The sequence below is a fragment of the Hetaerina americana genome, unplaced genomic scaffold (genome assembly GCF_022747635.1).
Source record: "Hetaerina americana unplaced genomic scaffold, ioHetAmer1.1.p SCAF_34, whole genome shotgun sequence".
Classification (NCBI taxonomy): Eukaryota; Metazoa; Arthropoda; class Insecta; order Odonata; family Calopterygidae; genus Hetaerina; species Hetaerina americana.
The window spans coordinates 2,837,074-3,125,431 of record NW_027286919.1 but is presented as its reverse complement, the minus strand read 5'-3'; the positions used below and the strand labels follow the sequence as shown (position 1 = coordinate 3,125,431).

Here is a 288,358-nt window from a genome sequence, read left to right as displayed (position 1 = left end):
TCTCACTCATTTGCAAAATTTGTTTGACTATTCAAAAACCAGCTTCTTTATTGCCGCCTCCCCCCCTCACCTGTTCCCGAAGTCTTGAACTGGGTTTTCCTCCCCCACTAAGGGCTTCAGTATTTGCGATTCTGTTGTAGTGTATGCCTTGTAATTGTTCTATTGCTAAGGTTTTTATGAAGACTGCAAGTTCTTAACTATGAATTCTTCCTCCCCTATGATCATTATAAACACAGTAAAATCTCTTCAGTTGAGTGTTATTTATTTTGAAAAAGCATGAGATTTGAAGCTAAGTGTACTCCCTAATCGAACACATAGTACCATTCATACTTGCTAGTTTAGATAATTCTGAATATGTAGAATATCAATGTAATTATTTTTTTCATCAAACAACTTTTCATCCTCAAGAAATAAATGTCTTTTTTTAGTGATTTTTAATAATCCTGAATAAATGATAAGTTTGGCATTTTTAATGATCAATATTAGTGAATGCACTATATTACTACCATTCAAAATTATTGACTGGATGTTATGTATCATATCTTGTATTAGGTTCAGCATGGAATCTTTTAATGCAAGGGTTTTCAATATTTGATTTTTTAACTTTGTAGCAACTCATTGAAAAATGTCTTAGAGCATACTAGATGTTGTCAAGTCACCAGTGTAATCATATATTAGGTACAAAAATTAACTATGTCCGTTTGCTAATTTGACCATAACAACAATATACATTTAAAACTAATTAATATGAAAGCAAAGCATAAATCCTACAGACCACCCACACAAGCAGCTTAGAAACATAAGCTCGTATCATTTCAGTAACTCAGATTCAATCAGTTGCTAGTTATTCAAATTATTACTGCCCTCTGGTGCTAAACCTAGCACGATACATGTTTGGTCACCATCTGCCGACTGGCTGACTGATTTTGCCTGCAGCCATCTGCCGACTGGCAATGCCCAAAGGTTATGGGCCCAAACATTGGAAATAAAATAATACTTTCATCTTGTTGCCAACCTCTCTTCATGTGGAAATTTCTCTTCATTTCTAAACATGGGTTTTTGAGGTATCTTAAGGAAGATCATGTATTTCATTTAATCTTGAAGTTGTGAATTGCTCTTCAGAACACAGAAACAAGAAATAATCTCTGTGTTTGCAACAGATCTAAAATAACACAAAAACTCTCTCTTGAATATGAAAGAAAGGTTATGAGGCACCAACCAACTCATGATGTCCCATGGATGGGAAGAATGAAACATGTCGATTTCCAGGATTTGTGATTGGTTGAAAATGCCCTGGAAGAATGTCAAAAGTGGGACTATCATTATGTCTCTCGCAAAATGTGGAATTAGCAATGCCCTTGGAGGAAGTGAAGATGACATTGTGTGTGAGGAAAAGACAACCCCAGTGAAAATAACTGCTGAATGATTTAGCAACAGTGATGACAGATTTTTGGGATTCTGTGATGATTAAACAACGATAAGGCTGCTATTTCTTTCATGTAAATGTTCTATATTTTTTGTTTGAAGTTTTTACATTGAAATGCGTTGATGCTTTTCTGTCGGATTCAAGAATTTTTTTTATAAATTCTAACCTAAAAAATCACAGTGCATCTTATGTGCTGGGAATAACGGTATTTATTTTGGCATGGGCAGTAGTCAATATGAAATCATATCTGAATTGTTGCTAGCAGAAGTAGAATCCCAACCTCCCCACAGTCCTTACAAAGCTAGGTAAATACTTCTTTGAATGAGTTCACTAAATTGCAATTTTTCTATGTTTTTTCACTTAGGTGTTCATCTACAGGGGGAAGCCGTATGAAAGACTGAGTGATTTCTGTAGCCGAACTCTTAACCAGCTCCCAAATGCTGAGTTAATGAATAAACTCACTCCTCCAGGGGATGAAATAACTGAATCCCCTCATCAATGTATCCTTTTCCGGCATTATTTAATATATTATTATTGCTTGTTTCAAAATAATAGTTTGTTGTGAAATTTACCTATATTCTACTTTTTTTCCCTTTCTTGTGGCCAAAATTATGTTTTAGATTCTTAAAATTTTAGGTGTTCTAACTGTTAAATATGGATTAAATTATGAAAGATGAGATAGGCCTTGGCTATGCACTTGATGTTTTGAAACATGTAAGCAAGTGCCCCGTGATAATATTGGTGAACTATTGGTCACACATTTCAGAACCTGTTTCCAAATTTAATTATGGCTTTTACTCTATTTATTTTTTACCACTTGGAAAAATCAGATACTCAATCACTATCAATTTCCGTCCCTATTAATTCACTGACAATTTATTTATAGTTAAAACCATTGAGGAAAGCCTACGAATGTAAGTACGCAACAGTTCACTGCTGGGTGTAATTATTAGGGAATACCTGTATGACCTGCAGATAAGGTCATCTGCACCATGGAGATAGGTGGCGGTTGTGTGGAAGAGGTAGTAGTCTCAGAGAATAGGGGAAGGTCCACTTTCTACGTTAGCCCACCCTAAATGAATGTCGCCAAAGAGTACACAGATTAGCATCTTATCCGACCACCAGAGTGCTTGCACTTGAAGTTCTCTGCACGTTGCAGCCAAGGCAATTTTTATTGGGATGCCAATGAAAACTGTTTGCACTGGGATTCAAACTTGGACCCTTTGAGTAAGAATCCAGTAGACTAGCCACTGCACCAACCCACTCTCCAGTTCACTGCTTTTTGACCTACTTTAGAATTACCTTGTGTTTATTTGATGCACTAAAGCAAACAATTTTGGTTAGAGTATTCAACCTTGATGGTAAATATAAATTATATTTCTATAAATGATCACTCACTTGTTTGCTTTATGGTTAATTCACCATCACATGTGTACTAATCTTAACATTCCTCTGAAGATGTCCAAATCAACAAGGTTGACCCAGTCATGGATGAACGAAAGCGATTCTCAGGAAAACCAGTGTGTGAGCAAATAATCAGGTATCACCGTGTGAATGATGTTCAGAAGTTTCGTTTCTCCCGTCCCATTCGTCGGAAGGATCCGAATAAAGTCAGGAGGTCAACTGCAGGCTTGGCCGGTGATGTCAATTCCAACGCTAACTCCGAGGAGAATGAATTTGCTAGTCTGTGGCTGGCTCGGACAGTACTTGTGACATCTTATCCTCTGCCAGGAATTTTGAGATGGTTTCCTGTCACGTCCGCTGATACCTATGAAATAAGTCCTCTCCAAAATGCCATTGAGACAATGGAAACAACGGAAAAGGTTCTGAAGGATCTTATTGTAGCCCATCGTAATGATGCATCATTGCATTTGAATCCTCTAAGTTTGAAACTGAATGGGATAGTAGATGCAGCCGTCAATGGTGGAGTGGCAAACTATGAGAAGGTAAGAATTTACTCATGGATTGGTTTTAACTAGTGATGGGTCTGTTAAATTCTTTGATTCCTGGGTCCTCTGTTTATTTATACTGGAATAGGAATTACCGGCCTTGGTGGCGGCGGGGCAACGTCCTCGCCTACCAACCCAAAGGTCGCGGGTTTGATTCCCGCCTAGGTGGATTTCCATCTAGGGCTTGGTTGTATGTGAATGTGTTCAATATAATGTATGTAATGTAGGGTTAGGTGGAAGAAGGGACTGTTAGTCTCAACCTCGCCCAATTAAGTCGATAAATAAATAAAATAAATAAATAGGAATTGAAACGCAAAACATTGGTTGTGGAAACAACATTTATTCTAATATATTTCTGCGCTAAAATGTTGTGGAAGATGGTAATATCCATTGCAAAGTGTTCAAGATTCCATGGGGGATCAGAAAAGGCAAGATTTTATTTCAATTGACAAAATATTTCCTTGTATGTATGCATTAATTTTCACTCATCAGCAGGATTCACAAATAAGGTCCAATAAGCTATGGTTTCTTTATGAATATCTTGACTCATTTATCACATTGGAAATATTGTTTTGATTTAATGTGATTCAATTTTACATGGCTTTGATATCTGTTTTCCAGCAAGAATCAATCCGCATTCAATTGCTGAAAGAATTTTTATATTTTTCTCAATTTGGTTTCAACATCAGATGTTGTGCATTGAAAAAATATCAGTTATCAAGGGCACATATAACTGCCATCACATCTTATTTTTGTTATTTGCAGGCATTTTTCACTAGTGACTATGCCACGGATCATCCCGAGGATCTGCGAAGTATAGAAAAGCTGAAGAACTTGATTGCAGAGCAGATACCTCTTTTGGAAATAGGTATTCAGCTTCATGGTCAACGTGCACCACCGTCTCTCCAGCCTTTTCAACAAAGATTGGAACAATGCTTCAATGAAATGAGAGCTAACATAGAACACAAGTATGGGAAAAAGGTGAGAGAACTTTCCAGTTTGCTGTGTACGTATTTATTTTAATGCTTAGGAATGAAAAATTTCATTAGCCACGGATGAGCACTGCCAGATTATGGTAGAATTAGATCTACATGGAAAACTTAGAAGACAAAGTTCAGTTTACCTGACAAATTTATTTTGAATGTGGGAATATTTCCTCCAGTTGACGTCATAAAAATTAACAATTAATTGATTATATAACATTTAAACAAAAAGAGGACACAGGGAACATAAAGCATTAACCAAATTGACAAGGAAGGAGTATAAAAAGACTGTAGGGAAAATTATGAGTGAGGAAAGGGAGCTGGGTACTAAAAAAAATTGGAATATATCAAATAAGGGATATCGAAAGCCATAAAAGAAACTATAGGAATAGTAAATGGGCAGATGACAAGGGAACCATGGATTATGGACGAAATGATTGCAAAGATAGACGAGAAGGAAATGGAAGAATATAAACAAAGAGTTAGGTACATGGAAGTGTGAAGAGTGAAATAATAAACTGAGTTGCGAAAGAAATGGGTGAAAGAAGCATTATGGAAGATGCAGTACGAGGATATCATAAGTTTACAGAGAAGGGGGAAATTGGTGCACTGCACCAGAAGGTAAAAGCATTGTCTGGAAGTAAGAAGGGAAAATCTTCATCAACAATCATAGATGTGTCAGGAAAAATATTAATGGAACCAGAAAAGGCCCATTAGAGATGGAAGGGATACATAGGGGCAACTATATGGTAAGACATTAGGCCAGCAAGGTTAGACTGAGGAAGAAAATGTGATTTGGATGAAGATAGCTTAGGTCCAGGCATAATGGATGCCAAGATAAAAATGGCTGAAAGGGAATTGAAATCAAAGAGAGGCAGTGGGGATGGACAACGTTCTCGGGAAACTACTGAAAGGTTTAGGGAAATGTGGGAGGAAGAGTATATGGACTGATTCGTACTATCTATGAGGAAGGAATCTGGCCAGAAGACTTTATGAGATCAGTGTTAGTTCCTATTCCAAAAAAGATAAAGGCTACATCAGGTGAGGACTACAGAACAATAAGTTTGATTTAAGCCACCCAGCTTAAGTTGTTCTAAGAATCATAAACAAAAGTATAAAGAGTAGGGCAAATGATTACTTAGGGGATGATCAGTTTGGGTTCAGGAAGGGGAGAGGCACACGTTATGCCATAGTAGTTATGAGGCCATTAATAGAGAGGAACATTGTATTAAAAACGGGCAAATACAATCGGATGCATTTTTCTGTTTTGTGCATTTCAAGGTGTGTGATAGAGTAAATTGGAAAAATTTAATGAATGTATTGCAGAAAATATTAATAGATTGGAGGGACTGGAGGCTAATCTGCAACCTGTACATGTCTCAGACTGCTCAGGTGTGAGTGGGAGATGGAGATCCCGGATGGGCAGTGTTAGGAAGAGGTGTAAGGGAGAGTTGTCCATTATCACCATTGCTGTTCAACTTGTATGCAGAGGAAATGGTAAAAGAAGCATGGGAAGAACTGGAGGTAGAAAAGAAAGTCAGCAGGGAAATGGTAAAATCAATAAGGTTTGCTGATGACCAAGCTTTAGTTTGTCAGTCAGGCAGGGGGTTAACCAACTTTGCTGAGCTCATTGGAAAATCAGTGCGATAGATATGGGATTAGAATAAATGTAAACAAATCAAAGGTTATGGGGTTTTCCAGTCGGAGAAAGGCTAAGCTAAACGTCAAAATTGGAGGCAAAAATTAGAACAGATGGAGCAGTTTGAATGTCTTGGAAGTGTTTTAGACCAACACGGTCAAAGTAGTAGGGACATAAGGAAAAGAATTGCATTAGGAAAAGAAGCTTGCACAAGGAGGTGGGACTCGATGACAGGGACGTTGAGTAAGGATGTTAAGAAAAGGCTCGTTAAAACTTTGATATGGATTGTGGTTATGTATGGCACGGAAACGTGGTCATTGAAGCAGGAGGATGGACGTAGACTGGAGGCTTTTGAAATGTGGGTGTGGAGAAGAATGGAGAAGGTGAAATGGACAGAGAAGAAAACAAATGAGGAAGGTGGGGTAGGATAAGGTATTATTAGAAGAAATAATGTATGGAGGGAAAATTGATTGGCAGTGAGATGTTGAAGGCTGCGATAGAGAGGAAGACGTTAGGCGAACAAGGAAAGGGAAGGAATAGGATAGGGACGTTGGATGGAGTAATGGGAAGAAGGAAGTATGCAGAATTCATCAGAGACTTACTGTATGTAATGTTGGATGCCATATTATGCTTTTTTGTTATGAGAGGTAGGTAAATGTATTGGAGCATTCTTTTATAGTCTATGTCCATTCAAAACCTACCTTAATCAGCAGAATACCTATAATAATAATTTCACAAATCTCATATACCTTTTTGTGACAAACCATTGCAAAAAAATTTAATGTCTTGGGAGCAGAAATATTCCAAGTTGCAAGTTAGTGATTGTTTGGCTGTGCTTCTTCATTGTCCTCCAGGAGAAAACAATAAATGCACCAAAGCTGCCTCAAGCCCCTCCAGGAAAAAACAAGAAATGCAAGTCAATAAAAGAAGCAAAATAAAATGTCCCTTATAGAAGGGCTAGAGATTTCTTAGAGGAGGGTTAGGTTTTGGTTTGGAAGAGTATTTTAGAGGCATAACTCTTTAAGATGGGATTTCATAGAATTCACATTTTTCCTCAAAGCAGCACTGATTATATTACTTACTTATTTTCCCAATGTTAGGAGCAAGGAGAGGGTGATTTCAAAGTATTTCACTTATTTTGAAAAGCTCACTTCATCGACTCTAAACAGTATGTGTGAGTAATATCCTTCTTTTGGTGTTAAAATTAGCATACCAATCTATTGTCCGGTGGAAACGCAACCCTGAAAGTTTTATGAGAATAAGCCTTCTGTCCTTGAATTGAAATAAGGAAAGATGTTTTCCGCATGGCTTGTATTTAGTTTCACCTTGGTTCTGACACATTGTGACATCATCCAGTACACAGTGTTACAATATGCAGCAGATTAGAATGGCATTGTGGGGAAATTTGGGTTGGGGAGGGGTTGCAGTTGGAGGAGAAAGTGAGCTGAAGGTGGTGGGCATAGGGTATGTGATCCTCTCTTGGCATGCAATTTCCCTTCTACTATTCTTTCCTCAAATCTCACACCTCTTTGGCCCATGTATGTTGCCGTGCCTGGCTGTTGTTGCGCTCTAGTCTATAAATGGTAGTTTGTGTTAATAGCATGCCATGCTTTACAATTCCAAATGCCCTATCATTTCAGACGTGTGACTTGAAGTTTGAGATCCCGCAGTCAGTGACCATGAGAAAGAATTTCAGTCGCAACACTTCCAGCTCTGAACATAACCGCCTCTCCGAAGTCAGTCTCTCATCTTCTGAGTGAGTAATTTGTTTTTATTCATTCATTTCAACTACCTCTGATTGGTAATGGTTGATTTTTAGTTCCAAATCCTGTTCTTGTACCTATTGTAAACTTGATTTTGACTTTCCTGATGTTTATACATGGTGTATTATGTGTCTATGCTTGTTTAATATTTATATTGTAACTGTGAGCAATTTTTTTCTCATCAAAGCCATCACATTTTTATGAGAGATTTACTGTTGCATGGTAGTGTGCAAAAGAAAATCAAATTGAAATGTGTGTATTTTGCAATTTATTTATCTTCTCAATCCATCGGGATACTATATTGGGAAAATAAATGTCAATATTATATTTTTTAAATAGCAATTATAGAGTATACCTTGTGGGTTCCAAAATAATGTGGCTATAATCACGATGTTAATTAGGTTTGCGTATTGTTAATATATAACAACATATTCATAGGATGGGATATATTTCAATATTGGCCCGTCACTGATGCCTATGGTTTTTGATTGCCAGCCAATTCTATATTGGTTAAACATGGTATCTGATGCAAAAGCACTTTATTACCAACAGTCAGGAAAGCATCCAGTTATAAAATAATGTAAAATCTCTGTGGCTTTGAGTATGTTATAATATTCAGCACAATGCCTTGGCACAGGTAATAGATGGAGAGAAGGAAAATACTTGGTTATATCCAGTTATAGATATGGCATCAAGTGGATCAAACCAAGTGTTTTCATTATCTCCGTGATGTATGATTTCTACAAAATAAATCCCTAAACATTTTCCTCCATTTCAGGTTTTTAGATTTTGGTTCTCAAGGCCAAATGAATTTCGACACCTAAATAACCAGTTCCCATGTGAAGTAACTCTACTTTTAAGAGAGTTTTAAATATTTTGTTCCTTATCCCAGGTTTTATACCATAAATATTAATTCTTAGGACTGTACAAGTTAGCTACATGCTTTAATTTTTATGTTTTTAGTGTTCTCTCACTTTTTTTCAATTTTATATGTACGTACGGGCACATGGATTTTAGTTTTAATGCAATGCTTGGGTTAAGGAAAGCTTTATATGTCCGTAGTGTTTCACTTCCATTCTGGATTGTATTTTAGTGATTATTTAATCAGAATGGGTCACGGTAGTCCAGGGATAGAGTATTGGACTGGTGACCGGAGGGCCTGGGTTCGATTCCGGGGCAAGGCACTCTGGGCACCTGCAGCTTCACCCAAGCTATTGATTTTTTCTGGTGCCAGATTTTCCTGGGAAACCATAACTGGCACAGGGAAAGGAACTGGCCCCCGTACCCTGATGTGTGAATTACACATGCCGTGTAGGGCTTAGTACCGGGTGAACTCTACCGTCACCTACCAAACCGACCTTTGGGATGATAACTGTGTTTCTTCTTAGTTAAACAGAATATTTTTATATTTTTATTGCAACTGTTTGAAACTTTCATGATAATTTTTTTGTTAGCATAAGTGTATAGAAATAAGTATGTAATCAATGTGTGTCTATTCTTTATTTCATATAAAAATCTCTAATTAATAGAAAACTGTTTTACGTGTCAGCAAATAGCAGAAATTCTGAAATTTCTCTGGGGTGAATCCAAGACTCAGGTAGTCAGCCCTTTTGCTGTGAATGATTTTGGCAGGTCTCCAGATCTTTGATCGCAATTGTAAGCTAGTTTATTCCACTGATTTGATTTGAGATGACCCTCAAGTATAGCCTCAAGTATCAGTTATGGATTTTTCCTTCTAAACAAATAGGGCAATCCATCTTGAACAATATGCACTGATAAAAATTTATGTTATTACTTGTTGTTTAAATTATTATGACAAATATAGTTAACAATTAGTTGTTGCCAAGAGGAAATGCCAAGCTATGATCATTTTATTATAATTTTAATATTAATTTTATCATTGGATAAAACTATTTAGAGAAATTCTAGAAACAAATCTGATATATCTGGAGGTGAAGTATAACTTTTCAAGGGTTTTCTGAATGTGGCCAAAAACCACATGGTATTTCTGTTTTATATCCTCATGGGTCCAAAGTAGTAACCCTGTTTTTTATAGTATAATATCTTATAATATGTATAATACAAGGAATATGCTTGGATTCTTTCGGCATTTTTACATAAATGGTATTAAGGAACTTTGAAAATAGAATTTCATGATTCATTGATCTTAATGTATGCCTTTTGACCTCAGCTCATGTTTACATTCATTTCATGTAGAAAATGGAAATGTATATCTAAATGCCAATTCTCATATCAAGTCCATTCTGTTTTTTAAAGTTATTTTTATTCTCAATCTTTCTATTTCTCTTATCCATTCTAACCACAAAATCCTTATTCATTCATAATATATGAATTAGCTGGGTTCTGAAATATGATGTTAGTTTCCACTTATTGCTAAATTTCATTTGCATGTGGCAATGCAACAGTATTTATGTTAAAACCTAAACACTGTAATGGCCTTATTAGGCTGCAATATAATTTAAATCGATTCAATTAAAGTATTGGTAATTTTTTCTATTGTGTGACACTCCTCCCAAGATTTTACGAGGGTTTTCAAGAAAGTAACTTATGTTTCAGCCTTGCGTGGCGGTGGGTAGGGCTAGATTCACCATCTTGGTGTGTCTAAACATCCTTATACTCAGTGCACGCATCCTGCCGTGATAGTGTGAGCAGACTGTGGGTCTTCTCACACTTTTGTGAGAGGTTTGGCTCACTGCAAAATATTGAAATGTACGCTGCAATGGAAAATCCCTCCAGTTGTGAAGTGTGATTAGGTTTTTACTGGCAAAAAACCACAAGCCAATTGAAATATTCATAGGCAACTTTATGAAGTGTGTACGGAGGCGGAAGAGTGATGAGTGAAGGCAGAGTGGGCCTGTGGTACATTCTCAGTTTAACCACTCATCTGGGTATTTAATTTTTCCATGTCCAATTCTCGTGGTGGGTATTTAATTTTACACTGAGCTCAAATTTCTATTTTTGTTGTAGGATGATTAATCACAAACATTGTATTATTTTTTTGCAGTATAAAACGAATGTTTTCAGTGGTCATTTGAAATGATGAAAAAATATTGTTTAAATTTTTATATCAATGATAAACATTGATTATTTAACAAAGTTATAAACAATTACAATTTACTAATTCGTACAATTAATGGAAACGTTAGTGTAGAATGAATGGTATTTAAGATATATGGTTTAATCAGTGGTAAAAGAACTTTTCAACAAATTGGCAACATGTAAATTACAATGTTAGAAATTTTATAAAATTAAGTGGGGCAACATAGGCAACGACACATAAATATTAATTCTTTTTTTTTCTTTACTCTTCTTGAGTGAACATTTTTTAAACGATTACAATTCTTCATTTCTACACAAAAACACTTTTCTTTTTATGCAACCATCAAATAAAAAAATAAAAACTACCGGTCGAAATGAAATTGTTTGAAGCAAACATGAAGAGAAGTGAAATTCTAAAAAAAAGTGTATGGAATATCATAACCTTTATTTTAAATTTGCTGTGCATCTATTAGTTTTACTCACAAAAAAAGGATTTATTTTTAAATTCAATGAATATCTATTTTTATAAATCATTATCAGAATGTTATACTCTGAAACATGGAGCAGGACACAATCAGAACACCAACATTTGTTTCCTTCCTTTCCCCCGCTTTGTGGCACACATTACATCTTTTCCCGGGGCGCTTTTTGGTTGCTGGGGAGACAGTATCAATAGAATATCTCTCGGTAAGGCGAGATGGCCTAGGGGGTTTAGATGGCCTTCCTTGGACAATTTGGGCATCTTTCCCATGCTTCGCTATCAATATTTCAGCGAGCGAGAATAGAAACTCTTTTCGATTCAGTTTCCCTCTTATTCTTTTTATAAATGGCATACGCATTCAACATTCTCATGTCCATCAAGTGCGGAAATATTTTTTGATAGTATTTCTTTGGTCGATATCTCACAAATTTGTACGTGTTCATGAGTCCATTGCTTCTATCAACCCAACCCATATTCTGTACTGTAGTCTTGTACCACATTTTTCCCTTATGCACATTTCAGTTCCATGAAATGTGCTCACCATTATCACATCTCTTTTGTCCTTCCATTTCATCTCCATCTCTTTACCCATAATCCCAACCACATCCGTTCTATTCTCAGATAACGTGTCCACTAATCTAGGGCTAGGGTACAAATTGTTTGAATATATATTATGGCCCTTACCTAGCCGATTATCTGCTAAATCAAGGATGATCCTGGCGGTGACATTCTCTTCTTTACATTTGTCTGAATACATTGTCTTTTCCCGTATAAATCAAAAAATTCCATACATAGCCTGACTGACTTTCACATATCTAAAGAAAGGGCAATGAGAATGCAACCCAAAGACAGCGACATAGCTTCGCTAAAAGACGCATAGGGACGCAAGAAAATGTCTGAAGTTCCATCTAATGGGCAGAAAGTGAACTCATTGGGTAAATCTGCGAGTGGCGGCAGTTGCGTGACGAAATACCATGGCATTATATCTACACTGCCCAAATCCATGAGCATTTCGGTGACGCTTTGCGTTTTATCGTAGGAATTTTTTACAAAACGGGCTGCCCGGCGTTGAACCTTCTCAATTTCCCGAATGAGACCTTTTTCACTCGGATCCCACACGCTGCATGCGTATTCTAAATGAGGCCTTAGAAGAGTGTGGTAACAACGTTCCTTGACCTTCGAGTCACTTTTGCCGACAATGCGTCTAATAAATCCCAATTTTTTATAAGCTTGACCTCAGACTTTACGTATGTGAGTCCCCCAAGTTAAGTCTGTTGTGAATGTGACACCTAGGTATTTTACCGTATCAACTACTGCTAGGTCACCTCCAGCTAATTTGTAAGCAAATCCCGTTGATCTTTTAAAGAAATTTACCACTGAACATTTATTATAATTTAGAGTCAATCCCCAGTTAGAACACCATTAAGTAATGCAATCTAAATCCTGCGCTAGAATAAAACGATCCTCATCCCCAGATATCTCCCGATAGATCACCGTGTCATCCGCGAACATCCTAATTTTACTTTTCACTTCGCGGTTCAAATCGTTAACAAAAATCAAGAAAAGCAGCGGCCATTACCATTGAAAATGAACATAAAATCCGTGTGACGTATATGCACGGCATACTTGTCCAAGGATTATCTCCTCATGATGCATATATATGGCATACCCAGATGAGTGGTTCAGAATGACCACAGCACCAATGTTCACAATGGTGATACTGCAGTGGTCAGCCTAGCCTTGTGACAGATTAACTGACGGATGGCCAGTTCTTGGATATGATAGATATTTGTCCATTCACTCTTAAACTAACGACATTACTGATGCGCAACAGTCTCTCGTCACTTAGTTGGTGTATGGCATTAATTTCCTGATGAATGTCAGCGGGTATAAACCTTATCACTAAATGGATTTTACATTTGGCGGGATTGCCAATTGTATTGTTCATTTTGACTTGCTGCTGTGAACAAACAGCAAGGGGTGTGGTCCTGTATACACTACAGTTTGAGGCATACTGCCTTATTGCGTGTGTGTGTGTGTGTGTGTGTGTGTGTGTGTGTGTGTGTGTGTGTGTGTGTGTGTATTTCAATACAGCAAGCATTCAACTCCCCCCACTACTTCGCTCGCTACATGCAAACGTAAGTTACTTTCTGGACAGACCTCAATATGTTTCTGGGGAACGGAGGCTACTCGCTCTTTTTTTTAAATCCTTCATCCATGTCAAATTCTTTATGGAAAAAGAAATGCCTTGGCGTGCAGATAGAAACTGGAAATATTTTAGAATGTTTTACGTCAAATCAGAGACTCTTGGATCAAAATCCCTTTTTTTTAGAATAGTAGTGTGCGTAAGTACAGTACTGAGGTTTGAAGTCGTTACCATTTGTAGGTTGTCAGTTTCAATTTTTCGAAACTCATAATCAATGAGCAAAAATAGAAATTTTCAGGCATCTTTCTCATCAAGTCCTTGACACTTCCGACTTGAGTCGACATTATTTCACGAAGTTTATTCTATTAGTTCTACAAATCCTGAAATTTTCAGAAAAAGTAACCCATTAGTTGATGCTGAACAACTGTCTCCTGTCTATCTGCTTATCCCTATTATAACATTACTTGTCTGTGTGATATATCCACCGTGTGTATCCCTCCACTCTGGGAGCTGGGCTGTTTCCAGGGTTTACTCTTGGGGGATGTGGGAGGGTATCCAGGCCAAATTTTGTGGGGATAGTGAAGAGAAGACCAAAGTTGGTAAAAATTAAAATGTAATTTTGTATAATCAAATTTATTTAGTTGTACAGTGCATGGTATTTATTTTTTGATTTATTGGAACCAGATAAAAGAAATATCATGTCATGAAAAAAGTCTCAAGGTGCATGCTTCAATTGCTGGATCTACCAGTCTGCGTATGCATACAAGGCTGTGGACTGTTTAATTAAATGAGAAAGAACCCTTTGTTCCTTCATGGTAAGGACAGATTCAAGAAAGGGATAAACAGAAGTTCAAACGAATCCTGTAAAAGACAAAATAATATTTTTTGTGCCTCAAGTGGAGGGAGAAGTAATTGAGTGGATTCTGAGATTGCCATGGAGGCCCTCAGTTGCGTCAAATCCCTAATTAATAGAGCGTTGAATGTGCCTGCCAAAGCTTGAAAATAGCTCTGTGGAGGAATCAACCGGCATTCTAATCTATGACCAATGGATTTATGCTCCCTCTGCTTTTTATTAGGAACTAATACTTGAAGGAAAATGAAAACATTTCAAACTGCACCACTTTCAAATGAAGAAGGACAAATAGCAGCATGTCCCTGACCTCTAAACGATGTTTTCTACTGTCATTAGAAGCAAGTGCACAAAAAATAATGGGAAGAGGTTTTTTTGAAGTGAGGGGAAACAAGTGGTTGGGATGGCAGGGAATGTAAATTAATCCATGGCATTGCGATTGTGCCTGTTTCGGCATGTGCTTCCCGAGCCAAGCCAACCTTCCTGGAGGCATTCACTCAGTCACTCAGTGGTGGTATTCTTACCTGGTTAATTATTGATATAATTCCTGGATTAACAAGGGCCCCTGATAGGTACTCATAAAGGGGTCGGTCATTGATTTGCTCTCCACTTACCATTTGTGCAATATTCTTGAAATTGTAAAAATAGGAGGAAAATTAAAAATAGCATTACTAAGGGCATTTTCTTAAAATGAATAAAAGGAATATAATATATATGCAGAATCATTTTACTCCTCAATTTACCTTGCCAAACTAAATGCCATTTTCATCACTCAAATTTGTGATTAATTAAATCCCAAGACTCTCAACTAATATTACCAGACAAGATTGAATGACTTCAGGATGATAATTTTTAATATTGCTCTTATCGCCATGTTTAAAGATGGGAGCAATAATTTAAGACGCTCAGGAAAACACCCATCTGAAATAACTTATTGAACAATACATGAATTGGAAATAGAAGGGAGTCACTGCAAACTTTCGTTGATGTAGGAGTTATCACATAAAGATTGCAGCCGTTGAGCATGCCAGTATGCTTTAATTTTTTCAAGGTGTCGTTAGCTAGAGCTTAAATCTTTAAATTTGAAGAGGATTGTCATCGGAAATAAATTAGCATTATCAATATCACTATGAGCTATGATAAAATTTACACTCAGCATTTTAAAGTTATCAACATTAAGGGTCCATTCTATTCATATTACAATAAATTCCCTTTATGATGTCCCATGTGAAGAATTTCATCCTGTATTTTATGACACTAGGTCAACTACAGTTATGTGTGTCCTTTAAAATCCCATTCTGATTGATGCAGAGTGCTCATGTTTCCGCTTACTCTTATTCTAGTAAAGAATTATGCATTGAATTAACTTCCATATTTTTGACTTTTAGAATTTACCAACTTCATGCATCTATGCTTATCATTAGAATATTGTGATTTCAATCATGTGTTTGTATTTATTACCAGTAGATATAAATTATTGAGAGTGAGAATGTTATAAAGTGACAATGTTGGTTGTTGAAATCAAAGGGTACATAAAATGGATGGAGTTGTAGAAGGAAGTTGTTGGGTTCTCTCCATTGGGTTCAGAAATGGGAGAAACTTCAACTCATGAAGTACATAAAGAGTTAGTAGGTCAGTAATGTCATTTCATCATCTGGTGAATCAGGAAACCATTTTTGGCATCAAACATAGTCTCTGACTTTAATGGGCTTTGTCAGTGCTAGTGGGGAGCATGTTGCTTCTATGGTAATATATGCCTATGTTATTCATGCATGGAATAATAATGTTTTCATAAATAGTTGCCTAAATATTCTCAACTTATAAGTTGTATTTAAGTATTTTTTTTACTGATGCTTTCTTCATAATTTTGCTTTTGGGTGCTAACTGTATTTTTCTCTCATTAAGTTACATTTTCAGTTTTTTTCCTCTTAGCAAATGGGAGTGCTAATGCTAAGTCATGTAGAGTATGGTACGCAAATAAATGATTTTTTTTCTTTGTTTACTTATATCGGAAATCTAATATGCTGTCTTTGTGTATCCTTTTATTTGAAATGTTAGAAAACATATTTGGTGAAGGTTAAAAGTAGTTTCCTTGGAGTATTAATCAGTAGCTCTATTTTAATTATGTTTGTCCAAATGTATCTCATTTTTTACCCAACCAATAATAGGGCAACTTTTTCCAAGCTTTCATCACCTTTCATTTTGTCTTAACAGGTCATAATTATGTATAGATTATTTGCATAAAACGTTAAAATGAGTGCATCCTAGTATAGGACATCCACTAGTGCATCAGTTTACGGAGACACTGTCACTTGCCTTGTAGGATAAATGCTAAAACCATATGGCTATTGACAATTATGTTTCTTTAAATGATTATGGTAAGCATTTAACCATTAACTGTAAATTTGAAGTTGGATAGAGGCAGATCTGACCAACCCCTGCCTCTCTCCAAGCACCAAATGTAATTACAACAAAATAGCATTTTATCCATCAACCTTGAATTTTCCACACGGAAAAATTTAACTTTTGTGAAGAATCAATTTAAGCTGCCTAAATGTTACCTGCAATCTCTCAGCTTCATGATGATATTGTAATATTGAAAATTTTGCGACCAATAATTATTCTGTTATCAAGAAAATTAATCATCATCTTCTAAAACTGAGGTGAAATATGCCACTCTCATCCTAAATTTGATCTACAAGGGCTGTCCAGAGGGTAATCTCCGTTTGTGTGTAGCAAGCTAAGTAGTGGGGGGAAGGCGAATGTTTGTTGAATCGACATACACGCACTAGGGCAGTACGCCTCAAGCTGCAGTGTTTAGAAGGCCGTGCTGCTTGTCGTTTGTTTACTGTAACGAGTCAAAATGATCAATACAGTTTTAAATCCTGCCAAATGTTTAATCCATTTAGTGTTAAGGTTTTTACCGGCAATAAACTTCTAAGCTGCTGACATTCATTGGGAAATTTCTGCTGTGAATCATCAAGTGATGAGTGACAATGTTGTGAGTCAGTGGTGTTGTTGGTTAGTTTAACAGTAAACGGACAAATGCCCATATAACCAAGAACTGTGACACCATCAGTCTGTGCGGAGCAATAAATTGCTCCAGTAAGCCCAATTTTCAATTCATTTCCATGACGTAATTTCTGGGTTCAAATCCCAGTCAAGGCGAATGATTTTTACTCCCTGAAATTGTTGCATTGAAATGCATATTAGCGGATGAGTCCATTAAAAAGTTACTGCTGTGACATCTCTCACATTTCTTGGAATTTGTCAAAGGTAAAAACAGCCTAAGTGTTTAAAGTTGGCTTTAACCTCGTGGACTGTGGCGCGTCGCGTACGACTACGAATGCCTGTGACATTGTATGTACGGCATTTCGTCACGAAAACATCTCGTTCATTTAAAGCCCCCAAAATTTCAGAGTTAAAGAAGAGGCCTCGATAGCTTAACTGGCTAAAGCACTTGGCTGGACATCGAGGGGTCCTGATCCCGGTCAAGACAAGTGATTTTTACCCTCGGAAATCATTTCCAAGAGCTAACTTTTCTAATGAACACTTAAAAATTTAAGAATTCCATGAAATAATCTTTGCCAGGGATATTAAAAAGGAATTCTTTTGAGTAATCCACAAGTTAAGTCAAAATGCAGTCTCATGAGAAAGTCCTGTCCAAATAGAATGGTGAAAGATCAAAGTATACTCAGCAAAAGTATCTGTTTGTTTCAGACCTAGGTTTTGACAGTAAATTCATGTTTTAATCTTCAAGAAAGTGGCGGGGTAGTGTTGTAGTGAGAGAATGTTGGAACTGTACAGAAATTATTCAGTTTAATAAAGTCTCATAAATTTTCTCTGTGGTCATTAATTAAAGTATGTCCGTACTGTGCATGAATAGGGAGAAAATTCTCTCTCTCACTAGGACTCAAAAGTGAACAAGGGCCAAAATAAGAACATTATCCTAAGTATCGTGCGTACATGGGAACGAGCAAACAGGTTTCGTTCAGTGTCCTTATGTGCACCTTTGTTTATTTTGTTTGTGTGGAGCTGCTCTCAAAGGAGTCCTTAAAGATTTTTCTCTTGAGTTTTGCGATTTCAATTCTGCACTTGAACGTCATAGGTGGCAAAAAGCAGAATGCCTTTCTGCCCGTGTTCTGCATAGCCATATCATTGACGGATTTAAATATATGTGATGATGGCATTTAATTAGTTACCCATATTTGGACCTTGTTATTGAGTAATCATGTTTTTAAAGAGGACAGCATAGTCATATTTTACATGTTGAATTTCTTATAAATCAAATGTTTATGCCCTGTTATGCATCCCTCAATTATGCATCAAAAGGGCAATCCATTTAAGCATCAGAATTGTCGTTCCACAGGAATACCACAACCTCAGTGATTCCTGATTTTAATGTACATAGAATTCATGGTTTATGAACAGCTCATCATTACAATGCAATGAATTCAGAATGTAAAAATCATTCGCCTAGACCAGGATTCGAACGCCAATCCCTCAATGTCGGGCATAAATGTTATCATCATAATTGTTGCATTTTAATGCACATTAATGGATGACTTCATTGAAAGTTGCTGTCGTGCCATCTCTCGCAGTTTCTTGGGTTGATGCTCAATAAATCTTAGTCCTTACACTATAGCCCCTTCCCTCCCAGGTGCTAAGCACATCATCATTTTCATGCCTACCACTGCTGGTTGCAGCTTCAATTCCAAAACTAAACTGGTATGACTCTTAATGCTGCAGAAACAGTATGCCTGCACCTATATATGTAATGTGACACATTTATTTCTGGTGGTATAGTATGCTTTAAAATTTAACTTGTACGAGTAGTTCTTTAAATATTTGCTTCTTCTTATATTATGCGAGTAACGTTGTTTTTGTTGTTGTATTTGTTTTTCTGTTGCATGCCAATTTCCTTTTGAGACTAATTTGTTTCTTTCTCGACTCTCTGTGCACTCTTGACTGTTGGAACTCTCTCTCTTGCATGATGTGTCCAGTGGAAGTAGGTCTCGAGTTTCCAGTTTAACCAGATCACAAGTTACCACTTTAAAAAGCATAGCAAACTTCAACTTCACGCAGAGCTTCTCAAATCTCAGCAGCAACAATGTCTCCTCCAACAGCAACAACACCGCAGTCGGTGGGGTGAGGTAAGGGATCATGAAACCATTTTTGGAATCAAAGGTACCTTCCATACGTCATATACCTTTATCATGGCAATGATAGTTGTTGAGATTTTGCCTACTTCATGTCTGACCTCCCTAGGTCTTGAATTATAAAACACATTGTGGACTTAATGACACGTCTCAATTCTTGGTAAATACATGGTGTTGCGTTTTCTAAATTGAGGCATTTTTTCTCAAAAATTATTTTAAAATCATTTCTTTTTTGGTTTGAATTTAATTGTTCATATCATACCATTGTCTTCTGTAGTATCAGTGTTCAAACTGCAATTCGATTAGAGTTCATCTTGTTAATATCCACACATTTATTTTCATAGTGTTTCACATTTAGGTATTTTTTATAATGAGTCGATTTAAAAAAATCAACTATCACCTGGCCCTAGTAATGTTCTTAACTGATTCTCAAAAGTACGGTGCCATTTCATGCTGAAATCCTAGCCAATTTTAGCAATGTAAGTATTTCCTTTCAAATAATATCTTCCGTAGTTGTCAGGAAATTAGTCAAATAAAGCCAAAAATGATAAAATGATGCGAATGAGGTTGGAAACAGTAGACTAAAAAGTTAACTCTCTGTAAATCTTTGAAAAAATGACATTGGAGTTTAATCTTCAGTCTTTATAAGTCCTCCAAATAATGCATTAGAAAACAAATATGCACATCTTCTTCAAAATAATTTTTCTAACCCATATTCTTAATGAATTTAATGACAATTATTCAATGGGTATGCATCTTGATGTAATCAAGGCATTTCGTGTTTTTAATCACGAAACCCACTAACAAAAGCTCCATTGGTGTGGTTCTTTTAAAACTTGCCTTCTGATGGTTCTAATCTTATAGTTTGCCAACAAAAAGCTAAGGTGTTTTACTTTTAAGAGTTTTGTGGTTAATAGTCTATAAGTGCTGTTCAATAAAGAGTGATCATGCATTTTTTTTCACCTAATGTATAATGAAGAAGGTTAATTTTGTTAGAATGTGAGTATAATATGTACCAAATATGTGGTAATAGTTTCATTGGTTTGACTCCAGTATTGCATCAGCAGCCATTTAAAATTGAAACGTGTTCAGTTTACTTATCGAAATGACACAGGGAACACATGATGCTTCTGCGAAATTTTACGTTTACCTGAACGAATCATCATTTTATGCCTATATAGGGCTCCAGGAGTCTTATGGCGAGTTTGCTCTTTCATAAAGCACAACCAGAAATTTTGAAAATGTTTAAGGAGGGGAGACTATTTCAAGATCAGGGAAAATCCTGAGCTACAGGATGGACGGATGCAAGCATTAACTCCACTTCTGCCATTTTACAATGAAATCAGGGAATAATGTTAAAAGCGCTCTCAGAAAATATAAAATTTCATTGGGTCATTGGGCTAGACATTGGTAACAGAGAACTTGCACGTGACATGTGTGTGCTCTGTGAATTACGCAAAACCTATCTAAAATCATGATTATCTCTTGAAAATAAATGTTATAAGATTTCCTCATCCTCCCTTAAGTCAAGACATCCGCAAGTGACTCCATCCTGTTCCCCAATGTTAAGAAAAGTTTTGTTGGGAAGCATTTTTCATCATCAGAAGCTGGCGTAGGCAAACTGAACATGTTTCAACATGCAATGGTGGCCTCTGACTCAACTTAAGTCAAATCAATTAAATATGTACTGATATATATATGGGTCGTGGTAGTCCAGGGGGTAAAGCGCTGGACTGCTGACCGGAGGGTCCCGGGTTTGATTCCCAGGCGAGGCACTCTGGGCACCTGCAGCTCCACCCAAGCTAAAGTGATTTTTTGGGTGCCAGGTCTTCCTGGGAAACCATAACCGGCACAGGGAAGGAACTGGCCCCCCTACCCTGATGTGTGAATTTCACGTGCCGTATAGGGCTTAGTACTGGGTGAACTCTACCATCACCTACCAAACTGACCTTCCGGTTGATTACTGTGTTTGTGTTTTTTTTATTTATATATATATTTCAGATTAAGCTAGTAATATTACAAAATTAAATAAATCATTCGCATAAAAGTGTATCATCATTCTTAATTGAACAGTCCTCAAATGTCATTTGTTCAACTGTGAGAAATGAGGTTACTCGCATATGCAATTAGGCCGTATCATGATGTATATCAATGTAAATGACTAACCCCACCTCCCCTCTGTAATAACGATTCTGTCTCTACAATCTTACCTTCTTCCTTCAAGCCAAAATTTCTTAGAGCTCAATAGTAGTTCGTAGCGCAGTGCACTTCATGGTGGCATGGCTGCAGTAAAATGTAGGAGCTCTTAACCATGAAGAGACTACATATTTACATTTCTAAAGCTTTATGTAATTTAAAAAATACTACTTGGTTTCACCTTGAAGGAATGTCCATTCTGAGTTTTGACTAAGGAGGCATAGAGCGAAACTTTTTTCAGTATTTTGAAAAGGAATTGAATATAAATAGTTTTTAAGTAACAAATCAAATTAGCCAATTTTTATCATTCAAGTAAATTCTTGACTTCTCGTGGCTACAACTAATGGAACCTCTGAAGGCCATCGTCTCAGGTGAAACATGTGACACTGTCCATGTAAGCTCAAGAATCCATTTCTCCCAAGCTGCCTTGATTAATATCTTCTTTTGAAGTAGAAGAGGCAACCCTTGGCGGATAGCATCAGAGGATTCTTGCACATGTTGAATGTATTAACTGTTCCTAGTTTGGATCGTAAAGTCAAATCAATGGGGATGTTCATTTCCGCCGATATATCTATAAATTTTGTGAATGATGACAATAATTTGCAATCAATAGTTTAAAATGTCGGCCTGCCTAATTAATGCTATGGGTTAAGACCATGTGACCTTAAGATGATGTGTGGCATTGTAGGCTATAAAAAACTGCCTGTGAAATGCAGGCTTTTACTTCTAAGGAGAGGAAGAGCCTTTTATTTGGCCAAATACGGCAAATGGTCTAGTGAAGTTGATGCATTTTTTGATCAGTCCATTGCAATAACTGGGTCCAAGTAGATGCTGTATTCGATGGCATTCAAAATGCTGTTTGGGACATTTCAGTGTTTCCTGTGATGATCGATGAGGATATCCTGCAGGAAGCTTAAGAAACAATTAAGTTGTAAGTGACGAGGATGAAGAAGGTGTTGAGGGAAAATGATGACTTTATTAATTACATCTTCTGAAGGCCTCTTAAGAATTATTTCCACAAAGAGATGTGTTTGGTTTCGTTGGACCAACTTTGGTCTCTCTTGTGCAAGATGGTTCTCGAGTGAGAAGACAATCATCCAGGGTGCAAGTATCAGCTTTATAAGTAATATTGTTTTGTGTCTGTTTAGCTTTTGGTTTATAAACTCGATGGTTTCAGGCTTCACTTTGTGGAAATCCATTCTAATAAATCAAAAGAGAGATGGTACTTTTTTCCACACTTTATTTTACAAGTCGACCGGTTTCGTCGCATAGGCGACATCATCAGGTCTTGATGATGTCGCCTATGCAACGAAACCGGTCGACTTGTAAAATAAAGTGTGGAAAAAAGTACCATCTCTCTTTTGATTTATTAGCTTTTGGTTTGTTAATTGAAATTCTGTTAAGCTACGAAATACCTATTCTATCACGTACGGCATGAGAACATGCATTTATTGAAATTGTTTTTTAAAACCCTATCATTTGGTTTATGATATGTTCACATATTTTTTTACTGCATAATTTTTTAGTGTTCTTAAACAGAACAAACATGATGGAAGTATGCTTATGTCATTCATTAGCTCTTGACAAATTATTCTTTACAAAGACTGATTTGCTAAAGTTAGATGTTTATATGACTTACGCAATTGAGTTCAATAGTATCAGGCTCAGCCTTGTGACATAGTGTCCTGAGGAATTAGAATAAAAATTGGAAATTTCACCAAAATTTATTGCAGTACTACTGCTTTCATCACATGTGCGACATAAAATTGTACCTGAAGATGTCACTTGCGTGATGAAGTTGGTAGAACCACAATTTAGTATCATGAAAGTTTTTTTCTTAATCCTCCAATACTTACTTTTGTCGTTATGGATCATATGCAAATTGCAAAGAGTTTCTAAAGATTTCATTTGGTATATATGTATTATCAATTGGAATAAGTGCAAGTTTAATAATAAATTTATGTGTTATTCCATTCATGCCTAGTCTGAATTTTATATTTTTAATTTAATAACCTTAATCGTGTTGCTCTGAATGGAAAAATATTAATGAAAAAATTCTTTTAAGTTTTCCTAGCACCATATAGTTAAAAGATTTGTGTCTTTTAGAGCTGGTCGACAACCTCTTGTGTAGTATGACACCTCTGTACAACAATATTTTTCCTCCTCCCAAGGAGTTGTTCTATTGTGGTTTGGTGGAATACCCACCATGTTTGATAGCCCAGGGTATTCCTGGGGCTATTTTCAGACGGCATAAGTAAATTTCATATATTATATATTACATTTAGTTACAGTGTTCTGCCATTGACGGTGAGATATCAATTGGGAGGCATAAAATAAAGATTTTCCCTAGGGTAATTATGTAATTATTTATTAGTAATAATTGAAACTGTGGTGATAGAGTAAAAATATAATGGTATGCTATTCTATGTATATATTTTTTGTGATGCAGATTTTTCTTTGGTGAGATAAGGTCCCATAGCCATTTCATTGTGCCATTTCCCACAGATATACTCTCTCAAGGATAAGGATATTAAGCCATCCCTGGGCTTGGCAAAGAAGATAGATTTTCAGCTAGTAAAAGTATAATTATGGCATCATGTACCATTAGTCACCTGTATCTCAATATTGGAAGAATGTGGTTAATTTTTCATGGAATCTCTTTGATAAAAAGACATTAGTTGAATTTCAGGTTTTATTGTACTGTTAGTTATGAAGGTGAATTTTAAGATGCATGGAAATAGATGTAATCTTCTGGCTGAAATTTTTTTTTTTTAAACAGTCAGATTTCTTTGATAGGTAATAATATATGTGTGTTGCCACCATATTTCCCTGGGTTTAATTCATTATTCTACAACATTTTCTTCATTATTGTCTTTTTCCTGTGCTGCTGAAGAAATATGGCAAATCATCATTCCTGATTTGTCACGTGGTAAATATATAATAAAGGCTATTAAATGTTCTTTGATGTGTCCATATATTGGCCTTGTTATGTATCTGCTTTAGATGTTTGCTTATGCTTACCCATATGCAATTGCCAGAATAATAAAAGGTCCACAATTTATGGCAAATAATGTTAGAAATCACCTTTTAACCAAATTCTAATATTACAGCCCAGTATTGGTTCAATAGATTCCAAGCTTTCAAAAGTGTTCTGATTTTTGTGTAGGTTTATTATTATGTTGCATGTGCTGGAAGTTGAATGTTTGTTTCATTATGCATGGTCAAGATAGATACAACATACAAATATTTACAATGTTGGAAATGCAACACTTTAAGTACACATTGATCTCATATGTTTGGCAAACTACACTTACAATTTCTTCCACTTGTGGAAGGGCTAAGGCCAAATGTAGATCCCATATCAATTCTGAATTTATATTATAGCAATCAGTTTTCTAAAATTTTCATTAATAATAATCCTCCTTATTTATTTATTGGATAAATATTTTTAAAACTAGCTTAAGCATATCTGTAATATATTGTTTCTTCACATAAGACTGCTAAATTATTCTTCTCATATTTTATTATTAATATGACTCAATTGACATTGAAGCATTAAAAAAAATAGACAATTCAAATGACTCGGTTGGCGTTGAAGCATTATAAAAAATAGATTATAAATAATAAATATTTTGGAAATTGCTCGGACATCCTCTTTCTCGGGAGATACTGCATGTCAGATGAGATTTGTATCGCTAGCCTTGAGCAAGGAAGAAGGGCGAGGGAGGCTTCTGCGGTATAGAAAATGTTATAATTTCTTATTTTGGAGTGGCAGGGCAGAGAGCACTTACAATAAGTAATTAGTGTAGCCTGCAAGAGAATGTTTTGCTACCTTAAAACGTATTTAATGCTAAGCATGATATAATGGTTCAATTGAAGGAATGAGTATGGTAGCATGCTGTTGAATCGGAAGTTCTCATTACCCGGGTTACAAGTTCCATGTCACTTCAGAACACAAGCACATCAATTGCTAGTCTGAAAGAAATTTACATATCATTGCATCATCTTATTCCTTATTTTGGCAGAGCAATCTATGTGAGACTACTAGCTTTCGTTTCTTTACATTCATTGTGACCCCTTCATTGAGAATAAATTCCATTCCTCGGCAACTGTGTACGCTACAAACACCCTCGGACTCTCCTGCAAGGCCATCTCCGTCGTGCCCACCAGTCACATTCCAGGAATCAAGAGTCCATGTAACAATGATGTTTCACGTGCACTATGTACGTCTGGAATTTGAATCCTTTTATTTTAATTGGCCAAACTAATCTAATATGACGGATGCTGCCCAAGATTACTTAAGGAATTCTAGAATATTACTTGGCCTAGGTATTATTGAGATTTTGAGTAAGGAATGATTTTATGCTGACTTTGCAGTGCCCATAAGTTGTGCAGCATTCTCTGTTAACAGTCATGGTACTCATTAACACTACTCAAAAATAGAAGGAAACTAGTATTCAGGGTGGCCAATCAGTCAGGAATATTGGTAAATAGCCAAGAATTCAAAATGGGAGTCGGGAATACCTGATGATATCAATGTTTCTTTTAGAGACCAGTTTATGTTAAGCATAAGCGATTGTGTGCACATGCCCTGGAGGAGAAATATGAGTAGGATTGACTGAAGTGATACCCTTGGCATAGACATAATCCATAAAAAATACGTAATCAGATTCCAAAACCAAATGTATACTTAGAATGAAAACCATGAAAAGATGGTATTTTAATTGGGAAGAAGTTAAGAAGTGGAATTTAATTTATGGTTTCTGGCGTAACTTTATGGAACCGATTCATTATAAATAAATGAAAGGACTAACTTTGTAGTTCCACACGAAAACGATTTATTCACACGACCTGGGTTTCAAAGTAAAACTTCATCATCAGGTGAGCTCTCTACATTTGCAGCCCTTCTTATATATTCTTCTTATCCTGACTTTACCCCTCCCAAGCCTTCCTGATTATCTCCACCCCACCCCCGCCCTGGCTGAATATATAAGAAGGGCTGCAAATGTAGAGAGCTCACCTGATGATGAAGTTTTACTTCAAAACCGGGGTCGTGTGAATAAATCGTTTTCGTGTGGAACTACAAAGTTAGTCCTTTCATTTATTTATAAAGTGGAATTTAATAAATAAGTGGTCACCCTAGTGTATCAGGTTCACCGTCTGCATTCTAAACAAGTTTATATCCCTTCAGAAGGGACTGTCTTGATAGCAAACTGCATACTACCAACCACGAGGAGCTCTATACGGTGACTGACACTGCCACACCAATATAATTATGCCAGCTTCTTTTCTTTAATTAAAGGTATGCCATTCAAATAATTTTCCTCATCTATTGATGATTAATTTGTAATTTCCCATCATGAGAATATTTATTTATTGAGTAGTGAAAGACTTGGAGTGTTTTCATTTGTGGCACATTTAGTTATGTGAAAAATTATTACTTTTATTTACTGCATGATGTTATGCTTCTTATGAAGTATCCCCCATTGCCTGACTGCACACATGTATTGGTGGTATGCATTTATTGTTCTAATACTAGTATTAGATTGTTGAAATATTATGCATTTGCCTTAATTGTCCTTTTATCTTAGACATAGGTTTATCTTGTTTGCAAACATGTACAAGTTACATTAAGAAGGGACTTGAATAAGATCAATTTTATTTAGATACAATTGTGTAGCAGATGTGCATGATAAACCTATCAGTGGCTGAGTAATGTGAAGTGAAAATGTGTGTCCCACTGACATAAGTGTATAAAGTAATTTTAGTAACTTAAGATGAACTAGCACCTCATAATTAGAAATCTCACGAGGTTCAAAGCCATTTCTAACTCAATTGCAATACAATTAAAGGTTCTTGAATTGCTACTCACCGTTGTTGTATAGTTAGCTTAAAGTAATTTTAATAATGAAGGCATGATATCAGCCTACAATCAATCTATTGCTAGTTAAAGTAACACACAATTGGTATCCAAATTTAAGTCTATTTTAACACGGGAAGTCATTAATGGGAGTACATTTAAATGTATCAAAATGAATTGAATGGAATGTTTTGATTTTTGCCTTTTCCCCAGGAATTCTGTCTGCCTCAAGTCTTCATCATCTCGTGCTCAAATATTTGTTCGCCCTGGAGGGGGTGGTGGTGGAGGGGGGAGTGGTGCCAATTCGAATACCCTCTCGCCATCCAAAGGGACCAACAAGCGTGAGAAACATAAAGGTGGAAGCATGAGATCCTCTCGCAAAGCATTCAGTGCTCAGATAACTTCGAGTGGGTCTTTAAGCGGTGGTGGGGGGAACAGCCAGTGGTATATGTCGGCGTCTTCTCCCATTTCAACTCCTGCCTCGGCACCAATCACTCCAAACTTCCCGACATCTTGGATGGGCAGCGAAGGCAACCACATTGAAGGTTCTCCTCCAACCGTGTTTGAGCTTAGGCAGGAGGTGAGTAATTATTTTGTTTATCACTTTTGGCGGAGTTTGTGCATGGTGATTTATTGCCAATACACAGTTTGCGCCGAGGGGAATCCAAGCCAGTGAAAGAGGTGCTGTGTTTGTGATGTTAAAGGGGAGAATGTTTGGCGAGCATGAAATAGGGAGAACTAGATGAAGTAATTTGAATGACATGCATTGAGGTTGGAAGGCATAGGGAAGTTAAAGAAGGAAGTAGTATGAGGTGAAAGGTTATTTGACCAAGTGTGTTAATGTCCATTTATGTTCTTGCAGTATTATTTTTGTGGATTTTTGAAGCGTTAAGCATTGGAATCTTGATATTACGGTAGCTTACAATATCTTTTTAAAAAACCACTCACTATATCCAGTTCTTGATGTTACCAATGGTGATTTCTATTAGGCCCCTGCCAATCTGTGAAATTCTTTGAATTTCGGCATATTATAGCCATCACTATGGATATTTTTAATTATAGCTTTAAGAGTATCAACCAGGTAACTATTAATGGTAGTTCATCATACATGTTTATGATGTAGAATGGTTTTAATAGGATCCATTATCATTTGTATTAAAACATTATAGTGGCTAATATCTCAGTAACTGCAGCATTAGTTTGATACTATGCACAAGCATGGCATTCCATTGTGTAGAGATTATTGATGTCTTCTTTGAACAGATCGAGAGTGTAATCAGCCTTAATTGTAAATAATTTCAGTTTTTAACATTTTTTACTTGAACTCTGTAAAATCATTTAAAATATCTCGATATGGGTGTGGTGAATACTATACTAAAACGATACTCCTTCATGCTGTATTTGTAATCTTATATCTGGTGCAAATTATCGTATCACAGTAAACTCTCTCGCTTGTATTATCCATGTGCTAATGAAAGATGCCCAATGAATCACATATAAGCAATCAACCAGATTGGATAACCAAAATATGTGGAATATATGGTCATGGATATGTATATGTACGGAGACTTTTCCTTTCCATTCCTTGTGTTTGATTTGCAATTTTTAGCAATTGAAAGTATATTTTTCCTGTTCTTCAGCCATTTTTTAGGATAGGGTGGAATTAAAAGAGTTTTTCAAGAACAGAGAACTCACTGATATCAAGTGAATAGCAGAACGTATTTTTCCTCAAAAAGCTAAACCAATCGCTTGTAGCCTGGAAAAAAGCAAATAATTGGCAAAGGACGAATAGTGGCAAAAGGCTCGCTGGTACCGGTGCAAACTCATCACATGATATTATACCAAATAAAATAATGCGATGTATGGTAATGACTCATTTATTGCAGAGTAAAGCTTTGTATTTGCTCTTGCTTTAAAGGAGAATATAAAATTCTTGGGGCTAATGGATGTGACAGAAACAAAAATGGGAAAATACATACAAATCGTGAAAAAATGATCAAATGAAAAGATTAAATGCAATTGATTATTTCAATACTTTTTATTTTTTATGGAATTAAAATCTTTTTAAAGAGCCTAGGTATTTAAGCTTGTACTTAAAAAAAAGCAGATTGAAATTTCAATGCATTTAATTATCTTTGCAATTGTAATTTTCTTTAAAAATCGAGGTGCTTGGAAGAGAGGGAATGACTCGGAAAATCTGCAAAACGTATGATTGAGGGGTTCACTGTATTTACTTAAGCACATTTACACAATGGTAATTGAAATGGACACGTATGATGGCTTCAGGTTGCATCAGGCTTTTACAAAACGAACCACCAGAGCATCATCACCTTGCCTAATACCAGATTCATCTTTGGAAAGTTACATTTGCAGTGTTCTTAAGTGCAAAAGACTATAAATCTAGTAGGTATTCCATGGAGCTGATGATTCATGAAAAATGTAATTTGGTGAAACTATTTAAAAAATTAAACGCTCTAAATAAAAACCTCTGAGGCCAAGGTTAGAGTTACATTGATGGCACTTCACAATTTCCTACTTTTCAAAGGCATAAGGAATGTTGTTAATTTGTAATGAAAAATAATTAAATAATTGACATCGCTTGAAGTATAACTAGTCACATAACCCACTCGGGTTCCAATCATTACAGCTTGGTATCAAATTGCATTTTAACAGCATACGTTGCTAATTAAATGATTCTTTCATATTATAATGAGAAATATAAAATGTTGCTTTGCAGAAATTCATATCAGTCCTAATGTAAATAGTTATCAGAATCCTGCTCCTTGTAAATGGTTTTCTTAGAGATCTCTTTCCCTCTGTCTTGTGTCGAAAAAAGGCAAAAATGGCAATATCCAGTACATGCCTTGATTTCAGCCTAAACCTAATCAAGTCTCCTAATCTCAATAAGAATATTACTTATATAATTTTTGCTACTCAGGTGAATAGTTTTTGAGTTATCATGCTTAAAAAATGTGATCTTGTGCTGATCGTGAAGCTTTACGGTATCTTTTTCTAGCTCAATTGATGGGATATGTTATGGTGTGCTCTAGTTGGTGGTTTCAAAAATGTGTCTAAGTGCTGTTAAATTTTAGTAATAAGAAATTGCTGAATATGTACTTTTACTAGTATTGGTTTAAAAAAAATATTAAAAATATTTGTAAGTGTAAAGATGAATAATGCATGAAATACTACTAATACTATCAAAACTAAATTATAATTTTAATATTATGAATAAGTTAGAATTTAACATGAGAAAACTCTGATTTATTGCTGTGCAAATTTAAATGCTGTTATTATTTTTAAAAGTACTGATTAATTTATGCACAGTTGACTCCGAAGAGGCCTCTAAGGTCAGAGGTGGAGCGGGAGAGACGTCTAAGCAGACCGTCAAGTGGTCAGTTCCAGCCTTCCAAAGTGGCAGCCTCATTTATGGCAGAAGATGGCAGTCCATCTCCAGGGCCTACTTCTCCAATTAGGCTCAATGGAAACAGCAGCAGCAACCGGGATTCAATTGGTAGGAAAGGTTGCTGTTCAAAAAAAAAACAGCATTTTAAGAAGCCAGGGTTCCAGAAAACCCACAGGCCCTGAACTTACGTTTCCTGTGTGGGTTTTTGCCCAACTTTCCGCTTGCGTTGTTGAGTGGATTTCCTGGTGCGTCTCCCACCCTCTTGCCTGCTCTTTCGTTGGAGTATTCGGGAGTGGGGAGGGGGGGGGGTTGAGACTGTCATAGAAGGGAGATAGGGATTTTGGTGTGCCACTTGAGAGGGGGAGTGGCACACTCACATTGAAACAAAGGCCATTCCTCCTTTGCATAGGAGAGTAGCATTGAAGGGGCTGCGCAAGGGAGGATGGGAGAGAGCATTTAGTGCTTGGTACTTTGTATTTTTTTTCTCTCTATACCTGTGTATTTCTGTTTTGACATTAACATGACGTTGAATGGAGTGTGATGATTGCTTTTCAAGGCTTGAGGTGGCTATTTGATAGAGGAAAGTTGTAGGATATCCATTGCATCAATATTTTGAGAAATGCACTGCTCCACTTGCCTTGAAACTACATAGTAATTCACATAATTAATAATAATCTTATAATCTCATATATGTCACCTGGGCAAAAAACTGAATACCATTTGCTTCCTTATTAGAAGCATCAGGTTTACCGTAACAATGGATGTCCTCATGTCAATATATTATGCAAATATCTACTCCTGTATAGTATATAGTATCCTTTTCTGGGGTTCTTCTCCGCTTGCAGACACAATATTTAAAATTCAAAAGCGAGCCGTACGCCTAATTGTCAAAGCAGAGCATAATGCTCCTTGTCGTCCATTATTCCATAAATTGAACATTCTACCTTTGCCATGTATTTATATCTTTGTATTACTGGTGTACACCTTTGTAAACCTTTCAATGTATGACACAAATTGTGGTATTCACCACTATGGGACCAGGTCTAAAAATGATCTGCACCGAACTTACGTAAGAACTAGAACCACCGCACTAGGCCCTAAATCTATGGGTCTCCTTATGTTTAATAAGCTAAACGAGGACCTGAAATCCAGCACAAACATTTATCTATTTAAAAGAAAATTGAGAGCTTTTCTTCAAAGGAATTTGTTCTATTCTATTAGGAATTTCATGGAACATGAAACTTAGAATAGGCATATGTATTTACATTGTGTATTATTGTATATATTGACGTGTCCTATACTATGTGTACAATTTTTTTTGTATGATGCAGTCTCTGGACAAATAAAAATTATTATTATTATTATCACCAATAGCTATACTTGGAGAGTAGTGCATTAATAAGTTAAAGTTCTTTTGAAAAATAACATTTTCAGCCAACTTTTAAGTAAATGCAGATTATTTTCCTATAATGGAGGAACTTATTTTGCTGGTTTTTCTAATACGTGTATGGTCTGTGACCATTTTCTCTCAAGTGAGGCAGCTACCTCCAATAATGCATCAGGTGACATCCCTAATTTCTATTTTAACTCTGGCGATTAACTGAGCTCACCGACAGCTCTGCAATACCTCCTCCTACTCACACGTCCTCAAACACCCAACCCCAGCATATTATGATGACATTACGTCTTTTCTTAAGGACCAGAACCCATCCAAATTGTCATTTCCCACAGAGATCTCCACCCTTTCCCCACTTTACCACCCACACCACTTATTTTTGAACCCCTGCCAAAATTCATAAAACAAATATTACCGGCTAACTGTTATCTCTTCATTCTGTGTACTCCCCAACTGAATGCATCTCTTCCTTTGTTCATCCCTACTTTTAATCAATCGTCTGTTCCCTCCTTTATTTTGTCAAAGATAATTACCCTTCCTCAAACTATAGAGACTGTGCCATCCTCCCTGAAGTGCATGACAGTTAGTGAAGGATCTCAGGTTGCAGTACACCGACGTTTCCACGGCTGACTCTGCCATCATCGTCAGGGTGAAGTTCAGAGCACGAAAAAGGCCTGGTATTTATACTCTCCGCCAAGGCTCAGGTGTGCTCTGATTGGTCGGAAGCGTTAATGTGCTCCGCTACGGCCAATCAGGTATGTTCCCGTGCATTTTTTATTTTCTTTAGCTCTGGGATGGGCTAACGGGATAATTGGATGCTGGCTCTGGCAGAAGAGGCAGAAAAACCCTGTTGCCAGAGCCTGCATCCCATTTGTCTCTACGATTTCTAATAAAGTCTCAAGGATATTAAGGTACAAGGTGGAAACTATCCATAAACCGCTAAGGAAGCTGCAATCGGTCCTGGACATGGCTAAAGACAAACAGGGATTGAAGACCTCAGGAGTGTACCGGATTCCTTGTGAGTGCGGCCAAGCATACATTGGGGAGAGTGGCAACACCATAGAAACACGCCTAAAGGAACACGAGAGGTGCATCAGGTTACTCTGCCCAGCAAAATCTGCGGCCTCCGAACATTGCCTCAATAACAACCACAGAATTAACTTTACCGGCACGAAGAGGCTGCTATGCCACACCAACAGCTACTGGGATTGCGTGGTGAAAGAAGCCGTTGAAATCCGACTAGGCACCAACAATTTCAATAGAGACAATGGCTTCCAAATCAGAACACTTGGAAGCCAGTGCTAAAGAAAATAAAAAATGTACGGGAACGCACCCGATTGGCCGTAGCGGAGCACATTAATTCTTCCAACCAATCAGGGCACACCTGAGCCTTGGCAGAGAGTATAAATACCAGGCCTTTTTCGTGCTCTGAACTTCACCCTGAAGACGATGGCACGAGTCAGCCGTGGAAACGTCGGTGTACTGCAACCTGACCCGGTGGGAAACCAGAGAGAACTTCTTAAATGACAGTTAGTGTCGATAAATGAGTGGGGGAGGTATGCGATGCAGCCCTATTACATAAAGACTTGGCTTTGTAGATTTGAGTGGGTTAAAAAGGTTGGTGGTACAAGTGTAACTAATGGATAGACACACAGTGTGATAGACACGGAAATGTTATCCATGGTCTTGTTATTTTTTTACCAATGAGAAAAGGTTTTTAAGGTTGAATTGGAGGGAATGTGTGACAGGTGATGTCGGTGGTAGAGGCGGGAAGAGGCTGAGAGTGGGGAGAAGGATTCGGGGAAGAGGGAGTGTTTTTGGATTTCTTTGTATAGGAGTCTCACTCTGAGCCCTAGTAAGCGGTTGAAACTCGCATGTACAGAATCTCCAGCATGAGGTTTCTTTTTGAAAGTTTCCAAAAACATTTTCTTTAGATCGAAAAAGTATGCATTTCTTCATCTTATGTAATGGTAGTGATTAATTCCCATTTGTTTTAGTAGTTATATATAACTTAAATGTATGCTTATTTTTTTCCACTCTGGATTTAAGTTCAATGGAATGTATCATTGTAGCAACCACTGATTCCACTGCGAGTGAAGAGGATGCGGGAGTGCCTCCTCCGTTACCTGTGAAAACACGTGAGGCTGACTACTGTAATTTACCTGATGATTCACTGCCACCAGCAGCTAGACCAGCTGGAACTCCCACCATCCCCAGAGTTAGAAATAAGGTAATTTGTATATTGTGTCCTGTATAGCTTATCTTACTAGAGTATTTTCCATAGTTTTGTAATTATCATTATTGCATAGTACCCTGTAAGCAACTGCTAGGCTGTGTGACACGGGTGTGATTACACATCTGATTACTTTTGATGCAAAAAATGTTTCCCCCCCTGGCATGGATGGGCATAATTCTGATCCCTTATCGTTTGTAGGAAATATATCACCTTCGTTATCACCTGTTCTGCGCTTCTCTCATTTTATAAGCCTGATCTAGTCTATCGTAGTGAAATGGGGTAATAATACAGTTTCAACACCATTACTAAAGAGACGTCCTTCAAATTTATGCAAGTGATTTAATCTGTAATTTAGCCTTTGCTCTGTGAGTGGTTCACAACCTAGATCCTCTAATAATTTTGATACACTACTCAGTTTTTCATAACCAACATTTTAAAATATAGCTCCTCTATGCTGCATGCAATCCAGTTTGGAAATCAATTCAACTTCATGAGGATCCCATTTACTAGCAGCATATTCTAAATGGCTTCTAGTTAGTGAAAGATAGCATCGCTGTTGAAACTTCTTATCACCTGTTCTCAATTCTCGTATAATAAATCCTAATTTTTTGTTAGCTTGTCCAAGTATCCCCCATACATGTTTCACCCTGGAAAGGTCGTGATTTTGGGTAATGCCTAAGTATTTAGTCTAGTCTACCCTTTCTATTTTGGTATTTCTAATGCAGTAGACATTTGGGAGGGAACTTCTCTTATTATCATAATTCAGCTGAACATACTTTTTTAACTTTAATTTAATTACCAAGTTTTGCACCAGCATTGCACAGCATTTAGGTGATCTACTAAAGGTGCTTTATTCTTAGGAATATGGTGTCTCTGTAAATCACTGCATTGTCGGCAAATAAACATATCTTACTAGTGACTACGAAATTAATGTCATTAATGTAAAGAAGGAAGAAAAGTGGTCCAATAACATTTCCCTGAGGACACCTGAAGTGACTTCTACTGCATTAGAGCTAAATTCATCTATGACTACTCTTTGTACCCAACCAATAAGTGTCCATTCCAACCTGGGAAATTTTTATATATGCCAAAGGCTTTCAGCTTTGTGAGTAGTTAACTTTGAGTTACTTGGTCAGAAGCTTTTTTTGAAATCAAGAAAAACCCCACCCAGTGGAGCATTGCTACTTTTGTTTCAACGTAAAACCTTATCCTGTAGATAAAAGTATAATTTAACCTTAATGCATTTTTTCTATCCTTTGGGCTCTTCAAAATTGCACCTCTGACTTAGTGTGAAGTTGTACCACTTGTTGTATGAAGTTCAAGGCACCTTAATCAATATTGAACTCCATAATCTAGTTAATAGAGTTGGATCTAGGATGGCAACGAGAATTCATGGCTTCAATTTCTTTCAGCCGCCTCCACCTGAACCTGTCGAAGAGAATGGGCCCCCTCCAACTCCTCCTCCAAAAAGACCTCACCTAAGGCCTCCCACTGAGAGGATGGACTGATATTTTTCTCTTTGGTGAAGACTTCCACTCAGAATTAATGTTATCACTTATCATACCATGTCATTGCCAAGTAAAAAGCAATATTTTTTGCCCTTGTAAAAATATTTGTAAAAAATGTTTTTTCTAGTAACTTAAGCTCGCAGTATGATGTAAATATATCTCTTCAGAAGGCTCTCTATTTCAGATAAAATATTGGGGAGCCAATCTATTCAGGTTTGTAACTTCAAATTGTATTTCATATGATTCAGTTGTTTAAATGAGTGGAATTGCTAGTTTTTATTCAGTTGTTTTAGGTTTTTTGTTGTTTAGTTTGCAGTTGTTAAAACCTTACCATATTATATAATTCAAATAATTTATTATTTTCTGTTTCATGAGAATTCTATAATTTAATAAGAACAACTAATTTGTGAAAAGTTGGTATGCTCTACACATCTTCTCATTGGTGCCAAATTGTTTTAGTCTTAAAATTTTATGAGGGAGAGAGTATTATGGTAATATTCAGGTATAGTACAGAAAATGAGTGGGATTTAAATGTGACTGAAAAGCTTGAGAGGAATAGGAGAGAAAGTAAATGGTTTGTTCACGTTAAGTGTCATACATAGTTTCCCCTGTTGAGGGTATTGCTACTTTTTATGTGACTTTTATCTGAAAATCCTAGAAAAATGTTTCTTTTTTATCATGTATTAATTTTGAAGACTTTTTAAACAATGGCCATCCTGAGTAAGTGCTGGTAATGTTGATACAATTTTGTCCAATTTTCTAATTGATGTTTGTGGTGCCTAAAATTCTGAAGAATTTAATTGTGATGGATCAGAGGTTTCAGGCCCTTTATTCAGAAAGTATTCGCACACTTTATACCAAATGTATGTGGCTTTGATTTCTTCGAGTCTTTTGCAATTTTGCATGCATAAGCTTAAAATGCCTTATTTAAATCTCAAGAGGGATTTTATGTACAAATGTGGCTGTGCTTGAGAAGTTAGAAATAATGGCCAACACGTATAGCATTTAAAATGTTAAGCACAGCCAATTTAACTAGTCCACTGTACCCTAGATCATGTAAATTGTACCTCATTGTATTTTAAATCTTTTATTCACAGTGAAGTAGCTTTACTGTTATGTGGAGCATATCAGGAATATTTGGCACAGCTTTATAAAAAAGAAAATCATTATATATAACTCTTTCAAGTAGAAAGAAAAAGATACAAAGATGATGAGTGCTCTTAGCCTGCAACAATTTTTTTAATCATTAGTAAAGAGTCCTATATTGTGCCTGAGACAATAAATGAGTGCCAATTATTTTTATGCTCTTTGATAAGCAATTTTCTCTTTTATTATCCGGAAGAATATATTAATTTTGTATTCTTTATTGACAGATGAAGCAAGCATTTTATACAATTTATTGAATCCCGGTGTTTATGATGGGTTAGAAGGTTAGAAAAACATACAAACGGAGCAAAATTCATCCATCCAACTGTCTACGTACATTCGTGGTTTCAAAACCATTAACGCACAAAAATAGATGCTTGCAAAATTGTGTGATTTACATATTTTGTAGTCTGTATGCATGCATATGTGATCATAAGTGTGTAATTAGGGCTTATCCCTGCCAAAGAACAGCTTTGTCTTGGAATGATTTCTGTGTTTTATGTTAAATAAGTTATTGTACTAGTAGATTTAGAATTAATGAAGTCTGGTCTTATGTATAGTCTGCATGGCAGAAATATGCATTGGTAAGCAGTGGTGAGTGAAGAGATTCATATTAAATAAAGAATTTTCATGTAGAGTCTTGCACCAAGTCTTGAGTGCAGTTAATTCAAGATGTATGCCTTTTTTCATACATTACATAAGGGAGATTTTTCCAATGCTTTCCATGGAAGGTACATATTTTCATTCTGTTCAGTTTTAAATGGCATTTTATTTGGGACCAATAGGGAAGAAGATATCAACCGAATTCTATTTTTGTATGAGTAATGTTAGAATGCATTAATGTATTAGTGTTTACTGCCATGATAAAAATACTGGCCTTGCTTAAGCATAGCCTTATTGAGATTTACCTAAAATCATTATTTCTCTTGTGATGTCTTTTAATAGAAAGAATGCTGTAGTTATTATATGTCTCTCTCTTATGTGGAGTAAAATATGAATTTCTAAAGGGCATACTACAGCAATGTGGATTATCAATCAATTAAAGATATATTTTAAAATTAACTCTGTATTACTTATATGAGTTGTAATAAATGACTTTTGAAAATATGGACATCTGTAATCTTAATGTGTTAAGAGAGTATCATGGTATTTGTTTTTATCTCGGAGATTATTGAAGACCCACATGTTTCAACAATATTTTTAATTATTTTCTTTGTTGTGAAATTATGGTAAATTCCTGGAGTAAAACTGGAGAGTTTTAAGATGTTTTATGACAAGAATTAATTTGTACTCCAATTATGATCACCATGAAAAATGTGGGATGTTTTATGTCCTTAGATTAGTTTCCAATTCCTTGTTGAAACCTGCAAAACTGATTGTCATTACATTATTCAACCTTATCACACCATAGTTGCTGTCAACAAGTTTTCAGTACAAGAGAATCTGGCTTAGCAAGCACATTGCATTAAGAGTGATGTTCTACATGAGTGAGAAGGAGAGGGGGGAAGTCTCGAATTGTGCACTTGCTGTGTCAGTTTGTGTTTAGCCCTCGTTCCGCGAGCATCTTAGTTCACTCGTGATCATGCATTTTTCCAAACTTTTGTTCAGGCTTATTATTTGTGATATTTTGTGTCAAGTTAGCTTGGCACAAAATATCATAAAGTACATCAAAAATATCAAAGTTAGCTAGCCAACCTTTGCTGAAATGTCTTCAAAAAAAAGTTACAAGTAGACATCCATAAGAGAATAACAGTAACCGTGGAAATGAAAAGTAAAATCATGTAAAAGTGTGAATGAGGCTGATCTAGCATGCACAGACGATCAGGCTACAACAACAATTTGCGCTCTCCTGAAGAACAGAAACAAAATTTAGGAGATAAATGCTTCAAAGGGAGTGGCAAGAATTTCTAAACAATGGTTACATATTCTCAATGATTTTGAAAGGCTGCGTCCCATCAGTATAAACGATGAGCAATGTCAAGGCGGCGCTATTAACAAGAACTTCATTTGTGAGAAGGGGAAAATGATTTTCGCTGGCCTTTTTGAGAAAATGCCAGGATCATCAATGGACATGAAGGAAGCATTTAAGGATAACCTTGGATGGTACGAGAAATTTAAAGAGAACTGACATCCACAGTATTACGACTTATGGTGAAGAACTTCATTGGTGACTTGAAGAAGTTCGTAGATTCTGAGGGCTACCTGTCACAGCAGGGTTTTAATTATGACGAGATGGGTCTCTTCTGGAAAGAGATTCCTAAAATATAAGCAGCAATTTTAATATTAAACTACTGCTTGTTTGCTATTCAGAAACTCTCAGCCCTTCAATGAAGGGTTCAGTCCAGAAGAGCCGGAGCCTAAATGTGATTTGTTTTCTGCCAATCAAATTCATATTCAAAGTTGGTTCATTCCATGATGGAAGAAAATATTGAGATGATCCTAAATAATATTCGTATAATTTTCTTGGAATAAACCACATACATAATTTTTTTATTACTTCTTTGGCATGGAATGCATTATTGCATTTTACATTAATTTATATGGGCTTAAATGTTGCATTTAATGAGTGTTTTCTAAATAGTATTTCCATTATTAATGTGCTGGAACAAATGCTTACTAAGCAAGGTTACCTTGTATGTGTAAATATCAAGCAGTGTGATGTCCACAACCATTGCATAAAACACAAAATAAATTAAATGTGGTTATATTTCACAACTATCACACCACAACAGTATTCAGTAACTGAATAAATGATATTCAAGTTGGTACAGTAATCGGGTATATATTTAAATGAGGGCAGTTCAATAAGTACCCGTGTTAGAAATGAAGAAACCATTTTTTCAAAAATATTTTTTTTTTATTTTTCAACCTAGTCCCCTTTTAGAAAGATACACTTCTCCCTACGCTCCAGCCATTTTATTAACCCCTCCAAAAAATTAGATTTGTCGAACTCTCCAAAATACACCTGTCTCGGCGATAACTTCCACGTTTGAGCTAAATGTTTTCCCGCGAGCCATTTCTTCATGTTAGGAAATAAGAAAAAGTCACAGGGAGCCAGATTGGGTGATACGGGGGGTGCGGCAGCAATTCATAAATTCAAAAAATTCATTTGGGGGTGCCGGTGGGGTCCAACAGCCAGAGCCTCGGACTGCCGGTACTGAGGTGCTTAGCCAGAGTGGAGGGAAGAACGATTTGACTGACTCTAAGGATGTGGTTCGAAGTGTTCAATACCAGTGCCCAGACTGCCACTGTAGACACAGAAGCTATTTAAGAGGAATATGGGAAGAGCCGCCAAAATCATTTTGGACGGGCAAATTAAGGCAAAATTGCCGGACATGATCCCTATGAAGAATTATTGGGAACCCATATTCTCCGGAGAGCCTCCCACTAATTCCTCCTCGGAGAAGATCAGGGGGGAGAGAAGCGATCTGCGATGGCTTGCGGACCCCGTGAAACCCACCGAGGTCGATTTTAACACCTATCTCGGCCGACTCAGCACGGCGAAAGTCCGAGCATTGTTTAACAACATCACGCTGGCACTGGGAGCTTTTCCATCAAAGCTCTAAACGAGTCGAATGATTTTTATGCCGAAGACGGATGGTAGTACGGAACCCGAGGACTTAAGACCTATTAGTATAACATCTGTGGTCGTATGCCAGCTACCTAAGATCTTGGCAGGTCACCTAACGGGAGCAGGTCTAGTGGATGAGCGGCAACGGTGCATGCATGATGGCTGCACGGAGAATTCATCTGTACTGGGGGCAATATTATATGATGCCAAGACCAGTCTCCGAGAGTTGCACATCGCCTCCCTAGACATGGCGAAGGCGTACGATTCCGTGAGTCACGTCGCGATTAAGACGACGATGCAAAGACTCAGTCTGCCTCCTTCTTTCGTGGAATATGTAGTTCGAGCGTACGGTGACAGCAAAACAGTTCTCGAGGTAAATGGGCAAAGATCCATCCCGATTAAAATCACCAGGGGAGTTTGGTAGGGTGACACCTTGTCGACTCCAATCTTCTGCCTGGTGATCGACGAAAGCCTCCGGTCTGTACCAAAGCAGATCGGGTATGCGCTGTTGGGGACCCATATAACTTCGCTGGCCTACGGCGATGACTTATTAAGCGTAGCATCCACTCCAACTGGGATGCAGACGTCTCAAAATTCTCGAGGCAGAGGCGGGGAAACGGGGACTGAGATTCAACGCGACCAAGTGCGTAGCGCTTTCAATTGTTCCTGCCGGCAAAGAGAAGACGTTCAAAATAACATCTAATCCGCAGTTCAAGACGGCCAATGGCGAGTATATTCGCCAGCTACGGACGTCTGATAAATGGACTTACTTGGGACTGAACTTCTCCCCCACCAGGGTTGTGCGTGCAGGCAGGACAATGGAGGCGGAACTTGGTCGTATCTCGGCGGCGCCATTAAAGCCTCAGCAGCGCCTAAAAGTTCTCAGGTGCTTCTTGGTCCCGAGGTTTTTTCATCTATTCACCTTTTCCGGAACGACAATGAAGGTTCTAAGGGCTCTAGACAAACAACGTAGGGGTGCAGCGCGCAAATGGTTGCACCTGCCCCACGATACTCCCGTCGGATATTTCCATGCGCAGTGCAAACAGGGTGGCCTAGGATTACCATCATTTGAAACGACAATCCCGTCTCTCATGTTGCGGAGGCTTTCCTCTCTCGAGACCTCAAGTTATGGAGTGGCGAAAGCCATCTACCATCATGAGTGGGTCCAGTCAAGGCTTAGGTGGACGGAGAAAGCCGTGACAATCAAAGGCAAGACCCTTAGTTCTAAAGATCTTGTGAACGAATATTGGGCAGATGCATTGCATAAGTCCAATGATGGTCTCGAGTTGAGGGAGTCCTCCAAGTCGACATTGAGTACTGGATGGCTCGATGGGGGGAGCTTTGGTATCCCAGGAAGAGATTATGTGCATTAACACCACGTACACAAGCCTCAACACACTCCCTAACCCGAGTCCGAAGATCTAGGGGACGGAGAACAGATGATGCAAATTCGATCAAATGCAGGGCATAGTGTAACGCCACTGAGACCGGCGCCCATGTGATTCAGAACTGTTTCAGGACGTATGGAGGACGAATTCGCAGACACGGCGCAGTCGTCAAAACACTCAAAAACGGATTAAAGCAAATAGGTTGAGCTGTGACAGTACAGTCCCAGTACCGACCCAAGGGTAGGTTTGCAGAAACCGGACCTCGTTATAAAGAAGGAGGACACAGTCAAGGTGATTGAAGTTCAGATTGTGTCGGGAGCTACTTCCCTGGCTGAAGCTCACGAGCGGAAGGTGGGAAAGTACAACACCCAGGAGCGTACAGATCTGATAGCCCAAAAAGGAGAATGTAACGAGGGAGGCGGTTGAAATAACATCATGCACCATCTCTTGGAGGGGAGTGTGGTACAACGAATCCGCTGAACATCTGGTGGACTTGGGATAAAAGAAAGGGCTTTTAAGAGGAATTACCTCCAGGATGCTTCAAGGCTCCCACCTCAATTGGACACGATGGAACCAAATGACGAACATCTGCCATGGGAATAAGGAGTCAGTAAAGGAAGGAATTGGATGAATGTGATGGATCTCTGGCAATTTCGGGTAACTCGCACCCATAAGATCTGGAAATCGGCAGCGAGCAATAAAGCCGTCGCTCAGTCCCAAAACATCGGACGAAACCCTGAGCAGGGGTGTGGTTTTATTGGGTATTTCCCAGTCGCCAAACTGGCATGAGCTCCACACTGCCTGGGCTACATTCCCAGGCGTGCGTAAACGCATTTCCACACCCCATAAACAAAAAAAATAGTTCATGCAGTTTGGCAGCGACAACTCCGGATCAGCTTGTTGTCACTGACGTGAGCAATCGCGGCGCCTATCGGGCCAACAATTTTTTCATCGCCAACTTATCATGTAAAATATTAATTGCCGTTCCGGTCTGCACAACCATCCATGTCAGCCGGGCATCCTGGTCGCTCGTCATCAAAAACGGATGTTCGCCCTCGCTCAAATTCGTTGAACCAATATCAAACTGTGGTCATAGATGGCGAAGTGTCCCCATAAACAGCATCCAACTTTCCTTTTATCTCCTTGCATTTCTTCCCATTCAAAAACAAAAGGCGAATTACCGAACGATATTACTCTTTTTCCGTCTTAGCGAAAATCGCGACACATGTCTAACTCAAGTGGCTGCCAAATCCAAACTAACCTTTAAATCAGTCTGAAATTTTTCAGTTTCGCCATCGTTTGATAGATGGCAGCACACAATAATAACATAAACTTCCCTCAGGAACGCCCTTTGTCGTCAAACACGGGTACTTATTGAACCGCCCTCGTATAACAGACAAGGGACATTTTAAAAGCAGTATTCATGTGTTTTACATATTTATGCTGATTACTAGAGAATACCTAAGGAATATGAATATATGTTGCCACATTTCGCAGCCATTTAATGCATGGTGTTCAATTCAATTATGCTCCTGATGTTAAACATGATTTCAATATTCAGAAAAAATATCACTCGACTTAAGACTGATTCTTCACTCGGGGAGCATTATAAGGTATTACCTCATTAGGTATAAGTATTTACATGCCTAGTTCATATATTTTCACTTAATAGTAAGTGAAAAGGAATGACTGCACATGATGATGAAGATTATGCACAAGCATAGCCTTCATCATATTACAAGGTGCAAAGATGAACTGAATGTTCCTCAGTGCAGTCTTGCTAATACATACAGCCAACTTAAGTAAAACTTTTTAATAGGTAATGGTAAAAGGCCCGAACAATAACTGCATCTAAATTTAAAAATGTTATTCATTATGGCTGGTATCTAAACCACTGTAGTTAGTTAACTAATATCTTGAATGCCAAGTTGATAATATGTAACATAACAGTTCCTGGCTTAACTTTGTGGAATTCCTTCATGATGAGGGTAGAAAAAGAAATGCAGTTTCTTTTTCTACCCTCATCATTGAGAATGTATTGTTTTTGATTTTTCGAATTTGCACTTGTGACCCCCCATTTAATGGCATAGTTGTTTTAAGTGAGGCTGAAGTGGACACAGACCATCTACCACTAAATGTCTAAGCCTGATCTATTGAGACTAAGCAAAATACCATATGACAAAATATAATTTTATTCAATTTCACTTACACTCTACCTCCCTCCATTCCATCCAACATGCTTATGCTCATTCTCCCCATAGTCACTTGCCTAATGTTCTCCTCCATCAGTCTTCAACATTTCCATTGCCAATCAAAATGATCTGCATACACCTTTCCTGCCTCCTTTGAGTTTCTACCAAAAATAGCCTCTCATCCTCTCTCTCCATGCCTTCCTACTTTGTTTTATTCTTTATTTTTGTTCATCACAAAAGGTACATTACATCATAATTCAATAACCATGTTTCTATGCTGTAAAAATACCACCCCCCATATCAAAGTTTTCACTAGTATTTTCATAATATACTTTCTCAATGCCCCTCACAGCAATTCTCTCCTTGTGATAGCTTCTTTACCCAATGCTATTTTCATTCTTACATTCAACTACTTTGACCGTCTTGATCCAAAACACTCGTAGATGGGTAAACTGTTTCACCTGCCCTTAGTTTATGGCCTCCAATTTCAGCATTCAACTTAGCCTTCCCCTTTTTCAAAAACTTCATATTCTTTTGCTGCATCTACATTGATTCCCATTCTGTACCTATCACACTGATTTTCTTAAGCACACCACATTGGTTATAACCCCGTAGGTGACTTGCTAACGAAAGCTTAATAATCTGCAAACCTTATTTTATAATAAATATATATTATACATGATAAGTCTCAATTGACCTTCATTGTCACCTCTAGATCTTCCCATGCATCCTTAACCATTTCCTCCACATGTAAATGGAACAGCATGAGTACATGCAGTCTTGCCTCACCACCCTTCCTTAAATTATTCCAACCCTCTACTCCCTACACCCACCTGAGCAGTCTGAGACATATTACCTAACCCTGCCTTTTATAATCCACTCATTGGTTCTATCCAATAACTGCTATCCTCACTTTCTCCAAATAAATCCGGATTGCATTTTCAGTGGCCTCATTATTGCTGTACCATGACTTGTACCCCTGCCCTTCCTGAACCCAAACTGATCATCCCCTTAGTTTCCATTCACACTTCCCTCCATAATTTTATAGATGACGTTAACTACCATCTCACCTATATGTGAAATCAAACTATTTTATAATAAACTATAAATAACAAACTATATTGAAGTATATGATTACCAGGGAAAAGGCTTTCTTTCTCCCATGCGAGGACCATATTTCCCCACAACTGTAATCGTACTGTGGCCGGTCAATTTTACGATATCGACAGCATTTTCCCGCAGCAACGAAGGGAAAATCCATCGGTGCAACGGAGAGGGAAAAAAGCTACTATTAACCCTGAAAATTCTTCGACGGGCGTTTTATTTCTCTCACTAAGCATAACGATCTTATCTTTTCCATTGAAGAGATTAGTTCTTCCGAGTACGGTAATAAATATATAGCGCTATCTAATCTTTACGAAGCGTCATATTTAAAATCGTATGAGATCTGTCTTTGAAGCACGGTCTTTTCGGTTTGATAACCAGAGAGAGCACATGACATGCTCTAAAAGTGTTTCGTGTTCATCCGACGTCTATGAATCCAACAGCTTAAGATGCCGGAGAGGCAATGACTAATTAAGACTGAGGTTAACTCCGGCTGTGCTGAAACTTATCTCATGACGAATAGTTCACAAGAGTTGAAATGGAAGTATGGCAAACAGTTAGCGAAGGAGAGAAGCGTGGTATAGGTATAACTGATATTCGCTAGGATTAAGAGCTTAGCTTTAATACTTAAGTAATGTCAATATTCCATTAGTTATACGGCTAGATGAGTGTTTGCATTCCGCCTAGGACAATGAATATATTTGGTCTGGTGATGCTGATCAAAGAATTTCCAAACAACTACTGAAAAGCTCGATGACACTTAGTCAAGACAAACTAACTTTTGTCATTTGTCCATGCAATGAAAGTTTCTGAAAATAATGGATTGCTGTGCCCTTCAATGAATTTTTTCGTGATCCCCGTGATGCCTAATTCCAATTGAATGAAGGCTCACCTTCTACAAGGTTCTGCCAATGCTACCAGCTCTCCCAAGCGCATTTCTATTATTATTCCGGGGATTTCAGAACTCTTCAAAAGAAATTCCGAGGGTAAATAGTTGTTCACCAATTCAATTAGTAGATTCTGTAGGCTTCGAATAATTTTATATATTTTAATAGTAATTCTTGTTTTGGTATGTTAAGAAACCTCAGCGTCAGCTACCGGTGGGCAACATTATCCTCGTATTTATTTGCTTGTTTATATCTGTATTGGACGTTAAATTCACCTAAGATACCGATGTCATCATATTTACTATTCAAAATTGATTCCACGAAGATATATACTCCATGATTTGTTCTTTCACATTTACTAGCCATCCAGAATTTTTGGCAGGATGGTCAATCTCGAATCAAAATAAGTATTGGAGATAGACTGAACATCGCCGAGGAAATTGGAGAGTGGTATTTTGGATGTTTGTCCACCAACAAGAATGTTAGGGGAATCTTCCCAAAGTCGTATGTGCATCTTACGAGATCATCTGAGCTTCAAGGGCATGGTAATCATGATTTAGGGTAAGTTTTTGGTATTACCATGTTTTTCCACATTGTCTAATGCATTTGCTGAGGAAATTATTACGTTAAATGGAGAATCCTAGTGTCTTGCCTTAGCCGTCGTAATGTCAATACAATGATACTCACTGTCTGAATCCTCCCCCATTGGAGGGATGGCATATTTTTTGAACCACTTCAACTTTGAATTTTTTTTTAATTTTATATTTGACCTTGTCTAATATGCATTCTAGGGCTATTATTATTTCTAATGTATATCAATGATTTGCTTATATATATATATATATATATATATATATATATATATATATATATATATATATATATACCTATATATATGTTTATAAACCTTAATGACGCGGTAGTCCAGTGGGTAGAGCATCGGACTGCTGACCAGAGGGTCCCAGGTTCGATTCCCGGGCAAGGCACTCTGGGCACCTGCAGCTCCACCCAAGCTAAAGTGTGTTTTTGGGTACCAGGTCTTTCTGGGAAACCGTAACCGGCACAGGGAAAGGAACTGGCCCCCCTACCCTGATGTGTGAATTTTCACACGCTGTATAGGGCTTAGTACTGGGTGATCTCTGCCATCACTCTCTAAACCGACCTTCGGGTTGATTACTGTGTTTATGGTTTTATATATATATGTATATATATATATATATATATATATATATATATATATATATATATATATATATATATATATAGATATATATATATAGTTATATATATGTATATATATAACAACATAGTTCTGTATGTGGATGATACTACTCTGGCAATGAGCCAAAGGAGCTAGCTTGTCGCAAACTAAGCTTGTTGACTCATTATTGTTCTTGGAAGAAAGGGTTAACAAAGGGATCCATACCAATAGCCTATGTTCCACATTAGTATAAGGTGGATTTATTCTACAAAATCTTACAGACATTGTAGATTTAAATATCTTAAAAATGGTTAATTATGGCAACTTTCAGTCTCATATGAGCTATGGAATCATTTTCTGAGAAGCATCAATTGTCTTCTGCATAGTTTTTTAATGTAAAAAAGATGTATTAGATATGTATAAAAAATATCCCCATTGAAAACTTGCAAACCTCATTTTTAAAAATTGAAAATTCTACTTTTAACATGTTTGTGCATTTATTACTTATGTATGTACGTTATAAGGATAATATGAAACAACAAATCACCAATGCTCAAGTACATGGGCGTAATACTTGATGGATGCACACTTGTTCCACCACTCTTCTGCTATGTTTAATTAGAGTCCCTTGCATGTGGCAATCAACATTTTCAACTAACTGCCGCCAGGCATAAAATATACTCCTTCTAGAGATACATTTAAGAAATATTTCAAGAATTTTCTAATAGATAATTGTTATTACAGTGTGGAAGAGTTTCTGAGGTCTTTGGAACACTGAAAAAGCTGATTGTTTGCTCTCTGGCTTGTACTATATTTTACTTTGTCAAGTCCTGGGGCTAAAAAAATTATTTTATTGCTGATACGATTTCATGCCAGAGGAAAGCAATTACCATAAGCAATCATACTTTCCACCAGTTAACCCATTTGCACCCTCTCTTTAGGATTTAAAGTGACCCCAAACACCACTGACTTTAAAGGTATTTAATCACAAGTGTAGCACATGTGAACAAAGAATACTTTTAGGAGTGAATGTTGGTCGATTTTGGCAGACTTACACAATTGTATTAATAGTTATCTGTTCTTTAAGAATTATAAAATAAGATAGAAAGTATTATGTTTACCAAATTATATATTTATTTGCAATCATTCACATCACTGGAGATAATTTGTTAGGGTATGAAATGGTTTGGAATGATCTATGAATAGTGGCACTTTGCAGGCATCATACTGCCATGTAGACTCTCTCCTTAACATTTTCTCCAGGCACACGACTCAGCATTTAGGTTTTAATTTACCTTTTGCCTCGCTTACCTCAACTTTTTCTGGGAAATGACGACCAGTTAGTCTCATTGGCAGTTTGGGTACACCATAACTGCATCTCCTCACAACACCTCTTGATAACATTTTTTCAACAACTCTTCTGCTAATATCTGTTTGAAATAATGTTAAGAACAATATTTTCACTTATTGACAAATTTATGCACAATATATGTATTTAGTAGTATTATGCCTTGTAGGTAAAAAAAAATTATAAGCTTTGTTATATCATTGCATGAAATGTAATTTACTCAATAACTGATCTCCAACATCTATTCATCCCATATTCTGTTTGTAATCAAACACACCAGTGGGTTTACTTATTACCTTCTTACTTTTCCTGTCTTCTTTTTTGGTATTTGCTCACTCCAAGGGGTGCATAGTACTGAGCATTAGAACATCCCTTTTGTCACTCCATTTTATTGCAGTCATGTTATTACTACCGTATGATATAATTCACCTTTTTTAAGTGTTTTCCTAATTTCTTTTGGCATATTTTTCCATTGGGCTCTCACTGTACTACAGATATTAGTTCCTAAATTATGTAATTTGTAAAATAAATTGGGTGAACTATTCCAATTATCAAAGTACAAGGAGTATCCCTTGTTTAGTGGATAAGTCTCGGCCATTAGAACTTAATCAACCTTAGTGCTTACTGGAGTATTGACCACTTTATCTTTCCCGGCATAAATTTTAAAGTTATTTCTATAACCATTGCTGGAGTCACAAAATTTGTAGAATTCCACCCCAAATCTTGCCCTGTTTGTCTTAATATATTGAATGAAGTGTAGCGTACCTCTGCATTTCATCAGTGATTCATCAATGCAAATGGGATGCATTGGTGTGTATGCTTTAGGAAAAACATCAGCCATCATATTAATGGTAGGCCTTAGATTCCTAAGAGAGTCATTGCCAACTAAGTTTTCATTGATGGCAAAATGTAAGAATTTACTAATTTGCAGAAATCTTATTCTAGGCGTGATTGTTGCAAAATATGGTGTACTTTTATATGCATATTTGCACCAGCAGCTTTGTAAAGTAAGCTTCTTAATTTTACCCATCAAAATAACTAGACAAATATACACTTCCAACTCACTAGTAGTCACATGGTGAAAATCACAGTCAGCAGATCGATACATGCTAGTCTCTGTGATTACATATTGGACAATTTCTTCATTTGGAAAACGTTCAACAGCATAAAGCCCACTACAACTTCTTCCTAAATCAAGGGATATTCCTGCAACACCAGTGAAAGGATGAATAACTTGAACTTTTCCAGTTCCATATGATTCATAGTTGATCCAAACATTGGAGTTTGTTTTTTTACAAATTCCAAATAAACTGCGTGAGATGCCGCAACAGTAACTTTTAACGGTGTTATCCATTTATGTGCATTTCAATGCAACAATTTCAGTGTGAAAATCATTCGCCTTGACCGGGATTCGAACCCAGATCCCTCAATGTCCGGTCGATTGCTTTAGCCAGTTAAGCTATCAAGGCATCCTCCTAAATCCCAGATCCCTCAATGTCCGGTCGATTGCTTTAGCCAGTTAAGCTATCGAGGCATCCTCCTAAACTCTGGAGTTTAGAAGGACCCCTTGACAGCTTAACTGGCTAAAGCAATAGACTAGACATTGAGGGATCTGGGTTCGAATCCCGGTCAAGGCGAATGATTTTCACACTCTGAAATTGTTACATTGTTATATTTACGTTTTCCAAAGCACTCCCATCTGAATTATATTCACTCTCTGAGGCAGTGCTATTTTGAAGCCTTTGGGGTCGTGAAAAGATTGATTTTTCTTCTCTGCATGATTCATCATCACCAGAGCTAAGAATATCAAGTCATTGACTGATATTTTCTTCATCAATACTTTCATTAAATATTCGCTTCCTACTGCCGGACATTTTGTGAAGACCTAAAATTACAGACAGGAGAATGCAGCATCTAAAGAAAGGAATAAAAAACGTCATGAGGAAGCCATCAGATGATAGCTGCAAACAGGTACAGATAACTGACCAAAAATTAAAAAAAACAGTAAGATAGCAGCAGGATCAACCTACCCATGCATCAATATGCAGTGTGCTTGCCAGTACACTTTTGTCTGTGGTTAAGTATTTGTAAATATTGAGCTGGTTTTATTTTAACTATTTAAGCTTGAGTACAAACAAACTTGAGGAAAAAAATTATTAGCTCTAGAAAGATAAAGAATATTACACATAAATTGTACTCTGAAAAGCAGTACCTCAGTTAAAACCTGTCATCTCAATAGCTAAAACTTAAGATGGATACCTGCAAATGCAAAACAAAAGGTTTATTAATTCCACAACAGATGAGAAAGCATAATTTATTGGAATAACACCAAATAATCAAGCCTATTAAACACAAATTTGTAGAACCAATGTGGTAACTGAGGCGGAAATTTGTTAGAATTTTAAGGGAGGATCCATTGAGCATGAGGTCCTAAAAATCACCCAGAGAAAATTTGTAAATTTCAAATTGGGACTGAATTTCTGTCCACCTACACCAAAAAAATTCCAATTTAATGGTTTCAGGCTCTACTAAGTGAAAATTCATGTTCACTGAATAAATAAACATGATATTTTTTCACACCAAACTTTAAAGTACTATCAGTTTCAATGCATAGTCCACATCATATGTATATATGTGTATATATATATACATATATACATAAACATACATATATATATATATATATATATATATATACACACACACACACACGAGGGTCATCCGGAAAGTAGTACCCGTTCTTGCCGCATGAAGTGCTGACGACGCGAGTAGCCGCTGGACGAGGTCAGATAGCTTCAGTGGCTTGTCTGCCTTCTCTGAGCCAAGTTGCGTGACGCTAGCATTGCCTGTGTTGTTTCTGTGATTGTTTACAATGTTTAAAAAAATTGAGAACGCCGCCAGTTGTGAAGTGAGGGCAGTGATTAAATTCCTCAATGCAAGAAACGTTCGCCCATGTGATATTCATCGCCAATTAAAGGAGGTGTATGGAGACAATGTAATGGACGAGTCGTCTGTTCGGCGGTGGTGTCGCAACTTCAACATGGGGAGGGGGAACACACACGACGATGAGCGTTCGGAGAGACCGTCTGTCATTACAGACCAACTGGTGAGCTCAGTTGACGAATTCGTGAGGAACGATCGGCGCGTCACAATTGATGACATCTGTGAGCATTTTCCCAATGTTTCTCGAACAATTGTTCATGAAATTGTTAAACACCATCTGCATTATGCAAAAATTTGTGCAAGATGGGTCCCTCGCGTATCTCAATGAGCTGGCGGCGAAGGACTATGCAGCAGGAATACAGAAACTTGTCACACGTTATGACAAATGCCTTAATTTGCTTGGAGATTATGTTGAGAAGTAGTTTAAAGTATCCTCTTTCAAATAAAATTTTTTATGTTTGTTAATATTTACTTTTGTGTCTTTATTTCACGAACGGGTACTACTTTCCGGATGACCCTCGTAAATATATGTGGGTTGCAGTAGTCCAGTGGGTAGGGCGTTGGACTGCTGACCGGAGGGTCCCAGGTTCGATTCCTGGGCAAGGCACTCTGGGCACCTGCAGCTCCACCCAAGATGAAGTGATTTTTTGGGTACCAGGTCTTCCTGGGGAACCATAACCGGCACAGGGAAAGGAACTGGCCCCCATACCCTAATGTGTGAATTTTCACACCCTGTATAGGGCATAGTACTGGGTGATCTCTACCACCACCCAGTACTATGCCATACCATATATATATATATATATATATATATATATATATATATATATATATGGTGTGTGTATATATATATAAATATATATATATATATATATATATATATATATATATATATATATATATATATATATATATATATATATATATATATATATATATATATATATATATATATATATATATATATATATATATATATATATATATATATATATATCCCTCCCTGGACGACAACCTTGACGTGGTGGAAGGGCTTGTGCGTTCCGATGACCCCTAGAGCTGTGCTGGCGGGAGTAATAATAATTGCTTCTGGTAGGGTCACCCACCCATGCCAGATAGGTCAAAGGTTAGGAGCCAGACGAAAGGTAGTCCACACATTGTCTGTTCCTCAGTGAGGCGGCTGCAATGGCGTCTGACCCCAGTGGGGCGGCCAGTGAGTGATTGTGTCACGTTAAAAACACTATTGAGGAAGGCAACAGGAAACCACCTCAATTATCATTCCCAAGATAAATATGATGGTCACTCAAGAGATTTTGAGTCCTGGCAACTACAGGGCTTGGCTCAATCGACCACTTGTCGTGCCCGGAAGCAGAGGAGGCAAGGCTTCCGCCATCGTCATCCCACGAAACCCTTGCAAGGGAAAACCAGCAGCAGCAGGACAGAAGACACAGGAGAAGAACACCAAATTAGTTAGATTAGGAACGTGGAATGTTAGGACAATGATGAGGACAGGGAAATTGGAGAATGTTAAGCAAGAGATGGAAAGGAGAAATATAGATATTTTAGGTCAACGCGAGGTGAGATGGAAGGATAGCAAGGATTACTGGAGTGATAAGTATAGAATAATATAGAGCGGCGGGGACGAGAGGCAACGAGGGGTTGCCATAGTATTAAATGAAGAGGTAGGGAGAAGCATAGTCAACAAAGAGCAGGTAACGCATAGAATATTACTAGTAGAGATAAAAGCAGAACCAACGAACTTGGTTATTATTCAGGTATACATGCCACTGAGCAACCATACGGAGGAAGAGGTCGATAGGATATACAATCAATTAGAGGACATAATCAGTTGTGTTCCCTCAGGGAACCACTTGATAGTGATGGGGGATTGGAGTGCGATGGTAGGCGAAGGAAGAGATGGTAATGAGGTGGGGGCCTACGGTTTAGGCACGAGGAATGACCGTGGGGAGAAAGCAGTTGAGTTCTGCAGGAGACAGGGGTTAGTCATCACCAAAAATTGGTTTAGACACCACAAAAGACGCAGGTATACATGGAAAATGCTAGGTAACTCAGAGAGGTATCAGCTAGATTATATCCTGGTTAGACACAGATTTAGGAACAGTGTGATAAATTCGAACAGCTTCCCGGGAGCGGATGCGGACTCTGACCACAATTTAGTCATTATGAAATGTAGCGTCCATTTCAAAAAGATAAGGCAGGGGAGGCGGGTCAGAAAATGGAATGTAGAAGCATTAAATGGGTTGAAAAGGAAGGAGTACTCATAGAGGAGTACTCGCTATAGGAACCCATGGAGGATGGTGAAGAGCTAAGTACTATTGTAGAAAAATGGGAAAGGATCAAGAAAGCTTTATCAAAAGCCGCAAAAGACACTATTGGAACCGTTAACCCTAAAAGGACTAGGAAACCATGGATCACGGATGAGATGATTACAGAAATGGATGAGCGGAGAAAATAGAAGAATGTAAAGTCAGAGTTAGGCAAAATAAAGTACAAAGAATTAAACAATAAATTTAGGCAGGCAACAAATAAAGCAAAAGAAGCATGGTGGAAGACTCAGTGCGAGGATATGGAAAGTTTGCAGAGGAAGGGTGAAATTGGTGCGCTGTATAGCAAAGTTAAATCTTCATCGGGAAGTAAGAAAGGAAGATCTAAGGTAACAGTTAGAGATAAGGCAGGTAAGATAATAGTTGACTCAGGAAAGATCCAAGAGAGATGGAAGGAATATATAAAAGAACTGTATGGTAAAGAACTTAGACCAACAAAGTTAGACATTGAAAAGGAACATGACTTAGAGAAAGATAGCTTAGGTCTAGGCATACTCGACGATAAGATAGAAAGGGCATTAAGGGAGATGAAGCTAAATAAGGCCGTGGGGGTGGATAACATTCCTGCCGAACTATGGAAATATTTAGGAAAATGTGGGAGGAAGAGGCTATATGGGCTGATTCATAGTATCTCTTAGGAAGGTATCTGGCCAGAAGATTTTGTGAGATCAGTTTTAGTTCCTATTCTGAAAAAGGTAAAGGCTACATCATGTGAGGACTACAGGGCAATAAGTTTGATATCCCACGTAGCTAAAGTTGTTCCAAGGATCATAAACAAAAGGATAGTGGGTAGGACAAATGATTACTTAGGGGATGATCAGTTTGGGTTTAGAAGGGGAAGAGGTACGCATGATGCCATTGCAGTAATGAGATTATTAATCGAGAGAAATATAGAACACAACCAGGAGGTGTTTGCCTGTTTCGTAGATTTCGAAAAAGCATTTGATAGAGTAAACTGGGAAAAAATAATGAGTATTCTGCAGAAAATAGGAATAGATTGGAGGGAAAGGAGGCTAATCCGCAACCTGTACATGTCTCAGACTGCGCAGGTGCGGGTGGGGAACGGGGAGTCCGGATGGGCAGTATCAGGAAGAGGAGTAAGGCAGGGTTGCCCATTATCACCGTTGCTGTCCAACCTGTATGTCGAGGAAATGATTAAAGAGGCATGGGAAGAACTGGAGGTATGAAAAAGGGCAGGGAATCCATAAAATCAGTTTGGTTTGCTGATGATCAAGCTTTAGTTTGTCAGTCAGCCAAGGGGTTGCAAGCATTGCTGATTGTGTTGGAAATTCAGAGCGACAGGTATGGGATGAGAATCAATATTAATAAAAAAAAGATTCTGTAATTTTCCAGAGAGAAAAAGGCTAAGCTATATATTAAAATGGGAGGGCAAAAACTAGAGCAGGTAGAACATTTAATGTATCTCAGAAATGTTTTGGACCAACACGGTCAAAGTGGTAGGGACGGACGTAAGGAGAAGAATTGCGCTAGGCAAAGAGGCTTTCATAAGAAGGAGGGAGTTGATGACAGGGACGTTTAGTAAGGATATTAAGAAAAGACTCGTAAAAACTTTGATATGGAGTGTAGCTATGTACGGTGCGGAAACGTGGTAATTGAAGCAGGAGGATAGACGTGGACTGGAGGCTTTTGAAATGTGGGTGTGGAGAAGAATGGAGAAGGTGAAATGGACAGAGAGGAAAACAAATGAGGTAGTACTTGGTATGGTGGGCGAAGAGAGGGGTTTGTTGGGGGAAATCCTATGGAGGCAGGAAAAGTGGATGACGGGGGTATTGACCAGCAGTGGGATGTTGAAGACTGTGATTGAGGGGAGAATGTTAGGCAAACGAGGAAAGGGAAGGAACAGGATAGGGATGTTGGATAGGATGAAGGGAGGAAAGAAGTACTCAGAGATGAAGAGGGACCTGATGTAGAATAGAATACTGGATATTGTATTTTGTTAGGAGCAATAAAATATTTATTTGGTAGTTGTGTCCATCCAAAAACCTACCTTAACCGGTAGATTACCTTAAAAAAAATAAATATATATTATATATATATATGTGTATATATATATATATATATATATATATATATATGGGTAAAGTTACTGGAATGATACAACCGAATGACTTACAATCCCATGACTACCTGGGTAACCAGTCATTCCACAAACCTTTTCAAATAATATTATTTTTTAACTGACAACACCATATCACAACTACTGTAATTTTATTAGACCTCACAGATCATCTTCCCATTCTGTCTGCTGTTTTTAGTAAATGATGTTTCTTCCTTCTCTTTCTTCTTACATAAACTGAATTTATTGCTGAGTCCATGAATGTATATTTATGTTTCTGGCATTAATTAAACTAATTCAGTTTTATACTGCTATAGGGTTAGGTAATGTGATAACTTGCAACAATGTTTGTCCAGATTAGGTCAGTTACATTTGAACCAAAGCGTATGAGAATGACATGGAACAATAATATCGGTAATGAGAACAACTGCTTTTGAAAACAAATTCCAGCCATTCTTACGGGCCATTTTATATTCTGTAAATGAACTGGTTAAATTCATTTTGATCCTTATAGGAACTAAATTGCAGCGCACAAATTTCAAAGTGCAAAAATCATTTGCCTTGACAGGAATTACATTAGAGTATGCTAGTGGAGTTCTGGTCTAACTTCAGCTCTCTTAAGCTGCAACTGTGCATTAGGAGTTGAGATTATTTGTCTGTATTTATGCCATAATTCTCATGAATAATGTAAATAGTATTAAAATTAATAAAAAAAGAATGCATGGATCCTAATTTTGTTATTGAAGGCAGTTTTTTATTTCTTAACAGATTTGAAAAAAAATTACTCCAGGGAATTTTATCTGAAATAGTGCTAGTCTTAAGGGAATGGAGTCCAATCTGGAAGCAACTATACATGGTAAAACTTCATTATTATATGAATACTATTATTCATGTATGATCTACAATTCGCTCCATGATTAATCTAAATTTAATGACCATTTTTTTTCTAGAAAAGGGATGAGAATGTAATGAAAATCAAGGATATGATGTGTGACCTGATTTCATATCGTAAAATTGCACTCTCTGAAAGAATTCCAAAACACCAGTATATGGAATTGAGATGCCTTATTGCCTCAACAATAGATGTTGGAAATAAGTGAGTAATTTCCAAGTATGCTTTTCTGTTTGTATGATTCTAGGAAATTAATCCTATTGCCAGGGACTGAATTTGGGAGCCACAAATATATGCTCCATCACACTGATTAGCCTCAAAACTGTATTTCAGAGGCTTTTGAGTGTTATTTTCCTGTTTTTTTCATTGGAACTATTCTGTTATTTGCATTTGAAGAACTTTGGAAGCCAATGTTTGTGAGCCTCTTTGAAAGCATTTTAGCTATGTTGTAGGTGAGGAATGAGAGGCAGAAATGACTGGATGCTTAATACTGGATGTCTTCTTTATTTTTATTGGAAGACCATATATATGGTTTGTATGAGAAGTATTAGGAAAAGTTTTGGAAAAATGGATTTATTTCAAATATTGCTACCATCCCTAAAAATTCTCCAAAGTACATCCCTTCAGCATCGATACACTTTCGGCAGTGGCTTTTCCTCAACTTGAAGGCTCCCTGGTAGGTAGATTCCAGAAGGTCTTTAAGGGTACGCATAGAAGCCTCTTTGACGGTACATGGTGGTGTCCTTTGATGAGTGGTGGATTTCAATTTGGGGAATAGGAAATAGTCTGCTGGTACCAAGACTTAAAGGGGGTTGGGCAATCATCTCAATGTCGATGCAGAAGGTCTTTGCAAACAGGTACCTGACTCTGCTCTTGGTCGTCCGTACAAAGACCTTCGGGAGGACAAGTTTAGTGCAGATCTTTCACATCGCCGAATTTTCAGTGATATTGGTATGCACTTTCATATTATCAATGCCAATTTGATTTTCATTCATGTGCACACTTAATCAACGGTCTGCATTCAGCACTTAATGCAAACTCGTCAGGAAAAAATTGGTACCGACACTGTAAATGCAAACCTTGTAAGTGTTGAAGGGCCTTCAAGGCCCTTAACAGTTGGAGATTTCCTCATGACTGAGGAAAGGAATTCCCCATAAGCATTGTGGATTTAAGTGATTGAGGCTTGAGTGGGTCGATGTAAGGTTACCCACCGCTTTCTTTTTACAATATATGTATTATTACAATACCTCCTGGGGGGATAGCAATTATAAAGCATTTCTGGAGTATTTACATCATTCCATTTCCAAAAATTCATTCAAAGCTAAATTTTACTGCATGTATTGATGTGAGTGCCTTGCTTCTTCACCAAATTGTGGCTGTAATTTTTCTGAGTTGAATTTTACAAAAATGTGAAAACAATACTTTCAATGCTTTTAATCCAGACTGAAGAGATAAAACTAGTGGGCACTGCCTCCTTATCCTCCCAAGGTGATATCTCAAATGTTTTGAAGCTTTTTTTTTCAAATGGAATTTGTCTTAATCTTCCTTCCCATCATTAGAATCTAAAAGAGTGCACAACAGGTGATACAGCCACATGTGTTTTCCCAGAAGGTTATGGTTTCAAACCATGATTGCTCCCAAATGCCAAAGGAAGCTCAGCCAATTTCTTCTCATCCTCCATTATAATTGGTCCTTTATTATCACTTCTTTGAATTTCCAACATTTCCTTTTCAATTGCCTTTCCTCTCCATTGCATAAGGACAAGGAATTGAACAGCTTCAAACTGCAATAAGCGATGAGTGTGTATATTAAATCAGAATTGGAAGGTTTTAAATTATCAGAGTGTTGCCGATGCATCAAATAGGAGCCCATTAAAAAAATCATGTTGATGAACATCCTTCGTAGTAGTAGTAGTTTTGAGGGGAGGCGACCGACAGCTAAGGTCATTTGCGCCATAGGGGATGGATAGGAAAGGATGAAGGGTGGAGAGAAACCCGGCGTCGGCATTAGCCTACTCTTTACGAAAGGCGCCAAGGGGTCCACAGTTTAACGTCCCATCCGACGGACGGGACGTTAAACTGTGGACCCTCAGGGTGGGAAGCCACCCAACATCCTTCGTTAAACTAAGTATAAAACTGATTAATTAAAAAAAGGACTGGAAAAAATTGACGTTTGACCACAAGATGACATTTGTTGACTGGCATGGAAATTTCAGGAAAGAAATTAAGAGCATGCTCCCCACATTAACCCATCTTTCTTTGATGCGCATGATTAAAGCAGGCACTGTACTTGTTGTCATTCAAAAAAATTAAATGTGAGAACAAAATAGTGTAAGCTGTTTAAGTACATATTTTGCCATTTCCGTTCTTCCCATCCATACCTAGTCCCCTTTGCTCAGAACAACAAATTTGTTGACACGCCAACCTTCCTCCCCCTCCATATCCCTAACATTATTTTAAATCTCATTTCCCCTCTAAAACATTGTGCATCCCACCCTTTTTCTTGCTTACCCCTCTCCTCCACTTTTCTTCCCTTCACTGGCAATTATCATCTTCTGTCACCCTCCAATAATGACATCCCTAATTTTCATCCAGCCTCCCCTCTCTCTAACCCTAGCATTCCCCATATTGGTTGCTGTACGTATACATATCAGTGTCCCCATCCCTGCCTGAAAATGTCTTTTGATGCAGCTTGAGTTGTATAATACAGTATTTTATGCAGTCTGAAGTAATTCCTTTTGAAAGTTGTCAATTTACTGATCTGCTCTTCAAAATAAAAAAGAGAAAAGCTGAAGGTTGGCAAGTTTTATAACTCAAGTCCCAAGTTAATGAACTAAAGATAGTTCTTGGGACTAACTTTTGGCAGTTGCTGTAACAGGAATAGTAATGCTTACAAAGTACCTGCTGAATTAAGTGCCGTTTGTTTTTCAGTGTGGTTGACAAATGAAATTTATTGATGCTCAGCATTTCAAGTTGTTAAAATAATATCATTAACAGATGAAAGAGATGTTTATGTTGCATACATATAATTTTTTATATCTTCAACTTTTATGCAGGATGCTTGGTTTAGATATGGTGTTAAGAAATGAAGAAGGAAATAGTTTTCCTGTTGAAGTGACGTCAGCCATGAGATTGTTCATGGAGCATGAAATAGCTTCTGAAAGAGTAAGATATTTGATGGTAAGTTACTGTAGTGAATGTCTTCTGTAGAAGTTTTTAATCTATGCAGTACATGTGGTGTGATAACCAAATTATTGTCAAATGGCAACATCTGGTCTTTTCCTTGATGACATATTAAACTGTATGCAGAAATGCTGCTAAATAGGGAAAGTATTTTGAAGTTGAATTTGAATTTTTTTACCAAATGCTTAGCAGTACTGTTTTATGTACTGGCTTGGTTCTGTAGTGCTTGTTTTTATTCCTTGATTCCTTTCTAAGACTTATAACTAATGTAAACTTACATATATATTTTCATTATTTAAAGTTTTATTATTTTTCAGGACACTAATAATTGGTTATCAGTCAAGAGTGAAGTACAAGAAGAAGAACATGATACATATACATTATTAGCTTCATTTATGAACTTCATAGGTATTTTTGGGGATGATTTGGAAATAGTTATGACCCTCTATGATTTTGTAACTGAATGTCCAGTTTCTGATAACTTTGTTTTCTTGTGGAAATCAAACATTTTGCCCGAGGAGACTGAGAAACTTCAGCAGCTTAAAGTTCTTTTTACAGTAAGTTACCTTTCACGAGATAGTAAATATGACATTTTTTTGTTACAATTCACTGAGGTGAAGTATACTGAAATTGTATTGATTATACTTCTTCCCTTGAAAAAAGGATTTGATTCTGCAAGATATTACACAGAGGAAAATATGTATGGTGTGCTATGCTGTAAGAATAGGCAGTGTGGAGCAAAGGAAATCTGAATATGTTCAGACACTGGTGGGGCAGGCAAAGCCTATGAATGATCAGGAAATTGCAAGCAAGCAATCTCAAGTGAAGTGCAAGAGAAGGCCATTTGGCATAGCTGCAGTTGACATATCATCATACCTTAAAGTTTCTGCTGAGGATTCTAAAGAGGATCATATCTTTCTTCCATTTTTGAGGTATTTTCTCATCTTTTATTTTACTCTCTAATTTTCACACATTAACCCTCAATTCCTGCAGTTGTATCCTGATAAATTGCTGTATTACATTATACACTAATGTATATCAGAAGTACCCGACCCAACACAGAAAACACAAAAACTTTGGAAAAAAATTTATTCATTTTTCAGCATAATATCCTCTCAGCTCTATCCACTTCTCTGAGCAGTGTTCAATAAGTTGAATAAGAACTGTCTTGGTCCTCAAAATAGCCATTAACTGCCGAAATCAATCCTTCACGAAATTTTTGGCCACATAACCATTTTTTCAAGTTTGCGATCAGAAAACAATCCAAGCGGGCAAAATCTGGTCAATAAGGTGCTTGAGGTAGCAATTCAAACTTGAATTCATGAATTTTGACCATTGCAATAGTGGATTAGTGAGCTGGTGCATTTGTCTTGATGAAACAGCACTTTCTTCTAAGCCAAATGCACACACTTTTGCTTGATTTCTACGCTCATATGTTGTAATAAGTTTGCATAATACTTGACATTGATAGTTTTTCCTTTTTCAAGATAGTCCCATGTACATCCTAAAAAATCAATGCCATGACCTTGCCTGCAGATGAAACGGCCTTCACCTTCTTTGGAGGCGGTGCTCTCTTTTGAATCCATTGTTTTGATTGATCTTTTGTCTCTGATGTGAAGTGATGGACCCATGTCACAGCCATGGTTATGAAACAGCGTAAAAATTCTGCTTTGGTCTGCGAAACTTTGCTAATCACTCAATTTAATCATCTTCACGGCACTGGTTTTGCCTGAGTGTAAGCAAACGTGGCACCCATCTTGCTCACAGCTTTCTTATGCCCAAATTTTCAGTTAATATGTGATGTACCGCACTTTTTAAAATGCCTACTATGTCTGCTAGTCACACACTTTCAGTTGATGACCATCCAATATCACTTTGTGGATTCTCTTCGCTGTGTCTGGAGTTGTCCCCTCATTTGGTCAACCAATGTGATGCTCATCTTGACAGAACGTACGGCCTCGTTTAAACTCTGCTACCCAATATTTTACTGTTTTAAATGAAGGAGCAGGCTCACCCAGAGTAGAATCCAGTTCAGCTTTTATATTGGTTGGGCTGAGGCCTTTCAAATAAAAGTATTCTATCACACAACGATGATCAATTTTCTCCATTTTCATAAATTCACTGAAAACATTCACTATTGATGGCTACTTAACAAATACTATACAAGGTGGCATCTTTAAACTTGAAGCATATACTTTATAGAATAACTTTCTAATACAGTGATACTTTTCAAACAACTACCAACGTCTCTAGGTCAGGCTTGGTACTTATGGGCCATCCCATGTACAAAAGAAACTTGCATGTATTCCGAATTTTTGGTGGCCAAAAAACCTTCCTCTGGGTAAATAAGGAACTGAGAAGAAGGTTTTAAGAGGAGAGGATGAGGATGTTGGGTGGAAGGGAAAAGGTTTGGAAGGGGAATTTTGGAAGTGTGATATTGGTATGGAAGGTTTTGGGAATGGGAGAGGAATAAAAATATCTGGAGATTGGAGTGATTAGTGTCTGATATTGATCCTTGGCTTATTCCAGGAATTGAGGAGCCGGATATATGCCTGTTCTATTGTTTAGAGTTTAAGTGGAGGGTCAGAGGGTGGGAGGGATGCTAAGATGAATACACTATACCATTTATCAAAGGGAGTGTTGTGTTAGGATACATGCTTGGGGATTGGGAGCATCCCAATCGGGGAATAATTCTTGCAAGAGGCCCAGTGGTTATTGATTCTAATATTGAGGGGTGTGACGCACTGTCCAATATAGACGGCAGGTCATAGTTGACACTTCAGAAGCTAAACTACATTGCTGGAGGTACATTAGGAGCAGGGAATTGGTGGGGTAGAGTTAAAAAGTAAGTGGGAGAGGGGTGGGGCTTGGGTTTTGAAAAAAGGACATGTTTTGCATCTAGGTTTATTGCAGGGCATGGGAGTGGTTTTGGGATGGGGTGGGGATTTAAGGAGAGAATTGGTTGATTTGAGAAGATCTGATAAGTTGACAGGGTATTTGAAAGTAATAGAGGGACATTTGGGAAAAAGATTGGCGGTGGAGTTGTGGTTCTTGAGGATAGGGTTGAGGTTTTGTTAGGATGGCTCTAAGAGACCATTCCAGGGAAGTATGTGGTACAGATTGAAAGGGAGTGAGCTTGGCTACCGAGAATTCGGAATATGTTTGAGTTTCATTAGTATGTGTTTCGCTGTGCTTTTGTTCACTAGCGCTATCTCACTTCTCCATTTAAATTATTATTCACCTCCGTGAGACTTTCCTTCAATGTGTAATTTTTAAACATGAGAATAACAAACACATTGTAACAAATATTCAAACATGGAAACCAGTCATCTGGCAAACACACATTCATTCACATGGATAAGAACACATATAAAGGACAAACACAGGAATGGTGAGGAAGGTGACATCAAGCAGATCATAAGCGTAAAAAAGTTTTCTTGACAAGGACTTGAGCCATGGATCTTTTGATTTACCAGGCTGAGGCTTAATATATATATATATATATATATATATATATATATATATATATATATATATATATATATATATATATATACATATATATATATACATATATATATATATAAAATCTTCTAAATGGAACGCTCTTTGGCGACGCATATATATATATATATATATATATATATATATATATATATATATATATATATATATATATATATATATATATATATATATATATTATATCCGAAAACATACCTTAACTGGTAGATAACCTTATAATAAATAATAATATATTTTTTTTAAGGTAATCTATCGGTTAAGGTAGGTTTTTGGATGGACACAACTACCAAATCAATATTTTATTACTCCTAGCAAAACACAAAATCCCGTGCCCTCTCTAGATCAGGTTCCTCTTCATCTCTGAGTACTTCCTTATATATATATATATATATATATATATATATATATATATATATATATCTATCTATATATATATATATATATATATATATATATATTTCTGTGTATATATATATACACAAAAGGAAGGAATATATATATATATATTTTATATACATATATATATATATATATATGTTGTTTATGATCCTAAGTTGTTCTCAGGATCATAAACAAAAGGATAGAGAGTAGGGTAAGTGATTACTTAGGGGATGATCAGTTTGGGTTTAGGAAGGGGAGAGGTACGCGTGATGCCATTGCAGTAATGAGATTATTAATCGAGAGGAATATAGAAAACAACCAGGAGGTATTTGCCTGTTTCGTAGATTTTGAAAAAGCATTTGATAGAGTAAATTGAGAAAAACTAATGAGTATTCTGCAGAAAATAGGAATAGATTAGAGGGAAAGGAGGCTAATTGGCAACCAGTACATGTCTCAGACTGCTCAGGTGCGGGTGGGGAACAGGGAGTCCAGATGGGCAGTGTTAGGAAGAGGTGTAAGGCAGGGCTGCCCATTATCATCGTTGCTGTTCAACCTGTATGCAGAGGAAATGATTAAAGAGGCATGGGAAGAACTGGAGATAGGAATGAAAGTGGGCGTGGAATTTGTAAAATCAGTTAGGTTCGCTGATGACCAAGCTTTAGTTTGTCAGTCAGCCAAGGGTTTGCAAGCATTGCTGAGTGTGTTGGAAATTCAGAGCGACAAGTATGGGATTAAAATCAATATTGATAAAACAAAGGTTATGCGATTTTCTAGAAAGAAAAAGGTGTTCGAGTCCCGGTTGAGGAAATATTTTTACTCTTGTGATCCGTTCGATTCCTCCTTCCCCACCTCTACTGTGTTCGTCCTTTATACGTGTTCCTATCCCTTTTCCTTATATATGTTTCTGTATATATGAGTATTTATTCGCCGTTTGGCGGGATTTCGTGTTTGAATGTGTATTTGGCCAATGTGGCTCATCTCTTTCTTCTGGCTATGCGTGCCACGAAACGCACTGTTCTTTTCCTGTATGATGTTGTATGAATTCTTACCACTGTCCTTTCCTCTTGTGTATTGTCTATTTCTCCTTTGGTGGGTGAAACAGCCCCCTGACGCCATCTCTTGGCTAAAGAATCGGGGCGCTTGGCGACATATAAGACCCACGGATCTCAGGGTAAATTACGTATCCTCGATAGCTCAAGTGGTTAAGAGCATCCGCCCGGCAAGTGGAAAGATCCGGTGTTCGAGTCCCGGTTGAGGAAATATTTTTACTCTTGTGATCCGTTCGATTCCGCCTTCCCCACCTCTACTGTGTTCGTCCTTTATACGTGTTCCTATCCCTTTTCCTTATGTTTCTGTATATATGAGTATTTATTTGCCGGTTGGCGGGATTTCGTGTTTGAATGTGTGTGTGTATATATATATATATATATATATATATATATATATATATATATATATATATATATATATATGTATATATATATGTATATATATATGTTAATATATATATATATATATATATATATATATATATATATATATATGTGTGTGTATATATATATATATATATATATATATATATATATATATATATTAACATATATATATATATATATATATATATATATATATATATATATATATATATATATATATTAACATATATATATACATATATATATACATATATATATATATATACAGGGTTTTTAGAATAAGTATCAGGACTGGTTCCAAAAATCAAAATTTATATCAGTTATCAGTATGTGAATACTTAATAATCTTCAAAATACATTCCTCCTGCATTGATGCACTTAGTTCGGCACCTCTGCCACTTGTCAAAAGCCCATTGTAAGTCAGTTTCCAGAATACTGTTTAGAGCCTTTGTCGTCGCTGTTTGAACCGCCTAGATGGAGTTCAACCGATAACCTTTGAGCTCCTTTTGAGCTATACTTTGAGGTAATAACCTTGTCAAGAAAATCTTCATCTTCCTGAATGCAGCCCAAAATTTCTTGCGAAATTTCCACTAACGATAGTTTTTGTTCCTCGCTCAAGACTTTTGGTACCAGCTTCGTGCACACTTTCCTCTGTTACAATGTAGTAGACAGTTCCGACTGAAAGGCCAGTCTCCCCTTTGATAAGGGCAATGGTTAAACGCCTGTCAGAGTCCAAATGTTTTTTCACTTTGGCCTCCTGAGCATCGGTTTGAGCGGTTGCTGGGTGTCTGACAAGGTGATCATCTTCAACGAGCTCCCGACCTTCGTTAAACATTTTGTGCCATTCAAAAACTCTTGTGTGGCTTAAGGAATCATCTCCATAAGCCTGTTTAATGAGTTCAAGGGTCTCCAATGCGGATTTCCTGAGTTTAACGCAAAACTTCACAGCATAGCGTTGTTTGACAGTGCGCTCCATGCTGGCGCGACGACACCACCAACAATCACACATCACAAAAATTGAACCCCTGTCTCAATGCATGCCCGGAGGCGACTGAACTAAAATTCGCCTGAGTGGTGGGGGGACCCCTCTACTGAGCTGTCCGATCGAACCCCCATCCACCAGTCACGATACTTATTGTACGGATGCCGTGTGTGTGTATATATATATATATATATATATACACGCGCACACAGTAATCAACCCGAAGGTCGGTTTAGTAGGTGATGGTAGAGATCACCCAGTACTAAGCCCTATACGGCGTGTGAATATTCACACATCAGGGTAGGGGGGCCAGTTCCTTTCCCTGTGCCAGTTATGGTTCCCCAGGAAGACCTGGTACCCGAAAAATCACTTCAGCTTGGGTGGAGCTGCAGGTGCCCAGAGTGCCTTGCCCGGGAATCGAACCCGGGAGGGGATCGAGATGGTGCGGGGGCTAACGTACTGGCTTCCCACCCTGAGGGCACGGGTTCAAATCCCGGCGGTGTTGAATATTTTTCAGAGGTATCTCGATCCCTACTTGAGGTGCTTTGTGGAGGGCACTTTGAGTGAGTACGCCGTCCGTCGGATGGGACGTTAAGCCGCGGACCCCTTGGCGCCTTTCGTAAAGAGTAGGCTAATGCCGACGCTGGGTTTCTCTCCACCCTTCATCCTTTCCTGTCCTTCCCCTATGGCGCAAATGACCTTAGCTGTCGGTCGCCTCCCCTCAAAACTACTACTACTACTCGAACCCGGGACCCTCCGGTCAGCTGTCCAACGCTCTACCCACTGGACTACCGCGACCCATATACGTTTATATATATACATATATATATATATATATATATATATATGTATATACATATATATATATATATATATGTATATATATATATATATATATATATATATATATATATATATACACACACACACACACACACACATATATATATATATATATATATATATATATATATATATATATGTAAATATATATATGTATATATAATATATGAAAATTCTTCTTCTAGGTATTCTGATGGAACTATGAAAAGCTTGATTAGCCGGATCATTAACATGAAGGAGAAAGCTGTAGAAGAATGTGCTGGACAAGGTCTGTGGTTTAGCCTTAAGCTCTTCAACAGGAATTTCAGTGAGGTAACCATGATTAAGTTCTTACTCTTTGAGATTTCTCTATTAAGTCATCATCATATCTGAAGTGCTAATCCCATCTAACTGCAAGTCACCTCATGACAGAGTGCTCTTGAGTATCAAGTGGATAGTGATTATTAGTAAATATGTGGGGAATTATGCTCTGGAGAATTAAAATACTCTCAAATGCTATCTTTGATCAAATCATAAGTTTTAAAAGAAGTGGACTTGGTGAATATCTAAAATGCCTTTTCAAGCATATCTCAATAGTATTATTGTACAATATGAATCATTGGATTGTATTTCGGAGTATCTCACCATAATTTGTGCTGGTTAAACTTTTAGTGCATAAAATATTGCAAATTTCTTTTGAAGATGATCAAAAATGAATTACCAGCCTTTCTTCATTGGTAAAATAATAGAATGTAATATTAAATTGAGTGGCTCTATGCAATGCTTGATTATTTACAGAGGTTTAAATTTTGTAAGCAGCGATTCCCTCATTCTAGACTACAACAGCTGATGTCCTGGGCTCGGTGAACTTGTGACGAAATATTTTTAAACCACAAATTTTCCTTTTTTCCATTGCATTCTATGTATACTATTGTTGGCTTTTAGCTCCAAAATTAATGATGTTGTTAAATTCAAACGTTGCATAGCGATTAGAATTCTTGTTTGTAAAAATACATTTTCCACTTTCGAAAAGAACCATTTTGATACTAATCTACCAATGGTAATTTTTTAGAAATTCATCTCTCAATTAATGCATATGTCCTGGCAGATTGTCACAGTAACATCCTAATTGAATTCATTTATCATAATAGTTACTAAACATTAAATAAACAAATTCTTTCATACTTGGAATAACTTTCTGCACAATGTGAAACCTTCTGGGTTAAGCATGTAAATAAGTTGTGACTAAAGATTTCGTTGGTTCGCAAAACACTTCCCACGAGAACTTCTCCTCTTCCATAAACCCTCTTCAGTCCAGACTTTTCTCCCTTCCAGTCAGCGGAAAAAGTTTTCTCTGTCAGGTACAGACTTATATCAGGAGATTTCCCCTGAAGAAAACGTTTTCTCTTTTCTCCCAAAGAGAAAAGTGACAGGCTGGCCCCTGTTTTGGATTTAAAAAAAATCCTTGGAGGGACGCTACCAGCAAATGCATTACTGACAAGCTGATTGCAGAACACGACCATATCCTATTGAGCATCTTCTCCTTTTTTGCATAGAGAGCGGTATTTCAGCCTAGTCGCCAAAACCCTTTTTCGTAAATTAATTTCTAGTGTCTCGTGAGTTCTGGTTTTTTCCCTCCCAAATACAAATGACCCTATTTTCGGTGAGGCCTCACTTTAGGGTGCATTAATCGATTGTTTCACACCACAAGATAGTTTTTTTTTAAGCTTGTAGTTCACTTTATGCCTTAAAACTCCTATTACAATTGTGAGCATCCTGCACTTTTTATCTTACAGGAAATAATATGGTTCAGTCTCAGTTTTTTAATATAAGGGTAAAAAGAAACTTAACATTTCCACCAAAAAAATTTAATATTTCATGACCATGGTTTTGATGATGCACAGCATTGAAACCATGGTAGTGAAATATTAAATCTTCTTGGTGGAAATGTTAAATTTCTTTTTACCCTCATAATGAAGGAATTACGCAAAGTTAAACCTGAAACTGTTATGCTAATCATTTTTTTATGTTTTAACGTTTTATAACACTATAAAATATAATTAGTACTGCTTTGGCTACAACTTTTTCACCATAGATAATTAATAATTCTGTGATATAGGGGAGAATGTTAGGCAAACAAGGAAGGGGAAGGAATAGGATGAAGGGATGTTGCCGGAATGAAGAGGGGGAAGGAAGTGTACGGAGATGAAGAGGGACTTATTATTGTAGAGTAGGATGATGAGTTTATACAAGAGAGACAAGAGAATTATTTGGTTGTTGTGTCCATCCAAAGGTAGGTAGATTATCTTAAAAAAAAAGGATTATAATCTTCACATTGTACACATCTTGTATTAATATATGTACTCCATATACTCTATTTTCATATTTAGAAATAAGGAAAACTATTTAATTACAGAGAGATATTATGTGTACGAATATATCACTGGAGTAAAAATACCAGTGTATCATTCCACTCAATTTTTATTTGGTACAATTGGTTTCGACGCATCGGCATCATTCTCAGGGATGATACCAATGCATCAAAACTAGTTGTACTGAATAAAAATTAAGTGGAAAGATACACTGGTAATTTTACTTCAGTGATAATGGATTTCCAAAAAGTTAAGCCAGAAAACATCGAATATAGTATGTATGTTTGTGATGGCTTATAGAACTTTCTCTGCAAAGTAGGTCACATCATGAACAGCTAAATAAGATTAAATGACATATGAATAGCAACATCATTGTCACAGTCGAACCTATTTGGAAATTACCCAGTGGAGATATGATATGGAAATTTTTAGGATTTTTATATAGGATATGGAAATCATGTATAGGATATATTTATAGGATTTAGAAATAAAACAAATTGTTTTCCATAGGATGTAGAAATCAAACCAATTGTTATATATATAGGACATGGAAATCAAACAAGTTGACATTAACGGAGAAGAAAGCACCAGTTTCTATGAAGAAGAGCTTCTTTTTCTGACCTTTCACCTTAGCTAGTGGTGTGATCACACTCAATGGTAGAACCAGAAGTTATTGTAAAGGATTTAGAACCTCTGCTCCTCTTATTTTAGGAGATGGGCATGTTTCTATCTGTGCATCAATATCTCTTAAAGCCTATGTACTCCTCTCTCGGAGACAAATCATGTAAGTCATGAGAAACATTCCTCTCTTGAAAGATGTTGGGGGGTGAACAGAAGCAAGCATGAAGCGGTGCTAAGAAAAGATGTGTGCTTGAGCAAATGAGAGTGAGAGCTGAATGGCCTCAAATTAGGTTGCTCGCTAATCCAAGAGGTCATCCTTGGCCCATGGGGTGGGGGAAGAGTGAGGCAGAAAGAAGTCTCATCTCCTGGCAGGAGACGGATACCTCCAGACAATCTGAAGCAATCTGAGCCTGGATGAGGTATATACCCTCACCCATGTGGTAATTTCCCTTTTAACCCAACCATTGTTAAACCAATGCGTACCTGCAAATGTATTTTTAAACAGTACTCAATTAACCAATTCTGTTATTTCATTTTTCGTGTAACTTAATCGGTCATTGATGATGCAAACGTAGTAAATAGTAGTGTTTCATTCTTTTACAAACTCTTTCATGGTTCATTTTCATGCAAAGTTCTCTCCTATAAAAATTAGGGTTGACAAAGGTTGCAAGAAGAAAATTTACCCCAATGAAGAAATAATCACTAGTCAACAGCTCCACAGTTAATATTACAAGTAGCAAATTCATAAAGGGTGACTTGCAAGAACCATGCTTCTTAAGTCCTTCGTGTACCATCTCCTTTCTCTCTGATAGACAGCAAAGTGTCAAATACTCTCAAATATTTGATAACGTTTCAATATATTGCAGATCAACACTATTTGTTCAATGTGCTGTACCCTAGGGGACCATTCTCAGACCATCGCTATACCTTTTATTATCATTGTCTTAATGAATGACCTGCTTGACTAACTTTCCTTTACTGCATGCTGATGGCACTTGATGATTTTGGAAGTTAGGAAATTTAGTTGACTTAATGAACTGCTAACTATTCCATGAGAGACATGTCCAATTGGTGTTCTGAGAACTCACTGTTACTAAACCCAGAACAATCCATATCCTGGTCAAGGCAAATGATTTTTACGCTTAAAAATTTCTGCAATTTTATTGTATATTAGCGGATGAATCTGTTAAAAGTTACTGTTGCAGCATCTTTGCAATTCTTTGAATTTATCTAAGGCAAGCCGTATACTTACAAATCTACACAAAAAAGTCCCTCCATCTCAGTCCGCTAAATAACTAAACAATGATGCAACGACGTGCTCCTTGAGCATTAAATTTCCTGACCTTTGTTTAAATGACAATCTTGATTGGTCAACTCACATTGACTCCATAATGGGGAAAATCCATGCCAATGTCTTCATCCTGTGAAAACTATTAAATGATATCTCTATTGAAACTTTAATTTAATCTATTTTGCAAAAATGAACGTGCACTTATCCCGCTATATTCTTGGAAAATGATAATTACTCCTCAAAGGCAATCTCTATACAGGAAAAAGCAATGAAGTTTATCTTTCAATTGCCCATACAAACTCATGAAAACCTTTATTTCCAATCCCTTAAAATACTTCCCCTACCTAGCTTATACATACTTCATTATGCCCTTTTTGTAAGATGCTCCTATTCCCCACAAATTCTATCACCAACATCACGCCCATGGTAAATTGGACATTTACCAATTGGATCGTTGATGCCACGGTACTTGAAGGGTCCCTTGCAATGCGGCATCCATCATTCATAGCAAATGCCTGTAAAAATAAAGGCTGTTTCACTCCTTATGACCTTTAAAAGAGAATTACTACAATTACACCCTAGAGAAATATGTTTACAATAAAATAGCTTCTTCAATGACAGAACTGTTTAAAGTAAACTATTTCTAGACCAATCTTTTTCTACTTTATGGATAATGTTAATTTTATGAATTTTTTTGTGATGATGTCCAAGGACTGTCCAGAAAGTAACTAATGTTTGCGTGTAACAAGCAAAGTAGTGGGGGGAGCCATATGTATGCTGTATTGAAAAACACATGCACACAGACACACACACACGCACACACACTAGGGCAGTACACCTTAAGGTGCAGTGTTTGCAATGCCACGCTGCTTGTCATTTGTTTATAATAGCAAGTCAAAATTAACAATACAAAGGAAATCCTGCCAAATGTAAAATGCATGTAGTGATAAGGTTTCCACTGGCAATGAACTTCAAAGCTGCTGACATTCACTGGGAAATCTGTACTCTATACGAACTAAATGTGATCATAGGCAAAAGTTGTGCATCAGTGGTGTTGTTTGTTTAAGAGTGAACATAAATGTCCATGTTGATGACAGAAGTGGCCATCCATTAGTTCATTTGTCACAAGGCCAGGCCAATGATCGCTGCGGTCCTCGTCTTGAACATTGGTGCTGTGGCCATTTTTAAACTGAATACACCACTGCCTCACTCCACCTTCACTCACTACTATTCCATCTCCATACACACTTCACTAAGTTGCCTTCAATTGGCTAGAGGTTATTTTGCTATTAAAAACCTAATCACGGATTGGGCAATTCACAACTCATGGGGTTTTCAATTGCAGCTCACATTTTAACAGTTCGCAGTGGGCAAAGTAGATGAACCACAGTCTGCTCACAATACCACAGTAGGATGCATGCTCAATGTAAGGACGTTTTTACCCCAAGATGTTGGCTCTAGCCCTACCCACCTAGTCCAAAAAGTATGTTTACTCTCTTGACAGCCCTCGTATTTACCCTTTAATGATTACATGTATGCATTGACCGATGGAAAGAATGTATTATTATTATTATTTATAATTTATTCATCCTTGAACATTCTTTCTCTCTCTGTTATAAAACTTGTTAGCATCAAAATATATCGATTTATGGATTTTTATAATATTTCATTGAACATTTTAGGTGGTTGCATTAAATAATCTCAGAATGAGTGATGTCACTCAATCACATAAAATAGGATTTCCTGAAGTGATGACGCCATCATATGTGAGGAATGAATTCTATCTTACTCTGATCAAAGGAGAGTTCTATAAATTTCTAGCACCCGATAAAAATATAGAAGTGGCAGTTAGTGTGTGCAGTGAAAGGGGAAAAATTATGCCTGTGAGTACCTAGATTATTTTTTAATCACTGGGACTTCATTTCTTGATGTGTATCTTTTTTTCTCCTGCTTTGATCTGAATTGAACCTCGTCAGAAATATTTAATTTTTTATATATTCATTTAATTTTGTATACAAAGGCGTGTATGCATAGAATACATCATAAGTCTACTACCTAACTTTGAGGCCTATACATGAATGTCAAGAAATTCTGATTGAAAATGTTTTTTAGGGATCTAGTCACTGCTTCATGGAAACCTGGATGTGTCCCCTTCTATTTCATTCAATACTCTAGCAATTATATTACGACCATATAAATTTGCATTGCTGGCAACTGCATTGTTTAAGATCAATAGATCTTTATGATTTCATGTTCACCCTGAATTCAACTACCACACCTATGATTTGTGGATCCAGTCTGGATCCCTTTTTTCAGTGGCAATTGGAAGTATACATGTGTGAAAGAATCATCATTCACCTTAAATTTTGTAAATGATTATCTGTTTCACATGCACATGAGATTTTACTTTTTGGTGAAAGTGTGATGAACAAGGGTTAAGGCTGGTGTTATGCTGGTGTTTTTCCAACAGCTCTAAAATATTCCAAAACAGTACCTGTCTATAAGAAAGGTGATAAAGATGATTTAGCTAACTACCGCCCCATTTCCATAGTCCCCGTTTTTGGTAAAATTTTTGAAGCTATTATGAAAGATCAAATATGTAATTTTTTTGAGTTAAATAATCTCTTTTCCAAATCCCAGTACGGCTTTCGATCTGGGAAATCTACAATTTTGGCAGTAGAGTCCATAGTTAATTATGTCATTAAAACATTTGAAGAAAAGGAATCAGTCTCAGTGACACTATGTGATCTTAGTAAGGCCTTCGACTGTGTTAATCATTCAATATTACTAACAAAGCTAGAATATTATGGTATTAAGGGAGTTGCACTGAAACTAATGAAGTCATATTTGGATGATCGCCACCAATTGGTTGAACTTGATGGCTGTCGGTCTGCAGCTCTTAAAGTAAAATGTGGTGTACCACAGGGCTCTGTGCTTGGCCCAGTACTTTTCATTATCATGATTAATGATTTGCCTTGTAATATGAAACCTAGATCTGTTTTATATGCTGATGACACTACTTTTGTGCAAAAGTGTCAACATCCAGAAGATGCAAAGTTACGATCTAGCGCTACCCAAAAACAGGCTAAGGAATGGTTTGATGTTAATCATTTACAATTAAATACTAACAAAACTCAGCATATTGTGTGCAGTCTTAAATCAAAAACAACTGATATTGAAACTGCTAAAATACTAGGAATTTATATTGATAGAAAACTTAATTGGGAGACTCACATCAGTCAGACCTGTAATAAACTTAGTAAAGCTGTTTACTATATATGTTAAGAAAGCTCAACTTTATCATTTCAAATGAGTATCGTTTAACACTTTACCATGCCTTCTTTCAATGTCATTTGAATTATGGTGTTGAGTTATGGGGTCATTCCCCTCATGTTAAACAAATTTTGCTACTGCAAAAGAGAGCTATTCGCTCACTTGCTAATATACCCCCACGTGATTCCTGCAAACCTTTTTTTATTAGGTATAGAATCATGACTGTATTTTGTTTGTATATCTTTAAGGCTCTGATTCATGTGAAAGTTAATCTAGAAACTTACCAATTAAGATCCAACCTCCATAACTATTCCACAAGAGGTAAATCAAATCTAAATACTACTTATTGTAGATTGTCATCAACTTACAACACATTTCACAATATGAACATACGACTGTATAACTATCTGCCTACTCAGTTGAAATCAGATGGTATCCATAGTTTCAAGAATAGGGTATATACCTGGTTACTGGCTCACCCACTTTACTCATTGGATGAATTCTTTTGTGACAATCTTCATCACATTTAAGAACTCATGTTTATATATTAAGTAATATTACGATTGACGACATTTAATATGGTTGTACCATTTTTAAAATGAATAAAGTATTATTATTATTATTATTTAGAAGGCAGAACATGTAGATAATTCCCTGTCATACCTCCTGGAATGGTATTATATATTCATACTGAGCAATCAGTCACAGCTGCACATTCTACAGAATAGCAAATGGCACGAGGAAAGTCATGCCTCCAGTGGAGGTACATCTAGAGAGAGAAGAGTATGCATTTTTATGGAAGCAGAGGGAGTGGCAAGGGCAAATAATGAATTCATTCATTCATGTGCCATAATATTAATCTGTTTCTGGGTTGATATTTATTGATTAATATTTATGTGGTCTACAGTGTAAGTCAGGCAACATATAATTTTCATAAGAAAGTTTCGGAATCCAGATTACTTTAGATTTGCCACAATATTTTGCAATAACCATTTCAATGTCTAAATGAAGCCTTGCAAAATTCATTGGCTTGATATTGAAAATACATATTCAGCACAAAATATATTGACAACTTCTTTAATCAGAACTAAGTATATTGTGCAGATTAAGTAGTATAGTGTGGGTAACAGTTGTACAGGTATGTTATAAAAAAGAGATGTATGTTATATAAAAGAGAATATGCTATTTTGCCCAAGTAGTGAAGTACCCATCTCAAACCTACATTACAAATTGTAATCTACATTTTTACAGCTAAGCTTTCCAGAAAAACTCATGCTATTATATTTATAAGTGTAGTTTCATTACTGTTCTATAATTTGTAATTATTGTTATTTGGGTCATGCCAATTCCCAAAGAAAAGTTTGCAATTGTTCACATTGTCATCTTTTTATATTTTATATGTCTTCAAGTGTTCATGAAATTACCCAGAGGAATCATCAAATTTTCCAGTAAGAATATAAAAAATGGCAATCAAATTGTTCAATGCTGACAACTTTCAGTTAAAAATATGAAATCCCTGCATTATGTATTCAACAGTAAGTGAATAGTCACAATTAAGTCACATAAGCTTGCCTACCATTTAGCTTACCTGATGACCAGCTAACCAAGACATTTAATCATAAGATGCCCTTCCTGATGGATGGTATTCATAATAATAATAATAATAATAATACTTTATTCATTTTAAAAATGGTACAACCATATTAAATGTCGTCAATCATAATATTACTTAATATATAAACATAAGTTCTTAAATGTGATGAAGATTGTCACAAAAGAATTCATCCAATGAGTAAAGTGGGTGAGCCAGTAACCAGGTATATACCCTATTCTTGAAACTATGGATACCATCTGATTTCAACTGAGTAGGCAGATAGTTATACAGTCGTATGTTCATATTGTGAAATGTGTTGTAAGTTGATGACAATCTACAATAAGTAGTATTTAGATTCGATTTACCTCTTGTGGAATAGTTATGGAGGTTGGATCTTAATTGGTAAGTTTCTAGATTAACTTTCACATGAATCAGAGCCTTAAAGATATACAAACAAAATACAGTCATGATTCTATACCTAATAAAAAAAGGTTTGCAGGAATCACGTGGGGGTATATTAGCAAGTGAGCGAATAGCTCTCTTTTGCAGTAGCAAAATTTGTTTAACATGAGGGGAATGACCCCATAACTCAACACCATAATTCAAATGACATTGAAAGAAGGCATGGTAAAGTGTTAAACGATACTCATTTGAAATGATAAAGTTGAGCTTTCTTAACATATATAGTAAACAGCTTTACTAAGTTTATTACAGGTCTGACTGATGTGAGTCTCCCAATTAAGTTTTGTATCAATATAAATTCCTAGTATTTTAGCAGTTTCAATATCAGTTGTTTTTGATTTAAGACTGCACACAATATGCTGAGTTTTGTTAGTATTTAATTGTAAATGATTAACATCAAACCATTCCTTAGCCTGTTTTTGGGTAGCGCTAGATCGTAACTTTGCATCTTCTGGATGTTGACACTTTTGCACAAAAGTAGTGTCATCAGCATATAAAACAGATCTAGGTTTCATATTACAAGGCAAATCATTAATCATGATAATGAAAAGTACTGGGCCAAGCACAGAGCCCTGTGGTACACCACATTTTACTTTAAGAGCTGCAGACCGACAGCCATCAAGTTCAACCAATTGGTGGCGATCATCCAAATATGACTTCATTAGTTTCAGTGCAACTCCCTTAATACCATAATATTCTAGCTTTGTTAGTAATATTGAATGATTAACACAGTCGAAGGCCTTACTAAGATCACATAGTGTCACTGAGACTGATTCCTTTTCTTCAAATGTTTTAATGACATAATTAACTATGGACTCTACTGCCAAAATTGTAGATTTCCCAGATCGAAAGCCGTACTGGGATTTGGAAAAGAGATTATTTAACTCAAAAAAATTACATATTTGATCTTTCATAATAGCTTCAAAAATTTTACCAAAAACGGGGACTATGGAAATGGGGCGGTAGTTAGCTAAATCATCTTTATCACCTTTCTTATAGACAGGTACTGTTTTGGAATACTTTAGAGCTGTTGGAAAATCTCCTGTCTCAAAACATAAATTGACTAACATTGCTAATGGTTCCGCAATGAGCACAATAATGTCCTTTATTAGGGAGTTAGAAAGACCATAAATATCCTTACTGTTGGATTTTTTAAATTTTTTAACAGTCGATATAATATCAAGTGGAGTAACAAAATTCCATTTAAAATTTAAATTATTTGGAGGAAGATTTTGCAGCATATTACCAATATTGGCAGCATCAACTTTTCGAGAGAACAAATTGTCTTCAACAGCTTTTAAGAAAAAATTATTTACAGCATCTGGGGTGAAAGGAAGATTTTCTTTTCCATTACCATGACCAACTTCTTGATTGATTACACTCCATGCTGCCTTTTGTTAATTTTTTGCATTCAATATAAAATCCTTGTAAGCATTATTTTTTGCACACCTAACTAAATTATAATAATCTCTTTTGTATTTCAAGTAGGCCTCTTTGTCATGCCGGCTTCCACTGGTTTTGTAAGAGTGGTAGTAACTAAGTAAATCATTTCTAAGAGCTAATAACTCCCCAGTATACCAGAGATTTTTTTTATTTTTAGTGGGGATAGAGTTTAGAATTTTTTTAGGAAAGCATTGATCAAAAATGCCTAGGAAATTACCTAAAAAACTTGAAAAACATGTTTGTTCTACAGAGTCTGTGCAAAAACCATGCCAATCAATACAAGATAGAAGCAGTTGGAAACTCTCTAAACCTTCTATTGTTATGGGCCTCACGATTATGGTTTTACCTCTATTTGGATATATCTTTTGAGTTATTTGAGTATTAAAAGTGAAGCTTATACCTTGATGGTCAGATAGGAGATAGTCAATTACACTTATACTGTACAGTTCAGGACCATAATTGGTAATTACATTATCTAGGCAGGCAGAAAGTCGAGTAGGCTGTTTGTTTGCCCAGTATAAATTATAAGAAAGCAAAAGATAAATTACCCTTCAAAAGCCCTATTCAGAAATGCTTTATAGAGATTCTTTCTTGGGGATACAAGATTCTTGATAGGGGTTATATGGTAGGAGGGTGATCAGAGCAATCAACATTATTCCTGTGGGATATCTTTGGTGGAAGTAGTTGAAACTGATAATTAAGGTAAAATTTAAGACATGGAATTATTCCGTTCATGAAAAACACTTTAAGAGCTACACACTTCACAAATGATTTTTATTTCAGTAACAAATATACATGCTTTATACAATAATAATTTAAAATTTTTGGTTTATTTATTTTCTTTGGTTATTTTTTATGCATTCTATGGGGTCAGACAGGGAAGGTTAAACATTATTTTATCAGAACCTTGTTCCTGAAAGCCAGGTGTGTAATTTAGAATCATTTAGCAGATGGTCATTAAAACATCACTTACAGACACCCACTGTGCACAAACATCTCCTGGACAATTTTTCTGTTATTAGCATGTTGGTGGCACCCAATGGAATTTTCAAAATAATTGCTAATTTAAACCATCTTCAACATGTGCCCTAGAAAAAGAATAGACTCCCCATAAGCCTCATGTAGTATAGCATAGGCCTCAGCAAATTATTTGTTCATATGAAAGCAACATTTAAATGCAACACTCTGTGTTACCCTCATTTTTGTCAAGGGTTTAACAGCATAGTACAGCTTGCAAGGATTGCTGCTGATGCAATACTGGAATTAAATTAAAGACACATGTACCACATATACATTGTCCATTAAGCTAACAATGTTACATTGAATTATAATTCATCAACTACTAAAATTCAAAATTTAATGTGGATTAAATACAAATTACAGTTGTTAAGTGACAATATCATCAAACATGCTCATGTATTTAGTTTTATTGTTCCCTATTAAACTCTCCAAAGTGGAATGCTCTCATTTTTCTGAACTAAATTCCGGTGAAGTCCTCTCATTAGAGGCATCATCTACCAACTAAATAAACCGATAGTTAACAGTAACTAAGGTCCTTGTGCAGAGTTATAATATGCATTTTGTGTCTACCTGGTAATGCACAAAGAAAGGATGAAAGATTTTGCAATTTTGTTTCTTTAAAAAATGTCATTCTTTCTTTGGGTTTTACAAATAGATTTCCACGAAGTATCAGCCTCAACTATCTCTCAGATCTATCTGGTAGTTAAAGCTTCAGATGATGTAACTCGTATATGCTTGTAATACAGGACAGCTATAATATTTATCTTTCTAGACTTAAAAACCTTGTCGTTTGGATTTACTTGGAAAGAATTGATATAATTTTATTTCCTTATATAGGGTGCCATACAGATGGGAAATAATTACTTGAAAGAGTATCGTTCCATAATTTATTATCGGGCAAGTCAGCCTGAGTGGTATGAAACTGTGAAAATTGTCATGCCTCTTAGTGGATTCAAAGACTATCACTTAAAATTCATCTTTACCCATAGGTAAGTTTAAATATCATCAGATGTGCAACCAATATTGGCATTTTGTGTTACTCTGCGTTACCTGCTCTTTTGAGTTACTTCAGCAAACTTTTGTGTGCTTGCCTTCTACATTTCATAATTTGGAACTTTTTGATCAGACCTAGTACAGCGTCCTTAACTAGATAGTGTAACTGTTTTATTCGATTAAATATGAAATATATTATGTTAATTTTTGGTAGAATGTAACTAATTTATATATGTAGGTACATTTAATATTTAGCTTCACATATATTAATTCTTTTTCCATTCAGATCAGCTAATCTCACTGCGGAAAAACCATTTGCAGTATCTTATATCAACATTGTAAATGAATATGGCACACCAATAAAGGATGGGAAATATACTTTAAATATGTTTATGGTAAGAAAAAAAATTTAAACTCAGCATTCAAATCTAAAAACAATTGGGAAGCCAATTATGTTCTAACTCATGATTTTTAACTAATTTAACAGATTGATCCAAGGAAGTTTGAAGAAGATAGCTGTTCATACCTAAGTCTGCCAGCAATGCCCGGTGATATCAATATGAAAAAATGTAATGTCAAAGGCTTGAAATCAAGTGAAAAGAATAGATTCTTCATTCAAACATATGTCTGTTCCACCAAAATCACTCAGAATGGTATGAATTACTTTTGGGGTAAAAGCAGGTTATTTTGTAATTAAGGGGGCTGTCAAGAAAGTAACTTACATTTTGGCCTAGGGTGGCGGTGGGTAGGGTTAGAGCCACCATCTTGGTTTCTAAACATCCCTACACTCAGGATACACCAATGCAGCAATCATTCGACTCACCCCAATACTTTGCTCGCGACAGACAAACAGTGGTTACTTTCTGGGTAGCCCTTGAAATGAAAATAACAGAAGGATTGGGATTAAAAATTGGTGAAATGCATGTGTTCCATTTTTTACCAATTTAATATTTGAAAGTGATTGAATCTTATAAAAGTATGAAAATGGAAAAAAAACAAGAATTATTTTCATTTTAGTAGAAATTGAAATAATTTTGCACTTTTGATTCCATTAACTTGACCCTAATGCAACAAGGGCATCTTTATAGGTGGTAGGTTAATGCAACTGCATAATAGAATTTAAAATACAAAAGTTATTTTTGGATTTAAAATAATTTTGACATAATATCAGTCATCATATTGATATTGTATTTTAAATACAAGGGTTGTTGCATAACTGGTTTTCATAATTTTAACTATCATAATTTATGTGTGAAAATTTAGTTTTATGTTATATTGTGGCACTGATGTGTAATACATGTATGAATATGCGGCACAATTGTCATTGACTTGACTCTAGTGTTATATCAGCTGCAACTGGTGTCAGTTGAAATATCTTCATTTCACCTCTTCCAGCTTTTGATGATGATTTGATCTTGTTTTCATTATCTCTGGACATTATGATGAATAATGTATTCTAATTCATTTATACCTAATTCTTTTCTAATGAAATACTGCATTGCACTTTTCCGAGCCAAGTAGTATACATTCTTAGACAAAATTACAGGAGTAATAGGTACTTGAATGCCTAATGTCTGGCATCTTGACATTTCAATCAATGATGGCCAAAGAGGAAAGCTAGTAAGTCAAAGAAGATTGCTAATGGAGAGGAATTCGGGTCGATTGCTACTAAGTTTGCACGTATTTCGGTGCATACTTTTATTTCATTTCAATTAATTCCTGTAAACATTGTACATATAAATGGTAAGAGTTATAATCCATCAAATTTTTGAATATAATGTTTTACTAATACAAACCACAATTGAAATTAAATGTATACAAATGAAAAGGCTTCATTTTTGGTCTAATCAGTTACATCAGCTGAATGATATTCCTAGCGGATAACATGCTCACTTGAGTGCTTCAATTGCTCATGTGAATTTTGCAGTTAGTTTAAAATGAAACAATTCCAACAGCATTTATCAGCCTACTGATTTTGTTTATTTTTCTCCTGCCAAAATATTGAAAATAGTAAATTTATTAAGATTATTGGATTGGGTGAGTGGAGAACATGATGTCCTGGAAAGACTTGAAGCATTTTTGAAAGTTGATGGTAGTGAGATGGTCACATTCCTTCAAGACATTCTTGATGTTCTATTTAAAATTCTGGAAGAAGAATTGGGGTTGGAATCTATTTATGTCACAGCCTTTGACTGTCTGGTGAGTGTTTGCTTTTGTGCATAATCCCAGGTTACATCTGTTATAAAAATGTGCAATTTTCATTGATTCCAAGAGTTGATGTAAATGGTTGTATAAGTCCGCTTCAAATGATTTTGGACATGAGGATGTACGTTGATCAGTCACTCCAATTATCAAATTATCAGTTTAGAAAATGAGGTGTATTAGATAGGGATTACTTACTGTAATAGAGTATTCAAGACTGAATCTAAAATTAACAAACAGCACAGTCAGTACATACTTAGACTTTTAAAATTTTATAAAGCTAGCAATGCATTTATTCATATTTCATTTGTAAGAAGCACTCTTCATTCCATATGAATAGGTGTATAGCTAAGGCTTCACCATAGTCTGTCACAGGAAAACAAGTCAAAACAAACTTTTTCATTTTACCTAAGACTTGCTTAATGTTAAAGCTTTGATCTGATTAGTGCATCAGGATTATTGCTATTAATTTAAGGCAAGATATCATCAATGTTGGAAATATATGCACACCTTTCTTTTTGCCAGCATCTCAGTTGAGTCTCATAACTGTACTCCATTTTAGTGCCAATAGGTGAGAGGTGTTTGCTCAGCTGTGGTGAGAGATATGGTATGCTTATAGCCAGTGGAATATTAAACGTAATGGGCAGTATCTCCAGTTCACATATTTAATATGCCAGAAATTCCAACACAAAATCTTGCATCAAATGTACATTTTTGCAAAATCAATTTGGTGAAAAAATGGAAATTCACTCACCAAAGTATTTTATTTAGTTAATTCCTGTTTACCCTGATAACATTCTTAGTGTACATCATTTATTTACCACATCAGATACTGCTATAGAAATGGTTGAGTCTTCATGACTTTTCAATTCACACAGTACAAATTTTATCACCTTCTGAATAAAACCATCATGGTTGCTATTCAGAAGAATCAAGAAAAGCTGGCATAATAATACAGCCTTAAATAAGTGAGTTAATTATTCAATAACCGTTGTATAAAAAATAATGTCTGTCCAATATTTCTATATACACCAAAGATATTTGTGTACCATACAATGTTGAGTATGCTTGATCATTGACAAATGAATAGCCTTGTTTCTATTTATATCTATGTGTGTATGTGTCATCTTAGGGTTTAAGGAGGCTTGATAAGCTGCGATTATATTTTGATATTTTTTTTATATTTAGCATATGTGCAGGCTTGATTTTCTGTCTATTTTGTTTTTTATGTCTATCTAGTTCAAATTTCCATTACAATTTTCTTGATTTGATGGAATGGGAAAACTTATTTATTCATTTTGTTGATCTTTTGTAGGTACATGTTCTGGATATATTTTCAAATGAGAAGTTCAAACATTTCCTACCAGTTTTAAATGTGTACATTGAGGAGAGATTTAGTGCACCTCTTGTGTATAAGTATGCATATTGAAGCTTTGTTTTTTTATTATGTTTCCAATGCATTGGAATTCTTCAAAATGATCTTTTCCATTTGCAGGAAGTTAATCACCATTTTAAAACTTCGTCTAGCTAATTCTTCTTTATGTACTGATGTCATAGCAAAAATTTTGAGGTCTCTTCATTATTATGGGAGTTTTATTTTAAGATCCTGGAAATTATGTATCAAGTGAGTATGATTTGGGTATTGTTATGGCACCCTGTAAATTTTTTGAAGACTAGCTATATATATATGTTAAATTGCTATACAAGTCACATTATTGAATACCTAGACATGGCATGTTTTCAATGTTTATAACCATTCAAGCATTCTCATTTGGAAAATACAGGATTCAAGGAGAAAAAGATGCTGATGAATTCATATTGTCTATGAAGGACCTTATAAATACTCTCGTGACATTATGTTGCAGTGAAGGATTGGGACTTCAAACCCAAAGGGACAGTTTGAAATATATTTACCCTTTCATTTTTAACTTTGAAGTCACTCTAAATTCAGAAGAATTGGCTACTGAATGCTGCAACCAATGGTACCAAATGCTAATTCTAAATAGAAATTAAGTGAATACATACATGGTTTGTATAAAAAGTTTCGGAAAGATATATTTATTTCAGACATTGCTACAATGCCTCCAAATTCTTCAGAGTACATCCCTTGAGCATTGTGGCACTTTTGCCTGTGGCTTTTCCACAACTCAAAGGCTCCCTGGTAGGTGGATTCCAGAAGGCCCTAAAGGGTATGCGTATAAGCTTCTTTGAAGGCACTTAGGGTCCCATGGTGGTGTTCTTGGAGGTAGGATTTCACTTTAGAGAATAGGAAATAGTCTTTGGTGCCATAACGGGACTGTAAGGGGGTGTTGGAATTGTCGCAATATCATAGCAGGAGGTCTTCGCAAGCAGACGCTCGACTCTGCTCCCATGGTCCTCCATCCAAAGGCCTTTGGATTGAGTTTAGTGTAGATCTTTACAATTTTTTAATAGCATGATCATTCGCAAGACAATATCAAACTTAAACACAGGATTTGCGCTCCTGGCGGCCTATGGTGGAACCTTTTTTCTAAAATAGAAAACGCGCGGGATTTTGAATCAATATGTTCGCATTAAAAAAAATTGAAAAAACTGATGAAATAAAAATTCCGGGACTTGTGCCGCCCCCTGGGAGCTGCCGCCCTACACCATGGCGTAGTTGGCGTACTAGTGAATACGCCCCTGCGCACAAACACTCATGTGTGGCTTAAGGCATCATCCCCATAAGCCTGTTTAATGAGTTCAAGGGTCTCTGATGCGGACTTCCTGAGTTTAACGCAAAACTTCAAAGCGTAGCATTGCTCGACGGCGCGCTCCTTGCTGGCGCGACAACACCACAAACAATCACACGTTACTAAAATCCACCTCCTGTCTCAACGCATGCCCGTAGGTGACTGAACCAAAGTGTGCCTGAGTGGTGGGGGACCCCTCTACTGAGCCGACCAGTCGGACCCCCACCGCTCCATCCTGGCATCCACCGCTTCGTTGAGGCTACAGCGAACCAGTCATGATACTTATTGTACGGACCCTATATAACTCCTTTCACATGTTTTTCACTCATATTTAAACACCAACTCAGTATCATCACTTTTGTGCTCTTTGAATATGAAATAGTTTCAGCTGTTTTGTCCGTATTGGACTTAGCTGTACCCACCAAACTTTACCATGCATGAAAAGAACCATAAATTGCGATATAAATTTATGAATAACATAATTTTAACATTTTCTTACTACCTTATCTACTTCTAATTCTTTTTTATTATATTTCAGTTTGAAACTTGAGAAATTGATCAGATGCTTTGATACTCTCAATGCAAGAGATAATATTATGATAATGAATGAAATGGTTCAGAGCAAGATTTTTCTGCTGCCCAAGTGTAGACTGATCCTTATACCACCTTTGTTGGAAAAAATCATGGAATACTTGCACAACAAATTAGAGGTAATATTGTTGTGTATTAAAAAAATTTGGGTCAAGGTAGTCCAGGGGGTAGAGCATTGGACTACTGACCAGGGGGCCTGGGTTCGATTCCTGGGAAAGTCTATGGGCACCTGCAGCTCTATCCAAGCTATGTGATTTTTTTGGGTACCAGATCCTCCTGGGAAACTATAACCGGCACAGGGAAAGGAACTGGCCCCCCTACCCTGATGTGTGAATTTCACATGTCATTGGGCTTAGTCCTGGGTAAACTCTACCATCACCTACCAAACCGAATGGTTGTAATCGAAATCCCCCAGGAGTCGGCTCAACATAATAAGTATTAACCTACAAGGTAGCAACTGCGCATGGTTTTACTAGTATATTTATATATTTTATTTTGCAGGTTACCCCCACCTTTCCCCATCCATTTTAAAAACCCTAACCCCCTCATCCCTTACCCTTTCCTCCTGGTGCTGCACCCCCTGCCACACACCTTTTTGGTGGCTTGCAGGGTATTGATGCAGATGTAGATGTAGAGACCTTCCGGTTGATTACTGTGTTTATGGTTTTTTTATTTTTGTGTATTTGCATAATCATAGATAATAAACAGACCCCTTGTTAAAACAAGCTTGGGAATCCACTTGAATTCCTACGTAATCCACCGTGATGCTGATGGTTAATGGAAGTAAACATTTTTTAAGATGATTTTCACCAATTAGTAGCCATGAAGAAAATGAATTAGAAGATAAAAATGAAATAAAGCTTTTTGGTGAAATTAGAAAAAATCTCTCATCTGAGTAAGAAACCTTTACCACCTTTGGTGATACTGCCTGGGGATTTGAAAGAGCATATCCCAAAAGCATTGGAATGGCACTCGGCAGATGGCTATCGGGAACAAGCTTCACGCCATGAAACCTGTGAATGAAGTGTAGCCATCTTCTTTCAGAGTTACACAGAGGTTCAAGGTCGCTATCACACATTTGAGAATGGGGCATTTTGCTGTGACATGCTCTTACCTCTTCACTGAAGATAATAAAACTCCACTTCTGTGTAAAGTCCATAATTCCAAAATGAGCATCTGTCACTTACTGATACACTGTAAGAAATATTGGGCAGAGCATGATAGGCCCAAAGTTGAGGAAGACCTTTTTTCTGTGCGATAATCCAAAAGTCCTTAGCTGAGTAATGGCTTTTCTGAAGGGAACTCAGGCCTCCTATGAATCTTGTAACATGAAAGTGAAGAAGAAGGCACAAATAAAATCTTTCCCTTATGTTATTTTAAAGTTAATAGTACACTTATTTGGTTATTTCTTGTCTCCAGCACAACTTTATGGAATTCACACAACATATTCAAATGAAATAAGTAACTTTGTAATTTCACATACACTTCCACTCAGTGAGTATGGAATTACAAAGGTACTTATTTCATTTCAGTAACTTATTTGGTTAGTTTCATGGCTTTCTACTGAATTTATTTGGTTGTGAGAGTTTCAGAATGACCTTGTCAGTCAGTGTACCCAAATAAATCTATCACTAATACAGGTATGGATTCCAAGCTGAAAATAGTCTCCTTGACCATGGAAAATTGACTTGATTGACCACTGCTGCACCAAATAAGATATTAAACCTATTTGTTAAATCAAATCTAAATGATAATTCCAAGGAGGAAATCAGGATTTTAAGTTAAATGAATGCTGAAAGTTCTGATGTTCACTTGTAAAATTAATGCATACTGTTTTATCTTGCAGGTGGAGCTTTGTGTCAGTTGCTTATGTTGTCTGTTGGAGCCCTCTCAGCCAATGGATGTTCAAGATCCTACCCGAAACGCCTCAGAGTTGATGTTACCCCTTTTAGATTATGTCATTGAAACCATAATAACATTGGAAAGAGGATCACTTGTGACTGTAAGTCAACGTTTCTTCCTTGAACATTAGTATTACTAAATTGATGAAATGCATGTTCTCTTTTAAAACTACATACATGGGTCATTCAATAAGCCCTTGGCAAAAAATGGAGAAGTAAATTATTTTGGAAAGATTTATTTTTAACATTTTCTTCTTTTAGCTCTATATACTTACCCAGTGTTTCTCCAACTTTTTTAAGCCGTCTAAAAAGTAGGATTTCAGAAAGTCTTTCAAAATAAGCATTTTTGATGAAAATGACCTCATCGTTTGACATTAATTGTTTTCCACCAAACCATTTTTTCTAGTTTGGAAAGTAAAACAATCAGTGGGAGTCAAATCAGGTGAATACGGTGAATGTTTTAATGATTCAAACTTTAATTCCATAATTTTCGCCATCGAAACTGCACAGGTGTGTGCCCCTGCAATGTCTTGATGGAAGAGAATTTTTTATTTGCCATATGAGGACGGTTTTTCTTGATTTCTTTGCTAAATCAGTGAAATAATGCTGCATAATATTCTCTGTATAAAGCGAACGGTAACTACGGCCGTATGAATATAAAGAGAAGAGTCAACCCCAGGCGTACCCTTATAAATGGGCAAAGGATGGGTGAGGGAAATTAGAGAAGAAATATGCAGTAAATCAATAAAAATTATAAAAAATATAAATAACTGAAATAAAAATAATAATAAAATAAATATTATAAAAATGCTAAAAATAATTGAAATAAATAGATAACGCAAACGGTTAGAACAATGAAATGGAAAAAATGCAAATAAATCACGTACTCTCTAGCTTGGATATACTATACAGCATTGATCCTTGCTAGTCTCAAGCACTCACACTCAATCAGGGCTTACGAGAGGTTCCCCTCTGCGCCAGTGGCCCGTCAGTCACACGTAATTTTATAATAATAAAAGCAAATTAATCACACACACTCTAGCTTGGATGCACTAAGGGGCATTGATCCTTGCTAGTCGCATGTACTCACACAACCAGGGCTTCTGAGAGGTTTCCCTCTTCGCCAGTGGCCCGCCAATCACTCACTTACTTGGGTATGCAAAGATGCCTTAACTCTTGCAAAACTCACTCACTCACTCACTCACAGGTCTACCGTGGAATCTCTTCCGACGTTAGTACTGTGACTCGCACTTCGTGGAAAGGTAAGGGGAGTGCCCAGAAGCTGACACAGTGTTTCTTCAGTCCTCTTCAGAGAAGTAATGATTATTTTTAGTATTTTTATTATATTCATTTTATTATTATTTTTATTTTCAGTTATTATTTATAATTTTTATTTGGGAGATGCCTTTACAGTAACTTTTAATGGAGTGTACACTAATGTGCATTACACTTTGAAATGGTGACCCCTTATAAATGCCTAGAGTAATATTGTAATCATGCAATGATTCAATGTTCCTAATTTTTTCGATAAAAATTACTGAATATTTACTATTGCAAGCATTTATTTATTTATTTATTTATTGCACAACACAACATAAATACATGTATTGCACATACACGGGCAATTACCCATTGAAATTTAAGAATATATATATAAAAAGAAAAAGAAATTTCTTCACAATTACAAATTGTATCTCAAACATCGCTTAAACTGCATAGCATTCATAGCAAAGAAATCAATTTCAGGAGGAAGTTCATTTCCTTCCCTCAGAATTCTAGCTATTGGGCTGTGGTACATATAGTTGCGTCTATAAAATTCTCTGTGAAATAATAACTTGCTTCTGGTAGCATAAGAAGGCATTTGTAAAGAGACTAATTCCAAAAGTTCAGGACTGGACACGCTATTATTCAACAATTTGTGTAGGAACATCATGTCTGCCATGATGCGCCGGGAAGATAAAACTGAGATCCCCAGGTCCCTGTATGCATCCGGGTACGAAATATTGTACATGTCAACACCAAGGTTGCGCATGCATAGCCTAATAAAGCGTCTTTGAACCTTTTCAAGCCTATTAATATGACATTCATAAAATGGTGACCACACAATGCAGCCATATTCCAAAATTGGTAACACAAGCATGGTGAATAGTGATTTGATGCAAGTTACATCAAAAATATCTCTGGTGAATCGGGAGCATTCTGAAGTGTGTACATTATTTTAAAAAAAGAGGCAAGCAGTGAAAAATGACCAAGGCTATTGGCATACCCTACCAATACCACCCATTTTCATTCCAGGCTGTTTGTAGCAGACCTAATTTTGGATAAGTTTTTCTTTTTTTTTTAATTATGAAAAGTGTGGAATCAATGAAAGAGATTCTCTGCATGTGAGGATAAGCAAAGGATACAAAGTGTGATAATATACAAGTACATATATGGTCACAATATAATTTCATATACTATGCTCATTTAAATCTTTGCAGGGTAAACTTTTGGCTTTGATGATTGAAATTCTTCGGCAAATGCCACCAGAGAACTTTGTGTTGTACAAAGATTATTTTGACACTGATGATGAGTTACTAGATTTCCTGATGGCTCTGCTAATTTTCTTCAAAGAGGTGGTTTTAAGACCTTTCTTTTGCTGTGATTGGCTGGAAATGATAATGCTTCAAAGCAGGTAATTACCCTATAGATGTTAACTATCTCTTACCACGCTATGATGACATTCTGCACTTTTAAAGAAAATGACTTAATACTTTTACATTGTATCAAATATTGATTCCATGCACATGTTCTTGATTGTGTATGTTTAATGTGAGGTACTAGATTTCGATTAGAGGTAATGTTACATGATAAGACATCGTATATTAATGTTAGGACAGACAAATATTTTGATCAGCATCTATGCTGATCCCACTATCCCATCATTGAAAGCAGATAGATAAAAACACAAGCAAGAGAATGTGATCTACCATTCATGTTTTCCCTGACCATTTTCCACATTAATAATGTTTATTGTGTGTCCAAGCATTGATTTAAACTTATACTTGCACTTACTGCCTTCATATCACCTGAGCTAATTCTATGATTTTGGGTGTTACCAGATAAATCTGTTATTGGATTTTTTTCTTTTCCTATGTGATATCATAAAAGGTTTAAATGTTTGTATTACTTTTGTGATATATTTGTTCTATGATTTTGTAATTATTATAATATTATAATGATTTTAACTAATAACCTTCCCCCAAAAATTGTGAAACCTTGTTCAATAAGTTTCAATTTACTAATATGGTAATTATGCCATTGGGTCACTAAACATCATAATAACTTGTTACTCTGGCTCCTATTTTATGTGAGTCATCTGGATCATTCTTTATAAATATAAAACATTATATATTGAGGACATAAAGTGTTTTTGAAGTCTTTAGTTCATCATGGTGAATTGAAATTTTTTTCATGTTATTGCATTTTCTTTGAATGAAAAAGGTTCCATCATCACGATGCCATAATTATCTGGTCAGATATAGGAACATAATGGCAAAAATCATATATTTTCTGGAAAAATGTTTGTGAAGTCTTAAAATATTTTTATGTTTATTTTGTTGAACAGGTAAATTTGGAAAATCATAATGTGCAGCTTTATTCTTTCCAGTGTTATCCTGAAAGCATTAAAATGTATTGCATCCATCATGAAAGATAAGTTCTTGGAGCAATTTAATGGCCAGATATGGACCAACTACTTTCACTGTGCCATGGAATTTGTTACTCAATCATTCCTGCAGCTTGAAAGTTTCCCGGAGAAGAAATGCTCACAAATATTATGGACTTACGGGGACATGAGACAAGAACTTGCATATGTAGTGAAAGACATGTGGTCATCCATGGGTAACTATTAATTAGAAGCAATATGCTCATAATTTTTCAAACCTGCATTTTTGCTGCATTCTGCTGTCGTCCTTACATCTGCAAAATGTGTTCTTCAAGTCCTTGTTCTATGGGGCACAGCTAAATACTTGGCAATGCAAGTTTCAACATGAAAATATCATCATAGTACATCCATTGTGTTGCCATTAATGCCATCAACACAAATTCTTGATGTGTGATTTAATTTGCATGCATTAGATCAATTGAGAAGCTCATATTGTCTGAATTTCAACTGATTTATAAATATATAAGTTCCAATATACAAGGTTTGTATGAAAAGTATGGGTAACAATTTTTTCCTGACGTGTGCGTGAAGTACTGAATTCAGAACATTGGTTAAGTGATCGCATGATCCATCCATGGAAGTGCCGTCAAAGAAGCTTGCACACATACCCTTAAGGACCTTCAGCCTATCAGGGAGCCTTCAAGTTGTTGAAAAGCCACTGGCAACAGTGTGTCGATGCTCAAGGGATGTACTTTGAAGAATTGTAGCAATATCTGAAATAATTATATTTTGCTGATACTTAAGCTTGTATTTCAATTTACCTGAGATTATATTTTTCTGTGAATTGTTAAGAAAATACTTCAAATTGTCGAGATACATGCACTGAAACTCCAGGAGTCTGATGTCTTCTCTGGAATATAATCATCCTCTTTGGATGTAAAAAAACCTTTTTTACATTCTTGATAACAGAATGTTTTGGTTTTATTTCACAATAATTTTGGGGAGTAGTAAGCAAATCCATAGTAAATTATTTTACATTGAAATATAATTAATTTAATCCTACATAATTTTAAATATTATGTAATCTGAAGCTAAGAATAAAACCTAAACCAATGACACAGAACTTTGCATTCTTTTGAGCATGGCTAAATTGAATATATGCCGACATATAGATTGAAAGACATGGCTTGAATCAAGTCCTGAAAATATGGTGTATTTTGAAATCTTTCCCAGGTGATTAAACATTTCTGTGTTGTGCAACAAAGTTCCTTCTGTAAATTATTAAATCATTGCATACTTCCTTTCAGTTTCCCAGGAAAGAAATTTATCCTATGCTAAACTGAAGTCATCACCTTTCCAGTTGGCTGTACTGCCTTTGCCTTCTTTGGTGGTGTTGAATCAACATGTTTCCACTGCTTTGACTCCAGTTTTGTCTATAGGGTATAGTAGCAGACCCAAGTTTCATCTGTAGTCACAAACTGGCGCAGAAACTCCTGTTGGTTGCTCTCAAAATGGGTCAAACATTGTTAGAAAATTTCCATTCTGATTCATTTGTGAGCCTGTGTCAAGAGTCATGGTCCATGTAGCAGGTTATTTGCTCAGAGCCATTATCACTGTTAAAACACTGCTGATATACCCATTCAGATGACATCCCCACAGCTTCATAGATCTCTCACACTTTCAGTCGGCGATCCTCTTATCCATTTTATGCACTTTTGTAATAATTCCTGGGGTGGTGGCACATTTGATCTCATCTAAGCACTCTTGACCAAACTTAAACTCATTTGTCCACTTGGCAACAGTTGAATATGAAAGAGCAGAGTCTTCCTGAGTGTTCTGAATGTCAAGTGAAGTTGAGTCAAGTTGATGAATTTCCTTTGCTTTCATACCTTTCTTTACAAAGTGGTTAATCACAGCTCGAATCTGTTTCTTTCATCTTCAAAAATCACTGCATGGAAACAAGAAAAGAGAGGCATCTGTACTACAGATCTCTTCCCAGAGCACTGATGCGTTACATGTCTACTCATAAAGGATTACCTATCACTATGCAGGAAACTCGTTGTGCAAGTGCTGAAGCTTAGTGGTGATTCTGAGAAACCTTCAAACTACTCTCGTACTTTCAGATGTCCAGGTGCAGGTAATTCATTCCACCCTGGCTTTTTGCTCAGTCAAGTGAGTTGGATAGATGGATAGAAGAGATCAATATTGCCGTGCTATTGTCATTGGTATCTCGAAAGCATGATGAATGGTGGAGGCAGAATTGGCAGCTTCTTGATGTGGGGATGGTGGGAGGTGAAGACTTACATAAGAGACTAAACAAAACTTTTCACAATGTCTGGTGCCCAAAGCCTTTTAAGATATTTCCTGAAATGATTTCATGTGAGGTCACAACTAAGGCCTGTGTTCTCTTGGGCAAGCATGGATTCTGGCAGCCTCCCTTTCATGCTGGTGCTTATTCTGCATATGTGTTTTGGGTGTTAACATTATCATCAATGTCAAAACATATTTAGTATACAAGAAAGTATTTTGCCATTTTGGACTCCTACCCTCCCTCTAAATGTAGCCCTTCGGCGGAATACCTTGGCTCAAATACTTCAGGAGTACATTTGATGCTCACACTCATTAAATGACAGATTTCTTTTTTTTTAAATACATTCTTAGCATATGTAACAAATATATGAGAGTATAAATTAATATGTTTTTCTTTCATTGTTTTACCAGGGGAATATCAAAGAAGTTTCATTCCCAGTTTAGTTGGACCTTTTTTAGAAATGGCACTTATTCCCAATTCTGCAATCCAGGAAACTATCATTCCAATCTTTTATGACATGACGCATTGTGACTTCTACTCTGTAAGTGTTAGAACCTCAGTAAGTGTTACAGAATTCAATTCAAAATCTACAGAATCTCTCTTTCATGAGAAATCTAATTTCTTGGAGGTAGTATTTAGTCTATACAATTATTATCGGCTTTGCATAATTTTCACTTGGCCTAGAAAACTATTTAAACCATTAAATCCTCAATTTTAATGTATAAGTATACTTCAATTATACATTAGCATTTTTTTTTAGGTTGAACTTGAAATCGTCAGTTATTTTGACATGTTGATTGAAGATGGAAAAGGTGATGAAGATTTCAAAGAGCGTTTCTGCAGCATCTTGAATCTCTTGTTTGAGCGCGATGAACCAATGAAGAAAGAGGTGGGGATAAATTAACTGACAATAGATGCAATTTTCTCTAATTTGGGTGCATCTCAATGTAAATAAATGTTTGTTTGTCTGTATATTTACTGTCTTATCATCCATGCATGGTTTAAATGGTATGTATAATCGATCCTTAATTTAATAAGGAAGGTTTAAAATCAAAATTATGATCCACAAGGAGGGAGAAATAAGGACAGGGGATCTCTCCATGCGATCATCTCTCTTTTCTTTGCGTTGACCTTCATAGAATGAGGGGCGGATAAGCGAGCATGCACCATCACCTTCCCTCCCGAAGATAGGAAGAGAAAAACATTTTGGTGCATAAGTTGAAGAGAAAGACATCTCCTTCCAAATTTCCCTGGAACAAATACGAGGGTAGGCTGAAAACTATGCACACGTGCTTGTAGACCACAAACAAAATGACCTTCATAAGTACTCCTGAACACATGTGGAAGTAACATTCCCCCTGAACATGCATGTGTAGATTTGAGGTCGTTTCATTCATCGAGTATATTTAGAGAAGCAGAAGTATGGAGACGTGTTCTAGTGCTATATCAATGCAAGTTAAACAGCGTGCTGTTGTCAAATTTTCAACTGCTGAATAAGTGACTCCTACAGAGATTCATCATCGTTTAATTGCTGTTTATGGTGACCATGCTGTCGATAGGTCTACTGTTAATCGATGGGTGGTAAAATGTCTCTGGTTGTGAGCCTGAAAAGCCATAATTGTTGATAAAACTTCTTTTGACTGTGTTTTGGGATGTTCAGTGAGTATGTGACCAATTGTCTGGAACGTGGAGCAACAGTTAATTCTTCTCAGTATATACAGACTCAAAAACACCTCTGACATTGAGTTTGTCATGTTAAAGGCAGCCTCGTGCCAACAATCTTGAAACAAGACAATGCTCGTCCACACACCTCGCACGCAACTGGAGAGGCTCTGCAAAACCTGAAAATTGAACCAATTAATTTTTTCCTCAACTCAAGAGACACCTCAAGGGAAGTCATTACACCTAGGACGATGAGGTGAAGGCAACTGTCAAGTCCTGGATTCGAGAAAAGTCGGAAGAGTTTTTCAGAGACAGAATGAAAAAAACTTGTTACCTGTTAGGATAAATGAGTTAGCCTTAACGGAGACTATTTTGAAAAATAAATGTATGATTTTAAAACTTAAGAACTTTACGGTAATGTAATTTTTGCATGATCTTGCTATTTGCTTTTGTTTGTGGTCTACAAGCATGTGTGCATTACTTTTCAGCCTACCCTCATATCATGGCATAGCTTTGGGTGGTTGAGAAGTAATGAATTATGTAATGGAAGTTGGATAACTGTGAAATATAAGGTACTTCAATTCCCATGCATACAAGAAACATGTTATCCTTAAGTGCATCTACAAAAATCACTCCAGTTTGTATCCAAGGGTACTTCAGTCATATGCCACATGTAAACATATATGAATATGATTTTAGCACAAATAGATTTCTTATCATGAAGTTTTCTCTTATAAGGTGGACTGGATTAAGAAATTTTTCATTGAAACTTATTTGAATGAGACGAACCTATCCAATAATGTTTCTGTAATGAAAGTGGCATTTCCTCTAATTAATAAATGAGTTGATTTATTAGTTTTCCATATTTAATGTAAGAATAGGCTTATCATAATATGTATTAAAGATATTTTTCATTGAGGAAGTAGATTCCAAGATTCAACATCCCCACTTTGACACTACTAAAGCTGAACCGAAGTTATAATGTTTACTCAGTATCCTTGCAGAAATAAAAGGTATTCTGATAAAGTTTGATCCTTTCAAGCAATTTCTAAAGCACAAAGATAAATTTCCAACAAATATCCATGGAGGTCATTGATACTATAAAATAATATATGAGAGTGGATGGTTTGAATCCATAAATCTTAGCATTTGCTATTGGTTGAGAGTGAGTGGTTCCCTGTTGTTGACCCTAGGGGCGTCAAGCTTGAGTGAGCAAGTTCATCCTTTTGAAGGACTTTTATGGTGACAGAATCTTGCTGCACTTAACGTTGCTTCAACTCAGTGGCAGACAGTGAAAATAATTATTGAACATTATGTTTAAGATAAAGGTTTTTGCAGAAAGGCAGCACAGTTTGCAAGCTCCTTGAGGTTGCTAAATGTATCATCAGCTTAGACATAGTGTGAATAGTGATTCCATCTAAGTACTTATTTAAATAGGTTTCCGTTAGTTAGAGACAGCAACAATATTGAATCTGGCTGCTTTGACGTTGGTACTGATCTTTATCCTTTGTCGAAGCCCTCAGGAGCTCATTAAAGTTTAACGTCTTGTGCACAGATTGTAATTGCAAACTTTAAATCGTTGAATTAATTTCTCAAAATCAAACTGTTTAGTCCTCCTGCAAATAATATCTTATGTCCAGTTTAATGTCGTGCAAACTTTCTCTTGTTTCCGTCCAGAAGGAACTTATTATTTATTACTGCTTGTTGGTTTTGTTGTAGAACCTACCCGCATTCATGGGCTCCAATTAAAATAATATTCTTCATGTTAGCTAAGTGGTGGGTTTTTTTTCTTTCAGGGATTTAGATTCTTAAATGAGATAAAAAACCAATTGGAAAAACTTCTGGAATATAGATACCACATCAGAGATGACTGTAGTGATAATGGCGTGGTCTTTTTGTACCAACTTTTGGTGAGTAATGGATTATGGTAATACTCTAGGTTAATTTATTTGGGGAAATCTTTAATTATATGAGTACCAGATGTACAATTATGAAATGCAGATTTCAGGGAATAAATGGTGCACCAATGCTGTTTGTGTTATAAAGATTTGACACTTATGCCATTTTGTTGTGGCATTAACAAGTGTCAGACGTGCACGTGTGATAAATTGAAAAGGTGTTTATAGTGTTGTGTTGCTGTGTTCAATTCGTCAAAATTTTTACTAAACAAAAGGCATTCATGGACAGTATTATTTTATTGTTTTCAAGTGAAGAAAACTGCTACTGAATCTTAGCCATTACTTCAAGAAGCTTATGGTGAACATGCTTCATCGCAAGAGATGTGTGAACCATGGTTTTAGCATTTCTAAAGCCGTGACTTTGGTGTTGCAGACAAGGAACACAGGAAACCACCAAAAATATGCAAAGAAATGGCTACATGAATGGTTCGGGACAAAAGGGAATGATTTAGTACTGGTGTGTTACACACAAATTGTCCGAAAGATGGGAAAAATGTTGATACTTTGAATAAGGCTCTTTTTATCATTGTTCTGAATTTTTCATTTTATTTTAAATCCACATTTAATACTTGTAGACCTGTTAAGTATATAATGGCAAACTCCATCACATTGAGTACAAGGGTACTATAAATATATGCTTTATTAATGTGTTCATCAGTTTCAGGTCACGTTATACACAAGTATAAGAGAGTAAAAGTAAATTTTATCTTCTCTATGTTTTATGATTATACTCATGCATTGTCTATCCTTATAACTTGGTTAATCAAGGGTTTAATACACTGCATGCACTGTATTTTCTATATTCTTTTACTTTCCTATATTTTTTTCAGGACTTCTACAGTGAAAGAAACAACAAACAGTTGTATGTGCGATATGTAAGAAAGTTATTTGAATGGCATAAAAAATATGGCAACCATGCAGAAGCAGCTAAAACCCTAACTCTGCATGCTGAGCTTCTTGACTGGTCACATAATGAAATACCTCCTGCCTTGAGATACTATCATCATCCGATGCCCAAAACCTGTTTTGAACTGAAGGAATTTCTTTATTCTGATATCATTAAATATTTTGACCATGGAAGAGTAAGTATAATGTTTCCTTAAAGATAGGTTTCAAATTGTGCAACTGAAAGTTCTGTGTTTCAGCATCTGCAAGTATGGCTATTGAAACAAATTTCAGGGAAGTCATTCTTGATTGAAATATTTTTTCCTAGGATTGAATACATTGATTGAGTCCAATTGGGAATTTATTGTGTGTATGTATTTAATATTTTAAAGTGCAAGTTAGTAAGGGGTGCTCAAATTTTAATATTTTATTCAAGCACATTAAAATTAGTATTTGATTAGCTTTGTTTGCATATTTTCTCCGTGAGTTTTCAAAATAACATGTGACTCTTGTTTATGGTGAATCATAAATTTTTGACTTTATGACAATGATGATAAGAAGAGAAACTTCTATGGGCTGATTGGCCAACTATATGCTCTACCCTGTAGCCAAAATATTGTCCTTCCATCAATTCACCTCTTTGGGGGATAAGGCAGAGAATAGACTGGTAAGCTTGAGGGGAAGACCCCTGGAATCCAATGTATGAGGAATATGTAACTTCAGGCCCAAGGTAGAGCATTTACCTAGCTTGTGCATCAAGGTACGCGGGCTGATCAAAAAGAAACTTAAGTTTCAGCCTAGCGTGGGTATGGCTAGAGCCACCATCTTGGTGTCTCTATTACTAATGTCCCACCATGCGATTCCTGCAACCCTTTTGTTTATTACGTATGGAATCATGACTACATTAAATTTATATATCTTTAAGGCTCTGATTCATGTGAAAGTTAATCTAGAAACTTACCAATTAAGATCTCACATCCACCACTACAATGACTACACCATAAGGGGTAGAGCAAATCTGAATCCTACTTACTGTACACTGCCCCCAACTTACAACTTAACATGAACATTCGACTGTAGCAGTCTTCAGAATGGCGTTCTCGGGGAAGAGCGGAGAGGACATGTGTGGGGGAGAGGTGAGGGGAGGAGAGGTAAGGGACCAATAGGAAATGAACAAGGGGGTGGGAGGGGATATGTAGGCAGCCATATGATGCATTCAGTGGGCTTGGTTCAGCCTGGGTGGTTTATATGACTGGGTCACTCATCTTGCGGATTCTCACTTTTATTATACTAGCAGATTTGGGAGGGGTTTCAATCACCGAAACGGAGAAGCAGTCATCAAAAGATTGGTTGCAGGAAGCAGTGTGAGTAGGAATGGGATAATTAAGGAAGGTGGGAGATTTGGTGGAATATCGGTGGTTATTCATGCGGAGGGAAAGTGCGGTCGTGCATTCGCCCACGTAGAAGGCAGGGCAGAAGTTACAGGAGAGGTGATATATAATATCTTTTTAGGTGCAGGTGGTGACTGCTAGGGAGTAGGTACTAAGTGAGGGGGAGGGTCCTAGAAGATGGCAGCATTTGCAGCGTGGGCGGTTGCATGGTGCGGATAGGGGCGGGGGAGAGACGGGGGGGCTCGTAGTTGGCTTTGTTAACTTGAAGTTGTCTCACAAGTTTGACGGGCATTCAAACGAAACCGAGGGACAATGTGGGAATAAAAGTGATATGGACTGAGTGTTATTAATAATTGGGAAGAGGTCACTGATTAAATGTTTAATTTGTGTGTTCCGGGGATGAAAGTGGTGATAAGATTAGGAAAAGTTTTGAGGAAAGGAATGAATTGAGGAAAGTGCCCACTTTCCTCAATTAATGAATTCTTTTGTGACAATCTTCATCACATTTAAGAATTTATGTTTTATATTAAGTAATATTTATTTTGATGATATGTAATATGATTGTACCATTTATCAAAATGATTCAAGTATTATTATTATTATTAAGTGTTTATACATTGCTAAAACAAGCATCTTAATCTTTATTATTACAGGCGTGGTCTTGTGCTATTAAGTATTGCAAAGAACTTGCGGACATTTATGAATATAAGGCGTTCAACTATAGTAAGTTAGCAGATGTTTTGAGGCAGAAATCAATTTTTTTTGACAAGATCATGGCGTCAGGTTTTCCTGCAGTTGAATATTTTTATGTTTCCTATTCTGGTTCTGGATTTCCTCCATTTCTACAAAATAAGGTATGTTTAAATGCCGTGTTTGAGCAATTGGCTTTCATATGATTTTGAAGCAAGTATGCATATTTGGGTATAAAATAATCCAGTTTCTACATATAAACATCACCAATTCATAATACATTGATACCTTTCGTGAAGGCTCAGAACTAAAGTTTTTTTTAATTGTATTTAGGCATTTGTTTACCGAGGGAATGATTATGAAGGGTACCCGAACTTCTGCAGCCGAATCAGGAGTCAGTTTCCAAAAGCTCATTTAAAGAAGGAGCTCCATGATAATTCGAGATCCACCCAACAATGTATCCTTTATTGCATTATCTTCATGATTTCAAAATATATTTTCCCTGACATATGTGGTTGTAGAGGTATCCTTGGTGAATTAGATCCTAAAAATTCCGGAAGTCATATTTTTAAGGCCCTGTAATTACATGATGGATGCTTAAGACATTTCATTGGAATGAAGTTCATATTGGCACCATTTGGTTGAAACTTTCAGAGAATATGTAGAGATACCAGATGTATCTATGGTGTAGCCACCATCATCTTGTATGAGTTCTAGGTATTAAGAGTTTGTCTGTAAGAAGAGCAGTGGCTGTAAGCTTACTGTAATATTCCACATCAGGTATGTATTTTTCTCAATTAAGTTTGTTCAAGATTCAGGGTGCATTTAAAATATGATTGCCATTGCACAATGTTATGTGTAGAGGTAATGTTTTTAAGGTAACAAATATCTAAACTACTTCTTACTTTAGAAATAATTATAAAAAAATAGTCAATCATAATCTTTAGACTAATTATATTAAATAATATATCCCTAAGTGGTTTTTCACACCACTTTGAAAGTAAAAAGAGGGGGAATAGTGATTTGAATGGTTATTTTCGGGGAGAGTTAATCCCTCGCCTGTGATCAGACACATTCAAAATATTAGAACAATCACATTGACACGGGGGTATTTCCTGAATAGGTTTACAAGGAAATTAATCCTATTGCCTGGGACCATAATCGGGAACTTGCAAATACACCTACCTAGTCACACTGTTAACCCCAAAGTGGTTTACGGGGAGTTTTTCCGTTGCCAGGGGCGGGCTCTGAAGATTGAATAGGTTTGCGAAGAAATTAATCCAGACACCAGGTACCTACTTTGGGGAATAAATAAACTTACAACCACACACATTCACTTAGGTATTACAGCAAAGTAATACCAGGACTCTGAAATATGAAATGATTCTAATATTTTGAATGTGTGCTCTAATATTTTAGATTTACTTTACCCGAAAATCACCGCAAAAATCTCTTTTTCCCTTCCCCCCCCCATTTTTACTTTCACAGTGGAATAAAAAATCCATAAAGCTTAAAGAAATATTTTAATATAATCAATCTAAAAAGATGCTGTCAAAAGCTCAATTTATCTTTTCCCTCTATCATAATTTCCATTTAATATTAGATGGCTATATACAAAAATAGATACAATAGAAAATATCAAAAAGACAAAACTAGACCTCTATGCTTACCTAAATAAATTTTAATTGAATCCTAGTCATTAGTGTCAGTCTCAAGATTTTATCGACAAAGCAAAAGGCATGATTGATACAATTATTGTTTGGTGGTAAATGTCAAAATATTGGTGCTACCGCATATGCAGGTGATAGTTTTTAAGCAAAGTGTTTGCCATATATTTCATGGAATCTTGGATCTTAGCCAAACAAAAATACTGATTTTTGACTGACTGACACATGGTGCGAGAGATTCATGAAGAGAGATGGTATGTGCATGTTTTGCAGAACTAAAATGAAACAAAAACTGCCTCTTAAATATGGAAGAAAGGTTATTGAATTCCACAAATATGCCATAAACTTGAGAAAAAGAATGTTTTGAGAAGGTGCAAATAGGGAACATAGATGCGGCCTTGACATTTGGCCCACCATCGAATTTATATCAGTGGACTTTAAAGGTGCTAAGTCAGTAATGATAAAGGTTTTTGTAATGAGAAGATGCACTGAGCTGTGGTCCTTGCATGTTGAGCTGTTAGTTCAAAACTCCTTCCTTTGTTAAATTAAAACCTTTCAATGAAAAATGCTGCCTAAATGTAAAATTCCACATGGGATTTATATTCATGTTCATGCCTAAGGATGGAGAAGGTATTAAGCTGTTTACAGAAGGTTTGGACCAGACCTCCAAGTGGTCTTCTGAAGAAATTGTTTTAGTCATGTGTGATCAGTTCCCCAAAATGGAGTCGGCAAAAAGCCTTGCCACTGAATGGAAGATGCATCTTGCTGTGATTCCTGGTGGATTCAATTCTCAGTTGCTGCTGTGGGGCATTTCAGTCAATAGTAAACCATTCAAGGGATGAATGCAATGGTGGATAAAGTAGATTGAGGTACTAACTTATGGCACCAAACAGATGAGAAGAATGAAGCAGCCATTGATTTCTGGAGATAATGAGAGGGTGAAAAAGTCCTGGCAGAAAGTTTCAAGTGGGACTGTCATGAAGTGTTATAAAATATTTAGAATTAGCAATGCACTAATTAGAAGTGAGGATGAGATTTTTAATGAGGAAAGATTTGATTAGCAGCAGTAATGATTATAAATATACATGATTGTAGCAGCAGTGATGGCAAATTTCTGGTATTCTATGATGAAGGAACATTTTTATATAGGAGCTATTTTTTAATGTAAAAATTTCATTTTTTCGTATAAAGTGTTAGAAATAAAGTATTTTTATCCTTATCCGTCTAATGCAAGAATTTTTTTGTAAATTATAGCCTGAAAAATGGCAGTGACATTTATGCTCCTCATGCATCTTATGGGCTGGGAAATTACTTAATAGTTTTGGACATGGTGAATGACAGACAGGTGTTGTCTTTGCTTAGGAAGTGATAATTGCAGAGAACCTTTTTTGGATTAATCAGGAGTAATGTCCAAGAGATCCTTGGTCGTATTTCTACCTTCCCGTGTGGATAAAAGTAGTGTCACCAGTTAGTAGCACTGCATGCATTAAAATAGGAGTTCATAAACTAGAGCAGGTGGATCTATTTACGTATTTTGGAAGTGTCCTAGACTAAAATGGTCAATGTAGTTCAGGACATATATGGTTTGTATAAAAAGTATCGGGAAATTTTTCAGAAATAGATTTAATTCAGATATTGCTACAATGCCTCTCAAAGTTTTTCAAAGTACATCCCTCGAGTGTTGACACAATTTTGCCAGCAGCTATTCCACAACTCGAAGGTAAGCAGGTTCCGGAAGGTCCTTAAGGGTATGCGTTCAAGCTTCTTTGATGGCACTTGGGGTCCCATCGTGGGTTCCTTTTAGGGATGATTTCACTTTTGGGAATAGGAAATAGTCTACTGAAGCCAAGTTGGGACTGTAAGGGAGTTGGGCAATCGTCATGATGCCGTTGCAGAAGGTGTTTGCAAGAGCAGACCCTCAACTCTTCTCTTTTGGTCATCCATCAAGACCTTCAAGAAGAGTTTGGCGCAGATCTTTTGCATTGCCAAATCTTCAGTGCTAATGGTGTGCACTGTCAAATAGTAACCAATATTTCTATACAAACCTTGTAAGAAGAAGAATTGCTTCAAGCGAAGAAGCTTTCACAATGGAGAAGGGAATTGATGTTGGGGATGTTGCATATGGATGTTAAGAAATGGCTCATCGCAATGAAAAGGTAAAATGGATGGAAAGGATTACTAACAAAGCGTATTAGGCTTGGTTGGTGAGGAGAGAAGGTTGTTTGGAGAGTTCCAAAAGTGGCAAGAAAAGTGGATGTAGAGCTTTTAAACTGAGAATGGAAATTCCTAGAAACTGTGGGAGATGCAGAAACAGTAACTTTTAACGGAGTCATCTGCTAATATGAATTTTAATGCAACAATTTCAGAGTGTAAAAATCATTCGTCTTGACCCGGGTCAAGGGGAGGATTGGGCAGTTGGGGGATGAAAGGCAGGTAAGGTATGGGAAGGAAAAGGATTGGCATGTTGAGTGGAAATGGAGGTAGAAAATATGTGGAAGAACAGTAATGTAGTGTGAGGTGTCAGTGTGTCTTGTTTGATGAAGCTAAGAAATGTCATGATGATTAGTTTTGGTCTATTCAAAACCCACCGTAAATGTTTGACAACCAATAATAATATTATCTGATAAGTATCCTGGCCAGTTCATTTTCCTGTTAGCATGGCCATTTTTTGTGTCCCTACAAAAGTGTACCCACCAAGTTCCACTATATGAGTATATGATTTTAACATCTGGCTTGCACATATACTCTCAGGAACATGCAGCCGTTTTAAGGTAATGAAAAGGAGAGAAACATTGCATTATTGTTTTAATTGGAGTGCGCTCAAAACTCATTATATATATATATACCTGTAAATGCATAATTTATTTTTGATGCTTTGGTACTAATATAGTATAATATTTCACTATCTAATAAAGTCTGGATTTTAGGAACTAGATTCTATGCTAGCCTTATGAACTGATGTTTAAGGTGTGCTAAGGCATGTGTCAGAGTATTTTATATTCTAATGATAATAGTGTTAATATGCGAAAAATGCTCCCAAAATGGAAGTACTACTTTATAAAATTATTATAAAATTTAAAGTGTGCTACTAAGTGATAAGAACTTTATCTAAATCACCCTGTAATTTAAATACTCTTATGCTTATTGTTTTAGCAGTACCTTCATAAATGCGGCCAAAATCAATATTGTCTTAAATATGTTTTTCTAAATCCCCATTGGCAGTGCAAATAGCCCATTTACACCACTTAATGGTTGTTTAATCTTTCTCTTTTTTTAAATTATGTTTTAATGTTTCATTATCTTTCCTGTTTCCGACCAAACTTTTTCTATTGCCATGTTAATAAATAATAAGTTGAAACTATAGACTGTATGCCACGGGCCTTGTGGGTAAGGCATGCATGTATAAATCCAGTTAAGTGTTGGGATTGGAAGATGTGCTAATTCAGTTAGTTTTACCACTAAGAAGTCCTAATGACTTAAAGTCCAGGATCTCAATCAAAGACCATGGGAGGGCCACAAGTAGATATTATTTTTAGCTGATAAATACAAAATAACTTTCCAGATAAGTGCTTTTCCTTAATATTTGATTCAGCAATTAGAATAATCAAAGTATTCCCTGCAATTGACAACAGAAAGGAATTAGATTGTATTCCAGAGCGAATTCTGTACCATTTGCATGAACATGATAATAAAAGGTTTTCTTTTACCTCTTCCTTTAAAATGAGCACTGAACACTCTTCAAATAATAACCAATGCAGTAGTGGGGTGGAGAACACTGGGCTCCCTTTCACGTCCAAGGGAAAGCTCCGAAATTGGAATTCCAGAACTATTGTGGAAACATCTCACTCTTTCCCCTGGTGTTTAAAACTTTCTCCCGTTACATCACTCTCCACCTATGAGATCTCTCATCTTCAAGCTTCAATCGAAGAAATCCTCGCAGTGAACAGAAGTCTTATTGGAATATTGCCAGTTGAGGCCAATGTTTCACAGAATTTTCAATATGTGTGTTTCAAATTAAATGAAATTATGAGTAGCTCATCTGTAAAGGAGCTGACTAAACAAATGAAGGTGAGTCATGATTGTTTCACTTTGTGCTTAATAGGAGTATGTTTGCGAGAATTTGAAGCAGTGGGAACAATATCATTGAGTTCTTCACTGTTGGAGCCAACTGCATTGATAAGCATAACAGTTTCTGGCTTAACTTTTTGGAATTCATTCATAATAAGGGTAGAAAAATAAACTTTGCCCTTCCACATAAAGATTTCATACTTCACTTGACCATGGTTTTGATGCTGCGAATCATCATCAGGTGACATACATGAAAAATGTTTCAACTTATATAGCCTGGCTCCAAGAGGGGAGGAAGGCAGGGGGAGTAAGGGAGAGGGGGTAAGTTGAGTACTGGTGTAGCAATCTTTTAGTAGGCTAGAGGAGAAGGGAGCGTGTTTGTCCGCAATGGTTTGACCCTCATTAAGGGATCATCGATGGTCATCACTGCCTTGGTGGAGAAAGATTTTGGAGTCTTTTAGGAAATTTAGAAGGGGGGGTATATCATTTCGTTGACCACCATAAATCAGTTCGCCAAATTTCCATCTCCTCCAAAGCATTTAACCTGCATCCTTTCATTTGAAGAATGCCTGCTGTGAAGTTACTGGTATGATTCTTTTCCAAGAGGTGTTTGGCGAATTGAGATCTGTTGTCTTTCTTTGTGAAGCTTGATTGGTGTTCATCATCGTACATCACTTTGCAGGAAGGCATTGGGAAACCACTCAATTATTGATTGCTCAAGGTTGTAAAGGATGCAATCCTATAAATCTGCCAATTATGGATTGATGGAATTTTTTAAATTGTGTTGGTGCAATACATGCTGGCCATTGGATTGTATGAAAAAGAGTTGATGGCTACTGAAGCTAGGAATCTTATTTCAGATTTTTTTGATCATTTTGATTGAGAATTGAGTAAATATAAAAGTTCATTTTTATATCCTGTCAACTTTTATTAAGACTCCAAATGGCCTCAATGAAGTTTTTATATTTAACACTCTAATTAGAGAAATCCCACCCTTCTATGGACTATGACCATGATGTAATGGAATGACTTGCATGTCCCATTGACCTCTGTAGCAGCACTGGTGGGGGCAATGACAATTACTTTTCGTAGGGTCACCCATACTGGAAAGGCCAAAGGGCAGGAGCCAGATGGAAGGTAGTCAGTGAAATGTTTGTCCTCACTGTGGCTGCTTCACAAGGTGTCTATGCCATAGTGGTGAGGCCATTTGAGTGATGCTATCAAACTGCACTGAGGAAGGCAATGGGAAATCTCCTCAATTATTTATCCCGCAACTTTATGAAGGATACAATCACAAAAAGTGAAAGAAAATCACAGTCCTGGCAATTACTGGACTTGGCCCACTGGACTGGGTGTCATGCCTGACAGGGGCAGAGGCAAGGCCTCTATACTCATCATCACATGAAATCCTTGTGCACCCAGCTGAAAGCAGAAAAGAGAAGGCCCAGAAGAGGGCTACAGTGGTTACAATGGGAACATGAAATGTTAGAACAGTGATGAGGATGGGGAAAAATCAAGAGAGTGGAAAAATCAATTTATATGGGGAGGAGAGTCAATGTGTGGTGGCTGTAATACCAAATAGGTAAGTGAGAAGAAGGGTAATAAATATAGAGCTGGTGAGTGATAGAATTCTATTGGAATTATAAAAGCTAACTTAACCAAAGTAGTGGTTATGCAGGTGTATATACCAACAAGAAGTCACTGGGAGGAAGAAGTAGAGTTTGTATGATCAATGAGAAGAAATAATTGAGAATGAACCGGAAGGAAGCAATTAATAATAATGGGAGATTGCAACACGATGAAAGGTAAAGGTAGGGCTTGCAGGAGGGATACTATAGCACAGTGCAGGAATTACAAATGAGCATGGAAAGAGTGTGATGGAGGTGTTTAAGGGAAAGCGTTTGATAATAAATAATATCTGGTTCAAGGGTCATCACAGACGTAGGTGCACATGGGAAATACTGGGAGAAACAGGTCGGTTCCAGGTAGATTATATCATAGTTAGACATAGACTTAGGAGCAGGCCAGGAATATTAGATGGTGAGATAGAAAAAGCACTTAGGGAGATTAAGTCAAACAAAGCTGTAGGAAATTGGTAATATCCCTACAGAATTACTTGGAGTTTAGGGAGAAATGGAAGGAAGGGACATTTGGAACTTATTTGATAACCGTATTTATTAGGATGGAATTGATAAGAAGAGTTCCTCAGGTAAATTTTCATGTCAATTGTGAAAAAGTGTAAGGAAGCTATCTGCATGTGAGGACTATAGGATGATAGGTATAATTTCACATGCTGTGGAAGCGGTGCTAAGAATCATCAGTAGAAGGTCATTAGAAAGTGTCAGCAAATACCTGGGCGAAGCTCAGTTTGACTTTAGGAAGGGAGTGTGGTGTCATTGCAGTGATGAAGCATTAGCAGAGAGGAATATTGAATATAATCTTTTTGGATTTGGAGTAGGTATTTGACCCTGTGGAGTGGGCAAAGTTAATGGGGAAATGGCAGAACATGGAGTAGAATGGAACGATCAGCAACTCATTCAAAACTTGTAAAAGAATCAGATGGCTCAATTACAGATAATATAGGAAGAATCGGGATGGCCAGTGAATAGTGGGTGAATGAGACACAGTTACCCATTATCACTGATACTTTTCAACAAATTTGTTCAGGAAATATGCGTGTTAAGGCAGGCATGGGAAGGACTTAGTCTGGATGTGAAAGTGGGCAATGAGGTGATTAAGTCATTTAGGTTTGCAAATGATCCAGCTATAATTAAGGCAAGCAGCCAAGGGATTGCAGTTATTATTGATTGTTTTACATGAACATTGTGAGAGGTATGGGATGAGGATCAATTGAAATAAAATAAAAGTAATGAGATTCAAAAAGCAGGAAAGTCAGTTGAATACTGGTGGAATACAAGGTCGGCCCCAAAAATGAATAAATTTTTCTTGTCTTTTTTGGCTCAAAATTTATTATCCGCGAAGAGTTTGTGCCTTTGGAACAGACAGTGAATAGTAAGGTTTACGTAATAGTAGTAAGGTAGCTAGGAAGTCCTTGAAAGGAAAGGAAAGAGTAGAGAAAGGAAGTGTCAGGAAGGAGATGTTTGCCAACTGGAGGCTGCATCATGACAGCACACCACCCAATACCGCCTTCCTTGTGACTGAATATCTGGCCAGTGATAAGGAGGCAATGCTGCCCTAGTCACCACTGATGTGTCACCCCTGAATCTTCTTTTTGTTCCAAAGAATAAAAAGAAGCTTGAACGGCAACCGTTTTGGAACATGTCAAAGAGGCCTTGGTGAGGTGTCTGAATGAGGTTCCCATCGATGTCTTGCAGGAAGCATGCCACAGTTTGCAGAGACCCTGGAATTTCAGCAGTTTTTATTATTATCTGAAATAAATTTTTCCTGGATTTATTTCGCTTATTTTTGGGATAGACAATGTGCAGTAAAGCTTGGGAAGTTTGTGTGCTTGGGCGGTGTTTAAGGGGAAAAGGGGAATATTTAGGAGGAATATAAGGAAAATAATTGCATTAGCAAAAGGCATTTGCAAGAAGAAGAGATGTGATGATGGTACACTGGGTGAAGATTTTGAAGAAAAATTAGTAAAGACTTTAAAATTTATCATAGTGCTGTGAAGCTGCAAGAATTCGTCTTTTCAGGGAAGAGGAAGAGCACAGATAGAGGCTTTTGAGATATGGGTGTAGCGGAGAATGGAGAAAATAATACTCTATGTTTTCGGGCTTAACTTTGTGGAAATCAAATGTAACTGAAGAAAAAAACCCACAATGTATCTTTCCACTTAATTGAAGGGGTTTATTCAATAGAACAAAAGACAGGACCAATCATTTGGACAAAACTGGAGTGAACAAGTTCAAATACAAAGATTGTGATGCCACATACTGGGGCAGACTGGGTGATTCTTCCTAACAAGAGTGGAGGAACATGGGATAAGTTTCCTTCAGAGAAAACCATCCCAATCTCACTTTGCAAGCCATCTACTGGAGGAGGGATATGCAACTGACTTCACCCCTGAAATTCTGTTCCTTATTGGAAAAGGGTGCAAAACGGACATATTAGAAGAGCTGGAAATAAGATGATATGGAAAAAGAACATAGTCTTAATGACATAGTTTTTTAAAAATATTCCCCATTGTTGGGAATTTCCCTCTCATTCAAGAGCATGCCTTGTGACCCCCCAACCGTGAACTTTCCTGACCACACCCATTCCCCTCTCCCCTCTGTCAACACTACCCTCAGACCTCCCCCACATCCCCTTCCTTCCCTCCAACTTCAAGCAATCCGTCTGCCTTTTTCTCCCCTCCTCACCTCTACTCTCGAGTATGTGTATATATAACCCACCTGCATTATAACATTTGTACCTTAGGATGATGCTGATGTGTTGAAACTAGTCATGCATGATAAAAATTGATTGAAAGATACATTGTGTGTTTTCACTTCAGTGGAGAAAATATGTTGGACAGAGAGAAAGACTAATGCTGAGGTTTTTAATATGGTAGAAGAAGAGAGGAGGTAACTTGGGGAAATCCAAGAAGGGCAGTGAAAGTGCCTGGTGGCATTCTCTATTCCTGGAAATATTGAAAGCCATTTGTGTGATGAAGGCAATAGTAGAAGGGAGTGGGTTGTGCAATATGGCTAGAGGGAGGAAATGGGCATTTCAGCATCAAGAAGGCAGAAGCTATGAAGAGAGAAATAATGTAGGGGAAGGAAAGAGGAAGTACTCATAATACCTTAGAGTAACTAGTGGAGAGTGTCTGCTCAAAACTTATATTTAAATGGATGGAATGCCTTGAGTGATTAATAGAAATGGCCATCGTAGTCATTAGCAATATTTTACTTGTTGTTATGCATGCATATGGTCACAAAATTATGTTTCGCTTCAGAGGTACTATGCTGGACATATTCCCTAGTTCTTGCTTGGTTTGATTGCTAATCACTAGGAAGAATTATTAGCCGAATGATTTATAGGAGAGGAACATTCATGAGGAAATAGGTTTTATTAGCTTTACCACAATGTGCACTCTGTCATGCTCACAAAAACTAAAGATATACCTCTTCATGCATTTCTGCCTTAATAAAATAAGTGTCCATTTCCATCTAAAAGAGGGAATAGAGCACATGACTCATTTAAGTCACACCCAAATAATTGAGTACAATTAGTTTAAAAATATACTATAAAAATGAATTAATAAAAAATCTGGCAAAAATAAAATAAATTTTAAAAATGTTTACATAGTGTTTGAGTACCTAAATCTTTCAAGTGTTCTCTGTGGCTTATGTATGAAGCAGAACCATTCATTTTTCACTAGCCGTAAGTTAAATTACTAACCTAGGAGATGTCATTTGTTTTATGACTCAGGTTGCAAGTCAAATTTAAGTTTTCATTTGCTTGAAAAGAAGGAATTTCTGGAACACGCACATGCACATGTGAACTGTACATGCACATAATGTTCAAATGCAGATTGTTCAGTCAGCTGGCCCAACCCTAACACTTCCTCCTCACCGAAAATTAATCCTTTCACATGTGCCATCATGGATTATGAGCTCCTTAGATTCAGTGCATCCATAATGGAAGTATTTAATGACGAAATGAATTTGAACGCTTTGTTTTGATTGCTCAATATGAACATGTGATTAGAATTTAAAAATTACCTGAATCCAAGAATGTCATCAGTGCAATTGCACTAATCTAATGCAATGTTTGTTTCCTTTTACTTATTAGGGTGTCGTGGAAGAGCATCAAGGAGATTTGGATCTACTGAACCAATTGCAGAGTTTATTGATCAAACAAATTAATTTGGTCAGTGTTTTCATTCAAAATAATGATTCAGTTGATTTTAATCAATTGCATTCATTGCCAAAATTACTCCACTATCTTAAAAAATGTGTGAAGAAACTTAACATTGCTCTTGGTAGCAGAGGAAAACAAAATTCTTTGGTGCAAATTGAGCCAAATGACGACAAGAGGGAAAGTGATGAGTTTTCTCTTTTGAGAGGGAAGGCAAGAGTACGTCATTCTCAAAAACCTCAATCATACCATGAAGAGTTCTTTGAATCGAGAGAGGGTAACTCATTATGGTATGTGCCATCTCCCTCCTACAAACTGAATGCTGGGAATCGCAAGTTCATTTTCCATGGGCTGATGCCTGTAACAGCATCACTTTCAGCTCAATTTCCACCCCTGTGTGAGGGAATACTCAATGAGCCATCCAGTGATAGCTCCTCAGGCTCCTCAAAGAATGAGGTGAGTCGAGTTGAGAATTCCAAGGAAGGATCACCACTATCATTTCCAAGCACCAATTAGTACCATAACCTCGAGAAGATTCCCAAGGTCCTAGCAAACTGGATTCTAAGTACTCATTTAATTGAAGTCTTCATTGTTCATTCATTATTTTATTTCTAGGGATTAAATTGGAGTCTTAATCTCAATCTGCAATTGAATTTTTCTTGTACTTATACATATGTCCCGCCCCTCCCCAAGGACTGAAACATTGATGGAAGGGCTTGTGCATTTTGATGATCCCTAGAGCTGTGCTGGTGGGAGCAGTGATGGGTCACCCATGCCAAGATAGGTTGAAGGGTAGGAACTAGATGAAAGGTAGTCCACGTAGCATCTGTTCCTCAGTGAAGTGGCTGCAAAGGCATCTGACCCCAGTTAGGCTGCCATTTGAGTGTTGGTGTCATGTTAAAAACACTATTGTGGAAGGCAATGGGAAACTACCTCAGTTATTAATCTTAAGATTTTAGGGTGAGTATTATAATGAAAATGAGCCCTGGCAACTATGGGACTTGGCCCACTCGGCCGTGTGTGTGCCAGGCAGTGGGAGAGGCAAGGATTCCATGCCTGTCATCACATGAAATCCTTGCAAAGTGAAAGAGACAGTCACAACAAAAAGGAATGAGCCTAAAATGTTAGGGCAATGTTGAGGACAGGAAAATTAGAAAATACAAAGCAAGAGATGGAGAGAGGAAATTTAGATATTTTAGATTTGTACAAGGTGAAATAGAAGAATTAGCAGGGATTATTGAGAGATAGTTGCAGATTAATAAACCCCAGATGGGAAGAAGGCCAGTGGGGAGTGGTAATAATATTAAATAAAAAGGGAGGAGAAGGCATAGTAAAAATAGAGCAAGAGACTGTTTGAATATTACTAGTAGAAGTAAAAGCTGAACCAATAAACTTCGTTATTGTTCAGGCCTACATTCCACCAAGAAATCCTAGGGTGGAAGAATTCAATAGGATATACGATAAGGTAGAGGATATATTCTCTTATGTTCTGCAGAGAAACATTTGATGATGACAGGGGATTGGAATACAATGGTAGGCAAAGAAAGTAATGGTGGTGAAGTCGGGGACTATGGTTAAGGAACAAGAAATGACTCAGGGGAGAAAGAATGGAGTTCTGCAGGGGCAGGACACTTGGTTTCGATACCATAGTAGGATTAGGTGTACATACAAAATTCTGGGGGATACAAAAAGATATCAGTTAGACTATATTATGGTTAGGCCTGATGTAGGAAAAGAATGATAAATTCACAGTTTCACGGGACAAGATGCGGACTGAGACTATAATTAAGTAATAATGAAATGTGGTGTCTGATTCAAAAAGATAAAACAGGGAAGACGGTTAGGGAAATGGAATATAGAAGCATTAATAAGAACAACAAGAAAGGAGTATCAGCGGGCTTTAGAGAAAGCCAATGTGTAAAGAAAGAGAGCTTGAAGCGAGAGAGAAAAAATGGGAACATATAAAGAAAGGGATATCAAAGGCTGCTAACAAAATATAGGAACAGGATGAGGAAAGTATGGATTATAGACAAGATGATTAGAAAGGTAGACGAGAGAAGGAAATGCAAGAATGTATACCCATAATTAATGCATTCATTGCAGAAAATAGGAGTAGATTGGAGGAATAGGTGACTTATCTACAACCTGTACATGTCTCTAGATGTTTTGGCGCGAGTGGTAGATGGAGAGTCTGGATAGGCAATATTAGGAAGAGGGTAAGGACTTCCATTTTTCATCTTTTTAAACTTAACACCTGAAGCAGTAAATACTACCTTCATAAATATAGTGGAAATATTGATTAGCAATCCTACCTGGTCAATTTGCATATTTTTAGTTTATTCAACTAGTCAGGATAATTTACTGAACAAATATGAATCCTGAGAAATTTTCTTTGCTTTTTTTCACTTTTTCCATACTTATACTTTCTCAAGCCCAATTTCTTTGGTCACATAAATTTCAAAATAGTTATAGCTACTGAAGGGAGGCAGCTAATGCCATTTGTGCTATTAGGGATAGGTGGGTAATTTAGTAGAGGTAGAATATAGTATTCAAGGAATGGGGAATGGTAGAGAGAAACCTGGTATCACCAGCATTAGTCTATTCTTAATGAAAAGCAATGACGAATAACTGCTTGTTGACGTCCCATCCAACAGAGACTTTGCCATACTTTTATGACTTTGTAGCCTTATATTTTCACCAATGGAAGTTAAACCTGCCAACTATTAGGATTCTTTCTTGACTCAAAACTGACCTGTAGCTCCCACATTAGCATGGTCATCCATAAATTATCCAAGGCTCACTCTATATCCTTAGAAAGCCAAGTATGTTTATTCCATCTGAAAATTTGAATTCTACATCTTTATATATTTTGTTTTCCATGGTTACCTTGATTGTGATATCTGGGGTTTGATTATCAAATCCCAGTCATAAAATCAGTTTTCATTCTGCAGAAAAAGCCTGTGAGGATAATAACCCACAACTCTAGTACACTGCTGATCACTTTTCATCAGATGTAAATTTTTTGGCAGTTTATAGCATGTATATTTTCAAAATTCTCTTGAATGTAAAAAAAGTAACCTCCATGCATTCCCTACAAGGCGTACAACTCATGATCGCAACACACAAAAATATTCCTATCACTAAAGCAATGCAAGTTGACCAAATCTCTACAATCATGTTCAAATATGGGCATTGAATTATTTATTTATCCATCAGTAACTGCAAGGACAGCTATCTTGGCCAAACTCTGATTAGTGATGCAGCGCAAGCATCTAAATTTCTATTTTTGGTAGATGAATATTTCTCACATTACGCTACTGATATTTTCTTTTGATATACCTATCAAATACTAGTGTAGTTTTTATAGTCTTTATATTCTCTAAGGTCCATTGTATTTTATATACTTAATGACCAGTAAATTTTATCATTATTATTACTCAATGTGAAGTGCTCTCCACTTAGCTCCCCAAAGTGGCGAGGGGTTACCTCTGAAAAAAGCTGCCACCCTTAGAATTCAAATCCAGGCTCTTGGGATGGGAAGCCAATTCATTAGCCACCACATCATGCTGGCCTCCAAACTTACTTGGTATGATTATAAATAGTTGGCCATACACATGTGCTTAGATATCAGAATGAGTCAGTTTAGTACCAAAAAAGTAGCAAAAAAGAATATGATAGTCATTGTGAGGATTTACAGAATGACAACAGTGTATAAAATAATGTTCCGTTCAGAATTAAATGCCACATATTCAATGAGTTTTTGAAAAGTTTGCAATTACCTAACCTTATAGTATATGTGAAAACTGGAACTAAATATTTTAATATTAATTTTTTTATTTATAATGAATGAATATCCCAGCAAATGTAAGCAAATTTAAGTATCATTTGAATGTCATCATTCATTTATGCATAAAATTTCTCATTTTCAGCTGGCTAATAACAGAATATCAGTCCAAAATAGCCAAGTGACTGTGGATTACCCCAAAAGACATGAAAGCTTGGCAGTGGAAAGCCATGAAAAGCTTACACCAGGCAAACAAACTGTGCTCACTTCAATTGGTATGCATGCCTTTAGTCTGCATAATTTGTATAAAAAAGTATCTGGAAAAATAGATTTATTTCAGATATTGCTAAAATGCCTGAAAATTCTTCAAAGTACAGCTATCCTTGAGCATCAACACACTTTGGATACCATACATACAATTTACTTTCTGTATATCATTTTGAATGTACCTGTCCATGTTTTACTTGAGGCATATGTAATTGGTGCTGACTGAGTATGACAAAAAAGAACTATAAATTACTTATTTATTTAATGCATAAAGCAAATATATTAACAGATTTAAAAAATACTTTTGCATTTTACTCTCATGGTCTGCCTAATAATATTTTTTGCTAATGGAAGTATCCTATTTATAATCCAATTTAATTACCTATTATTTTGTGCACACCTAACTCTCATTATATGTGAGGACCATATTTATAATAACTGCCACCACATGCCATGTCTCCACTGAAAGTTATACAATTAATTCAGGGGATCATAGTGTTTATGTGCATTTTCAAATTTTAGGGGAAAGCATAATGGATAGAATATTTTTTTTTGTTTTCTTAGAAATCTCTTTAAATGTATGTATCTGTGCCAGCTTATTTCCCCTATTTCCATTAGAACTTTATGAATAGTCTGCTGAATTTACTTATGTGTTTATTAGCACATATTATCATATATAGCATGATTATGAAATGTATCTAAGAGATTTTACAGTTTATTCTTATGCAAACTTAGCAAGGAGAATCATTGGTATATCATTCAATAAGTACATGTATTTTTTCTTATTATTTCTTGCAGCTAGTATTGATCATTCAAAGGACTATGTAGTTGATGCTCCTCCACCATTGCCACCAAAAGCACATGACTATATTTCACCTGTCTCTGATGCTGCTTCTTCAAGTCATGTTCATAATTGAGGTATCAATTTTGAGAATAATATGAGTCATTGAGGTTACCTATCTTATGATGTGAATGAATGACTTTCTGTCAGTAATAGCATTTTGAAGCATCACGAAAATGATAAATTAATTAAAGGAAATGTATGAGAAATATGTACTTGTGTATATATGAAATATAAACTTGCATGGTTCTATGATTCTGCATGCATTATTTATGATTCTGATATAACATTTTACTTGTTGAAATGGTAAATCAATTTTGAAATTTTGTTGTCATCATCTCATCAATTGAATTGGTTTTGAGAAGCGAGGGTGCAACCCATCCTAAAATTGGCTGTAGAGTTTTTGTATATAATTTGTGCCCTACCAAAACTTAACTTAAATGGTAGAATACCAACAGTAATAGTTAGTATTAATTCATAATAAAAACGTGGTACTATGATACTCAAAAGCTAAAATAAATAGTCTGTGCTTCTTTCAGAATTTTCTGTACTTCCCATGTCCATTGGATATCCTAGCTGTCCATTATCTGGCTATGCACTACTATTAGTATGTGGAAAATATCTGCACATTTGTGTCAGCACTATTTGGATATTCAGAGTGTCTAGGGTGTGGGTCTAATTTCCTGCATTATTTGGTATTTAATTTCGAACTTTGGGGTAAGAGATAATATTCTCATAGAGTATTAAAAAATAAAAAAAGATGATATTGGAATTGTCTCACATTATAATAAAAGTTAGGTAATGATATGCTTAATTCCACTCAAGTTTTCACGTTTTATGTAGAATTTCATCCATAGATAGTTTTCCTGTTACCATAATTCTTTCTTATTGTCACCATGTAGTGACTTGGTGAAGAAGATTTTTGGGTTGCATTAACTGAGAAGAGGAAGGTTGAAACTTCCTCTAAAATGATTTGTTTCCATGTAACATCAAATAAAATATGTACTGCAAATGTACTCTTAATTATTTCTTTAGTTAACTCAATATTTGTTTCTAGAGCATTTTTCAGCACACAAATTTTGTAATCAATTATTCAAAATAGCATTCTACCGAGAGGAAAACTAAGAAAAGGCTGTAATTAAATATGCAATCAGAGTAATCCAATTGCTTAGTTGGTCTGATCGAATTAAGTAGTATTAGAAACACTTATGGTCCAACCAGGCAAAATGGCATCTACATTTATTATTATTTTGGGTGAAGGTATGCTCACATATTAGTTTTAAAATGGTTTGCATTGGAATACTTCAATAAAATTTTAACTGTCCCTATCCTTTCCATATCAATAAATTATAATAAAATTGCTATAGATACAAATACACTACCTGCTGGCTGGAGTCAAAACTGTTGCTGTTTTAAAATTCAAATCCACTTTTTGGGGAGTTTTTCACTTACCAATGCTTTTTTTCCATCAATGCAATTCAGCATTCACACTTAATCACCAACACCTCAATAGCTTAACTGGCTAAAGCACTCGACCGGATATTGAGGGATCTGGGTTCGAACCCCAGTCAAGGCAAATGATTTTTAGATAAAATAAGGGAGATATATTCCAGTACAGATAGATACAAATACTCATTCTTTCCTCGAACAATCAGAAATCATAATAGTAAGAAACCGAAGTCCTTTTCGAAATATTAAAAACATTGAATTAACTAGTCGGAACAAAATTAAACATTGCAAAGATGTTAGGTGTATTTGTAGGTGCATGTGTATGTTAGTTGGTAGTTTGAGTGTTTGCATGTGTGTGGGGTGTATTTGTTCTTGCATGAATGCCATGTTTTGTTCGTGGAAGGTATAAATTTGTGGCTTTTGCATGCGGTTTTTTTCTCTTTCTTAATTACAGGTGGTGTCCTAACACCCCCCGCCACACACCTTTGTGGCAAATTGCGGGGTATTAAATAGATGTAGATGAATCATGGTATGATTTTGAGATAGATTACCACTGCCCTTTGCTGGTGTCGTCATATGTACAGGTTGTAAAACTGCCCTCCCAGCCGAATTCTACTATTTCACATTCTGTAGCGATTGAAGCTTGGAAATTGTAGCACAATGAAATAGATGTTTCTTCCAGTTACCTTTAAAGAAATGAAGTAACATAATAGCATAGAATAGTCAACTGTAGGGTGCTCAAAAATAGCCTTCAAGGGTAAACGGGTGAGTTGTGATATTTTTACCCCAGGAGAGAATCTTGTCGAAGCCGTCAAGGAGAGAAATGGGTTGGAAGACTCCGGGTCCTACCTCCTCTTGCGACGACTGCGGCAGACGGACGATCCTCGCCCTCTTCCAGGATGTCGGTTGGGAAAAAGGAAACCTTGTTATCACTACTGGTCAAGTACCCCACCGCCACCTTTGGGAGTTCTCGAAGACGCTGGAAATGCCGTCGAATTCGGTCGCCTTCCGCGGGTGGAGGCAACGCATTGTCGCCATCGTCACGTCCTTTCTGCCCCAGAAGAGAGCGGTCACTTCATCCTCTGGGTCCGCAGCAACGTTCACCTTCAGTTCTGCCGCAGCGGAGTCCGGATTCCCCGGAACAAAATATACTCTCGAGGAGGCCGTCCTCCTCCGGGGAAGTCGTCGCGGACCAAGGGAGGATCCCGCTGCTGGTCATCCTCCTGCACGCACGCCTGCCTGAGGCCTTGTGTGAACTCCTCGCCGGCGTCATCCGGAAGTGCCGCTCCCAGTTGTCCGATCGAACCTCCTGGAGACTTCGAAATCCAACGTTGTGAGCTGCCGTCTTAAGATTCGACGTCCAATACCGGCGGATGTTGCGTGATGATCGGGCGAACCGCAGGCGGAAACGGTGCGCGGAGCGTAGGAGCGTTCCTTCCTCAGGATTCTATGGCAACGGTAATCCCATTGACATAGTAGCCAACCGTGCATTAGTCATTACTCGATCAGGGGCGCTCTCGTGTGGTGTACTCTCGGAAGAATCTCCATTGCGTCGCGGCGACCTCCATCCTCTCCTTCGGAAGAATCATTTACGTCATGTTTCCCATCGGTGGGATGGTCGGATTGTGATCGAACGATGAGTCCACGCAAATACGCCAGCTGAGCAACATCGTGGCACCGCAAGTGATCACATAGTCAAGGACACCTTCCCGACCGTGGGCCGGTGTTGTCGACCCCGTAGCACCCCGTCCGTCCCCTCCTCTGGGCGGAAAATCGCTGCGCTTAATCTGGAGGATCCACGAAATTAGCAAGGTCATCTACAAAAAGAATCCAATAACTGAAACCCGTATGCAATCCACTGTACCATCCAAGGCAATTGTGAAGAGCGTAACACTATTACGGATCCTTGAGGTACTCCGTCCTCTAGGATGCAATGCTTTCGCAGAGTAGTATTTATTCTAACTTTGAACTCTCAGGTGGTTGGTTGATAAAATTTGGCAGGTTGCCTTTAAAATTCCATTCCTGTAGCTTTTCTGAAATCCTACATCACCGAACACAAGGCTCATGCATTCTCGATATAATAGAATAAGGTCACGACATGTTGGCGCAGAAAAAGGCCTTCTGAATGAAGGTGTCCGGTCAAATAAGATGGTGAAAAATTCCAAAGAAACTGCGGGAGATGCCGCAACAGTAACTTTTAACGGAGTCATCCGCTAGTGTGCATTTCAATGCAACAATTTCAGAACGTAAAAATCATTCGCCTTGACTGGGACTCGAACCCAGATCCCTCAATATCCGGTCGAGTGCTTTAGCCACTTAAGCTACCGAGGCGTCCTCTTAAACTCTGAAATTTTGGGGCTTTTAAAGGAACTAGATGTTATGACGAAATACCGTACATACAATGTCACATGCATTCGTAGTCGTGCGCGAGGCGCCACTGTCCCGCAGTTTCTTTGGAATTTGTCAAAGGGAAAACACCATACGTGTTTAAAGTTGGCTTAAACCTCGTGGACAGTGGCGCCTCGCGCACGACTACGAATGCATGTGACATTGTATGTACGGTATTTCGTGATAACATCTAGTTCCTTTAAAAGCCCCAAAATTTCAGAGTTTAAGAGGACGCCTCGGTAGCTTAAGTGGCTAAAGCACTCGACCGGATATTGAGGGATCTGGGTTCGAGTCCCAGTCAAGGCGAATGATTTTTACGCTCTGAAATTGTTGCATTGAAGATGGTGAAAGATGGACTTGCGGTGCCGAAATCCTTAATTAATGCCAGAGAGAAGGTTCCACTACCGAAACGAAACAAGACAGCGGGTCACTATCCTCTCCTTCGCACTGAATAGTGTCCTCGCCTGGGAGATAAGGCAATTATTTAAGATATCAGTTTTATCCTTTACAACAGGCTTTGGGAGGGACGACTACCGACTCCCTCAAACCTTCAGTCATAGTTCCTACTGACCATATGTAGTTGATCGTTATTAGTACATCAACAAAGACGGATAGTGGGGAATCTTTAAGGAAAGCACTACTCGTATGGACCCGGGCTGCTGCTGGACTTGTCCTTAACATCGCCAATGGATGCTTGCGGCTACAACAAGGAAGTTTTCACTGTAGGAAGAGTAGTGGCTCTCTCAAAGAAATCAATGCTTATCCCTTCTGCGCGATGTTTCCTGACTACGAAGCGTGGGTCGTAGTTCGCTGTGCTACATATTTTGGCAATGCTTTCGCCAAATATGTCGGATACTATGTCAGATGGAAATATATGGGAGCCTATTTTTAGGGCCGATAAAAAACGCGATTCGCTAGAACCCGATATTTGTTTTATTTTCTCCCACACCTAGTACACTGGAGTTCCGTGGTTAATTCCATTCACATGCATGTACTGTATAAAAAGTATCGGGAAAGGTTTTGGAAAATAGATTTATTTCAGATATTGCTGCAATGCCTCAATTTTCAGAGTGCCTCCCTTCAGCGTCGACAATCTTTTACCCTTGCGGCTTTTCCACGACTCATGGAAGGCGGATTGGGGATAAGGGTGCTTTTAAGAGTACGCGTGAAAGCTTCTTTGACGGCACTTATGGGCCCATGGCGGTGTCCTTTGAGAGAGGGAGGATTTCACTTTTGGGAAGAGGAAATAATCTGCTGGTACCTGTATTTCATTTTTCTTCGATAGCACTGAGCTCTTTTCCCTCATTCATGACTTTCTCCACAGCCAGGTGATACTCCATCCATGGAAATCCAGTTAATGCTTCTACATTCAATTTGCTAACCTGCCGCCCCTGTTTATCTTTTTGAATCGGACGCTACACTTCATGAGCCCTAAATTGTGATCAGAGTCCGCATCCGCTCCCGGGAAACTGTGCGAATTGATCACACTGTTCATAAACCTGTGTCTAACCAGAATATAATCCCACTAATACCTTTCTGCGTCACCTGGCTTTTTCCATGTATACCTACGCTTTTTGTGATGTCTAAACCAAGTGTTGGTGATGACTAACCCCTGTCTCCAGCCGAACTCATGTGCTTTCTCCCCGCGGTCATTCCTTGTACCTAAACCGTAGTCCTCTACCTCATCCCCATCTCTTCCTTCGCCTACCGTCTCATTTCAATCCCACATCACTATCAAATGTTTCCCTGCAGGAACACACCCGATTATGTCCTCTGACTGATCATATATCCTATCGACTTCCTCCTCCTTAGGGTTGCTCGGTGGCATGTATACCTGAACAATGACCAAGTTCGTCGGCTCTGCTTTTATCTCTACTTGTAATATTCTATCCGTTGCCTGTTCTATGTTGACTACACTTCTTCCTACCTCTTTATTCAATATTATAGAACCCTCTCGTTGGCTCTCGTCCCCGCCGCTGTATATTATTCTATACTTATCACTCCAGTAATCTCCGCTATCCTTCCATGTCACCTCGCATAGACCTAAAATATTTATATTTCCCCTGCCCATCTCTCGCTCAACATTCTCCAATTTCCCTGTCCTCATCATTGTCCTAACATTCCACGTTCCTATTCTAACTATTTGGTCTTCTTCTCCTCCGTCTTCTGTCCTGCTACTACCGATTTTCCCTTGCAAGGGTTTCGTGGGATGACGACAGCGGAAGCCTTGCCTCACCCGCTGCCGGGCACGACACACAGCCGATTGGGCCGAGCCCCGTAGTTGCCAGGACTCAAAATCTCTGTATAGTCCATCATGTTAATCTTGGGAATGATAATTGAGGTGGTTTCCCGTTGCCTTCCTCAATAGTGTTTTTAACGTGACACCATCACTTACTGGCCGCCCCACTGGGGTCAGACGCCATTGCAGCCACCTCACTGAGGAACAGACGCTGCGTGGACTACCTTTCGTCTGGCTCCTAACCTTCGACCTATCTGGCATGGTTGACCCTACCAGGGGCAATTATTATTACCCCCCCTCCCCAGCACAGCTGGAGGGGCCATCGGAACGGACAAGCTCTTCCACCACGTCAAGGTTGAAGTCCATGGCAGGAAGTATAAGTGTATCTAAATGTTGAATAATTACTCTCTATTCCTATCCATTGCTGTACGTGCATATTGGCAATTCTTCTCCGTCATTTCCCAAATTTGAAATGGAGTATGCAGAAATACAATTGTTTATGCTCGGAAGAATCTTAGCACTCCTAAGAAGAGGTGGGATTTATGATGGAAATTTGTTCGGAATGGTATTCATTGGCATTTGTCTTTTCCCAGTTTCTTATGCGTGTTTTAGATCTTCAATGCCTTATCGCTATTTCCTCCCACAAGTTTCGGAGCCCTCCTGTTTATATTCCGATACCGATAGTAGTTGGATGGTTGTTATGTATCATAAAAACTGTTATAGTAACAATAACAAACTTTTACATTTTAAATTTTGCCAGAATATTTTTAAAATTGAAGGAGCTTTTCTCCTTTAATAAGTGAAGTTTTTCTTCAAACGCTTATTTTTGTAACTGCGTGAGCGAGAATCTTGTGTTCTAAATTAGAAAAATCAAAGTGATTTTTGGCATTGTTAATAATTATGAAAAACATATTCTCCCAAGAACAGTGGCGGAATGGAAGTTTGCTGATGTTTTTCAAGGGAATGATGACTTTAAAACAATAGCGGCCATAATTTCAGAAAATTGCGGATCTACCTGTTGTGCACGTGAGATGAATCTACCTTGATTTTTTTCTATTGCTAATAAATTTATTATTAAATATGATATTTACTCTTTTTGTACCCCGTTTCATAAACTCAATCGCGATACATTTCTTTGGGGAACACGTAACATTGATTCATTTCAAGTTACTTTGAACCAATGTGATGGTGGGAATTTGGTTGATGCAAGGACAATATCATGCGATAGAAATGCAGTCTACTTACATGGTTGTATTAACATAGAGTTCGGATTTTGTTACAACACACTAGACCTACTGATTTTTAGCGTCAGTATAGACTATCCACCCTACTTCCTCTTGATAATAAACTTCATGACATTTCATTTTTTAGCATGCCACTGTATTGTTTGTCTGACCATAACCTCATATTTGCTAAAATAGTTAAATATTACAAATAATTGTTAATCACACGATTGCCATTGTTAGATGGACAAATCATCGGAAGGTTATATTCTCACCACTAAGCAGAAGAAAATTATACAGGATACATGGAAAATGACTACTAGAGAGATCAAACTAAATTTATCAAATCTGTTTACTGAGTGAGTACACGTATAATATATCTTTTTTTCTTTCACCCACGTACATTTAAGTTTAATAATAGACAGCCCACTCTCAATGGTCTTCAATCTCCACTGAAATGAACTCTTGTAATCAGGGGACCCTGCCAAATACTCCTCGGTCCAGTATTATTGATTTCATAAGCTATATCATAATTTACAGAGATTCCAATTTGGCCGCTATTCTAATTATTGATTTTCATGTAGAATGATGAAAATACTCCCGTAGTATATCTAATAGTCGTAAGAGGCAACTAAAACGGCGAGGAGACTAACCCGAGGGTCGGCTGGGGTAGCATCCTAGCAGTCACCATCTGTGTGAGACCAAACAATCCGGTCCTAGGTTCCCCCGCGCGTAGGCAGTGGGTGGATACCAGGAAGAGAGAGAATGGGGACCAAAAGGGTGAGTCCTCCGGTAGTCAGCCGGTATCGAATGTCCTGTTTGGATCGAGAAACGATAGTCGGTATCGGATTTACTGTTGACTGACGGTCGGCTTTTTAGCCGTTATCGGACCCTTATCGTTTGTGCCTCCGGTGGCGTGTATTTGGAGGAATCATGCTTTAGAGGCCTAATCCGTAGAAGAAGCGGGTCACCCCTCACTCGAGGGAGTTATACGCCTTGCATCCTTTCGCGGAGCTCAGGCGACCGCACCAGCTGTCCGTGTGCCATTCCGTGCGTATAGTTCCGTGGTGGGAGGGGAGCCCGGGGTATGAATTACTTGTTCTCGGTGGCGGAAGAAATCTTATCTCCATCAGAAGGATCCCTGCCGAATATTTTCGGGGTAGATTGTGCTTCTGGCGCTTGTGAGCGATATCTAATGATAAGATGTTCAATGTTTGTGTAAAAAGAATCGGGAAAAGTTTCGGAAAAATTGATTTATTTCAGATATTGCTACAATGCCGCTCAAAATCCTTCAAAGTTCTTCTTCCCTTCAGCGTCGACACTCTTTTACCCCCTGCGGCTTTTCCACGACTCGAAGGCTCCCTGGTAGGTGGATTGCAGATAATGGCACTCTTCAGGGTACGCGTGCAAGCTTCTTTGACGGCACTTAGGGTCTCATGGTTGTGTCCTAGGGAAGATTTCACTTTTGGGAGTAGGAAATAGTCTCCTAGTGCCAGAGGGGTACTTTAAGGGGGTTGGGGAATCGTCGCGATGTCGTTGCAGAAGGTCTTCGCAAGCAGACACTCGACTCTGTTCTTGGTCATCCGTCAAGACCTTCGGGACGAGTTTAGCGCAGATCTTTTGCATCGCCAAATTTTCACTGATAATGGTGTCCAATGTCACCATCTTATCAATGCCAATACGATATTCAATCATATGCACACTCAACCAACGGTCTGAATTCAGCGCTTCACGCACATGTCAGGACAAAATCGTTACCAAGACTTTTTATACAAACCTTATATATGATGGGACAGGTAAAAATCTAGGAATGAATGCCATTTTTGAGTAAAGGGTATAGAATTGGAATTAGAGTCCTGCATTTGGAGATCTTGTATTCTTTAATACGTTTCCAAATCACTTTAGATTTATTTTATGCACTGATGAATCTATGGTTACTAAAGCATTTTTTAGCAGACTGTATAGTTTGGTGATGTCTCTTGTAGTACCGAATATTCTTGCTGGTCAGCTGGATGTAATTTGCATTTATATTGCGCAGCTGCGTCTCTCATTTTCTTTGAACACCAACACATTTCATGCCAGACCCACTGGTTTTTGCATTTAGCAAAAGAGTTTGTGTTTTAGTGTTCTTCAGGGCAAAGGGAAAAATGGATATCAAAGTAGAGTTCATAGGTGGAAAAGAAAGATTCAAAGTATATATTCATGGAGGGTCGCGGTAGTCCAGGGGGTAGAGCGTTGGACTGCTGACCGAAGGTTCCCGGGTTCAATTCCCGGGCAAGACACTCTGGGCACCTGCTCCACCCAAGCTAAAGTGATTTTTCGGGAACCAGATGTTCCTCGGAAACCATAACCGGCACAGGGAAGGAACTGGCCCCCCTACCCTGATGTGTAAATTTCACACGCCGTATAGGGCTTAGTACTGGGTGAACTCTACCATCACCTACTAAACCGACCTTCGGGTTGATTACAGTGTTTATGGTTTTTTATATTCATGGACTCTAAGCAAAGCGAATTGAAGGAATAATGGTAATTCAGCAATTCACAAAAGGATCTCATGTGCTGATCCAAGAAATATCTCTTGTACTCTTTTTTTTTACTTTCATTGGTAGTGGAGACAGCAATTTGCAGAAAGAAGTGGGTATTGATTAATTTATTCAGCATTAGTCCAAAAGCAGCACATTTTGGCCTTAACATCAGACTATTGACAATGACAACATTGGTCACATTTACAAACACCCAAGCCCTAGGTGGAGGAAAACCCACCAAGGCAGGAATCAAACCCACCACCCTTGGAATGACAGGCAAGTGCATTAACACACCATCACCAGGGTTGGCAAAATTTAGATTAAAGAGAATCGAACCATGGACTTTCAGGTTATCAACCCAATGCCTAACCCAACCACTAACGGCCCCCTCAATAATCTGATAAGTTGGCCTTAATGATATTTTTCTGAACAAGTTCAAGATTATTGTTTGTCAATATACTATCTAAAACAGTTTCAGAACTAGCGCTCACTATTGTTGGTTCACTGCTGGTAGCACAGATGTTATATGAGGTAGTAAAACCAGAAAATAATTTTTGCTTTGGAATCTCCCATAATATTGTCACACCTATGTGACAGTGATTTAACGAAATTTCACAGTGACAGTGAAATCATTAACATATGTCTGTTGATAAAGATGATGTGGGGATTTGTTATCATTCGTTTGGGGGTTTTTAATCATTTGCTAGAGCCTCTAGATCCAGTGATTTATCATAATAATAATAATATTTATTTATCCTGCGTTGGCATTTACGTGAAGATGCATGCAGTATATATGCAAGACCTTCTCTTGATAGGTTATCCCACTCTGGCATTGATAGCAGGGGTGGCTTCATAAAAGAATAACTTCCTATGTACTCATATATTTGGCCAAAAAGAGGGTTTACTGAGGCCTTTGTGAAAATCTTGGCAAATAAAGATGCAAAAAAATGTATACATTCAATGCAGTTAACTGAATTACCCTTCTTAGCAATTGGAGAAGAGACTATCAGAAATGGCAAATTACTCACATTGTACTGGGTTCCAGTAAGAATGTTGGCCTTCCTGCAGCGTGTACTTATACTGTGCTTCAAGAAACCTGCCTTTGCCAAAACATCTTCATTTTTGTAAGGGCTTGGACAGAGTTATTTGGTAGGCAACCTGCCCCTGTTTTGTGGGAGCTAAAGAGCTTCTTTTGGTACGAGACAGACTTATGAGGTTCATGCCAAAGACCACAATGTCAAAGGGACATGTTGAGCAACATAAGCAGGTATACCATAGCAATGAGGCCCAACAATAGGATATTACTCCAAAATATCTTTAAAGCCTGACAACAGGAAAGTACTGAATTTTCATGTAGTTAATTTCTAAATAATTTTATACTGGTATTATTGTTTTTACATCATGCAATTCATATTTTTATTCAATTTCTTCCACCTTTATGTAACAACTACCTTTAAAGATGATGTCAGATAGTGATTATGCTCAAATGATGCTGAAGTCCCTAATTTGGGTTTTAGATGGTAGAAGGGACTATCAAGTCTCAATCTCACCCCTATAAAAGTCATCAAATAAATAAATAATACATTCTATCATTAACCAGAGAATAAGCAGTTGTGTATAATTGGCTTTCAGAAATTCATAATGTTTGCTTTGGAAATTATATTGCAAGTTCCTACTCGCACAATCATTACTATTAAAAGGATTTTTTGAGTTTTTGTCAGCCTTATAATAAATTGAATAATATGTATTTACTTGAAACATTACCATGGCATGTTTGATCCTGAATACAGTAAGACAAGATATAAACTGTGAAGCCTTCATGAATCAATATGCCTGAAGTTTGGGTAGCCTTTAATTGTTACATAGTCTTGCAATTAATACTGTGATATATAATTTCAACTGCTTGCTTATTTGTACATTATTGTTGAAGCTTTCTGACAGCATATCCTGCCTATGGTTCAATATTTGGAATTAAAAAAGGGGAGCAGTTTAAAGAAAACAGACGTCTTTTAGCCCATGGAAATAATGTTAAAATTATACTGACTTATATGATTGAGCATGCCTTAGAGGACTCATTTCTTTTTGAATCTCAAATTATTAGTATTGGCCGACATCATGTTAATATGCCCATTGAGCCAATACATTTTAAGGTAAGTATTTGACTCCTACCATGTACACTTTCAATGAGTAAATTAAAGGCCCATGGGGATGGTGAGGTGGATAACATACACGCTTCCCATCCAAAGGGTCTAGGTTCAAATCTCAAAGATGGCAAATATTTTTCAATAGTATTCTGATCCTTACTTGAGGTGCTTTTTGAAGGGCACTTTGAATGTTAACAGTATCAATCGGATGGGATGTTAAACTGTGGACCCCTGGGCACCTTTTGTTAGCAGTAGGCTAATGCCGATACCGGGTTTCTTTTCTTTTTCATCATTTCCCATTCATCCCTAATGGCGCAAATGACCTCAGCTGTCAGTTGCTTCCCCCAAAACTACTAATACTATTTAAGACTCATCATACTTTGCACACCTACATGATAATTTTAGAGACGTATGTGCCCTATATAACTGAGCCCTTGTTTCTAAAACCTTTTGTCTTAAAAGCCAGGAATAATGTAGTCAAGCGTTGCAATGTTATGTCTTAGAAACTAGAGTCAAATATAAAAAGCCTAGGCAAATCAGCAATAAGTACCTAACTATAGCTTGCTTTCCTAAGCAAAAACTAATTCTACAATAAGAAGAGTAAAGTTTGGGTGCAGAATTTATTCAAAGGCTATAATGTGATTACTTGTACTAATCCTAGTATTTAATATGTCTGATGTTGTTCTAGTTTTTATCCCAGCATCCCATGGGTTAAGTTATGAATTAAATGAATAAAATTGCACTTAATTTGAAGGGACAAGACATTATATCTGTTATTAAACAAGAAGTTATAGATACATTTTGTCCTAAGTTTATGCACATTTACTCCACATTGTCCTGTTCTACCCTTCTACCCCTCAATCTGTTTCGATGCACAATTCCTTCGATAATTGCTAAAATCTAACCATTATTTTCTCCCTCCCATCTACATCCGCGCCAATTAGGTTAAGGGCAATAGAACAGGCTTGTAGTTGACTCTTCATCCTTCCAACCTCCTGAGTCAAAACTTTCTCATTGACTAAGATCTTCTCCTGATCTCTCACCTGATTGTAAGCACTAATTCCCCTTCCCAACCTGCTTGTTAGCATGTATCCTCAGATTACCGCAAGATTAACCAGGTCAGCTATCATTTTTACTGATATGATTTTGTCATTAACTTGTTCCATTGAAGTGAAATTGGTAATACTACAAAGGCTATATTTAGAACAGGACCTAGGCTTCAACGTTGGACGTAATCATCATCAACTGATGACGACGTCCAACGTCGAAACCTAGGTCGTGTTCTAAAGAAAGTGTGCGGGGAACAAAAAAGTTACTTATTTTATTTCAATATGCAGTGCAAATTCCATGTAGTTACACCGGATACAATAAATTTAAACCTGTTCCATGCTCACTTCCCTTCACCCCAGTTTCATATTCATTACTATGGCTGACACATGCTCATTTCCACCCCTCCACTTTATATATATATATATATATATATATATATATATATATATATATATATATATATATATATATATATATATATATATATATATATATATATATATATATATAATAAAGTATATATACATATAGTATATATATATATATAGTATATATATAGATAAAGTATATATACATATAGTATATATATACATACATACATATATATATATATATATATATATATATATATATATATATATATATAATAAAGTATATATACATATAGTATATATATATATATAGTATATATATAGATAAAGTATATATACATATAGTATATATATACATACATACATATATATATATATATATATATATATATATATATATATATATATATATATATATATATATAGAGAGAGAGAGAAAATAATGGAGGATGGTAAAGAGCCAAGTACTATCGAAGACAAATGGGAAAGTATCAAGATAGGGTTATCGAAAGCCACAAAAGACACTTTGGAACTGTTAATGTGAAAAGGATTAGGAAACCATGAATCACGGATGAGATGATTACAAAGATGGATGAGCGGAGAAAATGGAAGAATGTAAATACAGAGTTAGGCAAAATGAAGTACAAAGAATTAAACAATAAATTGCGGCGGGCAACAAATAAAGCAAAAGAAGCCTGGTGGAAGACCCAGTGTGGGGATATGGAAAGTCTGCAGAGGAAGGGTGAAATTGGTGCGCTGTATAGCAAAGTTAAATGTTTATCGGGAAGTAAGAAAGGGAGATCTATGCTATGCAGAGAGATAAGGCGGGTAAGGTAATAGTTGACACAGGAAAGATCCAAGAGAGATGGAAGGAGTATATAGAAGAACTGTTTAGTAAAGAACTTCGACCAACAAAGTTAGACATTGAAAAAGAATATGACGTAGAGGAAGACAGCTTAGGACCAGGCATACTAGACGATGAGATAGAAAGGGCATTAAGGGAGATGAAACTAAATAAGGCCGTGGGGGTAGATAACATTCCCACGGAACTATTGAAATGTTTAGGAAAATGTGGGAGGAAGGGGCTATATGGGCTGATTCGTAATATTTATGAGGAAGAAATCTGGCCGGAAGACTTTGTAAGATCAGTTTTAGTTCCTATTCCGAAAAAGGTTAAGGCTACATCATGTGAGGACTATAGGACAATAAGTTTGATATCCCACGCAGCTAAAGTTGTCCTCAGGATCATAAATTAAGGATAGAGAATAGGACAAATGATTACTCAGGGGATGATCAGTTTGGGTTTAGGAAGGGGAGAGGTACGCGTGATGCCATTGCAGTAATGAGATTATTAATTGAGAGGAATGTATTTGCCTGTTTTGTAGATTTCGAAAAAGCATTTGATACAGTGAATTGGGAAAAACTAATGAGTATATTGCAGAAAATAGGAATAGATTGGAGGGAAAGGAGGCTAATCCGCAACCTGTACATGTCTCAGACTGCTCAGGTGCGAGTGGGGAATGGGGAGTCTGGTTGGGCAGTGTTAGGAAAAGGTGTAAGGCAGGGTTGCCCATTATCACCATTGCTGTTCAACCTGTAGGCAGATGAAATGATTAAAGAGGCATGGGAAAAACTGGAGGTAGGAATGAAAGTGGGCGTGGAATTCGTAAAATCAGTTAGGTTCGCTGATGACCAAGCTTTAGTCTGTCAGTCAGCCAAGGGGTTGCAAGCATTGCTGAGTGAATTGGAAATTCAGTGCGACAGGTATGGGATGAGATTTAATATTAATAAAACAAAGGTTATGCGATTTTCTAGAAAGAAAAAGGCTTAGCTAAACATTAAAATAGGAGGGCAAAAACTAGAGCAGGTAGAACAGTTTACGTATCTCGGTAGTATTTTGGACCAACACGGTCAAAGTAGTAGGGACGTTAGGAGAAGAATTGCACTAGGCAAAGAGGCTTTCACAAAGAGGAGGGAGTTGATCAGAGGGACGTAGAGTAAGGATGTTAAGAAATGACTCGTAAAAACTTTGATATGGAGCGTAGCTATGTACGGTGCGGGAACGTGGTCATTGAAGCAGGAGGATAGACGTAGATTGGAGGCCTTTGAAATGTGGGTGTGGAGAAGAATGGAGAAGGTGAAATGGACAGAGAAGAAAACAAATGAGGAAGTACTTGGTATGGTGGGCGAAGAGAAGGGTTTGTTGGGAGATATCCTATGGAGGTAGGAAAAGTGGATGAAGAGGGTATTGATCGGCAGTGGGATGTTGAAGACTGTAATTGAGGGGAGAAGGTTAGGCAAACAAGGAAAGGGAAGGAACAGGATATGGATGTTGGACGGGATGAAGGGAGGAAGAATGTACTCAGAGATGAAGAGGGACCTGATGTAGAGTAGGATATTGTGTTTTGCTAGGGGTCACAAATTATTAAATTAATAATTATGTCCATCCAAAAACCTACCTTAACCGGTAGATTACCTAATAATAATAATGATATATATATATAAAGTGCTGGTTTTCCCTTGAAGACATTTAAAGCCTGTGCTAGATAAGATGGAAAGATATAGAAGATTATAGGAGCGATAGTCATAGAGTTATATATATATATATATATATATATATATATATATATATATATATATATATATATATATATATATATATATATATATATAATGATTGTACGGAAAAACTCACACGAGCAGCACAATAATGGGCTGACACAATATAACACAAATAGAATAGAATAGCAACATTTAAAAGGACACTCACATGGTAAATTGTTCAAGCTTTTGGCCCTCTCAGAGGCCTTCTTCAAGTGAGACTGAAAATATGCTGGAGAGGGGTCAGAAGGATGACTCAAGATCCGCCAACCCTTTGGTGCCCCCCTGTGACAAATTTCCTAATATTTCCCCTACCTGCAACCGCCCCCGATGTAAAACCTGTCTTCTTATTAGGTCCACTCCCCTCTCCTCATTGCCCCCTCGCCTCGTTCCCACGCTAATTGCCTCTCAAAAAATATTATTTATCTTTTGTCATGCAAACATTGCTCTCCCTTTTACATAGGAGAATTCATTACCCCCTTATCCATTCGAATGAAAACCACTGGTACTCCTGCAATTCTGCCTCACTTTCTTCTCTTCCTATCCCTTCACACGCCAATTCCCACAACCTTTCATTCGACCAGTGTTTTGCTCTCAGCATCCTAGAATCCCTACCTGATTCAGCCACCAACATAGAGGTGAGAACTCGTGAATCTACCTACATATTAGCTTTCCGTTCTTTCAAAATTCCCACCCTTAACCGCCATCTTTAATTTCCCTCCCAGCATTCCCTCCACACCTACCCTCCCCGCCCATACCCCTTTCCCCTCTCTAGCATATTTTCAGTCTCACTTGAAGAAGGCTTCTGAAAGGGCAGAAAGCTTGAACAATTTACCATATGAGTGTCCTTTTAAATGTTGCTATTCTAATCTGTTAGTGTTTTATCGTGTCAGCCCATTATTTTATATATATATATATATATATATATATATATATATATATATATATATATATATATATATATAGATTTATATAAAAATGTCTTCGAAATGGAACGCTCTTCGGCAACGCACAAATATATAAAAACACAGATGTAGATTTTTAGAATATAGAGACATAAAGAAAGGACACTCACAATATGTTATTTGACGTTTCGACAGCACGGCTGTCGTCTTCAGAATGGCGTTCTCGGGGAAGAGCGGAGAGGACATGTGTGGGGGAGAGGTGGGGGAAGGAGAGGTAAGGGACCAATAGGAAATGAACAAGGGGGTGGGAGGGGATATACAGGCAGCCATATGATGCATTCAGTGGGCTTGGTTCAGCCCGGGTGGTTTAAATGACTGGGCCACCCAAATATGCGCCATCTCGCGGATTCTCGCCTCTATTATACTAGCAGATTTAGAAAGGATTTCAATCACCACAACGGAGAAGCAGGCATCAAAAGATTGGTTGTGGGAAGCAGTGTGAGTAGGGATGGGATAATTAAGAAATGTGGGAGATTTGGTGTAATATCGGTGGTTATTCATGCAGAGGGAAAGTGCGGTCGTGCATTCGCCCACGTAGAAGGTAGGGCAGAAGTTACAGGAAAGGCAATATATAATATTTTTTGAGGTACAGGTGCCGAGCGGTTGGGAGTTGGTACTAAGTGAGGGGGAGGGTCTTTGAAGATGAAAACATTTGCAGCGTGGGCGGTTGTATGGTACGGATAGGGGCGGGGGAAGCCACGGATAGAGAGTGAGAATGGGATGGAGCGCTTTGTATGAGGTGGATGGTAGCTGTTGAAATGAAGATATTGTTGCTTATTTGTTGGCTTAATGTGGACTGAGGTGTAAAATGTATTGTTTTGGAGGTGAATGTCGATATCTAGGAAAGTGGTATTCAAGTCGGATAGAGAGGAAATGAAAGATACTGAGGAGGAGGAGTTGAGAGAGGAAATAAAAGAGGATAAAGTTTCGCGTCCGTGGGACCAAAGGAGGAAAATATCATCAATATAGCGGGCCCAGAAGAGTGGTTTGAGGGTTTGTTGTTGCGGAAAGTCATGTTCTAGTTTACCCATAAAAAGATTGGCGTATGCAGGAGCCATATGCGTGCCCATTGCAGTGCCTTTTATTTGTAAATATATTTTGTCGTTCAATTGAAGAGCATTTTTGGTGAGAACGATTTGGCCCAGTTCGATGAGGAAATCTGTGGATGGGGTGTGTGGTGTTCATAGGGAGAGGTAATATTTTAGGGCTTCTAAGCCTTCTTTATGGGAAATAGAGGTGTACAGAGATGTAACGTCTATCGTGGCCATGAGAATGGTCGTGTTGTACAGAATTGGGATTGAGTTTAGATGTTCCAGAAAGTGGTGCGCATCTTTGATGTAAGAAGGGAGTGAAGTGGCTATTGGTTGAAGGTGGTGGTCTATTAATGCGGAAATTCGTTCAGTGGGTGAGTTGATGCTGGAGACAATAGGGCATCCAGGGTTATTGGTTTTGTGGATTTTGGGTAGCAAATAGAAATGGGGGTCTTAGGATTAGGTGGCGAAAGAATGGATATATCTTTGGGGGAGAGACCTTCTTTGGGACCGAAATTGGATAGAAAAGAGAGAATATCCTTTTGATATGAAGGGTTTGGGTCTTGGGGCAGGGGGGCATAGCAAGAAAGGTCTTTTAATTGGCGAAATGCCTCAGCGTCGTAGTCTTCTTTGTTTAGCACAACGGATGACCCTTTGTCCGCCGTCGCGATTATAATATCTTTGTTTGACGCCAAACGTCTGAGAGCTTGTCTCTCAGAGGGGGAAAGGTTATCCGGTGGCTTAAGGGAATCTATGAATTTTTTATTGGAAATCTTTGTCAGGAGGAGATTGATAAAGATTTCTATGTATAACTCTGTGACTGTCGCTCCTTTAATCTTCTATATCTTTCCATCTTATCTAGCATAGGCCTTAAATGTCTTCTATATATTTCTCTTCATCTCTTGGTTAATATCCCACATTTTGTGATGTGACCCACCACAATAATAAGGGCTTGCCATTTGTAAAACCCAAAGAAGATGATGGTTGCACCCAAATTGGTCCTGCTGGCTTTTGCTAACATAATTAAGCTTTAAAGGGGATCAAAATAAGGTGTGTGGCGCTATAGTCCACTAGGTTGAAGTGCTCTAGGCCCTCATGGAAGGCATACCAGGTGCATATCTATTAATGAACCCTATGCAGGCATGTAATAATCTTTCTCATTCTCCTTATAAAGGGCAACTACTTTCATTTGGCATATATTACCATAATTTCATTCCATCAGTTGCCTCAATTTAACTACCCAGGGCTCCCTGAGGAACTATTGAGCTCTCAGCCACCAATACTGCATCAATAGCATGTAAGAGTTTAGCTACAATCACAGCTGCAATGCCTACACCCAACTTGTCCTTGTATTCATCTGCCACAAAGTCATAAAAACATCAGACAGCCATGGTGACATTAAGCATCATTATTTTACACCATGATTAATTTCAAACCAATCCCACAAACCCAAATTCAATCATACACTTGCCTTGATATTTTCTTCATTTAAGAATTCCAAACTCCCATCTTCTACAATTTTTTCAATACCTAACACCATGTTTAGCTAATTGTATACCTTCCCGATAGAAAATAATGCACAATAAACTTTCGTTTACACATCTGAAGCTTTCTCATGTAGGAATAAAAATGTTGAAATGCAAAGGGTTCATAATTTCCCACCAAGCAAAAAATTGAATTGCACTCCCAAGTTTCTGTACTGTTTCGATTCATACTTCTGATTACTTTTTCCATAATATTCTAAAGGACATTTGTCTTACAAAAATAAAACTCATTACTTTGAAACTTGGGGTACTTTCTAAACTGATGTATTACTTGGAACTTTTATAAGCCAGTTTAAACAGCACACACATTGAGTTTCAATGTATTAACATAGATCATCAGGTGAGATGCAAATATTGTATTATTCCACTCATTATTTTATACTAATGCCTGTGTGTAAAAAAAACCGGCAAATAATTGAAATTTTATTTTTTCAAATTATGTCTTAAAACACCCAAGGATTGAAAATAACAAGCTGTACCACTTTGAGATTAACTATGACCTGTGGTTTTCAAATTATACGGCATCCTAAACCTCATCAACCCTCTTTCTGAAATCATGTATTGTATGCATTCTCCCATGTTAGTACAGGTTTTGATCATTTTCTATGAAACTGTCAATGCCAAGTGTTCATTATTCATTTTAATTCATTGTGTGATCATAGAGGGATGAAAGCTGGACTGTTGAAAATAACTTAAGGTCATGGAAAATTAGATAGTATATCATAGTTTCAGTCACCACTGCAGCCAAAGGAAGTTTAGATACACTCTCTAATAATGCTCACCATAGCATGTTTTGTTAGACACTGTATTCAAGATTATTGCCTACTTGGGTTTGGAATGGCATTTAAACAATAAGGCAGTCATATGTACAGATGAATTTTGGGTAAGATGTGCATCTTACCGAAAAGAAACTCATTCTATTTAATGCCGTTGGAGTTTTCTCAAATTGCGACAGCATAGCCTTAAAATGACAATACTGCAACTTAAATTAAGTAATGCTCAATGACAGCCTTAGAAAAACTAGCAGTAAATATATTAATTAAACTGTTTACTTCCACTTATTTTGTAAGTCATGAATTTCAAAATGATGGTTACTCAAACATCATAATTAGATATTTCAAGAAAGAAGCTGACTATGAAAAGATAGAGATGAAAAGCCTAAGCTTACTATACAGCAGAATCACCATTGACATTGCTAAGAACGCCATAGATATGCTTAATTTCGCGAAAATAATTCTTTAAGAGAGCGGGAAACTAAAATTGCGAATTTTCAGGGTAAATGTGGATTCATCGGATGCAGCCTAGGAGATTTATGTATTTATTTTCACAATCAATTTAATAATTATTTCCAATTTATATAAGAGATTAATAAATTGCCATTTCCATGGGATGTTAATCAGGTTATGCACCTCTACAAATCACATTTCTAAACTTAACGCTAGTTGTTCCCAGAAAATGATAGCAGTTCCATTGGCTCCATCAACTATTGGAAAATTCTGGCTAAATCGCATTGTGCAGAAAATAATGAGCCCCCACCCCATCAAATTCATATATGTACCTTCAGCCATTTACCAATGACATTGTTTTGTTGCATTCGGTGCATTTTTCACAAAATACATACTTACAGACCGTTATAATACTTCCACACATATATTCCATCTCTTTCTCGAAAACACAACCTGCATGTGTCAAATACACTCTTTTTGCGGCTTACATATCTGTGATAGTGCAAGAAAACGTAACGCTGAAATATTTTTGCTCGATATAATGTTAAATCTGAATGATTGAAACCTTTCACTGCCAATTTAGATTATGATTGTTCTTTCGGAAAGTGGATATTGAGTTTTACATCCGTTTTGGCCGAAGTGACGTAGTTTTCATGATTATCCCGGGAAGTCTGGTTGCCCTCTTTGTCGAAACCTGTAACCTCTGTACTTGAACTTAGAAATACCACGTGAAGGAGACCGTTTTCAGTTAAGATACATACCAAGGATATTCCGTCTTTGTAATATCCTTGTTATCCTGCGTAAGAAGTATATACGATGTATAGCTCGTAACGGCGATATAAAGAAGAAGGAATTGGTTGTTCTTGTTAATCCGGCGTAATTGCAATGTAAATATACCTTATATAATATAGCTGTCTTATATGTCTGTATGTGAACATTAGAGCCGTAAATTTAGTGGATTTACTGAAATACATATGTTTCCTAAAGAGAATATCATTATTGTAATGTGAAAAATGCATCACTGATGGGTATCAAAAATGCTGTAATATAAATTACACGGTGTGTGCTATCTGGAAGTTGTAAGAATTTGCGGCATGAAATTATTCATGGCTGGCAATGATCATTTATGGTTGATCCCTTATTGTATGATATGTGCTGCTGGAGGATGGTAGCCTGGTTGGGTTATCCTAGTAAGTAGTGGACAAGCCTTCTAGCCCTAAAGTATACAAACCCTGGATTTAGGATGTTTTTGAATGTTTTGGCTAAATAAAACAAGACGTAAGAGTCTTTATTTTATCATTAAAATCAATGTCATTAAAATTGAAGTGCACAAATAAATATAAAACTCCCAACGAATTCTCCAGTTGATACTTTTATTGGAAAAATTAAGTCATTCCATCTGTTCTCATATCTTTATGTACAAACAAGGTAGGCACTTACATAAATATAGTTTATCAGAGCAATTCTGGCTATATTAATTTATTAAACAGTATAATTCTGAGACTTTGAAGTTTTCCGTATAAATAAGATGATCCAAAACTACAAAATGCTACTTATAAAAAGACTGAGCATGAAGTAATTGCAATATTACTGGTTTTTTGTTTTCTCCGTAGAATTTCACCAGTGTACTTCTTAACAATCTTCGTAATGCACTTGGAAAGCAGATGGTTCCGGAGATAGAACAAGCCTGGGTTCTTTTTCTTGACAAAATCACTGAAATTATGAGAGTGACACTCTTATCTGAGAGGGGCCTTCCTGTTCATGGAGAAACTTATAAATTAAAACAAAAAACATGATTTGATAGTTATCAGGCTTTACTGTATGGCTTTGAAAACTGTTTCTAGTGTCTGGAATATTTATCATGATACACAATACTGAAATTTCATGGAAATGTACTGATTGCTCATATAGAAATCAATAAATGAAAGTTAATACTTCCAATTGTGGTTTATAAATAGTAATAGACTATTATTAAAATGAAGAATCAGTCCACAAGATTTTTTCAATTTCTAAGAAAGCAATGCTTTTATACAAGACTTAAAAATTTACTACTGCGAATCTATTAATAAAAACATTTGAGTAATAAATGAAGGACAAGATATTTAATCATGTCTGCCAATTAAACATTTATTTCTTCTTGCTTTTGCATCAAGAAGGGTAATGAATTGGATTGAAAACGTTGACAACCTTCAAGAACAGAACCCACAATACCTATGGGCTGAGACTGATAGGACAGATCACAAATAACATGACTAATTCATGCCGAGGAGAAATTTTTATCAAGCACTTGGGAATGTTCTAAAATTAGGATTTACTCCTAAAATTACAATTTTGTGTGTGAAGGCTTAATTATAGAAAATTTGCCCACTATATGTCATCAGTGTGAGGTCATGAAAACATTTACACATCAGTTGACTTAGCAGCATAACTAGCCATGAGTATTCATGGAGGAGTAAGGCTTGGGCCGCTGGGCCTACATCTGCCTTCCTCCCTCATCTCTCTCAAACTACATTGATCCCTGTGCCGTCTGTAATTTATTACATGGTTTTTACAGTTAGTGAGTGAATTCTACACATATCTAATGCACTTATTCCCAATGAGAGGTTGTTTTACTGGAGTATAGGCATCAATTGACAGGTGCCTATGCTATTGATGCCAACCCTTAACAAATACTTGAAACAAATTGAACTTCATAGTGAGGAAAACACATTATGCATTCATTCAATGTATCAGAAGAAGCATATTCCCCCAATTGTGAAACATCTCAAGGGGGAAGGGTGGGGTGGGGTGAAGAAATGAATGTGTCTCCTTCCCGAATTGGGTGGGGTACCCACTGCAGTACTTATGACTTTTTTGATTACATGTGCATCCTATACACTGCCCTGGTAGTCAAGCCATTGGCCCATCTTTACTTACAATTTCAAATTGCTCAGAAATTTATAAATTACTTAAATTTATGAATCCCAATAAGTTTTCAAGCATTGTGGTCTTTACTATATATTATTTTTTATGATCTCTACATCTATTGCAAACACAAAATGTTCTAAAGTACCATGGTACTTGTACCATGATGAAGGGCACTATCTTGTTATAGTTTCTCCCAGTCTATAGCCTCATTGTTTATTTGCCTCCTATTAATATCAGAGGGGGTGAGCATTTTTGTTGTGTCATTCTGTGATGTTCACCACTTTTGTTTTTCCTCTCCCATCTCCAAATGACCCTGAATTTCCTATACATTTTTTAAGAGATGAAATGACTATAGGGGATTCAATTTTGCTATCCCTGGTTGTATGAAAAATGAGTTTCATCAGATGGCACTTGGATGAGGAACCTGGGCAGCCTTTTTCTAAGTGTTGTAAATGTAAAAAATCTACTTCTGTATTAATCTGAACAAGTTATTCATTTGTATGTGTGTTCATTTCATCAGTGTCTAATTGTTCATTGCTAAATGTGGATGGATAGCTTATTTAATATTTCTGTTAAGGCAAGGAAAATATTGTTGCTTTTAGTAACTGCTTCAAATCTTTGCCAAAATACTTTAATTTACTTTATTTTGTATACTAGTGCATTGAAATATAAAATTTGTGACCTTAAAGCAAAACATTGCATCTTGTGTCAGAATTTCAATATGTAGATCGTAATGTCATTATTTCATTAACTGAAGTTGACGTTATAATAGTGTTGAGGTTTTTGATAATAAGTAACTATTAAGTGAACACATAAAAGAATTCACTCTGCTCTATTTATGCATAGATAAAAGTAAAAGTTGGAAAAAGTGATGGGTGGTTTTTGAGAAGCACTTGAAGAAATTTCAAGGAACTAATAAATTTTATTTCAGCTTGTGTACTTATAACTTATCAAGTTGTTTTTGGTATTTAATTTCTTATGTATGTAACTTTTATAAATGTTGTTTTTTGTAAAATGTTTTGTCTTTTAGGCACTGCTGGTGAAACAGGATAATTCACTCCACTTAAGGTCTATTATGCCACAACCGCTAAACTTCATTGTCTTTTTTCCAGAAGGCGCCACCTTTCACGGTCTTCCTGGAGGAGCATTAGGCCACGGCGGGCTGCTGCATTGTAACGCTGACTCAGCGATGCATCTGTCAGCCTTGGTATGTGCCCCGTGTAGCCGGCAATGGGAGGGAATTCTGGTGAAATGCTGCATGCTTTTGTGTAGAGGAATTTATGAAATATTGGAGTTTTAATAAAATAGTTGATATTAGTCTTGCCATAAATATAATAACTAAATATAAAGATGTAATAATTGAAGCTCAAAACTCTTTATGATGCTTTTCCATGAAGGTGGATAAGCATACATTATATTAGAGTTATATATATAACTAATGATTGATTGTTGATTTAATTTCAATGTAGAACCGGTATTGATTCATAAGATTAAAAGTGGAAAGATTGCAAAATGCAAACTGTGATCAACTTTCATTACAGTAAATAATATGTGCATAGCGTACAGAGCATTGATTGGGCTGTGATACAGATACCCATTGTTCCATAGTGAGGCCACTCTATTTTTTTATTTCCTCAAAATTGAAGTCATTCTGTTATTTTATTTATTTATTTAACGACTTTATTGGGCAAGATTGAGACTTTATAGTCCCTATTGAGAGGTAAATAAATGATATCCTGGATTAGTTTTATAATTGTATCTGCTACTTGATTACTAGTCACTTCTGCTAAATAAAATTTTAATTCATGTCATTATAAGCTGAATTAGCTTGAAGCATAGTCAGAGGTTCTTCATCTGACCTTTTAATATATGTTTTTCCTCAGAAGCAAACATATGTTGATACAAGGATTGTATACACTTATATGTTTAAACCAAAGGAGTGAACTATGAAGGTATGCATTCGTAGTGACATGTGGCTGATTAAAAAGAATGTCAAATGTAGCAATGCGCTTATGAGGTGCCTCAACCGCATAGGACAATTTGCACCATCATGTCCCAAATGCATTTCATTTGCCTTACTTTTCACTTGCATTGTGTCTCAATTGCTTACGATGTTTACATCTGGAGTAAACCATTACCACTTACATGTGTGGATTCCAATAGCATCATAATAGATAAGCTCATGCCTTAAAATAACACTACAAAAAATGTGCATACATATCATTATTCAGGAAAAAACCCCATATGGAAATATAAGTGGTAGGATTTCTTAGAAATAGCTAACTATTGATAATTTTTTCATTGCCATCACCCAAGCCACCTTCAACATTGATATATGTTGCATGTATCCAAATATTTTCTACTCTCCACCAAGAGGTGCTTTAAACACAGCAAGGTAAATATTTCCTTTTCATGCATTAAGAAATAACTGTGCTAAGGCAATACGCCTGATTCCGTGGCATGCTGCTTGGATTTGTTCCGTAATCTTACTTAGCCAACAGAATGAATAGGGTAACAGTACTTTGTCTCCCCCATAACTTGTTCACCGTGAGATGGTTACTGAAAGTAGCCCTCATATCGTCCGCTGTCATTTTTGTTTAATCAATTTATGGTTTTGCGAAGGTTTCTTGGCTGCTGGGCCATGCACTCTGTTCCCTGAGTTTTACCATTATAAGCTGTATCTAACAAAGTGAGTATTAAATTGGTTCAATTACCTTCATATGAGGTCTGTTTAAAAAAATTACAGCCCTTCACAAAATATGCACTAATCTGACTTTGTAGCAGTGTCATGAATATCCTGTTTTTTGTTTGTAGTATCATACTGCGATTAGTCATCATGTTTGTTAGCATGCATGTACATAGAGCATGAATTCTCAACTAGTATAAATGCATGGGACAGACTTGAACAGGCCTCCTAAGTTCTCAGTCCGGGGGAGGGGAGTGCTGACCTGTGCCCGAGTTGTCCCTAGCACCCATGAGCCCTGGTTCTTCTTAAACCTTAGCGAGGCTGAATGCAGGCTAAATTTGGGATTGGGTGACTGTGCCAAAGTTATCCTGAACGTTACAGAATCCTGTGCAAACCTTACCTGAAGGGAGCCAAAGATTATCCCATAAGAGCCCAAGAATAGGAAAGCAAATCTGTCTTGAGTTTGGCATCAGTTCAGCACCTCTAATGCTGAGAGTTATGTGATAATCAAGTCGGCTGATATTTATGAGTAACAAAACAACTTTAAATATAGTCTAAAGGCTGAAATCAGTTGCAGAAATGAGTACAGATTCCATAAAATGATGAAAATAGCTTGCATTGCAACATTGTTTTTATAACTAACTTTATTTCCATTTTGCTCCCCTGTGCCAAGTTAACATTCTTTCACTGTCTTCTCTCTTTGATTTCCCAGTAATCCTGACTTCATAATTTATTCTTTAGTTAGCATTCAGCGTGTTTTTGCTGCTTTTCCATTTTTATGATAAACCTACCTATCCTCTAAAGTTCTCATTCCCTCATCCCCACCCTTAATTTTCTCTTGATAGTCCTTCCATTTCATTTCTTTTAAAGCTTCAGCCGTCCTCATTTTTATTCTCTTTGCTCCTTCAAAATCTTTTTAATTTTTAATTGCAATTGATAACAACTAAAATTTGGTCCTAATTTGATCCAGCCTCGGCAAGTTATGCAAGATGGCACTGTTTTGAAGTATATCTAACCATGGAGCATTTATGTACGCTAATTGACCAAACCCTATACGGGGTGTGAAATTCACACATCAGGGTAGGGGGGCCAGTTCCTTTCCCTGTAAATATATATATTATGCATGTATATATATGTATGTGTGTGTATATATATATATATATATATATATATATATATATATATACATATATATATATATACATATATATATACATATATATACATACATATATACATATATATATATATATATATATATATATATATATATATATATATACATATATATATGTATATATATATATATGTATATATATATACATATATATATACATATATATATATATATATATATATATATATATATATATATATATATATATATATATACATATATATATATACATACTCATATATACAGAAACATATATAAGGAAAAGGGATAGGAACACGTATAAAGGACGAACACAATAGAGGTGGGGAAGGCGGAATCGAACGGATCACAAGAGTAAAAATATATCCTCAACCGGGACTCGAACACCGGATCTTTCCACTTGCCGGGCGGATGCTCTTAACCAACATCCATCTCTTAACTGACGCCATCTCTTGGCTAAAGAATCGGGGCGCTTGGCGACATATAAGAGCCACGGATCTCAGGGTAAATTACATATCCTCGATAGCTCAAGTGGTTAAGAGCATCCGCCCGGCAAGTGGAAAGATCCGGTGTTCGAGTCCCGGTTGAGGAAATATTTTTACTCTTGTGATCCGTTCGATTCCGCCTTCCCCACCTCTACTGTGTTCGTCCTTTATACGTGTTCCTATCCCTTTTCCTTATATATGTTTCTGTATATATGAGTATTTATTCGCCGGTTGGCGGGATTTCGTGTTTGAATGTGTATTTGGCCAATGTGGCTCATTTCTTTCTTCTGGCTATGCGTGCCACGAAACGCACTGTTCTTTTCCTGGATGATGTTGTATTAATTCTAACCACTGACCTTTCCTCTTGTGTATTGTCTATTTCTCCTTTGGTGGGTGAAACAGCCCCCTGACGCCATCTCTTGGCTAAAGAATCGGGGCGCTTGGCGACATATAAGACCCACGGATCTCAGGGTAAATTACATATCCTCGATAGCTCAAGTGGTTAAGAGCATCCGCCCGGCAAGTGGAAAGATCCGGTGTTCGAGTCCCGGTTGAGGAGATATTTTTACTCTTGTGATCCGTTCGATTCTGCCTTCCCCACCTCTATTGTGTTCGTCCTTTATACGTGTTCCTATCCCTTTTCCTTATATATGTTTCTGTATATATGAGTATTTATTCGCCGTTTGGCGGGATTTCGTGTTTGAATGCATATATATATACATATATATATACATATATATATACATATATATATATATATATATATATATATATATATATATATATATATATATATATATATATATATATATATATATATATATATATATATATATATATATATACATATATAACACAGTAATCAACCCAAAGGTCGGTTTAATAGGTGAAGGTGGAGTTCACCCAGTACTAAGCCCTATACGGGGTGTGAAATTCACACATCAGGGTAGGGGGGCCAGTTCCTTTCCCTGTGTGTGTGTGTGCATATATATATATATATACACACACACACACACGCACAGGGAAATTAAGTTACGAGTCAAGGAATATTAAGTTATGAGTCAAGGAACACGCAAGGTGTCACAAAAATCAGAATAACAACTCTCTCTTTGCCAAGCATTTACGGGAATATGACCACAGCAGTGACTTTGTCCCTGAGATATTACACACACTCCCAAAAGGATAAAAAATGGACGCTCTCCAGCAATTAGAGATAAGAAGGCACTTGGCAAACCCCAACACGACCCTTTGTAATGAGCAATTGTTCCCATACCCCTCCCCACTCCTCTCTGAGAAACTAGCCTGGAAATGGTCAAAACAACCCCTCAACACACCTGAGAGCCCCCACCCCTCTCAGGCCCTTCCACCCCTCCCCGCCCCCACTCTCCTGAGGGTATATATTCTTGCTCTGTCTGTTTAGCAAATTTGTACCTGATGATGCCGCAAGTCGGTGAAACGAGTTTTACCATATAATAAAATCTGCGGAAAAGTACAAGTCCATTTAGTGTGTACATTAAATACTTCCACGAAGTGAAGCCTGAAACAATAGAATATATGGTGATAACAATTCTTGATGATGAATTAAGTTGTATTCAGAAAATTGCCACTTTTGCTGTTACAAGCAACCACCTGCTGCTATTTTGATGAGCTCTAGGCTGCAGCCCCAAGTGAAATAATGACCAAACAATCTGCAGGTCTTTCTTATGCATTATTAGTAGTGCTATGCATCACATGATTTTCCACTGAATTACCACCTACAAGGCATATTCAATGAGTAAGGGTCGGATTTGGTCATAAGAAAATATATTCCTTTGAAAAAGTATGTAAGAACAGATTTCATAATCTCACTTTTCTGCATAATGTCCTTTCACTTCTATGCACTCTTCAGGACTCTGCACCAGCTTCTTTGATCAATAAGCAAAGGAGTTTGCCTCATGGGACTTGAACTGGTAGACTATGGAGGCCTTGAGTTCCTCATCCTCTTCAAATCGTTGTCCACCCTAGCCTCCGTTTCAGTTGCATAAAGAGGAAATAGTCGCTAGGTGCAAGGCCAGGACTATCAATAGGGGTCCAAAAATGTCACTGCACTCAACATTCTTTGCTCTTTGTGTTGGTCGATAAGCATTTTTAAAACCCACCTTCCACTCAATTTGTGATATTTAAGCTTTTCTGTAACAACCATATGACCAGTTGTGTATTCAAGGAGAAGAAATTCATCAGCCAGAGCAATCACTAATAGTCGATCAGATGGCAGTTTTTGGTCCACTTGTTGAATGATTTCTTTGGTCTGGATGCTGAGAGTGCCACTCTACTCTTCATTGAGCACATTTTTAAAGTCTTGACACCATTGTCTAACCTTTCTTTCACTCATTACTATTGGTCCATAAACAATCCCCGATGTATTTGGACCGCTAATGATCCTTTTGCAGACAATAATCAAATCACAACGTACACTTCATAACTGATGGGAGCTACGATTTTTGTGGACATTGCTATTTGCATTCACCAACAGGCAAATGGCAACTGAATCAAATCAATAACTTCAAAGGAAACAATCACTAGATGGTGCTGCATGTGTACAACTTTTTCTGACTCACCAGTATTTAAATATAAGAAAACGGCCCATACATTTTGGATATGCCTCATGTAACTGTGTAGTTTTATGATCAAGCTGAAATGAATTGTTTTGTGGACATCAAGATCATGTATACCTGGCCCTGTAGTGAGTAATTTGAAGAAAAGTGGTAGTGTTTCCATGTAGTTTGTGCTAGTTGACCTCAAATGAAGTTTGCCTTTCATATAAAACCACAAAAATAACTTCAATCTGGAAAATGACCCTTGAAAAATGTTACAAAAAGGCCAAAACAGTCAGTCTGTGATTTAAGCAAGAAATGCATGCTTAAATATGCATTGTAAATCTATTGTATTTTCAATTTAATGAGAAAAAAATATGGAGAACATTCCACCATAGCAATGTATTTTACGCATCTAATTTACTTACCTAATTTTAATATGAATGTTAGTTTTTTAACTTACAGCTGCGTATGTCAAGCAGAATCCAATGCTTATGGTAAAACATGTCCCACATTTGTTGATGTTTTTATGATTCCATGTGAAAACGTATAAGGAAGATGGCATTTTTGGGAAGGGTATCACATTATGATAAATATATATGGTATAGCTGCACTACTGTTTGGTGGCCTAGCATAGCTGGATGTGCAGATATAAGTAACCGAATCAATGTCTTGATATTAGCCTGATATAATTATTTCAATTCTCAATCACTTATTAGTCAAGTAATATCATTGCTGATATCAGCGGTTGTTTAAAAATGATATCGGAGCATGATATCAGTGGACTGGAAATTATCAGATTGGTAGTTGGAAATCTCTTATTTTAGTATGGAATTTACAAGCATTTCAGTTGACCTGAGTGGCTTTCATTGTAATAACCATTCAATCAAGCTGCGAGAGAGGGTCTTGATCAAACTATTACACTTAAGCTCAACTTGAATGGGGCTGTGCAGTCACCCTTGTCAACAACATATAACAGAACTTTGATTCCGGGTATTTACATCAATAACATTGTTGCATTGAGTGGTAATGAGATTTTTGAGTGGTTAAAATATAGTTCAGCTCAGAAGATGTAAGTTAGATTGATAGGCAACATACCCCGGTACATTTTGTCAGTAAATGTAAAAAGGTTGTCTAAATTCTTACTGAAAAGCAGTTAAAATATTTAGAACAGGGGTTGGGTAATTTTGGCATTCGATCAGTTAAGGGCAGAGTTCCAACACTATAAATGGAAAGATATGATGGCACTGAAGTGGAAAAGCAAGGAATTTGATCAGTATATGAACGGAAAAATATGTTAAGCCTTTTCTTATATTTGTTTTGAGCTAAAAGATGTGATTTGTGTTTTACTGCTAATAGAGATGGTCAAAGAAACTGGTAGAACATTCAACATCCTGTGATATAAAAAACCTACCAAAGATTACTAACTAAGATATGGTAGGTACTAAGATGGGTGTCCCTTCGATATGTTTTGCAATGCAGGTTGTGGGAGGAGTTAATAGGGATAGAAAATCAGTAAGTGGTTATATTGCTATCTCAGCTGGAGCAGGAGTGGCCCAGTCAGCTAAGGAGCAGTCATTGCTTGCTCCATCTGCTGTTGAGGTGGAGCTTGTATCAACGTATTAAGCAGCAGAGGAGGCAGCTTTGATTGAAGGAATACTGAGAGAGTTGCGCCAAGAAAATTATCTGATGGATATGCATGTGTATAAGAACAAGGTCATCTCTGACTAAAAAAACATTGGTATTAAGTTGTAGTTCATTTGGGGATCTTGTGAAAAATGGTGTTTTCCAGTTTGATTGTATCATGGCAATTTTGCTGACTTCTTTACTGAACTAGTGAGTGGATCTTGATCCAAAAAGTTGTCCACCGATCTTAGCTTGATGATAAGTTAGTCTATTAGTTCCTTTGGTGCATTACAGTAGATAAGAATTGATTGGAGGATAAGAGGACTTATCGGCAATCTGCACTTGACTCAGCCTGCTCAGGCAGGAGTGGTGGATTGGGAGTCACCATGGGCAATGTTGGGAAGAGGAATGAAACAGGTGTCCATAGCACCTGTGCTTTTCAACATGTGCATTGAGGAAATTGACAGGGCTGGGCAAGGGATTGAGACAGGGATGCCTACTCCCTGCTCTTTTCAAAACATATGCAAATGTAATGTAAGGGTGGTATGGGAAGGGTTGGAGGCAGGAGTGAAAAGAGGTGGGGAATCCATGCAGTCAAATTTGCAGATAATCAAGTTTCAGTTAGCCAGTGAACCAAGGAGTTACAATCATTTCTGAACACATAAGAAAATCAGTGTGATAGGTATAGGATCAAAGCCAACATGAGCAAAATAAAAGTTGTGTTGTTTCATTGAGAAAAAGGAAAGGTGAGTTACATATTGAAATAAGATGCCATAAAGTAGAGCAGGTGAAACAGTTAACTTATCTCAGAAGTGTTTCGGATCAAAATGGTCAAGGTAATGCAACAATTTCAGAGTGTAAAAATCATTTGCCTTGACTGGGGTTTGAATCCAGATCCCTTAATATCCGGTCAAGTGCTTTAGCCAGTTAAGCTATCAAGGCGTCCTCTTAAACTCTGAAATTCTGCGGGATTTTAAAGGAACAAGATGTTGTGACGAAATACCGCACATACAATGCCACAGGCATTTGTAGTTGTGCGCAATGCACCACAGTCCAGTCGCGCATGACTACAAATGCCTGTGACATTGTATGTACGGTATTTCGTCACAACATCTTGTTCCTTTAAAAGCCCCAAAAATTTCAGAGTTAAAGAGGACGCCTTGGTAGCTTAAGTGGCTAAAGCACTCAACCGGATATTGAGGGATCTGGGTTTGAATCCTAGTCAAGGCGAATGATTTTTACACTCTGAAATGGTTGCATTGAAATGCACATTAGCGGATGACTCCGTTAAAAGTTACTGTTGCGGCATCTCCCGCAGTTTCCTTGGAATGGTCAAAGTAGTTGGGACATCAGAAGAAGAATTGTATTTGGTAAAGAATCTTTCAAGAGGAGGGGAGAATTGATGACATGGACAGTTGAGAAGGGATGTTAGCAACAGATTAGTGGAGACCTTGATATGGAGCATGGTTTTGCATGGTGTGGCAACTTGATCATTGAAGCAAAATGGTAGGCATAATTTGGAGGCTTTTGAGGAGAGGGTATGGAGGAAAAAAGTAAAATGAATGGAAAGGAAAATGAATGAAGAGGTATGAGGCATGGTAGGGGAGGAGAGGGGATTTTTTGGAGAAATCCAAAGGAGGCTGGAAAGGTAGATGCAGTGCATTTTGATTGGTTGTTTGATGTTGAAGACTGTGTTAGAGGGGAGAATGTTAGGCTGGCACGGGAAGGGGAAGAAAAGGATAGGGATGTTGGACACAACAAAAGGGAAGTAGAAGTGGAAAGAAGGGTTTATTGTTATGTGGGTTCAGGTTGTGTCTTGGGCTAGGCTAAGAAATGGAAGGATTTTATGAGTGTGTCCATCCAAAAGCTACCAGGTAGACTAATCTATGGAATCAGTCTATAGTCTTGCTACAAAATTCTTCAGGATGCTGCCATATGTGTACTTTTTTTGGATAGTACGTAATTCATTGGAGACGGGCATTCTACAATCCAACAAAATTATCATTAACACCTCATTAGGTATGATTTGCGAATAGAAGATACAGTGAGTCCCAACTCTTCCTAAATTGTTTAAAGAATCAGGAGTGGTACCACAGACAATATGATATTTACATAGGTGGTACTGATAGTAAGTTACTACCTATACACTTGGGAATAATTGCATACTCTCGATTTTTTCATTTGGGATCCTTTTATTCCCTTTCACCCCAGGGGTTCTAGGATATGCTACATTTATATTTTACAGTAATATATAGTGTTGAAGATTTCATTTGTATCCCAAGTCTGCCGCTGCAGTTCCTGTTTGATTAAGTTAATCAGAGCTGTTGGTTTCTTGATTGCAATTAATGTCTGTTCTCCGAACTGATAGATTCTTTAATATGTTGTATGAATGGATTGCCGTTAGATTTCATTATCACACTCATAATCTTGCCTGAGCTTTATGGTGGTTTTTGTGACAGTTATAAATTATTCAGTTACCATTTATTTCCCCGCATGTTGTTGTTACCTGGATATAACCAGCAGAAATGCCCACATATTATAACATAGCAAAAGTGCTATAAGACTTACATTATTCAACTCACTTTCTACTTAAAGTAGAAAATCCTCCAAGATAATGTAATAGAAGTTAATTTTTGTGATTTGAGCACTAGTGTTTTTGTTAACAGCTAGATTTTAGAAAGCTACTTTTATTTTACTATCAGTAAATTTATATGCTTTATATATATATATATATATATATATATATATATATATATATATATATATATATATGTATATTTATATATACATATATAACACAAATAGAAAAGAATAGCAACATTTAAAAGAACACTCACTTGGTAAATTGTCCGAGCTTTCGGCCCTCTCAGAGGCCTTCTTCAAGCGAGACTGAAAATAAACAAACTCGGACAATTTACCGAGTCAGTGTTCTTTTAAATGTTGCTATTCTTTTCTATTTGTGCTATATTATGTCAGCCCATTATTGTGCCGCTTGTGTGAGTTTTTCCGTACAATAATTATATATATATATATACATTCAAACACGAAATACCGCCAAACGGCGAATAAATACTCATATATATATATATATATATATATATATATATATATATATATATATATATACATACATACAAACATGCACACACACACATATATACACATATACCTATGCATGTGGACATGGCCTATGGCAGTAGCTCCAGAGCTTTGGTTATACAGTATTTAAGCTGAAGACATAAAATAGTCTTGTTTGTGAGCTGTGTTAGGATTTTGTGAAATCTAAAGTGCAGGTCAGTGGACACTATGCCCTTGACTTGTGAAGCATATAAACCCTTATATTTACGGTCAATAGAGGGTGAATTGCCAGTGAGGCAATTCTAGATAAGTCTGACCTTGTGGAAAACCAGAGCTTTATTTCCAAACAAAACCTTTGCAAATACCATACTAACATATCAGCAACAGTCTACTTAAAAGGTGCTACCCAGGAGTTCCCAAAATATATGAGCCAAGCAATAGTGATATTTTATGTGCCCCGTTCAGTGTGCTCTACTCCATGTTACTACTCTCTAATAGCCAAGCCATGCTACAATAAAGGAAACTTCCTGGTTGCCTTGTGATCATGGAACATATATTTGGACTGAAATGTGCTCTCCCAAGGGGGCATCAGGAGAACATCCTTTTGTGGGAAATTTCTGTTAGTTACTCATTAAGAGAGTGTAGATTTCTTCCATTTATATCAACATTTTACTTATAATAGACCTCTTTTACATGTATTTCCCACGCGAGCAGAAATGAGAATTTTATATATATATAATGCAATTGGCAAAATAAATTACAGAAGGTCAAGGAATTTGACTTTTTATGATATGTAAGTGCTGGTAGAGGTAGAGACTACAAACCTACAAGATCAAGTAATACATATATCCATTGATAAAATATCTATATATTTTTATTTAAATAATCCTGGAGTGTACCTATCTAATGAATAACAACAAAGCTGGAAATTGATTTGGTGAATAATGTTGCTAGTGTCTTTGTCTTCTCTCATTAAAAGGTTAATATTTTAATTCTGTAATGAAATTTGGTAACTTCATTACTCACTGATGAACTTTACTCATGACTCTTGGAATGATTTCAATGCCCAAATCCTTCAATTTGACCAATGTAGGTACTTATATTGCATTACTGTTAAAGTCTGATAAAGGGTTGAAAAAGTCTACGATTTCAGGTGATAACGTGGTACTAAACAAACTTACCTCCTCTGCTGGTGCTAAGGACTTGATAATAGAAAATGATGGAAATATCTCCTCAGAATATATGAAATTATTAGTTGAAAACAATATGCTCTATATAGAGTGTATATTCATAATAACTTAGTGTGCTTGAATCAATATACAGAAATATGTATGCATGTACTTCGTATTTTGCATCTTAAAATTTGAAATGATCATATCCACCTAAAAAAAAGTTCCGAGCTGGAAATGACAATTCAGTGAAATACAAATTTGGTAACTTCTGGATTGCTTGCCATCTTTGTTGAAAATTTCTTGCTCTTCATATTCTTATATCTATTTCATTTTGTTGCATTATCAGATAAATTGGTATTTTTTTGTACTGAAATCAGTTCTCACTTAAAGGGTTGAACTTAGTGATAAAATATTTTGAGTCATTGCTTCATAGACTGCCAGGGCTCATTTTCCAAGAATACATTGGCTCTTTCAGTGTCTTTGCAGAAGTAGGAATTTATTCCTTTAAAAAAGGAATTCAAAAGTGAATATTTTCTAATTTGGTGGTTTCCTGGAAAGTTTTAATAAAATAAACAATCAGTTGTATCATGCTTTCCTTTGTTTGCAACTGATTTTATTAATCACTCCCTGGAATAATCACAGGATCACTGGCCTTTTGAGATGACTGCCATTCTTTTTATTTCTTCCGCTCATTGATTGCTTAGAATCTGCATCAATTGCTAATTTAAATTTCTGACTATACATTCCTGGTTGTAATGCATTTTGGTATTTTCTCCACCTCTCTCCCTTTATCTTTGGAGACTCCCCCTTGTGCAGACAAACTGAGGAGTAACCAAATGCTCTTAATAATGCCAACAAAAGCCTTCACAGCCCAATGCTGCGTCACAGACATTCCTCCCCCCTCCACCAATCTCCCTGCATACTCCTATGGTGAGCCCCAACATAGACTGCAGCTCAAAATCCAGCGCCATGGCTGCTTGATGAATGGCCAAGAGGGTTAGACCATCCCCTGTGCTGTCTGAATACAGAAAACATAACTGGAATCTCCAATCAATCCTGAGTGGCCGGCTCAATGGTTATGCAATCCTGATTGGACCCAGGAATTATCGTTTCTCTTTCCTTCCCACTGACCGGGAACCACCAATCCAATGCCCACACTATTCAACCTGAACCTCAGCTTCTTCCTGTGTGATTTATTTCATGTTAACCAACATTAGAGACTTGTGGAATTTGGCAGAGGTTATGAGATGTTGAAGTTTTGCTGGCCATAAGTTTTGGCTGCAGAGCATGGTTGGGTTCCACAAAACTATGAGTTAATTTTGCTGATGTTTTTGCCATGTTCTTTAACAATATAGAAATTTATTCACTACTGCTTATTGGGTTGAAATACACTTAGGAGTGCATTAATAGTTTGTTATGTGCATCATATTCCTTCAGGACTCAACCATATTATTTTAAGTTTTTGGTTCAAGGAGGATATTCTCCTAGTTAGAAAAGGAAAATTCCTGTTGCATTACAGTATGTAGGCATTTTAAAAAGTGACTGTTCATCTTTGAAATGTTAACTCCAGACTTGTATTAGCTTTGAGCTCTAGTTCTTAATTTCTTAAGACCTGCTCACAATTGTTATTTGTAATTATTATAAAATGGAAAATTTTGGAAGATTTCAGAGAAGCGTTTGAGGCCCAATTATTTAGATCATCACCAAATGATTACTTGAGCTCATTTAACCTCAAAGCTGAAACGTCCAAATTGTTTGCAGAAAGTTGCCAATGAACATCTTTAAACGAAGGCTTCCAATTTTTCTGAACTAACAAATGTCTCAGCTAGGCAGCATAATAGAAAAGTGGGCAGATTATTCTGCTGCTGAACCTGTAGACCTGGGTTCAAATCCAGATGGTGCCTTTTGACACACTCATTTTCACTAAGGCTCTGTGAATTTTCAGTTCTCTTCCTAGGGATCCACTGTAAGTCCAGGGAGGGAAGCAAGACGGCCTGGCCTGAACCATGAATCAAAGGAACATGCCGTAGGGCTTAGCACAGGGGCAGCTCCACCCCCTCCCAGAAAGTCAATCTTCAAGTTGATTACACTGGTTCTGCAGCAACTATTGTCTTGGAGCATTTGAGATGTTTTTCAGACTGCAGATTGATCTTCCTTATGCATGAATTACTCAATAGAAGGTTCTCAATAGAATAATTGCTTTGGAGGTTGAATGCAGAGCTTCATTTGGAGCATTTTCTTGAGCATGCTGCCTTAACAAGTACCTTGTTACCTCATCTCCCATTTTTTGCCATAAGCTTCTTCCTCTTCTTGGTGGCTTTCATTTAAATTATTACTCAGTGCATTATCATTTCAATCAACATTTATGTTTTAAGATGTGGCTGGGTTACCACATTCATTTTTGTCAATGCCCTTTAGTTGATCAATAGTAATATCGTCTGCTGAGCTACTAATAAATTTGTTACCTTCTGAACTCTGATGACCGCATATTACTCGTATATTCCCAATTTCTACAGGAAACATCATTAATTCCATGGCAGAGTATCTTCAATATGGTTTTTGTGAAGTGCGAAGGTTTGGGTGTACTACTCTTGAGGGAGAAAGGGTAGAATTGTAGTCATTAAAAGAAAATTCAGAAATACATTAACACCACATGAGGGTAGATATCTGTCATGTATTTAAAACATTTTGCATGGGTAATATGAAATATGTAGTCATCTAATCAGGTGGGAGGGCTAATTCCTTCCATCTGTTTCAGGTATTCAAATATGACAGCCCTACTTGCATTTAAATTTGATGTACACATTAGGTGTTAGGGAAACTGCAAGTGGGGCACAATGCTGATGAAATGACATGCATGGCTAACCATATGGAAGGGCTAATACGTGAAACATGGAATTGTCAAAATGATGGTGTTGGTTGGTATTTGACATCTCAACATAGTTATTTGTTATAAAATGTCGGCATTTGAAATACTATGTATCTACACTTCTTATCAAATCATTAAGTGCCATAAAATAAAATAGAAATATAATGAACAGTAAAGAGTACGGAGAAGTACAAGTTCAAAAAACAGACAACTTCTTAGGTTTGGATGTTCGAGCATTAATATAGCTTCTGTCAACTTAGGGTGTAGTAGGAAGAGTAATATCTAGTGCAGGTGTGGAACATTGAACCATTGCTGTGCAACTATGACTCTACAATAGGTAGCATTTCACATTAAATGATGGTGGCATATGTATAGGGTAGATTTATACAAGAGAAGTTTAAATATAAACTGAACTTTTAACTTCATCATATGCTGTATTGTAATCTATTGTTATATGGTGCAAAGCAACAGTCTAACTGATTGCATGGTTTCTCAAACGGCATTACTTTCAGCAAACTTTTTTATTGCAAATATTATTTGAGGAAATCCAGTTTATATTCTGTTCCCCTTTCACATTGTACCAAGGGGAGTGAACATCAGATATGTTAACATGCTGGAAAGGGAAAAATGCATGATGCTTGAAGAAGGGAAAGCAACAATTTTTAATCCTAATAAGCCAGTTTTTTAATCCATGATATTCATTTTTACAATGTGATATCTCTTCTTTGACAGAGTAGTGTGCTAGTATTTACACTAGTAAATATTAAATATTTTTAATTTGTTTTGACTCTTATCTTAAAAATATGCAAAGGACCAACACTAAGTACCTACTTTTGTATTTTAAATGAAGGTACCTTTACACTATAAATAGTTGTACTTAAAGATGAACAAATGCAATTGACATGGTAACAGTGCTGCATAATATATAGATAGTTGTATATTATTGAATTATGTACATGTTTGGTCCTTGCAACATTTCACACTTTTCCATGGCTCATTTTACAATTGAATAAAGTGCACGAGTTGTAGGTGTATCAGAGAGTGTCTCTCAACCACAGAGTCAAAATTCTCCCTCCAAAATCACCTGCTCCTTTGGTCCAGCCAGCTAGGTTGTCTACACTCAATTTGTAAACTATGCTGCAGTCCAAACAGCTGGCTACAGAAAATTCCGATGCATTGAAATAAATTTATTTTTATTGACTAGTTCATGAATCCAATCAGAGAACTGAGACTTACATTGATAATCTTCCCTCAAGAGGGTTTTGGATCAGAGTTTGCTACATCAAATAACCGCAATAATGGTGATTCTCGATCATTGCAATTGCTTACGTGGGAGACTCCTTGAACTTGAGAAATCTTTAAGAGATGATTATCAATTGAGGCCATCTCGTTGTTCATGCCAGTCACGCATATTTGCTGCTATCTCTGTCATTAAATAATGCAATTGATCATTGTGGGCCATCTCCTCTGCAAGGGACATTTAATCCTCCGAGAGCACAAATGTGACTTGTGACTCAAAAGGGCATTTCATAATTTGAGTTTGCAAGGGCTACATTTTACTTCTCTACCAGGTTATCTTACTGGAGCAACAAGTAATGATAGTGCAATTTTAGTGTGGGTGAAGTTAAAGCACTCATTAGTAGCCAAGAGCATTCATATGCTATCTAGTGAAGTACCTGATGCCACAGCAGCAATTAGGAGGAATTCAGGTCCAAAAGAATGTCCAGGACAGAAAATATACCAAATAATGAAAAATAAATTTGAAAACCATTAATAAATTGAGAAAGGACAATATAGTTTGGTAGCCATTGTAATTCAAACAAATGTTGCTCATTTGTTGGTGGGTGACCCTGGAAGGGCTTTCAATACCTAATTTTCAGACCATTTGATAGCCCTCAAGTCTCTCTCATTAATGCTCAATTGCTTTTGAATGCAACTAATAAGACTTTTTATGGTTCCACTTATTTGCCACAGTATTAGTTCCCTATAAACTGACTTCAACTGCGCCATCCTCTTTCCCTTGTCTTTGCTGACCATGGTTCATCCGACTGACCCCTCCTTTCCTCACCTTTATATCTATTCTTTTCCTCATATTCTCTCATTGATGCCCTCACTTGTTCACGTGGTCGAGAAGAAAAAGTTTTTGGGGCACTGCGTGCCCTTTGATTTCGTTCTTTTTCTCTCCGGTCATTTTGTTCGCGAAGGCGCCTTCCGAACTCTGCCACGCTGTCGTCAGCTGCTCTCTCAAATGACTTCCCATATCGGAAGTTAAGCCCTGGAATGTATCCTGTAAGAGAACATAGAGTTTGAGAAGATTAATTTCACTCCCATGCTGGAAATTCACATTTGAATGTAGACATTTTTTGTCGGGGCGAGAGGAATTTTTTTATTCAGTGAAGTGGAGCTCATTGCAAGATACAGAACCTCCAGTATGTTTTTCCAGTCCCATCTCTTTGGTGCATCTTCTATTCGGGATGAACCAATATTTGAGAGACATGGATATTAAACATCAAATGAGATAAAATTCCATTGAAAAGTCCCTAAGAGAAGAAAAATGGGTTAAAATTAGAGCCTTTCTTACCGAGAGGTAACTCAAACAAAGAAATGAATGATGAAATTTTTATTAAAATTTTATTTGCCATGCGTATTGTACAATGAAAATATTGGGATAGTTAACCATATAAAAATGACTGCCAAAGATGCAGATCATTAGTTTATAAATTACATGAAAAAATGGTGATAAGCAAGCCTAAAATATGGTGTTCACAGAGGCATAGTATTTGTCCTCTACAGCCTTAATTTGTCATGCACTTCTTACCATATTATTATGATCATTTATAAGGGGGATCGAGATGGTGCGGGGGCTAACGTACTGGCTTCCCACCCTGAGGGCGCGGGTTCAAATCCCGGCGGTGTTGAATATTTTTCAGAGGTATCTCGATCCCTACTTGAGGTACTTTGTGGAGGGCACTTTGAGTGAGTACGCCGTCCGTCGGATGGGACGTTAAACCGCGGACCCCTTGGCGCCATTCGTAAAGAGCAGGCTAATGCCGACGCCGGGTTTCTCTCCGCCCTTCATCCTCTCCCGTTCATCCCCTATGGCGCAAATGACCTTAGCTGTCGGTCGCCTCCCCTTAAAACTACTACTCATTTATAAGTCATGAGGTGATTATTTTAATATTATTTGTAATAAGTTCATTGCTGCAATGTACACCTTCTCTGTAGATACCTAGTGTGCACATGACCTCTGCCATGTTTGATTTTGGATTCTTGCTTTGCATTTTGCCTTAAAAGTATATTGCAATGCCAATCATCAAAGTGTTTCGAATAAGTGCATCGTGTCTATAGACTAAATTGAAGCGTCCTGTGCGAGTAAAAGCATCAAATATTCCTGTTAGATTGAGTGACTTGACACTCAAATGGCCAGCAATTTAAATGAATAGCCCACCCGGAAATGTGCAATTCCTGAGAGGGGTGGGAGTGGAGCTAGAAATACTCCAGCTTATTTCTACAGAAAAATAAACTAGTTTTAGTTTGCCACAGCCTATCGTAGCCATGAACTTTCTGACTGTGTCAAGCCAGTTTTCATGATATTCAGGTTGGAGGCAGAAATACGACAAGACTCCTGTGAAATTAAAAAAATAGAAGTGTTTATGGTTGAGCAATTTAACTTACAATTCTACGAGTAATGTGATCTATTTTAGTTCTGGTTCAGTAGTTTTCCATGGGTAAGGCTAGAGAAAAGTAGAGTTTAACAGAATTCCAATTAAAAAATGACAAATTGACACAAAAATAGTACATAGGCCTATTACTTCATTTTGAAATCCCTTTACAGTATTAAATCTGTGTGGATGAATGAATGGAGAAGTAACTTAGTGTTTTGGCAAACCCTTTTTGGAGTAATAATAATATTTATTCTGACCAAGAAACATAACATTTCTAGGACAAACATAAATGAAATCTATAAATAGCATAGAAGAGCACTGTATAATTTAATTCATATGACTTTAGAACCCAGGGAACACACATCAAAGTTCTTTTGCATGAAATTTAAATCATTGATTTTCATGGCCTAGTGGCTATGACAGTTTGTCAATTCTTTAAGGATGTAGCCATGTTTTTTCTTGTGTACACCATAACACTGTAAACATAAATAGAATTTAATGTAAGGTATTGTTTAAACAGTGGGAGTATGAATTGACTGAAAAATACTAGAATTCACTTGTCAATAAAGGAATTCAGACAGCTTCAATAAGGGCAATGGAAGAATTCAAAATACAAGTTGTACAAACATGATTAAAGTTTATTCTTTCAAAATACCAATATTATGTAAAAAATGCAATAACTTTAAAAATAGTACAAATTTAAATAATATTTAGTATGCTCTTTCCATAGATGTGTAGAAATTAATAACCACTATATGCTACCTTATCACTTGAAGCAGGGTCAGAAATGAAAGCAGAAGCAAGAACCTTTAGCAAAAGGAGATGATGTAGCATTTCTCTCAATTAGTAGTTTTTTTGCATTAGCACAACACAATAACAATGAGTATTATCAACAAGATAAATATTACTAACAAGTTGAAAGATTATGATTTAATTGAATTTTGGCAACAATAATAATGACATTTACCAATATTTTAAAATGAATAACATTTCAATGTTTTAAAACATGGATGCATTCATTGATGATGATATTCAGGAAAATGCTGTTTTGTTGTAAACATGACTTTCATATCATGAGGAGAGCCTCAAAAGGTTGTTGGGAGGGAGGAAGGGAAATATTCATAGAAAGATCCAAAGTCCCTCATGACTAATTTCCTTGGAGAACAATGAATTTTTTCTCATCGCAATTGCATTGACTCTTTGGTCCTTTAAATTAGCTCTTTTGAGGAGATCAGAGGAAAAATATGGTACCTCCAAAATTGAGGTCCATGTCAAATTGAAATGAAGGAAAAAAAACATGTTTATGTATTTCGATATTTTACAAAGAAATATCTCCCAGGATTAGAGTAAAATAAAATTATAAACACCAGTAAATTTGTTATGCAAAGAGGCACAATTTAAGTTACACAAAAGTCTTCCCAATAAAAAATGTTAATCGCAACTTCTCTTAGAAGACATAGTTGTTTCTACAGCAGAAAAATCAATGATTGAATCAATTGCCCCAGGTAATAATAGCAGGTGTTCCACCTGCCCAGGGCCATTACCTAAGGTAATCATTATGACTTCTAACTAACATACAAATGAAATAACTATATTGAATTTAGATAAAAGATTCAGCTGGTATTAATTCATTAATGCCTACTCTCTGACCTGCATACTTGATCATTAAAAAATCAATTAAAATGTGGCCCGATTGCCAATTTACTCATAGAACTTATTTAATGCAGCAATGTATATGCATGTAGTATTAATATATACAATATACAGCTGTAAATGATAAAATGGAAAATATGGCAACCCATGGCTTGTTTGCAAGGGGTTTTGCAGGGGGCTTTATATGCATCAATTTATTCAATTTACATCCATTTTGCATTCAGGAATATCAATTAGGGGTGTTTATTGCATTGGGAATATCTGCTTTGGAATTATTTACTGACATTTTGTAACAAATTCAGCTGGTAATAAATTTTGTAAGATAGTATTAAAGTTGTTTCATTATTTATTAATCAGTACATAATAATCACAAATATATGTTGTACTTGCTGCTAATGGGTTCCATTAAAAAATTATCAATAAAAAACCCACCATAATCACCCAAAAGATTGACTTGATAGGCAAGAGGTCTCCAAATATTATGACACATTGTAAATTTCATATTTTCATTAGTCTTAGGGTAGGGGAGTGGCTTCATTATTCCCTGTGCTGCTTGTGGTCTCCCTGGAAAATCTGGTGCACAAAAAATCGCTCAGCTTGGGTGTAGCTGAAGGTGTCCTGAGGAATTACTCAAATGTGACTAAGGCCCTTCAATTATTGGCCCAGTGCTCTTCTCACTAGACTACCATGCATCCACACCACTCTGCAAATTGCTCTTACTAACCTTGGACACACATAAAACATGTACGTGGAAAAAATGCATCCAGAGGCTAAGAGGGTTGCAACAGTTAAGATGACTGAATGTCTTGATTGCTCAGAAGTGGTTAAATTAAGCATACAATTATTGGAATTTGTACACCATAAATACTTAGCTGTCTCATACTCAGTTAATACAAATATTTTCAATCCAACAGCCACAAAAATATTCAGTTCCTAGTAATGTTTAACATTTCTACCATGAAGTTAGCCTTAATTTAAGATTTCAAGTTGTACACGTTTAAAAAGCTAAAGACCTCTAACATCTATTTTACCAAAATTAGAGGCTATTTCACCATCGCTCAAACAGCGAGGGATGACTCCACGAAATTATAATGAATGCACGCCGCAAAATAACAAGGCTAACACTACCTCCAAAGGTGTAGTAGTCGAAATACATAACCTCAGCTAGTGTGGGTGGGTTTTTATAAAAACAGGAAAACGTAATTAAAATCCACAAACTTATCTAGGAACTTGGATTTCTTCTCCTACTTTAGCTTCAGGACTAGTAAAGAGCTACCAATTTTTTCTCTAGCGCATAAAAGGTTTGCATAAAAAATATCGGAAACATAGATTCATTTCAGATATTGATACTATAGTTCATAATTCTTTCAAGTACTTCTCCTGAGCTTCGACACACTTTTGCCAGAGCGGCTTTTCCACGATTCAAAGGCTCACTGTTACGCGGAAGATCCTTAAGGGTACGCGTGCAAGCTTCTTTGACGGCACCTAGGGTCCCATGGTGGTATCCTTTGAGTGAGGATTTCATTTTTGGGAATAGAAAATAGTCGGGACTGCGAGGGGGTTGTGGAATTGTCACAATGTCTTAGCAGAAGGTCTTCGCAAGCAGACTCTACTCTTTTGGTCGTCCGTCCAAAGACTTTCGGGACGAGTCATTTCGCATCGCCAAATTTTCAGTGATAGTAGTGTGCACTGTCATCTTATCAATGCCAATACAATCTGCGATCATGCGCACACTTAACCGATGGTCTGAATTCATCACTTCACACACCCGCTGCACTTAGTCGTCGGTTCTTGACGCCGACGGCCGTCCAGCGCGGGGCTCGTCCTCAACACTCTCTCAGCCATCTTTGAAGAGCTTGAGCCACTTAAAAATTGCAGTTTGTATCATATTATCGTCCTTGAACACTTGGAAAATCATGCCCAATGTCTCCGCACCCGATTTCCCTAGTCTAACACAAAATTTGATGGCGTACCGCAGCTCAATCGTTCGCTTCTTTTTGCGCTTGCACCGAGTCATTCGACAGGGGTTCACTAAAAACACGATCTAACCTGAAAAACGCTCGCAGGCGATTGGCGCGTGTTGAAGGTCAGATCTCCCACCATCGAGCCTGCGCGCTGCGACGAACAGTCACGCCAGGAAAAAAATTGTTTCCGATGCTTTTTATACGAGCCTTTTATGAAGGGGTGTTTTAGTTATGTACTGTAAAATAAACATTAAAATAACCAAATTCAGTCAATCATGCAATCGGTAAATATTAAGGAAATGAAATTTTAACTTGTCATCAAAAGGCTTGTGACCTTGACTCTTTGTTGAAAAATGTCTCAGGTGATGATGCGAGCTCCTCGAGGGCCTTCATTTACCTGTGTAACCCAGAATGAATCGGCGGCTCCTGTATGGGTCCGTGTGGTCCACTGTCGCCCCATTGTGGTCTCGGTGTGAAGACGTCTCTGGCGGCCGCCCCGCATTCACTTGGGAGGCCCTGTGCACCATCACGGGCTGGTGCGTCGTTGGCCCGTGGTGCTGTTGCTGCACCGTCGGCTGCGGGAGCTGGTGTCCGTGGTGCTGTTGCTGCTGCGTCAGTGAGTGGAGGTAAGGTTCGCAGGATTGGCGATGGAGGTGCATCCCGCTCTCTCCCATTTCCTGCGCAATTCCCATGGAATGGGTCCCAATGCACCCCACCCACACTCCGGAGTGGATTGGGACCGCCACCATTCGACTATGAACACATTGCAATACTCTTTTCTCAATATCTTCTTACTTGCACCAAAACCAATTACTCCTTCCACCCATGAATCCTCATTTTATCCGTTTTCCCTATTTTCAATGATTTTCTCTCAAATATTTTTATTCGCATTAAATCACGCAAATTTATCCTGAGACAATGTGTATTACAATTTACAGCCTCATTTGAATATTCCCAATCCATCTGACGTACAACAATTCAGTTTCAAAACGTTTTTTCTGGTCTATATTTAGCTTTATTTCATCGTTTTATCGAAAATTGATATCGCAATCATTAGTAATTTCAGAATTTTTGAAAATGAATTATAACTAAGTTTGCGTCATTTCACCATGCACGTGTATGTGCCAAAATGACCAGCATATTCCTTTTTTTGTAACTGTCAATAATCGCTTCTGTTAAAGGTAGATGACTGTGCCTTGAAGATTATATGTGAATATAGTATAGCATATCTTCGACGTTATGCGGGGCATCTTCGTTTGCCACGACATGGAGGAAAGTATAAAACTGTCATTTAGAAAAGCGTGAACGTTTTTTTTTTTTGCAAAGGGCTTTTCTACCCCTTATTAGTCCACGAATTACGAGCGCATACTAACCAAGGGGTGGATCTAGTTTCGATTTGGGGGAGATTACGGTCTAGGTGTGGTTTTAAAATTTATATTTGATAACCACTTATATCCTCCTCTAGTCTGTGAGGCATCTCCATGGGAGGAGGGGGGGGGGGTTAAATTCTGTTCTATTTTACCCAGAACTTTAATAATGGGTTATATCAGTAAACCTGATTCAGATCACGCGTCCTTACTCATTGCCATTTATGAAACAACGTAATTCTAATGCCTGTATGCTTAGTGTTTCTTCTTGGAAAATTAGATTGAAATTTTGTCCGCAAGGTGTATTGGGACGAGGGGGGGGGGATCAACATCCCCGTGACCTCCTTCCTGAATCCGCAATTGGTATCAGTGGGAGTCCACGGCGATTCGTGGTTCGCAGTCCATGTTCGAGGGCGCAATACCGGCCTCTTGTGTTCGTCGGTCGCGCTAAGGACCGCGAGGAAAAGAGGCGGCGACATATGTAACTGTAAATTGTGAGGGGAAACATTTTTTATCAGAAAAAATACATATATTTTTTAACCTCCGTTTGGTGGACACTCGCCTTTGTGCCTTCGCTTCGAAATCTCTCCCAGGCCGTGAAATCAGGGACCCCCCCCCCTTTTCCCCGGCGTCTCTGCGTTAAAGGGAGCATCCCAGTTCCTTGAACCCCACGAGACGTCCTAATGCAAGGCTTTATATTTTTTTCGTCGAACTACACAACTTGGCTTTCCAGCCGACTCACCTGAATGATTTCCTTGGTGTTCGCTCCATAGCGTTTGCCAAAGCGGAATTTGAGCGTGGGACAATGTCCAGTGTACCTGAAAGGAAAAAGAATCATTACGTATAAGGCGTGTCGAAATCATAAGGATTTTGGACCAGGGCCAAATTATGTCACAGGCATCAAGCGATTTAAGGCATTTCACAGTTCCAACTCAATTTTCAAGGGAAATAAAGATAATTACATACAATTTATTCACAGGCAATGCTGTTCAACACATGCTCGAGTCATTTGAACACTGCAGAACAACGAGGCTATCGTAGGAAACGTGGTTGCCTATCTTATAGCTCCTTAGAGTTATGTTAGCAGCTAAAAAGAATGAAGAGAATAGAGAGAGGCATCTTATAGCATTTTGATTGTCAGTCGAGGTGATAAAATATTTCAGCCTCAGTTGAACGCTTATTCTTTGCTGTTTCATGGCTTATTTCGAGCGGTTGTAAATGCGTCTTCATAAAGCACTTAATGTCAAGAGGGGCATGATCATGGGTGCCTGCAATAGAGGCATTTACGCTCTTCATCCAATGAGGAAAGTGGGTGAGCAAGTAACCAGGTATATACCCTATTCTTGAAACTCTGGATACCATCTGATTTCAACTGAGTAGGCAGATAGTTATACAGTCGTATGTTCATATTATGAAATGTGTTGTAAGTTGGTGATAATTTTACAATAAGTAGTATTTAGATTTGATTTACCTCTTGTGGAGTAGTTATGGATATTAGATCTTGATTGGTAAGTTTCTATATTGACTTTCACATGAATAAGAGCCTTAAAGATATATAAACTAAATACAGTCATGATTCTGTACCTAATAAAAAAGGTTTGCAGGAATCATGTGGTGGTATATTAGCAAGAGAGCAAATAGCTTTCTTTTGTAGTAGCAAAATTTATTTAACATGTGGGGAATGACCCCATAACTCAACACCATAATTCAAATGACATTGAAAGAAGGCATGGTAAAGTGTTAAACGATACTCATTTGAAATGATAAAGTTGAGCTTTCTTAACATATAAACAGCTTTACTCAGTTTATTACAGGTCTAAGTTTTGTGTCAATATTAATTCCTATTATTTTAACAGTTTCAATATCAGTTATTTTTGATTTAAGACTGTACACAATATGCTGAGTTTTGTTAGTATTTAAATGTTAATGATTAACATCAAACCATTCCTTAGCCTGTCTTTGCATAGCGCTAGATCGTACCTTTGCATCTTCTAGATGTTGAAATTTTTGCACATAAGTCGTGTCATCCGCATATAAAACAGATGCAGGTTTCATATAGCAGGGCAAATTATTAATCATGATGATGAAAAGTATTGGGCCAAGCACCGAGCCCTGTGGTACTCTGCATTTTACTTTAAGAGCTGTAGATCAACAGCCATCAAGTTCAACCAATTGGTGGCGATCATTCAAATATGACTTCATTAGTTTCAGTGCAATTCACATAATACCATAATATTCTAGCTTTTTTAGTAATATTGAATGATTAACGCAGTTGAAAGCCTTACTAAGATGACATAGTGTCACAGAGACTGACTCCTTCTCTTCAAATGCATTAATGACATAATTAACTATGGGCTCTACTGCCAAAATTGTAGATTTCCCAGATCGAAAGCCATACTGTGATTAGGAGAAGAGATTATTTGACTAAAAAAAATTACATATTTGATCTTTCATAATAGCTTCAAAAATTTTACCAAAAACTGGGACTATGGAAATGGGGCTAGTTACGGAAATGGGGGATAGTTAGCTAAATCATCTTTATCACCTTTCTTATATAGAGGTACTGTTTTGGAATATTTTAGAGCTGTTGGAAAATCTCCTATCTCAAAACATAAGTTGACTAGCATAGCTAATGGTTATGCAATGAACACAATATTGTCCTTGATTAGGGAATTAGACAGGCCTACCCTTACAGTTGGATTTTTTAAATTTGTTAACAGTTGATAAAATAAGAAATTGAGTAACAAAATACCATTTAAAATTTAAATTATTTGGAGGAAGATTTTGCAGCGAACTGCTAATATTGGCAGCATCAACGTTTCCAGAGAACAAATTGTTTTCCACAGCTTTTAAGAAAAAATTATTTACAGCATCTGGGGTGAAAGGAAGATTTTCTTTTCCATTACCATGACCAACTTCTTCATTGATTGCTGCCTTTTGTTTATTTTTTGCATTCAATATAAAATCCTTTACTTAACTTTTTGCGCACCTAATTGAATTATAATAATCTCTTTTGTATTTCAAGTAAGCCTCTTTGTCATGCAGGCTTCCACTGGTTTTCTAAGAGTGATATTAACTAAGTAAATCATTTCTAAGAGCTAATAATTCCCCAGTATACCAGAGATTATTTTTATTTTTAGTGGGCATAAAGTTTAGTATTTTTTCAGGAAAGCATTGTGCAAACATGTCTAGGAAATTACCAAAAAAACTTGAAAAACACGTTTGCTGTACAGATTCTGTGCAAATACCGTGCCGATTGATAAAAGATAGAAGCAGTTGGAAACTCTAAACCTTTTCTTGCTATGGGCCTCCTATAAATTATATGAAAGCAAAATATTTTCAAGAACCTGACAATCGCTAGTTTTAGTGTTATGTCTATGTTGAGATCTCCACAAATTACGATATTGGCTTTCAGAGTCAAGAATAGGGATAGCACTAATTCCAGCTGTCTGTAGAAATGTTCAAATACACCATTATGGGAGCGATACACAGAAGCAATGATCAGATTCAGGTTCTTCAACATGATCGCAGATACTTCGAAGTGCAATTCCAGACGGAATTTGGCCAAGTCAATTACTTTGAAGGGCATACCTTTCAAGACATAAATACAGGTACCACCGTTTTTTGCCACAGATCGGCAGTAGAATGATGCCAAGCTAAAATCGCTAATGGTATACACATCAACTTCATTTTTTGTGATCCAATGCTCATTGAGACATAGCACACTGCAGCCACCATGATTGACAACTGACTCTATCTCTGTTGTCTTATTTCGTAGGCATATCACATTTTGGCAAAATAAATTAATACCAGGAACTAGTCAGAAGGACTTAGGCTTTGATATTCCCGTTTGGAGGCGGGTAACACGCTTCTCTAATGAACACTTTTCCGTAGGGCTGTCATGGTGGCCCCTTGTTGCAAAGGTTGATACCAGCGCATCACAAGTTTTCAAATCGGAGTTCCGATTTATCACCGCAGCTGAAACTTCTGGAATATTCTCTATCTCTTCATGAGTAGGAGTCAGTTGCCGCGGTTTTGAGGGGTAAAATTTCCCCACTTTCACCTCAACTGGCCAAATATCTTCTCTAAGAAGATGATCTTTAAGGCTGATTGGCGCACTGAGTTAAAAAGAACACTATACTTCACCAACTCTTAAACTTTCACATTTGAATTCATTCCCAGGAAAAATTCCGGACAGATGCCTCACAATGTCATTAGGCGTTGCATTGGACTGGACACGACCAACGTAGAAGAGAGACTTGCGAGGAACTCCCACAAAGTAGCACGTAACAGCAGGCTGCTTACAACTTTCGAACACCGTATTCCGTTTGTTTCTCTTGTAATTCACCATTTTGAAAACCTTCCTCGTCAGTGACGGTGGATTTGGAACTCTTGGCGCTAAATTTTGTGTTTACATTTTTGGGGCACAAATCGGTGTTGCCACTACTGAGGCCTAATTGTTCTTTGACTTCCGATTTCATTTCCGTATTAAATATAACAGATTTCTTTTAAATTGGCTGCAAGGTAACACTTTCCGTAGATCCAGTAGATTGGAGAGTCCGTAACTCCATTTTCAAATTCTCAATGTCGGCCGCCATGTTGTAAATATTGAGCTTTTTTACCCGGCATAAAAAATACTTCCAGTAAATGTCATGACAGTCCGAGAGCGCTTTTATTGTGGTATCACTTATGCCGGAGCATTTATGGTGATATACACATGTGCAAATATCGCAACTAACGACTTTATCTCGTACTTCGAGTCGTGTTTTACAAGAGCCACAACACTGTACGGCCAAAGTTGACGCCATCTTGGCTACATCGATGGGCCGAAGAAGAGTTTTTCCTGGAGTATTTGTACAGCCGTTAGCTTAGGCATAAATTAAAAGCGTATCCTGAGTAATTATTATTGACAGTAGCACGCACCGTCAAGGGAAGTTTTTGATGGACTAAACTCTTTTACACTTATGAGTTCCGCCGCCTAGCACACAAAATACCTGAAAACCACATAAGCTCGTAAATCTACTCTTATCCTTATGCCTCAGCAGCAATGTTTTAGAACCATACAAGACTATACTTCATGTAAATTACGAGTGCTGTCCAGAAAGTGACGTACATTTTTAAATAAAATATGAACCGAGTCGCAAGACAAAGTTTTTAATGCCCACTTGAAAGGCACATTCTTAAACTATTTTACTACATAGTTGCCATTCATATTGAGGCATTTATCATTACAACACTCTAGCTTTTTAATTTCGTCTTTGAATAAATCTGCCGCCTAACATTTTTACCACTCGTTTACACGAGCATGAAATTGTGCGTCACTGTCAAAGCGCTGTGTCGCAAGCCACTAAGTCTAGCGAGAGAGATCTGTAATTGTAAATCGGAGATTTTCACGAATTTTTACGTTGATTTTCACCGTCATTTAATCTGTCACAAGGCTAGGCCGACCATGGTGGTCCTCCTCATGAACATTGGTGCCAATTTTAAACTTTATGCACCACTGCCTCACTCCGCCTCATTACTATTCCGTTATATGATTGACCCTCAACTCAGATAATACCATGTATTCTGAAAACTTGACGAAAACATCTCAAATGCGAGTTTTATCCATTGTAAAATAAAGACAACTGCTCTTTCCACGCTAGTTTTCTTACAATTATTCCTAAGTAATAGTGTACTCGGCATTTACTCCAATGGACGATGCTGGCAGCTTCAGCAAAATAAAACTCCCTAAATACATATTGAGTAGCTTCAGGCGTGATGCTGTGGAAGTCGAACATAATGAATAACTGATCTTGTTGCACTTTTCCTCTTGACAAATTTTTTTTTTACGACCGTGTTTCGATGTATTACATCACCATCAGATCGATGATGATGTAGTATCTCGAAACCTGGTGGTAAAATAAAACTTTTGTCCAGTGGAAAAGTGCTACGATCAGTTATTCATTAAACTCCTTAAACATCAAGGAACGTTCCAGTTCCTTTCAATGCGTGTCAATATTTAACAGATTAATATAAGAACTAAATTTATTTATATCATGAAATACCTAATACTTTTCCACGTTATCTTGGGAAATATGAGTACTACTGGGTAAATGTGATGAAAAAGTCAAAGAGAAATGTTATATTTCGCTGGTTAGGCCTCATTTAGAATATGGTGCAATTATATGGGATCCTCGCGAAGTTGGATTGATTGCCGAATTGGATCGCCTGCAGCATAGAGGAGCTAGATTTGTAAAACGTTATAATGATAAATTGAGTTGCGTATCCAGAATTTAGAGGAGCTAGGCTGGGAATCACTCACGTAGGGAAGGTTAAAATAGAGATTAAATCTCTTGCAAGAGTTGGAAGGGGGTCTCTTAAGCAGGGATGTTGAAAATGTTTGAATATCCCCATCGCACCTCGGTAGAAGATATTATGTCAATAAAATTAGAGATATAGCGTGTAGAACAGATAGACTTAAGATGTAATATTTTCAAAATAACATTGTCCGACCGCGGCAGGGGTAAAAATATTCGGGTCGATATTAGTCTGGTGTGTATTCACCCCCTGCCACACACACTAGCGGTGCCTTGAAGGGTAAAAAATAAATAAATAACTGAAAATACTTAAAGTCCCAATATCATGGAATTTCTCGTTGCCAAACAGGAAAATGGCGCCTCGACTCAACGATGTTTGACTTTGCTTTACTCGTTTTTCAGTTTATAGGTAAATCAACCTGTTAACTATCAGTTTCCGGATGAACACTACAGACTTTTAATAAATAATAATTTTGGGACTAACTTCCGATATAATAATTAAATATGGTACGATTTAGTCAATGGCTTTTATAAGTTTTTTAACATTGCTTTTTTTCCAAACACCTTACACTTCCATGGCGACGACGAGTCAAGATTCACCATTCACCGTCAACCTGATCATATTCTATTAATTATGCTTTTGCTATGTAATTAATATCGTTAACCAATTACAGTATAGAAACACTGCACTGTAACGTTGAGTGATAATGAGACAATTTTAATTTGATGTACGTGAAGACTGGTATATCTACTTATATCCCTTGATAATTAAGTTTTTACGCCCGAATCACCTTGAGATAATTGAAGCAAACGATGGCGGGCATTGCGTTTTTTACGTGACATTTGAATCGTGGTGTATTAAAAAAGAGTACAAGAACGGTCGCTTGCGAAGGCCCTCCCGTATCCGACCTTGGACGGCCGAAGCCTCGCGGTGGGAAACACAATCACGCGACCTCTTGTAATGACGGCGGCGATAGACTTAACTTGATTCAGGAAGGACCCGACGCACATCCTTTCAACCGTGACAATTATCGCCTGGCGCAAATAATGCCACCGTGCACTTAATTCGAGGAACATTCACGGATACTTCCGGATTAGGCGAGGAAAATAATTCAACGCTAGAATGGCGAGGAAGAAACACGTGACAAAAATATGCCACGTGTCATAATTGGGTCGTTTTAGTGTGCGGTTGCAAGTGGATGTGGTGGGACACTCCTGGCTGAGCAGGGCACAGTTGCGGTCAAATTTGGGTCAAATATTGGCTGACAGGATTTGTGGCGGTGCGCAAGATACTCCATCTATTAATAGAAGTTTTAAACTAGAGCGACTTGGGTTGCCATGGCGCGGTGCTAGGGGACGTCGCTTGCACTCACACGTTAGTGCGCGATTCTAAATGATGGGAAGAATAGCCGCTCGGCAATTGACCCGGAGTTTTTCTCAAATTGCCTCGTGAAGCGTTGCCATGCCCACAATTAAGTCAGCTCGTATTCTGCCCGGTAAAATGTTTTAGCGGGACGAAATTTTTGCTGGTGCTGAAATGCCTCCACTAATGTATGTGCCATGCGAATATTTGTGTAGTTGGGTACAATCGTTTTCGCCGAACAATGAAAAATTCGCGTTAAAATACTTCATTTTTCAATGAGTACTATCGATCAGCGTTCTATTAGTGCAATTCGTGAATTTCACAATAAAATATTATTTCCTGTGGTATTGTGAATTAGCACTAGTGGCAAGAGAAAATCTGATTCTCAGGGGGATATCATAACCAACGTGAGTTTCACAAATCGCCGAGTTGTGTTCCGCCTCTGACCTAGTTATCCCTCGTATTTCACATAATAGCCTCGGCAATGTTTGTTGATCTCATGTGCCAGTTAATTATTATTTTGCACAGTTAATAATCACCGTTCAGTATATTACACGCTCACCAAAATAGGTGTAGAATTGCGAATTAGGTCAGGCATAAAATAAGCTGAAATGAACGAATGTAACCGGTAAAATACGTAATAAGACCGTGCAATGGTGCCTATTAGCTAAAGAGGTCACTTCTCACTGTTCGAGGTCCTAGGCTCTTCTCGGACGACTATCAGTCACATTAACTGCTATTAAACTGAACCTCGTTAGGCTTATAGGACAATATTTCTAGTATGCATTCTGTGAAAGAAAATTTTGAAAATTTCAAATGCAAAAATGTAACATTTCAGACATATTTATAAACTGGAGAATTAATAAAATAAAAATGTAGCTTCCACAAATATTCCTTGCGACGAATCTCGCGTAAAAAACGGCGACTACATTTGATAGTGGTCGTTCCCGTCGCAATTGAGTGAAGTACTTAAACAGAAGTAAGCAGCGTGGCGACAGTGGTTACCAGTTTCCTCCACCTCTGTCTGCTGATGAGAGTCTCGATAACATTATGGAAAATATTACATCCGCCGGGTGCTTTTAATGTTTCGCTTCAATTTATTTTCCGTTGCTTCTTCAGAATAATTTGGATGATAATCTTAACCTCTAATAGCTTTTTGGAAACTCTTACCTGCGTGTGTAAATGCTTGAAGCCGTTTCAACTGCTGCTGTCTAAACTTAAGAATTCAAATTCCGCAAAAAAGTCAATGCAATGCTTTTGCAATTCCTCAGAAATTTTGCTCGCCATTAATTCCCCTAATCTCTTTCTGTTTCCCGTTAGATAACTCGAATGTTCCGTCCTCCCGTACAACGTTTGGGATGAGATTTTAATTAAATGCTCGTCATGTGTGCAGTTGAGTGTTTTCATATCGTGAATAAAACTTGGCGCTTTCATATTTACAATTTAAACGACAAGATTGACGATGGCCACTCGTTACTCGGCGTCGGGAGGGAATTTTCTCGCTGAGATTCCTCGAAGTCCTTTGTGGAGATGGGCTATAAGAACGGTGTACTGAAAAATGAGCCAATAGGCAGGCCAGCTCGTCAAATAGCGCGGCACCTGCACCACCAAAGACCCCACCGATTTTCTCCCAGCCGCGCCTCAGAGCCTAGCGCGCAGTCGTCGCTTGGAAGTTGCCCGAGGGTGGCCTGGAGGTGAGCCCTTTGGGGCCCATGGAGCGACACTGCGCCCATGCTCAGACGCCGGCGGACTGAGAGGCGAGCGAACGACGGGCTTGAGGACAGCGGGGAATGAAGCCCCTCGTCGCCCGTGGTTCGTCGCACCGCTCTGCGTCTTATAGCATTTCTTAAAGGGACTCGTGCAATCAGACAAACTCGGTTGCGATGCGAGGGACCGAAATGTATTAATCGGTGTTGAATATTTTTCAGAGGTATCTCGATCCCTACTTGAGGTGCTTTGTGGAGGGCACTTTGAGTGAGTACGCCGTCCGTCGGATGGGACGTTAAGCTGCGGACCCCTTGGCGCCTTTCGTAAAGAGTAGGCTAATGCCGACGCCGGGTTTCTCTCCACCCTTCATCCTTTCCTATCCATCCCCTATGGCGCAAATGACCTCAGCTGTCGGTCGCCTCCCCTCAAAACTACTACTACTACTATGTATTAATCGCAATGGCCGTCACTCATCATACCTGTTACGTGTTAGCAATTTACTGGCACTTTTATTTCACTCTTTCTCTCTCATAACCACAAACACACACGTTGATCAATTTAGGCACGGTGGTTATTAACAACCACCGCGCCTCGTGCAATCCCTCCTCCCCGTCCGCGAGTCTCCCCATCCCTAAACATGCTTCCCATAATAAAACCCCCTTCAACCAAATACCGGCAAACAGGCAAATACCTCCTGGTTGTATTTTATATTTCTCTCGATTAATAATCTCATTACTGCACTGGCATCACGCGTACCTCTCCCGTTCCTAAACCCATACTGATCATCCCCTAAGTAATCATTTGCCCTACTCTCTATCCTTTTGTTTATGATTCTTAGTACAACTTTAGCTGCGTGGGATATCAAACTAATTGTCCTGTAGTCCTCACATGACGTAGCCTTTACCTTTTTCGGAATAGGAACTAAAACTGATCTCACAAAGTATTCCGGCCAGATTCCTTTCTCATAGATACTACGAAACAGCCCATATAGACTCTTCCTCCCACATTTTCCTATACATTTTAGTAGTTACGCAGGAATGTTATCTACCCCCACGGCCTTATTTAGTTTCATCTCCCTTAATGCCCTTTCTATCTCATCGTCGAGTATGTCTGCACCTAAGCTATCTTTCCCTACGCCATGTTCCTTTTCGATGTCTAACTTTGTTGGTCTAAGTTCTTTACCATACAGTTCTTCTATATATTCCTCCCATCTCTCTTGGATCTTTCCTGAGTCAACTATTATCTTACCCGACTTATCTCTAACTGTTAGCATAGATCTTCCTTTCTTACTTCCCGATAAAGATTTAACTCTGCTACACAGCGCAACAATTTCACCCTTTCTCTGCAGACTTTCCATATCCTCGCACTGCGTCTTCCACCAGGCTTCTTTTGCTTTATTTGTTGCCCGCCTCAATTAATTGTTTAATTCTGTGTACTTCATTTTGCCTAACTCCGTGTGTACATTCTTCCATTTTCTCCTCTCATCCACCTTTGTAATCATATCATCCGTGATCCATGGTTCCCTAGTCCTTTTCGCGTTAACGGTTCCAATAGTGCCTTTTGCGGCTTTAGATAACCCTTTCTTGATACTTTCCCATATTTTTTCGATAGTACTTAGCTCTTTACCATCATCCATGATTTCTTCCACCGCCGGTTAATACTCCTTCCTTTTCAATCCATTTAATGCTTCTACATTCCATTTTCAGACCCGCCGTCCCTGCCTTATCTTTTTGAAACGGACGCTACATTTCATAACAACCAAATTGTGGTAAGAGTCCGCATCCGCTCCCGGGAAGATGTGCGAATTTATCACATTGTTCCTAAACATGAGTCTAACCAGAATATAATCTAGCTGATACCTTTCTGAGTCACCTGGCATTTTCCATTTATACCTGCGTCTTTTGTGGTGTCTAAACCAAGTGTTGGTGATGACTAACACCTGTCTCCTGCAAAACTCAACTGCATTCTCCCCGCGGTCATTCCTCGTGCCTAAACCGTAGCCCCCGACCTATTCACCATCTCTTCCTTCGTCTACCTACGCATTCCAATCCCCCATCACTATCAAATGTTTCCCTGCAGGAACACACGCGATTATGTCCTCTAACTGATCGTATATCCTATCGACCTCTTCTTCCTTATGGTTGCTCGGTGGCATGTATACCTGAATAATAACCACGTTCGTCAATTCTGCTTTTATCTCTAATAGTAGTATTCTATATATTGCCTATTCTTTATTGACTACGCTTCTTCCTATCTCTTCATTCAATACTATGGCAATTCCTCGTTGGATCTCGTCCCCACCGCTGTATATTATTCTATAATTATCACTCCAGTAATCCCCGCTATCCTTCCATCTCACCTCACATAGACGTAAAGTATCTATTTTTCCCCTTTCCATCTCTCGCTTGATATTTTCCAGTTTACCTGTCCTCATCATTGTCCTAACATTCCACGTTCCTATTCTAACTAATTTGGTCTTCTTCTCCTGCGTCTTCTGTCCTGCTGCTGCCAGTTTTCCCCTGCAAGGGATTCATGGGATGACGATCGCGGAAGCCTTGCCTTCCCCGCTGCCGGGCTCGACACACGGCCGATTGGGCTGAGTTGCCAGGACTTAAAATCTCTTTAGTGGCATCATATTTATCTTGGGAATGATAATTGGGGTGATTTCCCATTGCCTTCCTCAATAGTGTTTTTAATGTGACACCATCACTTAGTGGCCGCCCCACTGGGGTCAGACGCCATTGCAGCCGCCTCACTGAGGAACAGACGCTGCGTGGACTACCTTTCGTCTGACTCCTAACCTTCGACCTATCTGGCATGGGTGACCCTACCAGGAGCAATTATTATTACTCCCGCCAGCACAGCTCTAGGGGTCATCGGAACGCACAAGCCCTTCCACCACGTCAAGGTTTTAGTCCGGGGAGGGTATTTTTAAACCATAAACACAGAAATCAACCCGAAGGTCGGTTTGGTAGGTGATGGTAGAGTTCACCCAGTACTAAGCCCTATACGGCGTGTGAAAATTCACACATCAGGGTAGGGGGGGCAGTTCCTTTCCCTGTGCCAGTTATGGTTTCCCAGGAAGACCTGGTACCCGAAAAATTACTTTAGCTTGGGTGGAGCTGCAGGTGCCCAGAGTGCCTTGCCCGAGAATTGAACCCGGGACCCTCCGGTCATGGGGAGTGGGAGAGGTCAAATAATGGGGCAATACTATGCAGAATATTAGATCTTATTAGCCCACTAGTGTAGCATTCCAGCCGTCGCTACTTTATTTGGCACCAATATTTGCTCGTTGTATACCCGTAGGGCTCTCTACCACAACTATCGTTTTTACCATTACATGCTGATCATCAAGTGTAGATGAATTCCAGCCTGATTTATCCGTAATTGCTCGCAATAGCCTGGATTTCATCATATCAGCGTAGAATAAATATGGAAAAAACCTTTTTTTTTAAGTGAAGTGCGGCAATTATTGCCTTTTCATAATTTCTACCATTAAACTACGTCTCTAGCTTACGTCTTTCTGAGTCTCGCAATGCTTCACACATGCTCTTCTGTTCCGGAGACTACGACCTTCGCATCGACGATGCTCGTCCATAGCCGCTGTGCCTCCTCTACACCTCATTTCATATCTGACTCACACACCAACCCTCCCAACCATGGTTGGTATAAACAGTGTCGGGAAAAATTTCAAAAGAGATGGATTTATTTCAGACATTGCTACAATACTTCAAAATTATTCAAAGTACTTCTTCCCTTGAGTGTCGACATACTCTTACCAGCGGCTTTTCCACGGCTAGAAGGCTCTTGGAAGGCGGATTCCGGAAGGCCCTTAAAGATACGCGTACAAGCTTTTTCGACGGCACTAAGGGTCCCATAATGTCCTTTGAGGAAAGGTTTCACTTTTGAGAATAAGAAACAGACCGCTGGTTCCAAGTAGGGGTACTCTAAGGGGGTTGGGGAATCGTCGCGATGTCGTTGCTGGAGGTCTTCGCAAGCAAACACTCGACTCTGCTCTTTTGGTCGACCTTAGGAACGAGTTTAGTGCAGATCTTTCGCATCGCCAAATATTCAGTGGAAATGATGTGTGCACTGTCACTGTCTTAAGTGCCATTTTACGATAGGCGATCATGCGCACACTTAACCAACGGTCTCAATTCATCACTTCACGCTCATATCAGGAAAGAAACCTGTTACCGATACTTTTTATGCAAACCTTGCATTCCCACCCCGCACGATCCTCCTCGAGTATCTCGTATCCACGTAATCGATTTCACATGTGCATTATTTGTATGCTCAGGGTCCACTTAATGATCGGGTAAAATCCGAGTCCATTGGTTTCAATGATTTACGTATTTGCTTGTCATTTTTCAAGCCCGCTCGATCTATAACTTGCATTCGGAACGTGTGCCAAGTTGATGATTCTAAAGCCTTCCCATGTCAATTGAGTCAACACGTCACGATATCTGAGAGTGAATGCAAACTTTCTCTCTTCATCGCCTCAGACTTCCAAAACGAAAGCAATAAAAGATTAGTGCTTCCGAGCTTGAACTGAGTCGAAAACGAAACAGCGAGCGGTTGCATGCGCGGGGGTCGATCCTCGAAGCACCGGCCGCAGTGAAAGTCGAGAGAAAGAGAGAGAGAGAGGATACGAATTTCAAGAAGACCGCAAAGGTGGAGAATCAGGCCAGAAACTATTTCAATCGAATTCTCCCTAGTGGCTTGTTTTTCGTTCCCTCCCCCGGCGAAAATGTTAAAGCGGGCCTCCACTCACGAGAAGCCCTCCGACCCAGGGACGTTCAATTGGGTAACTGTGCGTTAACCATTCCGGGCCGGAGTAATCCAGGGAGGAGGGAAAGGGGGTGAGAAGTTACGGAAAGTGGGGTGTTTGTCGGAACAGTTCTAAAAAAGGCTTGACCTTTACTCTTAGGAGTTCGCTGCACCGTATCATTTTCTAAATCGCATTCCCTCCCTCCCTTCTCTTCCCTTCCCTCCCATGCAGTCACCCCCGAGTCCGTGCTCACACGAGAGGAGCTAACTTGAGGATTACCGGGGCCCGCTTCCCTCAAACGATAGTTCGCGTGATCTGTGCGGTGTGGACTACTATCCGCACCCCTCCTGCTCCTCCCACCTCTCCCCTGGGAAGTACTATTTACGCCCTTTGGAGAGAGAGAGAGACGGCGTGAGAGATTCAGGCGCCTGGCGCCGTCTCCCCATAAAATACGGCAAAGGGGGGCGAGGGTTGGGAGGCTCACATTGTTTTGATTTGGGCAACCTTTCACATTCGGAAGGGAAGCGGGGCGAGACGGAGGGGATGGGCCGCACGCAAGGGGAACTGGGATGGGGGAGGGGGTCGGATGCGGCCGCCCCGTGTGCGATCCTCGGGGAACCCCAACCACCCGTGGGGTCGCGAACACACGGCTCCTCCTCCGAAATGGCCGCAGATATATATATATATATATATATATATATATATATATATATATATATATATATATATACTCATTTATATAGAAACAGATATAAGGAAAATGGATAGGAACACACACAAAGGACGAACACAGGAGAGGAGGGGAAGGCGGAATCCAGCAGATCACAAATGCAAAAATATTTCCTAGACCGGGATTTGAACTCCGGATCTTTCCACTTGCCGGGCGGAGGCTCGTAATCACTTGAGCTATCCAGCTGAGATCTGCGATGCTTTATGCAGGTTAAGAGCCTCCGCACGGCAAGTGGAAAGATCCGAAGTTCAAATCCCGGTCTAGGAAATATTTTTGCATTTGTGATCTGCTGGATCCCGCCTTCCCCACCTCTCCTGCGTTCGTCCTTTGTGTGTGTTCCTATCCATTTTTCTTATATCTGTTTCTATATAAATGAGTATTTGTTCGCCGTTTGGCGGGATTTGTATTTGAATGTGTGTGTGTATATATATATATATATATATATATATATATATATATATATATATATATATATATATATAAACATACAAGAAGCACGCGGAGGGGACTTCGGACAACAGGTCGGGGAGATGTTTCTTCCCTTATCCGCTCGCCTCTCTCCAGCTTTATGGCGGAGATGGCTGCGATAACAAAGTTTCATTTTCGTGCCTTCCTCAGTCGGTTGCTGAGGTGAATCAATTGAATTGCGAATAAGCTGGAAGTCTTTTGTTTTTGCTTTAATTACGAGATAAGGTTTTGGAAGTGTAAGCCTTGGCAATATCTGGATAAGCAAAAATGTCCATTGAACGCGCTGTCAATGGCGCGTGCTTGAAGAATGCGTGCAGTAATTATAATTGCGATAGAACGAGGGATGATTGGGCCATGAAAGAATCTGAATTGGATACACCGGTAATTGATTAATATGAAAGCACTGAGCCAGGCTGACTTAGCCATTCGGAGAGAATGGATTAGAGCACACTATACTATTGGTAGATCAGACCACAACGATAAAATAAGGGTGATAGATTCCAGGACAGATAGATACAAATACTCATTCTTTCCCCGAACAATCAGAAATCATAATAGTAATAAACCGAAGTCACTTTAGAAATATTAAAAACATTGAATCTACAAGTCGGAGCAAAGTTAAACACTGCAAAGCTGTTAGGTATACTTTCAGGTGCATGTGTATGTTAGTTGATAGTCTTGAGTTTTTGCATGTGTGTGGGGTGTAAATGTTCATGCATGAATGTATGGCATGTTTTTTGTGGATGTATGAATTTGTGGTTTTTGCATACGGTTTTTTTTCTTTTCTAAATTACGGGTGGTGTCCTAACACCCCCCGCCACACGCCCTTGCGGCGGCTTGCGGGGTATTGAGTAGATGTAGATGTAGAAGGGTAACGCCTAGGTATTTATAAGTCTACACATTCCATTTTAGTGTTCCTGATGTATTAGGCGTTCGGGAGGAAATTTCTCTTTTTCCAAAAATTCATCACGACACACTTTTTTTTTAAGTTTAATTCTGATTGCCAAGTGTCGCACTAGATGTCCTTCACTGTGAATTTGAGTCGGTAGAAAGCATATAATCATAGAGAAATGAAATAGGTCCACAAACCGCGCTATTAAGGGCTCGTAGACCAATAAATGAAGCCACGATATCGTGAAACACATTTGCATGATGGAATAACTTGAATCCCAGCGCTGAGGGATGACTCTATCTTTTCCATATTCTTCCTCCAAAAGCGGTAAAACGAAATTATAAAATCCGTGAAATGAAGCAAAATGTGCTCAACTTCAATGAACATTGATCTTACAGCAATTAAACAAGCCCACAGGAATAAACTCGAAGATTAGCTCAATTGGTGTGGGTAGGGGTCGTCTTGTATTGAATCCATTGCTTGAGTAATTCACACACGGGGGTCTGGAAGCGACTTGTCCTTGCGCTCTTCCGTTTGCCGGAGACGTACCGAGTGCGCATTCCCACAACTATCCGACTCAGTATGCTAATACCGCGGACTTTTGAGAGAGGGCATAGCCGTCGTCTCATTTAGGTCGTAGTGTTATTACCGCAGCAATCAAGACGATGGCTGGTTTGATAGTTGAGGGTGGAGCTCACCTCGTCCCGAACCCTGTACGGTGTTTGGAGTTCGCGCATCAGGGTAAAATAGGGAGCCATTTCCTAATTCTCTGTACTGGCAGTGATGTCCCAGGAATATCTGATACCCTAATAAATCGCGAAGTTTGAGTGAAGCTGGGGGTTCCCGGAGTATTGCCCGGGAATCGAACCTGGGCCCTCCCGAGAGTAGCCCAGTGCTTAACTGCACGAATTCCACGCCCTGAGGATAGAGAGCAGGGCAAATGATTACTTAGGGGATGATCAATTGGGAGTTCATAAAGGGGGGAGCGGCGTTGATGCCTCAACAGTCACTATTAAAGAGGAATAAAGTATAAAATCAAGACGCATTTGCTTGTTTCGTAGATTTAGAAATTGGTGCGCTGTATAGCAAAGTTAAATCTTTATAGGGAAGTAAGAAAGGGAGATCTATACTAACAGTTAGAGATAAGGTAGGTAAGGTAATAGTTGACACAGGAAAGATCCAAGAGAGATGGAAGGAGTATATAGAAGAACTGTTTAGTATAGAACTTCGACCAACAAAGTTAGACATTGAAAAAGAATATAACGTAGAGGAAGACAGCTTAGGACCAGGCATACTAGACAATGAGATAGAAAGGGCATTAAGGAAGATGAAACTAAATAAGGCCGTGGGGGTGGATAACATTCCCGCGGAACTATTGAAATGTTTAGGAAAATGTGGGAGGAAGGGGCTATATGGGCTGATTCGCAGTATTTATGAGGAAGGAATCTGGCCGGAAGACTTTGTGAGATCAGTTTTAGTTCCTATTCCGAAAAAGGTAAAGGCTACGTCATGTGAGGACTACAGGACAATAAGTTTGATATCCCCCGCAGCTAAAGTTGTCCTCAGAGAATAGGACAAATGATTACTCAGGGGATGATCAGTTCGGGTTAAGGAAGGGGAGAGGTACGCGTGATGCCATTGCAGTAATGAGATTATTAATCGAGAGGAATATAGAACACAACCAAGAGGTATTTGCCTGTTTCGTAGATTTCGAAAAAGCATTTGATATAGTGAATTGGGAAAAACTAATGAATATATTGCAGAAAATAGGAATATATTGGAGGGAAAGGAGGCTAATCCGCAACCTGTGCATGTCTCAGACTGCTCGGTGCGAGTGGGGAACGGAGAGTCCGGATGGGCAGTGTTAGGAATGGGTGTTAGGCACCGGTGCTGTGCAACGGATATGTAGAGGAAATGATTATGGAGGCATGGGAATAACTGGAGGTAGGAATGAAAGTCGGCGGAGAATTCGTAAAATCAGTTTGGTTGGCTGATTACCAAGCTCCAGTTTGTCAGTCAGCCAAGGAGTTGCAAGCATTGCTGAGTGAATTGGAAATTCAGTGCGATAGATATGGGATGAGAATTGATATAAATAACACAGGTCAAGCAGTTTTCAAGAAAGAGGAAAGCTAAGTTAAACATTAGAATAGGAGGGAATCCATTAGCGCAGGTGGAACTGTTGATGTCACAGGGAAGTGTTTGACCCAAATGGTAAAAGCACGTCGTGGAGACATTGGAAGAAGAATTGCGTTGGGCAATTAAGCTTTAACAAGGAGGGAATTGATGAAAGGGACGTTGAGTAAGGGCTTTGAGAAAAGATTTTAAATATTTGATGTGGAGCGTGGTTTTGGAAGGCGCGGCAATATGACCGTTGAAGCAACGCAACTTGTCTAACCTGTTTTGTAGCTCGCTAGAAAAACATAAAAGGTTTTTCATGTGCTAAGTGCTATGGTTTTTTTTCGCTCTTTTGTTTGTGATATCCGCAGAAACAGCATCATTGGCCCTGGCTACTAATTCTATATGTTAATTAGGCGAATGTCGAATACATGCTACATCGAGGAAGAAGAGATATTTATCGATGGACAACTACGTTAGCTAGAATAAACAGTAAGATGTGGTGGTTTCGAGACTAATCATTCCTTTCTCTTTGCACAGTAAGAGCATTATAACCCCCATGAGTAAAGTAATGCATCCTCGCAATAGGAAATTTTGTCCTTATTTTTGTCCTTTTGGCCATGAAAAAAACTCGTTTTGATAAAATAATATGTGCTAGCAATGTCTTTTTTTTTAATGAATTTCAACCAAAATTCCACTTGAGCGGATCGGTTATCAATGATGCACAAGGTCTGCCTCAGAAGTAGTAGGACTGAGGCGATTACAAATAATTTATTGCCATAATTGATGCATTCACTCAAGATCTTCGAAATAGCATCTTAGTGTGTCCATACACACTTGCCATATGGGTTTTCCACGCATCGTACACCTTCCGGAAGGCGGCGCCCGGAATGCTGCTAAACTTCCTCTTCACACTCCCTGTTGTAACGCTTCCACCGAGCCGTTGTGACGTCCTTACTGAACGGATTTGCTGCGGAGGGAGAGGAAGGAATCTGGCGGGGCAATGTTTGGATTCTCACTGACATGATTGAGAAGCTCTTGGCAGATCCGTGTGCGAGTTTCCTTTTGTTCATCCGAGAGCACACGCGGCGCCAACTTCGCACACACCTTTCTCATGCCCATATTTTTGGTCAAACTTCGACAAGCACATCACTTTTAGGGGACTTTCACATCAGAAACCATGAGAACACTTAATCTGTTATCTTTGTCCAATGAAACCTTCTCTTTTGCAAGATTTTCGTCACTTTTTGAGGTCTGAGGGCGTTTTGAGCGTCCGGTGTCTTCAACATCTTCTCTGCCCTCCCGAAACAACCTGTGCATTCAAAGTCAGATCCTCAAGATCCCAGACTAATGTTCCCAATGAAATCGGCGCCGTTCGGCCAACGACCGCGGACCCGCCGTCCCTCGCAGCGAGCGAGGGTTCTCAAGGCCGTGCGCGGCGGGAGCAACACGTTGCCAGAGGGGCGCTCGCCGTGGTGTGGAGGGGCACCCGCCGTCGAATGTCGCGGCGCGCGAGGGAGAGCTGGTCCCCGGGAGGGAAGGAAGGATAGGGTTTTGGCGACTCTCATTGCCCGTCGAGGAGGAGCATCGATCCGTACGCACGGTGCTCGGTCGATTTCGTGCGCTGCCGACGGCGGGCTCGTACAGGGGGTGCGGTGAGTGGGATGGGGGGGGAGGGTGTTATGGGTGTTTTTGTGGAATGGCGTGGATTGGACCCGATGTGGAGGCGGCAAAGGCGATGGATGAATGAATGGGGGATGCGTTGTTTTACGGCGCGTCAGCATAAAAAGCTCTCAGTGCCGGATCCTTAGTTTTTTAATGTCTAGCTTTCTCAAGGTTGACTAAGGGAAAATTAAGTAAGGGAGGAGCCACGATTCCAACTATAACTTAAGTAGTCGAAGTTTTAAAATAGGTTTTCTCTTCGGTCTCTTGTCAGACTTGGTTAAATACATGCTTTGGAGAAAAGGCATCGGGAAAATAGATTAATTTCAGGTATTGCGAGAATGCCTCTCAATATTCTTCAATCCATTGACACACTTTGCCAGCGGCTTTTCTAAGACTCAAAGGATACCTGGGAGGCGGATTCCGGAAGATCCTTAAGGGTACACGTGCATGCTTCCTTGACGATACTTAGGGTCCCATGTTGGTGTCCTCTGAGGGAGGATTTCACTTTTACACAAGGAAATAGTCTGCTGGTGCCAAGTCGGGACTATAAGGGGGTTGGGAAATCGTAGAGATGTCGTCTTTCGCCAGGTAGGTGAAACCTTGGAGCAGGCCTTCGGGACGAGATTGGCGCAGATATTTCGTATCGCCAAATTTTCAGTGATTATGGCGTGAAATGTCTTACCATTGCCAATACGATCTGTAATCATGCCCATTCTTCAACCGACACGGTCTCAATTCGGCACTACACGCACACGTCAGGAAAAAATTGCTACCGATACTTTTGTTACAAAACTTATATACGAGGGCGGTTCAATAAGTACCCGTGTTAGAAATGAAGAAACCATTTTTTCAAAAACATTTTTTTTCAACATAATCCCCTTTTAGAAGGATACACTCCTCCCAACGTTCCGGCCATTTTTTGAACCCCTCTAAAAAATAGGATTTGTCGAACTCTCCAAAATGCGCCTCTGTCTCGGCGATAACTTCCTCGTTTGAGCTAATTTTTTTCCCGCTAGCCATTTCTTCATGTTAGGAAATAATAAAAAGTCGCAGGGAGCCAGATCGGGTGAATACGGGGGGTGCGGCAGCAATTCATAACGTAGTTCATGCAGTTGGGCGGCGAAAACTCCGGTTGAATGTGCTGGTGCGTTATCGTGGTAAAACAGCAATCGCGGCACCCATTGGACCGACAATTTTTTCATCGCCAACTGATCATGTAAAATATTAATTGCCATTCCGGTCGACACACCCACGGCCTCTGCTACTTCGCGCACTTTCGTTCGTCCATCAGCGAGAATCATTGCGTGGACCTTGTGAATGATTTCCTCGGTAACCACGTCTGCCGGGCGTCCTGGTCGCTCCTAATCAAAAACAGATGTTCGCCCACGTTTAAATTCGTTGAATATCTAACTGTGGTCATAGATGGCGAAGTGTCCCCATAAACAGCAACCAACTTTGCTTTTATCGCCTCGCATTTCTTCCCATTCAAAAACAAAAAGCGAATTGCCGAACGATACTGCTCTTTTTCCATCTTAGCGAAAATCACGAAACACGTCTTACTCGAATGGCTGCCAAATCCAAACTAACCTTTAAATAAGTCTGAAATTTGTTCCACCATCGTTTGATAGATGGCAGCACACGATGATAACATAAACTTCCCTCAGGAACGCCCTTTGTCATCCAACACGGGTACTTATTGAACCACCCTCGTATTGAAATCCTTTAAAACTTCGGCGTTTCTTTAAATAATAAACGGTGGATCAAGGGTGGTGTGAGGCCTCTACGGGTGTGAAAAATGATTCCTTCGCTCTGAGAGGCGGTTCCGTCCCGCGAGGCTGTGCCTCTAGATATGCAGCATTTATCGCGAACCTATGGGGATCTTCTCCACAGAAGAATACAACTGGTCCTTGTGTGCCGTGGCGGCAAAGTCGAGCGGGGAAGGGTGGTGGGGGGGGTGTCAGCGTCGATTGGGGAGAGAGAGCAGAGGACGCGGCGTCCACAAACCATCGTGGGATGGATGTAAGGGGGGGCGTGAATTTGGAGGGGTGTTCCATGCGGTCGGGGGAGAGACGGTCCCCCACTTCCGGAATACCCCCTCTTTGCTTCTTCCAACCCCACATCATCCCTGCTCGCATCTTTGTGCGTATTTTCGACCGCGATTTGTTCGCAAATGGTCCGGGAGAGTAGGCGATGCTCCAGAGACAAGACAGCGGGTGCACGTACTAGAAGACACATCGTCGAGCCATGCGCTGGAGGGGTGGAGGGCGTGACCGTCCTCCCAAAGGAAGGGAAACAAATCATGTAAACATATAAGGGACACGAATTGCTTCTAAATATCCCACGGAAAATGTAAGTAGGACGGTAGGCTGAAAACTGATGCACACATGATTGTAGACTACAAACAAAATGACCTTCAGAAGCACTCCTGGTGGCATGTGGAAGCAACATTCGCTATGCGCTAATTTGAGGTCGTTACATTCATCCAGTGTATTTTTAGAAGCGGAAGTATGGAGACGTGTTCTAGTGCTATGTCAACGCGAGTTAAACAGCGTGCTGTTATCGAATTTTTAACTGCTGAAAAAGTGACTCCTACTGAGATTCATGGTCGGTTAATGGCTGTTCATGGTGACAGTACTGTTGATAGGCCTACGGTAAATCGATCGGTGGTAAAATTTCGTGGTTGTGAACCTGGAAAAGCCATAATTGTTGATGAAACTCGCAGCGGACGTCCGATCAATGCAACAGACGATAAACATCGCAAAATCGTCCAAAATTTGATTCAAAATGCCCGGCGAATCACTCAAAAGCGTATCGCAAACCATATTGGTCAAGTTTGTAGTGTTAAAGGCAATATAGCCTGGTGCCAATAATCTAGCAACATGACAGCGCTCGTCCACACACCTCGCACCCCGCAACTGGAGAGGCTCCGCGAAACCTGAAATTCGAACCGATTCCACACCCTCCATATTCCCCCGATCTTGCGCCTCGCGATTTTAATTTTTTTTGCTCAACTCAAGAGAAACCTCAAGGGTAATCATTACACCTCGGGAGATGAGGTGAAGACAGCTGTCAAGTCATGGATTTGAGAAAATTCGGAACAGGTTTTCAGTGACGGAATGAAAAAATTTCTTACAGGTTGGGAGAAATGTGTTAGAATCGACGGTGACAATGTTGACAAATAAATGTATTTTTTTGAAACCGAAGAGTTGTATTCTAATGTAATTTTTGCCCGATCTTGCCATTTGTTTTTGTTATTAGTCTACAAGCATGTGTGCATTACTTTTCAGCCAACCCTCGTAGAACTCCGTACAAAGTAATGAATATCCTAACTGCTGTGTCAAAGTGGTGCCTTAGCAATTCTTACCCTTATCCTCCCCGAAAGGCATACTTAATTTAACCCAACGCTCGACCTTCTCCTCAAGTCAAACATTCTTACGCTGCAGAAGGCGGTTGTGCCCCCCAAGCATTCGACAACCTAAACGTGCTTTTTTATGTTTTGCTCTTCAGAAGAACACACGCACCACTGCTACTTTTCTCAGCCTCACCTAACACAGTTAAACCCTCATTCGATTCTGAACGCTCGTCTGCCTCCCTTTATCCCGTCCTAATCCTTTCCCTTCCTCGCTTTCCCAACGATCTCTGCTCTATCGCAGTCTTCAATATTCCATAGCCAACCGAATTGCCCCGCATCCTTTTTCGCTGCGACTTGTTTGTGCATCCCAGCAATCCGCATTCCCTCCCAAGGACCTCGATCCTTTTCTTTTGCATACATAGATTCCCATTTCATACCCATCACTCTGATTTTCAAATTTACTCCATCAATGATTGTAAAACTTAGGCTGAGTCGCTAACCATGTAAAACTCGGTCATCCGCAACTACATCGGGTTTAATGTAATCGGGGATCGAGATGGTGCGGTGCCTACCGTACTGGCTTCCTACCCAGAAGACCCGGGTTAAAATCCCTGCGGTGTTGAATATTTTTCAGTGGTATCTCGATCTCTACTTGAGGTGCTTTGTGGAGGGCACTTTGAGTGAGTACACCGTCCGTCGGATGGGACGCTAAGCTGCGGACTCCTTGTCGCCTTTCGTAAAGAGTAGGCCTAAGCCGACGCCGGGTTTCTCTCCACCCTTCATCCTTTCCCATCCATCCCCTATGGCGCAAATGACCTCAGCTGTCGGTCGCCTCCTTCCCCTAAATACCACTACTACTTAAATGAGCTCACCGACTGCCTTCGAACCTACCTCCAAGCTCCTCTCGTGCATCTTTGAAGATTTCCTCCTCAGGTTCGAGTTGGAAAGTTCGAGTGGCAGTGGACGGAACCGTCTGCTCCCTCTACCAACATTACGAATCTCCATTCCTTACCCGCCCCTGTGAACTCTGAGATATGTCAAGGTCGAGATATGTCTCCTGTCCTTCCAGTTCACCTCTGTCGTCTGCAATAAAATCATTAACACACCGAATTTTATCTGTTGAATGGCCTCCTTTGAAAAGCACGAAGCAAAGAAATACATCGTACTCTATGTCCCTCTTTATTGGAGGCTTGATTACTTGATGCAATTGCATCACAAGGACCTCTCCACTTTCCAAACACTAACTCATACTCTTCAGGTTGAACATATGTTATCTTCTTCATTCTTTTGTTGATGATTCTGAGTTCCCACCTTAGCTGCGCGAGAAATAAAACTAATTGTTCTATAAACTCCGTCCATATTCGGCAGCCTTTTCCTTTTTTTTAGGATGGGAAGTGATACCGACCTGACGAAGCCATCCATCCAAATCAATTCGTCATAGGTCAAACGAAGGAGGCCACAAAGACTATTTTTTCCTCGTTTTCCTAAGTTTTGAGTATCGCTCACCACTTGCAAGCGACTTAATCTCCTACACATGATACGACCACAGCCCACGGCCTCTATTTTGTCTACGTTTGTGCGTTTGATTGATTGTGTGTGTGTGTTTACTTGGTGTTTTATTCGTGATTTCGCAAGTCGTTTTTTCTAAGTTTCGTCTACTTTGCAGCTAAGGAGTTTTTCACAATTGAGTTGTGGAATTGATGTGGAGTTGTTTTGCGGCCTAACGCCCGATTAATGAATTAAACCACCTTTTCCACAAAATGATGTTCCCAGTCAAATTTTCCGAGGCTGGCCCTGGCAACGTGGCGCATCTCCTTCGATCCTCCCCTTCATCCCTCCTCACCGCTCTCCCCAACACGAGTCGTTCTCGAGAATATCTCATATGCATAATTACAGTGGTAGTCAGGTAGTCTCGTCGGACAAGCCCAGCCTATCTACGTATATTTTCGCACAAAGTGCTAATTTAATGTTCTTGCCTCTCATGAGTCATATTCTACGCCTTACGCATCATCTTGCGAGCGCTGAATGAATTTAGCGCGAGTAATATATATGCTCGGGCAAATTGCGTGGCATTTAACAATATTACGCACATTTATTAAAACATAGCGTGCAGATTAAACTTGGTCAAAATTTTGGCATTCAATTTAACACGCACGTATTTGTTTACCGTAACTGAATATGCCTGGGAAAAATGGCGACTAGACTCCCGCAGAATACGAAATTTATTCAGACGCGCCCAACTTTTAGACATGGTTACAACTTATTTGGTTATAAACTTTCATGTTTTGCAATTATAGACTAAATTTCTCGCAAGTGATTTAAAGGGACAATAATTTCACCGTCGCTACCGTTGAATCGGGGCCCAACCATTTGCGGATATTTTAAATCGTGCAGGTATGCAATGAATTTAGAGCATTATTTTGACGTGAAAATCATTAATTGTTTGTATATAAGTCCTTTACGATGCCTTTCACTTTTAACTCTGGTCTATTTGCTAATTTTCCGTTAATATTAATCGTGAGCATTACTAGTGGGAAATATTTTTGAATAAATTTGGTGAAGAGTTACAAATTTTCACAAATGGTTTTGATCAATGCACCAAACGTAAGGAATCTTCTTTTACATGAAGACATATTTAAAAAAATATGAAAATTTTTCGTTTGAGCCCGAGAGAATTTTTTGCTTAAAAAGTTATTCTAGCAAACTTTCCCACAGCCACTTCATTAAATAGCAAATGAAAAACACTGGCGAACATAGACCCTAGGGGCTTGTCCCTGTAAACCGAAGTGCGATTGGTGTCCGACCAGTTAGTTCATCCTCGTAGTGATAAATTTATGGAAAAGGAGCGATTCCCTCCCGAACTCCTACTGCATCGGGAACACCGATATGGAATATGTAGACTCGATTAAACACTTAGGTGTTTCCCTCACTCAAGACCTCTCCCGGGTGAAATACTTGCATACATAAATGGACAAGCTAACAAAAAATTAAGATTTATCAGTAGAGTACTGGGTAAATGTGATGAAAAGTTCAAAGAGAAATGTTATCTGTCGCTAATTAGGCCTCATTTAGAATATGTTGCAAGTATATGGGTTCCTTATGAAGTTGGATTGAATGCCGAATTGGATCGCGTGCAGCGTAGAGGAGCTAGATTTGTAAAACATTGTTATGATAAAATTAGTACCGTATCCAAAATACTAGGGCAGCTAGAACGTGAATCACTCACGGAGCGAAGATTAAATTACAGATTGAAGCTCTTGCATTAATTGGAAGGGCGTCTCTTTAGAACTGATGTTGAAAATGTTTTGTTACCCCCATCGTACTACGGTAGGTGAGATAAATACAATTAGAGAGATTAAATGTAGAACAGTTTGATCTAAGATGTCATTTTTTCCACGAACGGTAAGGGATCAGAAAAAAAATTCCCGACCGCGGTAGGTTCATGTTCGGGTAAAAATTAGTCTGATGTGTATTCACCCCCTGCCACACACCCTAGCGGTGCCTTGCAGGATACATTGAAAAAAAAATTTCTTCGACGGCAAGTATATGGGCCTTCTACATCAAACCGCCCTCCGGATCTCGTCCGGATCCACTTGCAGTTTTATGAAGCTGCAGGATATTTTCAGCTCGTAGCATTCTATAGATTTCCCGGGACAAAAAAAGTGGGGTTTCCCATTGATGCCCCCACGTTGAATTTTTTAGGTCTTTAGTAGGAATAATGTTATGCGACAATAGATTTACATAGATACTTCGATCTAAAGATAGATTGATTTTTCCTTTCTACTGTAATAATTGTTAAACATGTGAAACAATGCATATAGAGAATGAGTCGAGGGGGCTCAGCCAGGCGACCAATGTCCGCAAGCTATCGTCTCTATCACTTGGAGTCCGATGGCGTCCGCTCCCATCTCCCTGCCTCGGAAAGAAGTCACTCGCGACGAGAAATGAAGGGTTCGCGTGGCGACGCCGCCACTAGGGGAGGGAGCTTGGCGGGGGGGGGGGGGCGGCGGGGGTTGAAGAGCAGGGATTTCCGAGATCTGTGTCGCTGGGGAGATGGTTTCCGGTAGCCTGCCGACGCGAGGGGGACAATGTGGAGGGAAGCTCTTGCTCTGAAAGGGGTCGGGAGGGTGTGGTGAAAGGGGAGGAGTTGGGGCGGGGGGGGACTGCGCCCGGGATGGATTAGACGGCGTCGGGGAAGGGTGCCCCGCGAAGGCAATGTCTGCCCCTGATGCTGTAGAACGCTGCGAAACGAACACGAGAATTGAAATTTAGAATTTTTGCGAGTTGTCTAACTTTCACGTGGAGGATTATTAAGGGGTGATCAGTTTATGCAACGCTATAGACATCTGTTGTTTTGCACAGACTATTATTAATTAATATCTTTCTCTTTTTGTTTGACTGTACATTTAATCGTAGGTTTTTTATTGTTTGTCTATTTTAATCGTGCCTACAGATCTCATTCATAATCAGTAGAAAGAAACACAAATGCATGTCAGAATCGTATAGTTTCAGGCTTAACTTTTGCGGAAACTTTCCATATTGGAGAGAAATGATAATTAACAATTGTAATATCCACTACGATATTTTTATTCACACGACCCTGGTTTCAACACTTCGTGCCATGTTCCTCGTGAAAATTTTCACCTGAATACGTATTACACGTTAAAGCAACTTGTAAAATAATATCTTACTTACTTAAACAAAATGTGTCTTTTCTTTCATCATTAAAATATATTCGTGTATGCGTAGGCAAATAAATGTATGTGATACGTCGGAAGAGTTAACCCTGTTTTCAGCGTTCAACTCGAATAATTTGTACTTTTCTAAAAGAGTAAATTGTGCCTTTAATCTTTTTGTTTTCAATGTCTCTAAACTCAGTCTCTCGAACCTATAATTATATGACGATTTCTCTTCGTTCTTGAAAATTATTCAGTAACTGGCCATCTTTATCCGTATCCAGGTTAAATCCGAATTAGGTCATGTAAGTGTCCTGACACATCATTATTATTGCTTATAATTGGTAAGAGCCTCGTTGTCCGATTTGTTACGAGCGCTGTCCAGAAAGTAACTTCTGTTCTCAAGTAACGTGAGAAAAAGTGGAAGAGGGAGCCAAATGGTCGCTGTATTGACGACCACATCAGCTCACTACGCCTCCAACTTCTGTGTTTGGAAGGTCGCGCCGCTTGTCGTTTGTTTACAATAGCGAGTCAAATGAACAATACAATTGAAATTCCCACCTAATGTGAAGTCCGTTCAGTGATAAGGTTTTTACTGGCGATAAACCTCAAAGCTGCCGACATTTTTCGGCAAATTTGTGCTCTGTACGGACCAAAGTGTGATGAGGGGTAAGAGGTGTGCGTCAGTGTTGTCATTCGTTTAAGAGTGAACACAAACGCCCATGACGATGACAAAAGTGGCCGCCCGTCTGTGGTGAACAATGAATTGCTCCAGAAAATTGACGAAAAAATTCGTGAAAACTGGCGTTTTACGATATCTGAAATCTTTAGAAAGTTTGCCGCAGATTTCTACGACTCTGTTGCATGGAAACACGACTTAAAAGTTAGGCTGCCCCTACATGTTTTGTGCTCATCTCGACGAGGAACTTCAAGATGCCGTCATCGATTGGCTGCTTTCTGGACAGCCCTCGTATTTACGCCGCGGTAGAATATCGTATCAATTGCGCAATATCTCTGCTGATTAATATGGATCCTTCGTTAACATAGGGCTCGAGCACTCGACGAAACTCGACTACATATACTGTCAAACGTAAGAGTTGCTCTGGCGGGGAGGGGGGCTCTTTGTTGAGGGGGCGTGGGTAGCGCCGGCCCTTTTCCATGAGGTGACGGGGAGTGGGCCGTGGGAATCGGAGCGTCGTCGCGGGGAGGGTGTGGGTGGGTGGGTGGGTTGCGGCGGGTGGTTATATTCGCGGCGCAACAACCCGTTAGGTGGGGGCGACCGCAGAGGGCGCTCGGTCAGCCGAGACGCCGGGGGCGAGACGCACTTTGATGGCCGCAAACGCCGACGCGGTTGATCCCGAGAGATTTACTTTCATCCCCACCAACACTGTGGGGGTATAGGCGCGTAGATGTACAATTAATCAATCCGCGCGTGAAGTGAAGTGGCAGGGGAGACGCCGATGCCGCCTCGATCGAGTTTCTTCCAGACTCGGCAATGATGGACCGTAAATGGATCCGAGAGAGATATGGTCCCTCTCGGCTGTCTTTGCCACACATACTTGGTTATCTCAGAAAATGATTATATCACGTGCATGTTTAAACATGACATTTGGCGAAGGGAGTGGAGGAGAAATGTGGGGAGGAAAATTCATCATTTTATTTTTTTTTATTCGCTTCTATTTTTGTTGGCAATCCCCAAGAATCCATGAACGTGGATTGATGGTTTCAATTGTCAAAGGTCGTGTACCCGTTAATGTGCGTCAGTTAAAGTTATTCTGAGCAGAAATACATTAAAATAAATGTAACACTGGTTTCTTATACGAGCTAGAAAAACCATTAGTAATACAGGTATAAAGAGGCAAATGTTCGGTCCAATTATTCTGCCGGGTACATCTCTTATGCACAGCAGACTCCTGTACGTTTTTACTCACTCGACAATGGCTCTTATATGATGGGTTAAGTTCTGGCGTTACATTAGGAAGAATGCGGTTACCAGCTGAACTGAAACACTTACACGTGAAAGGAAATACAAGAAGTTTTAGAGTACTATATGTGGAAAAACCAATTACTTCAGATTTGCCTAAGGGTGCCATAATTCATGCTGGCCTATGATTACTTCCTCCTCAGTTCATAGCAATCATTTATTACATAGCCCTCACGGGGAGAGAGCCAACTGTATTCGACAAACGTACTCGCAGATGCCCTTGGCCGTTAACATCGTGCGGACAGAAAATCCGTGTGAACCAACCTATCACTAATGACGAGGCCATAGATATGGCACGAACATCGGTTTCACCCCGTGCAAGGATAATCCTTGGCACAGAAGATCTCTTTCCAAGTGCATCTTACACTTTCTCCACCAAGCAGACTCTAAGTATAATGAAGCTTTGGAGTTATCGTTGCCTTTCAAAGTAATGATGTAGTTAGATTTAAATCGTAGCAAATAAGGATACCGAGTACTAGGACTATGGTATAATATTACTGACTATGCATACTCGTTTAAATTAAGCAGGAAACTAGCATTGGTTATTTTACATGATTTCATAATTGATAAACATTTATACTTTCACGTAATACTAATGATGTAGCATTAAATAGGTTAAGTAAGCCAAGGTAAAAGAGACCGATGAGGGAAATGTTTGTTTCTGGTTGTTCCTGAGATTATTTTTGGTAAAATACTATGGATTATACCAGTCGATATTTGTGGATACGTTAAAAAAGAAAATGAAGTAAATATGATCGAATGTGAACTTGTATTTCTTAATGAAAGTTATAGACACATACACTAACACATACACATATATATATATATATATATATATATATATATATATATGTGTGTGTGTATGCATGCGTATATATATTATTATTAGGTAATCTACCGGTTAAGGTAGGTTTTGGATGGACACAGCTATTGGATAAATATTTTGTGCTTCCTAACAAAATATAAAATCCAGTACCCTACTCTACATCAGGTCCCTCTTCAGCTCTGAGTACTTTCTTCCTCCCTTCATCCGGTCCAACATCCCAATCCTGTTCCTTCCCTTTCCTCGTTTGCCTAACATTCTCCCTTCTGTTACAGTCTTCAACATCCCGCTGCCGGTCAATACCCCCTTCAGCCACTTTTCCTGCGTCCATAGGATTGCTCCCAAAAAACCCTTCTCTTCGCCCACCATACCAAGTACTTCCTCGTTAGTTTTCTTCTCAGTCCATTTCACCTTCTCCATTCTTCTCCACACTCACTTTTCAAAAGCCTCCAGTCTACGTCTATCCTCCTGCTTCAATGACCACGTTTCCGCGCCGTATATAGCTACTCTCCATATCAAAGTTTTTACGAGTCTTTTCTTAACATCCTTACTCAACGCCCCCGTCATCAACTCCCTCCTTGTGAAAGCCTCTTTGCCAAGCGCAATTCTTCTCCTTACGTCCTTACTACTTCGACCGTGTTCGTCCAAAACACTAACGAGATACGTAAACTGTTCTACCTGTTCTAGTTTTTGCCCTCCTATTTTAATGTTTAGGTTAACCTTTTTCCTTCTAGAGAATCGCATAACCTTTGTTTTATTAATATTGATTCTCATCCCATACCTGTCGCACTGACTTTCCAATTCACTCAGCAATGCTTGCAGCCCCTTGGCTGACTGACAAACTAAAGCTTGGTCATCAGCAAACCTAACTGATTTTACGAATTCCCCAACCACTTTCATTCCTACCTCGAGTTCTTTACATGCCTCTTTGATCATTTCCTCTGCATACAGGTTGAACAGCAACGGTGATAATGGGACACCCTGCCTTACACCTCTTCCTAACACTGCCCATCCGGACTCCCCGTTCCCCACTCGCACCTGAGCAGCCTGAGACATGTACAGGTTGCGGATTAGCCTCCTTTCCCTCCAATCTATTCCTATTTTCTGCAATATACCCATTAGTTTTTCCCAATTCACTCTATCAAATGCTTTTTCGAAATCTACGAAACAGGCAAATACCTCCTGGTTGTGTTCTATATTCCTCTCGATTAATAATCTCATTACTGCAATGGCATCACGGGTACCTCTCCCCTTCCTAAACCCAAACTGATCATCCCCTAAGTAATCATTTGCCCTACTCTCTATCCTTTTGTTTATGATCCTGAGAGCAACTTTAGCTGCGTGGGATATCAAACTTATCGTCCTGTAGTCCTTACATGATATAGCCTTTACCTTTTTCGGACTAAAACTGATCTCACAAAGTCTTCCGGCCAGATTCCTTCCTCATATATACTACGGATCAGCCCATATTGCCTCTTCCTCCAACATTTTTCTAATCATTTTAAAAGTTCCGCGGGAATGTTATCCACCCCCACGGTCTTATTAAGTTCATCTCCCTTAATGCCCTTTCTATCTCATCGTCTAGTATGCCTGGACCTAAGCTATCTTCCTCTACGTCATATTCTTTTTCAATGTCTAACTTTGTTGGTCTAATTTCTTTACTATACAGTTATTCTATATATTCCTTCCATCTCTCTTGAATCTTTCCTGCGTCAACTATTACCTTACCCGCCTTATCTATAATTGTTAGCATATATCTCCCTTTCTTACTTCCCGATAAAGATTTAACTTTGCTGTAGAGCGCACCGATTTCACCCTTCCTCTGCAGACTTTCAATATCCTCGCACTGCGTCTTCCACCATGCTTCTTTTGCTTTTTTTGTTGCCCGCCTCAATTTATTGTTAATTCTTTGTACTTCATTTTGCCCAATTTTGTATTGACATTCTTTCATTTTCGCCGCTCATCCATCTTTGCAATCATCTCATCCGTGATCCATGGTTTTCTAATCATTTTAGCTGTCCTTTATATATTTTAGCTGTCCTTCATTTATATATTTTAGCTGTCCTTTTAGCGATATATATATATATACACTATGTATGTATATAATGGGTAGTATATATATATTTTACCCATTCAAACACGAAATCCCGCCAAACGGCGAACAAATACTCATTCACATAGTAATACATATAAGGAAATGGGACAGGAACACAAAGGACGAACACAGTAGAGGTGGGGAAGGCGGTATCAGACAAATCACGAGTGTAAAAAACATTTCCTAGACCGGGGCTTGAACTCCAGACCTTTCCACTTGCCGGGCGGATGCTCTTTGCCACTTGAGCTATCCAGGTAACGTAATGTACCCGGAGATCTGCAATGCTTTATGCATCCAAGTGCGCCGATTCATTGGCCGAGAGATGGCGTTAGGGAGCTGTCTCACCCTCCAAAGGAGTTCAAGTCCCGGTCTAGGTAATATTTTTTAAACTAGTGGTTTGCCTGATTCCGCCTCCACCACCTCTACTGTGTTCGTCCTTTATGTGTGTTCCTATCCCTTTTCCTTATATCTATTTCTTTGTGAATGAGTGGGTGTGTGTGCGTGTATATATATATATATATATATATATATATATATATATATATATATTTATATTTGCGGTTATTGACCAACATTTTTTTTACTTTATCAATTTTTTCACCGACTTTCGATGTCGATGGTCTGCCACTGCGTTCATCATCTTCGATTGACTCACGACCACTTCTGAACCGCTCGTGCCACTGGTAAACGACCGTTTTTTTTAGAGAATCGTGGCCGAAACACTTTTCCAACATTTCCAACGTCCGTGCGCCACTAAATCCGTTTTTTACGCAAAATTTAATACAAGTTCGTTGTTGCAACTTTAAATCCATTTCTGAAATTGTAAAAAATCGCCAACACACACAGAGATAGATGTACTCTTGGCTACGTAACTTTTGCAAATGTCAAGTTATGACACTAAGATTTAAAGGGAATATCAACAACAGATGTACCAATTTAACAAAAAAAACAGAACTCAAATCGGAACGATGGGAGCGCCACACGGTGGTTATTCCGGGAACCTTTTGATCAAGGTAGTATATAAAAACATTGAATAAGATTTTTAAACCGCAGAAACACAATTAAAGGACACTCACATATGCAGTTTTGATGTTTCGACGGCACGACCGTCATCATCAGCAGACATCAGGCCGTCGAAAGGTCAAAACTACATATGTGAGTTTCCTTTCTTTGTGTTTCTGCGTATTAAATTTATTAATCAATGATTATATATATATATATATATATATATATATATATATATATATATATCACGATTGTACGGAAAAACTCACACGAGCGGCACAATAATGGGCTGACACAATGTAACACAAATAGAATAGAATAGCAACATTTAAAAGGACACTCACACGGTAAATTGTTCGAGCTTTCGGCCCTCTCAGAGGCCTTCTTCAAGAGAGAAACTTTTCTATCACTTGAAGAAGTTTCACTTGAAGAAGGCCTCTGAGAGGGCCGAAAACTCGAAAAATTTACCGTGTGAGTGCCCTTTTAAATGCTGATATTCTATTCTATTTGTGCTATATTGTGTCAGCCCATATATATATATATATATATATGTGTGTGTGTGTGTGTGTGTGTGTGTGTATAATATACATACACACACAAACAGTGCCTTTCCGAGTATACACACGCATATCATGTATCATCCGTATGTCATCTGTTTAATTTATTCCTACAACTATATTACGCGTCGCCTTATGTTATGGGTACGCGATCAAGAAAATCTCGAGACCAATAAGGCAGATGACCCGCCACACTCACCAGCCCGATGTGCCCATTTCACCAGCCAGAATACTCCAAGGACTAGGGGTCCTTAAAGCCCGCGAAAGGTTTTTATGTGTCGGGTGGACATGTTGAACATTAAGAAAGCGGAAAGAACTTACGAATTGCAGCCACAGAGAGCCTAGCTCCTCTCGGGGCCAACCATTTATTACATAATTTGTATGTATAAATTTGCGTGTCTGAAGATATTTCACCTGCTTTGCAGAGATACCCAAGAAGTTGAAATTTGGCAAACTCCTAGCACACACTTTAGAGTCAAATCCGACAGGAAAATCGCAAAACCCCACGTGAATGAGGAAAAAGAGTATCTCTCTAAGAATGTGTGGGAGAAGCGCCGAGCGGGCCCTTCACGGATATGGACGTTAGAATAATTAACTCATCGTCAGGATATACTTCTTCATTTAGATATAAAATACTGAATATTTGAATTCTGCCTATTATTTCGTCTGTTCGAGCATTTTTGTTCGAGGATGTCTTTTCATGCCGAAAATTACGGTATTTGCAGTCGTAAAGGGCGCAAAATTATCTCATTGCACGAAGTAAAAGGTTGGCTAACATGAATAAAATATTTATTTCCATTTTGACTGCATACAGTAAAATGGAAACAAATTATTTCTTCGTACTAATCCTCGCAAAGAAGTCCAGCTGTTTTTTTTATTATTTTCAAAGATAAGTTTTTAAATTCATTAGCAACATTATTACTAATTATTCTGCCATTAATATTACGAGGAATTCCATATGTTGGCCCCCAATTAATCTCCCTCTTTTCTTAAGAACATTCAAACATTTTTTCGCCCTAAGTTTACGGTCAAAAGGGCGTTTGGAATAGCCTCGATATGCCGTTTACCACAGGTGTCCCATGCAATAATGGTCTGAACCACTTTCTATGTCATCTGCTAGCGGCAAAATTTGATTCCCGAATCTTCCGAGAATTCTTCACCCATTGGGCGGGCCTTTGGCTTATACACGGCTGCTGCCACTTGCCTCTTCGATACACTTCATGAAGACTTATTACCTCCAGTACAATTACTATACACGTATTAGTTATTTAAATTACGACCTACATGTTCACCCTAAAATCCAACACATACTAGCTAACATTTTCCTAATTCGTGACCAGAATAATTCGCATCTTAACTGGATTTCATCGGATACGAGGGATTTGCGGAGAGACAAATCACCAGAAAATAATTGATCCTTCAAACATTTTTTCCCAGCGTAATTACCCTAGATCCGACGGATAAACCAATGACGCAAATAAAATACGGCGCTGCCATTCATCTATGAGTAAATCAATAAATATATCTACTTTACGTCTCAAACAAAATGCGTTGCCGGTGATTAATTCGTCGAAGCCCTGTGAGTCCGCTAGAGTCATTTGGAATGCCAGTCTTCAAAAAGCGAATGCAGTCACGGATCGCAACGACACTCGTAAATCCATTGAGAGACCCAGGGAATGAAACAATTAAGTGCTTCAATTTTTTTGTCGACGTGTTCAGGAAATGTTTTTATCGCCTCACGCCTGCCGCCCTGGCTCCGAAATCCCAAACTCTCCATTTAAGACACCGTGCACCCTATCTATTGAGGAAGGACCAAGAGCGGGTGCCTAAGAAAATACCACCGAGTCAATATATTTTACCACTCCGCGTCACAAAGTCATTGCCTCACAAAATCCAGTGAACCCAAATTTAAAGATAGAGTCAAAAAGTTGAATTTGGTTTTTATCGACTAAGTCGGAGGAAGTCTTGAGGGGAACACTAAAAGAACTCATACATTTTCTTTCTTGTTCCTAAACGTAAGGCAGCATGGTTTATAATTTGACATTAGATTCGATGGGTGGCATGCTTAGAGGTATAGGAAAGCCGTGATCAGGATTCTCCGAAGGTATCGCGCCGCGCCCGGGAATCAATCCTTGGAGAGTCGGTGAGGAGGGAAACAAACAGTCCGACCTCCAAGTCGCTGAAGTCATGGAACGAAAGAAATGGCTCTCGTTGTGCTCACTAGGAGTGGATTTCCACTCACACTTGAGGAACACCTCGACGTTGTGACAATGTTAAAGTCTCCGCGAATCCTGGAAACTGTGTTCGACCCCCCACGATGGCGAATGCTCTGAGGATTAATTGAGGAAGAATTACGTGGAAGTGTTCCGGTTACCAATTGGACCCACCGTGTGTCAAAGCACACAGCCGTCTGCATTATTCACCCCCCCTGCCACACACCCTTGCGGTGGCTTGCAGGATACTAAAAAATATAAAAAAGCGTACAGTTACTCTCAAGTGTCGGGCGGCACCGCCCAGCTGCTTAGCGCTGCGCATCGACTACAGTAATCCCAGTTGTCGAAATTTCGCCAATCGCCCTACGAGAACCGATTAGCCATGTTAGGTTTTTTGTGGAGACCGATGTCGACAAAACTTAACAAAAAATTGGATTCCTGTGAAGTTTTTTTGTTCAGTGCAGACATCAGATGCTGTGTTGTCAGAGGAGTCATTATTCTCAATGATTGAAATCCACTTCCATGCCCTTCTCTTCCCTCAACTAATTTTGATGTGGACTTAAACCATCTTGGAAATGAATTTTTTCTTGTACGTCTTCGGTACATCACATCTTCATCTTCTGTAGTTTATTTTGAGGGAAAAGTTAGGACTGGAGTGAAGTTGATATCTTACAAACATTAGATATTATTGACGATAAGGTCTTGAAGACGTAACTTTTTAATCGAGGAATTTTCCCTCGAAGAGTTTAGGATTTTAGACCTAAAACCGGAGCGTATTATCGAACCAAAATTTGATTGAATCTGGGGCACCTCTGGGCTACATCAATCTCTCCGAGTGGACATCCAGACGGACCAGTCGAGTTGAAACCCAAGCATACCCTAAGCGGTTAAATTTAATGAACAAGATATTCTCATGCCAAAAAGAGAAGATAAATTGAGAAGCAGAGATTCTCTGGCCATTTAGATTACAATATATATATAAAGGCACGAGGAATGCCCATGCTCCAACAAGGCATACTCTCCTGAGCATCTTAAGTGGGTCCTGCGGCGTCACGGGGGTGCGCGCCCCTCTCTATCGTAACTCCTGATTCACAACCCTGCCACAGTCCTTCCATTCCGATCATTAAGCATTCAACAATTTTCATAGTATTTTCCCCATCTGATACCATAATGCTTTTATCATTATGCAAATCATCTGCAATTTATTGGACAAGAGTTTGTCTCAATCTTCAAATTTACTTGCATGAGAGAATTACCTTCGAGATGTAATTAAATAGAAACAATGCAAGTTGCCATAGGCTACCACGCCATCTTTACAACGCATTGTCCTTGTCAGAAGCGTATTGTTCTCACGACTTTCTCCCACCAGAACCTGAGACGCTTTGTGGTATAGTGTAAACCGATTCTTGTCCTGAAATGTGTGTTCTTTCAATTGAAGATTGAGGCATACATCTGTGGTTCAAGAAAGTGCTCTAAGTTGATTTGAGGAAGCTTACATGGTGTTATCGGGACGTAGTAGCTCCGTAGAGCGCTGTGCTCCCGTCGTGAGCGACCCCTTCGGCACCCTTTGCGGCATCTGACCTTTGTGATTTTTTGGATCTACTAGATGTTCCTGGGACACTACCACCAGGCAGGGAATAAGGAACTACCCCCCCTTTTTTACCCTGTAAAATACACGCGCAGTTAGGCTTAGAACTAGGTGAGATCTACTGCCACCTATCCAGCAAAACTTCGAGTTAATTTTTGAGGTATTATATGGCGTTTGGCGATAATAAGTTAATAAAATAGTTAGTGAATTGAAATGGGAAGTAAACGGTGACGGTATCAGACATGCGCCCTTATGTTTCCTCGCCCTTCCTGCTGGAGTACTTTAAATTAAACAATTCCTGGCCGTGTGACCTACCTCATAGAATGCAGATTTAATTTTGTTCACTTTATAATGGAAATATTTTTTGTCTAAATCATCATCTGGATAAATATAATGCCCTCCCACAGATTCTTAAAGCCGTTCTCCTTCGAGGTGGGCCAAGTCTAAAAAAATTGCTTAAGTAATGTCAAAAAAATTGAAATGATATATTTGGGTAATTGCACCCATGCATTCGAAAACATGCACCCATGGCTCTCTCTCGCTCTACCATCCCTATCTCCTCTCATCTACGTTTGTTCATTCGACTCATCCACTCTCTGGTTGTGAACATAACTCTCTTTTTATCCTCTGGTCCACCACAACATCCGTACTCCACCATGATGCACGCATTCATCACCCTTCCCTTCCGATTTTTACCACAAACCTAAAGCCATAAGCTAAAATCGTACCTTCCGAATTTAATCGATATTATGATTATTCTGGCTGACTTGATTTTCACTTCCTTCTCGTAGATGAGAGGAGCACAATTTTATGCACCTTCGTCATCGCTTCCTTAGACGAACTCCTTCCTGGGACCCATAGGCACCTTATTGCAAAGTTTGTTATTATTGCATACCCTTTCCTTACTTCCTCGTATAAGTCAAGAAAGTTCTCAAAATCATAAAGAGAACTGAAAATTTTCGTGATCATTATGCTAAATCCAATTTAAAATGTTTTTAAAAACTAATATTTACAGATTTTCAATTTAAAATAACAAAAGCTGATTTATAATAGTGAATCCGGAAACGGATTTATACTTAAGGAGGAGTTGACGGGGGGGATACCCATTTATAAATATATATTATACATGGAGGATACCCATTTATTACTCTTGTCTCCTCTGCCACAGTTCCGCGGGGGTCATAAATCTCCGAAGCATCTTCTTAAGTAGTTAGTGTGATACTTCGTAGCATGAGATCCCGCGAGAGAGATTCGTCCGATTCGAAGAGGGAAGGATTGAATAAAACCGCGGATGTCTGAAACAAAGCCCGCATTGAACCGTGGCTGCATTGGCCGGCGAGGGGTCCTGGAAGGAAAGGGGAGGTTCCCTCCCCCTCGCGCGCCCTTCCGCCTCCTCCCTCGAGCACGATATGAAAGACGCGCGGGAGAAGGCCTCCCCCTCCCAATCCACGCCATCCACCTTGAGCCGCGCACCGTGACGACGGGAGACGCTCCCGAGGCATCGGTTGGAGGGCGCGCTCGCTCGAGGGGAGCAGGGCCGCCGCCACCCCGCTCCCCGGCCCTGCTGCGTCCGCCATTGTTCCGGCCTCCTTCCTCCACCGGGAGGCTCTCCACTCGATCGCGCTGACGACCGGCTAACGGGTGGCCTCGAGGAGTTTCCTTAAAGACGGGCAATTGTGGTAGCCTGGGGTACAACTGTGCGATAATGTTCCATCACACAATGGAAAAAAAAGCGGAACTTTGTAAAATTACACGTAAAAATTGATTGGGTACTCCAGCACGATTGGTTTAGCTTATCATTGGGTGCACTACACTGAATACATAATGTCTCTCCAATCGAACTTCGTATTTGAATTGAAGTACTCACGAGAAGAAAATAGTCGATGATGGGCACGCGTATTAAATATGTAAAGAAAAAGTTAGTAAAATATAATATGAAGCGGAGGAAAAGAATAAAACAACTATTTAAATGCCGCTTCTTTTCTTAATTTTTCATTAATTTCATCAATGTCATTCATGGTTTCAATACATAGTAGCATCCTTAGTTACCGTACTATGGCGTACGATCTCTAGGGTACTATCAGGTACGATAGCTGTTTTTTCTTTCCGCAATGGATAATTTTCACAAAGTGAAGCCTGAAACTACGAAGTTCATGAAGCTTACGGTTGTAATGATGTGCGACGTGGTGTTTGGGGCGCGACGATGGGCGTGGATTGGAGGCTTTGGAGGCGAGAATGAGGGGAGGAACGAAGGGAATGAGTTGGACGGAGTGGAGGACGAATGCCGTAGGCAAAGAGAGGGAGTTGCCGGAGAACCCCGGAAGATTGCGGAAGGAGGAGTGTGTGAAGGTAGAGAGAGAATTAGGGAAACGAAGAAAGAGAGAATAGCCCTTCTAGACACACGGCATGGAGGCAGGCTGATTGTCGAAGGATTCGGGCTCGTGAGGGACGGTGTTAGTTGTCTTGGCTGGCACTTCCTCTCCCCTCCCCACTCCTCCCTCGTCCCAATTCCGGGCTCTGCTTCTTGCACCGCCTCCCCTTCCGGAGGTCTCGTTAAACCGTGCATCGCCTCCCATGAATGAACCCCTTCCCCCCTCCCCCCCTCTCTTTGCGTGAACGCCCAAGACCCGCGAGACGAGAGAAATAAGGACGGGGGACCCCTCCATGCGATCATCTCTCTTTTCTTTGAGTTGACCTTCATAGAATCAGGGACGGATAAGCGGGCATGCGCCGCCGCCTTCCCTCCTGAAGACAGCAAGAGAAAACATTTTGGTGCAAACGTTGAGGAGAAATGCATCTCCTTCGGACTTTCCCAGGAGCAAACACGAGGGTAGGCTGAAAACTAATGCACACATGCACATTGTAGACCACAAACAAAATGACTTTCAAAAGTACTCCTGATGGCATGTGAAAGTAACATTCCCCGTGGACTCTTGAGGTAGTTAAATTCATCCAGTGTATTTCGAGAAGCGGAAGTATGGATGCGTATTTTAGTGTTATGTCAACGCGAGTTAAACAGCCCGCTGTTTTCGAATATTTAACTACTGAAAAAGTGACTCTTACTGAGATTCATCGTCCATTGAGTACGTGCGTACGAAGTTCGATTAAATAGTTTTTAATTCTAGGAGAAAATTCTGTGTATATTTCACGGGAATTCCTTAACGTGTAATTGTTGTCATCTGTGGTGCAATAACGGTGCTTCAGCTATTTTTTCCATTTAACTCTTAGCAGCGTATTACTTTCAATGCATAGGCCTTTAATTACCTGACCCCGAACAAGGGTGGAGGAAGTCAGTCCCGAGAGCACCTTTTCAACTCATTTTCCGATACGACTATAATGGACTCCCATGACAGAAACACTTCAAATATAATGAGCCATGACTTCCGTCACTGCTTAACCAATGGAAATTGCTCTTAATTGGTTAGCTGGTCCAGGTGTGTGTCTTAATCCTTCATTCCGTCAACGCGAAAATAGTTGCGGATTGAGAAGACTTATTTTCACTTAAGACTCTGTACGTAGCCCCATATATCCAACGCGTCTTTTGAATGTATTTTGACATGAGTATATCTTTATTTAGAGGAAGGGTGAAATTGGTGCGCTGTACAGCAAAGTTAAATCTTTGTCGGGAAGTAAGAAAGGAAGGTCGATGATAGCAGTTAGTGATAAGGCGGGAAAGAAAATAGTCGACGCAGGAAAGATCCAAGAGAGATGGGAGGAATATATAGAAGAACTGTATGGTAAAGAACTTCGAAGTTCATTACCATACAGTTACAACAAAGTTAGACATCGAAAAGGAACATGACGTCGAGGAAGAGAGCTTAGTTCCAGACATACTCGACCATGAGTCAGAAAGAGCATTAAGGGAGATGAAACTAAATAAGGCCGCGGGGGTGAATAACATTCCTGTGGAACTTTTAAAATGCTTAGGAAAGTGTGGGAGGAAGAGGCTATATGGGGTGATTCGTAGTATCTACAGGTATGAGGAAGGAATCTGGCCGGAAGACTTTGTGAGATCAGTTTTAGTTCCTATTCCGAAAAAGGTAAAGGCTACATCATGTGAGGACTACAGGAAAATAAGTTTGATATCCCACGTAGCTAAAGTTGTTCTCAGGATCATAAACAAAATGATAGAGAATAGGGCAAATGATTACTTAGGGGATGATCTAATTGGATTTAGGAAGGGGAGAGGTACGCGTGATGCCATTGCAGTAATGAGATTATTAATCGAGAGGAATATAGAACACAACCAGGAGGTATTTGCCTGTTTCGTAAATTTCGAAAAGGCGTTTGATGGAGTGAATTGGGAAAAACTAATGAGTATATTGCAGAAAATAGGAATATATTTGAGGGACAGGAGGCTAATCCGCAACCTGTACATGTCTCAGATTGCTTAGGTGCGAGTGGGGAATGGGGAGTCCGGATGGGCAGTGTTAGGAAGGTTATTTCAAAAGCCTCCAGTCTACGTCTATCCTCCTGCTTCAATGACCACGTTTCCGCGCCGTACATAGCTACGCTCCATATCAAAGTTTTTACGAGTCTTTTCTTAACATCCTTACTCAAAGTCCCCGTCATCAACTCCCTCCTCCTCGTGAAAGCCTCTTTGCCTAGCGCAATTCTTCTCCTTACGTCCCTACTACTTTGACCGTGTTGGTCCAAAACACTACCGAGATACGTAAACTGTTCTACCTGCTCTAGTTTTTGCCCTCCTATTTTAATGTTAAGCTTGCCCTTTTTCTTTCTAGTAAATCGCATAACCTTTGTTTTATTAATATTGATTCTCATCCCATACCTGTCGCACTGAATTGCCAATTCACTAAGCAATGCTTGCAATCCCTTGGCTGACTGACAAACTAAAGCTTGGTCATCAGCAAACCTAACTGATTTAACGAATTCCCCACCCACTTTCATTCCTACCTCCAGTTCATCTACTTTTCCTGCCTCCATTGGATTTCTCCCAACAAACCCCTCTCCTGGCCCACCGAACCTAGTACTCCCTCATTTGTTTTACTTTCCGTCCACTGCACCTTCTCCATCCTTCTCCACACCCACATCTCAAAAGCTTCCAATCTAAGTCCATCATCTTGCATCAGTGACCACGTTTCGGCCGACCACGACCGCGCCGGACATAAGTACGCTCCATATCGAAGTTTTAACGAGCCTTTTCTTAACATTCTTACTCAATGTCTCCGTCATCAGTTCGGAGTGGGCCACTTAAACAGCCCACCCCCCCTGGGGGGGTGTTTCGCGCCCTCCGCGGAGAGGCGTCCGAGTCGAGTGAGAGGCCACGAACCGGGCCTCGGGCTCCTCTCGGCGACGTCCCCCGGCTCGGCTCACTGCCGGTCCCGGCTCGTCGTCGGCCACTGCACTTCTTTGGCTAACGGAGAGCGAACTACGAAGCGTAGGCGACATGCATCGCTCGATACAAGTCCGCATGAGTCATTTTCATTCGGTACACATCATATTAATAGCGTATCGCATGTTTCTCGATTGTTGAAAATATCGATAATATTGTTTCTCTATTTGATTCGATTCGCCAATTCTTCCACATTCTTGGGCGCGATCGGACCCAAGGAGAGTAGATGGAGCATGTGCTATTATTAACTCTTTGTCGCCTCACTGGAATCTGTGTTGCTAAGTTCCATTCAGTGGCCAATCCGTAACATGTACTATAGTCTCTGCTATTCGAGTCCCTATTTGCCGTTTTCGTATTTTCCGTGAGTTAAATTATTATGTCTACATAAATACCCCGTGATTCACCAAAGGGTTTTGTGTGTCAGGGGGTGCAGGCTGGAAGGATATTATGTAAGGGAGGATATGGGAGAGAAAGGTAGGTGAAAGGGAGAAATATTCAATAGAAATCTATCAAATGACGTGGAAATTTATAAACATGCTGGAGGAAGACTTAATTCAAATCAATTGTAAATTGTCCTGATAAATTAGTCATTTTTTATACGAGAAAATGGAATAAAAATGAACCACAGCCATGGGACAGACCTCCGCCATCGATGCATTCTCATATGCTCCAAATAGCGGTTATTTCGCGTGGACGAGAAAAATGCTATGCAATCACTCAGATCCAAGGGTGACTGCGTCAAATAAAGCGGAAGAAACATCATAGACTTTGCAATGAAACAGCTTTGAAGTATCGCCAGAGTATACCAAAGGAAAAAGATTTCAACTACTGGACGGTGAAGAGTTCAATTCTCCGATAGTATTAAACCCACTGTAGTGTGATGATAGGAATTTAACACAATATAGATTTTGCGTTCCTCTAAAAATATATTACTTAATCAACAAATATATCTACACCGGTACCTTCATTTTTCCTGATGATGCCGCAGGGTAGTGAAACTAGCTTAAGAAGTATAGCGTCTGTGAAACGCAAAGTCAGTGAATCGAGTAACGTTCTCATCGTCATAAATGAGATTCCACAGTCTCGACCTCCATAATTACATCCTCTTTGTACTTTCCTCCACACATATCCGATGCGAATGATAGCACTTGCCCTAGGAATTAATGTTTATAGGTGAAAACACTCGAGATCTATGTATTCACGCATTCACCTTGATAGCGTAAGCAGTTTGTTTTTCTTTGGCTGTACCAAACCTGTTCAACTCAGACAAGCGAACGTCTGAAGTATGGACTGCGACAACATGAAAGACATTTTATTAATGAAAGAAAAGAGAAATATTGTTGCGGTTATTTTATTTCCAAATACCTATTCAAATACAAATATGATTTTTTAAATGGCATGGCAAGGAGATATCTTTTTGCCATAATTTACGTTCGCACATAACACTTCCGTAAGATCCGAGCTCTTAATTTTGGCCAGTTGACCTCATCTACGGTGTTCTAATGATGACTCGAACACCCTGGCTACCCTAAACCTAATGCACAGCCACAGGCCGGCTTTCAGGGTAGACATCTCCCACTTTTGAGATCCCGCGGGGTTTAGAATGACGCTGGGACCCCCTCAGAGTCGCCTCAGGATGCCAATGGTATTGACTTTTGAAATCCTTCTCCTCAATGGCAGCTGCGGTTCGCGTGGATCGGGAGAAGGCAGATCTTCATCAGTCCCTAAATCGCATTGTTGGAGGAGGTTATTTAATGGCAGGTTTTTCGACGTTTCGACAATGTAGCGCTGGTTTTCGAGTTTTGCAGTGAGAAGAGGATTTTAATATTCCACGAATTACTGTTGCAAAGAATCGAAAGTCACCTGAGTGAATATTTAAAAGTAAATATTCTATGCAAATATTATTATGCAAGTACAGGGTTCGTCCGCAAAATAAGTGTACTGACTCCTGGGCTTGGCGCGCCGCTCCAGGCGCGCCCAGCACCGCTCTGACGGGCTGCGATTGGAGGGGGGTATGTTGGCAAGCGAAGCTGAAAAAGGCAGTCGGCTCTGAGCTGTGGTGTAGTGAGGAGCTCTGTTAACGCGAACCTCCACGTTCGACCCACGTCACGGAACGCGATGCCGAAGTTTTTGGAGCAGCGTTATTCCATCAAATTTGCGGTAAAGCTTGGGAAATCGTCTACCGAAACTGTCGGTATGATTAACCAGGCTTACGGGGAGTCAGCCATGTCCAGAAACATGATCTTTCGGTGGCACAAGATGTTCGTGGAGGGCAGAGAAGAGGCCGACGACGAGTCTTCGAGAGGTTCCCGATGATGCCTTCGCGGGAGCGTTCCAGGAATGGGAACGCCGCTGGAACAAGTGTAGCGACTCACAAGGGTCCTATTTTGAGGAATATTAGCTTAAGATATGTAAAAGTGTAATAAATTTTTTTTCCTGAGCTCAGTACACTTATTTTCCGGACGAACCCTGTATACTGAGCATATATTGATTATTTTCAACCTATGCGAAACATAATTTGAGGTAAATTACCTTGTACGCATTAAACTGTTATCCAGGTGAATGCGCCTTTGATCCCAATTGTTCGTGAATTTGGTTCGTTTGAAAAATTTCTGAGACTAAACTTATTGAGTAAATATTGGGTTCCGGCGGTTGCTAAAAACTAACCCGAGTATATTTAAAGGTGTATGCTATCGGAACAAATTGACACCATTTGACCGGAATCATGTATTTATTTTGTTCGTAAACGGCGCCAGGGCAATTCCTTCGTGCATGCAACCAAAGGCAAAATGAATAACGAACGTAACAGATTATAAGCTAAAGCACTCCACGAAACGACGAGTTTCAATTTAAAACGAAAATGATTCCAATTGAAAACGTGGGAGGAGTGGGCGGGGGGAGGAGGGAGAGACCGAGATGGCGTCACACGCCGAAGGGAGCCTGGAGATGAATGGGCGTCGAGTGATTGGGGGACTGTCCCTTCATACTCCCCTCCACCTCCCTCCCCAAGTGGCTTCCCTCCCCTCTTCCCCTCTGATCACGCCACCCTCCCCATCCACCAGGCCCCTCCATCTCTCCCAACCCCAATCCCTCCCTCGTTTGCCTCCCATCCTCCCCTTCACCCCTCCTCCATGTCTCTTGAATCCCGCCGTCTCTTTCTTCCGCCGAATCCTGACCATCAGACGTCTGTCTTGCACTTAGATATTTCTTTTCGATGCACAGATATTCTCGTGACGTGCTGTATCATTTTGGCACTTTTCATCCGGCACCGAAGAGATACTTTTTTAGAGCCTACCGGAAATTCAGGGCAATCAACCGAAGGCAAGAGTCTGAAATAGCTCCCACCGAAGAGAATAGTTGAGCTCATCTTTGCTCTCGCTTTTAAAAACGAACGTAGATTCAACATTTCAAGGAGCTGATATCGCGAAATTATGTAGTCCACTTTTTTTTCAATACTAAGGCTATTGCGATGGTACAACATTTTCGCCTGCATACATTTCCATTGATCGATCCCACATTTTAATAATTTAATGAAATACATCTTATTTTAATTTTCAAAAAATTTGCTGTAGTTTTCATTGAATTTTTTAAAATTCAATTCGATCCCGGTGGCGGTGGGCTAACTTCCTCGCCTACCAACCCAGAGGTCGCGGGTTCGATTCCCACCTAGGTGAATTTTCCTCCATCTAAAGCTTGGTTGTATGTAATTGTCTTCCATCTAATGTCTGTTATGTACGGGTTAGGTGGAATAAGGGACTATATGTCTCAACCTCGCCCAATTAAGTCGATAAATAAATAAATAACTAAGATATAAACCGCGACGAAATTCGTTCCACGCGTTTCCTTTGAAATTACCCCCAGAAAGCAAGTAAGAGGAAAGGAAGTCTTGCCAGGGTAATCATAGTTATTGAGCGTCTCAATCGAATATCGTCGGCTGAGGAATATTTTTAGCCAATCAGAGTATATTGACATGCATACAACATTTTCAAATCTAGTGATAACATTGTAAACTTTTAGATTGTATAATCGGTATAACTCAAACCAATTGCTTTGACTGGCCTACAAGTTAAGAATTTTTGAGTTTGCTAATCTTTTTATCGGCGAGAGATGCTACACGTTTGAATGCTTCCATTTTTCGTCGTGCACTCTAACTTATATGTTGAATTCCATTATTTTATCTCTCCAGAATATTGCCTATTGCATATTTTTACCACTTGCTGCCATTGCATTCCTCTCACACTGATACTGAAATGTGATCAACAATATCCTGGAATCCCTTGGTTGTCTGCACAACGAAATCTGTTCATTCGCTGATCAACCTCAATAGACCAGCAGTTGACCCTTACCCTCATTCGTAACCTGCGCCCGTTCTATGCCGCTTTTAGCACTTGTCTCTCACATGTGTACAATTATATATATATATATATATATATATATATATATATATATATATATATATATATATATATATATATATATACTAAGGATCGCCTTGTTTGCTACCACTGTCCACTGCCCGCAACCCGTGCACCCTTGCATGTTGGTGTTGGTTTGGGATTTGAAATGGGGTGACGCCCCGACGTCCTCCGGCATCCCTCGTCCAATATCCCATTAATTTTGCCTCGCTTACTCTTCCGCCGACAGCTTCCTCGAGATCCACGATGCAAACTGCCGAAGGTCCATATCGCTTTCGATTAATGCATATATATAGTATTGGCGTCATTGGTCCCACCCCTTCCCTCAGTCCGTACCATTTTCACTGAAGAAGTCGGTGGACTCCTTTCTCAATCTTCCTCTGTTTCGTATTTTCGGCGTGCGATATTAATTGGCTATTAATCTCCTCTCATATAAATGAATTACTATTTTTTTAACACAACTGGCCTAGGTGAATATTCTGGCCGAACCCCATCCTCATAAAATCTACCATAAGGCAAGGAAAAATCATTTAATATTCCTTGCACCCTTGAAAAATTCCATTTACAAGTATTCCCTGTTCCTACCTCTTTGTCTGCTTTTATTTCTCATAGTACTTCATGTGTTTGTGTACACGCGCTGTCTTCATCCATGTGCCCGCCCGGATCAATGCTTCCTGGTATAATTGCGTTATCAGAAGTGCTTCTGTCCAATTCCTCGGGATCTTTTCATCCGATCCACTGATAAACGCCTTCTTATAGCTAATGCTCTTTACACTGAACACGTGCGTCGTTATCTTTTTCAATATATATCTTTACTCCTGTTTCCCTTGAAACTCTCGATTTGCCTCTATTTAAGATTTCTCACCTTTTCTAATTTCATTCCTTCATCTTTGCTTAAAGCTTTTCAACTCATTATTAGAACTCCTTACACTTCATTCCAGTTATCACATCTTCACTCCGCGTTCCTGCCCTCCCTCCGCTTTTAATCCAATAAGTGTTTGACCTACATTTTGCACACACCATGGCATTATTATTTGAACACAATATGGAATAATTTAAATTTGATTGATTTTTGTGTGTAAAAATTTATACGGAATTAGGAATGGCTTAAATTAGGCTTTTTAATGAAATTTAAATTTTCAGCATCGGTTCAATCTTTTTTTTTCTTATGGGTCGACTCATTTCCCTCAGTCCTGTCTTTTTTCTTAGACGGGAGAATAATTGGTCGCAACTGGCGCACGTCCTTCAGCTGAGTCGCGAATTGCACCTTGGAGCAAGCAATACATGCGGTTCCGAGGATCGATAGAGAAGCTGCCCCCCGCCGACGATGCTATTGATCCGAAATCTTCTTTTTGTTTGCCGGTTTCAGAGCTCACTCATGGAATGATTAACGCCCCAGAAAATTTCACCCAGCATTACCTATAACATAGATGCGGTTAAATCAATAATTTTGAGCTGTTTTTACTTGCTCATACGCTTCGGTTCAAATACGTATCTGGGGTTTAGGGTTCGAGACCGATCCAGGTAAACCATGCCATCTTCTATTGGTCGTTTTAAGAAGTCATGGTTTTTTTACATTGCTGACTTTCTCTCGATATTCTAAATCCTTATTTAATACATAAAGTAAGGTTTCGGTAATTTTCTCAAACCATGTTTGGCCGTTTCTACCGTGAGCTCGTATCTTAAACCGTACTACTTCCATTTAGTTTGTCTCGTCAGGTAACCTTTAATGTTGCTAGTCACGCTTTCGGATATTTGTGTTTTTCAGGGAAGAAGTGAAGTGCCATTTTTTTGCAATCTGTCAAATTTCTTTGTCGATTTCGTATGGCTTCCACAAGTTCGCCAAAATTCTATTTGGGGCGGCACAGTTATTCTGTGTGGAGTCAACAAATTAATTTTAGTTTAATATTAAGAAATATCATTCCGTCCTGTTGACGAGATTTTGGGCAAAATGTTCCCGCCCTTAAAATAAGGTAATTTTAGTTCTTCCCTAAGGTTAATGGCCAATTACCAACCCACTAGTGGTCTTTCTTTCAATTTCTCCTTCACTAACACTGGAAAGGTACACGTTCGTCATTTACACTTTCGTTCGCCATTGTTTTTCCTGTGCAAAATGCACACACACTGCCGCTGAAGGGGTGGACGTTGTCACACCGAAGCAGCGTTTAAACTGAGGGCAATTGCCCAGTCAATAGGGGATCTGGTCTGGTCTGGTCTGTGTGCTGATTCTCAGCCAGCCTTCGTAACTTTACTTGAATTTCGCACCCCGAGAGTAGACTCGTAAATGTTTTTTCCACTATTTTGGCAATGTTGTTGCATTCATTCTAAATGGTATTTTAGAAGAAACCGTGTGTTTCTAATAAACGAGAGAACCGGAAGGAAGACCCATACTAAAAGCCTTCTCATTCCTTATACGCCCTTCTATTGAGCCACGTGTCGGGAGCCGCAAGCTTCGCAAAGTAAGAGAGGAACATCAGTTTCGAAGTGGTGCGTGGCCCTGCGTCTCGCTGTTGCTATGTCCCCTCTCTCTCTCTCTGCAACAAAAACTAACTTAACACGTGGCGGAACTTGGAGCGTTTTCTAGTTCGCGTTGCAATAATCTTCATTGTACTCCGACCTTCGGGTTGATTACTGTGTTTATGGTTTTTTATGGTACGGCCTTGAACATTACTGAAACTCTGAAACACATTCCTGGTATATTTCTTCCCTTGACATTTTTATTCACGCTTTCTTGAAACGGTATGGTGGACATTTCGGAAATCAGCGATCTGCTCTCTGATACGCCTTCGTCTCTTTGCAATCAACTTCCCCTCCGTCGAGTGACTCCCATATTGCACAATGGCTCTAACCCCCCCCCCCCCCAACCCGACCAAAGATTTCACTCACTCGCCTTAGCGTCTTGTAAACAGAATATGCTACAGAAGGTGTCCCTCGAGGAGTGAATAAATGTTTAGCGGCATATGTATAACACTCCTAAGTGGATATTTCGGCCGACGGGGTGACCACTGCCATCGGCAATGCGAGCCAATGCCCTTTGTTTACCGAGGGTTCAAGTGGGGTGGAGGAGTGCCCGTCTGCGTATTATGTTTGTGCTTGTGTTTTGTTAGAAATAAAATAAGTTAAAACACAAATAAACTAAAAATATATTTTTTAAATTTTAAATAAACGTGGAAGATATGAAGAATTGAAGAAAAAAACTATGCAAGGTAAGTGAGTGCTATTGGTTAATGCGTTGGAGTTAAGCATTGGGATATTTCCAAAATAAACTACCTTTAATGAAATGTCTATTACTTTGATCGATAAAAGAACGTAACACAATCAAAATACAAAGCGGCAATTGGACGATCTTCCATCCCAACCCACGCCAAATTCCAAATCCTACCCGTCAACCCACACTTCCAAATACGTAGCTTCCAGTACTCGAATATCCGCTTCATCTATGCTATGAATCAACTTCGGCCAATGTCCTCACTGACTCCTCGGTGACATCTTTCCACTTAAGACTCCTCTGCACACATTTCTCTCTTTTCGACGACAATGACAATTACCTTGTTGGCGAATCACGAAGGCTGTCAAGACATTAACCTCCATTTCCGTGTGGCGAGCCAAGTAGTCGGGGAGCCGAATGTTTGCTGCATTGAAATACACACACACGCATGCACTAGGACAATAGGCCTCGAGCTGCAGTGCTGTAGAGTAATGATAAACGTGGAATGACGTGAACGAGCAACTTTCCTTCAAATATCTTTCCACTTCTCTTATTTGACGCCGACACATTTCTCAAACGCACGCCCTTTTCGCCTTTAAAATCGCATGATTCAGAATCACATCTGCTAGGTCCATTCTTTCAGGGGAAAAATATCTCTCGTAACTTCCAAAGCAAGGACTCACTTCAATTCTTTGTTTACTCGGCAAATCCTCCGCCTCCGTTGGTGAGGACATTGGTCGAATTTAATTATTTTTAGACATTAGTTTCGACCACAATATTTCAAGGGCTGCCCAGAAAGTAAACTGAGTTTGCATGTAGCAAGCGAAGTACTGGGGTTAACTGAATGTTTGTTGTATTGACACACACACACACACACAACAAGGACATTACGCCTCGAGCTGCAGTGTTTGGAAGTCCTGTCGTTGCTTAACACAAGCGAGTCAAAATGAACAATACACTCGCAATTACCGGCAAATGTAAAATCCGTGTAGTGATAAGGTTATTACCGACAATAATCTTCAAATCTACTGACTTTCATCGGGATATTTGCGCTGTGCACGGACTAAGTGTGATGAGTGACAAGAGTTGTGTGTCAGTGGTGTCGTTAGTTTAAGAGTGATCGGACAAATGTCCATGATGTCCAAGTTCATCCGTCAGTTCATCTGTCACAAGGCTATGCCGACGACCCGACTGCGGTGTCCTCGTCGTGAACATTGGTGCTTTGGCCATTTTTATACTGAGAATGCACCACTGCCCCACTCCGCCTTCACTAATCACTATTACGTCTCCGTACACACTTCACTAAGTTGCCAATGAATTACAATTGGCTTGTGTGTGGTTTTTTGCCAGTAAAAACCTAATCATAGATCGCACTTCACAACTCGCGGGATTTGAGAACCTTGTCTACCGTGATGGAGACATTCCTCGGAAAATCATCAAATCACCAAAATGTGCACCGCTTTTGGTTTTACTGAAATTTGACAAAGAAAAAGCACTAATTTCGAAAATATCAATAAGTTTTCCCGCCGCCCTGAATTCTGCGGGTCCAATTTCAATGTGATCGTGTCGATTCGGTTGGTTGTCCACGATATACTCATCTTACTTGTCTTGATGTGAGGGCGATGGGCGACGATAGGGTCCCGCCCCCTTTTCGCCCTCCCTTTCCTCGGAGGGGGGGGGGCGGGCGAGGCTCCCCTCCCCCCGAGGCCTCCAGCTTATGAATCCGCAGTTACGGCGCGCGAGCGTGTTTTTCATCCGCGCCCCCTCCATGCGGTCCGGCCTTTTAAACCCTCCCTCCGGGGTCGGTTGTACGGCGAGGGGGTGAGCAGCGACCCTGTTCTTGCGATGGGATGCGTCGCTGGCGACGCGGTGCGTCTTGGTGGCGGATGCGGTCTCTCCGACCGATCGCGCGGGATGCGACTGGCTGGACCGTCCCCGGACTTGAAAGGGGGGGGGGGTCTTTCGTTTCATTCGGAGGCGGCTGTGCGATGCTTGTGATGCCCTCCGTGGCGTTTCACGGCGAAGTATGGCTACGGCGGCCCTATTCCTTCGTGGCGGTAATTAATGAGTTAATTATCGGCAATACATGGTTTGTATATTAAGTTTCGGAAAAAAATAGAGTTATTTCAGATATTTCCACAATGCCTCATACAAAAAGTTTTCGAAGTATACATCCCTTAAGAGCGTCGATATACTTTTGCCCTTGCGGCTTTTCCACGATTCGAAGGCTCCCTGGTAGGCGGATCCCGGATATGAGCTCTCTTAAGGGCACGTCTGTAAGCTTCTTTGACGGCATTTAGGGTCAAACCACGGTGGTGTCCTTCGAGGGATGGAGGATTTCACTTTTGGGAATAGGAAATAGTGTGCTGGTGTCAAGTTGGGACTATGAGGGGGTTGAGGAATCGTGAGTGTGAAAATCATTCGCCTTGACAGGGATTCGAACCCAGATCCCTCAATATTCGGTCGAGTGCTTTAGCCAGTTAAGCTATCGAGGCGCCCTCTTAATTGTTGCATTGAAATCCACATTAGCGGATGACTCCGTTAATAGTTACTGTTGCGGTATCTCCCGCAATTTCTTTGGAATTTGGACCCGACTCTGCTCTTTGGGTCGTCCGTCAAGACTTTCGGTTCCAGTTTAGCGCAGATCTTTCGCATCACCAAATATGCAGTGATATTGGCATGCACTGTCTTCTTAAGTCAATGCCAATACGATCTACTATCATGCGCACATTTCACCGACGCGGTATGAATTCAGCACTTCGGACACACGCCAGGGAAAAATTGTTACCGATACTCTTTATACAAACCTTGTATCTTCGATATTGAAATCCCGATTGTTTCGAATCGTCATAGCATCGAACATTTCGTGGATATTCATATCGACGTTAAGTAAAATGCCATAAATATTTACTTTTGCATCTGCCTACTGCTTGAAGCAAGTTTCTTTGTGCGCTCGGGCATTTCTAAACGTCACCCGACACGAATCCAAATGCACGCGACAACAGCCATTTATCGGACCACGAGTTAGCTCCGCATCCTTTCGGCCGGCAGACACGCCTTCTATCTTTTCCACCCCGTTCCTCGTTCTAGCAACATTTTCTCCTTTATCTATTGCTCTTTCCTTCCTCTTCATCACTCCATGGCAACGCAATATTCCCTGTTTCCACTTTTCCTGCCTTCTTCGAATTTCCACCGACAACTCCCTCTCCTACCCTCTTACCATTCCTAGAACATCTTCGTTAGTTTTTTTAAAATTTATTTCACGTTCCCATCCTCCACCTCACTCCCTTTATCTCATAGCATCCCACCCACTCTTCTCTGGTTGCCTAAACGACCGTTTTGTGGAGTCGAACGAAATTAGGTTCCATATCTAAGATTGAAGCATGGCTTTACATATTCGTTTCTTTCAAATGGTCTTGTTGAGGGACCCGTTAAAATCTTCGACACGGTAACAAGGCTAAACGGTGTGAGCATGATATCATGGAATAAGAGATCTTATGGCCCTAATTTCGCCCGGACAAAGATGTTATCTATCAATCTATCTTTCATGTGGCCCGAGGTTATCCGGGAGAAATGTCGCGCGGAAGGAGAACGGGGATTGGTTTCTCGGTCGGCTGGCCCATCCTCGCATTCGACGTCTCGGAGTTGTACGGAACGCCAATCAGGGTTTAGGTTTCATCTCACATGAACATGCTCAACAAAATCCTAAAAACCCTCTCCACTGATTTGCGGCTAATTCCATTTTTTCTATGTCTTTTTGTTAAATAGTGACACCCACGATAATTCAATAATTCTTTTTTACTATGGTAAAAAACAAAACAAGATATTTTCCAAAAGTAGTATAACTTATATATTTTCTCAGATAGACTGAGGAGAGTTCCCCTGGCTGGGTTTGAGAGAGGGGAGTCTCAGGAAAGGCTGGGGGCCGGTGTCATTGGGCTGCCAGGCTTGAGGCGGAGCGCGGATAGTTCGTTTTCGAAACCTCTATTTCCCCTGCCCCGCCTCCTCATATCCGTACCGAAAGGACGTCACCACGGCTCGGTGGAAGCGTTATAACAGGCCGTGACGAGGGAGCTTAGCATTATTCCGAGCACCGCCTTCCAGAAGGCGTATGATGATTGGAAAACCCGCTGGAAGCGGTGTGTGGACGCACACGGGTTCTACTTATAAAAAACTATTTCAAGTGAATACATCAATGCTGACAGACATTTTTTCAACGACTCAGTCCTACTACTATCGGGACAGTCCTGGTCTTATTGTTCATCGGTTGAAGCTGCTTTCCTCCGTTTCATAGGAATCACGCAGTGAATTGCATCATCGCCTGCCCATCGAAATCAGGCATGTCTTGCGTGCTCACGATGAGGGGTGGCCACAGCCGTGATATGTTGTTATGCTGGCTTAAATACAATTTGTATGTGACTACGCTACTGTACCGGTTAGGTTCAAAATGATGACCACCAAAATTTTAAAAATGTTTGCGGAAATCATGCGCGGCATCATCAGTAAAACGCCTTGTTTTCTATCTTACAAATGGAATTGAACCATCCATGGAAAGTAAATCAAATCTTTTCATTTTGCAACATTTTTAATCAATCATAACCTCGCGCAATAACGTCCCCGAAAATTAGCTTAAATTGGACTTACTTTTTGACAAATTACATTTCCAGATATACTCGCAATGAGAGAAGACATGTTTTTATTTCGCAGTGGAATTATATTATCAATATTAAATGGCATCAAATGACTCATTTCATCTCATCTTATTAGAGGCGAAGTTCATAGAATCGGTACGCTCTTCATCTATTCGATGCATAACCATTATAAAATTTTATTTTGATGGCATCTGAGAAGACATTTTGTGACGTTTCTTCAAGTTTTATTGTACTTTTAACGGAAATATTGAATATATTCGCGCAAGCTGGGACAGTTCTCTTTAAATTCACCCCCCTCCGCAACCCTGGGGGTGGGCGGATGAGGAGGGGAAGGAAAAGGGGTGCGTGCAGAAGGGTGACCTCGCAGGTGAGAGAAGGAAGTGCGCGGCTAATGACGCAGTGTCTCGGAGGGGTGCTGTCTCGGTGACCACATGTTTATTTCTTACGATTGAAATGCGCCCTTTATGATGCGTTCTCATTAAAGCGGATGCATTGCTTAGTCGGAGATTCTTCGTCCACTTTCGTTACGCGAAAGAATCTAGGATGGAACCGAGATCCCTCCGAATCAAATGACTCTCGTGGATGTCCATGGATGTCTGGGTGCCGACTCGCAAAAGCGGCCCTGCGTATTCCCAGCCTCCCTCCCCTCCGGGGCTGATGCAGTGCTCAGGTGTTTTCGGAAAGAGGCGCCTCGCCGCAGAATTAACGTGTAGCGACGTGGGGCTGGATGATAAAATATAGATTTTAAAGCGCTTAGTGTTTCTGGTTCCTGTATTTTCGGTCGGCGCTTCGCGGCCCTCGTTGGAAGAAATTCCACCTCAGGGTCACCCACAAGGACGTCCAAAGTAACGGCATTTTGCTCAAGATTCATCGCTATTTTCCGTGCGCGGGATTTTTCTTAGCCGGTTGTGCAGGAAGCACGCACTGCCTTTCATGAAAATTATGATGTAGACTTCTGTAATTGAAATTTATTAAATTAGGAATTTAGCACCAAGGGAACCATTCACCATGCATCGTGTCTCCAAGGTATACATTTAGGTTGCGGATGTCAGGTTTAGAAGGAGTCCTTCTTAATATAGGACTGTTACAACATGGCTACTGGGTTGTCGGAATTGTTGTTTCGTGTGGGTAAGATGTGAGGAGAATAACTGGGAGAGTTAAACTATGCTCAAACCTCAAACGAGTGATGTTTGACGCGTAAAGTTCGCATAAAATGCAGTCGTAAAAAGTTTTTCCTGACTTACATTCCGTGAAGTGCTGAATTCAGACCGGGTCGGTTAAGTGTGCGCATGATCGCAGATCGTATATTGGCATTGATAAGACAGTGACAGTGGACACACCATTATCACTGAAAATTTGGCGATGTGAAAGATCTAAACCGTTAAACTCGTCCCTAGGGTCTTAAGGACTGACGACCAAAAGAGCAGACTTGGAGTGTCTGCTCGCAAAGACCTTCTTCTACGCATCGAAGATGACCCCCGACTTTTTGGACAGTCCCTCCGACTTGACACCAGCATATTACTATTTCCTATTCCCAAAAGTGAAATCCTCCCAAAAAGGACACCAACACGGTTTTACCCTAGGTGCCGTCAAAGAAGCTTGCGCGCGTACCCTTATCCGGCATCCGCCAACCAGGGTGCCTTCGGGTTGCGTAAAAGCCGATTTTGAGACAATAATTGAAATAAATATATCCTCCAAAAACATCCTCGATACTTTTTATGCAAACCATGTAAATAGGGAAGAAATTTACGAAGCATCCTTCCAAATCGGGGAATATGTCGAAAGAAATTTAATTCAACGTATTTTAAGGAAGTATCTTCAAAGTTTTATCAAAAAAACGTACAGATCCTACCCTTGTAACATAGTAGCTTGCGTTTAGAATAGATTTTGCATTGATGATGTTGACTTTGAACTCTTCTTTGTGCTTCAGAAGTCAAGTAATCAAAGGAGAATTCATCCGCCCACACGCAAGCTGCTTTCCGCCTTTTCTTTCGCCCTGCGGATATCCATAAATTAATGCGTCACTATTCCAATGAATCCTCCCATTGGCAGAACGCCGATTTAAAATTTCTTTCTTAAGTATGCGCTTATTTATATGCCTCGCATTTTTAAAAGGCTGGAATTTATTTTATTTACAACGATAATAAATTGCACGTGAACGATCATTATAATATTCACGAGCTTTCGGTTAGAAATTTCAATCAAGTTCGATTAAAATAATCGGCTGATCATTTAAATGATGTATTATTCATTTATATATTCAATCGATTATTAGTTTTCTGATTATAATTGTTCCTCTCAATGTTTTTATTTATTTTAATGAATCATTTTGAATTTAATCAGATGTGATTGCAAAGAAATAATGCATATATCAATTATTTGACTATGATTAATCGCTGTAATATATAACTAGTGTTCCGACCTTAATCGATCCTCAATAATCGATTAACCTAATCTAAAATTACCCCCCGACTTTCGCAATAACTCCATGTAATTGCTTACGGTCGCATCGGTCTATAAGTGTACCTATGATGACACCTTACCTACGAGGGCTGTCAATAAAATAACTTACGTTTTGGCCCAGAGTGGAGGTGGGTGGGGTTAGAGCCACAATCTTGGTGTCTAAATGTACCTACACTCGGTACATATTCTGCTGTGGTAGTATGCAGACTGTGGTGCTTCTGCTTTGCTCTCTCTGCGAACTGTTAAAATGAGCGCTGCAATGGAAAATCCCGCGATCTGTGATTATGTTTTGACTGGCAAAAAACGAACACAATCCAATTGAAATATTGATAGGCAACTTTGTGAAGTGTGTACGGAGACGGAATAGTAATGAGTGAAGGCGGAGTGAGGCAGTGGTGCATTCTCGGTTTACAAATAATGGCCACAGCAGCAATGTTAGCGACTAGAGGACACAGCAGGGGCCGAACTAACCTTGAGACAGATGAAATTACGGTGAAAATCAACGAGAAATTCGTGGAAATTGCCGATTTACGATTCCGAATACCTCGCTAGACGTGGCTAGCAATACAGTGCTTCGACAGGTACACAGAATTGCAAATCTGGTGTAAAAAAGTGGTTAAAAGGTTGCAGATTTCTTCAGAGAAGGGGATCGAGATGTTGCGGTGGTTATCGTACAGGTTTCCCACCCAGAGGGCTCGGGTTCAAATCCCAGCGGTGTTGAATATTTTTCAGAGGTATCTCGATCCCTACTTGAGGAACTTTGTGGAGGGCACTTTGAGTGAGTACGCCGTCCGTCGGATGGGACGTTAAACTGCGGACCCCTTGGCGGCTTTCGTAAAGAGTAGGCTAATGCCGACGCCGGGTTTCTCTCCACCCTTCATTCTTTCCTGTCCATCTCTAATGGCGCAAATGACCTCAGCTGTCGGTCGCCTCCTTTACCCTAAATACCACTACTACTATTTTTCAGAGACGGAATTGCATAGCTTGTGTATCGTTGTAATAAATGCGTCAATTTGAATGGCAATTGTGCAGAAAATTATTTTGAGAATGTGCCTTTCAAATTTTTTATAATAAAACATATTTGTCTTGTCACTAGGTTCACATTTTATTTCAAAACGGAGTTACTAACTGGACGGCACTCGTATTTCAACTTGAAGTGGAAATAAATGTTATCGGTAACTACTGATTCTGCGCCTATGGGTGCAGCAGGTAGGATAGTAAATTTAAGGATGCATGACTGGGATACTGTGCTTTTGAATAGGGTCAGTTCTCCAATAGCACATCACAGTGTGCCACTCAGTCTCAAGTGTGCTCCGACGCCCGCAATCTTTCACGATGGGGTTTCAGAATGCACGCCTTACTGCTCTTCCAGCGCTGGATTGCCAATGCTTTGGTCTTGCTCGTATGGTTCGATGAGTACCTTCACTGTTCGCCTTTGTTGAGGCCTATACCGACATCGTTTCGTGGGCGCGGAAGGGGGGGTTAGGGAAAGGAAGGTGGGGGGGTGGAACGCTCTCGCCGTCATAAGCCACCCATTTATTGCCTCGCGAGAGGAAGCCACGGATGAAGAAATGACCTCACCATCACTTGAGGGTTGAAGGTAATATTTCACAATTGACCCCTGAGCTGCCACACAACCGGTTTCCATTTTCACTATTGGAGACGCGTTGACTTGTGGCGAAAGGGAAACCATTTAAAGACGCTGGGTTTTTCCAATTATGCGGCGGGCAAAGAAAAGAATTAAAAAGATCCACAAGGCAGGAGAAATTCTCTCTTCAAGGAGACCTCCTTTGTGATGCTCGGTTAATTTCAGAGCTGTTGCGTGACCAGGGACTTTCGAGTGCCGAAGGCTCTGTCTGTCCGAGGAGGGACCTATTTATTGAAGCGGACCTTGAATATTTGTGGGAAATAGCCCAGTTTTCGAAGAATATTTATTAGAATAGATTTTATTAAACTAATTCCCTGGAAAAAGCGTTCATTTATCCCTCGATACCAGGGTTGCTCTTTATAATTGGAGCCTTGACAACACTAAGTGATTTAGGCGCCATCTGACATTATCTCATTTCATACAACACCCACGGACAAAAATATAACTCTATATATATATATATATATATATATATATATATATATATAGTATATATATATATATATATATATATATATATATAGTATATATATATATATATATATATATATATATATATATATAGTTATACATGTATACATCCACACACACACACACACGAGGTGGGGGGGTAAATTACATGGCTTCGCATTTATATTACATCCAATCTCGTCGATGCAGATGTTATCACACTATTCCACCATTTAAAAAGAATAAACTTCAGGCATAAAGACTGCAGAGTGTCTCTCGATGAATATGCTAGTGTTGTTGGCCATTGTCAATCGGTTCTTCTGTTTGTGAAAGGTTTCATCGCCGCTTTCGAATATGTATAATGGAAGAATAGTTCTGGGTATTAGTACGGGTATAATCAAAATGCTGTATTATAACATTTTCATTACAAATCGAAGATCACGAAGGTAAATAATGGCGGTCCTCCTGGCGGACAGTTTTCGTGGATATAAAATAAAAATAAGATAAACGCCTCGTCCCCCATTGTATCCTTATTATGAAATGAAAGGTGCGCTTTAAAAGAAGGCCAGTATGAGTATGAATGAGCCAGTATGAGAATTTATTTAGATACTCTGTTGAATGTTCATTATTCTGATAAGTGTGTTTTACCTTCCGCTATCACTCTTACGAGTTTCATCACTGTTTCCTCATCCCCCCTCCCCCCCCGAATGCCTTCGGGTCAAGGACAACTGCCTCATTTGCCCTCGCATGGTTGCATTTCTAATCGCAAATAGCGCTGCCGTGACCGCCATGAGAGCAAAACGAATGCCTAGCCCCGCGAGTTTGTCAAGAGAGACTTCCTAATTAATGGGATCTACGTATAAACACCCAGGCTATTTAATTTCATGAATATTCATAATTTCCATTTGACCTCCCTGGAATAAAGATGGAACCATCGCTTCTCTTACCTTTCTGTTTCCCTGATCTAACAAGCTGTGAGATCCGCGGGGTAAATACAATATGCAACACCTTTGAGTTACATCATGCATGCAGACGAAACACTTTCTCATTCATCTAATACAATCAAGCCACTACAGGCTAGTGACAACGTAATACTGTCCTTTCAACAAATTATTATTCACACGCATGGATATATGGGTATATTATATGTATATGCATATATATATATATATACATATATACATATATATATATAAATACATATATACATATATATATATATACATACATATATATACATATATATATATATACATACATATATATACATATATATATATATACATATATATATATATATATACAATGATTATATATATACATATATATATACATATATATATATATACATATATATATATATATATATATATATATATATATATATATATATATATATATATATATATATATATATATAGCCCTTCTCATTTTAATTCTTCTTTATTTGAAACGTAAAAATGCATATGTATCCTTTTCATTTCATAAATATTCATCTGGAACAAACGCCTAATTGTGGGATAGTGGGATTGTTTGCGTGTGTGCATGCGTAAATATTCTTTCCCTTCTCGTTTTTTGCGTAGAATGGTTGTGTTTTTTTTCATTGGAAACCCTCTCATAGTTCATGATTCAAAACGCGAAACGTGTACCGATATTTGAATATTCGAGAGCATGGGGGTACCGGCGCTAGGTTCAGTAAAATTCTCCCTGTAAATATTTTCCCATTTCGCCAGCTCGTTGGGTAATATCTCTGCTCTGTGCTTACTCCGCCTATTTTGCAGTCTCATGTGAAACAGCGGATTCTTGTTTGCAATAAAGCTTTTCATGCCCTCGCTGAATGACTCTCTCAGGGTTTCAGTCAACGTGTCGTGACAACTCGCAGACATCAAGGGTTACTTTTTTTGAAAGAATATCTGCTTCTCCTAAGCTACTGCCCGAAGCCCTCTCAGTAAAATCTCAATGTAAGTAGAAGGTCATCCTGTATTTATAAGAGTATGGAATACCTGTATAAGAAGACTATGTACTGCATAATCATCAATGGCATTCTAGAGTTAAAGTGAGGTTTCAGAAGGATGCCGACTGAGCAACGATACATTCACCTGCAACAGATACATTCCAAACATTAGAGCAACCCAAATTATAGCCTTAAATTAGGCCCCTCTTCAAATCGGCATGCTTCCTTCCTCCCTTCACTCCATCTAACTCCTTTCCTCCCTTCCCTCACGTTCTCCCCTCTATCGCAGCCTTCAACATCTCATCGCTAATCAAAACCCTCCTCACCCAGCTTCCCGCCTCCTTTGGATTTCTCCCACCTCCATACCTGTGACTTCCTCGTTTGTTTTCCTTTCAGTCCACCTTTGCCATTCTCCACACTCACATTTCATAAGACTTGAATCTGTATGCCTATCGTTTTGCTTCAACGGCTATATCGCCGCGCCGTAGCAAATCACGCTCCTCATAAAATATTTAAGTCTTTTCTTAACGTCCATACTCAATGTCCTCGTCATCAAGTCCCTCCTCCTTGAGAAATCTTCATTTCCCGACGCAATTCTTCGACTTACGTAGGTCCCTACTACTTAGATCATTTGGGTCGAAAACTCTTCCGAGTAACATAAATAGTTCCACCTGCGCCAATTGCTTCCCTCCGATTCTAATGCTTAACTTAGCTTGCCTCGATCTCGAAAAATGCATAATCTTTGGTTTGTTTACATTGATTTGTGTGCCGTATCTATCACAGTGACTTGCCAATGCCCCTGGCTGATTAAATGTTAATCATCCGCCAGCCTAACTGATTTTACCAATTCCCCTCCGACGTTCATTCCTACCTCCAATTCTTCCGATGCCTCTTCAATCATCTCCTCCAAATATGCGTTGAATACCACCGATGATAATGGACAACCCTGCCAGAAACGTCTTCCTAACACTATCCTTCACAACCCTCCGTCCATTACGCGCGCATGAGCAGTCTGGGTCACGTACAGGTTGCGTATACATATCTTGTCCCTCCAATCGAGTGATCTCCCTGATATTTCTGCAAATTTCCTCTCTATTAGTGCCCTCTAACTGTTGAAGCATCACGCTTCTCCCTCACCTTTCTGAACCCCCCGACTGATAATCCCCCAAGTAATCGTTTGCCCAACTCTCAATCCTCTTGTTGATGATCCTAAGAACCACTTTTGGCGCGCGGGATTGTAAATAAAAGAAAATAAAAGACGAATGCTGGCGTGTGACAGTAGGTGCTCGTCCACTGCCTTTTTCCGAGGCACGGCGCCATCCACCACCGCACTGGGGGATAAGCATTTAACTATTACTGTTTTTTTGGTTATTACTGGTTTTAATAATGAAATGTATCTCAACGACCCAATAAGCTAACGAGTATAGGCGGTAATTGTTTGATGTAAAAATAAGTTCTTCTGGAAAATGCAACGGGGAGGTCGGGAAAACAATTAGGCGTATCTCAAATTGGTATTTCACGTTGCTTGATTCCATCAAACGTTATATCGATAATATCGATTGATTATACCAAATTGTCATATCTGCCGTCTTTCGATATGTCGATAGAGCTGTATGGACCATTTCGAGTCATCCCTGCCAACCCGGCGACAATGAAGTCATATCCTTAATGTTATAGATTGCTGATTGCGGATTGGATTTCTGATCCATCCGCTCGCGCTACCGTTGGCGTGGCCGTGTTCAGCCGCTTGTTCCACACCGAGCGCCCGAAGGTGTGGGCCTCCCTTTCGTGGCCCAGATAACTTCCTCTCTGATCGATTCGGTGCGTATTGCCCGGGGCGACAAACGTTTCAGGATATCTCCTCTACACCTTCTGCGTGCTCCCCCAGGAGTGTCGCACTTTGGCCTCTGGACGGGGCGGGGGGGGGGGGGGTGGCGCTCTCAAACGCTCTTGATCCAAACGCTTCCGAACTCCATGTTTTGGGAACACAGTTGTAATATCAATATAGCTATATCGGAAGACTTGCCATGGCAATACGTTATACTAATTTAGTATTATCGATTCAAAGCTGTACCGAATCCAGTAATAGTCAGGATGTGAATGTCAGCCATGTGAATTAAATTAGAGAGATTAAGTGTAGAACAGATAGATTTAAGATGCCATTTTTCCACGAACAATGACGCATCAGAATAACATTGTCCCATATCGATAGGGGTCACATTCGGACGGACATCCCGTATCGTGCGTCGGAAATGACATCTGAAATCTGTTCTACACGTATCCTCTGTATTTTTACTGGCATGATCTCGCCTACCGTAGTACGATAGCATTAATAATACATTTACATCTTCAGTGCTAAAGAGACATCCTTTCAATTAAAGCAAGAGATTTAAACTCTAATTTAACTTTCGCTCCGTGAGAGACTCTCAACCTACTATATGTACTCTAATAATTTCGATACGATGCTCAGTTTATCATCATACTAGCTCGGGACAAGGCTGTCGATTGCGAGGGTCACAATGGCATACAATGGCACGATACACAATTGCGTACCACTCTTTTCTAGGGTATAAATGGTATGCGATGCGTACGCATGGTGCACTATCATTTAAAGTCATATTTGTATATAATTGAGTTCTTTTTAGGCATAGAAAAAATGGTATACCATTTGTTCATGGATTTCATGTTTATCTTTTTTTGTGACTAGTTCCTAGGCGCCGGGTTCGAATCTGGACCCCTCAGAAATATTTCACTCTTACCTTAGCTCTTTTGAACAAATGGTTTTTTTTTAGAATTGACCCAACGTAAAAAGTAATTTTAAGTAAAAACTTGACTAAATTATTAATTTCCCAAGATTTGACTATGAAGCATTCCAAAGGATCTCTGTTGAGCAGTTTGGACACAAGTTTCATCCAAATCGAAGGAGAACACACTTCAATAAACCCACTAAGAATGATTTTGCAAGCTCGATAAATTTAAATCGGCGAATATTCGATTCGATAATAATCGAATTTTTAATGGCTGAAAATTTTCTTTTTCGATACATATTGGCCGTCCCTAGCTACGACTTCGTCGACCGCCGTCATCTCTCGTCGATTTAAAACGCAAACACCCCCTCCCCCCCTGAGGGTCAATTAAAACTTTCTCAAACCCCTCCCGCCCCCCCCCCCATTACCTACCCCCCGTACCCTCCTTGTTTTTAATATCGGGCACCTGTGACGGCGGAGGTGATTATTGAGGGAATTGCATCGGGAATGATCAATCATTGATTATCAATACGAATTTCGTCGGCGGAATATCGCCATGGTCGTAAACGATTGGTATATGTGGGTAAGACATTGAGGTCACGAGGTAATTTACAATCAATATCAATATTTATAATTAGTTGTTGGAAAACTATCGCGTCGATTGTTTATGCCACTCTTATCTATAATATTCTGTGGCTAGGTATAAATCAAGGTTCCGGTTAGATTGCATTGCTATTGACCAATGAGCGAGCATACTTCGGCTGTGAGAAGGTTAGACACTGAATTCCGCTTCATTAGGCAAAACCCATATTTATTAGACTATGGACTCTGGAAAGACACACTGATCAATATAGAATTCCGTCGCGATGAAGGGAACAAATAGGTAACCCATATTTCGAAAAGGAAGTCAAAGCCACGGTGAATTCTTGGGACTCTTCAATTTTGCTAATTTTAGAAGTCTAATATCGGCATTATATTTCTCCGTTTAGCCTAACTTTAATTATTAAGAAAGCATCACAGCATAGCTAACTCCTTGTGCCTTTATGTACTCACCTGTAAATCTCTCAGAAAGGCATTTTTGAACATGAAAGTAAGTAACTCGCATATTTTGATAGCTTTGCAACGTAAAAGTGTAACTATTCTCCCTGATGATTCATCAAATTGAATGACCAGAATAACATTGCCAGACCGTGGTAGGTGTAAAAATATTCGGGTCAAAGTTAGTCGGGTGTGTTTTCACCCCCAGCCACACACGCTTGTCGTGGCTTGCTGAGTACTAAAGATATAAAAAAATATACAGCAAAATAAATTAATCCAGCTGGTTAGACGTGATTAAATAAATCATTTTTAGTGGATATTAATTATAATTAACTGAGTGTGTTGGGAAGGTCTAAAATACTCAATTAATGGATTTTTAAATTTTCGAATTAAAGAAGTGATGTGGCTTTTTTTTCTTCATCGTACATTCATGCAGTACTCGTAATAAAGTCACCGAATGTTATATAATTATAAAGTAGAGTGGAAAAAAAGGAACTAAGCGATTACATTTCTATCATGGACGAAATGTCACCAGTAAACTGGCAGAAGGTGAATACAGCTGTTAATTTAATTAACGAGTATTTAACGATACGCATGTGCGAAACAGAAATTTGAAGCACGGATGCAATGCGGTTTAAATACATCTAAGAAAAAAAACGGCACAAACCCGGAATGAATTTTATAATCCAGCTAATATTCCTAGGAAGTGAAAAAGGAATTGTTTCAATAAATAGTATTTTACTATAATTTTGAGTTCATAAATGAGTTTCATTATCTATTTCAACAATATTTTTTATAACTTGCATTTTTTTTCTGCGTTGCAAGTTTTTTTGTAATTTCGCCTCGATCATGCTACATTGGTGTCAAATGAAGTAATGTTTTACAACTAAATGCAAATGAATTTCAGAAAAAAATTCCTTGATGAAAGTCTTGCTAGTGTAAGGGCTCATATTCTCAAAAGATTTAGCAATTCACACATGTTTCGTAAATGTCACAGTAATGCTACAAAGTTGGTCTTGGTTGTTTTTCGATATTATGAATATATTAATGCCTAGAAAGCCCAATGTTTTGCAAAGATTAGAGTCTGTCCCCAAATACTGATTTTACATTTTCAATTGTTTATTTTATTCCGTTGGGCCAGCGTAAGCACAAAATGTTTTTAATTTTTGTCACTGCAACTTTGCACCTGTAGTCAAAATCGGCGCACACGGCACTTAAAAAAATAATATCTTTCTTGTTTACGTAAGAGTCACTCTTCCACATATTTTCCCGTGTTTGCCTCGCACCAAATCAAGCCCCAGATTAGCGAAAACATTTTCACCGTATTCTTTTATTTCACTTGCTACTTTCGGTACACGTCAGCCATATAGTTCAACATGCGAGTTAGTTTTCGCGGGATAAATCGATTCTGTGATCTCCTCTGACCACTGATCCAAAATCAATAGCCCTCGAAATAAGAAGAGTCAAAATTCTTCATGATAACTGAGATTCACATTAAAGAGGCGAAGTTCGTACGTAGCATGTGGTATATCTTTGGATGTCCTCTATTTCCTTTCTATCTGGAGTTTCCATATACGTATAAGCATAGAAGATTTTTTATGAGTATTCTTTTTGTTCCGTTTTAATTATAATATTTTTTGGTTTGTGTCGACGATTCCTTAGAATTTTAGCCAAAGTATCGGCGCGTTTTTATCCGCTTGGCATTACTTTCAATATATTTAAATGAATGAAGCGTCCTAATAATGATTAATTACTTAACACGATCAGGTATACCCAATGATGTGTTATAATACAATATGAAAAAAATTAATTTTTAAAAAATTTCAATTAATCAATGAAAATATCCGAGTCGGTATTACTAGGCATAGTCGAAAATTGAGGGTCGTGTCTTCGTAAAACATGCATTCGTTGGAAAAAGTTTATATTGACGGATTACAAGCCGACTTAACTTTGCCCCATAACCACTGTTCACTTCTAAGCACTTGTTGTTTAATTTTTGCTTTGGTGCAGACTACCCACGTCCGCCTTGCACAGAGTTTGTGATTGTGATCACAGATTTTTCGTCGCAATCGTGTATACATATTTGTGCATCAAAAAAGGAAATTTCTCAGTGAGTGCACTAATAGTCGATCGTCGATCAGATCGTAGTTCTCGGTCCACTTGTTGAACAATTTATTCGGTCTGGATACTCAGCCTGCCACTCAACTATTCATCGTGCACATTTTTGGCCATTTCGTGGCCATTTTTTGAAGCCCTGATACTGTTCTCCACTCATAACTGCCCGATCTCTCAACCAGGCACGATTTCAAATGAATTTGAACGGCTAATGATCCTTTTGCACACAAAAATCGAATCGCAGCACGCGCACTTCGAAACTGGCGGGAGCAGCGATTCTCGCGAACGTTTTTATATGTATTCACCGACAGACAAACAAGTTTCTCACATGGTACCCTGCTAGCCACCATTAGGGTGCTTGGCAGAGGGTGATAACACATGAGACCACAGTTGACGCAAACTTTTTCCTCCAATCGCGATCGGACAACATTATTCTCAGCTCTTGTCGTTCGTGGGCAAAATTATTCTCCAATCTGAAATGTCAAATCGGTTTTTTTTACTTTGGTAGATACGGAATTATAATGATGAAAGGGAAGCAGTCGAATATCCCCCCCTCCAGCCATAGTTTGCCATGGCACAACAACCATGGATTGTGGCACTTAAAGCGGCTATCGGGTTATTGGATGAGGCGATCGGTTAGACGCGTGATTGCATGAGGCGTTGGCAGGGTAATCCGAGGATATATTTTGCAGGTGATCTCTGTCATAGGAAAAACATAAATTTAATAATGGCGTGTTACGACTATCAGTGAATGGCCAAACACCTTGATATTAATCGGGTGTTTGGCAGAGGGTGATCACACATCATACTACTTTTAACACAAAATAATTTTTCCTCCAATCGCGGTCAGACAACATTATTCCCATCTCTTATCGTTCTTGGGCAAAAGAACTTCTTGGATATATTTTTTCAACACTTAATCCCTCTAATTTTATAATGAAGTCATGTCTCCTACGTAATACGATGTGGGTAATTATACATTTTCAACATCGCTGCTAAAGAGACCTCCTTCCAATTTATGCAAGAGCTTTAATCTGTAATTTAACCTTTGCTCCGCGAGTGATTCCCAGCCTAATATTTCTCTAATAGTATTTGTATACGCTACTAAGTTTATCATAACAATGACTTACAAATCTAGCTCTTGTACGTTACACGCGATCCAATTCGGCAATCAATCCAACTTCGTGAGGATCCCATATACCTGCAGCATATTCTGAATGAGGCCTAACCAGTGACAGATAACATTTATCCTTTTGACCTCTTCGTCAGATTTATTCAAACATCATACCAAACATTATACCCTTAGCCATAATCTGTAATTGTCCACTGCAACTCAATATGTCCTTCATGCATTTTTCCCGCCTTGTTTGAATTTCTCACAACAGCCTTCTCTCCCTATCCAACACCCGGGATTCCCTCGTTCTTTGCGTCAATTACGCAGTTTCCATTCTCCTCCACGCCCACATCTCATGAACCTCCAATCCTCGCTTATCGCGGCCATGTTTCCGCGTAGCGCAATAGTATTACGCTCCGCATTGAAGTTTGTACTAGTCTTCAATTTACGTTTTTATTTATTATCCCTGTCCGCAACTTTCTCCCCATGGGAATACTTCTTCACTCTATCCAGTGCTTTCCCACCTTCTTAAACGCTCCCTAAGAAGGGGAACTCCGCTCTGCACTGTGCCCACCAACTCTAATCTTTTGTGAGGGATACTATATCCGAAGAACCTTATTACCTTTCCGACTGGTGCGGTTCTACCTTGAGCTATCATCACAACCCCTTGACGCACTCATGAGTAAAACGCGTGTGTTTCCACCATGTGAAGGTGCTAGACCATGGGAAGGGGTTGTCCTTTCGGCCAACGGGAAATAACGTTCCTTTGGGTCATTTAGCTAGGTTCTAGGACACCAGGGACGGCAAAGTCAATCGTAGTTATCGATACAGCTAAGATACTCTGCGTTTGAATTTTTTTTATATATTTCGATTCGATATTATCTATACATTGCTGTTGATCGAATCAATACTACTTCGAAACCCGCATAAATGTATTTCATTGCTTACTTTGAATCTTTTTTTTAGTATTTCAATCCTAGGATTGGTTTACTGCAGCATATATACCTTTCCATTCTACTGTTTTTTAATGCAAGGCAAGGTTGCATATTCTAGGGAGAATATAATGTGATGGTTTCCCGTTGCCTTCCAAATCGCAGTACAGCGGCCGATACCGAGCACTCACTCTCGCCCGCAGGTGTGGCAGCTGATACCAGGTCGACCCACTCGGTCTGCGCCACCAGTGCCTAAAGGTGAAACTTCTGCCTTTCACCATGGGTTCAGGGGCCTATTTTTCTCGTTGCCTCGTTCCGAAATACCATTATTGTGGTGTTTCTGTGAATGAGTTGTTGCCTCTTCCCAGAAAACCATCAAAAAAAATTTTTTTTCTAAGCCAAAATTTTCCGCCGGTCACAGGACTCGAACCAGCGACCTTCGGCTCCACAGGCTCTCTGGTCTACCCCCGCCCCCATTGAATTTATATATTCGACTATAAAAATATACTTTAATAACAATGGCAAAACTTATTCATTAATAATTGAGTTGTTAAGTTACGTAATCTGAATCCATAATTAAAATATAGTGCATTACAGGGCGTGGCACCCTCCAGTATTTGTATAGTCTGGCCATAGTGCGGTAAAAATCGCAGTTTAACCCAAGTAAACCTGTGGAAGAGCACCAAGCGTTTTATTTCATCTATTGTATTTTTATCTGCTGTTCTCTCATAACGTGTGTGCCAATTAAGACCTGACCGGTATAGTCCAGCGTGCAAAAAGGCTTTATCCGTTATGCAAACTTACGATATGTAGCTAAATGCTAAAAAATATTGAAACTATTGCGTATCAAAAGAAAATACCAAAAGGAAATATGGAAAATCATGAAACATTCGATGAGTAAATCATCACAATTATCAAATGAAAATGATGCGGACTATGTACATAGAATCCTACCAAGGTAACGGAGTTGCCTTGTAATGTATTGCCATGAGTTGTGTACAATACTAAACCCTCTCAAACGTGCTTAATCTCGCAACAAAACCCAATTATAGCCAGTACTAACTTGTTTGGAAAGTAATTTTTACGAAAAATGGCTTTGAAGTTGCGACCTTGAGATAACAATTTGGTCGAATAAAAAAGTATTCATAATTTTTAATACATTTTTGCCAACATCCCTCTCAGACACTCCTTTAGGAGAAGGGAATGTGTGACGGGAACTTCGAGGAAAGACGTGTAGGAAAGATAAGGGCAAACTTAGCCGTGAAGCGTCGCGGTGTGTGGCTCCGAAAGGCTGTCTCTCTGAGTCGAGGAGATAGATAAGCGAGCATTGGATTTTGAGATGTGGGTGTGGAGAAGAATGGGGAAAATAAAAAGGATGGAAAGGGAAAGAAACGGTGCAGGTCAGGGCGGGACGTAGGACGGGGGAAGGCTGTCGGGAGAACTCCAGAGAAGGCAGGAAGAGTGGATTTGCGAGTGGGTGATGCTGAGAGGGAATGGGGCCGCGGTCCAGGGCGTAGAGTATTGAGGAAGCGAGGGAGGTTGGTGGGTGGAGGAATGGATGAGACGAATCGGGCGGAATGGAAGTAGAAAGTATGCAGGTGAATGTTAAGAATATTTTAGTGTAATGCCTGCTATTTTTTTATTAATAGGTCCTTAGAAGTGCACCAGTGAGACCGAAATCATGAAGCTATGTGATAGTTTTCAGGGATCATCTATTTTTTATCTTTAAGACTACTTATCAATAATAAAAACGAATGAAATAACATCTCTTTCGGTCGCGTACTACATCCATCAATTACGTTTTACAAAGATATTCTATTTTAAATATTAATTTCACTTGAGAAAAAGCCCCCAAAATCTCGGGAGTTTAAGAGGACGTCTCGGTACCCGTAAGCACTCGGTCGGGGATCAAGGGATCCGGGTTCGAATCGCGGTCAAGGCGAATGATTTTTACTCTCTTAAATAGTTGCATTGTAATGCACATGCAGCGGATGATTCCGTTGAAAGTTACTGTCGTGGGATCTCCCGCAGTTTCTTGGAACTTGCGAAAGAATTTTTCTTATCTAGGTGGAATCAAATAAATCATTCCACTGTCCAGGACTCGGATAATAACACTGCTGCTAAAAAATGATTCGGAATAATCTCACATCTCTATTTCCCGCGCCATATATCGTTTCGAAAGCCTTACTACAAAACATAGACCAAAGCGAAAATGAAATGAACTCTGGGTTCTATACGATTTTGTATTTTGCGTAGGTAGTAACATTTACGTTCGCCTCACTGCATGTTTCGCCTGTGCATGATAAGCGTCAAAAGAACGGACGTAAATTCATTGTCCATACTCTTAGTGTTTAGCATTCTTGCTCGGGAAGCCCTCTGTAAAAGCGAAGAGAAACTGTTGTTTATCTACGCAAAATAAAAAAAGTCGTAGGAATCCCATAATTCATTTCATTTATCAGCATGAACTGCAACGAGCTCCACTGGATGCATAAAGAAACTCAATTCGAATGTAATGGGAGTGCGAGCGGGGAAATACGAGGGTTGTCCAGAAAGTAACCTTCGTCATGCTACAAAAAATACACCTAAATAGATACAGATTATTGATTATTTTTATCTGTAAACTACATATCTCTACTGTTTTATGGATATTCACCAAACAGATTTAAATATTTTTTTATATTTCTAAACTAGTTTTCAAATTCCTTCGGTATAAAACTCTGTTGTCTGAGATCACAGCCAACCGTTGACGGCATCTTCAAGTTCCTCGTCGAGACGAGGAAAAAAAAATCTTGCAGCTTAACTTTTCAGTCGTGTTTCCATGCAACGGATTCGTAGAAATCTGTGGAAAACTTTCGAAAGATTTCAGATATAGTAAAACTCCGGTAGTTTAAGAACCTTTCGTCAATTTTCAGCCGCAGTTCATCGTTTACCTTAAGACGGGTGGCCACATCTGTCATCATAATGGACGTTTATGTTAACACTCTTAAGCGAACGACATCACTGACGAACAACTCTTGCCACTCATCGCATTCGGTCCGTACAGAGCATACAATTTAAATGTCGAATGTCAGCAGCCGTGAAGCAGTCATCAGTGAAAACCTTATTACTTGCGTTTGGCGTGATTTCTAATTGTATTGTCCATTTGACTCGGCACTGTAAACAAACAAACGGAGCAACTTTCTAACCACTGCAGCTCGAGGCGTACTGCCCTGGTGTGTGTGTGTGTGTGTACGTCGATAATGCGACCATTCGGCTCCCTCCACTCGAATTCCCCGCTTCACGAAAACAGAAGTTACTCTTGGGATATCCCTCGCAAGGTGTACGTAAGAGATAAACGAAAAAATGGGAGGGTGCCAGGATCGGCGAGGCGTGCGCGCGTGCATCGCCCGCGCGTAGGCGGGAGGAGGGTCTTCTGCTCCCCGCCCCCCTCCTAGACCCACCCACCCCTTCCTCCTCTTCGCCCCGTGGGAGCCTCGGGGATCGATCCGCCCTTTCCTTTCCCTTACACCGTCCACTTTTCATCTGCGGAAGTGCGTATATCCCTCTCCCAAACCGACAATCCTTCTCTCCAATCACACCTCTCCATTTGAGCAATTCTAAATGGAAAACAACAGGTATTAATTGAAGATTTACGATATGAGATTCGGGCGAAGTCATTGCGCTCTGATTGTGGCTTTGGGCGTGAGAAAGGACGCTGCATGGACTCTATCCTGTCCACTCCCTTCTTAGGGTATCATCCAAAAGAGCGCCGAAGTTTCCTCGTCGACTTCTCGCGAGTTCTACATTCTGAGAACGTCCTCTTATTAAACACAACGTAGATGCCCTAAGACTCTCTTCGAGTCGTGGCTAACGTGGCCTGTTTTGCAACATTACATTATTATTGTATTTTCGCGAGTGAAATTTCTAATCACGTTGAATTTTGAGTGGTGGACACGTTAAAAAATATAAATATATTGTCCGGGGAGGAAGAAAGCATGCCCGCCCGTTTTCCCAAAGCATTCTCCAATCTGTAATGTCAAATCGGTTTGTTTACTTGGGTAGATACGGAATTATAATAATGAAAGGCAAGCAGTTGAATATCCCCCTCCAGCCATAGTTTGACATGGCACAACAACCATGGATTGTGGCACTTAAAGCGGCTATCGGGTTATTGGATGAGGCGATTGGATGCGTTGGCAGGGCAATCCGAGGATATATTTTGCAGGTGATCTCCGTCATAGGAAAAACATAAATTTAATAATGACGTGCTACGACTATCAGTGAATAGACAAACACCTTGATATTAATCGGGTGTTTGGCAGAGGGTGATCACACATCATACCACTTTTGACACAAAATACTTTTTCCTCCAATCGCGGTCAGACAACATTATTCCTATCTCTTATCGTTCTTGGGCAAAAGAACTTCTTGGATATATTTTTTTCAACACTTAATCCCTCTAATTTTATAATGAAGTCATGTCTCCTACGTAATACAATGGGGGTAATTACAAATTTTCAGCATCACTGCTAAAGAGACCTCCTTCCAATTTATGCAAGAGCTTTAATCTGTAACTTAGCCTTCGATCCGTGAGTGATTCCCAGCCTAATATTTCTCTAATATTTTGGATAATAATAATGCATAGCGGATGTTCTCTTTGAAGTAGTATGTCAGTTTAGTATTTTTTATAACTCTTTTGGCTAATAAAAATAAATAGCGTCTGTCATCAATGTAGACGTCGTCAAAGAAGGGTGTGACTTTTCATGAACCAACTCCAAGTGTCTACATCATGACCGATTTGCATTTGTGTTTCTGCAACAGGAGGAAACAATTTAAGCATTTTGAGCCTGCAATGTCTTCGCCCGGGAGGAAAATCTCCGAGGACTTCTTCCCAGAGGCTCTCGTGAGACCTGAAGCATTGATGCAAGCGTTCTTTTTGAAGGAGACGCACTCTAAGGACTTAAAAAGACTTTAACTTGGAAGAGGATCGAATTCAGAAATCGGGAAAGAAGTATTTAGCGATTTGCGTAATGTATTTGAATACAAATTTTGTGCCAACAACATGGAAGGAAGTATATTTCAAGGGTGGCTTGAATAAGAACTGAAATCGGACGGCAAAATCTTTTGGTGATTCTGATAGGTTGAACGTTAACGTCGACTTTTAACATTTTAAAATATGTCTAAATTAATATGCATAATTAAGTTTCCAGTAAATCGCTTCACATGTAACGTGGTCAATGTATTAAGGGCATCCAATTGCAGAGTATTTAGTCAGTGACTGTTTGAGTAGTGAAGTAAATTCCTATGACCAATAGTAGGAAAACTTTAGAAGACTCCAACAGCGTTATTTCGATCAGCCGGTGGCCATCAACGGGGAGAGGTCAGGGCTTGACGGAGCGAGAAGACAAGTCAGTACCGTAGTACTGTTCGTTGTCAAGTGAGCAATGGAAATTGTTGGGATGATGGGCTCCATTGTTGGAAGTGTCCGTTGATGTATTTTGAATTTAGGCTCGTTCAAAGTCTTTTGCCAATTGTATTAGTGTACTGTTTATGATGCCAGCGTCGTTGTTCATAATGTTTTCTTGTCGCATGTCTACGCTTTCGGTGGCGTCTCATTTGAAGTCATCCGTCTGTTTGTTTAAAGTTAAATCTTTTCAGTGTGACGACGCGGCCTGTTTCATATTCACGTATGTGTTTGGCAACAGCTGACCGACGACCGTTTTGGTAATGAGCTAGGTGCTCTCTGGACCCGATGATCGGGTTAGTCTAGTCTAGTTTGTCCTTCATAGTGCGTGCGTTGGAAAGTGGTGCATTTGATCTCGTAGTTCCTTGATTTTTCTAGCACGGGAGTTTATTCTCCGGGGTTTCCCAAGAGGTTCTCAAGTGTGTTCGGGTTTACATGCGTGGAGTTTGCGTCGACTTTCTTGGACACTTTTTGGAGAGGGTGGGGGGGGAGTAGGGATCCGCAATTAATTTATTTTTATGAGAGTTAAGTTGTGGTGTAAGCGTTACGTATTTATTATTGAGTTTATTCTTTTATGTTGTCTAACATTTTGTCTAAAATGTGGTGTTGATATACGTTGATTTTGGCGACGCATTTGATGCATTTTAGCTCGTTGTTGTACCGGGTTTTTGTTTTGGGGTACCGTAAGCAGTCGACTCATTAGAAAATTGAAGGCCGTCATTTTTCGACTGCATGCGTGGCTTTTATGAATTTGTCGGCATTTTCCTGTTTGCTATGAATGTGGAAATCTAGCCCCTCTTTGATTCCTGATAACAAATACGTAAAAAAAATGGGAGAGAGGAACTGTTTGTCGAGAACGACCATTTTGGTTTTACATGAAGTCGATTGGGATTCGCCAATCGCTGTTCTATGGGTTTTGTAACTTTGCAATTTAGAGAATATCGACTCGAGGAATTTATCATGCTCTGCGGAGGACAAACTCGACCCTTCACCACCGATTTTTTCGACGAAGCATTGCTCCCGATAAAATAACGAGCGGGGCACAGGACGGATTGACACGAGGGTCTCATTTCCGTGCGGCGTCAGTGGACGAGGGCACACCTCTGGGGCGTCGGCGACCGGATGATGTCCTGCCGGGAGAGGGGCGACAGGCCCTGCCCTCGCAAGCGGCGGCCCTGCCCGCGGAAGGACACCATCTCCAACCCCGCCCGCCCGCCCACAATCGAAGGGGTCGACCGACGTCCTCCGAACTGATACTGTCGCTGTGCTAATTAATTGACCCCCATCCTCGTGGTCCCCCCGCGAGGAGTAAGCGGATCCCTCTCCCCCATCCCGGCACTCCGGGGGACGGAGTGGCTTTCTCCGAGGAGGCACGGCGGCTGAGGGCTCGCAGGAATTGGATATCCATCCGTCCGCGGTGGGAGACGACGGTCTGAGTTTCGCAGTCTCGCCTTATTTACTCTCCTTCTCGAGCGAAGGGGATCTCCACCGCGAAACATTTTTGTTTCCTTCGCGGTCGATTGCGAAATTCAATTCACTCCGCGTTATAAGGACGAACGCCCGCGGCCACACCCCCACTCTAACCGGCGCCTCAAATCCACTTCACACCCGTGGGAGACTCGAGTGAGGAGGAGGGGCCTCTCTCCACGGTGACCCCCCCGCAAGGTCGCGGCCGACACGCCGCTGCTGTTTTTTCGCCGTCGCCACCAAGTGCCACTGCCGCACGCATGCACGATCTACTTCGCGCGAGTGTTAGGGGGGAGGGGGCGTGATTTCCATGCCGAAGGTTAGCCCTCCCGAGTGAATAAGTGAGGACGCGGCACAGTGGTTTGGCGGGAGGGGGCACGGACGAGAATCGGATTCGTGCTCGGACCGATATTCTTCCGGTCGCTCTCGAGTTTTTCTGCCCTTCTCTAACGTCTCCGCACCTAAGGGCTCCCTCCTCACCGCTGCATCGTGAACAATCTACTCCACGGGTACATTAACGTGGGACACTGGTTTACTATGACTAGTAATAGTAAGTTCTTGAGCCCTGAAGTATGAACGTACTACATACTCGTTAAGATACATTTTAGGGAAAGTCAGTCCTTTAAGGGGAGAAATGGGAAATAAAATAATTGCCTAGCATCGAGTTCCCTTCACTGAATTGGAAGTAAAAATACCTTAATATTATATCTCAGGATCACGGTACGAGGCTAATTTTATAAACGAATTTAATTATGTTAATTCTGCTAGCAAAATTACTTTATTCATCGGCATGGTTTGTATAAAAAGTATCGGGAAAATTTTTATTGAAAAATCTCGAATAATACGTTTATTTATCAGGTATTGCTCCAATGCCTCAAAATACTTCAAATTACATCCCTGGAGCGTCGGCAACTTTTTACAAGTGGCTTCTCCTCGACTCGAAGGCTCCCTGGTGGGCGAATTCCGGATAAGGGAACTCTTAAGGGTATTATTTCAAATAATGCTAAAATGCCTCGTCGAGGGTACGCGTGCCAGCTTCTTTGACGGCACATAGTGGTGGTGCCCTTTGAGAGAGGGGTTCACTTTTGGGAATTGGAAATAGTGTGCTGGTGCCAAGTCGGGACTGTAAGGCTGTTGGGGAATTGTCGCTCGAAGGTCTTAATTCAGAATTTCACGTAAACACGTCAGGAAAAGATCGTTACCGATACTTTTTATACAAATCTTGTATTACTTAATCCTGGATTCCTCTAAAAAATGAGTAATTTGTTGGGTTTTCAGGTGGTTACTATTTCGTGTTTTAAAGTTGTTATTGCCTTAAAATTATTCAAAGGAAAATTTAAGCTCTTGTCAGACTGAGAGAACGAATATCGATTGCGATATCTTGTCTAGGAGTTTTTGAATATATAATATAATCGACAGTTATTCTTCTGCAGGAATATCAGCGGATTCCTGTCTATTTCCTTTAGCTATGGCTACTGCCAATGTTAATAACTGACGCGTTCTGTTTTCTTAGTAGCCAGAGCATTGTTTGTTGATTACGATTGTGGTAATGTTAATGGCTAAGTTTTTTATTGATGCTCTCAACGGTTTTAAATCCTCTCGCTCCTTCGTGAGTCATGCTTATGGATATGGCGAAGTGAGTCACGTCAATTGCTGTCGTGGTATATCCGCAACCCGGACGGTCTAACGATTGTTTCGGATTATTGTACAATGCGTAGAATGGTTTGTTCGGCCACCTGAAGCGTACGTGTACGTCCGAATAAAAGTTGTTTCCTTGGACGTATGCTTCTTATGCCATCGTCCTCCAAAGTTTAGTCGGCCATTTTGGAGCAAGGGTCAGAGGCCGTAATCCCCGGTTTCCATGGACATTCGACCGGTGCCTCCATCGTCATGTGGTGGACCCTCGTGTCCCTATCTGTCGTCTCGAGAAGAGGAAGAGGCGTGGACGGGCTACGGGACGGGAGTTCTCCGACGGGATCGGGAGGCGGGTCAATCGAAGGGGCGTGTGCAAGACGGGAACTGGGGAAAATCAGGTCGGAAAATGGCGATGGAATATTAAATCAAGCGGTAGATTTCCTCTATTATTATCCGGTAGCTGATTCGTTTGTGACCAGCCGTAGGTTTGTATAACCTATTATATATTTCCTCTTGCTATTGAGAAGTGCTGTTTTTGCCCTTTAATTATTTTTCTTCTGACAACGAGTTTTATTTTTCAATTCGAGTTTAATCATTGGACTATGTAGATTGCGTATGCCAATACGACGTAGACCTCGCCGGGTCTGTTCAGTCTCCCAGCGGGATTTCGCCTCGGCGACATTAAAAAAGGATGGCTGACTGGTTTACGGTGGCTGTGCACGGCGAAGAGAACAGGATTTTGAAATAGAGTGTTTAGTTCAAATCCGCGGCGAAGCTCAGGTATCGCATATCATATGCGAGGGGTGGATCCCGGTACCTCTACATCGAGATATAGTTCGATTTCTCGCGTTCGGCACCACTATTTTTGACCTTGGTGTTTATAGCGAAATGCCCGAGTCTAGTGACCTTGTTCCAACCCTTAATAAATGAAAACATTAAATCTGGCAGTAATTGTGGCAGTTATTAGGGGAGACTTCTGAGGTCATTTTCGTCGTCAGGAATAGATTTAAAGTATAGTATGCGTGCTAACCATAGTTACACACACACTACTTCAATACTTCTCCACTTTTGCGAGGGGAGTCACTAGTGACAAGAAGGATAATTAAATATGAGTTAAGTGAAACAGAGATAAAATTCTAAGCTACTTAGATTTTAAAAAAAAAATATTTTTCCCTCCTAGCGCAGCCAGTTGCTGTTATTCTGATGCAATCTCGCTCGCCCGGAAAAATAACTTCAGTCGGTTATAAACGTGTACTCTCTATTCTTATCGTCATGATCTTTCATAACGTCGTACAATTTTATTACATTTTCAAAATCATGTCCGAAGAGACCCGCTCAAATACATGCAAGAGATTCATTTCGTAAGCTAACCTTCGTTCCGCGAGTGTTTCGCAACCTAATTCCTCTGATGATATAGATACGCCACTACGCATATCGTAACAACGTTTTACAAATCTAGTTTCCACTCGCTGCGCACGATCTAATCCGGCAACTAAACCGATCCCAAATTCTAGCGGTACAGTCTGAATGATAAACGAAGATTCGGTGTTTCCCCGGCGTGCTATTGCGGTGAAGTCTTTGCGGGTTTATCCACTGGGTGGTCAGGGTATTAGTTGCAGCTGATGATATCCTTACTTGCAGCTGGCGTGGCGTAAAAACCCGTACCGTATTTAATATGATTCCTAACTACGTACGTCGCTCTTTACCTCTCTTGACTCACTCCCCATATACAGGGTTCGTCCGGAAAATAAGTGTACTGATTTTTTATTTATTTTTTTTTTTGACAAAAGGGGAGTCGTCCACTACGAATTTGTACCTGAACGACAAACTGTAAATGCTGCATTTTACGTCCAAGTGCTCGAGAGGCTTCGAAAACGAGTCGCCCGCGTCCGGCCAGCGATCAAAAACATCTGGCGGCTGCATCACGACAATGCGCCGTCTCACACCGCGCTTGTCGTGTCGGACTTCTTGGCCAAGCACGGCGTGGCAACGCTGCCGCACTCGCCCTACAGCCCGGACTTGGCACCACCGGACTTCTTTCTGTTCCCGAAGATAAAGAGGAGTTTGAAAGGAACGCGATACGGGACTTTGGACGCCGTCAAAGAGGCCGTGACGACGTGTCTTCGAGAGGTTCCCGATGATGCCTTCGCGGGAGCGTTCCAGGAAAGGGAACGCCGCTGGAACAAGTGTATCGACTCACAAGGGTCCTATTTTGAGGAATATTAGCTTAAGATATGTAAAAGTGTAATAAATGTTTTTTCCTGAGCTCAGTACACTTATTTTCCGGACGAACCCTGTATGTACTCTTCTAATAAATCCAAATTTCATGCCACCTTGTCCACGTACAAGTACGATCACTCGTATTCCCCGCATGTGTTTCACCCAAGAGAGGTCGTGTGTAAGGATTACGTGTATTTAAACAGGCCAATTTCGGTATTTTAGATGCGGTAGTCATTTGAGAGAGAATTACTCCTATTCCACTAATTCATCGCTACACATATGTGGAAGTTTAATTCTCACTCCAATGTGTCGCACGAACAGAAGTGAAGAGAGTCGTCATTCCGTCTGGTTCCCGTTCCTCAAATCTACATGCAAGTTTAAATATTAAGAGGACTGTACCTGTGTACGAGGTTTGTATAAAAAGTATCGGTAACAATTTGTTCCTGACGTGCATTGCGTGAAGTGATGAATTCAGACTGGGTTGGTTAAGTGTACGCACGTATCAATGTTAATACGATCGTAGATCGTATTAACATTGATAAGACGAGTTTAACTATGACACTGAAGGAATTATAATGGCCCCACACTACTTAGGTAGATCAGACCACAAAGATAAACTAAGGGAGATAGATTCCAGGACAGATAGGTACAAATACTCATTCTTTCCCCGAACAATCAGAAATGATAATAGCAAGAAACCGAAGTCACTTTAGAAATATTAAAAACGTTGAATTTACAAGTCGGAGCAAAGTTAAACACTGCAAAGCTGTTAGGTATACTTTCAGGAGCATGTGTATGTTAGTTGGTAGTTTGAGTGTTTGTATGTGTTTGGGGTGTAAGTGTTCATGCATGGATGTATGCCATGTTTTTTTTCTGTGGATATATGATTTTGTGGTTATTGCATGCGGTTTTTTTTTCTTTTTCTTTTCTAAATTACGGGTGGTGTCCTAACACCACCCGTAATCCTCCCTATCCACCCTAACACCACCCTAACACCCCCGCCACACGCCCTTGCGGCGGCTTGCGGGGTATTAAGTAGATGTAGATGAAGACAGTGACGGTGCACATCATTATCACTGACAGTTTGGCGATGCGAAAATCTGCGCTAAACTCGTCCCGAACGCATCTAGTCGCACCTACTCCAAGGTAACCGACTACCAGACTAAAAACGGCATTGCGACGATTCCCCAACCCCCTTACATCCCCGGCATGGCACCAGCAGAGTATTTCTCGAAAGTGAAATCCTCCCTCAAAGGACGCCACCGTGGGACCCTAAGCACCGTCATACAAACTTGCACGCGTACCCTTAACGACCTTCCGGAATCCGCCAACCAGGGAGCCTTCAAGGCGTGGAAAAGCCGCTCTGGCAAAGGTTTGTCGATGCTCAAGAGAAGTACTTTGAAGAATATTGAGGCATTGCAGCTATATCCAGCGAAATAAATCTATTTTTTCGAAACTACTCCCTTTACTTTTTGTACAAACTGGGTAAATCACAACGTTTTTAATGAATACCAGAGATAAATGAGTACACGGATGTATTGTCTTTAGAAGGGGATGCATGAGCAATATTCAAGGACTTGGACATTTATTTTTGGTCCAGAGTTAAGGGTCCTCGGTCGTTGGGAATCATCAATGAAGAATGCAACAATTTCAGAGAGTAAAAATCATTCGCCTTGACCGGGATGCGAACTCGGATCCCTCGATCGATGTCCGGCCGAATGCCTTAGCCAGTGAATCTATCGAGGCGTCCTCTTAAATTGAAATTTCGCGGCATCTCCCACAGTTTCTTGAAATTTAACGGTGAAGAAATTTAAGGGAAAATTTCTAGTATGCTCAAATGTGTCGTTCAGACTAATCAATTCAAATCAAGAGGTTATTTCAAACATGAAGAAATCTTTGGCACGATGGATTCTCCAGATTTTGCGAAGACTTGGAGAGGAAGTGGACAGTGATTTTACAAGAACTTTTGATAAAAATTGGCATGAATTCTATTTGTTGGTGTGCACGAGTCACGCGCTCACCGCGTGGGTTCTGAGGCAGGAGCGTAATGCGGGCAACGAAGCAGTTTTCCTTCCCACGCGGGAAGGGATTCTAGTACGGGCGATAGTTGGTGTCCTGCGCGGTCGTGTCACCCGCGTTGTCGTGGGGATTTCGATGGCCGACTTCCCGCGGCGTGGGGGCACCATAACAGGTGGCCGGCCATCGGGCGAACGAGGGAACTTAATTGGAAGGACGCGATCGGGAAGGGAGTGCGGTCACGCCAAGGCAGTTTCATCGCGTGCTTGAGAGACCTGCGTTACCGTGGCACCAATTCCTACGAATGGATCCGATTTTTTTCTCATTTAACGTACGCCCACGAACCACTCGATCATATCCTAAGTGGCAACTGCTTGTTTCCAAGGTGAAAGAAATACTTGCGGGCAAAGATTTTTGCGATCGTTGATGACATTGTTGCTCGGCTACTGATGTATGGTCGGACATTCAAGGAAAAAAAAAATTTCTTCAAATCATAGTAAATACTGCATCATCTTTAGCACAGTTGGGTACACACAAAGGGATTATTTTGATACAAACGACGTTTGTTTGTGTGATTTGAACTAAATTGAGTCAATGGTGGTCTTGTGGATTTGCTTTATTGCGATAAGAAACAAATTCTGCGATTCGACTTGCACAAGTTTACGGCACTAACATAGGTTTCCTTGTAGGCGTAGGACATGGCTCGTTGGGGATCGGAAGGGGGAGGAGAGGTGTGGGGAAGGGAGGAGTATGAATCATTATTGCATTTGCACGAAAATTCAATTGAGTTCGACCAGTGTGCTCAATACACCAACAGGGGAATGGAGTCAGCAGGACCAATGGTGCTCATCCGGTGTCGTTGGCGTTGAACATTCGTATTGTTGTGAAAGAACGTTTGCACCGCCCCCCCCCTTTTCGGGCCCCTCCTTCGCCCCCAAAACGCATGACACCGCCAAGCGCCCCACGACGCAAGCAACCCGCCCCGGAGAGCGGCCCCTGTGCGCACCTCGGTGTGTTCCCCTGCCATTAGCGACCAACTCCCATTTCTCTTCCCTCCTCGCGTCACCACGAGCTGCTTCTCGGCCATTTAGCGACGTCACCGCTCCCACCCCCCCCACCACCGCTCTTCAATCCCCTCCCCCCACTTCAACCCACTGCACACACCCGGAATTTAATTCTGCGTCTTCACCACGATGGCGGCGAACCCCGACACTCCTTGCCCGTGCATAAAACCGTGACTGTGAAATTATATTATCTATAATAATTATTAAAATTTCTCGTATGCAAGGTATCGGGAAAAGTTTCGGAAATATAGTTTTATTTGAGATATTGTTACAATGCCTGGTGGACTCCCTGATAGGTGGATTCCGGATAAGGGTACTCTTAAGGGTACGCGTGCAAGCTTCTTTGACGGTTTTACTAAGGTTCCCATGGTGATGCCCTTTGAGAGAGGGAGGATTTCACTTTTGGAAATAGGCAATAGTCTGCTGGGGGCAAGCAGGGACTGAAAGGTGGTTGGGGAATCGTCGCGGTGTCGTTGCAGAAGGTCTGCGATAAGTAGACACTCGACTCTGCTCTTGGACGTCTGTCCAAAGACCTTCGGGACGAGTTTAGCGCAGATCTTTCGCATCGCTAAATTTTCAGTAATATAATGGCGAGTGCACTGTCACTGTCCACGACAATAATACGATCTGCGATTCATGCGAACAATTAACAGACGGTCTGAATTCAGCACTTCACGCTAACACGGCGGGAAAAAATTGTTGCCGATACTACATACAAACCTTGTATATTATTTCAATGAAATGATTTCGAATTACTGGCCTACATAGCTAAACGGTAGGGTCTGTCGACGCTAGACAGGCCCTACCGATAGACGCTACACTTACGGATCGTGGGTAAATATGATAAGAAAGTTAAAGAGAGGTGTTATTTTGCTCTATTTAGACCTCATTCAGAATATGCCGCCAGTATTTGGCATCCTTGGGAGAAAATTTGACAAAAAGAATTAGATCTTTCCCCAATCAATCAGAAATCATAATAGTAAAAAAAACCAAAGTCACTTTAGAAATATTAAAAACATTTCATTTGCAAGTTGGAAGAAAATGAAACTTTGCAAAGATATCAGGTGTATTTGTAGGTGCATGTGTACAGGTATGTTAGTTGGTAGTTTGTGTGCTTGCATGTGTGTGGGGTGTAAGAGTTTTTGCATGAATTTATACCAATTTTGTTTGTTGACTGTGTAAATTTGTAGCTTTTGCGTGCAGTTTTTTTCTTAATTACGGGGGGTGCCCTAACACCCCCCGCCACACGCCCTTGCGGCGGCTTGATGGGTATTAAGCAGATGTGTTCCTATCCCTTTTCCTTGTATCTATTTCCATGCGAATGAATATTTATTCGCCATGTGGCGGGTTTTCGTGTTCGAATGTGTATTTGGCCAATGTGGCTTATCTGCATTTCCATAAAGTGATCGCATAATTAACGACGATATTTCCTATTAAATTAATGTGGTTACCTATTAATTGGCTCAAATGCTACGTGTATTACAAATTACAATACTTAATTCGATTCTTTTGTCTTCTAGGGATGGCGTTGCTTCAAGGACAGCGGAGGGGATTTAAACATTCTGTGCACCTTTCCTGAGAGGTTGCCAAAAATCATCTCCATAATACGATGCATTGTGCACATGATGATTGGTAGTTTCTCAGGTGGGGTGCATGGAGTGTTTAGGTTTTGTCCGCAGTTTTTAAGGCAACGCCATTTTTGGAAAACTGCGGAGAAATTAAATTCGTGAAAGAAACGTAGACCAGGAGGAGACACTCAGTGGCAGTGGCATTTCTCTATTGTCTCCGTCCATTTCTCTGGGGATGGATCAAATGGCTCCCGAGTGCCAACTCTTGGTCAAAAGAATTGCGCTTTTGAATGTAAACCGCTGATTTGGCTGGTATTCGCAAATATCTTGTCCAATCAAAGGCTGTCTAGTCGAAGGTTAGTTGAACACATTATTACTTTAGTCTATTCGTAATGGCTTCAAAGGCCTTTGTGGCTGCCCTATATTTAGCCCGATTGCTGGGCAAAGTCAAAAATTGTCTTTAAGGCATAAGGGACGCCTCCACGGAAATCTTTAGTAAAAGGCGAAAGATTTTGTCGATTGAAGGTATCCTCGTCTACCTGAGCGACGACGAAATGCCTTGCCGTTTTTTCAAGCGGCTTTATTTTTCAGAGGTCGCCTAGTTGGGCTTATGCTCTGTGTCACAATATTTAGTTCCCATATCTTCCTGGAGCACCACCAGCGTCGTTCTATTGCCCTCTTTTTATTTATTTAATTATTTTTTTCGTATTGTTCAGGAGTGTAACATTATTTGGTCTCTTATATTCGTCATAGGGGCCTATTTTTATTTGTTTGGTGTATGCCATAGCCCCATTAGTGTTTTCTTTTAATTTATCAAATATTTTACACTTTGTCAGTAAGAATTCTGAAAGATTTTCTGTTTGTTTTTGGGTATACCATCTCGTTTTCTTCCCAGGGGGGGGAGACCAAAAGCCAGCCTCAGCGTCTTCCTTTCTGTTGCTATTTAATTTATCCATCAGGGATCTACTGACTAGTCCCATCCACGCAGGTGCTGCGTAGGCCACTACTGGTCTCATTACCGTCGAGTATATTAGTATTTTTATGTCTTGAGGTGCGGCGTTTTGTCTGAGAATCGGTGCTAATTGCGACCTTATAGCGGCCGCCTTATCTCGTATCTGTTTACTATGTATTTTGAAGTTCACTCTGTCATCTATGTCCACTCCTAAATATTTGATGCTTTTACTCCATTCAATAGGTTGTTGTCCAATCCTGATACATTCGCAAGATATTTTAGGTGATCTTGGGTGGGCGAAAAGTATTGCTTTGGTTTTTTTTTTGTGTTCATCTGCAATTTCCATTTTCTGTACCATGATGTTATCTCGTCCAATGCGTCTTGTGCTCCTTCTTTGACTGAGTTGATATTTTTCCTTTTTACCAGGATTGCGGCATCGTCAGCGTAGATGGCAGTTATACTTCGCCAGTCATTTCTATGCATTGGGAAGTCGGCTGTGTAAATGTTAAATAGCAGTGGGCCTAATATGGGTCCTTGCGAGACACCAGCTTTGGCAGTTGTACTGTCGCTTATTTCTTCTCCCCATTTAACTTTAAATGTCCTTCCGTCTAAGTAAGACTTTGTCAATGGTCTGCCTATTGTGTCTACATTTGAGGTAGGGGGTTGCGGGGCAGGTACGTACGACGGGAGAAAATTATTGTACTATTCACACCCTTATGGATAACTTCTCCCAACCTTCCATACAATTATACGCGGATAAGTACTATTGGGTGATTCTATTATTATTATTGTTATAAGGTAATCTACCGGTTAAGGTAGGTTTTTGGATGGACACAACTACCAGACAAACATTTTATTACTCCTAACAAAACACAAAATTCATCATCCCACTCTATATCAGGTCCCTCTTCATCTCTGAGTACTTTCTTCCTCCCTTCATCCCGTCCAACATCCCTATCCTGTTTCTCCCCTTTCCTCGTTTGCCTAACATTCTCCCCTCTATCACAGTCTTCAACATCCCACTGCCGGTCAACACCGCCTTCATCCACTTTTACTGCCTCCATAGGATTTCTCCCAACAAACCCCTCTCTTCGCCCACCATACCAAATACTTCCTCATTTATAAATAGATAAAGAACGTACTACGGCCGAGTGCATGGAAAGAAAGTAAAACCCAAAGCCGTACACTTAAGGTCACTTATAGGTGGAATATAGAAGGGGGTGGGAAAGTTATTGTTTGGCGGGAAGCCAGAGGCCAGTGACCCGTCACTCAAACAAATGAAATTTAAAATAAATAGTTCTACCAATTACTCCCTTGATCAGGTATTTGCACACCAAATTGACCTTCACAAGTCGCAACCACACACACACGCAGGGTTTACGGGGCGGGAAGCCCGACGTCGGGCTTCCCGCCCCGTAAACCCTGCGTGTGTGTGTGGTTGCGACTTGTGAAGGTCAATTTGGTGTGCAAATACCTGATCAAGGGAGTAATTGGTAGAACTATTTATTTTAAATTTCATTTGTTTGAGTGACGGGTCACTGGCCTCTGGCTTCCCGCCAAACAATAACTTTCCCACCCCCTTCTATATTCCACCTATAAGTGCCCTTAAGTGTACGGCTTTGGGTTTTACTTTCTTTCCACTTCCTCATTTGTTTTCTTTTCTATCCATTTCACCTTCTCCATTCTTCTCCACACCCACATTTCAAAAGCCTGCAATCTACGTCTATCCTCCTGCTTCAATGACCACGTTTCCGCGCCGTACATAGCTACGCTCCATATCAAAGTTTTTACGAGTCTTTTCTTAATATCCTTACTCTACGTCCCTCTCATCAACTCCCTCCTCCTGGTGAAAGCCTCTTTGCCTAGCGCGATTCTTCTCCTTACGTCCCTACCACTCTGACCGTGTTGGTCCAAAACACTAACGAGATTCGTAAACTGTTCTACGTGCTCTAATTTGCCCTCCTATTTTAATGTTTAGCTTAACCTTTTTCTTTCTAGAAAATCGCATAACCTTTGTTTTATTAATATGGATTCTCATCCCATATCTGTCGCACTAAATTTCCATGGGTGATGAATGACAATGCAAATGCTGCCATCTTTTTTGACAATCCACGTCTCTAACTACAAAACCCCAACCAAAATCATTCCTTTACCTCCTATCCTCAAAAAAAACATTTCATACCGCCTTTCCTTTACTTTCTGTCCTCTCTTACGTGGGAGAATGCACCTTTCCCCTCCCATGAACGACCACCGCTACTACTCCACAAAATCTGCCACCTTTCAAAATTATCTCATTCCCACTAACTATGCTTCCCAAGACCAATCCTTTGACCAGTACTTCTCTATTTGTTCAAACCTCCTGGGCTGAACTTAGCCCACTGAAATAATCCTAAAACCAGCATCCCCTGTGACATCCTTGTCATTTCACCCTTTTGTCTTTTGCCTCCCCCCCACACCCCTTATTCACATATGCTCTCCGCCCTTTAACTGGGAACAGCATTCCGGAGATGATGACCAGCCTGTCGAAACGTCGAATATATTTATGAGTGTATTTTTTGTGTTTTAAGCTCTTAATCAATATTTATATACACGTACACACACACACACGCATATATATATATATTATATATATATATATATATATATATATATATATTATATATATATATATATATATATATATATATATATATATATATATATATATATATATATATGTGTGTGTGTGTATATATATATATGTGTATATATATATATATATATATATATATGTGTGTATATATATATGTATGTATATATATATATATATATATATATATTACATGCATGTCCATCTGGTAGTGGAATTTCGCCGTCTAACTTTTCAAATTCTAGCTTCCACGTTATTGGATATTTTTTTACTGGATTCTAAGGTTTAATTGCTTATTAGTTGATAGTATATGTATTTTCATGCGTGTAAGATGAAGCGATTTTAGCATGAATGTATACGTTACTATGGCTATAGGTTTGCAAGGATCTTTGGAATTTGCATGTGGTTTTGTTCCCTTCCACGAGTGTTGACCTAACAACCCCCGCCACACGCCCTTGCAGCGGCTTGCGGGGTATAATTTAGATGTAAACCTATTAGACTCCCGACTAGTAATTGTGAATAATACGAGAAAGCTGAGAAAACGAGTTCAGCATCAATCATTTACTCGTAAATTACAATTTCCGAAAGTAAATAAAAAATATGGTAATTAAAAAAAAACTATTTGCCTAATTTTAGGCTCCAAATGACTGCAAGTACTCCTCTCTCTAGCAATGATTATATTCTACTAGCGTAGCGGAGATTTCGTATAATTCTTTATCGGGGAAATCTGTTATTGGGAAAGGTGATTTGTAAATTCTTTTGAAACGTAAAAGTCACAAGATGCCACCTCTCGACTCTCTTCTCAGACTGAGAAATAGATGTCCAAAGTATTGATTTCATACGGTTACTTATATTTATTCTAGGTTTTTGGTGAAGGCATCGTGTCATAACTAAGTACGAGGGTTGTCCAGAAAGGAACCTCCGTTAACGTGAAGCGTGAGAAGTAGCAGAGGGAGCCGAATGGTCGCTGTGCTAACGCACACAGTAGGTCAGTACGCCTCGAGCTGCAGTGGTAGGGAAGGTCACGCCGCTTTTCCTTTGTTTTCAATAGCGAGTCAAAATGAACAATACTTCCGCAATTACCGCCAAATGTGAAGTCCGTTCGGTGATAAGGTTTTTACCGACAAAAAACTTCAAAGCTGCTGACATTCATCATTTAATGTTCATGCTCTGTTCGAACAAAATGTGAAGAGGGACCAAAGTTGTGCCTTGAACCTGGAAATTGACAAAATCGTTCGTGAAAACCGGTGTTTTACGGTATCTGATCTCTTAAGAAAGTTTTCCACAGATTTCCACGACTCAGTTGCATGGAAACACATGACTGAAAAGTGAGGCTACTAAACATGTTTTGTGCTCGTGTCGACGAGGAGCTTAAAGAAATGCCGTAATCGACTGGCTGCGATCTCAGGCGGCAAAATTTTATACTAAAAGGAATTTGAACACTAGTCCAGGGAACTGGCAAATGTTTAAATCTGTTTGGCTAGTATGTATCAAAATAGTAGAGATATGTAGTTTGGACATAAAAATAATTAATTTTCCGTTTCAATTCCAGTGAATTTTTAAAAGCATTACGGAAGCTATCTTCTGGACAGCCCTCGTACATGTATATTCATTTAGTCACGAGGTTGTTTAATGCATAAGTTCGGGTTAACGTCCGCTGTGCGTAGTGACACGAGACTGGCGGTTGCACCGAGCCATCGTCTCCTCACCTCACACTTGAGCAAAGCAAACTGAAGTCCAACAATCGGATAGGTAGACCATAATAGAGATTGAGAGCTATCTCTGGATGATGCTATGTTTATGCAGATCCTCCCCTCACACGCTCATCATCCTCGAAAAACTCATCTCATTTTATATTCCGAGCGTGACATGTTGACTATGGCGCAAGGATCGGCTTCCCTCCTCCGCGCAAATGATTCCTTTGCTCGCGCGGGAACCGGGGGGAGGGGGTGGCGAAGCTGAGCAGATCTTTCGGAATGGCTGCTGCATCACGGCCAAGCATAGTTGATAGAGAGAGTCTCAAAAGCAGGAATTGGGCGGGCGATAAAAGAATGAGTACTCTGGAAACTTTTTAAAGCGTTCCCCGTCCAGGTGGTCAAGTTTTACAGGGTTCGTCCGGAAAATAAGTGTACTGAGCTCAGGAAAAAAAATGTATTACACTTTTACATATCTTAAGCTAATATTCCTCAAAATAGGACCCTTGTGAGTCGATACACTTGTTCCAGCGGCGTTCCCATTCCTGGAACGCTCCCGCGAAGGCATTATCGGGAACCTCTCGAAGACTCGTCGTCGACCTCTTCTCTGCCCTCCACGAACATCTTGTGCCACCGAAAGATCATGTTTCTGGACATGGCTGACTCCCCGTAAGCCTGGTTAATCATACCGACAGTTTCGGTAGACGATTTCCCAAGCTTTACCGCAAATTTGATGGAATAACGCTGCTCCGAAAACTTCGGCATCGCGTTCCGTGACGTGGGTCGAGCGTGGAGGTTCGCGTTAACAGAGCTCCTCACTACACCACAGCTCAGAGCCGACTGCCTTTTTCAGCGTCGCTTGCCAACATACCCCCCTCCAATCGCAGCCCGTCAGAGCGGTGCTGGGCGCGCCTGGAGCGGCGCGCCCAGCCCAGGAGTCATTACACTTATTTTTCGGACGAACCCTGTATAACAGCAGCCGGCAGAATTAACAGTCCGTAGGATCATTTGAGGGAGGGGGAGTGCGCTTCTGAAACAGTCGACGCAAACTATGACTTCCGTGCAAAAGATTCGATGGCTTTCGAAACGAAATCGTGTTAATGAAGACCTTTTGTTGGGAACCATGAAAATGATGACCAATAAAATGTCAGTGGGAAACGAGGTCTCGTAAACCAATGCGAAAGATATTGACGCCGTCGACTCAATTTAGACCAGTGGCATTACGGTGTGGACGATATGGATCAAAAACGACTCCCGTGAGCCATGAGCGGCACTGTGTCCGCGGAGGAACCTCTAATTGCCCGCACGATTCCTCCGCATTCGGGAAGCGAGCGATGTAATTTGATTAGTTATTAGCGTGTGAAATGTCGAGAAATTGGCGAGATCACTTCCGGAAAGTCGACTCTCACGCAACGTCCGTCTGACTGGCAACCGAATTGATAACTTTGAAACCGCTAGCTCAGCGCATTAACCCCGAAAATAATCACATATGCATCTTAGCAATGCATGTCCGCATGCGGATCGGTTATTTTTATTCACCCAGGCGGAATGACTGCGAATGGAAGAGAATCAGGTCCGAACGATACCCCAAACTCCACGCGGGGGGCACCCGACCATTCCCAATGACCGCTCAGTCTTCCATCGCTCCCTCTTTTCTATCCCTCCTCATCGCCGGAGAGGAGTTTCTTTGATGATGCCAAAATGTACGCTCTTTTCAAGGTTATGCATATACCTCTGAGAAGACATATTGGATAATAATTACCTCTAATGAAAGGCTGTCAAACACCCAGAAAGGTGATCGTGGCTGCCAAATGCCAATTAAAGTCAAGTCTGTAGTTGCAATCAGGTAGGCCAGGGGAAAGTAAGTAAAAACTGGTTGAGTTTATAACGGACGAGTGCAATAGTTTTTTTTTAAGTTCAGTGTTGATCTTATATCGGTGAGCTGACTACTACTTTGTCACTTATGACGATTCAATGCATTTCTCGTAAAAAATCCCTATAAAAATGCTGTGGGAAGGATTATTTTCATATGTAATTTGGGAACATCTCCTTTGATATTATCAATTTTCAAGACATTGTTCCATATTGTGCTGAATAAATTCCTTTTGAAACTCGTTGATACGCAAAATTAAATCACTCCTCAATCCAACAATTTCAGAGTGTAAAAATCATTCACCTTGACGGGGATGATTCAGGTGAATGATTTTTACAATCTGAAATTGTTGCATTGAAATGCACATTAGCGGATGACTCCGTTAAAAGTTACTGTCGCGGCATCTCCCGCAGTTTCTTTGGAATTAAATCGCGTCTTTACAGAGTAATCGTTAAATAATTACAACCAATAATAATAGGAATTTACAAAAGCAATACATTTCTTGATATATCAGGTATTTTAATTGTAGTAACGGTAAAATATGGTTACAATATTGACTAGCATTTGATGGAGTTCAGTATGAAGATAGAGGGTTCGGTATTCGGCGCGATATTCGATGCTTCATAAGTCTTTCACGCTCTCTTTCACAGACACAGAAGATGGCCGAAGAATCGCCGAAAAAGTGATGATGACAAGCCGATCCTATTGAAAATAGAAGTCTAAAATTGCCAAAATACATCCAAATAACGTACATTGACATATACCCGCTTAACTACCCATATTACGCCGCAAGTCACGCAGGGGCGTACGACAGGAGTACTACTGTCAAAGTACATACTATACGTGAGTATGAAGTTAATTTTAGTGGAACATACGACGGTCACCATTCCTTCATCTAGGATTATTCCGTAATCTATACTGATAAATTAAGCATAAATTGGACATTTTTGTGAATATTTTACTCATCCTGCTATACATAAATACATTGAGAGAATTGTTTTTTAAGGTCACAAAACTAAACTGTTTTCAATTGGGTTTTTTAGTACAGCTTCCCGCAAAATCGCGTTCAATCAATGCAGAATTTTTTTATCTCACAGTGAGTCATTTACGTCAAATGAAGTCGCGTCACGTAGTGATAATTATAAGGACATACGAGGGTGGCCTGAAAAGTTTCCGACCTAACAAAGATACAAGGCAATCGGAACCTTTGCGACTGTCTTGTATCTTTGTTAGGTCGGAAACTTTTCAGACCACCCATGTACATAGTATTGCATTGTCGTAACTTTGGTGATTTGATTTATCGTTGAAGTTTTGGATGGTTGCACATGTAAGATAGTTTCAGAGTCTGAAACATTGAAGAAATGGTCTTTGACATTAAAGGAACTATTTCCGTCTCTTCAACTGTCATCGTTCTCGGTTGGCAATAGGATGCCTTATTTAATGTTTAAAAAAAAAGATTGACGCTAATATTATCGGCAGAGCAACTGGTAAGACGAGCTGCTAGTCTCAGCAACTTTAAGTGATTCAAGAAATTCATTATCTAATCCGGAGAGCCTTTAGAGTTTCTCAGAACATCGATTGGTGCGAAAATATTTTTCTCTTTACAAAATACAGCGATATTTTTGACATCATTGACTTTTATTTCAGCCAAAAGAAATTTTTCGAATCATTTATTAATAGTTTTTTCGTTAAAAAAACACCGCTCCCTTCTCAAAAAATTGAATGTGTATTGAAGATATAAGAAGTCTAATGCGTGAAAATGATGATCATTTATCGAAACCTTGATCGTGAATGGTGGTTTGCTTTTTTTGATGGTATCGTAAAACATCTACGAGTAAATTATTTATTAGCCATCATTATAAGAAGAAAAAGTGCCAACAGCAGATGTTTTACTCCTCAAGATTTCCCAAATAGCGAATTAATGGGCGATAAATATTCGCACTATTATTATGATTATTATTTTGGCTTAATATGCAATTTTTTGTGCCATCTGTCCTGATCCTCTGACTTGTCGGCCATAACAACCTATTCGTGCTGGGGAAAATCATTCGTATATCTATGGTTTTCAGTTTAATTTCGGCGTTTTAATTTTATATGCAGCTAATATTACTGTGCGAAAAGTTTAATATGGGGCGTAATTTTGTGCGGTACTAAACTTGGTCGTTTAAGCAAGAGGATAAGCGTAGATCGGAGGCTTTAAGTGTGTGGGTGTGGAGAAGTATGAAAGAAGTTAAATGGACGAAAAAGATACGTACGAAGGAGTGGTGGACACGTTGAGTGAGGAGAGAGGCTGGTGGGAGACATGAAAAATGAAGGAAAGGAGGATGCAGAGCATTTTGAGTAGCGATGGGATGTTGAAGACTGTGATGGAGGGGAGAACATATTAGGCAAACGAGAAATTAGGGATTTGATTAGCATAGATTGGGATGTTGGCCGGAATGCAGGGAGGCAATGAAGTATCCAGAGATGAAGAGTGGCTTGTTGTTGAAGAACAGGATGTTGGGTTGTGCTTCGGGCGAGGCCCAGAAAGGTAAAAGTGTTTCGTTTGCTTCCATCTACCTTTAACGGCTGATTACAAATTAATAATTGCAATATTATTATTCACCGTGCATTACGATGCACTCGTGCAGTCGGTGTATAATCGCTGACATTCATGATTCACATGACAACGATGATGCAATATCCCGCGCAGGGCACCTCATTCCCAGTTTAGAGGTGGTTGCAATCAACATTTCCAACGCGCCCTATCCTTGCGTTGAATCCTGAAAACTTATAGCATCGGACGTAGTCGAATGAAATCAGTTTGGAATCTCCGTAATTAATGTAAGTATCTGTAAGTAGCTATTATTTTTGTTTCGAACATTTTCGAGCACATATACCAGATGCGGACTCTGACAAAAATGTAGTTGTTATGAAATGTGGCGTCCGTTTCAAAAGTATAAGGCAGGGGCGGTGGGTTAGAAAATGGAATGTAGAAGCATTAAATGGATTGAAAGGAAGAAGTACAAACAAGCGGTAGAGGAAATAATGGAGGATGGTACGCACTATCGAAGAAAAATGGGAAAGTATCAAGGAAGGGTTGTCTAAAGCCGCAAAAGGCACTATTGGAACCGTTAACGCGAAAAGGACTAGGAAACCATGGATCACGGAAGAGATGATAACAAAGATGGATGAGAGGAGAAAATGGAAGAATGTAAATACAGAATTAGGCAAAATGAAGTTCAAAGAATTAAACAATAAATTGAGGCGGTTGCCCGCCTCAATTTATTAATCAATTTACTTTATTAATCAAATAAAGCAAAAGAAGCATAGTGGAATACGCAGTGTGAGGATATGAAAAGTTTGCAGAGGAAGGGTGAAATTAATGTGCTGTACAGGAAAGTTAAATCTTTATCGGGAAGTAAGAACGGGAGAGCTATGCTAACAGTAAGAGATAAGGCGGGTAAGATAATAGTTGACACAAGAAATATCCAAGAGAGATGGAAGGAGTATAGAGAAGAACTGCATAGTAAAGAACTTCGACCAACAAAGTTAGACATTGAAAAAGAATATGACGTAGAGGAAGACAGCTTAGGTCCAGCCATACTAGACGATGAGATAGAAAGGGCATTAAGGGAGATGAAAATATATAAGGCCGCGGGGGTGGATAACATTCCCGCAGGAACAATTGAAATGTTTAGGAAAATGTGGGAGGAAGAGGCTATATAGGCTGATTCGCAGTATTTATGAGGAAGGAATCTGGCCGGAAGACTGTGAGATCAGTTTTAGTTCCTATTCCGAAAAAGGCAAAAGTTACATCATGTGAGGACTACAGGACGATAAGTTTGATATCCCACGCAGCTAAAGTTGTTCTCAGGATCATAAACAAAAGGATAGAGAGTAGGGCAAATGATTACTTAGGGGATGATCTGATTGGATTTAGGAAGGGGAGAGGTACGCGTGATGCCATTGCAGTAATGAGATTATCAATCGAGAGGAATATAGAACACAACCAGGAGGTATTTGCCTGTTTCGTAGATTTCGAAAAAACGTTTGATAAGAGTAAATTAGGAAAACTAATGATTATATTGAAGAAAATAGGAATAGATTGGAGGGAAAGGAGGCTAATCCGCAACCTGTACATGTCTCAGACTGCACAGGTGCGGGTGGGGGACGGGGAGTCCGGATGGGCCGTGTTAGGAAGAGGTGTAAGGCAGGGTTGCCCATTATCACCGTTGCTTTTCAATCTGTATGTAGAGGAAATGATTAAAGAGGCATGGGAAGAACTAGAGGTAGGAATGAAATTGGGCGGGGAATTCGTAAAATCAGTTAGGTTCGCGGATGACCAAACTTTAGTATGTCAGTCAGCCAAGGGGTTGCAAGCATTGCTGAGTGCATTGGAAATTCAGTGCGATAGGTATGGGATGGAAATCAATGTTAATAAAACAAAGGTTATTTGATTTTTTAGAAAGAAAAAAGGCTAAGCTAAACATTAAAATAGGAGGGCAGAAACTAGAGCAGCTAGAACAGTTTACGTATCTCGGAAGTGTTTTTGACCAACACGGTCAAAGTGGTAGGGAGGTAAGGAGTAGAATAGGAGCTAGGCAAAGAGGCTTTCACAAGGAGGAGGGAGTTGATGAGAGGGACGTTGAGTAAGGATGTTAAGAAAAGACTCGCAAAAACTTTGATATGGAGCGTAGCTATGTACGCCGCGGTAACGTGGTCATTGAAGTAGGAGGATAGACGTAGACTGGAGGATTTTGAAATGTGGATGTGGAGAAGAATGGAGAAGGTGAAATGGACAGAGACGAAAACAAATGAGGAAGTACTTGGTATGTTAGGCGAACAGAGGGGTTTGTTGGGAGAAATCCAATGGAGGGAGGAAAATGGATGAAGGGTGAATTGATCAGTAGTGGGATGTGGAAGACAGTAATAGAGGGGAGAATGTTAGGCAGACGAGGAATGGGGAGAAACAGGATAGGGATTTTGGACGGGATGAAGGGAGGAAGAAAGTACACAGAGATGAAGAGGGACCTGATTTGGAGTAGGAGACTGGATTTTGTGTTTTTTTAGGAGTCCCAAAATATTTATTTATTAGCTCTGCCCATCCAAAAACCTACTTTAAACGGTAGATTACCTATTAATAATACTAGATGTGATACTCGTCCTCGTTTCAATGCTCTTGGGCTAACCAAAAGGCTATCGCTGTACGTATTTATTTGACCAACAATGACAATAGACCCGCTGGAGTGTAAGGCCGCGGGTGGGTGGAGTGGAGTGGGGAAAGCTTTCGATTTTCTCCTTCGCGGGAAATCAGCTCCTATCACACGTTATACTCTGGAGGAAAGGCTCGTTTTCTCCGTATTGCTTCAGAGGAAGCCGTTGCGGCATACCTTCAGGCGGTATATACATATATTGTATATAAAGTATCGGGGAAATTTGGGAAAAATAAATTATTTCATATCTAACTACAATGCATTTCAAAATTCTTCAAAGTACATCCCTTGAGCGTCGACACACTTTTGTCAGTGCCTGTTCCTCGACTCGAAGGCTCCCTAGTAGGCGGAAGATCCTTAAGGGCACGCGTGCAAGCTTCTTTGACGGCACTTAGGGTCCCAGAGAGATGGCCTTTGAGGGAGGGAGAATTTCAGTTTTGGGAGTAGGAAATAGTCGGGACTGTAAGGGGGTTGGGGAATCGTCGCGGTGTCATTGCAGAAGGTCTTCGCAAGGAGACACTCGACTCTACTCTTTTGGTCGTCCATACAAGGACCTTCGGGAGTACGAGTTTGGCGCAGATCTTTCGTATCGCCAAATTTTCAGTGATGTTGGTGTGCACTATCACTGTCTAATCAATTCAATCTGGCGCACACTTAATCTACGGTCTGAATTCAGCACTTCACGGAAACACGTCAATAGAAATTTGTTGCCTATACTTTTTATGCAAACCTTGTATGTATTTTCATTCAGGTACATTATGTTGAGAAATGCCGCTTTGGCAGTAAAATCGAAGGCAGCGGAAACGATTGGCTAAAATTAAAGCCGCATTGGTACTCGACTGTTTTTACCGGTCACACAAGCATCTGTTCTTTTATTCACACTCGAGGCAGAATTAAAAATTCCTTCGGTGAAAAAAATCTTTCTCCGCGAAAAAAAGCGTCTTCTCAAAATATTATGGTTCAGCTGCAGTGTGATGAGTAATAACGTATGTTTAAACTTTTATTTTCCAAGGTAGAGGTAGACTGCCAATGCACAATGGTAATTTCATTGATTTTACTATTCCAGATAGCTTTTAACTGCTCACCAGGTTCGAGGTCATATATAATTTTCTCCGTGGATTTATCACCATCTGCAAAACCCCATTTATCTTCTACGGTTTCCATACCTCTCTCCTTCCCCCTCACATTTTCGTTTCTTCACAGGTCATCGCATCGGCGTATTTAAATGAATAATCAATGTCTTTCATTCGTGGCTTTCCAATGTAATTTTTCCCTTCCCTGCGTTTCTTCTGTTGCCATCTTCAAATTTCTGCTTCATTGAAGACTCTATCCGTTGATTTTTTCTCTTCCGATTTAATTATTTCTGTCCATTGTGCATGAAACTTCGCACTCGGTGTATTTTCACAATTTCTTATATTTTTTAAATGAACGATGACGTTCGACGAAGATGACGTTGGTGGTCGAAAAGGATCCAAGCTAAAGTGATTTTTCGGGTACCAGATCTTCCTGGGAAACCATAACCGGTACAGGGAAAGGAACTGGCCCCCCTACCCTGATGTGTGAATTTCACACGCCGTATAGGGCTTAGTACTGGGTGAACTCCACCATCACCTACCAAACCGACCTTCGGGTTGATTACTGTAATTATGGTTGATTGGTTGGTATGTAATGGAAAAATATATATGCATAAACGTAAACCATTTAATATATATATTATAAATATTATATATATATATTATATATATTTTATATATATTATATATTTTATATATATTATATATTTTATATATATTATATATTTTATATATATTATATATATATTATATATTATATATATATTATATATTATATATATATATTATATATTATATATTATATATTATATATTATATATATATATTATATATAATATATATATATATATTATACATATATATATATATTAAATGAGATAAAATTTTTTTCTCCCTGGTGCAATTATCCAACGTTTGCTTGGAAATCCCTGGAGGGTTCAATGATGATGGTGTGACAAGACCCCAGATAATTATATGGAAATTTAAAAATATTAATTAGCTAATTGTTTTGTAGATAAATACGTGTTCCTTTAATATTTTATTTAATTCCTAGGCCTTTTATGCAGAACTCAGACCACGAATAGTAAAATCTCGAAAAACAAAGCAAAGGAGTATTTTTAACGTTAACTTTGCGCCAGCATTCTTTATTGTTAATCTGCTGGCATTGATTTGCAAAATTCACTTCCGAAGTGGACATACAAGGTTGCACAGAATTATTCTAGTGGAAAATTTTTTTAGCGATACTTTTGCGTTTGAAATCGATCGCGAGATCGCGAGGGTAGATTCCTTTAAATACTTGGGTGTAACAATTACTCACGATTTGTCCTGGGGAAAGCACATACGGGAAATATGCGGTCGCGCTAATAAAAAATTGGGATTTGTAAAAAGAGTGCTGGGTAAATGTGTCGAAAAAGTGAAGGAACGATGTTTTCTTGCCCTAGTCAGGCCCCACCTAGAGTATGCTGCCAGTATATGGGATCCTCAAGAGATAAATTTAATTTCGGAATTGGATCGAGTTCAGCGGAGGGGGGTTGATTTGTCAAAAATTGCTATGACCAACGCAGTAGCGTAACTACTTTGCTAGAAAATTTAGGCTTGGATTCCCTTACACAGCGGCGTTTACAATATAGATTAAACTTATTAAAAACATTTAAAGATGGGTCCTTTTCCGATGAAATCAAGAACATAATACGAACCCCAACGTATTACGGGTGGAGGGATTACGAATGTAAGATTAGAGAGATTGACTGCAGGACAGACAGATTTAAATGGTCATTTTTTTCCGAGAACAATAAGAGACCAGAATTCTTGTAATCGAAATCCCCCAGGAGCCGGCTCGACATAATAAGTATTAACCTACAAGGTAGCGACTGCGCAGGGTTATACGATTATATATATATATATATATATATATATATATATATATATATATATATATATATATATATATATATATATTTTATGTATATTTTTTTGCAGGTTCCCCTTACCTTTCCCCATCCATTTGAAAAACCCTTTCCTCCTGGTGCTGCACCCCCTGCCACACACCTTGTTGGTGGCTTGCAGGGTATTGATGTAGATGTAGATGTAGCGAGAAGACAGAGCAGTGGGAAATAATTCGTGCGAGAAGCTCCCGAGGGTTAAAATGTCAGGAGGGCGTCTGTCTTCATGGAGAACCACCAGTTTGATTAAAATATTATTCATGAAGGGAAACTCGTTTTTTTAATATGCGACATTTTATCATTAAATTTTAAATTATCAATCGCATTTTATGTTTCCTCCATGCACACATACGTCCGTGAAAACACCGAAATTTCCTTTTGAACCATATTTGAGTCCACCGAGTTGTAATTTTTGATGCATTCAAAAGTGTGTCACAGGTATACAGTCATATATCGACGGAGGTAAAACACAGCATTTTTCTGTATAGCTCTCATAATTACGAGTATTAATTATGGCGATTGATTCCAATGCATTTATCTTGATTGATCTTGAAATCCCTCCCTTTGCTGGCTCCTGAATGATTTGGGTCGGTTATTGATGACTTAGGATTATCCTAGAATATATATTTTTAAAGTACCGCAATCCTGCGCCTTGGGAAAACTTTCGTAAACCCTGAGATGTACATATCAGAGCGATTAACTGGCGCCCATTTAGAACATTTCGGCCCGCTGGTCTCTAAATGGATATTAACTGGAGGGTATAAATATTCCTCAGCTTCAGAATACTGAATCCCTCTCATGGTATCAAATTTATTGGTCAAATTTAATGGAAAAATGTTCATATTGCTTGGAGTTTTCGCGTGGTAACGTACATTCGGTTGAATCCATTTCATTAATTTCCCACTCTCACCGGAGACCACCCATGAAATCCGCCCATGAAATCTTATGTTGCTTCAATAATGACTTCCAACTGCGATGACAGAGTGAAGTTTTACAGTTCTGGTCCAGACGAGGCATACCTCCCATTGGTACGTAAAAAAGGTCATGGAGAGAGAAATGAGAGTTTGAACTCATTTACGAACCATTATGAATTAAATGTTGCATAAGGTCCTTCAAAAATACTGGCAAGGTTAATGAAAGCATCGCTTCGGGGATTTTGATGGATAGTTTCAACATAAGTGAGGGCTCAGATTGAGTGTGCTGCATGGGTGTTCTCTCCTGGTCATTATTAGTGTTTTCCTTTCGCTAAGGTAAGGTGTGCAGAATTGTGTAATGCTGCCGTAAATCTCAAGTGAAACATGTGACTAACTGTTATAACCCTTAGTAGGACAATGCAACAATTTCCGAGTGTAAAAATCATTCGCCTTGACTGGGATTCGAACCCAGATCCCTCAATATCCGGTCGAGTGCTTTAGCCACTTAAGCTACCGAGGCGTCCTCTTAAACCCTGAAATTTTGGGGCTTTTAAAGGAACAAGATGTTCTGACGATATACCGTACATACAATGTCACAGGCATTCGTATTCGTGCGCGAGGCGCCACAGTCCACGAGGTTAAAGCCAACTTTAAACACTTATGGTGTTTATACTTTGACAAATTCCAAAGAAACTGCGGGAGATGCCGCAACAGTAACTTTTAACGGAGTCATCCGCTAATGTGCATTTCAATGCAACAATTTCAGAGTGTAAAAAGTATTCGCCTTGATTGGGATCCCAGTCAAGGCGAATGATTTTTACACTCTGAAATTGTTGCCAAGAAATGCACATTAGCGGATGACTCCGTTAAAAGTTACTGTTGCGGCATCTCCCGCAATTTCTTTGGAATTTCCTTAATAGGACCTTAGCATGAAAAATCTTTTCGCTTTTATAACCTAAAACCTCCTAAACCGTATTTTAAAGTTCCAATAACTATAATGATTACAGCTTAGCGATTTGAATTATTGCAATAAATACCGTTAAGAATCATTTCTAAATTCGTTAAAATCTCATTGGGATTTCAAACGTAGCCCAACACGTACAAGTGTTACGCAAGGACAGTCGTAGACAATTATCAAACGTGCTTTAAACCAGATTCCTCATTGAATAAGTGCATATTTTTGTACTTCCACAAGGTTTGTATAAAAGATATCGTTAACAATGTTTCCCTGACGTGTACGTGAAGTACTGAATGCAGGCCGACGGTTTAGTGCGCATGCTCGCGTTTGCATTGACATAAGACAGCGACAGTGGACACCATTGACTCACTGAAAATTTGGCGATACGAAAAATCTGCGCTAAAATCGTACTCCCAAAGGTCTTTGGGGACGGACGACCAAAAGAACAGAGTCGAGTGTCTGCTTGCGAAGACCTTCTGCAACGACATCCCGACGATTCCCCAACCTCCTCACAGTCTCAACTTGGCACCAGCAGACTATTTCCTATGCCCAAAATCCTACCTCCCTCAAAGGGCACCACCATGGGACCCTAAGTTACGTAAAAGAAGCTTGCACGCGTACCCTTAATAGTACCCTCGTCCGGAATCCATATACCAGGAGGGAGCCTTCGAGTCGTGGAAAAGCCACAAGGGCTAAAGTGTGCGTCGACGCTCAAGGGATGTACTTTAAATAAATTTGAGGCATCGTGAGGTATCTGATATAAATTCATTTTTCCGAAACTTTTCCTTAACCATGTATACAAACCATATAGTTCCATCTGCGTTCATGGTTTTTACAAAAAGTTTCGGTAAAGTATAATTATTATTTCAGATATATTGCTGCAATGCCTCAAAATTCTCCCATAATGGTAGGAAAGTCTTCATTTAAAAGTTCTAAATCTGCTTGGTCATTTTCGAAAAGAAGTTGAAAAATAAATGCAATGGCATGGATATCTCGTTACTCAATCGTAATTATGTCCAGCGCAGTTAGTTATATTTTCCGCCCTCGAATCGAATGCTATCGTCCCTCGCCACCAAGATGGTTGCACATTCGTCGGAATCCGTCACTTCCTCCGCAGTGTGCTCTCCGGGCCGTAAACAATTATTTCCTCACGTTAGGGCGGGGGCCATTTGCCCCGCGGCCGCCCGCCTCCTCCCCGGCGTCTGTGGTCGCGGTAGGCGGGGCGAAGGGGGGGGGGCAAGGGTAGGCACGGTCGCAGCATCACAATCGGGCCCTCCGGGCTGCATTGCTCTCGCGTGCCAAAAGACTTCCCCCGAACCCTTCCACCCTCCGCCCACCTCTCTCCCCCCGTGGGCAATCTGATGACCGACAGGAGGAGGGAGGAGAGGGGGGGGGGCGTGGCTCCCTCGAGAGGGAGGAGGATGAGCGACGGGCCGCCCACACCTTGTGGGCATTCGTTGAAACGTCGGTCCAAGCACAATTTGAATCGAGGGTCTATTATTGTCATCGTTAATACGTGTGATGGCACGTACTTTCGATTCAGGCGATTCAAGGCTCAGTAGGTATGGCGATGTGGACGATTCATGCCTCGTACGAATTCGAATATGCTCCCGACGAATTCGATACAGATCAGGAAGCGGGAGAATCCGTTTCGGATTACGAGGGGCCGTGAAATGAAAACCGAAAACTCGCCATAACACATGCAGTGCGCGCGAAATGTGGCGACAATGACAGAGATACTCCCGTCGCTGTGGCATTGTCGCACAGCTCACCGGCGAACGCTGTTGTTGTTTGGTTGCTGTGTCCTTGTTGTTGGTGCGCGGACTGGTGTCTGGCGTGTGTTCGTCCAGCAGTAGAAATGGAGAGGCAAGCAGAGGAGAGGAGCAGAGAGGTCTGTGGTTCGTTTTCTGAGGGCGCTGCAGTGGAGAGCTGGAATTCATCATTCGCCGTCGTCGCACGTCTACTTATGCCGTGCAGGATGGCGAACAATGCATGTTTCACGTCCAAGTGTTCGATTTTCATTTGAATAATCTACATAAATATATTCTCCGTCCCTTCTGGGATCTGTTTCCTGAGCGAATAGTCTCCTGATTAGATTAGATCGTTCGATTAATCCAATTGATTTCCACTCGCAAGCTGTTCCGATAATCGTATCCTTAAGTGGTGTGTGCGTGTGACAATTAAATATTGACTTGGTGCATAAGTGATTCAATCAGTAAGTTTGGACTCGAGCTTACTTGGTCGTTCAGGGACTCCTCTGTCAGAGCCCAGAGAGTCAGTCGCTGGACGTGTCCTGAACAGAGTACAAGTGCACGACCCCGTCCTGCGAGTGTTGTGCTACCCAACGTTAAGACTCTTGTTTCTTTAGAGGTTTCTCTTTCGTTCGAGTCTGTCTCGACTATTCCATCCATTTCAACGTGCTAATACCGTGGAATAGGTGTTGGTTGACGATGCATTAGAGTAAGTCATGATCGAATCTATTGCTTCCCGATGTTGCTCGATTAAGTGGTAATCCGATGGTAATCGCATCGGGCACTCGATCGTCTCGTCATTCTTTTCGCTTCGGGGGTCGCTATGGGGAAGCGGGCCTCAGACCCGGCATCCCTCGAGAGGGCCTGCAGCCCCTCCTCCCCCGGTGCAGATCACTCCGGACCCCCGTACGATCGCCCGTCCGTCCCTTCGTCCTCCGCCGCCGCCGTTGGCTGCTTCGCCCGCCAATCCCTCCACCCGATGTCCCCGGGACATTTCCCCCTTTTTCTCTTCTCTATCGATTTATTTGCGTCCAACTAGTCGTTCCTCACGAGTGTTCGTTGTTGTGGAGGCGAGTTAATGGCGGATCACCTAAGGTTAATGAAGGCCTTCTGAGGGTCGCCATTCTTCTCCCACAGCTATGCGCTCTTCTCTCGGGTTCTCAGAAGTGAATACTTCTGCAGGAATTGCATTGCAAGCGGGCAACGAGCCGAGTGGAAACGGCAAGAAAACAAAACTCGTGAAATCATGCGTACGTCATTAGCAAGCATGCATATAAATTATAAATCCATAAATAATTTAATGACCAAACGAGGGAACATACCTCGTTTGATAAATCGTATTGTGTATCGGAAAGTTTCTGGCTTAACTTTTTGGAAGTTTTTCATGTTCATTAAATGAAGAACGCAATAATTTTTCCACTGTCCTTCATTTTGATACCACTAGTTTCAACGCTTAGGCGTCATCACCAGGTATCATAATTTAATGAAATCGTATTATATTTGAATTCCTGGATTTCCGGCGATTCCGCCACAAAAAAGGAAAGAAGTTTTTGAGGCGTCCAGTATTTTTCACATTTTCTCGTGAATGATTTCAGAGTTTTGAAAATTGGCTCAAAAATGTTCTTCGGATAGGATGTGCCACTCTTGTGTTTCCCTTTTAAAAAAATAGACATGAGGCAATGTTTGTTTTTTGTGTGATCTACATCTTATTCTACCAGGTTGAGCGTTTTTGCGGACACCACGCGGTTTCTCCGCCTCTCCTCCACTCAACTCCTTCAATCCTTTGTCTCCGTCGATAATTCTGAATGTGAGGCATGCTGCCATTCTTCGTTTTGTTAATATTCCTATTCCCTACCTGACAATATGCTGTGATGTCATATGTTCTTCTTTCTTGGTTACATAATGGGTTAAGTTATTGCTGATTGAATCCCTGGTTCATTCGTCTGGGAAATGCCTGGAAAAGGTTATCCAAGATACGCTGCTTTCTCAGGGCCACTATCCTGCATGAGTCTCAAGATGTCATAGGCAAGGGACCACGCGTTGAGCTCCAATCGAAACGACCCGTCGAGTCTCGGTGGTTTGGCTATAGCATCCTGCAATCATCCCGAAACTGAATTTAAATGTTCGAAAGTTCAAAAGGCTATTTCATCTGAGCCCCTGGGGTCAATCATGCACCACTAAAAAGAAACAGCCCGGTCAGGTGTGGTCGGAGGCAATTCAGTCTGCAAAGATATTGTTCCCTGCCATCGCAGTGTTCCTGTCCACGTAGCTCGTGATGCGTGGGCAGTGGTGCACGTGGTCGTGAATCAAGGCAACGGCACCGATCATGGAAGTCCAGGGTTATTCCTCGGCCCCCGTGGCGCCTGTACATGCCGTTCTAACCGATGAGTCCTCGTTGTTTCCGGTCGGCACCCGCGGGGATTAGCCTGATGGGCTGAGCACCAGCAGAGGTGTCCACATACACATGTATTTACATGGGCTCCCGGGAAATCAGACGACAAGCGGACACCCGTCAGTGTCCCAGCGGGGGCGACAAAAGGTCACCAGCGGAGTGCAACAAAACTAAAAAAAAAGGCAAAACATTGTTCACACTTCACGCCAAAAGAGTTACCACGAAAATCGTTTTGCGTGGTCGGCTATTGGCATGCCATTAAACAAGTTTTAGGCGACGAAGGGGGTGGTGAAAAATGATCCGCCTTGCCGCAAAACTAAATTAACCGCGTCCCAAAATGATTGCTCCTCGGGAGAGAGTCATCTCCGGTTAGGGTGAGGTTGCATCTCACGCTTGTTTTCTTCTTTTGCGCCGGGAATACCAGTTGGCGAATAAAGTTGCGGGGTGAGGATGGGGTGATGGGTGGTAGTGGAGGAGAGGTGGAAACGCATCAAAAAACAGAGATCCTCAAAAACTGATTCACAAATAAATAGAAGCAGTAAGCAAGAAAAGGTTAAGGAATCCAAGGATTGCAGAAGATCTGGTTAGGAATATATAAGAGAGAAGGAAATGGAAGAGTGAACACACTCAAGCACGTAGAGGGAAGTACCGAGAGATACGTAATAAACTAAGACAAATACTGGGGCGAAAGAAGTAGTGGAAGAATACGGAGAAATTGAAAAGAAAGAGTACAGAAGGTGGAAGAACTTTCAGGAAGTACGAGAGGAAAACTGTGTGCACGCTATCAGATACGCGACGAATAAATAGTAATAGCAGAGACACATGCGAGATGGAAAGAATGCATAAAAGAGGAACATGGTAGGGCGGAGCAAGGGTACAGATGCAAATGGAATGTAATGATGCTTTGGACCGGGGCTGCCCGATTTCACGTCATGAAGAGCATTAAAACAGGAAACGGAATCGAATAACACGGATGGATAAAACCACTGCGGAATAATTTAAGGGTTTAGGGAACCGTGAAAGGAGCTGCATAGGCTATAATATCCTCCTGCTTCAATGACCACGTTTCCGCGCCGTACATAGCTACGCTCCATATCAATGTTTTTACGAGTCTTTTCTTAACAGGTAGGAAGTATAAGTGTATCTAAATGTTGAATAATTACTCTCTATTTATATCTTTATTTTATAAGGATATAATCCAGCTGATACCTTTACTGAGCCACTATTGATGATGATAATAATAATAAATATATATTAAATATCTTTAATCATAGTAAATTGCTAGCGTCCGTGGCGACTGAAGCTTAGCAAAATGTGCGCCGTCGAAATAACTTCGCAAGGAGATCTCGTCATATCTCCCTTTAATGTAATCCCCTGGATTATTGCTGGCGTCGTGATCGAGGTTAGATCCCCTCAGGCCACTGCGCTTTCTGACCAGTCATTGCTTCTGCAAGTATGCTATTGTTCTTTCGGCTGCGATCGGAAAATAAAGAGCTTTCTTTCTAAAATAATTATGTAAATATGAGATGCATTTGTTTAAGGCTGTCAGCATCAAGCGCGAATGTGGACCACCAGGCGAGGTGAGGGGGTGAGAGAGAGAGAGGGTTTTCTCGTGTCGTGGGGGTGGGGGTGGTTAGGGGGAGAAATTGCGTCTCAATAATACGGCCTTTCTTACACTAATCGTACTTGGGTAATTGCGTGTTGAACAATAAAAAGTCAATCTGTTCGGAAAATACTTACTCAATTTATTTCCCTCTAAAACTAAAAGAGGTAACACGTTCGTTTTACTAGATAAAAATTTACGTGCATGTAGGCATGTTAAATTAAATTCGTGAGACGAAAGGGGATCGCATAGAGGTAATTTGAGTGTGGTTATCTGTGAGACCAGAGGAGAGAGAAGATCTGCCCCATTCAGTGAAATTACGCAGAAGGATAATTGTTGTTTATTTTCTATGATTATTTTTTTCCTTTGAGAAATGGACGAATCTTTTGGCATGAGGAAAATTTCAACTGAATCATCAACTGTAATATAAACTTAAATTTAAATCTGATTTAAATTTTACTGGAATTAATCGCGTTTAACGGTACTTAAATGTCATCTGGTTCTAATTTCAGTCCACCAAACATAGTTAACTCCCAAAGATTCAGAGGTCAAATAGAAAGAACACAAACATCAGAAACTCATACTCGGCGCGAAATCGTGCCCAATAAACAAACTTGTTCGCATGACTACATGAATTTTGAAATACACAATATGCGAATATTTTTCAGATGAAAATTATTTGAAAATCTCATACCCTGTGCTAGTACGAGGGTTGGCTGAGAACTAATGCACACATGCTTGGAGACCACAAACAAAATGACCTTCAAAAGCACTCCTGGTGGCATGTGGAAGTAACATTCCCCATCAACGCGCATGCGCAGGTTTGAAGTCGTTACATTCATCCAGTATATTTCGAGAAACGGAAATATGGACATGTGTTCTAGTGCCATGTCAACGCGAGTTAAACAGCGTGCTGTTGACGAATTTTCAACTGCTGAAAAAGTGACTCCTACTGAGATTCATGGTCGGTTAAAGGCTGTTTATGGTGACGATGCAGTTGATAGGTGTACTGTAAATCTATGGGTAGTAAAATTTCGTGGTGGTGAACCTGGAAAAGCCATAATTGTTGATGAAACTCGCAGCGGACGTCCGATCAATGCAACAGACGATAGACATCGCAAACTCGTCGAAGTTGAAAAAAGGCGTCGTAGTCACGTAGTTGTCCGCAGTCACTGGCGACAAAAATGAATAAAGGAAGAAGAAGGGTGATCTGCTGACTTTGTATTGATGGCGGTCACATATGTGCGTGTAATAAAGCCGCTCTTCATTGAAAGGGATTCGCTCATTTTCCAATGCCAATCGTTATATATAGATGAGGATTTCTCGTTTATATGGTTTGGATACCTTAAATTGGTGCCCTCATAGTTTAAAGAACGTCATACTCTTTCTTCCTTTAAAGAACGTCAACTTCCCCTTTTTTAGCGTTTTGCGTCTTAGAATACTTGAAAGGATGTCTCAACCGCACTGCACTTCGGTTAGCATTGCTCATTAGAAGAATACGCTGGTTTTCCTCTCGGCGTGACGGCCAAAAATAAACGGCGGATGGGTTTAGCCGAGAACAAAAACACCGATACATTCGACGTAGAAAGTTTGCATAAACCGTTATATATGTAAACTGCACTTCATCTAATTACTAATTCCGTGTGTTTTGCCGCTATCGGGTTCTTATTTCTGACTTGGGTTGATTCAAACTTGAATGAAAAGAAAAACAAATGAATCACTACGAACCGCCATGAATAGCGCGGTACTTTTGGATCGTTTTCCAATATGGACGCGAGGTCATTTCTTGAAAACATCTTCGTTCAATTTTTAAATTTAGTAATTTCAATGTCTGTTATCGATCGCTTAAAGACGACGCATTAAATTCTAAAAGGGTGCACTGGCATCAACCATTCTTCAACCCCTAACATTTTCTGTCTCCCTTAATCCCGTCCAACACCAACAATAAGTTTTCTTCATCTACGTCACTTACTTCGCATCCTCATACTCTGTGTCACAACTCCTGTGCAACACTCGATTGCCTCCCAACATGCCTTGCATCCAATTGTCTTTCCATTTTTTTATCACTCTCCACGACTTTTACCCTTACCCAACTTTCCCTAGTCCCTAGTTTTTCTGTCCGTCCATTTCACACCGGCCACCTTTCCACTCGCACTTCTCATTAACCCTTCAAACTGCGCTTATCCTCTTCACACAACGACCAAGTTTCCGAGCCATACAAAAATTCACGCTCAATATTTCAGTTTTCACTCATCTGTTCTTCGCTTCCTTACTCAACGTTGGGATGGAGATGGTGCGGGGGCTAACGTACTGGCTTCCCACCCAGAGGGCCCGGGTTAAAATCCCGGCGGTGTTGAATATTTTCGGAGGTATCTCGATCCCTACTTGAGGTGCTTTGTGGAGGGCACTTTGAGTGAGTACGCCGTCCGTCGGATGGGACGTTAACCTGCTGACCCCTCGGCGCCTTTCGTTAAGAGTATGCTAATGCCGACGCCGGGTTTCTCTCCACCCTTCATTCTTTCCTGTCCATCCCTAATGGCGCAAATGACCTCAGATGTCGGTCGCCTCCCCTTAAAACTACTACTGCTACTTACTCAACGCCCCCTTTTCAACCACCTCTCCTCTTTTAGAGAGCCTCCTCACCCCAACGCAATTCTTCCTCTCCCCGGTGTTCATTGCCCTTTAAAAACGATACGGACTCGATGTTGTAAAAAATGTATTCCAACTTGGTAAAATTATACCACACGCGTATTGTCAATTGGGAGTAACCGTTCACAAAGTACGCCGTGATGGAAGTTCACACGTGGAAGCTTATGTCTACTTGGTAATGAGTGTCTTCACCAAATGATGTCTCTCTGGGGGGTTGCAATGGGCGTCACGCGGGACGTTAGGAAGTGGCGTCAAGAGGCGAAGGAAGGCATCGGGCGTCGTCGTCCGCCCGCTAACTGCGTCGTCGCTCGCCCGAAGGAGGAGAGCGATCGACATCGGAGACGCGCACCATACACCGCCACGGACGTGGTGCTCGTCGGAAAAGGAAGGGAGAGCGAGTGAGGATTGGTGGGCGGGGGCTGGTGCGTACTCACCCGGGTATGAAGCAACCCGACGTCTGCGTAAGAAACGTTCCTCTCTCGGGAGCCGTGAGCCCGACGAACATCACAACGACAACTGACCGACCTAGCGCTCCACGCCATCTCGCCACCCTTCCCCCTCCCCTCCAGCCCCCCCCCCCGAGGCGACGGCGGGGGTGGACGGAGATCCCGCGCCTGCGCAGTCGGCCCCCTCCCTCTCTCGCTGCCCCGCTTTGGTTTTCGTGGTGGTTGTTCCATTCCGTCGCCCCCTTTCGCACCGCTTCACCCCTCTTTGTGTCCCCCCACCAACCCCACTCGGAGGAGACGCGGGGGTGCCCCCTCTCTGTCCCCCCCCTGGTTCCTCTCCCCACCGACTCCGAACCGAGATCGAATAAAAACACGGAAGCGGGTCAAACGTGAGGCACGCGGCCGGGAGGAGGGGCGGGCAAGGATGCCCTGCTCTCCCCCCCCCGTCCAAGATTCCCTTCACTCCCGGGGGTGCGGTCCGGCCCGTGTAAGCAATCCCTTTTTATTTCCCTCCCCCGGAATAAATGGCTGTGGGTTGGTTTGAGGGGGAAGGGTTTTGTTGTCGGCGGCTCTTTCATTAGGGCCGGGGAAGGTCGTGCGCGCCATTGTGAGCCACGCGCGCCCGTTGAAATCGATCCGCTTTTGTTTCCTCGCTTGAATGCGCCGCGCGCGCGCATTTTACGCAATTTGTGCATTATGATTCGTCATTTGTTCGCCGCTTTCGATCCTAGGAGGGCAGTTTTGTAATCGCTTCGTGCATACATCAATGCGCTAATCACATCCGCTACGAGATTTACAGTTTCAGGATTTCGGAACCCAATGTCGATAGAGAAGGGGTTTAAGTAAAAACTTCGCGTAACTTTCAACAAGTAACTCGTACACTTAGAAATTAGTAAGTCCTCGTGCAAGTAGCGTAAATTGGACGGCGACACTCATCTGGTCTGTTAACATGCCGAAGATGCTTGATCATTGATTATTCTCCAGCCATTATGAATCTGTCAAGCAGGAGCACTTCGGCAGCAATCGGAATTCGATGGTATTTTGATCCGAGATGCAAAGGTGATTGATAATCATAATACACTTCTTCTTTTGGAAAATTACGGACGCGTTGAATATTAATTAACTCCTTGCTTGACTTATTTTAAGTCTTTAACGACAGAAATACTCGGTGTTAAGTTTCTCCTGCGGGTATATTTAATAATATGAAAGATTTGGTGTTTTCCTGCCGTTCGTGTCAAGAGCCTCGTCTGCAATCAAATCTCTGTATTCGTACATGACTTCTGAAGTGATTATCATTTTGTCCGTTATTTTTTATGAGTACCTCTGAATGGATAAAAACAATCTCTCTAGGTTAATCTTTAGCATTGATTTTATCTCCGTTTCATCAATAATTTTCACTTCAGGGTTTACTTAATCGAAGTCTGCAACGCAACCGGCTTTCGTTCGGGGACCAGCCTGAGTGATCTATGTGCCATTGACTCCTTCGTTGAATCTTTAAAGGCGAGAAATCAATCAACTATGAGACTCGCGGCCCATGAGACTGCTTTCATATGCCCACGGACACGACTTCCGATATATTTCACCGCTGATAACCTTTTTATTTTCACAGCGAAGTGTAGGAGGCATTCAAATATTCGGGTTTTATTGGATAGGTTGGATTGCGTAATTACTTGAATTTATTTTGGACCTGCGGGACTGACAAGATTTTCTCATGCCTGATCTAAATTAATGAGAAGGCGATTCATAAGTGACCCAAGGATTGAAAAAATTATACTCTGCCGTTGTTATGCGATTTTTGTTGACTGTTCTTTCATTCCATGTAGGATATGTTGCGCGAAAAATTATTTTTAAACTTCTTTACCTATAAATATGAACAAATACATACCGCTAGGGTTGCCAGAATGATTTACTTAACACCCCACCGAAACACGCTCATTTACGACCCAATGAAAAATGCTTGACAAGCGCGGGCGAACATTCGGTCATTTCGGTGTTGTCTTGCAACTTCAGTTAACATTATTTCGCTGTTAATAAGGCTGTAAAATAAGATGCGATCGGCCTAAAGCTATGTAGTTTATAGGATTGAGTCGTGACCGAAAGACCAAATCAAATTTTTATTGCCGCCGTTTGCCATTGGATGATCACAAAGTTACAAGAGTGTAGCGATAACGCGAGTCATTTATCGCCTCTTCAATCAGGTGTTTCATTGTGTGTTCCACCATTGTTGGTTCCGTCAATCTCTCGCGATGATGCCTTGTGGGTCTGTGAACGGTAACGGATAGCGCCGTTCGGAAAGAGGTGTCAAGTTGGAGACGCATCTGATACGAGTGGCGCTTTGCACCTGAGGCCCAGTGGATGTTGTTATTAGATGCTGGGTGCGAACGCCTTTCACCAGAATAGCGAAAGAAGGCACACGAGTTTCATCCAGTCACCTACTGGCATTGAAGCTCAAAGGTGCTCATTAGAACCTTTCAAGTTTCATCATCAATCGAGTGAATACAAGGTCTCATCCAAAAGTGGTAGGACTGATTTTTTTTACAAGAATTTTATTGACGATATACTTACATAGACTTAATAATCTTCGAAGTATGCTCCTTGAGCTGCTACACACTTAGTATAACGTTGCTCCCACTCCCCGTACGCCCGCTGGAAATTTTCTTTGGGGATGCCGTTGATGACCCTCGTCGAAGCCTCTTGAACGGCTTTATCGAGTCAAAATGTCGTCCCTTGAGCTGTCTTTTCATCAGGAGGGAGAAGAAGAAGTCCAGTGGTGCCAGATCGGGAGAATAGGGCGGGTGCGGCAACGTGGCAACGCCGTATTTGGCCAGGAGCTGTCTGACAACGAGCGCGCCATGGCAGAATTTTCGGCACCATCTTGGCGCACACCTTGCGCATGGCGAAATCCTGTGAAATAATGCGTTGGACGTTGGATGCAGACAGACCCAACTGGTCTGCAGTTTCTTCACTGGTTAAGCGTCGGTCTGCGTTCAGCAGTGTCCTCACTCTGTCCACATTCGTGTCGGTTCTTGCCATCGACGGCCGTCCGGAGCGATGGTCGTCTTCAACGAGCTCCCTACCCTCTTTAAACAACTTGTGCCACTCAAGTACTGTGGAACGGCTTAAGGCAGTGTCCCCATAAGCCTGCTTGATCATATCGAGGGTCTGAGTTGCCGTCTTCCCGAGTTTCGCACATATCTTCACGGAATAACGTTGCTCTAAATTCAGATTCATTTTGTTTTTCGACGCGGACAAAAAACTTGCTTCACTAAAAACGGTGTCCTCACTCAACGACAGCCCGTAGGCAACTGAGGTTGGTACTGGTCTGTTGCTAAGAGCCCCCTCCACCTTACCCTGCCAGGCAGACCCCCCTCCACCGCTCCATTCAAGCCAGAGAAAATCAGTCCACCCACTTTTTCCTAAACATTTCAATAGTTCCGCGGGAATGTTATCCACCCCCACGGCCTTATTTAGTTTCATCTCCCTTAATGCCCTTCCTATCTCATCGTCGAGTATGCCTGGACCTAAGCTGTCTTCTTCTACGTCATATTCTTCTGCAATGTCTAATTTTATTGGTCTGAGTTCTTTACCATACAGTTCTTCTATATACTCCTTCCATCTCTCTTGGATCTTTCCTGCGTCAACTATTACCTTACCCGCCTTATCTCTAACTGTTAGCATAGATCTTCCTTTCTTACTTCCCGATAAAGATTTAACTTTGTTGTACAGCCCACCGATTTCACCCTTCCTCTGCAGACTTTTTATATCCTCGCACTGCATCTTCCACCATGCTTCTTTTGATTTATTTGTTGCCCGCCTCAATTTATTGTTCAATTCTTTGTGCTTCATTAGGCCTATCTTTGTATTTTTATTCTTCCATTTTCGCCGTTCATCCATATTTGTAATCACCTCATCCGTGATCCATGATTTCCTAGTCCTTTTAGCGTTAATGGTTCCAATAGTGCCTTTTTCGGCTTTAGACAGCCCTTTCTTGAAACTTTCCAATTTTTCTTCGATAGTACTTAGCTGTTTACCATCCTCCATGATTTCCCCTACCGCCTGTTTGTATTCCTTCCTTTTCAATCCATTTAATGCTTTACATTCCATTTTCTTACTCGCCGCCCCTGCCTTATCTTTTTGAAACGGACGCTACATTTCATAACAACTAAATTGTGGTCAGAGTCCGCATCCGCTCTCGGGAAGCTGTGCGACTTTATCACACTGTTCCTAAACCTGTGTCTAGTCAGGATATAATTTAGCTGATGCCTTTCTTAGGCACCCTACATTTTCCATGTATACCTGCGTCTTTTGTGGTAGCTAAACCAAGTGTTGGTGATGAATAACCCCTATCTCCTGCAGAACTCAACTGCTTTCTCCCCGCGGTCATTCCTCGTGCCTAAACCGTAGTCCCACACCTCATCACCATCTCTTCCTTCGCCTACCGTCGCATTCTAGTCCCCCATCACTATCAAATATTTCCCTGCAGGAACACATGCGGTTATGTCCTCTAACTGATCGTATATCCTATCGACCTCTTCTTCCTTATGGTTGCTCGGTGGCACATATACCTGAATAATAACCAAGTTCGTCGGTTCTACTTTTATCTCTATTAGTAATAATCTATCCGTTACCTGTTCTTTGTTGACTACGCTTCTTCCTACCTCTTCATTTAATACTATGGCAACCCCTCGTTGGCTCTCTTTCCCACCGCTGTATATTATTCTATAATTATCACTCCAGTAATCCCCGCTATCCTTCCATCTCACCTCGCATAGACCTAGAATATCTATTTTTTCCCTTTCCATCTCTCGCTTAACATTCTCCAATTTCCCTGTCCTCATCATTGTCATAACATTCCACGTTCCTATTCTAACTAATTTTGTCTTTTTCTCCTGCGTCTTCCGTCCTGCTGCTGCTGGTTTTCCCTTGCAAGGGTTTCGTGGGATGACGACCGCGGAAGCCTTGCCTCCCCCGCTGCCGGGCACGACACACGGCCGATTGGGCCGAGCCCCGTGGTTGCCAGGACTCAAAATATCTCTATTGTCCATCACATTGTTCTTGGGAATGATAATTGAGGTGGTTTCCCGTTGCCTTCCTCAATAGTGTTTTTAACGTGACACCATCACTTACTGGCCGCCCCACTGGGGTCAGACGCCATTGCAGCCGCCTCACTGAGGAACAGACGCTGCGTGGACTACCTTTCGTCTGGCTCCTAACCTTCGACCTATCTGGCATGGGTGACCCTACCAGGAGCAATTTTTATTACTCCCGCCAGTACAGCTCTAGGGGTCATCGGAACGCACAAGCCCTTCCACCACGTCAAGGTTGTAGTCCGGGGAGGGATTCATTCGATATTATCATTTTTTTCTCCATTATGATGCCATGAAATGTACCTCCGATAAGCTGATGAATTTAATGTTGAAGATATTTTTAATATTTTCCATTATACTCCGTAATTATAATTATATCTCGAAAGACTTATTGTGAGGTAATCTACCGATTAAGGTAGGTTTTGGATGGACACAGCCAATAAATAATTATTTTGGGACTCCAAATAAATACCTAATCGAGCAATCTACTCTACATCAAGCCCATCTTCATTTCTGTGTACTTCCTTCCTCCCTTCATCCCATCCCACATCCCTATCCCGCAGAAAATTAAATGGAGGGGAAAGAAAGGGAAAAGTGAGAAAGTAACCATGGTAGGGGAGGAAAGAGAAAGGGAGGAGGCTGTTGTCAGCAGCGAATTCGGAGGCACAAAGAGTGAATGATAGAGGGGGCATGTATCGAGAGGGGGAATGCAATGTGGAAGACTGCGACAAGGAGGGAGGGAAAGGTCAGGCGGACTGGATGGAGTGAAGGGAGCTTCTAATTTAATTGTACATATGGGCAGTTGAAGGATTGTTTATTGCAACTTTGCGGCGTGTTAGGAACTATGGCAGTCCCGGGAACTATAGGGTCCCGGGATCAAAAACCTACCATGATCGGTAGACTAGTCGTAATTAAGGCACCAAAATTACATTCCTACCCAATTACAGTATTTTCTTTTCAAAAAAAAGTAGTTAAACCTTTGCCTTCCATCAGTCGAGACATCATTTTCTTAAAACTCAATAATTTCCTCTCATCCCATACGGACCTTTGATTTTGCAGTAATTGTTTCGGTGTCTCGATGCGCGCGAGTTCTCCACCCCAGACAGACTCTCTTTTCATCCGGAATTCCCTCCCTCTTCCTGCATGGACATCGTCCTCCTCGGTCAGTCTCAGAACCCATTCCCACCCCCAACGCCTTCTGGGCGCTGAAAGGGACAAAATCGAGCTCCGGGGTGGCGTCATCGCGCGTCTGTCTTCCACCTGCGCCAAGAGCAATCCATTCGCCCCATCCGATCGCCACTTTGTTCACATGGGCCCAAGGAGAAACCTCCCCGCGTTGAATTCATTCATAATATAAATTCCCGCCCCACCCTCTCCTCAATCGACCATTTCCCGAAAGCATTTAGCATACCCGGACAAAGAAATGCATCTCTCCGGAAAACATTGGGCCACATCCGTCGCGTAAATGAGCCCCTCCCAGGTATGGCTGCGACCCCGCACCCATCACCACCCGCGGGGCACCCACGCCCACGCCAACCGACCCTGCAACCCCACCACGGGGCCGCGGAAAATATCCCTCCAATATGTACGGTTCGCTGTCAATAACAGCATCTACTGCCCAATTCATCAATTAGCACCATTAGCTGTGGTGCTCACTACACGTCTGAGCCTGCCAGATGTGTAGCGGATGGGATATTCGAGCACTGCAGGGCTTTTTTAGATTAAAGTGTAGGTCAGCGTGTAGGTCAATTAGTGGGTCTCTTAAGCCAAACTATTTAGCTTTAAATTAAGTGTGGTTTAGTCCTAGCAATAGTTTATTTAACACCAATCAGATAGCATCGAAGGAAACATTTTACATGGGATTTAATATTTATAAGAAGACGATCCTCGTTAAAAATTCAAAAAGTCGTAATGTCAGGGGAACATTATCTGTATTGGTAGTAAATTGCCCCAGTTTAAAAAACAAAGTCGCAGAATATCATCACCTTATTCAAAGCACAGGCGCAGATGTAATTACTGGGACAGAAAGCTGGTTATCCTCTGATATTGTCGACGGCGAAATTTTCCCAAAATCCTTTTCCATTTACAGAAATGACAGAACAAATAATTCTATTTGTTATCGGGGGTTGTGTCTTTACTGCAGTTAAAAATTCTTGCGTTAGCGGGGCTGAGGTAATTCCGGGTAATGGTTTGGGAAGCGTTTGGTGTTCAAGTGAAAGTCCTCAATCCAAAAGATTTTATGTATGCGCATTTTACAGACAGCCAGTCGACAGAGACAATTCAATACTTGAATTAGATCAGCAAATCAAACTTTATTTATCTCAACACAATGATCGCGACGTTATAATCAGTGGAAATTTGTATGTCCCATCCATTGAGTGGAGCACACATAGTTTTAATGCGGGCAGTAAAGTCAAAGATATCTGGGATTCGCTAATGGATTCTTTTACGTCGAACTCATTGAAGCAACTTATCTCTTTACCAACTAGGGGCGATAATATTCTTGTTTTGTTAGCAAAGAATATTCCCGGAAAGTCCTAATTATAGAAACTCTAAATGGAATTAATGACCACAGGGCACTAAATGCTAAGTTTTCGCTTCATGGGGTCCAAAATAATAAGCCTAAAAGGAGAATTTACTCGTTTCAAGAAGGGGACTACAATGGCCTAAAGTGCGTGATACAGAATCAAGTTGCTAGTTTTAAGAAATATGGTAATCACCGAAATACTGAGTATACGTGAATCACTTACTTGAGATCATGCACTCAGCAGTCAACAAGTTAATAATAAAACCCAGTAAATTTATAAAGCACATAACACGGAACCTGGATGGTACAACTTGGATGTTAGAAAAGCATTGCGACGCCAAAGCCGATTTCACGCCAAGATGACAAATAATTGGGATCTAGCGACAAAAGATTTGAGATCATATTAACTTACAAGATAACTGACAAGATATCCAGGGAAAAGGCCAAGAAGGAATTACGGAAAGCATTAAGCGACTTAAGAAGAAAAAGATTAGCGGAAAATTTGAAAGAGGATCCAAAAGCATTTTGGTCGTGCGTCAGAGATTTTCAGGGAAATAAGTCAGCTGTTAATTCACTCAATAATTTTAAGGTGAAAGAGCATCCAGCAGTTCGGAAAAAGCTAACTAATTACATTTCTTATTTCAAAGCGCCTTCACCCATGTATCAACGAATGCCTCCGGTAGCTTACCAAGTCGTGCCGGTTAACGGATGCCTAACATTGAAATATCATATAATGGAATAGAACGTTTGCTGAAAAATATCAAGCGTAAAAAATGGTACGGGCCTGATGAAATACCCGCTCGTACATTGAGGAATCTAGCTTCAGAAATTGCGCCGTATCTAGAAATAATATTTAAGAAGTCGCTAATTGATCACAAGGTTCCCAGAGATTGGAAAACGGCTAATGTAACACCAATATTTAAAAAAGGAGACGGAGAAGAACCGAGCAATTACACACTCATTTCCCTCGCATCCATTTCCTGCAAGGCTTATGGAACATATTGTTGCTAGTTCGATTGTGGGACACCTCAGTAATTAGAAGTTATTCATGAAAAATCAGCACGGTTTCCGGAATGTTTGATCCAGCGCGAGACTCAACGTGCGCTTTTTGTTCACGATATTCTTACCTCGGGAGAGAGCAATGTTCCAGTGGACGCGGTTTTTCTAGATTTTAAGAAATCCTTCTACAAAGTACCTCATGGTAAACTACTCACAAAGCTAGAAGCATATGGCATAGATAAAAATATCCTGGGTTGGAGTGAAGACTTTTTGAATGGCCGGGTACAAAGAGTAGTCACAGGTGTTGCTAGCTCAAATGAAGTAGAAGTCACTTTATATGTCCGCAAGGAAAATTTATTGGAAAATTTTATTCCTTCTTTGCATTAATGAAATTAATTCAGTAGTAACTAGTACGATATGTTTATTTGTCAGCAATGCTGTGACATACAGAGATAGCATATTCCTAAGAATGGCGCACCTTTCGTAGATCACCTGAATGCTGTACGAAGTTGAACAAAACTTGGCAATCAAATTAAACTTAAAAAAGTATGTTTAGCTGAATTTTCGGAATAAGAGCAGTTCCCTCCCAAATATCTACTGAATTAGAAATACCAAAATAGAAAGGGTAGACTAGACTAAATACTTGGGCATACTACTCAAATTCACGACCTCTCCTGGGAGAAACACATACGGGGAATATGCCGACAAGCTAACAATAAATTAGGAATGATAGATGAGTACAGAGTAAATGTGATGAAAAGGTCAAAGAGAAATATTATCTGTCGTTGGTTAGGCAATCAATTCAACTTCGCGAGGAGCCCATATTCTGCGAGCATGTGGGACCCTCGCGAAGTTGAATTGATTTCCGAATTGAATAGCGTGCAGCGCAGAGGAGCTAGATTTGTAAAACGTTGTTATGGTAAACTTAGTAGCGTATCCAAAATATGAGAGCAGATAGGCTGGGAATCACTTACGGAGCGTAGATTAAATTACAGATGGAAGCTCTTGCATAAATTGGAAGGAGGACTCTTTATGAGTGATGTTGAAAATGTATTATTACCCCCATTGTCCTACGGTAGATCGGGTTGATAAGGCAGGAAGGGTTGATGAGGAAGTTTGAGATTATATTGGGTGGCACGGGATGATTGGGAATTTATCAATATTATTTTACTCCCCCTGCATCAAAAATTAAATTAAGGAAGTCTAAACGACAGATTTAATCTCTTGCATAAATTAGATGGACGTCTCTTTGGCAGTGATGTTGGAAATGTATTATAACCCACATCGTACTGCGGTAGGAGAGAGATCATGTGAATAAAATTAGAGAGATCAAGTGTAGAACAGATAGATATAAGATTTCATTTTTCCCAAGAACGATAAAGGATCATAGTAACATAGTCCGACCGCGGTAGGGTCATATTCTGGTCAAAATTATTCTGGTGTGTATTCGCCCCCTGCCACTCACAATAGCGGTGGCTAGCGGGGTACTAAAATATCAAATACCTAAAATATCATTATTAACACCTTCCAGCCTATTGCTCATTACAAATTACTCTTCCTATTTTACGTGAACGATCTACCAAACAATATACAATCCCAAATAAGACTCTTTGCTGATGACTGCATTATGAACAGACGGGTAGAGCATGTAAATGGCCCAGTAATACTACAAAATGGCATCGATCGCCTTGGTGACTGGGTCACAAATAATAATATGGGCATTAATATAAGTAAGAGTAAGCATATACATTTTTCAAATAATAAGAATGCAGAAAAGGAAATTTACACCCTCTTTGGAGAAAGAGTCCCATGTAGCAGTAATTGCAAATATTTAGGCGTTTACTTAACTAAAGATCTTGGGTGGGAAGTCCAAGTAGATAATATGGCACGGAAGGCATTGCAAGTACTGCATTGGGTAATGAGAAATTTAAAAGGAAGGATCGTAGCCACAAAAGAAAAAGAATATAAGGTACTGGTTATCCCTATCCTAGAATACTCCTCCATAGTATGGGATCCATATGAGGTGGGACGTATTAAAAAGATAGAAAAAGTTCAAAGAAAGGCAGCAAGATATGTACTCGGAAGGTACAAAGGAGCAGATAGTGTCACAGAAGTGTTAGATATACTGAAATGGGAGAGTTTGAAAAATAGAAGAAAAGGGAGTAGGTTAGGCGCGATGTATAGAATTGTTAAAAAGGACGAAGCGTGGGAAGATTTATGTAAAGAGACAGAAAAACCAAAATTTAAGGGAAAAAACGACCACAGTTTTGAAACAAAAATAAGAACGCAAAAACCAAATAAGAAAATATACTATTTTTTAAACAGAACTATTGTTGAATGGAACCAGCTGCCTTGAGGCTTGTTTGAGCCCTTTCCTTCCAATTTTAGGAGTTTTAAGAATAAGTGTCACGCAGCCACTGGGTGATAAACTTCAATGATCAGTGATTGTTATACTCTTTTACTTATTAAAATATTGTTTGTACACATGTGATGTGGACGGCGTTAGAAGTTGTATTGAAAAGGTGAATGATGTGTTAAGGGGGCGTGATTTTGAACGGTATATAGTATGAAATTGAAGAGAGCGTGATTATGGACGGAGTGCGGCGATGGACGGAGCGTTGTAGCAAGTGTGTGGTGTGAACCTAGCCCTTTTGTGATGGTAAGGGTGCGGTTGGTAATCTTAAAGTGTCATTGTAGTGTATAAGAGCATTTTGTCTCATACGTTCTGTTCTTCTTGTGTATTCCAGTGTGTGCATTGTAAGAGTGACCGTTGACTAGACTTAACCGTTGCCACCAGGTCAATTGCCTAATTGCAACGATAAACTTTTAAATTAATGAGTAAAAAACCCCATTCCGACCTGTCATCACTAGCGCCCTCCTTCCCCGCCCAGCCTCTCGTGTGCCTTCGGCCACTCCTCGCTGTTGTGCCTGCACACATATATCCGTGCATGTGCTCTAATCACCCCCGTTTGCCTTCGCTTG

General features: G+C 39.5%; 2 protein-coding genes and 1 non-coding gene across 9 annotated transcripts in view; 1 reads left to right on the top strand and 2 right to left on the bottom strand.

The window, feature by feature from the left end:
* mbc (myoblast city) overlaps window positions 1-38,301 on the top strand; it is a 104,877-nt gene extending 66,576 nt beyond the window's left edge. For 3 of the 5 annotated variants that reach the window (XM_071589215.1, XM_071589213.1, XM_071589214.1), the window contains 9 exons: window positions 1,791-1,926; window positions 2,885-3,372; window positions 4,141-4,356; window positions 7,638-7,753; window positions 19,301-19,450; window positions 27,726-28,092; window positions 30,840-31,026; window positions 34,387-34,544; window positions 35,963-38,301. In XM_071589215.1, the coding sequence (XP_071445316.1) occupies window positions 1,791-1,926; window positions 2,885-3,372; window positions 4,141-4,356; window positions 7,638-7,753; window positions 19,301-19,450; window positions 27,726-28,092; window positions 30,840-31,026; window positions 34,387-34,544; window positions 35,963-36,058 (1,914 nt within the window). In that variant the 3' untranslated portion in view covers window positions 36,059-38,301. Of the gene's footprint in view, window positions 1-1,790; window positions 1,927-2,884; window positions 3,373-4,140; window positions 4,357-7,637; window positions 7,754-19,300; window positions 19,451-24,545; window positions 24,582-27,725; window positions 28,093-30,839; window positions 31,027-34,386; window positions 34,545-35,962 lie in introns of those variants that run through there. The other 2 variants (XM_071589216.1, XM_071589217.1) reach the window with 2 other exon arrangements.
* Window positions 38,302-141,494: 103,193 nt separating this feature from the next.
* LOC139691415 (ciliary microtubule inner protein 2B-like) lies at window positions 141,495-276,849 on the bottom strand. Of its 3 annotated transcripts, none has more exons than XM_071589218.1 (5): window positions 276,752-276,849; window positions 165,629-165,704; window positions 163,917-164,196; window positions 158,306-158,524; window positions 141,495-141,853 (listed from the first exon to the last, which is right to left on the bottom strand). In XM_071589218.1, the coding sequence occupies exons 1-5, from the start codon at window positions 276,820-276,822 to the stop codon at window positions 141,687-141,689; spliced, it is 813 nt and encodes a 270-aa protein (XP_071445319.1). In that variant the 5' UTR covers window positions 276,823-276,849; the 3' UTR covers window positions 141,495-141,686. The 3 variants fall into 3 exon arrangements, with proteins under 3 accessions (XP_071445319.1, XP_071445320.1, XP_071445321.1); XM_071589219.1 differs by having other exon boundaries at window positions 163,917-164,127; XM_071589220.1 differs by having other exon boundaries at window positions 163,917-164,124.
* On the bottom strand, window positions 251,117-251,230 carry LOC139691416 (U5 spliceosomal RNA). Its single transcript, XR_011701592.1, has one exon. It is a non-coding gene; the product is annotated as a U5 spliceosomal RNA (small nuclear RNA).
* Window positions 276,850-288,358: the final 11,509 nt, after the last annotated feature.

Coding starts and splice junctions, on each gene's coding strand:
- LOC139691415 (XM_071589218.1), bottom strand. CDS start 276,822: ATGTTCGTCGGGCTCACGGCTCCCGAGAGAGGAACGTTTCTTACGCAG. Junction 158,525..163,916: donor ATTCATTCTGGGTTACACAG/GTAAATGAAGGC, acceptor GTTCTCTTACAG/GATACATTCCAGGGCTTAAC. Junction 141,854..158,305: donor GGAAAAGAATAGATATAAAG/GTGAGGAAAGGA, acceptor TCTACACAAAAG/CATGCAGCATTTCACCAGAA.